The 268,982-nt window shown below is 29.3% G+C and overlaps 7 protein-coding genes and 3 long non-coding RNA genes across 25 annotated transcripts in view; 3 read left to right on the top strand and 7 right to left on the bottom strand.

Moving 5' to 3' along the window:
- Window positions 1-12,838, bottom strand: part of LOC122849681 — a 96,107-nt gene extending 83,269 nt beyond the window's left edge. For 3 of the 6 annotated variants that reach the window (XM_044148455.1, XM_044148480.1, XM_044148496.1), the window contains exons 1-3: window positions 12,626-12,833; window positions 11,000-11,025; window positions 10,805-10,899 (exon numbers count right to left, since the gene is read on the bottom strand). In XM_044148455.1, the coding sequence (XP_044004390.1) occupies window positions 10,805-10,899; window positions 11,000-11,025; window positions 12,626-12,648 (144 nt within the window). In that variant the 5' untranslated portion in view covers window positions 12,649-12,833. Of the gene's footprint in view, window positions 1-10,804; window positions 10,900-10,999; window positions 11,026-12,625 lie in introns of all 6 variants that reach the window. The other 3 variants (XM_044148463.1, XM_044148487.1, XM_044148471.1) reach the window with 2 other exon arrangements.
- Window positions 12,839-32,145: 19,307 nt separating this feature from the next.
- On the top strand, window positions 32,146-34,664 carry LOC122849990. Its single transcript, XR_006373617.1, has 3 exons — window positions 32,146-32,522; window positions 32,642-32,833; window positions 33,172-34,664. It is a non-coding gene; the product is annotated as an uncharacterized LOC122849990 (long non-coding RNA).
- Window positions 34,665-35,347: 683 nt separating this feature from the next.
- On the top strand, window positions 35,348-36,378 carry LOC122849996. The gene is made up of 3 exons (XR_006373620.1): window positions 35,348-35,736; window positions 35,841-35,948; window positions 36,033-36,378. It is a non-coding gene; the product is annotated as an uncharacterized LOC122849996 (long non-coding RNA).
- A 9,265-nt stretch (window positions 36,379-45,643) lies between these two features.
- LOC122859461 lies at window positions 45,644-49,813 on the bottom strand. Its single transcript, XM_044163103.1, has 5 exons — window positions 48,229-49,813; window positions 47,803-48,145; window positions 46,565-47,679; window positions 46,249-46,419; window positions 45,644-46,173 (listed from the first exon to the last, which is right to left on the bottom strand). The coding sequence occupies exons 1-5, from the start codon at window positions 49,787-49,789 to the stop codon at window positions 45,644-45,646; spliced, it is 3,720 nt and encodes a 1,239-aa protein (XP_044019038.1). The 5' UTR covers window positions 49,790-49,813.
- A 282-nt stretch (window positions 49,814-50,095) lies between these two features.
- On the top strand, window positions 50,096-51,527 carry LOC122849942. Its single transcript, XM_044148881.1, has 4 exons — window positions 50,096-50,591; window positions 51,014-51,133; window positions 51,251-51,320; window positions 51,421-51,527. The coding sequence occupies exons 1-4, from the start codon at window positions 50,535-50,537 to the stop codon at window positions 51,516-51,518; spliced, it is 345 nt and encodes a 114-aa protein (XP_044004816.1). The 5' UTR covers window positions 50,096-50,534; the 3' UTR covers window positions 51,519-51,527.
- A 444-nt stretch (window positions 51,528-51,971) lies between these two features.
- LOC122859386 lies at window positions 51,972-53,163 on the bottom strand. Its single transcript, XM_044162983.1, has 4 exons — window positions 52,563-53,163; window positions 52,377-52,484; window positions 52,233-52,302; window positions 51,972-52,147 (listed from the first exon to the last, which is right to left on the bottom strand). The coding sequence occupies exons 1-4, from the start codon at window positions 52,668-52,670 to the stop codon at window positions 51,972-51,974; spliced, it is 462 nt and encodes a 153-aa protein (XP_044018918.1). The 5' UTR covers window positions 52,671-53,163.
- Window positions 53,164-54,579: 1,416 nt separating this feature from the next.
- Window positions 54,580-101,439, bottom strand: LOC122849647 (heparan-alpha-glucosaminide N-acetyltransferase-like). 3 transcript variants are annotated; one of them, XM_044148422.1, is made up of 11 exons: window positions 100,702-101,439; window positions 100,496-100,626; window positions 95,130-95,260; window positions 94,867-95,041; window positions 80,653-81,022; window positions 80,444-80,565; window positions 59,376-59,440; window positions 59,185-59,293; window positions 56,390-56,563; window positions 56,221-56,333; window positions 54,585-56,124 (listed from the first exon to the last, which is right to left on the bottom strand). In XM_044148422.1, exons 1-11 carry the CDS (start codon window positions 100,843-100,845, stop codon window positions 55,937-55,939), a joined length of 1,722 nt encoding a protein of 573 aa, XP_044004357.1. In that variant the 5' UTR covers window positions 100,846-101,439; the 3' UTR covers window positions 54,585-55,936. The 3 variants fall into 3 exon arrangements, with proteins under 3 accessions (XP_044004372.1, XP_044004365.1, XP_044004357.1); XM_044148437.1 differs by lacking the exons at window positions 80,444-80,565; window positions 80,653-81,022 and having other exon boundaries at window positions 54,580-56,124; XM_044148430.1 differs by lacking the exons at window positions 94,867-95,041; window positions 95,130-95,260 and having other exon boundaries at window positions 54,584-56,124.
- A 670-nt stretch (window positions 101,440-102,109) lies between these two features.
- LOC122849413 (echinoderm microtubule-associated protein-like 2) lies at window positions 102,110-162,696 on the bottom strand. 6 transcript variants are annotated; one of them, XM_044148121.1, is made up of 17 exons: window positions 162,152-162,696; window positions 143,442-143,656; window positions 132,805-133,038; window positions 116,902-117,055; window positions 116,446-116,559; window positions 115,908-116,036; window positions 106,699-106,767; window positions 105,391-105,696; window positions 105,191-105,263; window positions 104,903-105,109; window positions 104,581-104,818; window positions 104,086-104,501; window positions 103,885-104,022; window positions 103,709-103,825; window positions 103,484-103,571; window positions 103,188-103,414; window positions 102,110-102,665 (listed from the first exon to the last, which is right to left on the bottom strand). In XM_044148121.1, exons 2-17 carry the CDS (start codon window positions 143,473-143,475, stop codon window positions 102,540-102,542), a joined length of 2,670 nt encoding a protein of 889 aa, XP_044004056.1. In that variant the 5' UTR covers window positions 143,476-143,656; window positions 162,152-162,696; the 3' UTR covers window positions 102,110-102,539. The 6 variants fall into 6 exon arrangements, with proteins under 6 accessions (XP_044004056.1, XP_044004063.1, XP_044004078.1 ...); XM_044148128.1 differs by lacking the exon at window positions 162,152-162,696 and adding an exon at window positions 144,346-144,768 and having other exon boundaries at window positions 143,442-144,087; XM_044148143.1 differs by lacking the exon at window positions 143,442-143,656 and having other exon boundaries at window positions 162,148-162,696.
- A 34,071-nt stretch (window positions 162,697-196,767) lies between these two features.
- Window positions 196,768-202,342, bottom strand: LOC122849976. Its single transcript, XR_006373615.1, has 4 exons — window positions 201,908-202,342; window positions 200,674-200,876; window positions 199,094-199,296; window positions 196,768-198,253 (listed from the first exon to the last, which is right to left on the bottom strand). It is a non-coding gene; the product is annotated as an uncharacterized LOC122849976 (long non-coding RNA).
- Window positions 202,343-208,893: 6,551 nt separating this feature from the next.
- Window positions 208,894-261,081, bottom strand: LOC122849371 (putative mediator of RNA polymerase II transcription subunit 26). Of its 4 annotated transcripts, none has more exons than XM_044148068.1 (11): window positions 260,614-261,081; window positions 232,399-232,623; window positions 231,203-231,340; window positions 231,023-231,090; window positions 229,145-230,934; window positions 224,357-224,534; window positions 221,663-221,793; window positions 221,346-221,494; window positions 209,811-209,990; window positions 209,399-209,704; window positions 208,894-209,303 (listed from the first exon to the last, which is right to left on the bottom strand). In XM_044148068.1, exons 2-11 carry the CDS (start codon window positions 232,465-232,467, stop codon window positions 209,142-209,144), a joined length of 3,171 nt encoding a protein of 1,056 aa, XP_044004003.1. In that variant the 5' UTR covers window positions 232,468-232,623; window positions 260,614-261,081; the 3' UTR covers window positions 208,894-209,141. The 4 variants fall into 4 exon arrangements, with proteins under 4 accessions (XP_044004003.1, XP_044004011.1, XP_044004018.1 ...); XM_044148076.1 differs by having other exon boundaries at window positions 260,681-261,081; XM_044148083.1 differs by having other exon boundaries at window positions 260,923-261,081.
- Between the last annotated feature and the right edge of the window lie 7,901 nt (window positions 261,082-268,982).

Below are 268,982 nucleotides of genomic sequence, written 5' to 3'. Positions count from 1 at the left end.
AGCTTTACACAAGGTTAAAAATTCCAAGCTCGTATCAAGCCTGTATTTACAGTCATTGCACAAGACTTGCTAGTCCAGGCTTGTACTAAGCCTGTGTCAATCGGTAATTCCAAGCCTTAAACAAGGTTGAAATTTTCAAGATTGTGTCTAGCCTGTTTTTCCAGTCACTAGACAAGCCTTGTTAATCCAGGCTCGACACAAGACTGTCCCCTTGATTTTTCCCGCCCTCACACGAGCCTCGTAATACAGCCTTGTTTCAAGTTGGTGCCCATTGTTTCACCAAGCCCGACACGAGACTTGACTTATGCATATATTTAACCCAAAAAAAAAAAATTATAATAATTAGATATATAAATTTAATATCAATTTCAAATAAAAATTATCAGGCTTTGACTATTGTGTGAGGCATTCGCGAGGACTGTGTGTTTAGTCTCAATAGAATTTATTTATATAAAAAATTTTGACGACCACTTTTATCAATACCCCGATGGTCGACATGATAGTGCATTGGACTTCCACGTGAGAGGCCCCGGATCGATCCCGCGTCGCGTCCCTAGTTTTTCGTTTAATTATTATCGTTTAATAGAATTGACTGAATTAAAAAATAACAATGTTGAAATTATTAAATTAACAATAATAATAGATTAACCATAATAATTTATTTATATTTTTTTTTAAATTGTTTTTGGAAGCTTGAGTCAAGCCCGAGGCACAAGCCTTGGCACAAGGCTGGAATACGAGTCTTGTCACAAGGTTTGTCATCAAGCTTGTAACATAGGCACATTTCCAATCACTTAACAACCTTGGCACAAGCTTGTAGCACAAGCTAGGCACAAGCATGTGAGCCTTGTGCACAAGCTTGTGCCAGGCCTGGCACAATCGTTTACTCCTACCTGGGAATTATAGCAATATAATATTAATGATAATATTCATAACATAATATAAATATTAATAATATTAATAATAATATTAATGATAATATCAATAATATTAATAATAATAATTTTTAATTGAGTATACTCATTTATTATTTTTTATTCATTATTTTCATGAATGCCGCAAACCCATTAGCTGGACTAGTTTATATTAAAATACGTTGGTAAACGTATACACACACACACACACATTTATTTCAAACATATCACCTCCATGGTAGAAACATACAGGTAGGTCCATGCGCATACGTTTTTTTAAGCCAATAAAAAGTGCGGCCCCTACGTCGCCATATTGGCTAAATTGGCGCGATTTTATTTGAATCATAATTTGAAGTACATCTCAAAGATGGTCTCAATAAAAAATTGAAATAATAAAGACACATAAACAAATGATTAATTCTATTAAAAAAAAAAAAAAATAAAATTCATATTTAACTTTGTTACATATTTTTTTTAACTTTTTTTTCTTATTTCTTTTTTTTTTTATCTTCTATAATTTTCTCATTTAAAACTCTAAGTCAAATGTACGTACAAGTATGTACCAAACATTGTATTGCATTCAGTGCAATATTTATATTGTTTTTTTCATCCATACTTCTAGTTTGTTAACTAAATATGTAAAAATTCCTTTTATTTTTCCTATTTGTTTTTTGTGAAAAAGTAAAAATTTAACTTCTAATTGTTTTGACACATTTATAAATATGTATAATTATTAAACAATATTTTTTAAGTTTTTAATTATGGTTAATGTAAATTTTAAACATGTTCTGCATTAATTAATAACAGTATAATAATAATAGTATGACGGGCACACAAATTTACACACATACAAACAAGATGGCTAATAATAATAATATGACGGGCACACAGATTTCCACACATGTAGACAAGATGGCTACTTAGAGTTTTGCGCAGTAGAATTTATTTTCGTCCGAGGAATGGACATACCTGTATATTTCTACCATGATCACCTTTTCTCTCATTCATTCGTATTCACCCCTCACTCCCATAAACTATATGGGCAAATGCTTGGTTGTACGCTCGAGCAGGCGTGCAGCCCGAGCGTTCGTACATCACAAGCGTCACTCGGCCAACACACTTTTTTTTTCTACCTGGATAGCTATTCTCGACATAATTATCCCCTCAGTTATCCCCGGCGACAGGGATAACTATTTTGTGGAAATCCACCTTAATTTATGGCTTTATCTGTATCTTTTTCAATTGTTTCCATCAAACGACTATATCGCTATCAAGCGTTTCCATGTTATCCCATGTAGGTGGGATAATTATGTCGAGAATAGCTATCCTGAGGTTATTATTTTTTTGAATTAAAACTTGCAGTATTTTTGTCGGCCATTGAAATAGTTCCATCTAAATGGTCGGCCATTGTTTTTACTTTTTTTCGTATTCAGGACATCATGACCAATCGATTGGGGCTATTTCAAATCGTTATGGAATGAGGTAAGTTCACTTTCCTCATCCACCCACTTTGACTGTAGGCCACCCTCTGTCGTTCCGTCAAAACGGTTGGCCACTGAATCTGCTTATTGAACTCGTCAAAGCACGTCGAATAAACGTATTTCAAATCGGTATGGAATGAGGTAAGGAAAAGCACGATGGGCTTCCTAACTACAGTACACTCTTTTTATAAGATAGTCAATGGGTAAGAGGAGAGGAAATTTTTCGGTAAACCTATACTCCCACTCTCCGGCTTATTTCTCCTTCGTTCGTATAACGTCAAATTAATTCTCTCCTCTATTTATAAGCCACTGTGATTTATTAAAATTTGTGACTGATTGAAACTCTAAAAATTTATTAATATATAATAAATGAATAAAAACAAAACAAAATTATTAATAATTATAATAATAATAATATTTATAAAAAAATTTTTAGTAAAATGTTCATTTAAGTACATAATTTCTGATTTTTTAGGTTCAAAAAAGTCTTTGCTAAGACTGGCTTTTAAATGGAGAACGAAACTAAATTTTTACTCTCGGAAGTGAGTAGCATGGTGGGGGTGCGAGTTTTATGAATTTCGCCGAGACTGGCTTATAAAAAATTTCTTTCGAGAGAGCGTACTGTACTAATATTGAGCTGATGTAACTGGAATATTATTGACAATTAATTTTTTTCAATGTGATAAAAAACGAGTTTTTAAGTTATTAAAATTTAAAATTGTATTGAATGTAAGTAGTATTATCAATTATGATCTGTCAGTTTTTTTTACTACGTAAATTGACTCATTTTCAATTATTTCTTGAATTTATAATACATTTATTTTTTGATCCAGGAAATTAGGTATCAAAATAAGCCAGCACATAAGGATTAAAAACAACGTGTCAATTTGTTTTCAAAAAATGAATTGACGCATAGAAGGACGTCGGAGTTAACTTGATGAAACTTAGAAAAGATAAGAAGCCCTGTGGTCTAGTGGTCAAGGCGTTTGCCCGGAAAGCAAAAGACCCGGGTTCGATTCCCGGCGGGGGAACTTCGTTGTTTTTTCTAAGTTTCTGGTTTTTTTCATGACGCTTCGCGTCACCTACGTATTGGATTTGTCTACCGAAAATTAAAAAACGCTCTCATTTCTTAAGTAATTGTCAGAGACACTTTGTTTTAGAACCAAAAGAAGCGTATTTTCAATCTCTTTAATTTGTATATTTTCGATTTTTTCTCAAATAATTATTAAAGTTGCCAGAGCCAAAAATGTTAAAAACCTTTTTTTCTTTTTTTTTTAAAATACTAGCGCCTCTCGCCGGCCGCAAGCGGCCGCCTCAGTTGTTTCTATGCTATATGCTAAATTCTAATGACACGTCATCATGTGGTGTTATTAACAAAAAAAAAACAATGAAATTTTTAATTGGAGAAAAAATTAATTTATAAATAATATTTGACGATGCCTAATAGAATGCTTGAGCCCAGCCCGTGGATACGAAATCCATTAAGAGCCTTAAGGCTATCAAATAATTATTTGATTTGTACTAATTTTTAATAATGCCAATAATTATTTTATTTACACGTTATTGAAAGGTGGAGGACAGGTTAATTTTTTTTCAAATTGACTCGGAATCATAAAAAAGTTGCTAAATGATCAAAATTATTCTGTATTAATTTGTGCTATTAACATCGGAATTATTCGTTTGAAGAATAACGACAAAATGAAAAAAAAAAAAAGTTACTCCAAAAAATGTTTACACAATATACAGAGGCATGGTGCTTTAAATGATGAATCCTTTTTCTATTTATTTCCTATCTATTTCAAAAAAAAGAGCAATTCTGGTGGAAATATTTCTCTAGCATTACTCCGTTTTTGGTCCATTTTTTGAGAAATTACTCTGGCATGGGATCAATGCTAGATTTTTATCTCCTTCATTGATCTCATGCCGAAATAATTTTGCCGGTACTAATTTCATGCCGACGAAATTACTCCGGCATCAATCTCATGTCGAAGTAATGCAGGAGTAATATTTTCCACCAGGGAAAAGCTACAACTTGTATCAATAAAATAAAAAGTTACACCTCAATAACAATGACATAGATTGTAAATTAAAATTTTTTAGCTCACGTCTTTCTCATCAAAAATAATAAAAAATTATTTAAAATTTTAAAAATATTTTTTACTGACGGCACTATGCAACTGTTAATAAATAATTGTCGTTCAACAATTTTTTTTTCATCTATCGTCGAGTAAACTTTTTTTTTTTTAATATTATTAAAGTACGAATCCTGCTTTCATTGATTTAAATAAGCTCATGACTTTTTTTTCGAGAATAAAGAAAAAAATTATCTATCATTATTTATTATCCGAGGAACAATTTTTTTCTATTCTTTTCCATTGAAGGACAAATTCTGTTATTATTAATACAAATTAACCCATGACTTTTCCTTTAAGCGTAAAACAAATTATTTAATAACATTTACTTTTTGAGGCGCCATAGAATTGTTAATAAAAAATTACATGACACTCAAAATAATAGAATAATCCTTTTAAATAATTCCTTTTTTATCTTTGGAGAAAAAAACGTTGGCTGATAATAGCAGAAATCGTACTTCAGTGGAAAATGATATGAAAAATTGTTAATTAACGATTTCATGTCACCTCGAACAATATTGTTAACATTTATTTACAAATATTGTTGAATAATTTTTTTTTTTCTTCGTGAACAGAATATCGTGAGTTTATTCAAATCAATGAATGTAGGTTTCGTACTTCAATAATGATTGAATAAAAAAATCTGATTACTCCAAAATTTTAATTAACAATACTTTGTTATTGTTAATTATGTACAAATCTTGATTTCATTCTTACAGGTTCGCGTGCCCTATTTAAAAATGAATCTATCTTTTTTTTTTGTGTTTGGATGCAGTTTTTTCGTTATTTTTTTATTTATAACACATTAACTACTCTTCTATTTATAACAATTCAATTAAATATTGCTAAATCATTTGAAGGTTATCTGCATTAATATTCTTTGACAGATATAAAATGTTGTTATAATCACATATGTCAACACACACATACATATGTATATGCAATTAGCGCCACCTATATCAATTTATACGACATGCACGTGACCTTCTGATACCCCAATCAGATTCCAGTAAATTCAAAAATGAGGCGCTAAGTTTGAAAAATGAAGCGCCAAGTTCAAATTTGGATGCGCACGCAGAATGCGACGTCATGACATGACTGCTTTTTTTTCTTAAGGATTAAATAACTTTTTATCTGTAAGCGTGATCGATTTGCACCGACTAATTAAAAGTTTCCTTTTATTTTGATCTTTGAATCACCGCTATTTTAAAAACGATATCTTTAAAACTCACGGAGTTATTAGAATTCTAATAGAAAAATTTGATGTGGCTGTTTTTTTCCCGATTTACATTGGAACCCAACAAAATCATGTTTTGTGGAGATTCGACGCGCAGTGTTGGCAGCCCTGCTCACTCACACAGATGAACATATGTTTATGATAAAATTTCGTAGTGTTGTGACTAAACAATATGACATTTTATTTGAAAAAAAAAAAATTACACTAACTAATAATTGCACATAATCCGCTGGAGTATTGAAAATTTTAATTTTCGTTGTATATGATTATTTAACTTGAATTTTACAAAAATCGTTTCTGTTTTTTTTCGAAAAATGGCATGTACTTAAGTAATTTGCTTTTTTTGCCAAAAGTATTTTAAAAATAATGAAAAACTTTTGAAACATATAAATATTATATATGACATTGAAGCAATTTTCCAATGCCTGGAAAAAAGAAACCTGTCACCGAGTTTATACACAATTTAAGACGTTTAAAAAACATCGTATTAATTTTCATTGTGAGAAAAAGACCAGCTCAAGTGTTTTAGAAGAGACTGAAAATTTTAATATTGAAGATACGAATGATTTCTGTATGGAAATTGAATTATAGACAACAGAGAAAAAAATTTGTGAGCCATCTAGACTCGCGGGTTTATTATGTGTAAACATCTTCGGCATGATGCTGTAATTTAACAACATAATAATAAGTACACATTTAAACAAACTTCTTTCAATCATTTATAAAAAACTGTTTTTTATTTATTTTTTTTTATTTTTTTACAATTATTGATGTTCAGTAATTTTCAATAATCAATATTTTTAAAATTTCAATATATCGATTTTTTCTTTTTTTAATTTAATGACGACAATTGTTAAGACTCATCCAGTAAAAAAAAAAGTTTAAATAAAATTCTTTGATATATCGAATTGTTTCCGAGTGATCAATACTTTTCTGGTGATAAAAAATTTGGCTAGTAAAAATGTGTATGTAGGTATTCTGTTTTTAGCTATAATTAAAACTAAGTAAAAAATCTAGCTGAGTAAAAAATCTAGCTAAAGAAAAGATGTAGCTAAGGAAAAGATGTAGCTGAGGGAAAAATTGAGCTGGTAAAAACATATTTGGCTATAATTGAGACTAAGTATAAAATTCAATACATCGAAATTTATTAATCATTATTTGTTTTATTTATTTTTTATTTATTTTTATTTTATTTAATATCCCAGGGCTGGAGGCCATTATTGGGACCAGGGTAAAATTGCAGTAAGCAATTTAAATACAAAATACATAATATATTACAATTTCTCAAATTAAATCCTTAAATATTAGATATAAGTGTTACTCACAATAATCAATAATCATATTATAGTATATATTTCTGTTGATAATTCCTAAATGATGATGGCTTAAAAAGTTAAGAATAAATAACAATATAAGGAAACTACCCAAATCAAAGTCAAATCAAAATACCATATTTAAGACTGTCTAGACAATTTGACACAGTCTAGTATAAACCCAGGTGTAATGTGCTCACAAGACATAACTCTACTAAACAGTGACGTGTTACGACACGCCTTATTTGTAAGTTCGATCATATTTTGTAAGGGAGGAATAGTTGATGACACACATTGTCCAGTTGTAGAGTAGAATGGTGATACATTTCTTAGTTTAGTTGCCGATATTCGTAACCTAACATCAGAGAGTAGACCTGGACAATCAACAGCTCCGGTTAGCAATTTAATAAAAAAGATTATTGTTAATGTATCACGATGTACCGAGATGTTTGTCATATCAGCCAGCTGGATTAGTGTGTCATCATCACATCCTCTATCTAGAACCAATGCCTGTGTGCGATATAGCAAGTACTTTATGAATCTACGCTGAACTTTGTTCATTAACTGAAGTTGTTTTTTAGTTCTTAATGCATATGCCGCTGTAGAATAATCCAGCTTAGACTTTACGAATGCATTGTACAGTGCTTTTATTGTAGAGGGACTCTTGAATGATCTAGACAAACGAAAAACCAGGCCCAGAGAGGACATTGCCGATTTAACCACCTGCTCAACTTGTGAGTTAAACAAGAACTTATCATCAAACACAACACCAATCATTAATTATAAATCAAAAACTATTCAAGATACCGAAATTTTTATTTTGACTTTTTTTTTTACTCGACGAGTTTTTTATTATATTAGCCATTATTATATTTACAAAAAAATTAATAGCGAAATTCATGAATTATTATAAATCGAAAACTATTTAAGATATCGACATTTTTTTTTGCTTCACGATCTTTATTTATTGCCATTATCAAATTTTAGAATTAATCGTTACTTTAATAACTATTCGATATAAAACTCTATTTTTAACCACTTTGCGCATGAGTAGGAATTTTTTCTTCTTTTTTTCCGTAATCGTGAGACAATATCTAATCCGAAACTGATAAAGATGCCTGATCAGAAATGGATCAGAATTGGTGAGATTGTAAGATTAGAGCCAGGACATCTGATCGGAATGGGTCAAGATGCCCGATAAAAATATGACCAGGCGTCCTAATAAGGAACAGAACAGGATGCCTGATGACAATATGAGCGGTTATCATGAATCGGTTAATTAATTTATTATAACATTGATAACGATGAAACAGATTGAACGAAGAGATTCTATATACCTCACATAACTTAAGGAGGTTATAAAGCTAAAACTCTTTTCTTTTTAAATATAATAAGAATGTTCTGAAATTTTGTGCACAGTTAGATCTTTTTATTTTGAATACGACAGTATAATTATTATCTCATGTTGATCGGATGAATTTTTTGTAATTAATTATTGAAAACATTATTTAATATTGGCTCTTATGGAGATTTCAACCATTTTTTTCGGATAGAAAAAATGATGAAAAAGTCTTGAAAAAAATCACACATACACTGGAAACCAAGTTTTATTAATTGCGCGAAAAATTTTCATATGTTGATCGGTCAATTAATGAGTAATTAATTATTAACTTTACAAAAATTAGATGTGGCAACATATGGAAAGTTCAAACACACACACACACACATACGCAGTCCCATATATTGTAAACGGGGCGCAGGCGCTTTACACTTTATTTTTATACAGTATAGCCCGATCTCAGTTTTGTTTGTGATGTCAGAAGCGCCTCACAACACTCGCAATGAATTTGTGCATAACTTCCTTAAGGCAGTATGTCAAAATATTGAAAAAAAATTGCCTCTCACAGATTTTGATCGAAGAAGGCTTATTTTTTAAGTGAAATAAAGATTTATTTTATCAAATTTTTTTTGTAATTTTCTACCACGATTTGACCGACATTTATTCAATAGTTAAAAAAAATGTGTAAATCGTGATACACCGCAAAAAAAAAAAAAAACAGTTGGATGTACTGAGAGTGCGGTTGTGTGAGTGTATGATATAGCTGCTGCGGCAGTATATGTGTGTATCAATGTGGGATTTATTACTGGCGTTTTTAAACCTACGTGCCACAACATGGCAGATCAGGAGATCACTATTCGGTGTTGCCAAGCATACAGTAGAATATAGTAGAAGTAATATATACTGCTCGATTAGATGATTTTTTCATACTTTACGCAATTATTAATTATAAAAAAACTAAGCTCCAAACCTCTTTAATTTTCTTTCCATACGTTTGGTTTTGTCTCATTTTATAACCCAATAGTTTTTTTTTTCACGATGTCATTTTGTCGATTAAAGATATCGGTATTTTAATGGACTTTTTTTTAACAAAAACCGTATTCTCCATAAGAGCCCATGTTAAAAGTTGTCAACTTTGAAAATTAATAAAAAAAAAAACGAGCTTCCAAACAATTACCAAAAAATTACATAAAATGTATCAGTATTTCAAGAATCTACTGTAAAAATTTCAAAGCATTCTCATTTTTAGTGACTGGCCGAGGTAATCCCTTAAATACTCTACCAAGGCGGGATGCGATCTCGGTATATTAGATTACAACTGCAGGCTTTAACACGCTCGGCCACACGGTCTATCGATGATGGGTCGTGATTTTTCGCTTTCATAAATTACATCAGCTAAAAAAAAACTCAAATTAGAATTTGGGACGTGAATTTAAAAAAAAATAAAATATAACAATTTGTTAAATTGTCAGTTGTGATTTTTCTTTTAAACTATCGGGAGACCCTATTTTTGCGACTAATTTTGAAAATTTATTTTTCTTGATAATATTCTGGTCAGGATCGAATCAGGAATCTCTATTCAGGATATGGAAAGGTTTCCTGCTCTTATCCTGAATACAGAAAACTTATTTAAAGTTAATTATCTCGAGTTATTTATCTCGATAGTATTCTGGTCAAATCCAGATCAAGCTTCACTATTCAGATTGCGTTAAGGTTTCCTGTTTCTTTTCTGAACAGAAAAACTAAATAAAGAAAGTTAATTTATTTGATAAATTCATCCTGATTGTATTCTGGTCAGAATCTAATCAGGGAACCTTATTTAAAATATATTAAGGTTTCCTATTTCTTATCTGAACGATATTGAACAAGTTTATTTGACTTAAGAAAATCTCCAGGTATCCTGACCAGGCTCAGCCCAGGAATGAGTCAGGTTTCCAGAACAAGGAGTCCTGTTCCGTTTCTGATCAGGTTCAGAGGTCAAATAGGGCATCCTGAATATTTTTTTATTCAGGTAAGGTTTGACTATCTCTAAAGTGACGAGCTTGCAGAGAGTCTTTATATCTGTACTCTTGCAGATATGATAGAGATGAATGAAAGGTTTTCCGAAATCTATCACTGGTGGCACTCACAGGGATGATGTTCAAAAAATCTCTCATTTAAAAATAAAAGAATGTTTCATTCAGCGATTTCCACATATTGCCATGCGTGATTAGTTCTACCTACTAAAACATTCTGGCTGATCATTTCGATCAACAAGGTAATCGAAAATTATTTATTGTGAAGAATAACCTGCGAATAAATTATTTTATTGTCTCGAAAATGGATTTAATTTTAATTTTACTGACATTTTTAGATATTAGTTTCTTATTTTTCCAAATTCAAACTTACATCGACGCTTTCGATCTTCATTGTTGGCACTTGGCCTGATACAGGTGGTGGGGGTGGTGGTGGCGGTGGTACTGGACCTGAAGCAAAACAAAAATCTGTAAGAAACGAGTGAATTACATATATTTCGTAAGTAAATCGTACGATTCTTAATAAATAATGATAACCCAATCATAATGAGAAGAAAAAATTTCATACCTGAAGCAACAGAACTGTCTAGAATCCTGAAAAAAAAAATTGAAGAAATTAAAAATTAGCTTCTTTATAAAAATAAAATTGCTAGAATTTTTTCTGTCTCCGTGAGAAATTTCATATTGTTATTTTAAAATTACCTTATAATAAAAATATCAGTCAACTTTTTTAAATAATCGCAAATTTCCGATTTTAATCGATAGCATAGATAAAAAATTATAAATTATCAATCTAATATCATGAAATGTATTTCGACAAACATGCAAGCTTATCATTTTCCCGATGAATAATCATCAAGTATCAGAAATTTTTGAATTATTCAGTTCAATTTAATTTTTGAAGTATTTAAATAACACTGAAATATTAAAATTCCTAAACCACATTCAATACAAGGCCGTCCAGTCATAATGATACTTATTAATCATATGATCATGAGAAATAAAACCCAAGACTGTCACCTTGAATCATCAACAAGTGTAAAAAATATTCTATAGAATATTATTTAAAAACACGATTATTATTCGCAACGAGTTGGTCTCATTTTCTTAGCTGGAAATCTTTCATACACCATTTAAGGTAACCACCTAACCATTAAGATCATCAACAAGGTCAACATATACGTTTACGATAATTTTGGTATGTCACCACGGTGTAAAGATGAAAAAAAAACTTGTGTTTGTTTTATTTTTACATTTTTGTCATCATTTTTTTTTTTTTAACTTTCATAATTTTTATTTTTAAATAAAATAATTATACGAAAATAAAAAGAAAAGTTGTTATTATTCTCATGGAGTTGTCTTTGAAATAACACCAGACAGCATTGCTAACTAAATATTTTCAACAGCATCAAAAAATTCATTTAGGGAGATACGCGAAGCAAAACTAATTTTAGCAACTGCTGACCCGCACCTCGTAGCACAACTGTATGCTTCTGATTATTTTATTTTTAGATATTGAGTCGTCTCAAATCCATTGCCAGTATTCCTTGACTCTGAACAATCTAAAAAACTAAGTTAATATCTATCATTAACTTAATCTAGGAGTGGAATTTTTTGTTGTATAGTATTCTAGTTGAAGTTGATATTTCGAGCTGATCGATAACTGATAGATTTCATATTCACGACGATGGAAAATAAAAATTCGTACAAAATTTTATATTTTAAAAGTATAAAAATAAAAAAAAAAGGTTTGTTTTTTTAATCTGTATTTTACTTGGATAGGTAACCGTTCAAAAATAGATATGTGAATTCTTCACAGTCTAATGAAGTACAATACGACACGTGGCACTGAATATATTTTGATGAAGATAAAATACCTCAAATATAACATAAGAGGTAAATTCAAAGGTCAGTGACATTCACTGCTTATTCGAAATCTGAGAAAAAATTGTCTTTTTGCGTTGAACAAATTTTCAAATATGTATTATGGTTATGCTTTCATTTTTTTCATCAAGCTAAAAGTACTTGAACCCTGAGTAAATAATTTCACTATTACACCACTCATTGTTTTTTTTAAAAATAGTTATTTATGAAAAATAAAAAAATTGAAAACGGTCTTTTGTATGTCGAAGAAAATAATGTGATTTAAAGATTAAATACAAAAGGTTTGTTAAGTTAATTAATTTAAACTTACCCGGCAAATGTTGCAGAGCTCATGATGGTATTCTACACAGTATGATTATCATTAACTTGAACAAGTGTTCTAAAAATGTTTGAATCAACTATTTTATTTTATGTTTGTGTTTAGTCTTGATGAAATGTTAGATGAACGGAATGACAACACCACTTGAGCGTGTCCGTCGCAACTGCGGACGACTTGCCGGCAACTCAATAAAACCACGATGAACACAAGCTAAATGAAATTAGGTAGGCATAGGTAGAATGTGTGGATGAAATGCGCACATTTCATTTTCTTTAGACCTTCCTATATCTATTGTACAATTGTTGCCGATTTAAAAAAAATTTACTCCATCATGAATTCATGATGGATTTGATCCTGAATTAAGAGAACAAATCTGACTTGATGAATTATCGATTTATTTATTTAAAATACTAGAAAACGAATATTTTAAAATTATTTAAAATAAAATATCCAGTTAAAGTGGAATTATGTAAATAAAGAAAATAAAATAAAAAATAAAATCTATTATAACTTCATACTATTAATATTTTATTCATAGGGAGAAAAACGGTTATACTGATTGTAGAATCGTCATCTATTTATTTTAGGAGTACACAGGATTTTATCAAGAGCAAATTATTATTTTCTCACAGACAGTAGCGAATAGTACAAAATTTTGTTGACAGCTTATTAATTAAACATCGAAAACTTAATTTGTTTTCTGGATAAAGACTACCCTGATGGACCTATACGTGTGGATGAATTTTGGATGACATTTTTGGATAAGTGTGGATATTCACCTGATATCCAGATAATATCCAGATTTGATCAAATAATTTTTTTCTTATCCAGGATATATCCAGGTTCTATCTTAAAGATATACAGAAGATCTCCACCAGATATCCAGGTTCTATCCTAAAGATATCCAGAAGATCTTCACCCGATATCTCGGGGATATCTTATGGATATATCTGTATCGAAGATGTATCCATTGGGTATCCAGGTTATATGTACACTCAAAAAAATTTCTGGCGAATGCCACTGTAAAAAGTTTAATCACAGGAGTATGGCTGCAGTCACTATACGTATTGGGAAACGCACTGTGGGCGTGGCCAATCGCTGTAAGCAGTTGGCAAAAAAAGAAACTAATGACATTCAGTCAAGTATATCCCATTAGCATAGAATTTTATTGTTTATTAAAAAAATGTTATTAACTATTGAATATATACTGTCATGGGCACGAAAAACGAATTCCTCACGAAATTTCCTTAAAGAAAATTACTTATAATTAAGAAAAAAAATGTTTCAACAAAATCAAACGAAATGAATATCATCGGAACTCAAATCAAGAATCACGGATATTACTTTGATAAAAAAATTCATCGGTTGTAATCAAATTGTGATGCAGGTGTAATAGCCTTTCATTGAAAATTCCATTACTTTAAAGGAGAATTTATTTGAAACATTTCAATGAAATTGATATATAATGAAAAACCATTTAGTTTATACTGAAGGTGTCCAAAAAATTAATCATAATTCGTCAAACTTTCGATAATGAAAAAAAGGTTTGAAATAAGCTACACAATGTAGTACACAATGTAGTACACATATTCTTGAATGGAGATAATTTCTTAAACAACGAAAAATAATCTTACAAAAACACGCAGAATCTTTTCCATTCTGTGTCATGCGTAAAAAACTAAGGAGAGATAACTTGCTTCAAATGCCAAAATATAAATTGAACACAATATATCTTGGATTAAATTAAACATGATTATATTCATATTTAATGATAAAAGTTTTGAAATGCAAGATGTAGACTGTAGAGTTTTAAGTTTCAGAAAAAAACACATTAAATAAAATTTTCAAACGACTGTTAAATATCAACATGTTTTAATAATCTACAGTGGTATCTCAAATCAAGAAATTATTTGTTCCGAAACTTCTTATTATTATTATTTATTTTACCGATCGATAAAAAACGGATCTTTTACGGGAACAAAACAAAGTCTCTGCGAATAAAATTAACTCTTTAATCAAGTCAAGCCTGTAAATATTCAAATCTTTATGTTTTTAAATTAAAGGTCAACTATTCTATTTTAGAAATGGCAGTAATATTCTTGTGAAAAAAAAAATATTTCCTTTAACTCATAATTTTGTTCAGACAGAGAAATTTGATATCGTTTTGGTCACAAAATTTCTTCATTTGAGATTTTTTTCTTAAATTAAACGTTTTCAAAAATGCTTGTTAAAAGTTAATTGTCGTAATTTAAAGAACTTTTATTATAACAAATAAAAATTTCTTGAATTGAGAAAAAAATGGATACAATTCAAACAAAACTCTATCTTGGTAATTTATTATAGTTTCCTTTTGATCTAAAGATGTTGTTTTTCAAGAATAAAATCAGAATGTAAAGGAACCAAAGATATTTTTATTAAACTGATTTACTTGTAAGGGATAGCTAATTACATCCAAAGCCGAGAACAAAATTTCTCGATAGGACAAGCTTTTTGGTACATGTTTTTGTATTGCATTTTGGAATACACACTCAACCTTTCTATCAAAACACTTTTGTTTAAGTTCAGTAAGTTTTCTCCAATCAACAAAATACAGTCTCAACATAAACTGGGAATGTAAATTCCGGACTGTCACTTTTCACTTTTTTAGTGAATTTAAACTATTCATATTTTTAAGGACGGAAATCTTTCTTCAAAAATACACATCTTTCTTTCACAGATGTTTTTTTTCAGAATAGTATACTGAATGTTGTTTCGGTCGACAAGTTTCTTCATTTGAGATTTTTTTCTTTAATTGAACGTTACCAAAAATTTTAGTTAAAAGTAAATTGACGTGATTTAAATCACTTTCGTTATAAGAAATAAAAAGTTCTTGAATTAAGAAAAAAATAGATACACTTGAGAAATAACTGCATATTAAGAATCTAGTATTGTTTCCTTTTGATATGAAAATTTTATCTTTCAAATATAAAATTAAAATGTAAAGGGACCAAGATTGACGAATTGTTTGTTTAGAATAAAATACTGAATGTTGTTTTGGTTAAAAAATTTCTTCATTTGAGATTTTTTTATTAAACAAAACTAATTCCATGCAAACCTGAGCTCGGAATTTGTCGATTGAGGAAGCTTTCTAATATATGTTTTTGTATGAAATTTCAAAATAAACACGTCATCGTTCGACAGGAGCACTCTTGTTTGATTATATAAAATTTTCTTCATTGAAGAAAATTTAGTTTCAACATGAAACATATAAGTAAATTTTAGACTGTCGAATTTTTTAATTGCAATTAGGATATTCTAATTTAAATCGTGGAAATCTCGCTAAAAAAGGATAGACTAATCTTTTACGCAACTTTATCTTACGATAAAAAAATAAATGTTGTTGTAAAGGAAAAGATGTAGCTAAGAAAAAGATGTAGCTAAGGAAAAGATGTAACTAAGGAAAAGATGTAGCTAAAGAATTAAGGTTGCCAAAAAATTATGTTTTAAGGAGATAATGTTGCTGGAAATATAATTTTTTGGCAACCTTAATTCCTTAGCTACTGCTTTTCCTTGGACATTTTTATTTATTTTATAAATAAAATACATGTAAATTCATTTTTTAAAAATACAAATGTCCAGGGAAAAGCAGTAGCTAAGGAAAAGATGTAGCTAAGGAAGTAAGGTTGCCAAAGAATTATATTTTAAGCAATATTATTTTCTTGAAACATAATTCTTTGGCAACCTTAATTCCTTAGCTACATCTTTTCCTTAGCTACTGCTTTTTCTTGGACATTTTTGTTTATTTTATAAATAAAATACATGTAAATTTATTTTTTAAAAATACATGTAAATTTATTTTTTAAAAATACAAATGTCCAAGGAAAACCAGTAGCTAAGGAATTAAGGTTGCCAAAGAATTATGTTTCAAGGAAATAGTATTGCTTAAAAAATAGTTGTTTGGCAACCTCAATTCCTTAGCTACATTTTTTCCTTAGCTACTTTTCTTTCTTTGACATTTCCATTCATTAAATAAATAATATCCATATAATTTTATTTTTAAATAATAAAATGTCCAAGGAAAAGCAGTTGCTAAGGAATTGAGGTTGCCAAAGAATTATGTTTTAAGGAGATAATGTTGCTGAAAATATAATTTTCTGGCAACCTCAATTCCTTAGCAACATTCTTTCCTTAGCTACTGCTTTTCCTTGGACATTTCTATTATTCAAAAAAAAAATTACATGTATATTATTTTCCGTTATACTAATTTTTTCTTCATTTGAGATTTTAATATTTTCCACAAAATTTCATTGCTATCGTTGGAATATCTATCATTTATTAGTAAACATTTAAGTCAGACAACATAATATTTTTAAATTATTACTTATTAGGTTCCAGTAAAATATATTTTTTCTTAAATTGAGAAAATTTCGATCTTAATCAAATGACATGAATTTCAAATAAATTAAAATTTATATCACCTACACACAGCATTCTCTTCGATTATATCGACATTTCCTTGAAACAAGTAGTTTTATGGTTTACTTTAATTTTCTTGAATCAAGATTTTTTTGTTTTTGGTACAATCTTGGAAAATATTCTATCAGTTTCTTGCTTCTGAAGAGAACTCATTTTCTTTAATTGAGATAATGACGACTTTCCTCAAGTTATTTTCTATGTAATATATATATGAAATTATAAAATTTTACAATGGCCCATAGCTGAGCTGCGCCATCTATCGGTTTCATGATATTTTCATATGGGCCATAGCAAAATATCGTGTGGGCGTGGCTATTTTTTTTTTTGTGTACCATAGTAATTTTTGTTATGGTCAAACGCAAAATTTATTCCATTTATTGAAAATATTATAAAAAATTTTTTTTTTATTGTCAATATCTATAATTTATTTATTTGTTTTTTTTTTATTTCTTTTTATTTTATTTTATTTTATTTCGTTTATTAACCTAAACCAGGGTTTGAACCCCAAACCTTCCGAACAGGGAGGCTATTCTCGAATTCATACGAGTCGACTCGTTCACACGGATCGAGGTCCGTGGACGGATCTTGCCTTGAGTAGAGATGTGAGATCCGTTCACGGACTTCGGTCCGTGTGAACGAGTCGACTCGTATGAATTCGAGAATAGCCCCCCAGAATTCCTACGCGTTATCCGCTGCGCCACAACAACATTTACAAAAGCTAACATTTGTTTGTTTTTCATTAACAACTTGAACATAAGCAAAGACACGCCTGCGCAGTCGGCTAAAAAGTGGGGGTGGTTGACATTTCTGAGTCTGTCATTGCTTTTGCTATGGCCCATTGTAATTTTAACCATGTTGCTTTGTATATATCAGTGACACCTATAGGATTTCTGAGAGAATTAAATTTTTACTATGGCACATTGTAAATTTTCAGAGGATCATTTTAATTTTGTCCACAGCAACAACGTAAAATTTTATGAATAACAAAGCAAAAAAAAAAATAAATATATTTTGCTATGGTACAATGTAATTTTTAGGCTAGATTATTTTAACTTATAAATTTGGCCTCGGTAAAAATTTCTTAATGCGTTGTAATTTTTTTTCTGAACATAGCAAAAAAAAAAACATTATATAAATTGCTATGGTACATTTCAATTTTTCAAAGCAAAAATTGTTTTCTTTTGTTAACATGATAGTAAATATTTTAATAGTCAGAAGATAGACCCTCAATGATATGGCGCCATAGCAAAATTTGCTGAAAATTTTTCTCCGTAAAATTTTTCTTACATACTATTCATCTACTTTTTGATTCATTATCAATCAAAAAGATTTCATTTCCGTTTTTTGGATTTATAAATCCAAATTTAAAAATTCATAATCATCATAAATAATAATAATAGTCTTAATTTAAAAAAATTGATTCGAATTCAATTAAAATGATAATTTTTCGAATAAATATTTTTCTCCATTTGAGAAAGCAATTTTTTCTACGGTCCTTTTGAGAAAATTAAATTTATTCTAATCGACCAATTTTTTCTCCATTTGAGATTATAATTCTTTTCGTGGACCTTTTATAGGTATTTTTAAGAAAATTTTTTTTTCCATGGATTTTCAAAATATTTTGGTTCAACGCCGAACTTTTTCAAGTAATTCGTTGCTTGATTCTTTTGACTTTTATTCCTTCAATTTCCAAATTGAGTTCATTTTAATCAAGTGATTTTGTTATTCTTAAAAAAAAAAATTGAATACTATTTACACAATGTTTCTTCGTTCTGATTTGAAATCGTTTAATTGTGGCTTCTTCGCAATTCATTCGAAATAAATTGATCTGTTTTAACGATCGATAATTTCTATCATAAAATCTATTGTATCAAGTATTGCATGGAATATACATATTAAAATCTCAATTGAAGAAATTTTTTTTTGTACTTGAGAATTTCCAAATGAATGGACAGTTTATTATTGAAAAATATGAAATATAAAAGTTTTAAATCTAAATGCATTTATTTACAAATGAAGTAGAAATGAGATGGCTCCATATTCATTTTTCTAAAAACTCTCTACATTCCAATTGATTGGAACTTTTTACGTCAAGATGGAATTTTTTTTTTTTCTTAATTCAAGGAAATCATGATTTCATCCATACTTATATTCACATCTTTGAATTTTCCAATAAATGATGACAAAGATTATTTTCTTAGAATAAAATTCTCTCTTTTCTTAATATACTAATTTTTTCTTCATTCGAGATTATAATTATTTCTGCAGAACTTTCATGAGTTGTTTTAAAACCTTTATTTTTGCTATTGAGCATTATTCTCATTACACGACATAATTTTTCAAAGTTATTTATCCCTGGCTCCATTGAATTCATTATTTATTTTTTTGATCATTGTATTATATGATTGAGAGATTAATTCTTTATTTAAAAATAAATTGAATCGTATGTCAACAATAATTTTTGTGACCGAAGTGAATTTTTATTATTTGAGCTTTTTAGTAGTCTTTCCGAAACAAACTCAACAGTTTTAACCGATAATAATTTCCGGACGAAAAAGAAAAAATTGCTTCTGTAAAAGAATGTTTTTTCGTTAATCGACATTTTGACAGCACTAGTAAAACTTATTATTTACAGAACTGAAATTTTAATAATTAAAATTAAAACTCACTTATTTATATGAAAATATTAATCTTCTAAATTTCATATAAATTGTTCTTGAAATCCTTAATTTTTCGATATTTTAAAAACTTTTGTAGAATCGTTCAATACATATTTTTCTCAAATTGAAAAAAACTGATGCGAATTGAAGAACAATAAGATTCCATTGTTTATTTCTTTTCTCTATTCCACATAAATTTTTTTATCACAAATGAAAATTTCTTCATACTAAATAATTTTAGTTTGTCGAAATTGGAAATAGCGTTGATATATTCAAAAATATAATTTAATGAATTTTTTTTTTTTTCAATTACCTAAAGCTTCTTATGACTCACACACGGCATTCTTTTTGATCAAATCGACATTTTCTTGAATGAAGTGGTTCACGGTTAATTTCATATTTCTTCATCTAAGAAAATTTTTTACCGGCGAAATCTAAAAATTTTCTCAGATATTGGTGTAAAAATTGATTCAAGTGATGAGTATCATGTGTTTGCCACTATTGTATACAAACATCTCATCCAAAAGAACCATGTCATGATATTGAAGGTCGATTTAAAAAAATTAATGGTGAAATATTATCAGTAAAATGTTCATGCAAAGCTGGTCTAGGAGAAAAATGCAAACATATCCTTGCTTTTCTTATTTACTGTTCTTTGTAAGTTTTATTTTTATAAGTATTTATTTTGTTTACACGAATGACAGGTTAAAGTGACAGGTTAAGGTTCACAACAACAATTTCTGTTCTCCTCATAAGCGGTTGGTGAATTACATGATAGGACAGCATTTTTTAAAAAAATGTGCATTGGTTCTGATGCACCGAGAGCTAATTATTTAAAACAAACAAAAACTTGTTACTTGTGATGTTGAAGTATTTAGAGTTTTGTTCACATATAGATAGGTATACTTACTCTTCGTATAATCCTAATAATTAAAATGAAGAGAGCATACCATTGGTTTTTTATTTACTGTTTTGATTTTTAATACACGTTTCCAAGCAATACACGATTTATTTTATTAAAATCACCGAAATAATTTTTTACTTTGACAGGTTGTTGTTTGTCTAACCTCGGAAATGCATAGAAACTCAGATCTTTATTTCTCCTGGAATTACTGTTGCACCCAGAAACGTAAAATCTTATTTTTTTTTTTTTTTTAATCAATTTTGGGGAAAATTTTGTACCAGACATTTTAAACTATTTGTAAAAATATTATTTGTTTATTAATTTAGCATATATACTGTGTATACCACATACGAATGACTGGATGAAATAGTTTCTCGAAATTTACCACCAGACATCGTGGTGAATTGTGCGTTTCCCAATAGTGACTGCAGCCATTTGTTCAGCTGTGAGAGCTGAACTCAATTCAAGTAATCGAGTTCAGCTACCACAACCAGACTTATAGTGCTCTCAACTGAAGTAACACGCATGCGCATATAACTAATTAATTATAAATAATAATTGTTCATAAATAATTTTGAAAAAAATGTTTTAGTAAAATAGGAAGTGGAAATATAAGAAGATGACCCGAGTGAAAATTGAAATCAAGTCTTGATCAAATCTTAATCAGGCAACATTGATTTAAAATCCTTTCTTGATCAAGATGCTTGATCAAAACTGGATCATGTTTACTTGATTAATATTTGATCACGTTTGGCGTTACGTTTTTGATCAAGTTTTGATCAGGCTTGCCTTAATAAGGATGAGTTAAGGTTTCCTTGATCCAATCTCGATCGAGAGGATCTTGAAAAAAATACAAGTGCTGAAATGTATAATGATTGATCATTTCTTGATCAGGCTGACCTTAATAAGGATGAGTTAAGGTTACCTTGATCCAATCTTGATCAAGATGATCTTGAAAAAATACAAGTACCGAAATATATATTAAATGATCAAGTTTGGATCAGGCTGGCCTTATTAAGGACAAGTTGAGGTTTGCTTGATCAATTCTTGATCAGGCTGGCCTTAATAAGAATGAGTTAAGGTTTGCTTGATCAATTCTTGATCAGGCTGGCCTTATTAAGGATGAGTTAAGGTTTGCTTGATCCAATCTTGATCAAGTTATCCTTAATCGAGCATCTTGATCGAATCTTGATCAAATTTTGATCAGGCTTCTCGTGTTAAGGGAACATTGATCAAGTCTTGATCAAGACTTGAAGTCAAATCAGGCTAGCCTGACCAGATTTCCACTCAGGCGATTTTATCGAAAAGGAGAAATTAATATATTTTCGATCGATTCTAGATATCGGCTGGACGAATTTCGGATACTTAGCCTTTCTTTTGGGTATCCTGCAGATGAGTTTTTGATGAAATTCCATCCACAGGATAACTTCTAGGTGATATATCGTATCCAGAAGGTCTATCAGGGTTCGACGTTTTTTTAACATACATTCCTTCATTACAAGAATTTGAATACCAAAAACCTACGACAAAAAAACAAATGAAAATTTTGTTACAATAAAAAAAAAAAACATATGGTGGCAAGTTAATTCTTCATATTTTGATAATCTATCATTATATATGAATTGATATATGAAATATACAAATACTAACATCAAATATTTGGTAACTGCGATAACATCATCCATATTCATCGGATTTGTCGGTCCATATCTCCATACACTTAAAAAAAATTCGAGGTTACCGAGGTTAGGTGAATACGTTGGTTTCGTTATTTATCGTTATCCATTCACGTAGCAAACAGTTTTATAAACATTTCTATAAAACATTTTTATACGAATTCTTATATAAATTTGGCGCTTTTTTTATAGAATAAAATCTATAAAGTTTGTGGTTGATTTTTATAGAATGTATTTATTCATTTTTTATAAGGTTTGGTTTATAGGATTATTTTTATAAAAAAAATGATTTATATAAATCATAATCATAATAATACGCTCTTCTATAGAAATATTTTTCTATAGAATTTTCAATGATTTTCATAAAATATTCGAAACGGAAGGTTTTATGAAATTTTTCCTATAGAATAGTTTTTATAGAAATATTATATGAACTCTATAGAATAGTCCTGTATAGATTTTATTATATTATTGTATATATTATTTTATTATATTATTGTATACAGGATGAAGCGTAAGTTGCGAACAGTAGGTATACTACAAGATTGTACGTAAAATTTTAAATAGTAAATGTTTTTAAATTTTAGGTCTACGACGCTTTGTGCCTGAGTTATTACCGTTTTAAGTTGACCAATCAGAATCGAGGGCCGAAAATTATTATCATTATGGCGTCTGAATCCACCTGTGTGTTTACGCGCCATGGATTAAATTGTTTTTGTTTTTTTAATTAATTCATAACTCGAACGCAAGATGTAGCTAAATCATAAATTCGCTGGATGAATGCGCAGCTGCAAACTCACACACACAGCACTCATACTAATCATAACAAAATAATCATTTTTAATTTGAAATCACATTTATATTTTTGATCACATTATGTGATTTATTTATTGATCATATTTTAATTTCAAAACACTTTTATATTTTTTTGATCACATTATGTGATTATTCTATCAATGTGATCAATAAATCAATCAGACAATGTTATCAAAAAATACAATCATTCCCTGGTAGAAATACTCCGTCGGGTCGACATATGGTTCGACTTATTAAGTCGGCGGTAAAGTCGACCCAATGTCGGCCGTATGTCGGTACAATGTCGAACTTGCCCGTTTGTCGTCGTTAAATCGAGGTTATAATATTTGAAAAAAAAAAAATTCCTAGCATGGTTTTTCTTAAAATGACATTATCGGCAGCGGTATTTTATTTATTATTGGATAAATGAACTACATGTACTTTATTTATTGAATAAATAAGTTGTATGTATTTTATTTATTTAAAAAATGAGATACATCAAAATTATTCTTTGAAAATGAAAATTTCCAATAAAGGTTCAGCTAAGGAAAAGATGTGGCTGAGGGAATACATTTGCCAAAAATATATTTTCGTTACATTCATTCCTTAGCCACATCTTTCTCTTAGCTGCTGCTTTCCTCTTGACATTTTTATTTTTCAAAATGAAAATTACATGTATTTTATTTATTTAATATAAATAAAAATCTCAAGGACAAGCAGTAGTAGGAAAAAGATGTAGCTAGGAATTACAGTTGCCAAAAAATTTATGTTTAAAGTTACATTATTTCTTAGTTATTATTATTTCTTAGCTACTGCTTTTCCTTGGACATTTGTATTTTTAAAAAATAAATTCACATGTATTTTATTTATAAAATAAATAAAAAATGTCCAAGGAAAAGCAGTAGCTAAGGAAAAGATGTAGCTAAGGAATTGAGGTTGCCAAAGAATTATGTTTTAAGGAAATAATTCCTTAGTCACATTAATTTTTAGTTTCATAGTTTTTCTTTAGCTATTAAAGCTTTTACTTGGACATTTTATTTATTTTATAAATAAAATACATGTAAATTTATTCTTTTCAAAATACAAATGTCCAAGAAAAGTTATAAAGCGTATAAGATGCTATGAAGATACAAGGAATTAATGTGACTAAGGAATTCTTTCCTTGAAACATAATTTTTTGGCAACATTAATCCCTGAGCCACATTAATTCCTTAGCTACTGCTTTTCCTTGGACATATGTATTTTTAAAAAATAAATTCACATGTTTTTTTATATATAAAATAAAAAAAAAATGTCCAAGGAAAAGCAGTAGCTAAGGAAAAGATGTAGCTAAGGAATTAATGTGACTAAGAAATTATTACCTTGAAACATAATTTTTTGGCAACATTAATTCCTTAGCCACATTAATTCCTTAGCTACTGCTTTTCCTTGGACATTTGTATTTTTAAAAAATAAATTCACATGTATTTTATTTATAAAATAAATAAAAAATGTCCAAGTAAAAGCAGTAGCTAAGGAAAAGATGAAGCTAAGGAATTAATGTGACTAAGGAATTATTTCCTTAAAACATAATTCTTTGGCAACCTCAATTCCTTAGCTACATCTTTTCCTTAGCTACTGCTTTTCCTTGGACATTTTTTATTTATTTTATAAATAAAATACATGTGAATTTATTTTTTAAAAATACAATGTTCAGAAAAGTAGTAGCTATGAATTAATGTGGTTAAGAAATTTAAATGCCAAAAAATTATGTTTCAAGGTAATAATTTCTTAGTCACATTAATTCCTTAGCTACATCTTTTCCTTAGCTACTGCTTTCCTTGGACATTTTTATTTTATATATGTACTATGAATCTTTTATTTTTGAATCATATGTCCGGAATGCAGCAGCTAGAATTAATGGCTCAGGGATTAATGTTCCTTAAAAAATTATGTTTCATGAAAGAATTCCTTAGTCACACATTCCCAGCTACATCTTTCCCTTAGCTACTGCTTTTCTTGGACATTTGTATTTTGAAAAATAAATTTTCATGTATTTTATTTTATAAAAATAAAAAATGTCCAAGTAAAAGCAGTAGCTAAGGAAAAGATGAAGCTGGGAATTAATGTGACTAAGGAATTATTTCCTTAAAAACATAATTCTGTCAACCTCAATTCCTTAGTTGTTATCTTTCTTAGTACTCGCTTTCCTGATTATTTGTATATTTTCGAAAAATAAATTTCATATGTATTTTATTTTATAAAATGTCCAAGTAGCTATGAAAGATGAAGCAAGACTGATGTGATCTGCTGAAATTATTACCTGAAACATAATTTTTTGGCAAATATTAATTTTAAATACACTAATTCCTTAGCTACTGCTTTTCCTGATATTTGTAGTTTTTTGTATAAATTACATGTATTTTATTTATAAAATGTATGTCTGGGGAAAGCAGTAGCTATACGAAAGATGTTGGCTGGGTTGCCAAATAATTATGTTTTATGAAATACTTTAGTCACATAATTTCAGCTTCATCTTTTCAGCTACTGCTTTTCCTTGGACATTTTTTTATTTTTATATATATAAAACATGTGAATTTATTTTCAAAATACACATGTGTCCAGTGAAAAGCAGTAGCTAGGAATCAATGTGGCCTCAGGATTAAGTTGCCAAAAAATTATGTTTCAAGGAAATAATTCCTTAGTCACATTAATTCCTTAGCTACATCTTTTCCTTAGCTACATCTTTTCCTTAGCTACTGCTTTTTCTTGGACATTTGTATTTTTAAAAAATAAATTTACATGTATTTTATTTATAAAATAAATAAAAAATGTCCAAGTAAAAGCAGTAGCTAAGGAAAAGATGAAGCTAAGGAATTAATGTGACTAAGGAATTATTTCCTTAAAACATAATTCTTTGGCAACCTCAATTCCTTAGCTACATCTTTTCCTTAGCTACTGCTTTTCCTTGGACATTTTTTATTTATTTTATAAATAAAATACATGTGAATTTATTTTTTCAATATGAATAAAACAAGAAAAGTGTAGCTAAGGGAATGAATGTTATGGAATTAATGTTGCCAAAAAATTATGTTTCAAGGTAATAATTTCTTAGTCACATTAATTCCTTAGCTACATCTTTTCCTTAGCTACTGCTTTTCCTTGGACATTTTTTATTTATTTTATAAATAAAATACATGTGAATTTATTTTTTAAAAATACAAATGTCCAAGGAAAAGCAGTAGCTAAGGAATTAATGTGGCTCAGGGATTAATGTTGCCAAAAAATTATGTTTCAAGGAAAGAATTCCTTAGTCACATTAATTCCTTAGCTACATCTTTTCCTTAGCTACATCTTTTCCTTAGCTACTGCTTTTTCTTGGACATTTGTATTTTTGAAAAATACTTATTATTTATAGCATTTATAAATAAAAAATGTTCAAGTAAAGAGTAGCTGGGCGAAAAGATGAAGCCAAGGAATTGACGTGACTAAGGAATTACTTTAAAACATAATTCTTTTGGCAACCTCAATTCCTTAGCTACATCTTTCTTAGCTACTGCTTTTCCTTGACATTTTTATTTATTTTATAAATAAAATACATGTGAATTTATTTTTTAAAAATACAAATGTCCAAGGAAAAGCAGTAGCTAAGGAATTAATGTGGCTAAGGAAATAATGTAGCTTTAAACATAATTTTTTTGGCAACTGTAATTCCTTAGCTACATCTTTTCCTACTACTGCTTGTCCTTGAGATTTTTATTTATATCAAATAAATAAAATACATGTAATTTTCATTTTTGAAAAATAAAAATGTCCAAGGAAAAGCAGCAGCTAAGGAAAAGATGTGGCTAAGGAATGAATGTAGCTTGAAAATATATTTTTTTTGGCAAATGTATTCCCTCAGCCAGATCTTTTCCTTAGCTGCAGCTTTTCTTGGAAATTTTCATTTTCAAAGAATAATTTTGATGTATCTCATTTTTTAAATAAATAAAATACATACATCTTATTTATTCAATAAATAAAGTACATGTAGTTCATTTATCCAATAATAAATAAAATACCGCTGCCGATAATGTCATTTTAATAAAAACCATGCTAGGAATTTTTTTTTTTTCAAATACCATAACCTCGATTTAACGACGACAAACGGGCAAGTTCGACATTGTACCGACATACGGCCGACATTGGGTCGACTTTGAATTCGACTTAACTATGTCGAACGCTAAAAAATATTTCTACCAGGGTTTCTAATTTAAAATCACATTTATATTCTTGATCACATTAATTAAAAAAACAAAAACAATCTAATCCATGGCGCGTAAACACACACGTGGATTCAGACGCCACAATGATAATAATTTTCGACGCTCGATTCTGATTGGTCAACTTAAAACGTTAATAACTTAGACACAAAGCGTCGTATACCAAAAATTTAATAACATTCACTATTTAAAATTTCACATACAATCTCGTAGAATACCTTCTGTTCGCGACTTACGCTTCATCCTGTATAATTGATTTATTTCATTTATTTATTGCTGTAACGAGTCTTTTTATTTACCGTACAATAATATTCATTTTTTAAACAAAGATGTAAACCAAGACAATGAAACATAATTACACTTAATCCATTGACGAACAGTTACAGTCACTTCTGAATCATCAGGGTCTATCTCATTATTAAACTCGACTAAAACACTTTTTTTTTTTTTAAATAATATATTATCTTATAATCTTATTAGAATATCTAGACATGGATCTTATTATTTAATATATTATAATCTATGACAACTAATCAATTATTATTATTAATATAAATTTGTTTTTTCTTTCAAATTTTTTTATGTACTAGAATTTACTTATGATTACGTCTTGAACCAAGACCTATTTAGTTTTGAACTAAGACGTTTACTCCTGAAAATTAGAACATTTTGTTATGAATCAAGATAGTTTTGTTATTATTTGGGAAATTTTATTTTTAATTCAAGACGTAATTGTTATAATCCAAGTATTTTTATCATTCTCTGAATGCTTAAAAACTTTCACGAAGTCGACTATGCGTAAAAATAGTTCCGAAATTGACAGTCGTTTTCTCTGATTTTCAAGTAGAATTTCTTGGAATGACTGAAGATGTTTTCTATGATTGTTGGAAGGTTTAGTATAGTTATTTCGAGGAATTTAGGGAAACTTAGAATAATTAATTTACATTGTTATTGTTTTTATTGTATTCCTTGATATTTTTTTAATGTTCGATACACAGTGTCGTGTAGACTATTTAATCATCATAGCAACCATATGGTATCAGAGTAATAAATTCTGATTGATTTAGCTTTACATACAAGCACGGTCGAGCTAAATCTGTTGTTGTAAATAACTGAATATTATCGACGTCACGACATTTTTTTATGTGATTGATATTCACGTTTTGATTAGATAAGAATCTATCCGAGCTAACTTGATATACGTTTATAATCAAAATTATTATTTCTTGGGATCTGTGTGAAATCTTATAAATATTTATAATTTTACCAAAATTTCTGGTCTTAAGTAATACGACAGAATCATTTGACTTTCTACATCGCTGTTTATGATACGAATTCGTAACGTATCTCACACCATTACAAACTAATTTGTCGAATGCACAACAAGCATCTACATCATATTGCAAAAGAGACAACTCCCTCCTAGACAGTACATGATTTTTTCCTTTGCCTAGTAAAACACAATCGTCTATTTTTGAAAAAAATTTGAGGTTTTTATCAAAAAGTAAACTACAGAACTTTTCAACTTTCGAACTAATTCTTGTTTTCTCTGGAAATGATTGAATTTGCTGAAAAGATAAAAACCTCCTACTCATTTGAGGAATGAGACGAGTTGGACTATGCTTGAGATTCAGTAAAAATCGGTTTCGGCTTTCGAATAAAAATGTACTATGTACCCACATAGGATCCCAATTACGTACACTTCGACAAATATGTAGAAAAAGATGAATGTTGTAATTCATTGCATCCTTACCAAAGATTATTTGATACATAGTCACGAACTTGATCATAAGTATTTCTGCTTCGTTCAATGATTCTTGTGTAATACTGTCTCGAAGTAAAATATTCATCGCTGCGACAAACAATGCCCAATGCTCTAAGTATTTCTTTTTCAATATTCCATTTAAACAAATAAGTGAATACATAATCAACCAATCTTGCCATTCAGATCCCTTCCAAAGTTTCCTTTCGTTCGGACTTCTGGGTGTACGTGTTATTACAGTTGGTGGTGAAATAGACAACAAACGTTTATTAAGAATATATAATAAATAAGGTGACCCTATATAATAATCTTCATTGGTTGACGACAAAACAGTATTAGTCCATTGACGAACTACCCCTAGAAGAGCAGCGTGCAAATGATCAACGTTCATTCCCTCTACAAGATCAAAATGATTGAGATTCATTAAACTACTCGTTCCACATACACCGAAATTATCAGTCCGCAGTCTTCTGAGATCAGAAGCTTCTAGCATTAACGATTTAATAGATGCGTCAGTGCGAAGTGGTGGGACTGTCGTAGATATCGTATATACTTTCTTTGACCGTCAACTGATTCAACTGGATGCATGCAGAATGTGCATCCAAAATAACCATTATATTGTTTCATATTCAACATTTTGCATCTAGCAGGAGTATCTACTGAACATACTAGAGGAATCATTTTACTTGTTATTTCTTTATTGCCTAGCTTCCACGTGACCCCTGTCGAAGAAAGATGGTTTGCCTGCCTAACGAAAGATTCTAAAAAAATATTCATTTTTGGTTCTACTTTGTCTATCCAAAGTCCAGCAAGTATATCATATATTTTTTACGTTCTCTAGAACGCATATCATGTAACATCATAAAAATTGGCCAAACAGTAACTTGAGAGGAATCCGCAGCCTTACATCCATCAATGTTGAACGTATACGACAAATTTGGGTTATTACCAAAGAAATGTCCTTTTTTTTGGTACATACGGCCATCAAATACATCTTCCAGTGCAGTTTCATTTTTCTTTATTCGTGTGTATATCGGTAATTCAAATTTTCTACGAACTTTTGGTTCTTAAAAAAATGTTGTAATTGATTTTCAACATCGAATTGTAAAAAATAGGAATTCGTATTAGACATATCCAGTCTATGTCCACATGAACAATCAATATTGCTTTCTTGATCGTTACGTTTGCCCAAGTATCTATAGCATTCAGGTGATAGAAATATCATTTCCAATATTAGATGGAAAAAATTTATTCAAAAAATATTTCGTAACATGAACAACCTGTTTATCAAAAATAGTATTTAGCATTTTAAGGATCGAAAGGATAGTTTCCCATGTTAGTAAATCGCGTAATCCTATGCTCATTACCATTAAAAACACTTCACCACGAGTACATTTCAAAAAATCACACAGTGGTTCAGATAGATAACTACTGTTACTGTTACTTTCATCCGTACTATCGTCTACCTGAAATTAAATTTTACAGAAAAGTAATAAATTGTATATGTTGACGAGCTATAGTTTGTATATGATTGTATTTTCACTTAAAATTTGACTTTTTCTTATAATAAGGTAAGCGTAGAAAAACCATAGCTGAGAGCGACGGAATAATTCTTACCAAGGAAACTTTAATTTTGTTCTTGGTAGTTGACAGACCAAAAAAAAATGAAGCGGGGAAATTAAAAAACCCGCAGTAAAAATATGAACAGAAAAAGGTATATTTTTGCTAGTGCACAAATAATACATACACTTGAGTCATTGGCCTCGAATTCTTCATTTTCATCGTCGTCGGAACCACTTATATCAATGTTGCAACTTGATATTCACTCACACATTTATAATCGAACGCATTTTTGATCACCGCTTGTTATGGACATTAGGTGCTTTCTTTTGTGTATTTATTTTTTTTCACTTTAATGCGCATGATCATGCACATGCGCATATTATGCAAACATGAGAAGAGAACAGTGGCGTCGAAACAAATAATTCTTAAAAAATAAGAATTAAAACATGGCTGATCCAGCTCCTACGCTGTTGCAATCTGACTTTTTGCTGACTGCGCATTCAACTGCGCCTGCGCGAAAATAAATAAGAAAAAAAATAAATAAACAAAAGAAAGCACCGATAGTTGTTCAAGGTTTCCTTCCGTGGCGGACGGCTGCCGAGAAATACCACCTCCACTGCTCACCGTCACTACTCTCATATATGTGTGAGTGTACTATAGGAGTAGTAAGTAGTGACTATATAGGGATCTGACCTATGGGCGGGGTTTAGTAGCACCTACACACACTCACCGTGTCCGTGTGCCAATATGGTGCATTCCAAATGGTTTTTGGCGCTCTATTTGAATGATAAATACAGTGTTATTTGAGTCTTATATTTTTATCATATTATTATGGATCATTTTTAATCAATTTTTTCTACAATAACAGACGTTTTACTGTTTCCAAGTTTTTGTTTTTGATTAGGCATTTATTGGGCTTTAAAAATATATGAAATATTCAATTAAAATTTTTTTCCAGTAAGATTGATAGAATTCTCTACTAAACATATATATTTAGTTTTTTTTATACGCTCTGAAAAAATACCAGCCCCGACATTCATTTTTTAATTATCAATTTATTTATTGTTATCTATAATCATTATTATAATATTAAATCTGTATACGTATTTTGACACTTGACTACGACTCACACCACTCCACTATTTGTATGTGTTGGTATGCCCTGTATGTGTTATATTATTGTTATGATTCCGACCATTCGGAAATAGTTTACGATTCGGCCACCAGATGCCATGGTGAATAGGTCAGAACCCTATAGTGACGGTTGGTGACAATGAGCAGTAATAGAGTGGGTATAAGCAGAGTGAGGTCCCATTAGTCCGACAGTTTGTGCTCGCCGTATGGAGCGGGTAGAAGAGGTTTTCGTCATTTCCGAGCTCACTGTATGGAGTGGGTATAAGAGGGTTCCGTCACTCCCGACTCCCGAGGTAAAAATCACCTATGGCTTCACTCTGCTTATACCCACTCTTAGCAGTATTGAGCAGTAGAGGTGGTATTTCGCTGGCGGTCGTCCGCCGTGAAAAAAAGCTCCTAATAATCCGTAGTAGCAACGTAGAATTTTTTTATACATTTACATTATCTTGTTAAAAGAAAAAAGTTGTAGGGTTGTGCCCTAGAGTATAAGGCAGTAAATAATCGTATAAATAAACAAATGAAATAATAAAAAAAGCAATATTGTGCTCAGGACTTATATACTAAAACAATAAGAATAAATAAATTCCGCTTGGATAAATTTGTAGTTGAGCAAAATGGCAGCAGTCGACTCATCAACGGACGACAGTCTTTATCCCATTGCAGTTTTGATAGATGAATTATAGAATAAAAATTTACTAGTAAGTACAATAATTATTATTTTTCAAATATTACCAAAGTTTTTTATATTTGAAAAAAACAAAAACAACTCGATCTTAGTCAGCAAGTATTTGTAACAGTGAGGTTTTTTATTTTATAGCTGCGATTGAATTCAATCAAAAAACTTTTAACGATTACCTTGGCACTTGGTGCTGAACGTACTTGTAGTGAGTTGATGCCTTTTTTGACAGAGACAATTTATAATGGAGATGAAGTTTAATTGGCACTCGCTGAACAACTTGATACATTCACACCACTAGTAGGTCGACTTGATCATGTTTATTGTTTATTGGTAAGTATTTGAAAAAAAAAGATAATTATTTAAATTGATATTCAACAATTTAACATTATTGATTAGACTATAGCTTGATTAATTAATTAAAAATGAATACAAGCATACTTTAGCTTTGTTTTTCACATGTTTAAATGTAAAAACTAACATACTCACTTTACCATTTATTTGATTTTTTTTTTTTTTTTATAAAATCAATACATCTACTTGAAAGAATATTATTTAAACGTCAAAAAAAAAGAGCAAAAAAAATATTACATTCAAGTGAACGAGACAATAATAAAATTTTCGTTTTATTTATTTACATTACAATTGTAATTGAAAATAATAAATTTTAGCCACCACTTGAAGCATTGGCACCTGTTGAAAAAACAGTCGTACGTGACAAAGCAGTTGAATCGTTGCGTAATCTTGCAAGTCAACACAGTCCAGCATATCGTGAAGATCATTTTGTTCCATTGGTACAACGTTTGACATCTGGTGATTAGCTTACGTCAAGAACATCAGCATGTGGTTTAATAAGTTTATGTTATCCACCTGTAAGTGGTTCTAGTGAGTGAATCACCATTAAGAAGCGGACGGGAAGAAGAAGAACCTTTGAGAAATCAATGTATGGAAGATTCTGAAATAGATTCTGGAGATTCTGAATAAATCCATAATAATGAATTTTTCTATTGCATAATTTTTTTCTGTTCTTTTTATGTATTTTTTATTTGTATCGTCTCTATACAATATTGTATGTTGTAACCATATTCATATAACTAAAACAATAAATTATCATTGAAACCTTGTTATTTATGCATAGTTCCAGATTATTTTCAATGTGAACGACTTTATACAGTCATTTATTTACTGTAATATATAATTAGATAATTACTGTTAACGAAGCGCTAACCAACTACAAATAAACTAAGTCTAATTAACCGCGAACGAACCACCAACAAACTCTAAATAAACTATGAGTAGACCATAAATGGTGACCCAAAAGAGTTAGTTTCTGGTTAGTTTTCGGTTAGTTATTTGAATTCAAAATATTCGGGTTTGAACAAGGTTTATCAACAGTTAACTAACAGTTCGTTTTCATTTGGTTATTTTTAGGTTTAAGAAGGGTTTGTTTTCGGTTTTTTTTGCGCACATTCCAACCTCGAGACAACCGTTTGATAACGGTTCATAAGGGGTTGGACCGTACCGTTAGGGGAGGTAATCTTAGCACTATTCTGACAATTCTAATTAAGTTTGCATACTGACCGACGTTATCGACTGATTATGGCTTGGAGAAGAATAGTTGCTGATGCTTTCATCCCTTGAATTATCAGAATTATTATCCTATAAAAAAAGGCTAGTTATTAGATCATTTCGGATATACTATTAATCTCAGGAGAATCTAAAACTATCTGACTGATTCACCAAACCATTGTCAATAATTTAATCAGGTTTATTAGTTGATTTGGACTTATTGAATTACAATTCATGGCGTATTTTATTTTACAAAACATCAAATAATAAAAATTAATTTTTTTTTAGAATTACTTGATCCGTTTCAGATCAGGAATCCTGTTCCATTCCTGATCAGCTATCCTGCTCAGGTTTCCTGATCCGATTCTGATCAGAATCCTAAAAAAGAGCGTTACATTCTGATCCGTTCCTGAACAGGATTCCTGGTTATGTTCTAGTCAGGAATCCTGATCCATTCCTGTTCAGGTATCCTGGCTCTAACCCTACAATCTGGCCAGGTTTCCTGATCCGGTTCTGATTAGAATCCTAAAAAAAAGCGTTACATTCTGATCCGTTCCTGAACAGGATTCCTGATCCGTTTCTGATTTGAAATCAGGTTCCCTGATCCGCTTCTGATCAGAACCTTAACTAAATTTCCACTCGAGACAGTCTTGTGTCAAGCCTGTGTTAACAAGGCTCGCGTGAGGCCCAGGAAAACAATGGGCAGGAGCTTGTGTCAAACCTGTGCTCCCAAGGCTTGATACACGACCCTCGCACAAGCCTGGCACAGTTGCTCAAGCCCGAGAACTCCTACCTGGGAACTTAAGGTATTTTAATCGTAATTACGTACTTGAAAATACTTTGATTAAAGGTAGATAATGGTTATTCAATTTATTCTTAATTTGTATTGCAGAGAAAAAGAAAAAACCAATCAGCATCAATTGTCCCTTGTCATTTTGTTTTAGAATTGAAATTAAAATTAAAATTAAATCCAAAAAATATTTATCCTGATAGTATTCTGACCAGAATCTGTTCAGGAAACCTTATTCAGGATACGTTCAGGTTTCCTGTTCCTTTCCTGAACAGGAAAACTGAATAAAAAAAATTAATTTATTTGATAAATTTTTCCTGATAATATCCTGGTCAGAATCTGTTCAGGAAACCTTATTCAGGTTTCCTGTTCCTTTCCTGAACAGGAAAACTGAATAAAAAAAATTAATTTATTTGATAAATTTTTCCTGATAATATCCTGGTCAGAATCTGTTCAGGAAACCTTATTTAAGTCAAGGTTTCCTGTTCCTTTCCTGAACAGGATTGGATAAGGTTACCTGACTTAAGGATATCGTAAGGTGTCCTGACCAGGTTCAGGTCAGGAATGAGTCAGGTTCCCTAAATAAGGAATCCTGATCCGCTTCTGATCAGGGTTTGAGATCAAATAGGGCATCCTGAAAATTTTTCCACTCAGGTTTTTTCTTTAAATCACTTTTTTGCCACTTATTTATTTTATTATTTTTAATTTCATTAGTTTGGGAGAACTCAAGCATTAAAAAACAACGCAAGAACACCTTTGGATAGAAACACTGAAGCTGGAGTATGGAAACAAAAGTACTTAAGTCTTCTGCATTCTAAGGCATATCCATTGACTGAGGCCACTGGTCTAAAAATCATTAAGCTGTTTAATAAATTAGGTAATAAGAACTCTTTTTTATGATATTAAGTAATGTAAAGAATAGTTCGTCTCAGATAAGTGATATTGCCGACAACTATACTTTCTTTGAATTTTTATCTTTAGATGGAGGAAGATCTGAACAAGAAAGTTACTTCAATATATCAGATGGAACAAAGTCGTCTAATGTACCTACTAAAATCTTGACTAAGGAAAATATCAATGACATATCAGGTATTTGAAAAAAAAAAAAAACTTCACAACTTTAATCATCCTTTTATTATGTCATAGTTTTAACAGAAACTATTTTTGCTTTAGAAAAAAATCGTACCTTAAGTCAAAACACAGAGGACCTAAAAAATTTGTATGCTACTGAAGTAAAATCATGATGCTAAAAAACATAAAAAAAACCAGGTGATTGTGCGAAAGCGATAACTAAATCATTATGGACAAATGAAGAATTGCAGCACAGAATTATCCGACCAACTAGAGGTGTCTACAAAAAAGTTTTGACACCAGAAAAACTGGACAAGGCCAACGGCATTTTTTCAAAGTGGCTTAGAGCTAAAACATACGGGAGAGAAGCAAGAAAAATAGAACTCCAAGATTTTAATACACATGCTAGTCAGTAGGGGGGTTATAAGAGTTTTGGACCACGGAAAACCGCGAGATTGTGGGTGGGATGGGTGGGTGGTATTTAAATAAATTTGGGGTAGAAAGTAAGAGAAGAGAATGAGAGAGGGGAATAAGAGAGGGGAATAAGAGAGGGGAATATGAGTGGGGAATATGAGTGGGGAGTCTTTTCGAATTTCGGCCATTTTTATTTTTATTTTTTTTTTAAATTTGTGAGAAAAAAAACAAGTGTTTCGAAGGAGATTTGAACTCACGGACTTCGGATTTAAAATCGAGCGCGCTATCCCCAAGACCACGGCTCAATCTTATTGGATGTTGGAAGTAGAAGGTGAGTGATACTGGAAAATTCGAAAATTTGTTGTAAATGGAAAAATTTATTTATAATTATTGTTTTTTTATTTATTTATCAATTTTTTTTCTTTTTTTTATTATATAACTAACTGATTTTTAAGTTCTAAGCCAGTTATAAAATGAGCGTTGATTTGTTTGGTCGTTATTTGGTTGGGGCTGCTGATAGATCTAGATCAGGCCCTCCTGGAATTGGCTTTAATTTAGATGAATATAATAATTTCGATATTGGCAACCGGCGAATATGCAATGTTGCAACACCTCAAGATGAGAAGGATGTTGTAACTTTAAAATTATTTAATGAAATGAAAAAAAGTGTTGAATTGAATTATGAAAAATTGGGTGATATAATTGGAATTTTAATGGCTGAAAATGTTAAAATAAAAGAGCAATTGGATGTTTTACAATCTGCCATTAAGACTGCTAAAAAAAATATATAATTTTTTTTCTACTTTTGGTGTAAAATAGAAATAATATTAGAAAAAAAAGTGGGAGTAGTGAGTTAAAGAGGGGAAGAAATTTGTTGAAAATCAAGCCTTGAAAAATATCTTTAGTTAGCTCCAAAGCCTTCAGTGAAAAAGGTATACAATAAATTTGAGTTGAAAAATAAAATAAAATAAAATGTCTGCATTCATCGACTTCCAAGGATTTCAAGAAGAGCAAGGGTTATTTGTGTTGAAAGAACTAGCTATTCAACCATTAAGTTCAAGATTGACTCCAATATCTAAAATATTTAAACCACCTTGTGATAGATCACATTTGAGTGAAACTTATCAGGAAACGGTATCAAAATGTGAAATGAATCATCATGGTATGTCGTGGGAACAAGGTTGTGAAGAATATAACGACATTTCACCAATTTTAAATCAATCAATAAATGGAAAATTTGAATATTTATTTGTAAAAGGAGAAGAGAAAAAGAAATGGTTAAAATTTGTTTTACGTGAAATTCAAACAACAATTTTTAATTTGGATGATTTAAATTGTCCAGACATAAAAACTCTGGAAGAACAACATTCAGCTATAAGACACTCAAGGATTCACATTAATTGTTCAACTTACAAATGTTCAGTTGAAAATGTTCAACGTTTTCGATCATGGTATATTAAAACCTTTTCAACCAGACCAAGTTTAAATAAATCGATTATCCATTATTGTGCTGTTGAAAATATAAATGATTTGGCTAAGACAGAAATTAGTTCACTTCCAATCATGGCAATAATAAAATTTGCGCCAAATCAAATAGATCAAATCTGGGATAAATTATCAGAGAAACAACAAATGAATAAAACAATTTTAGGGCTAAGAAAATGTAAGCAGCATCCTTTACAAAATGATTATGAAGATGAAATTGGTCTTTTTTTACAAGTACCAGTAAAAGATTGTGTAAAATGTAAAGAATCAAGTTCGAATGAAAATTGTAATATGTAAAATAAAATATAAATATGAAATAAATTACATAAATAAATAAATTGATAAATAAATAATTTTTTCTTGTTTTTTTTTTTCAAACCCAAAAAAAAAAAAAAAATTTCCTGTAAAAATAATTAAATAAAATTTTTTTTTTTTTTGTTATAATTTTCTCGGAAAAAATATAAAGCATTTTCACCGTCAAAGAAATTTAATCTATTTTTCCCAAAATTTGTAATGTTCCAAAAACATGCTGTGAGTTACATACTGCGAATTCACAGTTTGCAAACATTGGGGTTAAATAGAGCATTCAGTCGACAAAGAAAATTTTTCTTTTTCCCAATTTTTAATCTTATTTCCCTGAAAAAATTTATTTCTTCTTTTTGTTACATATTTTTCTTTATTTTACAATGTGGGAAATATTTAACCGAGCAACATCTGGAGCAAAAGCCATGATTTAAACTATAACACAAGTCACATTTCTCATAATATTTTTCACCAACAAATGATCCATTTCTCAGATATTTTTTTCTATAGAAATTCCTACTCTTTTTAAAATTTAAACAATAAGCAAAATGAAAATTATCATATTTTTTCTGGGGGGAGAAGATCTTTGTGTTCCTATAAATGTCCATGTTTTTCTCAAAATTATCATCAGTTCCTCAGAGCAGCACCAAGTAACAACTAACTCACCAACAAGAAAAATTAAGCTTGTATATTTATTATTATTAATAAAAATATTAAACAATTAATATATAAACAATTATTTAATTACATATACAACTTAACACACACACATACTAATTTATTTTAATAAAATTTTTTTGTTTAGAAATTTTTAAAATGGGCAAAACTAAACAACTTCAAAAGCAAGGAACGAAGCAAGTTTTCTGCTGGAGCAGCAACTACGGTTGAAATTGATAATTCATGTTATCTATATCTACCAAAAAGATTCGCTGACCTTTTCGACAAGGATGAGCAAGAATATTCCGAGCTGCAAAACGCTATAAAAGAGGGAAATTTAATCATGACTCTTGATGGTGAAAATAATAGAAATATTAAATTCGACAATTGTATAATAAAAGATAATGATTTTGTTGATGAAATGATGATTGGGGAAATAAATATATAAAACAAAAAATAAACCTTTTTTCTATTTATTTATTACATTAATTTTTTTGTTTACATTATTTATTTTATATTTTATTATTTTTCATTCTAAACTTAATTTTTATTATTTTAACTTAATTTATGTACAATGCCACTGATTGGTTTATATTCAATTATATTATCATGTAAAATTAAACAATAAGCTGCAGTTCCTTGTGGAAAATTGTTTTTAGATTCAAATTCTAAACGTACATCTACAGCACCAGCTTTTAAAAGTTCATTTTGTTTACTACAATCAATTACAATTAATGGTGATTGATGGATGAAAGAATTTTTTGATATCAAATCTGTTTTAGCTCCATAATAAGACTCAGAAAAATTAGCATACATATCATACAATAATGAAAATTGATTTTTCGAAATGTCAAGATTTAAATTCCCATATGAAAAAATTTGTGAGTTAAGATATAATTTAACATTTGTTATATTACAATGATCAAATCTTGCTGCATCTGCATGCCATACATTTTTTCTATTTGTTTGAAAAGCAAGAATAACATAGCGAGGTTTTTCCAGTCGAGTTGATGTCTTCACCGTCCAAATATGATGATTTGTTGTTGGTAGCAGTAGATACTCATAGAGTTCCCAGGTCCTGAACCCAATAGAAATGACTGGATCTTTTTGTATATATTTCATCATTTCCATTTTATTTCTATTCGATAGTGTTACATATGGCACTAACCATTCAACTTTTGTAATTTTTAAATCAAATTTAACTTCTTCTTGAAAAGTTGCAACATCTCTCACGATTGAATTTAAATCAGAGCGGGATCGTACCAGAATAATTTCATGCTTGGCGTTAACAATGATTTTTTGATAGTCTTCAGCAAAGCCAAAAAACATTTTCAATGGTATACATAAATCAAAATATCCATTTTCATCTGTTAACATCATCTGCTCAAGTCCATTTAACCATCCAGCATTTTCATTATTCTCTCTCGAATTAATTGATAAATAATTTTTTATTGTTGTTGTAATCCCAACATTTTTGGATTTATCAACTAAAACCCCATTTAACTCATAACGCATTTCTTCAAATAAAAAACCCATTGCATTATTAACTAGTGAAATACCAATTGGTACATCATTATTTTCTTTTTTACATAATTTTCCACTTATATGAATATAGCTTTTACATGGCAAAATGAATAAATCTTGGTTTTGTATTGATATTCTAATTTCATCACTATTCTCAAAGCTTGATGATCCAAATGTTTGATGTGCATGCAGCTCATAACTGGATATATCATTGTTGAAATGAACTGGTGCGTTGATATCAAGTATATCACCCATTTTGACGTGCAAAACAATTGAGGCAAGTTATATTTACCCAATTGAAGTTCCAAGTCCATAATTTTATACTTTTAACCCTAGACTTTTTAGGTATGTTATATTCTGAGTTGTTAATCTCTTCACTGCTCGATTGAGACGGGTTGGTGATGTCCATGATTTGCTGTTTTTATATGAAAATCCTCTCTTTATTGTGCGAGAATTAAACTCAATCCCCATCACTATGATTTAACATGTAGAGTGATTGTAATTGTTTCACCACGAAAATTAACAGCTCGACCTGCTTGATCAACAATTTTCAGTTGTATGTAATCTATTGACTTCACAGTAACTGGTAAATAAATAGGAGAAGTTGGTACTTCTATTATTTTATAACCAGGTGGTACAGCAGGAAAAAAACTGTGTATTGTATGTACTTTTTGGTTGTTGCAATAAGCCCCAGTTGTTATATTACACTCTATACGCAAACTATTAACTTGAATTATATTTACTGGTAGATCTGACTCATGTGTTTTACCAGCTTCCAATAATTTTGATGTAAATCCAAGTAAAGGTCCTAGTGATCTTGGTCCAGTGAAATCAATTATTTTATCGCTTTGGATATATGTATGCAGAGTATTATTGTTGCAGCTTAACTTGATAGAATGTATTTTCAAGCTTTGAATAAGATCATCTATTTCGTAGCTGCCAGTTGGTATTGTAATTGATTTAGAATGAGCATTAGCCTCAATAAATTTAATTTGATTATTATGGTTATCAATATTTGGTATTGAATTAAATGTTAAAAAAGAAATAAGTGCTACTGAATAATGTTTTCCTCTTGTTAATTGAATTGGAGGAAAATATTGAGTTTCAAGCACTGATGATGTACCACTTAATGTTAAAGTAAATGTATCGTGCATGTTAAAAGTTCATTAAAGACTGATGTTAAATTATTATATTCAAGTCTTTTATAGTTTTTCAGCAAGGAATGCAAGACATAAATGGCCACAATTAAATGCATTCCAATCTTGATATCGTTTATGATTGAAATTGATGCTACCAACATCAAGGTAACTGACAAGATCTTTTGGTGGTTGCAAATTACCAAAACTATCAAAATATATTGCTAAATTGTTGTTGAGTTTTTTATATGCAACCCAATGTGTTCCAGGATTTTGTTTATCATCTAAATTAACAACTCCTGATTCTCGTGTCCAAGAACCATCTCGAGGCATATCATTTCGCATGAAAACACCACGAAATTTTTTTATTTTTAATTGATTAGCAAATTTGATAATATCACCGTCAGTCAAGGCTCTCTGTGGTAGCATCACATCTAGTTTTTTGGAGTTAAATAGAATCCCATTCCGCTTTTAAATGGTGCTAAATGAAGTCCTTTTCCAATAGCAATTGATTCCATTTGTTTATTATGTCTTACAGTTTCTTGTAATTGATTTTTACTTGATTTTACTGCATTAATTGCCTTAACAACACCTGATGCTCCACCAACTAATCCACCTAATGCTGTTATGGCTGAAAGAATTGGAATTAATAGTGGTAATGCACCACCACTTATACTTTTAGCAACTGGTACCACTCTTGGCATCAAGATAGCAGATTTACCACCAACATTTTTAATAGCTCCTCTTGCTCCTTTTAATGCTGCTTTAATTGCTATTGATGGAACATTGGATCCCTTACTTGCTTCTTTAGCAGCTTGTACAATTTTCATAAATGATACTTTTTTCTTGAGGTTTTTTCTTTTATTTTTCTTGCTCTTCTTGCTTTTTTTCTTTTCACCAGAATTCTTTCTATTTTTTACCAGTTTTTTAATTTTTTTTAATTTTCCACCAGTTGTTTTTCGTTTTTTAACACAATTTTTTTTATTTACACAACCCATACCGAATCTTGATTTGATTTTCGTTGTTCCAGTTACAAGTGCAGCTGCAGCTCTTTCACCTAGACTTGAATCCTTAGCAAAAATTCGTTTTGAAGCTTCACGCGCTAAAATATCGTCAGCTAGGTTCCTGGCTTTAATATCTTTCTGATTTTTCGAATATGCGATATCGTGATTTTTACAAGCTTCGTCTAGAGGATTTATTCCTCGATCTCCTCTTGCCAAACGTTTCTCTAGCTTAGTTCCAGGTCCACAAAAAGAATATCCAGGTAGATGTAACTCGATAGGTAGTTTATTAATAATTTTATTTAATATTCCTTTTCCAAAACGTTTTTTATTTTTCTTATTATTTTTATTATTTGTATGCTCTATCATGGTTGATGATTGACTGATTTTTTCTATATAAAACAGTTGACTTTATACTTTTTTAATTAGTGTTGATCAAGATGGAGTACAAGAAGCAAGCTCTCAAATTACCAGTGATAAACTTTGATATAATTACAGCAAAAAGTGGTGAGGGTTTAATTCAGAAAAGGCATGGAGACTTATTGCCAAATACGATACGTTGTGCTATAATTGGTGGAAGTAATTGTGGTAAAACCAACGCACTTATGAGTTTAATTGTTAATCCAAATGGTTTACGTTTTGCTAATATTTATATTTATAGTAAATCATTATACCAACCAAAATATCGATATTTAGAAAAACTATTGGAACCACTTGAAAATATAAATTATCATAAATTTTCAAGCAATGATCAAGTAATTCCTGTTGAAGAAGCAAAACCAAACTCATTGTTTATATTTGATGATGTTGCAACTGAAAATCAACAGCCAATAAGGGATTATTTTTCAATGGGACGTCATTGTAATGTTGATTCGTTTTATTTGTGTCAATCGTATGCTCGAATTCCAAAGCATTTGATTCGCGATAATATTAATTTCTTAGTTGTGTTCCCTTGTGATCAGCTAAATCTCAAACATATTTGGCAGGATCATGCAAATATTGATATGGAGTATAATAAATTTCTTCGGATATGTATCAAGTGTTGGGAAGAGAAATATTGTTTCCTATGTATTGACAAAGATCGCAATATAAATGATGGAAGATATAGAAAAATTTTGATTGTTTTATAAATATAAATAACGATACAATTTGTTAAAAAAATATTAGTTCATGTTTAAATCCTGTCGAATCAACATGCCTCTCAAGAAGGAAGCATTGTCAAAAGAAGCGAAATTTCTTGAAGAAATAGAAAAAGTTAGAGATGTAATAAAGAAGAAGCATCAATTATTAAAATTAGGGAAAGAAAGCATATCTGAAACTGCTAACGAGTACTTAAAACCAGTCATCGGACCACTTGAGAATATAGCTGCTAAAATAACACCGAGAATAATCCATAAAAAAAGCAAAATTAGTAAAGACAACACATATGATTCTGAGAGAGAAGAAGACAGTATCATTTCTGATAGAACGCATTCAAGTAATTCTGGAAATATAAGCACAGAACAAAATCTCAGTTCTGATGAGGAAACAGAGGCTTTCCATGATACTATTGAAGATCTGCAACTGATAGAGCAAGAGGCTGATGAAACAGGTCTTAAAAATGATTTAACAACTCAATATTTAAATAAAATAGATACTTTACAATGGGATAAAGATTATGGGGTTAAAAGAAAAAACAGTGGAGAATATAAAATTGGAAATGCTGAATTACTATTCGAAAATAATAATATGATTGTTGCTGATGAAACGTATGAAATAACCCAAGGACTACTGGAATTATTATTTATGAAATCCCCAGAAAAAACCAAAGTCACTCAAATTGATGAAAAAAATTATGCTCAGATTCTTCTCAACACAAATGCACATTTAAGATATCATAATTCTAAAAATACAGTGAAAAATTCAGCATCACAAAAGTATATTACATTCATATTGCCTCACATGAAGAGTACACAACATCATGGTTCTGGTTTACTACCAACAAATATGATAATTCAAAGCAAAAATCAATCTAAAGTTAATTATGTTTATTGGGATAATCCGAATGAGCTTGTTGATCGTTTAAGATTGCTAGTTGCTTCACGAACAGCTGGCAATCCAAGTCACGATAATGAAATCATGTCAATCATTGAAGAACTAAGAGAGGCCAACATTATACATTAACATTAGTTAAAATTCAGTCATCATACTACTCTCAATGAAACATGACTGAATTTAAAAGAGACATAGTGCGAGAGCTTCATGCACCAGCTCGCCGAAATTTTCTAAGACGTAAAGTTGATATTCGAGATAAGGATGAAACTTGGCAAGCTGATCTTGTTGACATGATTGAACACTCATCTGTAAATTCTGGATATAAATATATTTTGACTATTATTGATATTTTTTCAAAGTTCAGTTGGGCTGTTGAACTCAAAAGCAAGACCGGAAAAGAAGTATCAGCTGCAATGGAATCAATATTTAAAAAAGGACGAGTTTGTAAAAATCTACATGTGGATCAAGGAACAGAATTTTATAATTCCATTTTTCAAGCGATGCTAAAAAAATACAATGTTCATATGTATTCAACTTTCACCCATATGAAAGCATCAATAGTTGAAAGATTTAATAGAACAATTAAAAGTAAATTGTACTTTGAATTCAGTTTACAAGGTACTTATAAATGGGTTAAAATATTACCAAAATTAATTGAACAATATAATAATACAAAACATCGCACAATCAAAATGGCACCAGCAAAAGTTGTTGGTGACAATATAAAAATTTTAAAGCATACTGTATTTAAAAATTTAAATCAATATTATCAGAAAAATAAATTTAAATTAAATGATCATGTTAGAATAAGTAAATATAAACATGTCTTTGAGAAAAATTATAAACCCAATTGGACAACTGAAATATTTAAAATTATAAAAATAAATAACACATCTCCAGTAACATATAAACTTGAAGACTATCAACAGAACCCAATTGAAGGGTGTTTTTATCAACCTGAATTACAAAAAGTAAAACATCCTGACGTCTATTTAATTGAAAAAATTATTAAAAAGAAAGGAAATAAAATATATGTAAAATATCTGGGATTTGATAATTCACACAACCAGTGGGTGGATAAGAGAGCTTTGTAGTAAATAAATAAAAACTCAATTCAATAAATAAATTTTTTTATTTCAATCATATTACATTGTTTTATTTATTTAATTTTATTTCTAAGTTCTTTTGCATAACCCCAAGGCAGAGTATAATTTTTACCATCAATAAGTTCTCTCTTATCATCATTCCAACTTAAAGCTATTTTTTCTGTGGTAATTGTATAAACTTGATGTCTTTCAGAGCGAATTAAATTTTGTTTTCTAGATATTTGAACATGATTTTCAACACAATTTTTATAGTCTTCAAAAGTAATCGTTTTCATTGATGATTTTTTTACTCCTTTAGCTTTTTTATGAAGTTTTACATTATTGATACAAGTCTCATCTTCAACTAGAAATGAATATGCTTTCGAACGTAAGCCAACAAATTCCTTCATAATTTTCCCATTGCATTCATCCTTCATAATACCTGGTACTTTTTTATTTTTTTGAGGAATGTTATATCGATTATTTAGAGGGTAATCAGATGTATCAAAATTATTACATTCTCTACGAATAAACTCATAGATATCTGGTGTAAAAATTTCTAAAATTGCACTATCAGTATCCATATATACAAAATTAACATTATCTTTAAATTCCTTTTTTATATAATTATAATAAAAATCATAAATGACTGTTTTTGAAATATCTAAAATAGTAAAACCACCATATATTGGTTTATCAAAAAGGATGCTCAATCGTTTCATTTCAACAATAACTAAATCATCAATAATTAAAGAGCTGTGAAAATTAGGTTTTGATATTAAAGCTCTTGCTCCACCTCGACCGCCATATCTTGATACTAATTTAATTATTCTCTGTGAACGTGTTGACTCTAACATTTTACCGAAACAAATATTAATTAATGATTTAAATAGATTTTTAGCAAAGAGTGATGTTGCCTTGGTACGTAATTCAGTATTTAAGTCAATATATGGTTTCAACCAAGCTCGTTGTTTGAATTTTAAAACTCTATATACTTTTTAACCCCAGAGATACGTATTGTTTTAAATTCCTATAATGAATTACATACTTTTCTTTAGGATAAAGAGTTGCTAATAATTTTGGACATTTACTTGTAGATAAAGGAGGTATTTGTCTTTCTGGTGCCAAAGGTAAATCCCTATGTTCATCATGAAGCTCTACTGGATAGTCTAGATCTATTTCCAAAATATAACCCCACTCAGCATCATCCCCAATAGATTGTAATGAATTTATATCAAAGTTCTCAACCCACTGAAAATTACCTACTGGTAGTGTAGAAGCCATTGCATAACCATATAAATTGTTAACATCAAAGTACATTAAATATGAATCTCTAATATTTGGATTGTATTCTTTCATATACTTATTATTTGCAATGACATGACGATGTGAGCATTGTGATAAGCCACCTCTAATACCTCCCTCAATAAACAATAATTTATCAGCATCTAATAATAATTCCAACTCAATCTCTGTATATTTTAGCATCGCGTTAAAACTCAACCCTGGGAGTGTGTAATAATGAGCTGGATCTAAATCATAGGTTTTCAAACAAAAATATCTAAAATTTTCAAATATATCAGCTAAAAGAAGAACATCTGTACGGAGATATAAATCTGAGTATTCTCCCAGATTTTTTAATTTAAATACTCTCCATACATTGCAAGCATGAGCATAATCATCATCACTCACATGCTCTTCATTAAGTTGAGAATAAAAATCAAGTTTTGAGGGCAATTGTTCTTCATCAAATTTTTCCCAACAATCAATATAATCATATGGAAATATACCTTTTTTTGTTATTAATTTGAATTCTTCTAAATTGTCGCAATAACTACGACTTATACTTTTATCATTATCATCTAATTCATTAGCGAGTGTACTTATTGAGCTAGCCATGAATTTATAAGAGTCTATAAAACGTAATTTAATTCTAGTACCTTTAACACGTTTAGTGAAGCTTATGTAACTTTCCTTATTTAAAGCCAAAAGATCAATATCACCTGGAAATTGTTTTTTTAATGCTTTAATTAGAAAATGGCTATCATAATTACTGAGACCATGAAATACCACAGCTATTATGCAAGATGTCTGATAATTTAGGTTGCATCTGAAATAATAAATTTTTATTTCAGAATAAATAATTTAAAAAATAAAAAAAAAACGGAAAAAATCGGAGAAAAATTAAAAAATTTAAAAAAGTTAAAAAATTAATTAGAGTAATTATACATACGCAACATGAGCCGGCCCCCTATACACCCCGCTGAGATGACAGTGATCACGTGCCTTAATGTTTTCTGCTGTGAACAATTTTTTACATATATGGCACTTTGTTGCATTAAAAAATTGCAATTCTTCATCAAAAGTAAGATTCATCGGTTTGATATTTTCAAGTATATTATCAACATTGTGTGACAGCTCTTCAAGTTCCTTAATAAACCATTCAATGCAATTTTTGTCTCTTTTTAATTTAAATTTAGAGAGCGTATTATCATAAGAACATTTAACATAATATGCTACACTGCTTGGAATATGTTTTTGTTTAATTGTTTTTTTCAATGAATTATTAGAATTATATAAGAACATTTAACATAATATGCTACACTGCTTGGAATATGTTTTTGTTTAATTGTTTTTTTCAATGAATTATTAGAATTATCTGTTACTTTTTCTAATATACTTTCCAGGTCAGCATATACTACATAAGGCACTCGAAGCTGGTATTTGTAATTTGTAAACTTTAAAATATTGTTTTTTTCTGTTGGCATCACCATTGCATATTGGTTTTTTTCTCTACATGCAGGATTGTGAGAATCAATTGATTTTTGAGAATGAAAATATGATAAACAACGATCACATATAAATTTTTTACCATTATATGCTGAAACTTGTGCACTAATTAACCTAGATAAATTTTTAACGTAGGCAAAGTGATGGTTTGAGAATTCACCAAGTTTTCTTTTATTTGTAATATTATTAAAATCATACTCATCATAATCTTCATCATCTTCATCTTCTTCTTCTTCTTCATCATCTTCATCTGCTGATTCATCTTGGAATCCATCAACTTTTTTCTCAGGCTTTTCAATAATTAAAAGATGAATTGTTGGATGATTTGATGCATCATTATTACTCAAATAATATGGAACAATCCTTTCTAGACGTCTCTTTTTTTTTTTCTTATTTGTACCATTTGAATCATCAACGCTATCACCTTCTTCATCATTGGATTCATCATCTAAATCATCAGTGTTATCAATGCCATATACATTTATTCTCAAATTGTTATTTTTTTCAAATTGTTTGATTTTACACCAACTCATTGGAAAAGTTATTCCAGCTAGATTTAAATCATTCTTGTATCTTTCATATGAGCTGACTCTGTTTGGATGTGGAACCTTGTGCATGGCAGCTAACACACTCCAAATAAAGCAATTATTATCTTTATAGTTTATAACGTTTACAACTGATTTTGTTTTTATAATCCAATCAGGCATTTCAATAAAAGTTGATGAACCACCACGTAAAGGTACATAGTCGTTTATATTTATTTCCAAATGTAGAATTTCATGCAAGGTCCAACCTGAACCACGCATTTCTTTCTCTTCCAAATCAGCTTTAAGTATCTCAAAGTTATTTGATAAAATATCATCAAGATTTGATGATTGCAATATTTCCATACATCCATCACTAAAATATTTTGTCTCAATTTCTATTTCTTCTTGTTTAACAATTTGAAAATTACAAGCCAAAATTGTATTAAGTTTAATAGCGCTTTTTTTGCTTAATTCATTCTCTAAACGATCAATTAACATCACTTTTGCATCTTCAAGAAATAAATCTAAATTTTTATGTAATATATTAATAATCATTCCAGTTCGCATTCGGTTTTTAAAAGCACTTTCTAAGTCACTCCATTGAATTCTTGCATCAATAGCATCAGCATGGTTTTGGTGCATTGTAGGCTCATCAACCATACCGCCTTTTTTCTGCAAATGCTCTAATTTACATTTCCAAGTAGTCAACAATGCAACTGTTGCACCAGTCATTTTCTTTCTAGGTCCTGTGAGACCACCTAATGATCTATTGTAACGTTTTATGTAATCTTGAATTTCACGAATGTTCTTTACAATTCCCAAAGCATTTGGGTTTTCTTTAAGCTGAGCATATGCCTGAGAGAATTTATTTTTAAGGTGAATGTGGTCTGCGAGTTGATCCATATTAAATATTATTTAACAAAAAATTTATCTGTAAAATAAAAAAACAAAAAAGATAAAAATATAATAAAATAATTTCTTAAAAATGTAAACAAGCTTTTCTATAAAATAATAGTTAAACTTAAATTATGAAAATTATTATTAATATTATTATAAAAACTTTAAATTCAAACTTACCTTTATATATAATAAAAAAATACAATTAACACTCTTGAAAATAATTGAGGAAAAAAAAGCAAACTTAAATTTTTTTTTTTTTGTTTTTTATGTTTAAAATAATAAAAGAAAAAAATAGTTTGTATGCTAAAGGAAAAAAAAAAAGATCCTAGCTGTAGAATGAACCAATTTCAACTGAAAGTTTTCCTTTTTTTTCCATCTAAAATAATGAAAAAAATGAATAATAATAATGATTTAAAAATATCCGCGCCTAATATTTCATCCATTTTTTTTTTTCTTTTAATGCAAACATTTTCCACTAGATAACACCTCAAGCAACATCATTGAATTTTCTCATTGGTTAAAACGAAAAAAAAAAAAAAATGGTGCTATATTCCAATGGTAAAGGAATTTTTCTATTGGTTGAAATCTTTTTAAATTTTTTTATTGGTCAAAAGTTCTCTCTAGCGGAAAAATTCTCAATCCACCTGTTTTCCAATCCTTTTCAAGGTTACAAGTTCTTTTCGTTACAACCAGCATCCTTGCCTGAAACCTTATCCTTAAATTCAATCCTTTCGTTTAACCTCTAATCATGGTTCCACGTCCAAGTATCATCATGCATGAATATCGCAACATTTTAGTAAATGAAGTAAGTACATTTAATATATATTTTTTTTTTTTTTAATTTTCTATTCAATTTTCTTTTTGTAATTTATAATTCATTTATTTTATTTTTTTTTTTTATCGTTTTTCAATTATTTCATCAGTGCACGTGCTTATCCTTATCTTTTCTTTTCAGTTTTCTATTAACTTTACTTATATTTATTTTACCCATTCATTTTTTTATTAATTCATTAATTCGTTATCCTATTAGTCTATTCTGCAATAATTTTTCTTTTCATTCTTCATATTATAAAATAGTAGCATCTCCTTACTCTTCTTATTCTTTAATTCATGCACGTGTTTATTCTTATTATCTAATTTCATCTATTTACCCATAATTTCTTCATTCATTATTCTATATAAAATTTTTAAAATTAATTTTTGTTTTGTTTTTTTTCTATTTTTCAGAGAAATTCGGTAGAGAGAAAAATTACAAGGAGAAGGAATAAGAAGACCGAGCTGCTGAAGAGGAATCTTGATACGGGGCTGGACAGATCGCTTGGGAGGAGACTGGAGATCACTGCTGCAGTAAGTTGCATTTTTTATTTGTTTATTTATTTTTTTTTATTTTCCAATACTTTTCCCATAATATCCAATTGTTTATACTTATTCTAATTTTTTTGTTTTGTTTTTTCTTGTTTACAGCTTATAGAGCTCCAAATAATCAGCGATCAGTTGGACATGGATATCAGGGATACCACTAGAGTGATTGAAAGTAAGTAATTTTTTTTCCTTCTTTTTTTTTTCCCATATAACATTTTTTTAATTATTACATTTTTTAATCTTGTTTTTTTCTTTGATTTATTCTGTTTCAGGGATGTTGGAAAGAGAGACTGGTGTTGCCCGGGTCCTGCCAGATATTCCATGCCCTCTGGATGACCCCATCCATGATTCCGATGGTGAGGGACCATAGGATGGAGCAGGGGGACAAATTCATTTAATTTCATTTTTTTTTTTATTGTAATAATAATAATAATAATAATAATAAGATTTTTTAAATAAAAAAAAATAATCATAAAAATATATATATGTAATTGTGTTTTTTTTCTTTTTTACCATTTTTTTTTTTTTAGAATTTAATTTATTTTGCCATTTTTTTTTTTTTTTTTTTTCAATTATGTTACACGATCTTTGTATATTTTTTTTTTGTTTTTCATTTTTTTATTGTTCAAGTCATTGGTTTCGTAGTTGTTGGCTCATTGATTTAGATTTTTTTTTTTTTATTTATGTTTTTATTTTTTGATTTATTTATAGTTTCTGGAGGTTAGAATTAAGGATAGATAGAAATGAGATTTTTTTTTTTTTTTTATTTTTTTTTTTTTTTTTTATTTATTTAAACCATGTACATTTATATATATATATACATTTATTTATGATTATCGAGAAATCTTTCAAACTGATTAAGGGTTGTGTTGGCATTACACATAGTTGGACCCCATTCATATTCTTCAACTTCTTCTGGGTAGAGAGCTTGCAGGTCCCTGAAAGTTCCATCCCGAGTGATTGGTGTTAATTTTGCCTCATATTGACACCAAGCAATTTCTATAACAAAAAAAGAAAAAAAAAATCTTTTATTTATGAATAAAAAAATTTTAAAAAAATGTAAAAAACACAAAAAAATTTTTACTTCTCTCAGTTTCTTCCAATATTCCTAACAACTTTATATCTTCACGTATCGAAGAATTTTTTGTGTTATACTAGAAATAAATAAATAATTAAATATTTACACAAAACACTTCATTATTATTAATTATTAAAATTTTTTAATTACAAAATGCATGTAGTATTCTCGTTGGTGTTTCCAAGTCCAATCATGCACTCGGTTGTCCTTTTCACATTTAAGAAACTCAGCATAAACTTTTCTTGTCTCTAAATGAATCTGGGAACAATTTTTATCATTATTTAAATATATCATTTTTTTAAACAATAATCACTTAGTTAAAATTGAAAAGCAAACCTTTCTCAACAATAATTGTTTCGTCAAATATAATGGTTGAGCGTACAACCATTCTCGCTCTCTTTCCCTTTCGTAGGCACTCATTTCTTTTCTAAAATTTAACTCCATTATTAATATTCTTTTCAATTTGCAACTTCACTCACGAAACGATAAAAACGAAAAGAAAAAATAAAAATGAAAATGAAAATGAAAATGAAAATGAAAAAACTATTTCACAAATCAGCAAACCTTGCGGTGGGAATTGATATTAATTTTTGCATGAAAGCAATAGGCATGAGAAAAAATAAAAATAATATAAACATTTTTCATAATTAAACAATTTGCATTGAAACCATCTGTTTAAAAGTTTATGAAAAATTACATTATATATTTTTAAAAAAATTTTATCAACTATTTAATTGTTAAATAAATAAATAAACAATTCTTCTTTTCACCAAATTTTCGAATTTTCCAGTATCACTCACCTTCTACTTCCAACATCCAATAACATCGAGCCGTGGTCTTGGGGATAGCGCGCTCGATTTTAAATCCGAAGTCCGTGAGTTCAAATCTCCTTCGAAACACTTTTTTTTTTTCTCACAAATTTAAAAAAAAAAAAATAATAAAAATGGCCGAAATTCGAAAAGACTCCCCACTCATATTCCCCACTCATATTCCCCTCTCTTATTCCCCTCTCTTATTCCCCTCTCTCATTCTCTTCTCTTACTTTCTACCCCAAATTTATTTAAATACCACCCACCCATCCCACCCACAATCTCGCGGTTTTCCGTGGTCCAGAACTCTTATAACCCCCCTACTTTAGTCGCTGTATCGATTGTGCTAATAAAGTAGGGAAAAATAAATCAAAGAGTAAAGAAAAAAAATCTGAAAAAGTCACGGAAAATACATCCAAGAATTCAGATGACTAAGAAAAACAAATACATGATGGTGAAAACATACGGGAAAAAGAAGGAGATTTAAACCGTGATTGAGAAAGATATCATAATAGAAAATAAGGCTTAAAACATGACTTTTATGTAGAAGAAAAAAAATATGTTCTACAGTCATCCTTGGATTGCTTCTTAATAAAATTAATGTTATACATTCTAAGAAAATTCCTACAACAATCACAAGTATTTGCCTGGTTGAGTCATCAGTTTTTCCGAATTACCAAACAACATTCGCGATTGGATGTCTGATTCAGTAAAATTTCTTAAGTACCGTAAAATTCGAAGAAATTTTGTTTCGAATCAGTCGAGAGTTTCGAAATAATTTCTCTGAATTATTACAACCAAATGAAGAATATGTTGTTTGGTTAAGTAATCGAAAGAATATTCTTCAAACCTCTCGTCTGATTCGAAACAAAATTTATTCGAAATATATGATCCGATAACAAATATTTAATAGATCGATCTCTTTATATATTCCGAGTATATCTTAATATTTTTTTTCAACATGAGACGATTTCGTAGAAATTCGTTAAAGTCGGTAAAAAAATTCGTTAAAGTTCGTTGAAAATTCGTTGAAGTTCGTCGAAAGTTCTTTGAGAGTTCGTAGAAATTCGAAGAAATATTTCCACCAGGGGAGTGGTAAAGATTACGCAGAATTCTTTCGAAGATGTTTCAGAATTTTTTCTCCGCATGGGTCAATTTCGTAGAAATTCTTAATAATTCGTTAAAGTTCGTAGAAAAATCGCAATAATTCGTAGAAAATTCGTTAAAGTTCGAAGAAAATTCGTAGAAAATTCGGAGAAATATTTCCACCAGGGCTGGCTTTAACAATTATTATGAACAATATCTCAAAAGATGTTTCTACCTAATATCATCCCTACTTTCTAATCTAATTTTTATGGAAATTAATATTTATAATTTTAAGGAACTTCACTGTTGCGACATCTTTTGTTTGGACAATATTTAAATTAAATTTAAATCAATTTTATAAAATCAAAGTTAATTAAATGAAGAATAAATTCAGTTGAACTTTTACATTTTAAATAAAGAAAATTTTAAAAGTGAATTTAAATTAAATAATCATTGTGATAAAATTATTATTTTTTCCTTTACAAATTGACTGTTCCTAATACTATAAAAAAATTGACTGTGACATTTCTCCGGGGTATGGTTTTCTGTGCTTTGAGTTTATTTTACCGTTTGAATTATTCGAGACTATCAACATCAAAAGGCGACCATCTAGATTGACACGCTCTCAACAACAATTGTTTCGGATTATTCTAATAACCAGGTACATCTACAATAATACACATTCCCTCCTAACCCGTTACCCTGTAGGGAATAACAAAATAAGAGGATTTTTAATATTAACGTGAAATACCGAGTTGATTTATTATAAATATTCTATGATTAGAATTCCTTTTCCTCTTCCTTTTTAAATTTTGGATTTACATATTCTTTTTTTTTTTTGTTATTTCATAGTTAATTTTAATTTATCAACTTGGTACGTAACACTTATTTTTTCCTTTTATCAAAACTTTTTAAAATTTTGTCATTTTTCAATTAAAAAAAAAAAAACAAAAACCAAAAAAAAGTATAAATTGAACGTTCTTACATAAATGAATTTTTATCAATAAATAAAAAAATAAATAATTTACCAAATAAATCAACGTTGAGACTGAAAATTAACAAATAAAAAAAAAAAAATAAGGAATACGCGCAAGATAAGGTATTTTATATACATAAAAAAAAAAGAATCAAGAAAAGACTAATTTACTACTAAGTTGATATTTTTTTTTCTAAATGTAATTTGAGCTTCAGTCACTTCGTAAAGCAGGCATGATGACTAAAGTCAATGTCACACGAATCGATCACTGAAAAAACTTTATGAGACACGTAACATCACGTTTGTTAAACGAGATGCTAGTCTGTGGGGCGAGGGCAAAAAAACTAGACAGAACCTAATTGGCCAAATATTTGATCAATGGTAGTCCTGAGACCCAGAACACGTTGCACCTACTCCCTATGGTTTTGATTGGTAACCGTCCACAGGTAAGCCAGGTGAAAAATCGATAATTTAGACAGCTCATAATTACTTAATTTTTTGTTCAATACTTTTAATTTTATTATATTAATTTAATTTTGGAATCTTTACTAAATTAATTGGTATCCGACGGAGATATTAATTTTTGAAAATTGAAAAAAACATAAATTATAAAATACGTTAAAAATAGTAGGCAGGCTAGGTTATTTTTCTTAAAATGTATTTTAAATATAAAAAAATTGGGTTAAAAAAAAATGATTCTTCTTCTGTTTTTTGTTCCAATATTTATCGTATTGCTGTCACCGTATTCGTGATATTTATTATTGATATTTTTATTACATTGTCGATTAGAAATTTATCTATTGGTTCTCTTGGATCACTTATTTATTATATTATAGTATTTACAAATTAACATATAGTTTGTTGTGATGCATGATGTAAGCAATAACACTCCACAACCCAGTATCCCAAACAGCCACAGATAGTGATAAGAAACGATTGTTATCCATGTTTTCTCCATATTTCCAATGAAATGGAAAAGTTTGATAGAAAACTTGACTCCCTATGTATAAAATTAATGCGTTCATACCTAAAAATGAGAATTGAAGAAAAAATAATTAAACAACTTCAAAAAGTTCCCTGTTTTGAATTTTAAATAAAGATTTTGCAGCAAAGATTAACGTACCTGGAATTCGAAATGGTCCACCTTCCCACCACTTCAAAACATCAACAAGTATCAAAATCATTAACATGGCAACGAAAGCAATACTCGTCGTTACTAACACGAAAGATAATGACCTAAAAATTGAAATAACGTTGTATTTATTTATATGAATTTTCAAATGTGTACATACCATAAATTTTTGTTTATTGGAACATTCAAATAACAGTGTAAATACAGTCCAGATAATCCGAACAGTAGAGACCATACGATAAATTTGAAAATGATATATTTCCATTTTCCTTTGTGGGACATTAAAGTTATTCCAGCTTGAAGACCGAGAAAAGTATGGAAAATTGTAGTAAGACTGGAAACGAAAAAATGAATGAATTAAGAAAGTCTATCTATATAATAAAAAAAAGTGTCCATTTTCTTACCAACTGTGTTCTTATTATTAAATAATTGTTAAATATTACATATAATTTAATTTTAGTTTTGAGTTGAAAAAAAAACGTTGATATAAAAAAAAATAAATAATTAAAACACTTTAATTAATTTAAATACAACCCTGGTGAAAATAATTTTGACAAATTATTTGTTAAATTTTGTCAAATAATTATGAGAAATTTTGTCAAATTTTGTCAAATTTAGTCAAAATTTTCGTGAATTTCGAGAGGAAATTGGGACTCCTCAATTTACAACAATTACGGACAAACTAATTTTTGTCAAAATTTGCCAAATTTTGCTAAAATTATTTGAATTGAAAAAAAAAACCTAGTTGTGTTGTCTACATAATTATATTATGCACCCAATTTTCGACAGTTATATATCATTTTCATAAGTTTAACACATCATCTATAGAAATCTGTAGTTCTTTATGTATCAGAATTAAATTTGGGTTTCTACATTCGGTCTCGTGGCTAATCAGATAAAGTGCTCTTAAGGTCCTCAGTTCAACCTCCGTCTAAGTCATTTAGTTTAGGAAAAAAAAAAAAGTTCGGTCTTGTAGTTTGATTGAGTTTAAAACATAATAATTAATAACTACTTAAAAAAAATAATGTTTTAATTTTTTTTTCTTTCACATTTCCAACATATCATCAGTTTGATTAGAAAAAAAACTCGTTTCTTTCAAACAAAAAATTAATTCCTTCGAAATCCTTTTTGTTCATCACAAAATCCAATTTTTTTATTTATTACTTTTAATGTTTTTATTGAGTCATTTGTCATTTGAAACAAAAATATTGTTTGAAATAAATGACAATGTTCTTTTTATAAACAGCCCCTGTTTAAATCTAACACAGTGTGGCATATTTAATAATCATAATAGTTCTTGTGTCAAGGAGTAATGGGGTTTACGTTTAGAAGTTTTCTTCTTAACGCAAACAATCTATCGTTTTTAACAAGACTCTATCTGAATATTATAAACAAGTGCTTTTTCTTTGAACATACCATTTTTATTTGAAATAAATAATTTTTTTTTATCATAAACCACTTTTTGCCAAGAAGTTTTCTTCTATAATTAATAACAATTCCACATGAAAGCATTTTATAAAATTTTTATAAAAATTGAGAAAACTTATTAAGAAATTTTTAAAAAATTTAGGAAATTTATATGAAAATTTTGAATTTTTTATCACATTATCTCCTCCCCACTGCCCGTAAATTGATTCTATTGAAAAATTTACTCAAATTGTAATAAAAGAAAAAAATTTTAAAATTTATTTTAGAATATAATTATTCTAAATCCTTTTTACTTTGCTGTTTTAATCCCGATTTCATCTTTCATTCTCATACAAATATAAACAAAGAGTTTTTAAAATTAAAATTTTATATATTTTGTTGAAAATATGATTTTATTTCTGTAGAATAAACAAGAAGTAATAATGAAACAAAATAGTGATTAAATATATTTTGTTTTTGAGAATGAGATTGTGTGAATGTTGATGCATGGTGTAACCGAAATATTTTTCTGAGAATAAATGACGAATGCTGAAAGTGTAATTAGGACAAAGGAATAAAGAATTAATATTACGTCGATATATAATTTTGTTACTCAGTCTAATTGAGACTCTTGTTTGGTACATATTAGCATTGACACGGTCTTCCTATACGTAGCTTTTGATTAAAGAAAATAATTAATAATTTAAAGTCTACCTCATTTTGTATACCTTAAACAGTTCCTTCCATATTGTTCCTAATTTAATAAATAAATATTCAAATAAATATTAAGAATATAATCTATAAATTCTAACATATTTGAATAAAAGTCAATAATAAGAATTGTGATAATAATAATAGAATTGTGATTAAACAGCAAAGTAAAAGAATGTAGAATAGTCATATTCCGATTTATATTTTCATATGCATCGGTCATTAGATTTCTAGCTTCGAGGTAAAGTACTTGCCTCACAATCAGAAAGTCCTGGGTTCAAATCCCGATGAAAGATTGATTTTTGATTTTTTTATAATTACAATTTGAGTGAATTTTTCAATAGAATCAATTCATGGGAAAGGAAGGGGGGGGGGGGATTTTGATAAAAAGTTTTTTATAATTTTCGTTAATTTTTTATCAACACTTTTTAACAAATTTGCCCAATTTTTATAAAAATTTGATGATTTTATAAATATTTCCGTGGGGGTTAAAATTGACAGAGCTAACAAAAATTATCCTGGAGACTTTTCACGATCACCAAGAAGTGAAAAGTGGTATTTTTCACCATCTTCGGTTTTTTAAAATTAGAATCTATTATTTATTGAAAATAAAAGATTGAAAGAATCCTTACTCTACCCAAGTTACTTTCTGGTTCCCCAGGAAGTCAAAAGTAATTTTCTTCATTATCTTCGAGATTTTGTTATAAGAAGCTAGCTATGATTTATTGAAACCAAAAGATAAAAATTATTCCTTAACGTACATAGATTATTCATTCGAATTAAATAACCGGGTTGAAACGGTTAGTATTAAATAAAATAATAAAATGCTTAATTTACCATCCAAGAATCCCTTCTGGTTCAAAAGGACCAGAACCGAACGCCATATTGACGATTGAATTTTTCAACAAGTGATTAGCACCGAGTATTTTTCTATCCATGTAACCAGCTGTAACAACCACATAAATTATTCATTTTAAAAAAAAAAACTGAAATTTTTTACTTAAAATTATTTTAAAAACTTCAAATACCAGCTCCACCCGGACATCCAGCATTTGATCCTCTATTACTATTTCCACCTGGTCCTACATAGCCTCTGTAACAATATAATTTACATTATCAAACTTTCAGCTATTCTCTTTCGCTTCATAAAAAAGGACAAAAAACTGTCAGATAACTTTACGTGGTAACGTTTATTCGACATTCTATTGGTTGACGCTGTTGACACATTCACTGTCGTTCGCTCACGCACACATACACGTCATTCGTTCGATACATTCGATCATCGATATATTGATAATAGTGGCTAGGTTAATTCAATACTATTGAATGGTTGAACACTATTGAGTAAACAAAATAGTATAAAATACCTTGCCTCATCGTGAATATTCACATGTGCAATAATGTCAAATATAGTTTATTTATTTATGAAATATTATCAATAATATACTTATATATATAGAACAGTTTATTATTCAGAGTTTACATTATTGTCAAGTAATAAAATACTTCATATATACTGAAACCTTCGGTTTTTATTTTATTTATTTAAATTATATTTTATATATTTATTAATGATTTAAATTTAGTTTTGATACAAAATATGCGAAATTATTAGTGGACACGTGATTATTGAATTACGTGTGATTATTATATCTATTACTATTATTTATTTCAAATATTAAACAAATTTAATTGATAGACAATTTGATATTTCATGTTTTATTCTTATTATTTATTAAATTTTGAATGGTTAATTTGATAATCTAACCTAACTTTTGTACGTACAAAATTATTATCTAATGATGACCTAGTGGTCGTCAAATTTTTAATATGATCAAGAATTTTATTCTTGATTTAATTTATTAATAAACTCAATCGATAATTATATTATTTAACTTAAAAAAAAAATATTGAATATTAAACGTAAATAATTATTATTATAACTCCTCGTGTTGAACCGGTGTAGACTGAATAATCAGTTGTTGAAGAGATATTTTGATGTACACTCAGAGAAGGATATGTTAACAGTTAACATATCCCGTTTAATGTTAACATATGCCATGTTAAAATGGGTGGTGGCTGATAAGTTTACATCAAAGATATATATATTAACATTAAACATACGTATCTTAATAGTTAATGAGCGTATGTTAACTATTAAGATATCTGTAATTAAGGGTCCGTATGCAATAACCGGCCGCACGCTCGAAGCCCAAGAAAACACGACGTTGCTCTGGGTGAAAAATAACACATGAAAAATTGAAAAAAAAAAATACCATCATTTGTAGAATTGAAAAATACATATTTTCCTTTAAATAAATTTTTTGTTATGATTATTAGTTAAAGAGTTAAAAATTAAAAACAAAATTATTTTTTTTGAAAAAAATACTTTTTTTTCAATATATAACTTGTGATAACTTTCTTAAAAATAAATAAATCAACTTGAAAATTTGACAGTAGCTTTATAATAATCTAGCGATGCCAACAGCATTATTAAAAAAATTATTTATTCATATTGTTTATTTTTTTTTATTTATTGATTCATGTCCACGGAAAAATTCAATTTGCCTAACTTCAAACGATAAAAGAGTCGAAGAAATTTCAAAATTGAGTAACTTGTCAGCGACAATATTGTGTAGCAGTATATCAAGACGTTTTATCCAAATTTTCACGTATTTTTATTAATTATTTACTGAGTTATTAATTTAACAACAAATTGCAAGTCGCCGTTAAAGCTATATATGCTTGATCGTTACCCCCTCTCTCGTAAACGTGTATGCTCGCGCGTTTGTATATTCATAAAAATACAAACGATAGACGCGCATTTTTTTTTTCAATTTTTCATGTTTGATTTTTCACCCAGAGCAACGTCGTGTTTTCGTGGGCTTCGAGCGTGCGGCCGGTTATTGCATCCAGACCCTCAATTGACACAATTTGAAGGTTAGGCTGATAGTTGAAGACATTTACGTATGTAAATATGAAAATTGAATGTAAAATTAAGAATGAATTTACAAAGAAACTAAATTTAAATAAATTTATGACAACACGAGTACATATTATATTATATTACAATTAGAATAGTACCACAATATAATGTCAAGAAAAAAAAGATTACAAGAAGTAGACTGGCGCATCAAAATATTTGGCCGCGTGAAGATACGTATGTTAACTATAAACATACGTATGTTAACAGTTAAGATATCTATGTTTATTGTTAATATATACGTATATGTATATCTTAACATTAAACTTTTGTATGTTTAATGTAAACATATTGGTATGTTAACTGTTAACTTATCCTTCTCTGAGTGTATGTTGTATATGTTTATTTGATTTTATTGAATTTATTGAGCACAATATGTTGATAATATTTATGATTATATAGAACGTTCTTTTATTTTTTATTAAATCGATGATTTGATTTAATAAAAATCCAAGTGAAAATATTGAGGTGTGTGTGTATCAATATATATTGTGATCACACACGTGCACATGAGGCGGTGGCCAGAAAGCCTCTTCTACTTTTTTCTTTTTCATTTCCTCTTTTTAAACAGGAAATGATATTCTTGACTTATTCAGTTAATTATTTCTTTGACTTTGGTGGTACAACTCAATGCGCAACATGCGCAGCACATAATATATCATGTCAAATTTACATTATATTAAATTTGACAAGATTTTAATTTTAACTCGTTACAATACATATCAAATAACGACTGACAATACTCATTTAATATTCATATATTTTTCCAATACTCTGTAATACTCAAACTTTTGTCCTGGGCTTCTATAATCTCCCTGACATAAACTAGAGGCACGTTCCGAAATCTCTAAGATAGACCTGTGAAGGAGAATACAACTTGGCCAAGCAATGGCCCAAGCCTGGCAGAATACTTCCGAGTCTCGGCTGCCAGTCTTGCTCGAGGCTTGACCGAGACTTGGGGATTGACACCAATTGAAGCTTGGCTACCAATACTGGGTCAAGACTTCCAAAAATTGATTGATTTAATAAAAAAATATATTTTACAATTGTTTAAACAATTTAATTTTTTTTATCTATATACATAATGATTTATTAGACTGAAATAATTACACGACAAATACTTGTCATAACTAGAACTTGAACACAGTAGGTCTCTCCTAGTTGACACTTCAGAGCCTTACAATGCGAGGCATTTTGACTAAAAAATACTATCATGTTTGAGTGAAAATTACTATAGTAATTTGTAAAATTAATTTTATTTTTGTGACTGGCCTCAAAAGATGATAGTTTCCTAAAAAATTAAGTAAAAAATTGGTATTCTATAAAACACGTCGATTAGTACAGTGAATTTTCGTTGTGAGTGTATTTTGTATTGTGAGTGTTTACTGTATTTTCAAGTAAATTTTACTATGAAATTTAGTGAAATAATACACAATATGCCAGCTCAAAGGGAACGTTGTTATGAAATTTCAAGTCTCTTTACATCGTTCTTTTCCAGGTAGGAGTAAACGATTGTGCCAGGTCTGGCACAAGCTTGTGCACAATGCTTGTGTCTAGCTTGTGCTAAGGTTGTTAAGTGATTGAAAATGTGCCTATGTTACAAGCTTGATGACAAGCCTTGTGCCAAGGCTTGTGCCTCGGGCTCGACACAAGCTTCCAAAAACAATTTAAAAAAAATATAAATAAATTATTATGGTTAATCTATTATTATTGTTAATTTATTAATTCCAACATTATTATTTTTTAATTCAGACAATTCTATTGAACGATAATAATTAAACGAAAAACTAGGGACGCGACGCGGGTACGATCTGGGGCCTCTCACGTGGAAGTCCAATGCACTATCATGTCGACCATCGGGCTATTGATGAAAGTGGTCGTCAAAATTTTTTATATAAATAAATTCTGTTGAGACTGAACACATAGTCCTTGCGAATGCTTCACACAATAGTCAAAGCCTGATAATTTTTATTTGAAATTTATATAGAAAATATATATCTAATTACTATAATTTTTTTTTTTCGAGTTAAATATATGCATAAGTCAAGTCTCGTGTCGGGCTTGGTGAAACAATGGTCACCAGCTTGACACAAGGCTGTGTTACGAGGCTCGTGTGAGGGCGGGAAAAATCAAGGGGACAGTCTTGTGTCGAGCCTGGATTAACAAGGCTTGTCTAGTGACTGGAAAAACAGGCTTGACACCACCTTGAAATTTTTATTCTTGGAATTAAGGCTTGGAATTAACGATTGACACAGGCTTGGTACAAGCCTGGACTAACAAGTCTTGTGCAATGACTGTAAATACAGGCTTGACACGCACTTGGAATTTTTAACCTTGTGTGAGGCTTAGAATTAACGATTGACACATGCTTGTTACAAGCCTGAACTAACGAGTTTTGTGCAATGACTGTAAATACAGGCTCGACACAATCTTGGAAATTTCAACCTTGTTTAAGGCTTGGAATTACCGATTGACACAGGCTTGGTAGAAGCCTGGACTATCAAGTCTTGTGCAATGACTGTAAATACAGGCTTGATACGAGCTTGGAATTTTAAACCCTGTGTAAAGGTTGGAATTAACGATTGTCACAGGCTTGGTACACAAGCATGGAATAACAAGTCTTGTGCTATGACTGTAAATACAAGCTTGACACGAGCTTGGAATTTTTAACCTTCTGTGAGGCTTGGAAATAACAATCGACACAGGCTTGGTACAAGCCTAAATTAACAAGTCTTGTGCAATGACTGGAAAAATTTTCTATGCCAAGCTAGGCACACTCTAGTCGACTAAGGCTAGGAAATACAAGCTTGTAACAAGCCTGGCACGGCCGTTCACCCTTGTGGGATCATACCTGGGTTATTGAAAATAGACAGAAGGTCAAGCAAGGTTTATTATTACTATTCTTATTATTATTATTGTGAATTTAATTCTAAACAATTCAGGAAAAATAATTTTTTTTTAACAATCTCTTAGATAACGAGCTATGAGTTAATTAAAATGAAGAACATGTTTTGTGAAAAAAATAAAAAATACTAATATTCTACTGAAAAAAAATCCTGCACAATTAAATTCCAACATATGTAATAAGAATTAATATATATTTGAAAGTTACTACCAACTTCAGTAAATTTTACTATTTACTTTAGTAAAAATTTCGGTTGTGGGACGAAATGACAAAAAGAAGGCCGACTGATTGAACGAATGATTGAATTGTCATGTAATTTCAAACTTTTCTACAGCCTTATCTGTTGACGCTAGATATGAGGCTAAGTTTATATTGGTAATTTATTTCTAAACAACTTATCGAGAATGAATTTTTTTTGATTCGTTGATTAGTTTTCCAGTTTTAAGCATGTAAACGGAAAAAAAAAAAATGTTGCCGGGTATTAATTGCTATTCTCCGTGAATCTACCACAAACTACTGAACTGAGCAGTAAAAATTTTAAAGTTTTAAATAAAATTTAGTAAATTTAAGTACCAGTAGTTGGTATATTCTCAATCTACTCAATTTTACTAAAAAATATATTAAAATTTAGTCATTATTATTAAGAAAATTTACAATAAAACTAAGTAAATTTTATGGCTTCGTATAGTATATAGTGGCCGAATTTTCACTAAACTTTATCGTAAAAGTTACCTATCAAAATACGAGTAGGTCCTACAAATGACGTCAAAAACTGTTAGCGACGCAGTTTTTACTATTTGTTTTGTGATTTTTTCCTCTAGGTCTGTAATTTTTAGTTAAAATTTCTCTCAGTGTACTTACTTAACCACAGCAGCAATATTTGCGGCTATACTATAGCAAAATACTGACGTCACAAGTATCATAAGTGTAGGAGCAAATATTCTACATATGAAATGAGTATTTCGTATAGGGAACCATACAGCGATCCGTCCGTGACCAGGTCTTAAACATACGTTGCCATTGCAATAATAATATATGTCAATATTATTATTATTGTTATTATTTACAGCGATCCATTCGTGAACTTACACATACACATTTATGTGTGATGATGGTCTGACCATCACATACACATTATGTAGCGAGAATATAATAATAGTTATTATTATAATGAGAGAACCATATAGCGTGATTATTAGTATTAGTCTGCCATTGGAAATTCGGACAGAGTTTCACCAGGACTTAACGTCTGATACCTAGAGAACCTTTACGAGAGATCCAAACGATGTCGAGAGAACCAGTAGTGAACCAAGAGAGCCAGTCAAGAGAAAGTAGTGATCAGTTCGAGAGCCAGACAAGTTGTGTCGTCTAACGACGACGTTCCGCGCTAAGCTACTGTGAGTCCTCTGAATCCCTACTCGCGCGCTCTCCCACCTATCGCCCCGGACATGCGCAGCACGCTTTCCTAGCCCGCAACACGAATAGGTATCCGATCCAGCCCGTAGCCTTCGGAGAGTTCGTCTTTTCGACGGATGGAGGGGAAAACTAGCACAGGTCGAGGTTTAACGTATCAAGTCTACTACGGGACCTCGAATATATACGAAACATGTGCCACACTGACACCACTCGTTAGTAGACTTGACCCTCCACAGTCCTTATCCAGTGACCCTTAGAATTATTAACAATCAACTCCTATTAATTATTAACAATTCAGTCGACAGCAAATAAATAATTAGAGCATACGAGCTCTTTCTATTAATTATTTATTTCGAGAACCAGCAAAATAATAAATTTCGTTACAATACATATCAGCAGCTCTTTATATATCTACATATGTCGAAAGAACAAAAAAGAATCAGTCTTGGTGACTCAAAGAACAATCGACACTCAGCCGAAGAATGGCAAGTCATAGGTTGGCCAGCCTTTAATGTGAGAGCTAGCTTAATTGTATATTCTGAGTCTTAGCCACCTAATAATTTATAAAGACTTGGCCGATAAACAGTTGATCAATGGCTGGCTAGCCCTTACTGATCTAAGCCGTGGCTTAATTATTTGTTTCTAGTCTTGGCCACTCAATAATTTCCTAGTCTTGGCCGATAAATGGCTTGATAATAGCTGGCGGTCTCTTCTTCAACCAATGGTCGGCCGAGCATTGACAAACGAGATTCGATAAGCGGATAACCAGCCAAGAGTCAGTTAAGCCTTGGCCCATAGATGGCGCATGATCGGCTGCCAAGCATTCGATGCCATTACTGGGACAAGACTTGGCCCCGTTGTCAAATCAGATCAAAGTTGATCTGGATCCAGATAGAACTATATCTAACCAGATCAAACTTGATGTTTCTTGAATGTTTATGAAGATGGTGACTTGTTGTAAACCATACATGGTTTGCTTCAAGAAACATACTTTGAAACGTAAACCATATTTCTTCTTGACACAAACCAAATTCTGTTTTTTATATGCAGATGGCGTCTTGTTTCAAACCATAGAATGGTTTAGTTCAAGAAGAATACTTTTAAAAAAATTTATACCGCAAGGTAGTGATCGTTCGAGAGCCAGACAAGTTGTGTCGTCTCACGAGTCACGACACGGGAAAATGCTAAGCTACCGAGGGCTCTCGACTCCCACTCGCGCGCTTTCCTACCTGTCGCTCCGGACGTGCGCAGCACGCTCTTATGGCCCGCAACACAAATAGGTTTACGATCCGGCCCGGAGCCTTCGGAGAATTTGTGTTGTACGACGGATGGAGAGGAGCCTTTTACTATGATGAGGTTTAAAGTATCCAAAACCGCCGCTGAACATCGAATATGTACGCATTATTTTTCACCACTGACACAACAGATGGAGGATCTTGACCCTCCACAGTAGCGTTAGCCGAGACCCTTTTGAATTACTAACAACAAACTACCATTAGTTATTAACAATTCAAGCGACAACAAATAAATAATCAGAGCTATTGACTTATTTATTTCAAAAACTAACGAAATAATAAATTTCGTAACGAGAGGTTAGGTTGCCATTTTCGACAAACTGTCAAGCCTCCGAAAATTTATTGTTATTTTCAAATGAAAAAATGAATAAAAAAAAAATTGTGTGTGTTAGTAGTAGGCCCGAGGGAAGTGAAACTTCTTCCGCAGGCCGTCAAGTTATTTGTAAAAATTCCAATAACATAAACAATCAATTATTTAATGATGATAAGAATATTATTATTGATGATATTAATTATATTAATATTGTTAATAATATAAATGATAATATCGTATAATATAATAATAAAATCGTTATTAAAATTATTATTATTACACTGAGAGAAATTTTAACTAAAAATTACAAACGTATAAGAAAAAATTACAAAGCGAATAGTAAAAACTGCGTTCCTCCGATTATTTGTAAGAATTATTCGTATATTGATAAATAATTTTTACAATAAAGTTATGTAAAAAATTTGGCCATTGACTATATACAACACTAAGCCATAAAAATTACATAATTTTATTGTAATTTCTCTTTAAAAAAAATGACTAAATTCACGATACTCACAAGTAAATTCTAGCAGACTGAGAATTTACCCACTACCGGTTTTAGAATTTACTATATTTTATTATAAATTTTATTTAAAAGTTGGACATTTTTTGTGCTAAGTTCGGCAGTTTGTGCTAGATTCACGGAGAACGGCAATCAATTCCCGGCAACATTTTTTCTTTTCTGTTTACACGCTCAAAACTCGAAAACTAATTGATAAATAGAAAAAATTCATTCTTGATAAATTGTTCAGAAATAAATTACCAACAATAAACCTCGCTTAACCCCATACCTAGCTTCAACAGATAAGGCTGTAGAAATGCTTGAAATTACATGACAATTCAATCATTTGTTCAATCAGTCGGCCATCTTTGTATTATTTCTCCCCACAACCAGAATTTTTACAAAGCGATATAGTAAAAAATATTTAAGTCTATGCTAACTTTTATATGTGTACATGATAAATTTTATTATATGTATTAGAATATTTATTAAATTGTTCAGTATTTTTTATTTGAACTTATAATATTTTTTATCGTTTCCTCAAAACATGTATGTGCTTTATTTTAATTAACTCATAACTCATTATCTAAGACATTAATCAAAAAAAGTAATTCTTTATAAATTGTTTAGAATTAAATTCTCAATAATTAACTCCACTCAACCCCATGTCTATCTGCAATAGATAACGATGTACAGAGACTTGAAGTAACATAACAATTTTTTGACATTGTGTGACATTTTACATAATTTTATTGTAGAATATCATCTCTCGCGGCCAATCCCAGAAATAAAACAAAAATTACAAAGCAGTATAGTAATTTCTATTCAACATGGGTTTTAATTTTTAGTTAAAATTTCTCTCAGTGTATTATTATTAGTACCATTGATATTATAAATCTTTAATATTATTAAAACTATTATTAATGTTATATCGATATTGATAATATTAATATCACTGATATTATTATTAATTACTTAATCTATATAATAAAAAGACGTGGCCGGATCCTTGAAAACGTAGTTTTACGCAAACTTTTAGTCCGATTTACATGAAATTTAACATAGATATTTAGTTTGAGCTCAGGAGGGTTTAAGTCCACGAAAAAATCACCCAGGTTACTCTTTACGACCACCAGGAAGTCAAAATGATTTTTCCAATTATCTTCGAGATTTTTCTTATTATTCTTATTCTTATTAAATATATTTTTTCAAAAAGAGAAGATTAAAAATATTACTTTAGTTTGTAATGTTGGTTTCCGGTTCACCAGGATGTAAAAATTGAATTTTTCATCATCTCCTGGGTTTTTTTTTGATCAAACAATATATTTTATTGAGAAGAAAAGAATAAAAATGATGCATTAGTTCCTAATGTTGTTTTCCGGTTTATCAGGATGTAGAAATTGAATTTTTTCTACATATTTCATTTGTTTTTAATTTTTTGAAGAATTAAAAATAGATAAACAACCAAGTTCGGCGTAGCCAAACACGGCTGACTCGTTGATAATATTTTTTTCATTATATAATTAGTCACATTGGTATTATTAAAATTATTATTGATATTATTATTATCGATAATATTATTGGAATTATTGTCATTTTTATTTATACTATAATAGTTATATATTAATAATATTAATATTAATAACATATATAATAAGAATATTCAAAATATAAATATTAATCATTATTAATTATTAATATTATTATTCTTATTATTATTATTGATTATACTATGGTTATTTATATTAATAATGTTATCATAAATAACAATAATGCCAGTAATATTAAGAAGAAGATATTCTATTAATTTTTTTATTAAAAAAATGCAAATTTATTATTAATAAAGTCCTTCATGATGTTTAAACAATTTAAAACAATGAAAAATGAATAAATTAGACACCTATCAATTCGGTGTCGAAAGCCTGTCGATTTAGTGACAAAATATCTCAGTAATAATGACCGAGTCAATTACCGATGAATGGTCTGAGGCTCGACAGCTTTCCGACTCCAGTGGATATGCGAATCATGTCAATCTAACCTCTCTGCAACAGCATAATTCAAACTCTTATTTAATATCAATATCGCTGGTGTTATTAATGTATATTTGGGTGTCAAGATATGTAAAAATAATATTTGTTGATAATAATATTCAATATTACAATATCTTTTGAAGTGAATTTCTTTACGGAGGGTAGCGAGAAAATTTGAGGCCCCGCTAGCGTTACGCTGAGTGTCACACGCTCTGTCACACACTCAGTCACAATTCTGCGTTACGCTAAAAGAGGGGAGAATTACATAGAGAGAAGGGAACCGGCAAGCATACAACATGTACTACATAGAGCGTACAAACTCGGAGCGTCAGCTGGTTTGTGTGTATGCTTATGCGACTTGAAACTTTTTTTTTTTATTTAAATATTATCAATAGTCCGTAAGACAGAGGCAAAAACAGCGTGTGAAACTGAATTGAACAAAATACCTGTTAAATGGTAGTCCTTGAGACCCAGAACACGTTGCACCTATTTCCAATCATTTTTATTGTCTGCCGTCCACAGGTAAGCCAGGTAAAAAATCGATAATTTATACGACTCTAAATTGATTGGAATTTGTTTAATACTTTTAATTTTATTATATTGAGTTAATTTTAAAATTCCAATCAAATGAGTTATCATCCGGCCGAGATATTAATTTTTAAAAATTGAAAAAAACATGAATTATAGCGTACGTCTAAACTGATTGGTGAGCTAGGTTATTTTTCTTTAATGTATTTTAAATATTAAAAAAAAAAAATTCCAATCAAAAAAAAAATCAATAAAAAGGTTAAAAAAATTATTAAAAATTGACCTGAATTGTAGAGTAATGCGGGGGCTGAGCGTGAAAATAATAGAGTGGTGGGGAGTTTGGCAGTCAGCTTGGAGTTTATATTAGAAGAGGAAGACTATAGAGAAAAAAAAGATAAAAAACTCCCACCACTCTATTATTTTCACGCCCCTGTGTATTCCCCCGCATTACTCTACAATTCAATTTAATTTTTAATAATTTTTTTAAACCTTTTAATGATTTTTTTTTTGATTGGAATTTTTTTTTTTATATTTAAAATACATTAAAGAAAAATAACCTAGCTCACCAATCAGTTTAGACGTACGCTATAATTCATGTTTTTTTCAATTTTTAAAAATTAATATCTCGGCCGGATGATAACTCATTTGATTGAAATTTTAAAATTAACTTAATATAATAAAATTAAAAGTATTAAACAAAATCCAATCAATTTAGAGTCGTATAAATTATCGATTTTTTACCTGGCTTACCTGTGGACGGCAGACAATAAAAATGATTGGAAATAGGTGCAACGTGTTCTGGGTCTTAAGGACTACCATTTAACAGGTATTTTGTTCAATTCAGTTTCACACGCTGTTTTTGCCTCTGTATTACCGTCTACAAACACTATAACTGAGTATTGACCATATTTAAATTATTAATATTGATAATATTATCAATATTATATCGTAATTGATATTAATTATAAAATTATTGTTATTATTATTATTCATACTATAAATATATATAAATGATGATAATTATAACAACAATAATTTCGATAATATTATCAATTATTCACAATAGTATAGATATTAATAATAATATCTATAATCATAATATTTTAGATATAAATACTGATAATTATCAATATTTATTAGGCTGATTTAATTTTTTTTTTTTTTATTTCAAAGACATACTCGGAATATCTTCGGTATCCCAAAAAAATGACCCAGTCAAAATTCGAGCCTAAAAAAAAATTTTGTAGAGGGTGCTGTCCTCAAATTTAGTTTTTCCATTTAAATAACATAAGAAAGTAACGACAATTCCAAGTAATCTAACTTACTGCTTTGATTTCAAAACTAACGATATTGAGACTGATGTTTTTTCTGTGAGAACACAAAAAAAAAAAAATGATCATACAGTTGCTGAAGCAACTGTGCCTTCCCTGCGGAGGGAATTTTAATTTGTTCTTTAATATATATCGAAATTCGTGACTACAAATTTATTTCATTCTCTATCGTTACAATGATTATTGTTACAACTAAAATTTATTTAATTTTCATTCATTTTGCTTGTTCCTTCTAATGGGTCATCTCCATGTCCAGAATCGCTTTCTTCTAACCTTTTAAACTCTCCGTTTTTATTCATTTTGTTGTACTATGATTTTAGCCTGTCAATGTTAAATATTTATTACAAAATTGTCGAGTTCGATTGTATTTATTTTATTTTCTTTTTTCTCTCGGTTGAATCAGGATTTGACGTTTTAGTTGTTGCTGAAGTCGTCATTATATTTTTAATTTTTTTATATTCATTTATTTTCAATTCCTTTAATGCTATCACATCACCCTTTTTTCCCTAGAAATTTTCTGCCTCTTCATTCCATAGAGTTAGTTCAATCTAAAATATATTTCCTTTGGTAAATTTATTATCTTTGTTTAGTTTCATCAAACTTTTTTTCAATTAAATTTTATTTTACTTCATAATCACTGTCGTCTTCTAATGTTATTGTTCTTTATTTTAATAACCGTCCTGACATTGCATATATAAATTCCACTTTATTTATTGCTATTATGATTGCGATGATATCTAAATAATGTCATTATTATTATTGAATAGTTTTCTTTTTTTTTTTTCGCTGAAATTATTTTGCCTGCAAATGAATTAATTCGTAGATGTACAATTTCTTGTATTTTTTTAATCTCGAAATTAATTTTTGGTATATTTTCATTTTCCTCATCGTCATCGAATTTTATATTAGCTTCTACTGGTATCATTATTTCTTTATTATTTATTAATGGGTATTGTTCATTAATTTTTCTCACTAATCCTCCAGTGATCGTATATATTTTGTTCAACTGGAATATTTAATAATTTATCATGTTAATAATTTTTTTTAAAATCTTTTTGTTGAAAAATCTTGTTGTTAAATATGATTTCCCATGATATTTTGCTATACTTTTCTTTTTTGTTTACTCATATTTTCCTAATATTTTCTTATAATTATTGTATTTTTCTTTATATTCAGTGATTTTTCTATATTTTCGTTTATTCGTTTATATATTCTTTATTTTTCTATATTTTTCTTCATTTTCCATATTCATCTTGTTTAGATTAATTAAGGGACTTAGAAAATTTTCGGGGGGGGGGGGGCATAATTGATATGTTCCCTTATTTATCTTTTTTTTCTTTATATTCAGTCACTCTTCTATATTTTCCTTTATGTTTACCGATTTTTCTTTGATATTTTCCTATATTCTCCTTTATATTTACTGATATTTTCCCATATTTATCGTTTTTTTCTTTATATTCAGTCACTTTCTTATATTCTCCTTTATATTTACTGATATTTTTTCATATTTATCGTTTTTTTCTTTATATTCAGTCACTTTTCTATATTTTTCTTTATATTTACTGATATGAGCTATTCCATAGTATGTAAAAAAAAAAAATTAAAAAAAACTTCAATTTCAATTTTTTTCAATTTCGATACTTAGTACCACCTTATTCATAGTAAATTTCAGTTTTTTGTAACTGAAATATATATATTTTTTGTGTTCTTACAGAAAAAACATTAGTCTCAATATCGTTAGTTTGGAATTCAAAGCAGTAAGTTAGATTACTTGGAATTGTCGTTACTTTCCTATCCCGAGTGGAAATTGAGATCAAGTCTTGATCAAGACTTGATCAGGCAACATTGATTCCAAATCCATTCTTGATCAAGAACGTATCGCTAAACGTAATCAATATTTGATCAAGTATTTTGATCAAAACTTGATCAAGTATCTTGATCAAATCTTGATCAAATCTTGATCACGTTTGGCGTTACGTTCTTGATCAAGATTTGATCGAGAGGCTTGATCAAGACTTGATCAAGATACTTGATCAAGCCTTGACCAAGATATTTCATCAAAACTTGATCGAAAAAATGAAAAAAAAAAATTATTTACAAATTATTAATTTTTTTATTATTGTATTATGAAGTGTGATGTCATAGAGAAGAATTAGATATTTATCGGGCGTGGAAGTTTTTTTTTTTTTTCTAATACATTGTAACCGGGAATCGAACCGACGAAGTATAGATTGACGTAGTAACGGGTACGCTTCAGACCGCTCGACCACAGAGGGAAACGATGTACCGTGTGATTTTTTGAAGCTTATATATTTAGACCAGTCTTGAGACATTATTAGGCCACGTTTGGCGTTTTTTTTCTCAGTAAAAAAACTTTTATCAATATTTAAAAAAAAAATCGTAATAATGAACATAATATATAATAAATTAAAAAGTTAATGTTTTCTGGATCCTATCTTGATCAAGATATATTTAACAAAAGAATAAGTAACAAGATAAATATTTATTGATCAATTCGTGATCAAATTTGGATCAAGACGGCCTTATTACAGACAAGTTAAAGTTTTTTTGATCCTATCTTGATCAAGACGGCCTTAGTCAAGAAGAGTTAAAGTTTTCTTGATCAAGTTTGGATCAAGATGGCCTTATCACGGACGTGTTAAAGTTTTCTTGATCCTATCTTGATCAAGACGGCCTTAGTCAAGAAGAGTTAAAGTTTTCTTGATCAAGTTTGGATCAAGATAACCTTATCACGGACGTGTTAAAGTTTTCTTGATCCTATCTTGATCAAGACGGCCTTAGTCAAGAAGAGTTAAAGTTTTCTTGATCAAGTTTGGATCAAGACGGCCGTATCACGGACAAGTTAAAGTTTTCTTGATCCTATCTTGATCAAGACGGCCTTAGTCACGAAGAGTTAAAGTTTTCTTGATCAAGTTTGGATCAAGACGGCCGTATCACGGACGTGTTAAAGTTTTCTTGATCCTATCTTGATCAAGACGGCCTTAGTCAAGAAGAGTTAAAGTTTTCTTGATCAAGTTTGGATCAAGACGGCTTTATCACAGACGAGTTAAAGTTTTCTTGATCCTATCTTGAGCAGGTTATCCTTAATCAAGCATCTTGATCAAATCTTGATCAAAACTTGATCAGGTTTCCTGAGTTAAGGCAACATTGATCAAGTATTGATCAAGATTGGGAGCAAATCAAGTTAGCCTGAACAGATTTCCACTCGGGATGTTATTTAAATGGAAAAACTAAATTTGAGGACAGCACCCTCTACAAAGTTTTTAGGCTCGAATTTTGACTGGGTCATTTTTTTGGGATACCAAAGGTATTCCGAGAGATTGGAAAAAAAAAAAAATTCAATCAGCCTAATACTTATATATGAATGTTATTGTCAAAATTATTATTAAGATTATTAATATCACTGATATTATTATAAATCGATAATATTATTGTTATTATTATTAATATAGTTGATACCATTGTTATTATTACTAATATTATATTGATATTATTATTATCGATGATATTTTTGAAATTATTGTTATTTTATTCATACTATGGTTATATATTAATAATATTATTATAGATAACAAAAAGACCTGGTAACGTTTGTTAGGGGTGGTTGCCCGCGTTATTGAAAATTTTCAATACTACGGCTAGGGCCATTGTGGCCGTGTTACGCGATTTTGTAGATAAAATTATGTTTATAAGTTTTTTTTTTTTTCTTCCAATAACTTCTGATAAAATGCTCGTAGAGACTTTATATTGGGCTCAAATTTCGCGTCATTAAAAACTCTGTCGCGCTCCATCAGATCCAGCTCGTAATAAATTTTTTTTTTTTCAGTAAAATACATCGAAATTGAAAAATGAAATAAAATAAAGTTTTTATTTATTTTTTCCTCAAAAACTATAAACTATAGAAAAATAATTTTATATGCAGGCGATGAGTATTTAAAAGACGTATCTTTCAAGCCCTACATGAAATTGCTGCGATATTTTTATAGAGAGTTATCGATTGAGTAACCATATATCCGAATACCATATATTTGTCTATAAAATTATTTTTCTTAGGATCATAGTTTTCGAGAAAAAAAAAAGATCTGGTAACGTTTGTTGGGGCGTGTGGCCCGCGTTACCGTTAAAAATTAAAAATTTTCAATACTCCGGCTAGGGCCGTGTTAAATTTTATCTGTTAAATGATTTTTGAAAGTAACAATACAATAATAATATACATTTTTTTTTAATTTTCTCAAAATCAATTTTTTATTTTTTTTTTTCGCTCAAATTACGTAGAGTTAAGGCAAGCTATAACTTTCGTTAGAATCAACGGAATGACTTTAAATTAGGCTCAAAAAACGCAAATCAAGCTAGCCTGAACAGATTTCCACTCGGGTGGTTTTCAAAACTCTATCGCCCCTCAAGAGGTTTTTCACTGATTCTAATGGTCAATTTTTTTCTATTTTTGAAAAAAAAATTACGAAAATATTTCAAAAATTCTAATTTTTACAATTTTATAAAAACTATAATTTTTTTTGAAAAAAGTTTCGAGTAAAAGTCGTAGGATTTTACCACACATGCTTTTTAAATCTTATACGAAGTATTTAGGACGATTTTGTCGAAAGTTAGAGCGTTTTTCAGAAATTACTCGAAAACTAGGAAAGCAATAACTTTTGATAAAATTGTAGTAGAGTTTTCGTATTAGGCTCAAACGACGCGTCTTCTGAAACTCTATCGCTCTCCATGAGAAAGAGCATTATTTGTTCAGTCACTTTTTTTTTTTTTTAAAAAAACTAAATTAAAAGAAAAAAAAATCGATTTTTTAAAATTTTTTATGAAAAATGTGATTCACAGATCAAAATTTTCTCGGAGAGGCGATAGATTTTTCGAGTACGCATGTTTTAAGCCTAATATGAAGTGTCTAACACCATTTCATCACGAGTTATTGTTTGCCTAAAAAATGAAAACGGCACAAGCTATAACTCAAAATAGAGTAGTCGCAGATTTTATATTAGGCTTAAAATAATCGTTTTTCAAAATTCTATAACTTTTTCAAATAAATTTTTCCCGTACAAATAGTATTTTTCGTGAAAAAAAAAAAAAATGGCCGAATAGATAATGTTTTTTTCTAGGGGCGATAGAATTTCCAAAGCCGCGTCTTTTAAGCCAAATCCGAAGTCTTTACGACAATTAGTTTAAAAGTTAAAAAAGTTTTTTTTTTTTTGGGGATAAATCCAATACTGCGGCTGAGCCTTTCGGCTCCGAGCCTCCGTAATTTCTCAATTTTCAGTTTTTCTTTTTTTTTAAAAAAAAAGTATAACTTATTAAAAAGAAATTTTGCAAGTGGGTGTGAGGTATTGGAAAGATGCTTTCTGGAAGCCTAACATAACCTCGCTACGATGATGCTATCAAGAGATATCGTGTAATATCGTGTGAAAATCGTATGGTGAAAAAGCTATAAATTCGATAACTCTCGATAGGATTAACGGAGAGACTTCATTCTAGGAAGGAATATTTTCCAACGCAGCTCTAGAGTTTTTTAAAACGCTTTTTTTGAGTCTAAGATAGAATCTCTACAATGATCCTGTCAAGAGTTATCGAATTTATAATTTTTGCAATATGTGGTTTTTACACTTTATCGTCTAATAACATAATCCTAGGGATCTTATGTTAGACTTATAAGAAGCGTTTTTCCAATACCTTTCACCCATTTACGAAATTACTTTTTAATTAGTTACACTTTTTAGCGAAAAAAAAAAAAAAACTAAAAATCGAAAAAAATGGTTTTTTTTTTTCCTCAAAAACTATGATTCCTAGAAAAATAATTTTCTAGAAAAATATATGGTATTCAAGAGACGCATTTTTCAAGCTATATACGAAAAATCTACGACAATTTTATCAAGAGTTACCGAGGTGGTCATTTTTGAGAATCTCTTAGAATTCCCTTAAAACCGTCATTATTGCATCCATTCTTGCCTAAAATTATTTTTTATGACCCTATTCTTATACAGCTAAATCTCTGAAAAAAATACATTCTACGATTAATACTCTAACTTCAATAGTTTTCACTCTATAATTTTTCGAATGATGAAAAAAATCATCTTATTATACGTTTTCTTAAGTTTTCTAAAAAAAAAAAAAATGATAGAGAAGAATATTTATTCTTTATGACGTGCGATAGTGTTCTCAGAGACGCATCTTTTAAGCCCTTAACGAACTCTCTAGGACAATTATTTTATAAGTTCTAACATTTCTGAGTCTTATGGCTCCTAGCCTCCGTAATAATTTCAATAATATTATAATTAAAAATAATATCAATATAATATTAGTAATAATATCACCAACGATATGGCACTGCGGTAACGGTTCGGGCTTTGAGACAGGAGGTCTCGAGTTCGATCCCGACCACCGACGCCATGTATCGAGTGGTAGGCGCAAGCCGGCTGTACTGCCCAGGTTTTTCATGGTTTCCTGGACTATAAATAGGAATCGGGTACAGTTTGAACGCATTAAACATCCATGTCTGTCGCAAAAATGAGTTGTAGGAATTGACGGTTGGAAAATGTTTAAAGGAGGAGAGGCACCGTGCAAGAAACTTCTTAATAAGAAGTATAGCACGTTAAACAATTCATTTTTTTTTTATTAGTAATAATATCAATAGTATCAATTATACCGTCGCATTAAAGGATGAAAGGAGTAAGTGCCAAAAACGTCAATTTTAAAGCTTTCATAAATAGATAAGTGCCCTCTATGCCCGAAGTCTGTGCCCGTTACTTTCGCATCTGTAGTAGTATGCACCCGGCCTATACCTACACGCACACACACAAATAGTACTTCAACAGTAAAAACTCATATCGTGAAGCAAATTTTGAAGTTAATTAATCATTTGCGATTGAATATCTTTTAAAAAAAACCATCGAAATTGATGATTTTTTTTTTTAATTTTCGCAATTAAAGAAAGTACAAATCTTAACCCAATTTAGTAATTTAGAGTAAAGGGTTTAGTAGATACAATCAAAACGTGGGTTTTTCAGTTTACGGTTGTGTTACATTGGTCAACTTCATTTAACTACCGAAAAATCTGAAAAAATTCTACCAAATATAAAATCATAACAAAAAAAAAAACCTAGTTTTTTTTACAAAAAGAAGCGTCAAGTATTCGAAATCGTTTAGTATTTTATTTTTTTGATACAAAAAGATGTGGTACCAAAAAAGAGTCAAGAATTAAATATATTTTTAATGCATATAATTAAGTCTTAACTGTTGACAAAATTTTAAACTTGACTCCACCTGGTTCAATGTACATAATTTATAAATATGATATTAGTATTGGAAAAAAAAGGTGGGGTCAATAGTTTAAAATTTTGTCAACAGTTAAGACCTAATTTATTACATGCATTAACAATATATTTAATTCTCGACTTTTTTTTGGTACCACATCTTTTTGTATTAAAAAAATAAAATACTAAACGATTTTGAATACTGGAGGCTTTTTTTTGTGAAAAAAACTAGGTTTTTTTTTTTGTTATGATATCACATTTTTTTGTAAAGTTTTAATAATAATATATTTTTTGGCCTAGCGGTTGGGAATTGCCCGTTTGTCGCCCTAAATTTGTGGCGCAAAGTATGTCTTTGTCACCCGACAAATTGCAGGCGACAAACGGGAGTTTCCCGCCCGCTTGGCCAAAAAATAGTATGTGTCACGCGGACGCCATGTGAGTGATCCTCTCTCGCACTCAGCACACACACAGATGATGCCTCGTCTACGTGTGTGTGCTTCGTGCGGGGGAGAATCACTTACATTGCGTCCTTGTTGCACAATATACTATTTAATTCTTTTGATGTAAATGTTCCATTTTTTTTTATTTCACAAATTATTTAATGATTCCGTAGATGTCTCATTACTTTCTACTGACATATTATTTGATAAACATGTATCAACATTTTGTTATATTTTGTTGATAAAACATCAACTGGTTCAGAAAATGTGACATTATTTTTTTTTGAAAATGAAGTCGAGGTCTCAAATTTCTACCATTCAAAACAGTTTTTTTGCCCTCGCCCCACATACTATGACCGTCAGAAAATTTTTCGTCATAATTTTGGTCATTTTCGAAAAAAAAAAAAAAAAAAAATCCGTTATAAATCAAGTCAAAGAAAATCAAAAAAAATGACACTCAGTCTGTCAGTCAGTCAGTCACGTCAGTCATGTCGTCGTAAATAATGTCATTAGTTTTTCGGTCATTGTCGAGTCACCTACATAGTCGTAAAATTTACCGTCGGAAAATAAACTGTCATAATCTCGTCCAAAATCTCACGGTCACAATCGGTCACAAATTTTCAGCCAGTCGTTTTTTCTGATGGACCAAGTTATATATACGTGAACGTCCAACGACGGTCACAGATTTTTTTTTACATTTTTAATCTTTAACGCAATAAGTCTCAACTGTTAACAAAATTTTATATTTGACCCCGCCTGGTACATACTAAAAAAAATTTCAAGCCTACACATGTATCGATGATTTACATAAGTCAGGGTCAAGTATCGAAAATTTTGTCAACAGTTCAGACTTGATGCGTCAAAGATAGATTCCCTCCTTGACTTTTTAGTATCATATCGTTTTGTATTTGGAAAATAAATTAACTGCAAAATTAATATAATGATAATTGGTGACAATTTTAAATACTTGACTCTTCTTTTAGTGAAAAAAACCGTGGTTTTTTTATGTCGTGATAGCAAGGATCTAGTTGAAAAAAATTCAGAAAATATTTTTGGTGATAAATGGCACTTACATTTTACAACCTGTAAACTCGTGATAAAAGGTGAAATACCAATGGGAAGATAGAATGATTACCATAATGATCCACTGTGGCATTAAGACAATGATATCATACGTCATCCGGAATAATAGTCTCTAAAATTAAAAACAGAAACGAATGTTTAGTTATTAACAGACAGTTATTTTGAATAAACGTAAATTTATTTTTTCTAAATAACTCACTTTATGATGTCGATCTTTGAATGACATCAATGAATATGTGATACTGACAACAAAATAACCAACAGCACATCTTTGTAATACACCGAATATTCTAATATTCTCCAACTGAATGTTACCTCCAAGTGAATTTAGACTGATACCAATGCAAAATAATAATACGCTGCGTATTACAATTTTTTTATATATCATTTTTGATGTGAATGCTTTTTGTCTTAGTGATTTTATTGACATAGGAATACAAAAACCCATTATCCAGATAAAACATGGAAAAACAAGATCAGCAAGATAAATGCCATTCCAAGGGCTATGGTTTAGATAAGTATATCCTCCAGCACCATCATTTACAAAAATCATCATTAAGATGCACAGTCTAACAAAAAAAAAAAAAAACATTCACATAAATAAAAATATTGTAGTAACTCTCAATTATGTTCAATGAATCGTATTCATTTATCGTAGGAAATTTACTGAGAGAATTTTTTCGTTATTTCGAAGTAAAAATTTTTTTATAATTACGGGGTAGCCACTACAAACTGTGCCAAGACGACAACAACGTAATTTGTATGGGAAAGTTTTTTTTTTTTTCGTGCGTTAGAAAAGAAATTTTACTCACGAATATTGGAATTCGAATTTCATAAATACGTAAAAAACATAATAATTTTTACGGAGTACACTGTTTAAGGCGGTATGTCAAAATATTGAAAAAAAAATCCTTTTCATAGATTTTGATAAAAATAGGCTCATTTTTTAAGTGAAATAAAATCTATTTTATCAAATTTTTTTTTGTAATTTTCTACTACGATTAGTGATGCCGCGATACGATACGATACGATATGAGGCCTCATATCGTATCGTATCGTAATTTTCAAGGGCCATATCGTCTCGTATCGTATCGTCAAGTGGTCATATCGCCTCCATATCGTATCGAAAATTCGTCATATCGTATCGTATCGTATTGTCTCCATATCGTATCGTATCGTCATATCGACGATATTGTAAAAAAAAAATTCAGTTTCTGGGGTATTTTTTCGAAATTTTCTATATTTTTTTTCTTAGTACAGAAATTCATGTATATGTATTTTATTTTTATTGATTCTACCATGTGTACTTCAGCATCTGGATTTTTTAAAATGTTTTCAATGATGACCAATATATTTTCGAGCAAATACAAAGTTCTCAAAGGGATAGAATTGAGAAACTTTATTGGAATCTCAGGGTCAAGCGTAGCAAATAGGTTTTCCGACAAGAAGGCCCATTAAAATATTTCCAAACAATGCTGTCTTATCTTTTTTCATATATTTTTGTATAGTGTGGTTGTGAATATCCTGCTGTTTAAACACGGTTCCTGTTTTTTTTTTTTTCCTTGAAAAATTATTTTGTCAACAAATAAACTCTGAAATGTTGCAGATGATTTTTTTTTTTTTTCTAACGGTTTTTTGGAGGTCCTTTTCTTGAATAAACTCTTCTGTCAATGTCTCATTTTTTTTTTCTTTAACTTTTCGACAGTTATTGGGTTGTTTTACATTTAAGACCTCTTGGTATTAATTTTTAAAACATTCTAGATTCATAAATTTTTTTAAATAGGCGAAGTGTTGTTTTTTTTTAATGAAATGGTTTTTTTTTTTCTTCAAATAAAGTAAAAAAAGAACCCTCCTCTTAGTTCTTTAAATTTATTTTACTTTATAATTCAAATTTATAATTTTTAATAAAATTTGTTAAATATTATGGAAAAATTAATGTCATATCGTCGATATGGACGATATATCGGATATATCGTCTTGACCATATCGTATCGTATCGAGTTTGACGATACGATATGAACGCCCATATCGTATCGGATATCGTCACCTCCATATCGTATCGTATCGTCATATCGTCATATCGCGGCATCACTAACTACGATTTAACCGAGATAATTAGGGTCAAAGTTGGCAACAATTTAACACTTTAACACACAAGCATATCGGTACGTTTTCACTTCTATTGAAAAAACGCTCTTACAGAAAACCTTCATGTTACTACAGATTAATCTGTAACAAGTATAATATTATTATATTAAACTTTCTTTAAATTACGAAAATAATAAAAATAAAAATCATCGATTTCTGCCACGGATTTCAAAAGTTATTAATTATTTAAGAAGAAAATTTAGGGTTAAATTTAAAACAGTCCAAAAATACCGGGCGAAGTCCAGTGCCGTAACAAGGGGTGGGCAAGAGGGGCAACTGCCCAGGGCGCAGTGTAAAGGGGGGCGCACTTAGAAGCGCGTCACAAGAAAAAAAAATATTCTTTTTTAAACAATTAAAAAAAAAATTATATTTTCAGGAAAGAAATTGACTACTGTCATTTATGATCATTCAGATATTACATAAACATGATTGTCTTTCTGAATTTTGAAGTTAATTGTCCTCATTATTGTCATTTGTCGTTTAGAGACAATCGTCCTAGAACAATATTAAAAATGCAAAATAAGACGTAAAATAAAAAATATACCTACTTAAGGTTGTTTGTAAATATTTGAGTTTCTACTCGATTTTTTTTTAATTAGGCTTATTTTTTAAATGAAATAATTATCTATCTTGACAATTTATTTCAATTTTTTTTGCCTCGGCTTTTTATAGATAATGAATGTCAAAGTTGACAACTTTATACACGAGAATAGTGCGAAACAATTTTTTTTTTCTTAAACAGCATATAGTAGATTCGTTGTCTACTCGAAAACTTTTTTTTTTTCTATCAAGTTGTAGATAAGAAAAAAACGAATATAATTTGAAAAAATAAGTTATGTTTGCCACGGATTTTAAAAGTTATTCAAGTTTTAAAAAAAAAAATATTTGCTTTCTCGCAGCAAGTGATGCGCACAGACGTGACACACACAAGCATATAATGTAGCTGTGTACTGTACTTGCTTGCTAGCAGTTGTGTTAGTGTCTGTCTGTATATGCACGGACACACTTAAAAGCCGGTTTTTGAGACAGAAGCGCAACAAAATTTTGGGTACCCGGGCATGAAATATAGCGTTACGATATACGGGCCCCTCAAACTACAAATATTGGTTCGACGATGTCTTTTACAAACAACCTTGATAATTTGAATTGAAAATTTTTTGTTTCTTCTGACAACGAAGACACGATCCTCTATACTCTAAATTCTACCTAATTCTACCTATCACTAACATCGTACTATAACCGACTTAACCACTAACGCAGGTTAACATGGACCGATTTTTATTCTGCTTGTATTGACTATATGCCAAAGGTTTGCCTATCCTTTTTTTAATTGACGAAAATTGAGATGATTATGGCAAATGGCTGAGAAATTAATTCAGATTACGAATTTATTTATTTGGTCACATCCTTTTCTTAGCAACATTTGCCATAATTAATTAATAAAAAGCTATTGTCAAATATTGCTGAGGAAAGAATGTATAACCAAATATATTATTTCCTAGTCTATAAATGAATTCTTTAGCTATTTTAGACAATAATTTCAATTTATGATAGGAGATATTGCTAAGAAATTGATTTAGACTAGGAATTAATATACCGAGTGTCCCATTTTAATTTATCAATGGATTTTTTTCGAAAAATATAGCTCAAATTGTAAAATGTTTCAAGTAAAAGTTGTAGGGTTTGGGGGACGAAGAAAAAATCGAAAAATCCAAAATGGCGGAGTTTTCGGTATAAACATAGTTTTTTAAAATGGATACTGCATTTTTTTTTTGAACCAAAACATTTTTTACATCAAAACTAACACTTTTTATTTGAAAAATTTTTCGATAAAATCACTTTTTTTTCGGGCCGATTTTATCTGTTTATGGATTTTCCTGAAAAAATATGGCTTTAATTAAAAAATGATATTAAGAAAAGTTGTAGCGCCCAGAAAGACGAAAACGAAAAAAAAAAAAACTTCCGAAAAAAAATCAAAATGGCGGAGTTAGAAGCATAAACAAAGTTTTAAAAAAAAATCGATTTTTCCGGAAAATTTTATTTAGAAAAAGTGTTAGCCTTGATGTGAACAATTTTTTAATAAAAAAAAATTACACCTAACCTCGAAAAAAAATGTTCATACCGGAAACTCTACCATTTTTAAATTAATTTTTAATAAATTTTTTTTTTTTTTTTTTTTGTTTTTGTCTTTTTTAGCGCTACAACTTTTTTAGATAACATTTTTTAATTAAGGTTGAATGTAAATCGCATCGGTGAACAAAGTTTGGGCCCAAGAGGGTGCGCATCTACACACGGTTATCAAAAATATTTTCAGTGCCCCTCTGTCCAAAATATATTCACTATACTGACAGGTTCTTGGTAGTATGTGTGTATGCAGTCTATCTGGATAGACACACACATACTACCATAGCCAAGAAACATGAGACAGAACGACGAATAAAAGAAAGAGAATGACCGCTATTGATAGAAAATTTTGACTCTAATAATTGAATATCTTCTAAAATCCGTTGTAGAAAATGATCATTGAGGGCTTTAAAAATCCGTATTGTAAAGAAGTACAAACTGATAGTAAATTGAGTAAAATCGTATAGAAACTTTTTGAGCTAGAGAAGAAAATGTGTGTTTAGTCCCTATACCTACGTGTTAAAGTTGTCAACTTTGACATTAATTATCTAAAAAAAACCGTTGTGTAAAATTCTGAAAAAAATCAACAAAATAGATAATTATTCTGGCTTTTATATGAGACCAAAAATTCGAAAATCGTATAGTTAGAAATTCTATTTACATTCAACCTTAAAGCCATATTTTTTCAGAAAAATCCATAAACAGAAAATCGGGCCGAAAAAAGTAATTTTATCGAAAAATTTTTCAAATAAAAAGTGTTAGTTTTGATGGAGAAAACGTTTTGGTGCAAAAAAAAAATGCAGTATCCATTTAAAAAAACTATGTTTATACCGGAAACTCCGCCATTTTGGATTTTTCGAATTTTTTTTTTTTTTTTTCTCCGTCCCCCTCCAAACCCTACAACTTTTACTTGAAACATTTTACAATTTAAGCTTTATTTTTCGAAAAAAATCCATTGATAAATTAAAATGGGACACTCTGTATTTGTTACATTCTTTCCCTAGATACATCCCTAGATAATTAATTAATCAAAAAGCTATTGGTGACTGTTGCTAAAGATTGGATGTAACCCAATAAATTATTTCATTATCTAGATCAATTTCTCTGCAATATTTTCTATAATACAATAGAATCATTGTGCCAAATTGATTGTATCTTCAATAGACTTCGATGACATCATAGATGAATTTTCCAGCGACAACGCCAGAAGACAGAAACTGTTTTGATTTTGTAATGATTCATTCTTCATCTATATCACTTTTAAAATATTTTGTCTTTTATATTATTATCCACAACAATTTTTATTTAAAAAAAAAAATAATTTCAATATATTCTGGCGGTTTTGCTTGTTATATATATTATTGTTAAATACACCTAACAAATGATTTTTTTTAAATATATTATATCGATAAAGATAGGGCGCAAAATATAATTTTGCCCAGGGCGCAAAAATTCCTTGTTACGGCACTGGGTAAACTAACCAACAAATAAGTATCGTTAATTAATATATTGAAATTTTTAACTAATTGACAAGAGATATATTAAACTTATATAATTCACATTAGTAAAACATTATAAATAACTAATCTATGCAATCTTTAATTATTAAAAACACTAACTAACAATTGTTACACAATTATTCAATTGACCGATCAAAGAGACGTCATGCTCAGTCGGCCATCTTGCCTTCTATGATTCATAATATTATTAAAATTATTGTTATTATTATAATATCTATTTATTTATAGCATGGATGATAACAGTAATTATTTCGATAACATTTTCAATCATACCAATAATATCATGAATTAATAATAATATTAATAGCATTATATCATATATCATTATTATTATTAATATCAATATTAATATTATAAATATTATTATTAATATCGATATTATTATTATCCTATTATAAAAACGAAAAATGAAGCCTTTATTCGATCCATTTAATTGGTTCTTGAAAAAATATTTCATTTGTTTTTATTTAATTTATTAAATTCCTTATATGTTGTTCACCCGTTGCTAAGTCAATAAAAATATAAAATTGTACATTATTAAATAACTATTGTTCAAAATATTTATTAATATTCAATATTCAGTAAAAATGTCGTATATGCTCACCTCTAATAACAAATTTAAATATTGTTTAGTACCAGATTTGATTCTTTCGATAATTGTTTGTTTATAGATACTATTCAAATGATATTGATGAATATAAATTAAAAATGAAATTTATAAGATGAAGAAATTATAAGAAATTTTTTTTCTTTAATTTATAATTGCATAAATCTATAAATAAACATTATTCATAATAAACATAAAACAAAATACAGCAAAATCGGCCCCCATTGATCTCGTTATTACTAATCGATAATGTTATTGGAATTTCTATTATTAATATCATATTGATTTTATTCTTTATATTAGTAACATTATTATGAACATTATCAATATTATTGTTTTCATTATTAATTAGATAAATATTAATATTATTGGAATTATTACAAATTTGAAGATGAATAGATCCAAGAGAAAAAAAATGGCAGAATCAATAAAGAAGATGGAGGTTCCCAGGTAGGAGTTCTCGGGCTTGAACAACTGTGCCAGGCTTGTGCGAGGGTCGTGTATCAAGCCTTGGGAGCACAGGCTTGACACAAGACTGTTCCCGTTGTTTTCAACCGGCCTCACACAGGCCTCAATAGTCCAAGCCGGTGTCGAGCCTGTTTTTTTTGTTTTTCCCGGCCTCACACAAGCCTTGTGTCAAACCCGTTTTACCAAGCCTGACACGGAACTTGACTTGTGCATATATTCAATAAAAAAAAAAATTATATTATTTAGATCTATAAATTGTAAATAGAAACTTTAAATAACAATTATTAGGTTTTGACTATCGTGCCAGGCTTTTACAAGGACTGTGAATTGACTCTCGAATGAATTCATTCATATAAAAAATTTTGACTGAGCCTTTTATTAATACCCCGGTGGTTAACTTGATAGAGCATTGGAGTTCCACGTGAGAGACTTAGGATCGATCCCTCGTTACGCCGTTTATTTTCGTTCATATAATTATCGTTAATTCAAATTGTATCGCGTAAAAAACAATAATGTCAACTTAATAAATTAATAATAATTGTTTATTTATATTTTTTTATAATTTTTTTTGCAAGTCGGTGTCGAGCCTGGGAACACAAGCCTGTGTCAAGCCCAATACACAAGTCCGACACCAGCAAATACATCGTGAACATTCCAGACTTGACACAGGCCCGAGAGCCGGGTAATCAGGCTTGTCCCAGGCTTGTGCCCGTCGTCACTTCCTGCCTAGGTTCTAAAAGACTCCGATTCTTTATATAAAAAAAAATTAACTTAAAAAAACCAAATGAAATGACTTGGTTTTCGTTTTTTTTTTTTTACTAGACCATGGGAAAAATCTCTGTGTTTATAGTTTTTTGTGTCTTACTTATACACTTGTGAGACCATCTACATGATAAAATAACTCAACAGACTGCGAAAAAAGTTTCACTTCCCTCGCGCGTACTGGTAACACACACAATTTTTTTTATATTTAAAATACATTAAAAAAAAAAATACCCTAGCTCGCCAATCAATTTTAACGTCTCTTATATATCGTGTTTTTTTCAATTTTCAAAAATTAATATCTCGACAGGGCTACAATTACTTTGCTTGAGAGTTTAAAATTAAGTTAATAAAATAAAATTAAAAGTATTTAAACAAAAAATTATGTAATTATGAGGAGTCTGAATATTCGATTTTTTACCTGACTTACCTGTGGACGGGCGACCAAAAAACTGCTTGAGGGTATATGCAACGTGTTCTAGGTCCCAAGGACTACCATTTGACTAGTTTTTTTCGTATACGGTTGAGTTTAGTTTTTTTGCCATCACCTTACGGACTATAAGCAGAGTGAAGCCACAGAGGTTTTATTAGTCCGACATTTTGTGCTCGCCGTATGGGGTATAAGAGATTTTCGTCACTTCCGAGGTAAAAATCATCTATGGCTTCACTCTGCTTATACCCACTCCACTATAAACTATGGTAGGGCCTCTTTGAACCCAAAGAATTATCCTACTTTGGGACTTACATACCACCCTAAATATAGGTGTGCTCACTTTTCTTTTTTTTTAATTTTCTACTTTTTACAGAGTGGTTTGTAAAAATAAAATGATGTCACGTATTTTTTTTTTACATTTTACGGGATGATTCGTTTCAGAGAAACATATATTTTCGTTTTTGGGTTTTTTTGTTTCTCACTGTTCCGACCGGTCCCCTAAGCCATCTTGCGTAATACAAGGAAATAGATTTGTTAATTATTTATGTAAATGAATAAAGACGAGAATGTATTTCAAAAAAATTAAAAGATTAGAAATGTTGAAAAATTAAAATCTATAACCCATTATTCAAGATAATTTAATTTATTTTAGCTAATGTAGCTAAAGGAAAAGATAAAATGAAATAGAATAATTTGTAATCTTCATATTAATTCCCAAGCCATCTAATACAATTATTTTAATTTACTTGGACGATTATAGCTGAGGAATTCATGAAGATTTCAACTTTTCCTTGGTATTTTAATTTATTGAAATGAATTTAATTAATTTCATTTGGATTCTTTCTTCTAAGTTTACTATACGTAATAAATTTATATTGAATCTCTGATAGAAATAAATAAATTGATTTCGAGTTTTAGAATAGAGCATGACATATAATGATCCGTTTCTAACCAGGTTTTCTGATTGCACTGAGAAAAAAAACTTCTAAAAAATAGAACTTTTGTTTTTGCAAAAAAAGTTCTCGGATTATGGAAAAATTTTCTTTCATTAAGAGGAATGACAACCTTTCATTTTGACCTAACTGTTCCCTTATTTTTACCAACAGAACCACATTCGCTCCATCTGTGAGTCCCAATTGTATTCAATATTGGGACATACTTTAGACGATCTGGTGGTAAAATCACTTATATTTATTCAGTATACCAATTTGTCCGTACATGTATTATAAACAATTATAAAAGATTAATATTTATTTTAGACCTCGTTTTTTTTAATTTTTATACAAATTTCATGCGTATCAACTATCTATATATATCCCACCATTGCATACTCAAATGTAATACTTTTATTATTACATATGTCCACCAAATAAATTCGGTAAGAGAAATAATATTTTTAATCAGTCAGAATTTATTAATTCATGATAAACATCAGGTATTCAGGTATTCTTCAAATCGAAAATGAGAATTTTTCGACGAAGGTCCACCTAATTCCTTTATATATATAAAGGAGCAAATTTATATAAAAACTAGCGCATGCATTTTTTATATATGCTTTTCTTATCTGTGTTTATCGTTCCGATTTTGAATTTTTAAGTAGTTGAAAGTTAAATATTATCTCCAAATAATTAGAACCCATGCAAAATTTTACAAAATTTAAGATGTTAGAATAAAAAAAGAAGTTTAAATTTTGAGGATCAGTTTTCATGCATTTGATGCAATCGTTTCCCAAAAATAACATGCTGCCAATAAAATGATAACCAATAGAGAAGAGATTAATTCTAGAGCTTTGTCTTACTATTTTTCCAGTCATATATTTAGATTATCCACGAGCATATACTGATTTATATACTGATTCTTTTTGATTGTTTTTATTTTATCGATCAAGTTATTCATAACCACAAAAAATTACAATGCTTACACTTGCAGTTTTATACTAAACACTAATCCGATAATTAACCATATGTTTTGCGTTTCAAATTTACCTAACTTACATTTGATTAAGTGTAAATTACTTAATTTTATAACCATTAATTAACTTTTTATGGAATTATTTTTGACACAACAATAAAATGCCAATTGTTAAATAAGTCCCAAAACATAACAAAAATAGCATACCCAGCGCCACCAATTTAATTTCGAGTTCCCCCGGATAAATTATCATTGCTGGTAAAAAAAATTTTTTTTTTGTAAAAATATAAAAAAATTTTTTTAGTATTTTGCAAATAAAATAGTGTCATGCACTAGAGAATAATTTTTTAATCAACCTCGTAAAATTTCATAAAATTTAATTAAGTTTTAGAATAAAAAAAGTTGTTTGGAAATTTATTTATTGTAAACTCCGTCGATAAACGAATCTTTAATTTTTTTTGTTAAATAAACAAATTCTGATACTGTCATGCAGTGCATTATAATATTATAAGTGACTTTACCAAATTTTAGGTCTTTATATTGTTTTTTACTAATTAAAAAGTTGTTTGGAAAAAATGACAGATAAGGTTAGATCTTCAAAGGTTGTCATTCCTCTTAAATAAAAAACTTCGTAATTCAAGAACGAAAAATTTCTTGAATTATGGAAATATTGTCTTGAATTATAACAAATACGTCTTGAATTATAAAAAAAAATTCTTAAATAATAACAAAAATTTCTTGAATCATGGCAAAATGTTCTAATTTTCAGAAGTAAGGTTCTTGGTTTATGGCCAAATAGGTCTTGAATTATAACAAATACTTCTTGAATTATAAAAAAAATTCTCAAATAATAACAAAAATTTCTTGAATCATGGCAAAATGTTCTAATTTTTAGAAGTAAGGTTCTTGGATTGTAACAAAATGTACGCGATTTTAGAAGTAAGCTTCTTGGTTTATGAAGTATTTGTTATAATCCAAGAAAAATATTGAACAAATCAAGAAAAAAAATTCTTTTACATAAATAAATATAAGAGAAAAAAAAATTATGTTAACAAACATTTTTTTAATTGTTTTTTATTACTATTCGAACTTGGTTGAATTTTTTGGTTGGTTGGTTGAATTTTTTTTTTTTTTTTTTGTATCAGAAAATTTTGGCCTGAGAAGTGACTTGAACTCCTGACACTATCAACGCTACCTAAATCTACCTATTCTAATTCCGACGCTTTACCGACTTAACCACGACGCGATTATATGTACGACTACGATTTTATTCTCCTTATGATACCAAATTTTTTTATTTAAAAATTAATGACTTGATCTAATAAAATTTATGTACTGAAATATTAATAAACACGAATGTGTTTAAATTATTACGAATAAATATAATGAAAATAAAAAAATTAGTTTATTCATTAATTAAAATACTTATATTAAAGAAAATTTAGGAGACATTTATTTTAATCTTTTATTGTATGAATAATATTAATGCATATGATACACAATTTTTTTTTTTTTCAAATTTTATATACTCTTGTTTCAAATACGAATTGCGCGTATACTGTTTGTATTTATATAGATATATACAAACGCGCGAACATAGGCGTTTGCAAGAGAGGAAGCTGTCGATCACGCATATATAGCCTTAATGGCAGCTCACAATTTGTTGCTAAATTAATAACTCAGTAAGTACTTAATAAAAATATCTAAAAATTTGTACAAAACTTCTTGATATACTGCTCAACAATATTGCCACTAAAAAGTTACTTTATTTTTAAATTTCTCCGACTCTTTTTTCATTCAAAGTTAGACAAATTAAATTTTTTCTCGACATTAAACAATCATATAACTAAAATTAAACTATATAAATAAATGAGTTTTTGATCAAACTGTTGCAATCGGTAGCTTATAATGAAGCTGTAGTCAAAATTTCAAGTCGATTTGTTGTCAACTCAAGTTGTCTCGAGTTATATGATTAAAAAGAAGTATCTTTTATCAAAAAAAAAAAAAAAAATTCGTTTTTATTTTTTATCGCGGAAACTGATTATCATAAAAAAAAATTTATTTAGAAAAAAATATGTATTTTTTAATTTTATTAATGACTGTATTTATTTATTTTTTTTATTTTTTATTTTCAATTTTTCTTATTTTCCACCCGCAGCAACATAGCATTTTCTTGTCTTCAAGCGCTCGACCTGTTATTGCATCCGGACCCTCAATTGACAATTTATTCGTAATTCAGTATTTAAAACAAGAGTATATAAAATTTGAAAAAAAAAAAAATATTGTGTATCATATGCATTAATATAATTCATACAATAAAAGATTAAAATAAATGTCTCCTAAATTTTCTTTGATATAAATATTTCAATAAATGAATAAACTAATTTTTCTTTTCATTATATTTATTTGTAACAATTTAAACACATTCGTGTTTATTAATATTTCAGTACATAAATTTTATTAGATCAAGTCATTAATTTCTAAATAAAAAAAATTTGTGAGCCATCTAGACTCGCGGAAAATGTGTAAACATCTTCGGCGTGTTGTTGTATTGTCATTTAAAATAATAATAATGATTGGAATTGATAACGCTTGTCATTTAATTTCTTTGGCGACTTGGTATTTTAAATTATTCAAATAAATTGCATCAATTTCATTTGTTAAAATACCAAAGAAAAGCAGTAGCTAAGAAAAAGATGAAGCTAAGGGATTAATGCAGGCAAAGAAAATAAATAGTAAGAAACATCAATTTTTTAGCTTCGTCTTTTCTTTAGCTGCTGCTTTTCCTTGGTATTTTAATTAATTTATTTGGCTAATAATATTAATATGATTTATTTTGATAAATTAAAATACCAGAAAAAAGGAGTATGAATAAATGCAGTGTTAAATTGTATTAAATTTTTTTTTTTATATATGTATATAAAGTAAATATAATTTATATTTGAATTATATTTTTCAGAAATATAAAGTAAATTTTATTTATATCGGATTAATTTTAAAAAATATAAAGTAAATTATAAATTTGACTGAAAAGATATAAATTAAATTTATTTTGTATTTAAATACATTTTTCCAAATTTTATAGTTAAAATTGCAAAAAATAAATATATATCATTTTTTATCTGAAATATAATGGCAAATATTTAGTTATGTGTGATAAATTATTTACTAATGATTATAATTACTAATAATAAAAATTATTTGCTATATATGTGCAGCTGAAACGTTTAACTGACTAATGTTTTGTTAAAAAAAAATTTTTTTATTGGCTATGCTTATACTACTTACAAAAATTCACAAAAAAAAAAGTAAAACGAAAATAAATTTTAGTTATATCTTTTTACGAATTCAAATGATGTAAATTTTCAATTTACTTTATTATTTTGAAAAATATAATCCAATAATAAATTATATTTACTTTTTATTTAGAAAAAATATAAATTAAACATAAATTAAATTTATTTTGTATCTTGATTATATCTATATCTCTAATTTTTGAACTTCATAGTTGGAATTCCAAAAATAAAATATATAATATTCAGTTGAAATATATTAATTGTCAATTGACAAATACTTAGTTATATATGTGCAGCTAAAAAGATATATTTTTAGATGAATTATAAAAATAAATGTCAAAATCCGTGTCTCATAAAAAAAATCTCACGACTTCATATGATTAGGATAACTACAAATAATTTTAATAAATTTTAAATAATTTTAATAAATTATTATTCAGAAAAGATAAATATTATTAAAACATAATATAATTAAAAAGTAATATATAGGGAACTGAAACGTTTAACTAACTAATGTTCATGAAAAAAATTTTGTTATTATTTAAGATTTTTTTTTTATAATTCAAGACGTATTTGTTATAATTCAAGACAATATTTCCATAATTCAAGAAATTTTTCGTTCTTGAATTACGAAGTTTTTTATTTAATATAAGAAAATTTTTCCATAATCTAAGAACTTTTTTTGCAAGAACTTTTGTTCTATTATTGTTCTATTATTAAGAAGTTTTTGTATTAGTTTTAGAATTTTCTTTTCTCAGTGTGGGATCGAATTTCAATCAAGTTTTCGATCAGAATCTGAAGTAAATTTCTACTCTGGTAGTTCAGCATTGAACTGAGATTAACGACAAACAAATTTATTTCGTGTTAATAAATTGTTTATTATTATGAATTTTTCTCGTTATATATTCGTAATTTTAAAATGAGAAACAGTCCGTGAAATCGATAAAATGATAAGTTAACTAGATTCAACTTCATGGCGTTAACAATAGTTATTGAAAGCACTCTTGACTTTATCATATTTTGATTGAATAAAGCACAATTCCAAAAAACGATAAAGAATTTTTTTTTTTTAATGAAATCTAAAAAAAATTGTTGTCTCTTCAAGACTTCTTTTTTATTGTTATAAATTTAAAATCATAATTACCCTCGGAACGTATCAATCGACTGAATACGTGTTTTTCTTTTTTGAGCAGATACAACAACTGAATTATTTCCAGAATTACTAAAATTTTTCCTAGTGAAATAAGTTTTCACGATCATTTTGGAAATTGCTATGAGCGCTAATGCACAACAGATAATGCTAAAAATATAAAAAAGCGCTAGAGAAAAAAAAAAAACAAAAATATTTTATAATTAGTTTTAATGAAATTCAACTTACTTAAAATTATTTTTTTTTTCTTTTCTTACGTTTGTATAAGTTGATAAATCCAGTGGTATCATGAAATTTACAGCTATCATCATTATTAACCAGTATTGTGTAAATACCACCGTAATCCAATTTTTTATCCTTTATTCGGCAAATGATACTTCCAGCAGTCCTTTATGTTGAAAAAACAATTTATTATAAATATAAAAAAATCATAATTTTTAAATTTAAATTTTGAAAATATTATGATATAATAATATGTTATTTGACTTTCTATATTGATCGGAAAATCTGATTGAATCGTGATCAGGATTTAACCTTTTTGGATCCGTATTCCTAGCAGCCTGCACAGGATGAATTTTTCAATCAATTTATAGGTATATATTAAACGGTGAGCTGCCTAAATCAGCTGTGCTCTTTAACAAGAATAGAAAAAAGTCTAATCCCACACTCAATTGGTTTTGCAGATGATCTTATCATATATATAAACTAGACCAATCACCAGCAATAATTCAAGAAACATTAAACAATCTAATAAATAAAATTAACACCTTTTATACCACATGGAGGTTGAAACTAAATCCAGAAAAACGAAACTCAATTCTATTTAATGGATCACACAGACCTCTAAATAAAATTAACAACAAAAAAAACTGCACAATATAGATTGTAATATGACATTTTGGTATCAGATATACCTTCTCGGACTGTTGCTACCCGTGTAGGAGACTACAACACGGCCATGCAACGGCCGATGCATGGCGAAATTTTGCCATTAATGGGCCACTCATACGCCGGGCCTGGCGCGTTACACCATTCTAATATTGGCTGCCAAGATTGGCCCATTAACATTTGCCAAGATTGGCCCATTAAAATTTGCCAAGATTCGCCCATCAACATTTGCCAAGATTGGCCCATTACTTGCGAAATCAATTTTTTTATAAATAAAAATAAAAAAAATATTTTTTTTTTCAATTGCATATATAGATTATCAAGTCCAACTCTGTTTTTTTTTATAATAAATGTTTTTTTTTTTCTGCCTCTCGCCAGGCGCGAACTCTCGACCGAAAACCTAAACCTACACTAAACCTATGCTTTAACTAACTGAGCCACGAGCGCGATATAGATATTTCGGAAGTTTTTTGTTCTCTTGTAGTAATTAAGTTCACTCGTAGACTTGGTAGACTTTTCTGAAGATGATCATTCAAATACAAATATATTTATTTATTCATTTAATTTTAATGCTCCATTGTTGATTTTTTTTTTTCTATTGTCTTGTTTTTTTTTTTGTCAAAAATTGAACGGTAGCCATTAATGGCCAGTCATGATTTTGCCATGAATTGGCCGATGAACGGCAGCCATTAAATGGCCAGCCATGAATTTGCCATGAATTGGCCGATGAACGGTAGCCATTAAATGGCCAGCCATGAATTTGCCATGAATTGGCCGATGAACGGTAGCCATTAATGGCCAGCCATGATTTAGCCATGAATTGGCCGATGAACAGTAGCCATTAAATGGCCAGCCATGAATTTGCCATGAATTGGCCGATGAACGGCAGCCATTAAATGGCCAGCCATGAATTTGCTATGAATTGGCCGATGAACGGCAGCCATTAATGGCCAGTCATGAATTTGCCAAGGATCGGCCAATGAACGGCAGCCATTAAATGGCCAGCAATGCGTTTACCATGAATTGGCCGATGAATGGCAGCCATTGAATGGCCAGCCAATTAATGGCCAGACGTTGGCCAAGACAAGACTGCCAATCTTGGCAACACAATAATGGACCGATCGTTTGCCAAGTATATCCCATTAATGGCCCTTGCTTGGCTACCAATCATGGGCTGCCGTTTATCGGCCAGTGTATGGCCATGTTTCCATGCTTGGCGATTCCTACACGGGTATGGGAATTAGTATTTTTAAAACATTATTTATAAATTAATATAAATAAATATTAAATATACAATTGGTTTGTCTGATTTTTAGGCCAAACATTAATACCAAAAATTAATAAATGAGAAACCAAAAACGTAAAAATTAATAATAACCAAAAACGTAGTCTCAAAGCTTAAAATCCATGGAATAATTTCTCAAACAAAATAATAATAATATTAACCAAGAAAATGAAACGAAACAAAGTAAAACAATAAAATCTGCAAAAATTAATAATTTCAAATTTATTTTTTTTTTTAATTTGAAATCTAACGCTTAACAGAATACAGATAAACTTTATTATTACAAACTGACCTAATTGATAATTTACCTAACTAATTATTGCTACGACCGGGGTTCGAACCCTTCGACACGGGATTACAACGCTAGTACTTGACACGCTCGGCCATTGAGCCATTCGATAATTCGTACTAACTTTTTGTCCTCATAGGTTCTACAAATTGCCTGGTCAGGATAGCATCAGGCCATCTCTATTTTATCCTTAATAGGGATAGCCTGATCCATTCTGGAACAAGACTGGATCAAGAAAAAATTATTTGAAAAAAAAATAAATTCAATAATTTTTTCTTGATCAAGATTTGATCAGGCTACTCTATTAAGGATAAAATACAGATAGCCTGATGCTATCCTGATCAGGCAATTTGTAAAATTCAAAGACGCAAATTTGATACTTGTTTCTTCATCCATTTTGGATCCAGCTAGCCTTACTCTATCCTTAACAGAGTAGCCTGATTAATTCTGGATCAAGACTGGATCAAGAAAAAATTATTTGAAAAAAAAATAAATTCAATAATTTTTTCTTGATCAAGATTTGATCCAGAATGGATCAGGCTACTCTATTAAGGATAAAATACAGATAGCCTGATGCTATCTTGATCAGGCCATTCCTACTCTATCTTTAATAGGGATAGTTTGAGTCGGATCAGGACTTGATCAAGATGAAATTATTTAAAAATTAAATAAATTTAATACTTTTATCTTGATCAAGTCCTGATCCGGACTGGATCAGGCTATCCCTATTAAGGAAAAGATGTAGGTGCCTGATCCAGGCTTGATCAGGATGTGATAGAGTTACTTGAATAGGGATAGCCTTACGATATCCTGATCAGGCCTGGATCAGTGTTCAGGCTATCCTGAACAAGTTTCTACTCGGGAGAATTAATCAAATAATAAATTTAATAAACAAAATTTAAGAAAAGCAGTAAATCAACATTTATATTCAAAATCTCAATAATTAAAATACAAAACATAATTAAAAACGTACACTGTGAAAAAAAATTTCTGTTAAATAGAAATTTTTGTCTAAGAAAAAAAAAAATTTTTAAAAAGTAAAAAAGAGTTTGGTAGGAAACAAGAATATGTCGCATTGGAAAAAAATGAAATTCTCGATTACGTATTATTCAAGTTCAATTCGACTATTAGAAACATCAAATATAGTGAAAAAAGATTTATTTTAAACCACTTATATCCTTCCTTTAAAACAATTGGAGAAATTAAATTGATATTTTTTTTTCTTATTAATAAATATAATCGTCTTGAAAAAAATCAAAAGTATCTAAATTTTAGACACTTTCGTCTTGCTTTGTAACAAATTTGGTTTTATGAATTACAAAAATGTCTAAATTCTAGACACTGTCGTCTTGCTTTGTAACAAGTTTGGTTTTATGAATTACAAAAATGTCTAAATTCTAGACATTGTCGTCTTGCTTTGTAACAGATTTTGTTTTTCAAAAAACAAAAGTGTCTAAATTCTAGACACTGCCGTCTTGCTTTGTAACAAGTTTGGTTCTATGAATTACAAAAATGTCTAAATTTTAGACAATATTATGTCTTGCCTTATAACAGATTTGGTTTAATTTAAAACAAAATTGCCTAAATTTTAGACACTTTTTGTTTTGCTGTAAATACTTGTACGCCTTGGTTTATGGATAAAGTCCCTCAATTTTATATACAATTTGTCTTATATGCAATAATATTCTTGAGTGAAAATAATAGCATTCTTTTTTCATGGATACACTGAGAGAAAAAGTTGCTAAATTATAGCAAAATTTTGCTTGAAAGTTTTAGGCTTTGATTTAAAAAAAAAATGTAGTTTTTGTGATTATATTGTATTGTCATACATTTATTTATTTAGTAATTTATTAATCATATAATGTTTTTTTTCACTACAAAAAAGTGTCAAGATGTCATGGAGGTTATGTTAGTTACACAGATAATTAGATTTAATAACTACATGACAATATTATTTTTTTTCCGTGATTCTTTTTTTGAACATTATTCTAGTTTTTTTTTAATTAAATTATTAACTTTTTTTATAATTAGTTATTATTGAAATAATTGGATTTTATTATAAACTTCTCACGGCTAAAATGCGACTTAGTTATTAACGTTATTAACATTTAACCGGACAGCTGTTGGCAATTCGGCACTTATATACCGAAAGATCCCGAATCTTCCGGATTACGTTCGGTTTTGTATAAAAGAAAGGGAACTTTTATTGTGCTGGCACAACAAAATTTATTCTACTGCGCTACAATAATTTTTAGAAGATCAACAAATATTGTTGGACAGTAAAAATTGTTGTGCTGTTTAATAAAAATTATTCAACTATACTAATAAAATTTGTTTTACGACTAAAAAAAATTATTTTTCTTAAAACAAAAATTATAATACATATAATAAAAATTGTCGGTTTATTAAAAATTGTTGTGCTGTTTAACAATTTTTGTAGAACACATAATAAAATATGTTAAAAAGAAAACAAATATTATTATAAACTTAACAATTTCTAAGAGAATTCAGTTTGGCCACTTTTTTACTGTGCCAGCACAATAATTTTTATTGGAAACTTCTCTCCGTGTATCAAGTTGTATTCCTGTTGGCCGAGGCCCAGGCCCTCGGCTAGTAATCGAACGCTCTTCTGATGACCCTATCAGAATTAAGTAAATTCGAAGATGAGGCACTAAGCTCAAAGATTAAGCGACAAATTTAAATTGTGATGCGCTCGCATATTATACCGCCATGACACCAATACTTTTTTTCTTTGAGGATGTATTATAGTCAGTCGGAATATAAATTGAAAAACCTAAGAGATATGCATTAAACGTCATTTTGCTGTGAGAAGAAGTAGATTTATCATTTCTAGTCACGCTCTCTTTTCTTTAATAAAAACTTCAAGTAAATTCGACTGTAACGTTACCTTTATTTTACATCGTGAGTTAATAGTATACTTAATTGAAATAATGATGACATTTCTTAATGATACATTTATTCATCAAAAATAAAATACACTTCATAACAATCATCATAACGTCAATGACAATACTAACGATATTCATACTGTATTATTGTTAACATTTTAAACAGAAAAAAAAAAAATTTCGTGATAAACAGTTGTTGATTATGATGTTTTCAGTCAGATCCCTATATAAGTTAAACAAAAATTTTATTACCGTTCTGAGTACGATGAGTCCAAATTTTCTATAGTATTATTAGCAATTATCCATTTGTAATAGTAATCTGCATTGACTTTTATTGTTCGTAGTGAGTGTTGAGGAATTTTCAAATGATTTTCAAAGTCATTCTAGAATAATTTGAAAGAATTAGGTTTATTCATAAAAAAATATAATACATTACTTATTTTTAGAATACAACTTACACCTGAAAGATGTGCCCTTGATATGAATTTCCAATCACAATTCGATTTTTGATTATCAATTATAATACAAGCATGGTTTAATGAACTGTTTACAGCCTCCTCACAACTAGGCACTTCTAGGTGTATACCACTAAACTGTTCCATTGTTTCATTGAATAGTATGATTCGTGAAATTATTACAAAACTTAATTCTAAAATTTTTTTATAGTTTTTTAACCTTTAAAATTTAACGTACGTTACGTCAAGTGACCAGTCTTCGACTGAATAGAAAGTTAAAATGCATTTACACGCGCCCTCACTTTCAGCCATATTTTATCAAGTTGTTGGTTTTTTTATTTTTATTTATCTTTATTTTGTTGACGTCAGAGAAAGAGAGGACAGTGAAAAGTAAACCAAGGTAGTTTATTTATTTATCTATACACACATACATTGATAAAACTTTTAAAACTGATAAAGAAAGTTTCATCAATTATCTACTAAAATACAATAATGTAACATAAAAAAAAAAAACATTTTTAAATAAAAATAATTAGTAAATTTTTGTTTTCATTTTCATCGGTTTCAAAATAAATGAGGCAGGCTTTGATGATTAATATATTTCTATAATTTTTGCATTATATAATAAATCGACATCATTGTATATCATATATGTAATATCTTCTCATTTTTATTTACTTTATGATTCATAATATAAATCAATCCAAAAAAAAACAAATCAAGCCAAAAAAAAAAAATAAGGCCATTTTTAAGAGGCCAAAAATATAAGGCCATTTTAAAGGGCCATTTTTAAGAGGCCAAAAAAATAAGGCCATTTTTTTAGGCCATTTTTTCCATGTACGAGGTTCAGATCGTCTTTTTTTTTTAACTATATTTCACCATGTTGCCATGGTATTTACGGCAAACTGAAATAACAGACGAACTTTCCGGCTCTGTTCATAATATATTAACAACAAATACCAAATAATTTTAATAATTTCATATGATTTTGATCAATGATTTATTTAACATCTAAAGGATGTCATATTGACATCGAAAACGTGAGTATTCACTCATTAAAAAATGTAAAAAATTTTAAAATGCTTCAATCATCAAAGCCTAACTTATTGAATAATTGATTAATTATTACTACTTATTACTCTGGTCGGATATTAAAAAATTTATTATTTATCTCATTTTGTAGAAAAAAAATTCAGTCTTTATTTTTTGTAAATCTAAATATTTATTTTTATAAAATTATACATTTTTTTTTTTTTTGTATTTGATAAGTATGACAATCCATTGTCTTTACGGTATCATTGCGAATATCTTTTGGTTTTTGTATCTGTACTGTATTGCTCGAGCTGATAAATAAGTTAAACGTGAAATCCTCTCAAAAAATCATCTTTTTATGTTTTTTATGTTTTAGTGAACTATTAAAATCAAGCGTCAGGTGATTAACATACTGCAAAACCATGATAAAGAAGAATACTAATATAAAAACTTCTGTAATACATGGGTTCAAATAGACGATTATTAACAGCTTTTGTAATTTATTTATTAATTTATGCATATTTCTAAAAAAATATCGTTTTTAATTTTTGAAAAAGTAAAAAATAGCTCTTTTTATATCAATTATATGCACTTCAATCGCATCTGCAAACCTATGAATGCAGCATAATCAGTGAATGATTTATCAAGATTTAGAAAAAAAAAATTTTAAGAATTGACATATATATTGTGGAACATTTGCCCGGACGGTATCGTAGTTAAATTTGCTTTACTGTTTTTTTTTTTTTATTTTCGATCTACTGTGACTGACATCCAGGTCTTTATGATCAATTATTTAATACATTTGGATTTTAGTTTATGATCCATTGTAAAACACTTGTATCAGCTCCTCCTGTTGTAATTAAGCGCGCATCATCTTGGAGAAAAGTTACATTTGTTACATGGCTCGAATGGCCACCATAAACATGTGCGAGAGTCTGAAAATATAGTTAAAATTTTGACCATTCTATTAAAATTTACCTGGCAAAACTAATTCATTGCTTGTTAATAAGTGTTTGAAAAAATCAAGTGGACTCATTTCGTAATGTATGTAAATTTAGATTAAAAAAAACTAGAAAAAATCCAACAGTCCATAACTTACACAGCTGAAAACTTAGTTTAAAAAACGAAGAAGTGGGAGTGTAAAAATTTGTTTGTTAAAGTTGCTACAGTCTGATATGTTAGTTTAACACTGTCGGGTTGTGTTGAATGGAAAACTTAACACAAAACTACATTTTATACAATTTCAATGTTGAAATACATTGTTGACTATATCAAAAATCTTAAATTGGAATGAATTTTTTTTTAATTTTCTTTGTGTTAATTTGATACCTAAACCAAGTGTTAAATTAAAATAAAAATTAAGTATAGAGCGTTATTATTATCGCGTTCATATTAAATTGTGAGGATCAATAAATATACATTAAGTTGAAAAAAATTAAGTAAATGATTTTGCATACCTTTGGTTGACATGCTGGGTATGAAAAAAGTTTGACTTTACCAAAGTCATCACCTGTTGCCAGAAGTTTTCCATCACCACTGCGAGCACAGATATTCACATCAGTACCATCAGCTCCTTCTGGCCATATGCCGATTGTTTCGAATGATATACTACAAGTATGTGTTGCCCAATCCACATCTCGTAAACTCGAAGATTGTGGAATTTGTCTACAAACACCAGGATTCCCTAAAAAAGATTTGTTTTTTTTCTGACTAGTAGTTAAAATAAGAAAAAATGATTGATTACGCAACTTACAATAAAGTAGCTCATAGTCCCCACTGTTAGTTCGCAGATATTGTCCATCAGAAGACCAATCAAGGTGTGTAATAAAACTTGAATGCCCCTACAGAGTGAATAAATCAATATTGACATAAATGTTAACACCATTAAGAAATTAAATTAAATTTTTAATTTATAAATATATAAAAAAAACTTCTAGACTAAACGCATGGTATCTTACTGTCTCAAATCATGACTTACCATGCATCTGCCAACACGGCTATATTTTTTAGCATCTTCACTAACTTGATAAATGTAAATATGATTATCCCTCGATCCAATTGCAAGAAGAGTACCATCCGGAGAAAATCGACAAGTCTAAAAATTGCGTATTTCATTAGTCAATGAGTTTGGGGTAAGCTTTGGAGATAAATTACCTGAATAGGCTCTGCACCATCAGCATGATGTGCATAAATTTCTCGTGATTCACTGTCAATAACCAACCACTTTCCAGAAACACAGCCAACAACAATAACTTCTCCATCAGGTGAAAAACAAATACTTTGAGCTTGTTCCTTAAGGAATAATAATAATAATAATAATAATAATAATAATAATAATAATAATAACAATAATACCCCAATGTCTTTGCTCCACACAACAGAATGACTAGGGCTGTCCCACATTTGAAGGAGTCGGTCATGTCCAGCAGTCGCAAATTGTAACAAAATCGGATGCTCAGCAAGTCCCCATACTTCTTCTATATGACCCAGCATTGCTGGAGAAAATCCAATTTCAAAATCACCAACAAGAATGCAATTTCTCGTTGTTCCAATTAACAATTGTGATCCTCGACTTTCTGATACCGTTCGTATACCCCCAAAATGATCTTCTATTTGAACCCCTTCGCCAGCTAAATTGAGTGACTCATCAAAATACAAAATTTTTCCATCTTTTCCACCACCAGTAATGATGTTTCCATTCTTCAACACACATATTGAAAAAATTGATCCTTCATGAATATTTCTAACAAGTCTAGCAACTGTATTTGTACCTAATAGTTCCAGAATTTGTAAATAGAGGTAAGTAATGGACTTGAGAATTCTTAACATTTTTTAAAATATAAATAGTACCTCGAGCCCATACGATGATATTTCCGTTACTGTCACCAGTAAGTATATCACCGTTTTGATTAAATGCAACACATGTAACGTATCTTGGTTTTTCTCTACTTTCGAAAACTCCCATTCGCTTATAAAGCATATTACCACCATCGAGTGACCAAAATGAAACATGTCCTTTACCGCAAGAAACGATTTGGTTGCGTTCTAGTGGATGCCATTCAGCACAAACTACTGTGTCGACAGAGCACTTTAATTGGAGTCATATGAAAAAATATAACTTATACCAAGAGAAAAAAAATGTAAATCAATATAATTTTGTAAGTATTCATACCTTTGTCTCAGTTACTTTTACTCCGCGTTCTCCTTTTTGCCAGTCCCAAATTGATATGTTATGATCAGATGTTTCATCGATTGCACAAAGAAAATTACCATTATCTGCTTTGGAAAATGACAGACAACAAATTGATCCATCGAATTCACCACTTCCAATAACACTCAAAGTTGCAAGACTTACTGCATTCCATATACGGATATGTGGCTGTTTTTTAAATGTGAATTACTAATTTTAATTTTATTTGGTTTATGTGAATTTTTCAAAATATCAATCTTTTAAACTTACCAAGGCATCTTTTTTGTTTGTTCCAGCTACTTGACCAGTTGCTACGATCATTTTGTTTGGGTGAATAGCTATGCTATAAAGAATGATAATGTTGATAATTTTATCCAAGTTAAAATTGTTGAAATAAATAAACAAATAAAATTTAATAATAATTGAAAAACTTGACATTGTTTATGTTATCTTAGTAAATAAAGATTTACCATTTGATGTCATCAGTGTGTCCTAAATAGTGCCTCTGACTGTGTTCTTCCATGTTATAGAGAACTACAACAGCAGCAACAAAATAAACAATTTCGCCAGTAGGCAAAAAATGGAGATTACTCCTGCAATCTCGTCCTCTGTAGCCATATACCCAATCAAGCTTTAGTTTACTTTGCGGCGGTATAATAACTTTGTGCAGATCGTAAGACTCAATAAGAGGTGTTGGTGCATAAAAAACGATGGGACGACCTCGTAAATACATCCTCGCAGTCCCTTCAATCTCATTGAACTGCATGTCCCTTGTGCTATGCATAATACACAAAAAAAAAAAAAAAAAAATGATATCAATTAGTATAAAAAGTACTCGTGAACATTATATTATACAAATGATACAAATAAGAAATACAAAATTCTGGTTTTATTGATACAGATCACAGTTATAGAGACCGTTTAAATGAAATATCGTTAATGTGGCTGAGGTTTCTTACATTTATTAAAACTTTATCAGAGTATTTAAAAAAAAAAAAACAATATCAATAAATAATTACAGTGACATTAATTAAATATCATGTAGTTAAAGTATTTACAATGTTTTTATAAAGTACTAATAAATTGAACACAATATAGCTGAATTTACAATGCACAATATTTAATTTCAAATATTCTATTACCTGTGGTATGTATTGTTGAATACTCTATATGAGTTATTACTTCAGACAGACTTTTACAATTTTTCTATTATTCAAAAAACTTTCATGCAGTCGAACAATAAAACGAAATGAACGATATAAACTTTAATTGACCCTCTTAAAGCTAAAACTAGACTGTCCAAAGATACTCGAGACAAGCTTCTCCTTCTGTAACTTCTATCATAGAGCAGTTATGGAAGAAAAAGTTTCCCTACGTCCATCAATCGTTAATTAACTCGACGGTTGATAGTTTTGCTTTGCCTTGAATCCCCATTATATTTAATAAAATAATTTTTTTTTTTTGCGTTAATCAGATTGTTACGTAAGTGAATAAAGCATTACGATTTATCGATCACCGACTGAATCGGTAATTTTTGAGTATTCCAAGGTTCTTTTTTCATTTTTAAATCATTACTAAATGACTTTGTACCCAATTTTTTAAGATTTAAATCGATGATCCAAGAGCCAGTTATTATAATATATCCAAGAATAAAAAACTGCTTCATTAGCATCGTAGTACATAATCGTTTATTATCGAACATATGAACAATAATTATTGATATTCATATAAACAATATAATAAGTACATAAGTGAAAGCCATTAATTAAATTAATTACCCATGCTTGACGTTGCTTGTAGCTGATGGCTTGAATAGGTTGAACAGTGATTTGGTTGATGCTGACAATCTACAATCAATGGTAATATAGACAAAATAATCACATGCAGGTTGAAGATCTCAACATGATCTCAAAATCATTGATAAAAAACTATTCCATAACATATACTGTAAAAAATTTTTAGCTACATGAACGAGGTACTGGATAGCTTAAGAGATAAGACAATCAGTTTGTGATTTCAGCCAGCTGGATAGTCAGGATAGCTATCCAGGCTCGTGAGATGCATATGATCTATTTGCCCATATAGTGGGCTGATGGCAAAAAAACTAGACAGAAGCGTATACAACAAAAACCTGTCAAATGGTAGTCCTTGAGACCTAAAACACGTTGCACATACCTTCAAGCAGTTTTTTGGTCGCCCGTCCACAGGTAAGCCAGGTAAAAAACCGATAATTCAGACAACTATACCCAGGTAGAAAACTTCCGTCGGCCCGACTGTCGGCCGACTGAGTGTCCCGACTTATTAAGTCGGAGGAAAGTCGGGATTTCAGTCGGGCCGACGTCGGATATTCTGTAAGATTCCCTTAAAGTAAAAAATTTAGAATATCAATTGCATTTTACAAAAGAAACTAAATTATTGATAGATAGACTATTTATGTTTGTAATTTGTTTCTAATCATTCTAATCATGAATATTTTTCAATAAATTAAGCATAATTTTTTGTTTTACTCGAATTAACATTAAAATGACAGCTTGAGGTTATAGTCGAGATTTTAGACGACATTTATGAGAAAACGGTTCTCATCTAATTACTGTATATTAATACTAAGCCAGCTGTTTTACCGGCAGGCTAGCGACGAGTAATTTTGAATATGCAACTTTATCATGTTCATGTTTGGATCGGTTTGGATTAAAAACAACAAGTTTAATAAATAAAACAATCGTCTTGAATATTGTATTAGAATATAATTACCGATTGTTTTAACATCTGTATATTGTATTGTTGACTCAGGTATATTACTATTATGATAATTATCATTATCATGTAGAAATAAGGTAATTAACCATACTGCTTTTCCTTGGACATTTTTATTTATTTTATAAATAAAATACATGTAAATTTATTTAACAAAAATAGAAAATCAAAGAAGGAAAAAGCAGTAGCTAAGAAAAAAGATATGTAGCTAAGGAATTAATGTGACTAAGGAATTGAGGTTGCCAAAGAATTATGTTTTGAGGAAATAATTCCTTAGTCACATTAATGCCTCAGCTACATCTTCTCCTTAGCTACTGCTTTTCCTTGGACATTTGTATTTTAAAAAAATAAATTTACATGTATTTTATTTATAAAATAAATAAAAAATGTCCAAGGAAAAGCAGTAGCTAAGGAAAAGATGAAACTAGGAGTAATATTACCAAGTATGTCCTCAAGGAAATAATTCCTTAGTCACATTAATTCCTTAGCTACATCTTTTCCTTAGCTACTGCTTTTCAGCAGACATTTTATGTATTTTATAAATAAAATACATGTAAGAAATTTATTTTTAAAATAAAAATGTCCAAGGAAAGAAGCAGTGAAAAAAGATACATAGCTAAGGAATTAATGTGACTAAGGAATTATTTCCTTGAGACATAATTTTTTAGCAACATTAATTCCTTAGCTTAACATACTTTTCCTTAGCCACTGCTTTTCATGGACATTTTATTTTTAAAAAATAAATTTACATGTATTTTATTTGTAAAATAAATAAAAATGTCCAAGGAAAAGCAAAGTATAGAAAAGATGTAGCTAAGGAATTAATGTGACTAAGGAATTATTTCCTTGAGACATAATTTTTTGGCAACATTAATTCCTTAGCTTCATCTTTTCCTTAGCTACTGCTTTTCCTTGGACATTTTTATTTTTAAAAAATAAATTTACATGTATTTTATTTATAAAATAAATAAAAATGTCCAAGGAAAAGCAGTGGCTAAGAAAAAGATAACAAATTGATGTTGCCAAAAATATATGTCTCAAGAAATAATTCACTTAGTCTTACTACATCTTTCATAGCTACTGCTTTTCCTTGGACATTGTTATTTTAAAAATAAATTTACATGTATTTTATTTATAAAATAAATAAAAATGTCCAGGAAGCAGTAGCTAAGAAAAGATGAAGCTAAAATTAATGTTGCCAAAAATTATGTCTCAGGAATAATTCCACATATTAATTCCTTAACATCTTTTCTAACTACTGCTTTTCCTTGGACATTTTTATTTATTTTATAAATAAAATACATGTAAATTTATTTCTTAAAAATAAAAATGTCCAAGGAAAAGCAGTGGCTAAGGAAAAGATGAAGCTAAGGAATTAATGTTGCCAAAAAATTATGTCTCAAGGAAATAATTCCTTAGTCACATTAATTCCTTAGCTACATCTTTTCCTTAGCTACTGCTTTTCCTTGGACATTTTTATTTTTAAAAAATAAATTTACATGTATTTTATTTATAAAATAAATAAAAATGTCCAAGGAAAGCACAGTAATGAAAAAGATGAGAAAACTAAGAAATTGATGTTGCTTAAGAAGGAAATTATGTCTCAGGAAATAATTCCTTAGTCACATTAATTCATAGCTACATAACCTTAGCTACTACTTTTCCTGGACATTTTATTTTTAAAAATAAATTTACATGTATTTTATTTATAAAATAAATAAAAATGTCCAAGGAAGCAATAACTAGAAAAGATGAAGCTAAGGAATTAATGTTGCCAAAAAATTATGTCTCAAGGAAATAATTCCTTAGTCACATTAATTCCTTAGCTACATCTTTTCCTTAGCTACGCTTTTCCTTGGACATTTTTATTTTTAAAAAATAAATTTACATGTATTTTATTTATAAAATAAATAAAAATGTCCAAGGAAAAGCAGTGGCTAAGGAAAAGATGAAGCTAAGGAATTAATGTTGCCAAAAAATTATGTCTCAAGGAAATAATTCCTTAGTCACATTAATTCCTTAGCTACATCTTTTCCTTAGCTACTGCTTTTCCTTGGACATTTTTATGTATTTTATAAATAAAATACATGTAAATTTATTTTTTAAAAATAAAAATGTCCAAGGAAAAGCAGTGGCTAAGAAAAAGATGTAGCTAAGGAATTAATGACAAAATTTCCTTGGGCTGCATACAACAGCTAATAACTATCTTTCCTTAATACTTTTCCTGGACATTTTATTTTTAAAAATAAATTTACATGTATTTTATTTATAAAATAAATAAAAATGTCAAGGAAAAGCAGTAGCTAAGGAAAAGATAGTAGGAATTAATGTTGCCAAAAAATTATGTTTCAAGAACATAATTCCTTAGTCACATTAATTCCTTAGCTACATGTTTTCATAGCTACGCTTTTATGGACATTTTTATTTTAAAAATAAATTTACATGTATTTTATTTATAAAATAAATAAAAATGTCCAGGAAAAGTTTAGTAACTAGAAAAAGATGAAGCTAAGGAATTAATGTTGCCAAAAATTATTTCTCAAGGACATAATTCCTTAGTCACATTAATTCCTTAGCTACCTCATTTCTCTAGCTACTGCTTTTCCTTGGACATTTTATGTATTTTATAAATAAAATACATGTAAATTTATTTTAAAAATAAAATGTCAGGAAAAGCAGTGGCTAAGAAAAGATGTAGCTAAGGAATTAATGTGACTAGGAATTATTTCCTTGAGACATAATTTTCAACATTAATTCCAGCTATCTTTTCATTAACCTGCTTTTCCTTGGACATTTTTATTTTTGAAAAATAAATTTACATGTATTTTATTTATAAAATAAATAAAAAATGTCCAAGGAAAAGCAGTATGGTTAGCTACCTTATTTCCTACATGATAATGATAATTATCATAATAGTAATATACCTGAGTCAACAATATACAGATAAACAATCGGTAATTATATTTAATACAATATTCAAGACGATTGTTTTATTTATTAAACTTGTTGTTTTAATCCGTTCCATGATTTATTGTGAAAAGTATTCAAAGTAACGCCGATAAAACTGGCTGACAATATTTCAGTAATACAGTATGAGAACCGCCTATAGTCTCGACTTTATATTTCAAGCTGTCATTTAATGTTAATTCGTAATAAAAATTATGCAATTTATTGAAAAATTATTCAATGATGATGATTGAAACAATTATATCTATCATCAACAATTTAGTTTTTTTGTAAATGCAATTGATCTATTCAAACTTTAAAAAGAATCTTGAGAATATCCGACGTCGGCCCGACTGAAATCCCGACTTTCCTCCGACTTTATTAAGTCGGACGCGACACATATTTTTCTACCTGGGTAATTACATAATTTTTTGTTGAAATATACTTTTAATTTTATTATATTAACTTAATTTTAAACTCTTAAGCAAATTAATTGTAACCCTGCCGAGATATTAATTTTTGAATATTGAAAAAAAACACGAATTATTATTATTATTTTTAACGTGCCTCATAATTCGTGTTTTTTTTCAATATTCAAAAATTGTAAAAAACTGTAAAAAAAAAAAAATTTTAGTAACGGATTCGTTCTATTGAAAATTGAAAATTTTCAAAACTCCGGCGAAAGCCCGTGTGGTTCCTCTTGATTATTCCAAATTCATTTTAGTTTTTTTTTTTTATTAATAATTTTAAATTATATGATTAAATATTTTTTGTTTTTTTCGCGCTGTTTTTCACCTGTCAAATTATGTACATAAATCAAAATACAGATGAAAAAAATTTGAGGTTATACCACTTGTAATTAATAATTTTATTAGATTCGTTCAAAAAAGAAATCAATACAAATATAAAAAAAATAAATCGTTCAATTTACTTTTTTTTTAACTAAACAAATCTTTTTTAGAACCATTTTGTTTATTACTTTTATTTATAAAAATTTGTCCATGGTAGTTTTTTTTTTTCTTTTTAATAACATGGTAATATAAATAACTATTTTATCGATCAAGCAAATTGTAACCACAGCAAAGAAAGTTTTACGCATGCGCTTTAAACTCTTTTTTGAAGAAAAAATGTTCAAAATAAAAATCGGTAATTGTTTATATTTCGGATAACTTTTGAACAAATTAACATAAAAAAGTTTTATTAAGCTCAAAAAATTTGATATTAAATTCCTGAGAGCCACCCCGTCTTGATAAAAATCGCTAAAATCACTCCTTCGTTACTATTTTTCGACTGTAACATGAAGGCTGATAGTGATTGTTATAAACAATTGCTGATATCTAATTAACGAATGATCAGAGCAAATTTTATCAAGAGAGGCTGGCTCTCGGTATCGAAAAGACAATTAATTTGAGCTATAAACAAAGCTTGTAAGTTAAAATTTTAAAGAGTTATGCAAAACATAAAAAAACAGCAATTTTGTTTTTTTGTTTATTAACAATCTTCCAACGACATTAAAAACAATTTTAAACTCGATTATTATAAATTCCGTCATTCTTAATATCCTGGCAAAAAATCGCATCCATGATTTGTTCTTAGTTTTCTTATTATTTGACTTTGAAAATTACACGGTGATCGTTTTTTGTTAATAATAAATTAACTAACAATTAAAATTACTTTTAGTAAGTCCCTGGTTTTAGTATTTTCATAGATGAATAATTTGGTCCTAATACGATCCTTCTACCTTTATTACTTTACAAGATATGATCATTTTAAAAAAAACGTGTATGAATTTAATACTATAGGCTTCGCCTACGTAATAATTAGTTTCACTAAGTTACTATAGTACTGAGGGACGTTTTCGGAAATATGGTTTAACATATTATTTTTTATAATTTTTTTTACTATGTGAGCTTTAAATTTAACTACAGTAAAATAGTAAAAACTACTCTGCTGAGGTAAAACCGGTTTTTATTATGGTTTTAGTAGACTTTACTTGTTCAATAGATAGTTTTCACTATACCACTGATACGAACAACCATAGACTTGTTACTTTTTACTATGTTGTGTGTTTAAATTAACCATGACCGTGAGGGTACATTTGGAAAAATAAACCGTACTATGGAAACCTTTAAAATGTGCTATGCAATTCGTAGTTGTTACTATATACAAAATGGTAAAAGTTATTAGGTCTGTAGTTAGTTTCACTTTGTTAGCATGAAAGAAGAAGGGAATAAAAGTGAATAAATATATATAGACATTTTCGATTCTTCTACTGTTTTATACCTGAATGGCTATTTCGGTAAACCATCGGAGTGCAAATCCAGAAACCCGGGTTCGAATCCCAACTTAGGTCAAGAAATAGCCAAGTCGAGAAACATGTATAAACATAATAATAATTATTATAAATAATTTAAAGTTGATTCTGAACAAATGATTCTGTTTTTTTTATCGACAATACAAATAGAATATAATGAAATCTACTATTGAACATCGTAAATCTCACCATGCAACATAGTAGATTTGACGAACGCTAGACTTGACTATGCAACATAGTACTTCTTAACAAAATACATCGTATCTTTTCCAATTGAAGCATTGTAAACTACACTGAGAAAATTTTTTGATGAAAAAAAGAAGAATATTTCTCGATAATAGAAATCTCAACAAAAAAAAAAAACAAGTTTTTTTAACAAAAAAAGTGTCAAGTATTCAAACTTGTTTAATTAATGCTAAAAAAATTTGAAAATTTGAGAAAAACTTCTTGATGTATAGATAAACAATGTTGCCACAGACAAGTTTTTTAAATCTAACATTTTCTCGACACTTTTTTATCTTAAATTTCGAAAAACGTATTTTCCGACCGGCATTACTCAATAAATTAATAAAAAAAAATTATACAAGTAAATAATATTGTTAATGTCATTTTTATTATCGCTAAACTATAACAAAACTATATGCCATGTTTCAAATCGATTCATTAATTATTAACAAAGTTATGATGACTTAGACCTGGAAAAATAATGTTTTTTTTTTTTTAAAAAATATTATACTTTATTTTTTAATTCATTAAATAATTGTTATTGAATATCATTTATTTGAAAGAAAATATGTTAATAAATTAATTAATTAAATAGTAACAAGTTATTATTCGAAGAAAAAATTAATATTTCTGTCAGTTCCAAAGTTCGTTATGTATCATTAGTTTGATTAGAAAAATAAATCGTTTGTATCAAACAAAAAAATTAATTCTTTGAAAACACTTTGTTGTTTGTAACAAATTATAATTTATTTAATTCATTACTTTTATTGTTTATATTGAGTCATCTGTCATTTGAAACAATCATTACATCGTTTTAAATAAATGACGATTGTTTTTTTACAAACAGCCACCGTTTGAATGAAAACACCACGTGGCATAACTTTAGAAGTTTATTTCTTAAAAAATACCCCTGCCGTTCGAAACAAGAATGTAGTCCGTTGTAAGGAACGTAGTAGTGTTAGTGTCAAGACGTGGTGGGGATACTTTTTAGTAAGTTTTTTTCTTGATGAAAACGATCTATCGTTCGACACAAAACGCCATCTGTATGAAATAAACAAACTTCGATTATTTCAAGACTTTTTTCTTTCTCCTTACAAAACAATTATAATTTATAAAAAAAAAATTATTTCTTCCTTTAAAAATTTTCTTGCCAATAAGTTTATTTTTAAATGTCAGAAGTTTTTTTTCTCAGTGTATACTAGGATAAAAAAATTTTACTATGTGCATAGTACATGTTATTATTTTTTCGAAAACGTCCCCGAGTACCAGAAAAAATAGTAAAAATAATTCTTTTTTTATAGTGAAACTAATTATTTTTTTTTTACAGTGTGTTCGAGATCTCAAGGACTACTATTTGACAGGTTTTTGTGAAATTTACCAAAATTAGTTTGGGAGTAGGGGACACGACATCAAATGTTTGTAAGGAAGAGTAGGGGAACTCTTATTTCCTTGGCGAAAAACTAAATTCGGTAAATTTCACTTTAACACGAGTTTAGCTATCTAAAGTATAGCTAACGTATCTAACGTAGCTTAGTTTGCGTGGACCGTTGTCACAGCTATCTATCTTGTTGCTGCAGCTAGAAATTTTTTACAGTGTAACAAAGAATAAAATTAAATATTGTGAAAAAAGAAAAAAATAAATAAAGATAATTAAAATAAATGAATATAATTCTTTTAAGCAATAGGAAACAGTCGCTTTCGTTAGGCTCTTTTTTTATTTTGCAGATTGCGCAGATTTACTTTTGGGCATGCGCAAACTTGATTTTTATATAAGTCAGACAGCGAAAGCTGTCATCTGCGCAGCCAGAGAAAAGTCAGTAGATCTGGCCAGATTAAATCAGATCTGTACCTCTGGCGAGATGTTGTTTCATCTGGGCGCTGATCAAGTTTGATCAGTAAGCCGATCTACTTAAACTATAGATCTAATTTGATCTGAACAGATAAGAATTATTGGAGTCCGTTCAGAAATTATTGTTTTTTCGGATCTTCAATATGGCGACGAAACACTTGTACATAATTGCATATATATATGCGCCTGACCAGATTTCCACTCTGGGAGGCTATTATGGAATGAATGTGAGTCGACTCACTCACACGGATCGAGGTCCGTCAACGGATCTACTTGAGCGACGAACTGAGATCCGTTCACGGTATGAGAGTAGCCAGTCCGTCCACGAATATAAATATATCCGTCTCTCATACAATTTGAGTTGAGCGAGAGACAATTGCTTTTGTTTTTTATTTTGGTTTATTGTTGCTTATTTATTTCAATTGTTGTATTTTTATTTATTTTATTTTATCATCATTTCAAAAAAAATTCAATAAACAATAAACCAACATAGAAAATACAAGCAATTGTTTCGCGCTCAATTCAAATTGTATGAGAGACGGATATTTATATTCGTGGAGGGACTGGCTACTCGCATACAACTGTCCTCCGTGAACGGATCTCAGTTCGTCGCTCAAGTAGATCCGTTGACGGACCTCGATCCGTGTGAGTGAGTCGACTCACATTCATTCAAGAATAGCCTCTCAGGTACGATCTCATTTTTTTTTTTTGGTGCATATGCGCAGAAGCTGAAGAAGCAAGTGGGTCTGAGGCACGTTCGAAAAGTCACTCGATCGCCCCGAACTTCAAGATGGAAGCCAAAAAATATAGGAATAAAATAACGTTCACACACTAAGTTCGTGAAAGAAAGCAGGCATGACGTAATTTTACTGTTTTATTTTCATTATTGTTGATTATACCTTGATGCACCTGATAGGGAAGCATTGCTTGGAGATTGAGGTGAGTGGATAAAGTCACCAGTTGATGACCATCTTTTGGCTCGTTTCAAGCTACTTGGAGGAGGTCCATTTGGCCGTACTGCTGGAGATCTATTATAAAGAATGGAAAAAAACAATCACAAAAACTTAATAATAATTGGTTCATTCGCAAGAATATATACATATATGAGGCAAATCATCATAAATCATTGAAATTCTTCTCTTCACGGATTAGATCAGCCATTTTTCATCTATTTTTGAAATGATCTTAAAAACTTTTGAATATATTTCAGATGTTTTTGATTCATCTACCTCTTTTTTGATTAGCGATTTTTAAAGAGTCAATAAGTTTATTCAAAAGCAGAGAAAATCGGCGATCTATATCAAAAAAAGATATAAGAGCGTCATTCAAAAATTTGGGATGCTCTGCCAAGTATGTAAATTTCATTTATTTTTTTCAATCCTTCAGAGAAATTATAAGTATGAATAATATAAAATAGCAAAAAGTAGTAAAATTTACTTTGTTACTGGAAGTGGAGTCACTCTGGGGCTTGGTGATGAGACTGGTGATACACTGCTGCTACTTGGACTTTCTGAATGCAATGATCCAGTTGACTGATAGTGAACAGATCGTCTACGTTTATACAATTAACTAATTAAATAATTATCATCATTTACGGATAACTGATAAATAAATTCCATAATAGTATATTGTGTATCAAGGGCGCAATGTGAGTGATTGTCGCCCACACGAAGCACACACACAGATGATGCAGAGTCGACGGGGCACGTAGACGAGGGCGGCCGAAGGAGACGAGGCATTATCTGTGTGTGTGCTGAGTGCAAGAGACGATCATTCACATTGCGCCCGCGTAACTCATACTATTTTTTGGCCGAGCGGTAAACATCACAGCGTACAGGGCGACAAACGGGCACTTCCCGCCCGCTAGGCCAAAAAAATAATAAGACAACTAACCTCTGGGGCAATTGAGATGGAGCACCAGAACTAACTGGTCTTCTAGGACTTGGTGTAGCATCACGGACATCTGATCCAGATTTAAGTGAATTTCTCAAGCATAAAGCATCTGTTTGTCTTAATCGTACATCACTTTTTTTTGGGTTTTGCACATCTGAAAAGTTTTTTGAAAATTAAATTTTAAAACTATTAGTAAAAAAATCGTATTGATAAAAAATGGATTTTTCATTTCACCAATACTCGATAAGTATTGTTAGGATACACAACCATTACAGCAAATAAGACCGAGTTCACAGATATTAAAAAGTGGTGATATCCACACGGAAAAAAAATTTCCTGCGATTTTTTATAAGAAATAATGTACAATTTGGGACCGTATTGAAATATTGTGAGAATCCATTTTTTTCTGTGTAATCGAGTGTTTCACCTATTTTTGTGTATACTTTACTAGCTCATCGTGTAAAGGCTGCATTTAATTCGTATAAATAGTGTTTTACAAACTTAGACTAAAAATTATATTTTTCTCATAGAAATTAGTATCCAGGCATTACCGTATTGTATCGTCAATTTCGTGACTATCGTCAAAATTATCGGCGATATTCTTGTAAATAATTTAATATGATATTTTATAAAATTGATTAATTATAATATTTTATTTTCATTTAATATTATAATTTTTATTTTGTCGTCATATTACTGGGATTTATTTTGCTGGACATAACTAAATAAATTTTTACAAAATAAACGAATATAAATATTATAGTCAAAATTTTTCGTTTGATTTAATCTGTTTGAATTGAGTCGAGTACAAAACAGTGTTTTTTGTTTACTTTTAAATAAAAAGGAATATAAACATGATTTGATATAACTCAAGTTAATGTAAACTAGTAGATAGCACACGCTCTTGAGAAAAAAATGAAATCACTGACATACATATAATAACTCAAATTATTATCTTTAAGATTAAATACTTAATTTTTGATATATAACTGGATATAAACACTATAAAAAATTATTATATACTCATTTATAGTATGGGTCTAATAATATTTATCAAAACTTTAGTCACTATTGTTTTATAGCATAAATATAAACAAAAAATCCTCTCAAATTATATTTTTTTATTGAAATTTCTTAAATATTAAGAAAAAAATTTTTTTTTTGACGATCCCGAGACGAAATTTTAGTTCTCAATTTGGCCTTAGAAAACTAAATTTAGTTCTAAGAGGACTTAAATGAGTACTTATTTAAAAAAAAAAAAAAAAGTTTTCTATTCAACTTTAGACCTCAAATAGGCCTGGAAGAGCCGAATAGTGTCGTTTTAGGCGTTGCAGGACTAAATGAGGATTAACTATAATTCAAAATAGCCTGTGAGTTTACAGGAAAATTAAAAAAAAAAAAACCTACACTGTGGAAGCAGTTGTGCAAGCATATGTACTTGAATTTCTTTGAATGTATGGAAAACATTTCAACTACTGCACTTTAAATTTAAGGTAAAATGCTATGATTTTAATGTACAGTACTTGAAAATCTTTTCCAGTCAAAATTTGATGCACGGGACTGCACTGTAAAAAAAGATTTTATATTTACGGATTTCGGAATTATCCAAAAAAATTTGTAGAAATTCGAATATTGATTGATCAAATTATCTTCAGATTTTACGTAACCATTTTTGAGATTTTCTAATCTTATCGAAATGACTCTAAGGGGACTCGAACCTACGTACTGAACTACCTAACCGATTGTTAAACCGAACGCTCTACCGCTGCGCCATCGGGGTGACATGTGAATTGGTTTCTCTTAAAATGTTTGTCATGCTTTTTTTTTTTTTTTTGTTAAAAGATTAAAGAAACTTAACAAACAAAATTTCTACTACTGAAAGTAATTTTAAAGTAAGATGCTAGGATTTTAATGAAATGATTTTTAGTACAGTGCATTAAATTTCTATAGCATCTTACCTTAAAATTACAGTACATAGTTGAAATTATATAATATATTTATTTCTCGTCAATGTTATATTCATTTGTCCTGAATAAAACGGATAGTAATATTAAAAATAAATTAATAACTTTTATTTGCAAAATCATATACATATATTTATTATTATATATTTATTTTTAAATTAAATTTTTCTAAGAACATATTTTTTTCCAATACTTAAAAAATTTCCAGTATGAGGCTTTTCAGGCCAAAATAAGGTTTCTTTTTTTTTTTTTATTTCAGAAAAATTTTAAAAATAAAAAAGAAACACAAAACAACTCACATTTTGTCCTCTTCGTCCTAACATAAGGTGAAGAAGGCCAAATTGAGGACTATTATTTAAAATTTTAACTTGAGAACAATAGAAGCAGTCCTATAAGGTCAAATTGAGAACTTAAATTTCGTCTCGGGATATTATCGCACTATCGTAATTATCGTGGAGGAATTTTCGTATCGTCTCACCATATCGTCACGAATAAAAATTTGTATCATCGTATCATCTACCGTGATTATCTTCTAATAGAAATGTTGAAAAATCAAAAGTTAAAAAAAAAACCAATCATTATTTTTTTTTTTTTTATTTGGAGATAGTGATGCCGCGAGACGAGACGAGACGAGAGATCTCGACTTTAAAAGATCGTCTCTCGTCTCGTCTCGTCTCTCGTGACGAGAAAAAATTTGTCCCTCGTCTCGAATATTCTCGTCTCTCACCAGCTATCTCTCGTCTCGTCTCTAATTTTCTCGGTCAATAATTTATTTTTAGTAGTTTTATTTACAATATAAATAATAGTTTCATTACTTTGATTTTATTATAATTTTTTTTTAAATTTTTTGATACGAATTATTTATGCTTAGATATTATTTGGTTATTCCGGTAATTTTTCTGCGAAAAACAAATATAATATGGAGAATAGATATATGTTATCTATTGTACTATACAAAAAACGAGAAGCAATATAAATAATATAATCAATATTGATGAAAAAAAATCGAAAATTTATTATAATAGATTAAAAAAAATTATGAAAGCGTCTAAAGTATAATTACTGAACCAAAAAAAAATTTATTGAAAACAAGTAATATAAAAAGATCAGGTAACGTTTGTTGGGGCGTGTGGCCCGCGTTACCCGTTGAAAATTAAAAATTTTCAATACTCCGGCTAGGGCCATTGTTGTTTTTATTGCTTAGATATAATTTAATTGTTAAGTAACGATAACATTAAGTATATTTAAAAGAAAGATACCCAAGTGGAAAAAATATATCTATTGGAAATGTGAAATATATTTATTTTATATTTAGAAAAAATTTAGAAAAAATATGAATTAAATTTAAAATATATACAGTTTTGGACATACTAAAATTAAATTTAGAAAAAATTTAGAAAAGATTTAGAAAAAATATAAACTAAATTTAAAATATATACAGTTTTGAACATACGAAAATTAAATTTAAAAAAAATTTACAAAAAATAAAAAAAAATCAAGAAAAAATTTAGAAAAAGCTTAATTTTAGTATGTCCAAACTTGAACATTTTCTGAATTTAATTTATATTTGTTCTAAATCTTTTCTAAATTTTTTCTAAATTTACTTTTGGTATGTCCAAAACTGTATATCCATTAAATTCAATTTATATTTCCATTAAATATAAATTAAATATATTTTTTCCACTTGGGTATTTTAATTTTAGTTAAATATTTAGATGATCATTAAAACGAAATTTACCGTAAGATAGATCATATACTAAAATAAAAAAGGGATTTCATTTTTCATGGTTCCAGATATGTTCAATTAATTGATCAATAAAAATTATAAACATTTAATTATATTTAGAGATGCCGCGATAATCGATAATATCGCGACAAGGCGATACGATAATGACGACAACGATACGATAATGCCATTTTTTATCGTATCGTCGTCACGACACGATACGATATTTGACTGATGATAACCGATAAAATTATCGTGTCATCGCGATAATGTCGGAAAAAATATACATTTAAATCAAAACAATATATTCATATTGTTAAACTCCAGAAAATATTAAATTGAAGAAAAAATAGATTACTGCAACATATAATATTAGATACATATTAATCTAACAATATGAAAGTAATATAAATTATAATAATATGATAACTAATAATAATTTTATATAAATTACATAAACCGTTGTTGCATGTGTTATAATATTTTTTTTTTAATTTGGTTTTCAAGTTTTTTTTCAATATTATTTGCCAATGAACTTTTAAACCATGAATTTAAACATAATAAATTTTGACTATAATAATTTTTACTTAGATAATTCATGTAATTTACTTATTGTCCTTAAGATAATTCTTCCTGCTTTTATAATGTTTTTGTATGCAAAAAATATTTTAAAATTTCCCTGTAAATTATACTCAAACAAAAAAATTATCGTCGATCATGTCGATAATACCCGATACGATACGACAACACCTATGACGATACGATAATAAGACGACACGATAATCCGATTTTTGTCGAATTTTTAGACGACACGATACGATAACGACAATCATCTTTCGCGACACGATACGATAATCAGCCAATTATCGTATCGTATCGTATCGCGGCATCTCTCATTTATATTTTCTTTTATTTTTACAAATATTTCAATCGTTTTTTTATAATTTTACAATTAATTTCGGATTTATAATAAAAAATACAACTCTTTAATAATATTAGGATACAAAGATTTTTAATAACAATTATTTGAATTTCTTATAAAATATCTTACAATAAGTAGTAATAAAATATCTTCGTTTCTTAAGGTGACTGTATTTTTTATTTTAATTTTTAGATTCAAAAAAAGGTTAAATAATTTATTCCAAACTTTTGCATTTAAAAATTTATTCTGATTATAGAAAAGAAACAAAGAAGGTGTAACTAATCGTTTCGATATTATAAGTACACATTGGTAAGAATCAGCTTACATATTACATAATTCAATGTATCTGAATATTACTGAATATAATCGATGCATATTTTCTGAGTATTGCTTTCAGAGTGGATTTTATTCTGCCCAAGTGAAAAAAATATGTTTATTTTATATTTAGAAAAAATTTAGAAAAAATATGAATTAAATTTAAAATATATACAGTTTTGGACATACTAAAATTAAATTTAGAAAAAATTCAGAAAAAATTTAGAAAAGATTTAGAAAAAATATAAACTAAATTTAAAATATATACAGTTTTGAACACACGAAAATTAAATTTAAAAAAAATTTACAAAAAATAAATTAAAAAGAAAAAATTTAGATGCCAATTACTTAAATATTTCTAAATTTAATTTATATTTGTTCTAAATTTTTTCTATATTTTAATTTAATAAATTTTCTAAATTTTCAAAAATATATTTTAATAAAATTTAACTTTGGTTAATTTTTGATAAAATATCACGATTAGTATTTCCATAAATAATTTTTAGCTAGCTGTTGACTGAACAATATTTTTTTGCATAATATGTTTGTCTGTGTTATAATTTTTTTCACATTCCTGTTTTGTTCAGAGATTCCATAGAAAATTTTGTGAATGTTTGTTGACCGAAAAGCTTTTTGTATTTATGTTTTTATATCATAATTTTCATGGAAATTTTTTATTTTATTAAAAGACTTGTCATGAATAACTTCTCAATGCCTTTGATCCCAATCGATAATTTCTTTAAAATCTACCTTCAATTTTTTAAAATCTACCTTCGATTAGTAATTTTATAAATAATTTTCTCGATGCTCGTTGACTGAATACTATTTTTCTGTATAATATGTTTGTCTGTGTTATAATTTTTTTCACATTCCTGTTTTGTTCAGAGATTCTATAGATAACTTTGTGAATGTTTGTTGACCGAAAAGCTTTTTGTATTTATGTTTTTATATCATAATTTTTATGGAAATTTTTTATTTTATTAAAAGACTTGTCATTAATAACTTCTTCAATGCTTGTTGATTCCAATCGATAATTTTTTTAATTCAGTTTTACATTTCATAAATTTAACTGTGATATATTCTCAACTTTCTCCTGAAAAAACTTGGTGATGGATAAAAACATTTTAAAAACTGAGTGTTATTCGAATTACTCCATCTTTCAAGTATTATGTAAAGACCATATTGCTGATATCGTGATCAATAGTATTTTACAAATATTCTAATTTCTTGGTAGTTATTGTCTTGTGGCATGATGTAAATTTTCGTAGTGTTGATATATGTAAGACAGATTACCATGTTATGAACTTAAAAATAAAAAAACAATTAATTACCTTAATGATTTCAAAAATTGCATAATTAATATTATTTTTTAGAGTCTTTTTACGAATCAATAAATTTTAAAAAATACAGTCACCTAATCTTTTATTCTAGGTCAATATTGCAATTTTTTTTTTACTAACTCAATAAAATTTCTAAAATAAAACAAAAAAAAATATGGTTATTTTGGAATTATTCTATAATTAATAAAACAAATAAAGAGTTCTGAATATAATTTAAATAATTGAATCTAAAAAAAAAAAATACATAGTTATACGAGTTACAATTAATAAAAAACTAAACATTTGTAGATATTTTTAAACTATAAACCAAAAATACATGTTCGATTTAGAAAAAAATAATAATAAAAATTCATCAAAGAATATTAAAGAAAAAAAAAAAATTGACCGTGAAACGACGAACAAGCAGTACTACCAATGGTAAAAAAAATGAAAAGAAAAATATGGATGAAGCCTGCAGTCCAATTCACAGGGCATTACAATTTGGGGCTTTTTTCCTCCACTGGCGGCGCTTGTGAAGCTTTTGTATGTAAAATCTATATAAAAAAAATTTTACAAGCGCCATCAGCGGTAAAAAATAGCCCTAAATTGTAAAAAATTTGCCCTGTGAATTGGACTGCTGATATACACTGTCAGTTTGTACGATTTAATGTAAGACCAATTATTACTAGATTTAAATTATAACTAGCTATACACAGTCGATAAAGAAGATTTCTTTTTCAAGGTTTTTCTTTTTTCCTCGATATTTTTTACAACCGAAAAAGAATAAAAAAAAACGGGCAATAGAGTTTTTCAAAACTTTTTTTGGAGCCTTATAAACATTTTATTTCAACTCGATGATGACATTTTTTGGTCCGTTTTTTCGATTTTTTTTTCGGCGAGCCATAACTTTTGTTATAATCAAGATAGGGAGTTCGTATTAGGCTCAAATTATGCGCCTTAAAAAAATCTAGTGACGGCATTATGGGTTTTTTTTTCTCTCGATAACGGTTTTCGAGCAAAAAAATTAAATATCCGAATTTTTTGTCAAATTTTGAAGTTTTTTTTTTTTTTCTCAAAAACTATTATAGATAGAGGAAAAAACCCATTATGCGGGCGATAGAGTTTTTTCAGACGCATAAAATAAGCCTTATACGAAGTCTCTCTTTTGATTTTGCGTTGAGTTATTCATTGCGCCGTTTTTCAGTTTTTTTTCGGCGAGCCATAACTTTTGTTATAATTAAGATAGGGAGTTCGTATTAGGCTCAAATTATGCGCCTCGAAAAAATCTAGTGACGGCATGAAAGGTTTTTTTCTCTCTTAATAACGGCTTTCGAGAAAAAAAATTAAATATCAGAATTTTTTTTTTCAATTTTATAGTTTTTTTTTTTTTTCTCAAAAACTATTTCAAATGGAAAAGAATTTCGCAAAGCGGGCGATAGAGTTTTCTGAGACACATAAATTGAGCCTAATACGAAGTCTCTACTATGATTTTGCGTCGAGTTATTTATTGCGCAATTTTTATAACTAGTAAAATTTTCACATAAAAACGTATGTACTATTTTAAGTTACGTAATTAATAATTTAAAAATAATGAAATATAAAACAGAAAAGATTTACGAACAAAAAACCTCTGGTGATGAATACTCTCCGATGGATAGTTTAGACACCACAAATTTTTAAGTAAGAAAAAAAATTTTTTCAAAATTTACATTTTAATTTTTTGACTAAAAACTATCATCAATAGAGCAAAAAACCTATTACGCGGGCGATAGAGTTTTTTAATGCGCTTCTTTTGAGCCTAGTACGAAGTCTCTCGGTTACTTAGTTCGTAAGTTATGAGCTTTTTTTTTTTTTCGCCGATGAATTCAAGACTGCGGCTGAGCCTATGGCTCCTAGCCTCCGTAAAACGGGTCAAAAATGTAATGAATGAGTCGTATTTAACGTGCTACACTTCTTTTTTCATGAAGAAGTTTTTAACACGGTGTGCCTCACGTCTTGCTTTCTGTATTTCCAACCATCAACTCCTTACAACTCATTTGCGACAGTCATGGATGTCGACTTTTGTAATGCGTTCAAACTGTACCCGATTTCTATTATAGCCCAGGGAAACCATGGAAAACCTGGGCAGTACAGCCGGCTTGCGCCTACCACTCGATACATGGCGTCGGTGGTCGGGTTCTAACCCGTGACCTCTCTGTCACAAAGCTCGAACCTTAACCGCAGTGCCATATCGTTGGCGGGTCAAAAATGTATTATAAGTAGATTGAAAATATATAAAATATAAAAAAGATAAAAACATGAACTTAAATATTTATTTCTCGACGTTTCTCTCGCATATCGACATGAGTGTCTCGTCTCGTCTCTCGCGACAAGAGAAAATTCGTCTCTCGTCTCGAATTTTATCGTCTCTCGTGACCTCTCTCTCGTCTCGTCTCGAGTTCTCTCGTCTATCGCGGCATCACTATTTGGAGAAACATATATACATATATTTGGCAACCATGGGTCACCTTATGTAAAAAAGATACTGGACCTTCCATTTACTCTCCAAAATTAGTGCCGTAACGCCTTAAGATTGAAAGTAAATCTCATCGTCGAACAAATTTTGGGCCTGAGAAGGTGCGCATCTACACACACAGTAAAAAATAGTTGGTAAAATTAACAAATTCAGTTTGTTAATTTAGGTCCACCAACAAAACGTTTGTTAATTTAACAAACATTTTATTTGTTAAATTAGGTCTACAAATAACTGTTTGTTAATTTTACAAATTTTTGTTTGTAAAATGAAATTTACAAACAGCTGTTTGTTAATTTTACAAATACTTTTTGTTAAATTTTTTTTTTTTGTGCAAGCAAAAAAATAAATGTCTATTCATTTATATAATATTTTTTGATACGTAAATTTTATTATTTTTTCAAATATTCTACTTATTTTTACATTAAATCTTCATTTATATATGCTTCGAGCCAATTTAACACAAAAAAATTTGTAAAATTAACAACCGGAGTTTGTAAAAACATTTTACAAATTTTTTGTTGGTAAAATTAACAAACAGAGTTTGTAAAATTAACAACCAGAGTTTGTCAAATTAACAAACGGAGTTTGCAATAATATTTTACAAATTTTTTGTTTGTAAAATTAACAAATAAAATTTGTCAAAAGATTTTACAAATTCTTTTTTGTTAAATTAACAAACAGAAATTTGACAAACGACTAAAGTCTACAAATTACAAACGAATTACCAACTTTTTTTTACTGTGCATGGTTATAAAAAATATTTTCAGTGCCCCCCTATCCAAAATATATCTACTATACTGGCAGGTCCTTGGTATGTGTGTATAAAATAAAGTTGGTGGACCCCTTTTTGTATTTTTTCATTTAATTATACTCGTATGGATCACCTCGTAGCTTATGTGAACGAAATTTTTAAATTATGCAGCTTGTAAGAATAGTCTTGCGCGTTAAGGCATAAGTTCAGTAATTAAGAAGTCGTGAGATCAAATCCGGGTAGAAAATTAATTTATGTAAAATCATAGGGCATTTACGAATATATAAGATCACTAGCTGACCCGGCAAACGTTGTTTTGCCATGTACATATTGTATTCAAAATATATATACTTTACATTCAATCAAGTAAAAAACTAAATTAATGATCGATACCGTTGTAAACGAAACTTATTATAAAGAATTCTAATCTCGATAGCATGCTGTATAAAAATTTATTTTTCAAATATTTTATTATAGTGGTGAGAAAAAGTGGCTCTAATTGAAAAACTGCTTTCTTTTGATTTTTTGTTTAATAATTTCCTTCGTTTCATCTAAAATAGAATATTTTCATATTGTAAGACTTAAAACTGCTATCGAGATTTAAATTGATTATAATAAATTTTGGTTATAACAATATCGATCATTCAAACAATTTTAATAAAAAATTCAGAAAAAGAATAAAAGTTCAATAAAAGAATAAAATGTGTTTTTCGGTTCAATTATTTATCAAAAAATTTCAATTGTTTATTGAATAATTTATTTAGAAAAAAAAATTTTGGTTATTTTTTACGTGAAACATTTTTAATTTCTCTGAATATTCTAGAAAAATATTTCAAATTAACGATATAGTTATAAACGAAATTTTTCCTAAAATAATTAAAGCCCAATCGCAATATTTACTTTTATTTTATAATAATATTCTATGTAAATTTCTCAAAATTTCGGCCGTGGATGCGCTACAAATGAGAGGAAAAGAATACTCGTCCCCTTCTCCAATCGACCGGAGATAATTTTATCGATATTTTCAATCGCGATTTCGCCTTTGACATACGCAAAAAACCCCTGACAACTCAATTAAAGCCCATTTTTTGGCCTATAACTATTATGAGAACTATTCTCTCCTAAACTCTTTAGTTTTCGCGACATTCTCAAAAAAACACCCATTGTTAACCCTTTTTGATTTTTTTTCAACCTTCTAAAAATTTTCTCATCTTTACAAAAAGATGTGGTACCAAAAAAGTCAAGAATTAAATATATTTTAAATGCATATAATTCAGTCTTGACTATCAACAAAATTTATACTTGACCCCTGCGCTTGGTTCAACATATACCTATATAAATATGATATTTAAATTGTGAATAAAATCTTTTTGTACAAAAAAAAATAAACAGCTAAAAGAATTCGAATATTTGACGCTTCTTTTTGTAGAAAAAACTCGGGCTTTTTTTTTTGTTATAATATCACGTCTTTTTGTAAAGTTTTAATTATGATAATTTTTTTTATACGTTGAAGAATTAATTTATTATTCATTCTATAATAATAAAACATCGATTGAATTTTTCTTTTTGGTTATCTCAGATTTTTCCTTTGTAACAATATGAAAATACTTGCAAGTGGAAACATAGCTTAAAGCATCATTATTAAATATTAACCTAACAATATATGGCGCGTGCACCATCAATGCGATATGAAATACTAATGTAAATAAAGGTTTTTTCACACCATCTACTATTACCTTGCTGAATTTTATTTTGTGCTTGTTGTTGCTTTCATGTAAATTGTACCTTATTTTTGCATTTACATACGACTATGACAGCTCCACATGAAAGCAACAACAAGCGCCTTCATGTTTTTCTATCGCGACAAACATTTCTCGTTGGGGTGGACACGACACCGGAACCAATTCGGTATCGGTTTCGTTTCGTTTCGGTTTTTTGGAACGGAACCGGTACGACACTGGCTTTTGAGTCGACAAAACGGAACCGATACAAAACTCGACTTTTCTGCCCGAAACTTGCCGGAAGTTTCGGCGATTTCGGCTTCGGATAGATAGTTTTCATTTTTTTTTTTAAATTTTACGGGTCATAAAAATATTTATGTTTCTATTGGTCTTAATGTTTTTGAAATTCAATATTCGTACGATAAAAAGGGATTAAAAAAATATATTTTATTTTATATAAACATTTTCAAGATTATTTCGAAATATGAAGCCATTGCTCTCGACAGAAATAGTTTATCATGCTATGGTTCCTCAAATTTTAAAACACAACAAAAAACGATATTTTTTTTCAATTATTTATTACTTTTTTAAGCGTAGAAAAGTGCGGCAAGTCGGCAACGTTGTAAGTGTTATATCATATATGCCCACACAACTCGTTACGATTTTTTTTTATAATGACATATATCTACAAGTTCAAACCAATTTTTTTCTTCTTGATAAATCCCAAGTGGAAAAAATAAAAATATAATTAAATTAAATTTACATGTAATTTATATGAAATCTATATCTATACAAAAAATAAATTTATTTGAAATTTTGAAAAAATAAAAACTAAATTTAAAATATATCCGATTTTTTTTTTTTCCATCACCAATAAAAAAAAACTTTATTTGCGGATATGTTTTAAATTTAATTTATATTTTTTCTTAATATAAAAAATAAAATAAATTTACTTAAATTTTTTTTATTGACATTGCAAAAAGAAAATTTGGATATATATTTCAATATATATTTTCAAAATATAAAATAAATTTACTTTTTGTATTTGTTTTAAAACATTAATCAAATTTAATTTACATGTAAAATTTTGAATTTGAAATAATATTATATTAACTTTTAATGTACAGTAAATATCAATTATATTTTTTCAAAATCGAAATCATATATATTTTATATTTATATTAAATATATTTTGAATATAAATTAAATTCATTTTATTTTTTCAATAAATATATTATTTCCACTTGGGATTGCTTTGTGTTTTAAATTGTAAATTTCAGTTTTACAATAATGTCTGATAAGGGCAAACTAACAAAAAAAAAAGACGTTTGGACGAAAGTAATACAACTGAGAGTGAGACACTGAATTAATAAATAAAATAAATAAATAAAATAATTAAGAAAATAAATAATGATAAAATATTTGTGTCTTTTGGCTTTTTGATAATTTTTTTTGATAATTCAAATATTTATAATTTTTTTACAGTGATTTGAAAAAATAAAATACGGAAAAAAATAGTCACCTGTAGTAGTTGTTTATATGTTACGTATTTTATTTATAGAGTTGGAATTTGGTAATAAAAAATTTTTTCTAGTGAAAATAAAAAAAAATAAAAATACGAAACTGACGAAACCGAAACGGAACGACACTGGCAATTTTCAATTTTACTGAAGCTTACCCAAAACCGGAACCGAAACGAAACAAGGCCTGACGGAACCGGAGCCGAACCGGGACGGAACCAGCAATTTTTGAATTTAGACGAAACCGGTACGGAACTTGTCTGAATTCGGTATCGTTTTGGTTCGTGTCCAGCCCTAATTTCTCGTCGGCGAATCGTTATTGCGGGACCGCAATACGGGACCAAGAATAGCACCCCTGAAATATTTCCTCATGCCATTTATCAGTGTTGGGTAGGTAAGATACCATGTAAGATACTGTATCTTACATCATTGGTTTTATACATTAAGGTATTTTACACTGCGTTCCAAGCGACTCCTATGATTTTTTAGTGAAACTTTCATGCCACAATTTTTTTTTTATTCGATAAATACATGTAATTTATTTATTAAATAAATAAAAATCCTAAGAACAAGCAGTAGCTAAGGAAAAAATGGAGCTAAGGAATGACAGTTGCTAGAGTGGGTATAAAAAATTATTTTTTAAGCAACATTAATTCCTTAGCTACATCTTTTCCTTAACTACTGCTTTTCTTTGGACCTTTTTATTTTTTTTAAATAAAATTAAATGTATATTATTTATTTAATAAATAAAAATGTCCAAGGAAAAGCAGTAGCTAAGGAAAAGATGTAGCTAAGGAATTACAGTTGCCAAAAAAATTATATTTCAAGCAACATTATTTCTTTAAAACATAATTCTTTGGCAACATTAATTTCTTAGCTACATGTTTTTCTTAGCTACTGCTTTTCCTTGGACATTTTTATTCTATAAAATTAAAATTATATGTATATTCTTTATTTAATAAATAAAAATGTCCAAGGGAAAGCAGTAGCAGAGGAAACGATGGAGCTAAGGAATTAATGTTGCCAAAAAATCCTGTTTCAAGCAACATTAATTCCTTAAAACATAATTGTTTAGCAACATTTATTTCTGAGCTATATCTTTTCTTAGCCACTGCTTCTCCTTGATATCTTATATATTTATTTAACAAATAAAATACATGTACCAACATATAGCGACCAATGACAGCTAATTGTCGAGTTGACTGTCGGTAAGAATGTTTAAAAATGGCGTCTCAGGTATCATACAGTTTCTTACAGTTTCTTACAGTATCTTACTGTAAGTGTAGGAAACCTGAAAAGTTGACCACTTACCCATCACTGGCATTTATTTATGTTTAGACATAAAGGCTAAACTGTTATGGCGTCTTAAGCCTCAAGGTTTAGTTATTCTATCACCCACGAGATAGCACTCTAGTGACTGAAGTCAGCCATATTGACAATCGATATTAAGATCGATTGTTGTTGTTACTAGGTGCTTCTACTACTGCCGTGGTAGAAAGATTTCTGCGACTTTTCTCCAACTTTTTTCCAACTTTTTTACGCCATTTCTCCACCTTTTTACGAAAATGACCCATGGTTGGAGAAATGCCAAAAATTTACTCCAACTATTTTCCAACCTCTCTCCAACCAAAAATTTACTTCAACTTTTTTCCAACTTTTCTCCAACCATGGGTCATTTTCGTAAAAAGGTGGAGGAAGTTGGAAAAAAGGCGGAGAAAGTTAGAAAAAGTTGGAGAAATATTTCTACCAGGGTATCTTCATGTCAGACTCGACTATATTTTTCTCATGTCTAGACTTAACGTCTAATATTTGTCAATTGTCATAAACTGATTATAAAGTCAATCATAATTACTATCAGATCATTTAAAGTTAGATTAATTACTAAATATTGTAGTAATACAATCATTCATTCATTTTATTATTATTAAACTCAATACTGTTTTTGTTGGAAAAAGTTAATTTCTGCATTACCCACATTGCACATGTATAGATACTTCTATACCTACTAAATAAATCTAACCTTATCCTAAATGTATCCTTAACATAACCTTCACTTATTTAAGGTCTACCACATTTTGTTCCTCAATATAAAATACTTCTTCTTGTAACAACCTCTGAACCATATACATATATAGTTGCTAAATAAACGTTTTACTAAATAATTAATCCACTGCGTGTTTAATAATCATTTACTCTATAATACCAAAACTCAACAGTTTTGTTTAAAAAGTGTCTACTTTATTCCAACTTCAACCCTGTCACATGCACATGTACATTCAAGTCAACTCTCCAGCAACTAGTCAGGGTGCAATCTCTACAATTTATATTGCGTTCACAAAGTGTACAGAATCAAAAAACAAAAAGTATTAATTTCTTCTATAAAATCAAGAGGCACGGTAGTGCCTCGTGTCAAGTGTGAGGAAAAAAAATAATATACCGGAAAAAAAAAGAAAAAAAAAACCGAAAATTCTACCGAGCCTCACGATAGACCGAATACAGGTAACCTCATCCCTCGCTAATTTTTAAAATTCAATGAAAAATAGATTATGTAGATGAAAATAAATGATTTTTAAATTCAAATTTCAATATATCAAGCTTTAGCTTGAAAAAATAACCAAACTATTCGGAATTATATTTAATTTTTAATAACTAAATAAATTTTAAATTATTTAACAAAAAATAAATTGCATGTAGTTATTTGTTGAATAAATAGATAACTAAGGACAAGCACTAGCTGAGTAAAAGATGGAGCTAAGAAATTGATGTAGCCGAAGAAATTATGTTGTAAGCTACGTCATTTTCTTAGCCATATCTTTTCCTCAGCTACTGCTTGTCTTAGTGATTTTATTTATAGATATAAATTGCATGTATTTTATTTGTTAAATAAAGGAATGACTAAAGACAATCAGTAGCTGAGAAAAAGATGGAGCTAAAAAATTGGTGTAGAAAGAGAAAGAATGTAGTTAGTTCCTTAGTCACTTCTTTTCCTCAGCTACTGTTTTTTCTTTGGTTAAGTTAATTGTCGTGTCATTTTATCGCGTAGAAGAATTGAGTTAAATTATGTAATTTGTACATGTTCATACTTTTACTCCGTAGTCGTTTTTTGTTGAAAATTTGATTAAACGTGGTAATTATAAAACTCTTACTTACTTTTATTAGAAACATGGCCATTGATCATTGAGGATGCATTGTTGAGCTGGTCATTTTTTCTTTCATTTTTATCGTGGTCTCTTTTATCTTTGCCTTCTAACTGTGAAATTCGTCGTAACGCATTAGCTAAAGTTGTACGAAGACATACAATTTCATCCTTTTGTGCCAAAGATTGTCTTTCAAGACTCACAACTCTGCCAAGAAGTGATTCAGTCTCGCGACCCAGCATTTCATCTAAAATGTAATATTAAATAATGTTGAAAATGTCACTCTACTGTAAAAATATTTTAAAACAAATCGATATTCAAAAACGAAAATCTCCTGCCCTTCTTTACAAATTTTTACTATCTTTTTGATTATAGAACTAGAATAAAGAATTCTTAGCCATTTTTTTATTCACATTGAGGGTCTGGATGCAATAACACGTTGAGCGCTCGAGGACAAGAAAACGCGACGTTGTTTGGGTGAAAAATTAAGGCTGATACCGAACTCAGGCCCAAGCACCCCATGGTGCCCCCCGTGGTGGCTTATTGCGGATTATGGCCATTATGACCATCCGTATTTTTTTTTTGACTCGTTTCGTCTAGTTTTGCCAAGTTTGAAATAAGGGACTTAGTTTTTTTTCGTAAAATTTTTTTTTCCCAAGTTTTTTGAAGTAAAAAATCTAGCTACGGAAAATAATGTAGATATTGATTGTTTGGCTATAACTAAAGCTAAGTAAAAAATCTAGCTAAGTAAAAAATCTAGTTAAGTAAAATAATGTAGATATTGATTGTGTGGCTACAATTACAGCTAAGTGAAAAATCTAGCTAAGTAAAATAAAGTAGATAGTGATTGTTCGACTATAATGAGAGAGAGATAAGATTAAAAAAAAAAAAATACAGTCATATATAAAATTAAAAAATATACATTTTCATTCAAATAAATTTTTTTTTATAATAATTAGTTTTTATAATTAAAAATAGAAACAAATTTTTTTTTTTTTGAAAAAAATACTTTTTTTTTAATCATATAACTTGTGACAACGTCTTTAAAAATTAATAAATTGACTTAAAAATTTAACTGTAGCTTTATTATAGGCTAGTGATAGCAACAGTGATATCAAAAAACTTATTCATTCATATTGTTTAAGTTTTTTTTATTATTTTTCGAAAATAACTTGCCATTCTTTTAAATCAAATTTTCGTAATATTTCTAAACACATCGATTACTTTAAGGAATCTATATTTAAAGATTTTAACCTTTTATTAAAGTCAAATTCGATAACTGTCAATAACAACAAGCATCATACATTTACCCACACAAGTATATATTTAACCGATCTTGGCCGTGATTGGCTGGGATTCGTACAGTATCAGGCTAAAACTTCAAACTACAATACCCTGGCGGGAATGACAAGAGTTGATTTTGGTGCTTTTACAAGAACGAATCAATAGCTATTACAGAGCAAATTGAAATTAATATTACAGGACCCCTAATTATAATATGAACCATCGAGTACGATAATAAAATATTAAAATATTTTATTGACAGTTTAGACACATTACTTTTACGTAAATTATCTTTTATTATTGATAATTTATATGATTTAAAAACATAAGGTTAAGAGGTTAGGGAGCGAGCTGTCGAACGGATTACAGACACAAAACATAAGACCACCAATACCGATAATTTATGAAAACTTACCACTAAAATCAAAAGCAAATTAATAGCAAACCAAGAGCAAATCAAGAACAAAAAAAAAAAAAAAAACATGAACATTAATAAATGAACCTATTGTTGATTAGTTTATGTCATTTAATCATATTTATTATTATTTTTTAGTCATTTTAACCAAAGAAAAAATATATATAGAAAAAAAAAAAGAAAAAAGGACACCAAGTCTGCGCAGTAACCAATCCATAGCAAATCAAGAGCAAATCAAGAACAAATCGAAAACGTTTCAATAGCAAACCAAGAGCGAATCCATAACGAAAGAAAAACATGAAAAACATTTTTATTCTTTTCCAACGATAAATACTTTAAAATAAAAAACCAGAACAGAACTTGGAACTTATATCTTTTGGATGAAAACCTTACGCGTTATTCAGTGCGTCACAACAGCGTATGCTAAAATAGAATTGTTTATTTTACATCAACAATTTGAAAATGAGTAATACATTTTCATTTCAATAAACTTTTTGTTCTAATAATTAGTTAATGCAATGAACCATAAAAACGAAATTTTATTTTTTTTTCAAAAAAATACTTTTTTTTTAAACATGTAACTTGTGACACTTCTTTAAAAGTTAATAAATTGACTTGGAAACGTTACTGTAGCTTTATTATAAGCGAGCGATGACAACAGTAACATTACAAAAACCTATTTATTCATACTGTTTATTTTTTTAAATTTATTTTGTTTTGCTGATGAAAAATTCCATTTGTTCAACTTTGAATAAAAAAGAGTAGGAGAAATTTGAAAATTCAGTAACTTGTCAGTTGCAACATTGTTGAGAACTATATCAAGAAGTTTTATACAAATTTTCAGATATTTTTATTGATTATTTACTGAGTTAATATTTTAACAACAAATAGCGCGTATACAATTTTTATTTATGTGGATACACTGAAAAAAAAAATTCCTCCGGAGAAAAAATTTGGTTCTTGAAAAAAAAAGCATTTGAAGTATGAAAGAAAAGTTTTGGTTTTAACTAAAAAGTTCTATTCACTCAAAAAAAAAAAATTTCTTAAATTGTATAAACATTATCTTGGATCATGACCGAACGTTCATAATTTAAAAATTAAATTTCTTGGGTTATGGAAAAGTGAAAACTATATCTTGGTTCATGAACAAATGTTCCTCTTTCTAGAAGCGTACTTCTTGGATTATGACAAATATGTTATGGTTCAAGACCACGCGTTCCCTCTTCTAGAACTTCGCATCTTGGATTATGAAAGAAATTTCATAGTCCAAGACTACGTGTTCCCTTTTCTAGAACTACGCTTCTTGAATTATGAAAAAAATGTTATCATTCAAGACTAAAGTGTTTTAGTTTAAATCAATTTTTTTTCAATTCAATATTTATTTTTTCATGAATCAAATCTATATACGGCTTGATTCAAGAAAAATTTGTTATTGGTCGAGAAAATTTTTTTTTCATTGATGAATTATTTTTTTTGAATAATTAAAAAATTAAAACAAACAAAAATATTAATAAAAAGAACTCTTTCAAAGTAATTAAATTAATGTGTTTATTATGTTCGACATTTTTTTTTTTTTTTTTTTTGCCTGCTTGCCTAACCAAGTATTCGAACTCATGCCCCTAAACCCTATCCAATTCTAAACCTATGCCTTAACCCACGTAGCCACGAGCGCGATATGAATGAGAGAAGTTTTTTAATCTACTTGAAGAAACGAGGTTTTTTATTCTAGAAAAATATTTGTAATTTTTTGAGTGTATAATTAACAAAACTAGAGTTAAAATAGTATATTTCGTTACAAGTGCCCAGGCAGAGAGTGTGCTCTCAACGAATTTGGAGGGGCAAGCACGAGGCTTGGCGAGTTTCCCCTCAACTTTTACATAGACTTCAGATTTCTCCCTGCTTCAGATGAGCATCACTATTATGTTGGCACTTTTGAGAAGCTGGATAAATATTCTCATTTTAATTTTCAGTCAGTTGATATAAAGTCATTTTCAAAATTACTTCATAAAATCGTGAAGAATTAATGTAAAAGTAATTTATAGTATCATATATGCTAACTCTATTATTCATATACATGAAAATTTTGATTACAGTTTGTGATTTTATTATTTACAAGCATATTGTGTATCAAAGGTTAGTTGATATTATTTATATCAGATATGGTATTTCTTCTACTGACACTTTCGAGCCAACAAAAGAAATGTTAAAAAAATTTTCTTCTGAAAATATATATTCTTCGAGCTTAAACAAAAAGTATTAAATTATTTTTGTGATACTGAGAGTAAATAAGAAAATAAAAAACAAAGTCATTTGTGCCAATATATGTATAAATCAAAAATTATAATAATGAAAAATATAAAATAAATAATATTATTAGATAAATATATATAAGTACTGCAGGTATATCGGTATTTAATTTATAAAGTAAATACATTTCATACATAATTAATAATAAAAATTAAAAAAATAAAGTTAAAATTGTTTAAAATATCACCAATAAACTCTACTAATTAGAGTATATAAATTTATTCTATTTACGTAACACAAACAGTATATGTTAACATATATGTTGTTAAAATGGGTGGTGGCTGATAAGTTTACATCAAAGATATATATATTAACATTAAACATACGTATCTTAATAGTTAATATGCGTATGTTAACTATTAAGATATCTGTAATTGACACAATTTGAAGGTTAGGCTGATAGTTGAAGACATTTACGTATGTAAATATGAAAATTGAATGTAAAATTAAGAATGAATTTACAAAAAAACTAAATTTAAATAAATTTATGACAACACGAGTACATATTATATTATATTACGATTAGAATAGTATCACAATATAATGTTAAAAAAAAAAGATGACAAGAAGTAGACTGGCGCATCAAAATATTTGGCCGCGTAAAGATACGTATGTTAACTATAAACATACGTATGTTAACAGTTAAGATATCTATGGTTATTGTTAATATATATATCTTAACATTAAACTTTTGTATATTTAATGTAAACATATTGGTATGTTAACTGTTAACTTATCCTTCTCTGAGTGTACTTGTTCTTTCAGTTTAAAGAAAAAAAAAAAAAAAAAATTACTATATATTTTATCAATATTAAATTTTAGCGCTTTGAGCTCTAATATGGCGCTTTTTGATGGTGAGTCCAGCGCTATCGTGTTAGTCAAGTCTGGCAATACTGGTCTTGAATCAAGCCGGATATAGATTTGGTTCATGAAAAAATAAATATTAAATCTAAAAAAAATTGATTTAGACTGTAACATTTTTTTCATAATCCAAAAAGTGAAGTTCTAGAAAGGGGAACGCGTGGTCTTGAACCATAACATTTTTGTCATAATCCAAAAAGTGTACTTCTAGAAACAGGAACATTTGTCCATGAACCAAGATATAGTTTTTCATAACCGAAGAAATTTATTTTTTAAGTTATAAACATTCGGTCATGATCCAAGATAACGTTTATACAATTTAAGAAATTTTTTTTTTTTGAGCGAACAACATTTTAGTTTCAGCCAAAACTTTTCTCGCATACTTCAAATGCTTTTTTTTTCTAGAACAAAATTCCTATTTTCAAGAAGCTTTTTTTTTGGCAATAGGAATTTTTTTTTTTCAGTGTATACAAACGCGCGAACATAAGCGTTCACAAGAGAGGGGGCTGACAATCACGCATATGTAGCTTCAACGGCGGCTCTCAATTTGATCAAACAATAGCATAACTTTTAAAATATTTGATCAAAAAAAAAAATTATCATGAAATGCAGATGCAAGCAGGCCTCTAGCAATGCGTAGTAAAAAAAATTACAATGTGTAGTTTAATAGTTCTCAATGACGCTGAAGCTCGCGGCCAAGTCAGGATCCATAGGGTATATTAAGGGCCCCGTCCATGATGTTTTGTAATTTTATTTGAAAAAGGAGAACTAAACAAACATGCGTTGTTATGCTGGAAGAAGAGCCAAAGTGAAAATTTCAGACCCCTACGCGGCGTAGAAAGACCACCCACCACCCCTTTTCCGCGATTTTTCTTGTTTTTTGTTTTAATAATTTTTTGTAGTCAACTTAAATCATTCATTACCGAGGTTTTTCAATTTTATTTACCTTATAACTAATAAGATGAGCTACAGTTAAAATTTCAGACCCCAACGCGACGTACATAGACCACCAACCACCCCTTTTTTGCGATTTTTCTCGTTTTGATTTTTTTGTTTTTTGGTCGACTTAAAATATTAATCAGTGCCGTAACAAGGAATTTTTGCGCCCTGGGCAAAATTATATTTTGCGCCCTATTTTTATCGATATAATATATAAAAAAGAATTCATTTGTTAGGTGTATTTAACAATAATATATATAACAAGCAAAACCGCCAGAATATACTGAAATTATTTTATTTTTTAAATAAAAATTGTTGTGGATATTAATATAGAAGACAAAATATTTTAAAAGTGATACCTATAGATGAAGAATAGATCATTAGAAAATCAAAACAGTTTTTGTCTTCTGGCGTTGTCGCTGGAAAATTCATCTATGATGTCATCGAAGTCTATTGAAGATACAATCAATTTGGCACAATGATTCTATTGTATTATAGAAACCATTGCAGAGAAATTGATCTAGATAATGAAATAATTTATTTGGTTACATCCAATCTTTAGCAACAGTCACCAATAGCTTTTTGATTAATTAATTATGGCAAATGTATCTAGGGAAAGTATGTAACCAAATATATTAATTCCTAGTCTAAATTAATTCCTTAGCAATATCCATGGTAGAAGTACTACAGGTATGGCAGTAGTCCATGCTTTTTTCGTCGCGTTCTGCGCAGCCTTATTTTTTCAACCAATCAAGAACGCGCCATCGAGCTGTTTTGCTTTTCTTTCTAACACGCAATCTCTATTATAAGATCCTCTCTCTCTAACATACTGTTTTGACAACTATTTTTTATATTGTTGTAAATACTAATAAATATATGTGGAGCATGTTTATAAAAAATAAAAAAAATAAAAAAACCAAGACAGTTTAACAAATAAATTATAATATTTTCATTGTTGTTGTTTTTTTTGATGCCACAAACAATAGAGGTTGTGTTGTATTTATTATACTTGGATTCATTTATTTAATATAAATAATTAATTTTTATCATTGATGTATGTGAATCATTATAAAATATACCAAATCTAGTTGAATAAATATGATAACTTTTGAAAAATTTAAAAAAAACTTGAAAATTTTCTTAACAAATTTGTATCGCGCGCGCATAAAGTCTTCCATTTTTGTGGCGAGAAGGCGACCTTTTGATTGGTCGATTCACAGCGGCCAAACCAGGCTGCGCACTGCCATACCTGTAGTATTTCTACCATGGCAATATCTCCTATCATAAATTGAAATTAATGTCTAAAATAGCTAAAGAATTCATTTAGACTGGGAAATAATATATTTGGTGATACATTCTTTCCTCAGCAATATTTGGCAATAGCTTTTTTATTAATTAATTATGGCAAATGTTGCTAAGAAAAGGATGTGACCAGATAAATAAATTCGTAATCTGAATTAATTTCTCAGCCATTTGCCATAATCATCTCAATTTATGTCAATTAAAAAAAGAATAACCTTTGGCATATATAGTCAATACAAGCAGAATAAAAATCGGTCCATGTTAACCTGCGTTAGTGGTTAAGGTGTTACCCGCGCATATCTAGAGACCTCTTGCGGATGGCATTTAGAAACATAATATTTCTATGAGTGCGAACGAGATAAAAAAAAGGAGAAAATCTCGTTTCTCACTTCCACTTAAGTATTTAGACGAAGACAAAAATTTATTTTTATTTGTTGTAAAATAAAAAGGTCTCAAAGCCCTAATAATTTTTATATCAAAAGTTTCCTTATTGTTTCTTCTATCTATACTTAGTTTTTGACAAAGCTAGCCGTATTTTTCATGAAATGGCTAACCAGGTTTCTAAAAACTCAACCGGACTCTCCATAAGAACCTATGTATAACCTCCAAAAAAGTAGCCTACTTAATTAATTAATTACTAAGTAATTAGCTACAAGAAAATTATCATAAAATTTGAGCGTGTGTATTACTATTTCATTAAGCTACTTAAAAAATTCCAAGGCTCTAGCCGTATTTTTGATTTGTGCTGGATATTCCTTAAGTCGGTTATAGTACCATGTTAGTGATAGGTAGAATTAGGTAGAATTTTAGAGTATAGAGGATCGTGTCTTGGCCGTTGTCAGAAGAAACAAAAAAAAATTTCAATTCAAATTATTAAGTATATTTTTTATTTTACGTCTTATTTTGCATTTTTAATATTGTTTTAGCACGATTGTCTCTAAACGACAAATGACAATAATGAGGACAATTAACTTCAAAATTTAGAAAGACAATCATGTTTATGTAATATCTGAATGATCATAAATGACAGTAGTCAATTTCTTTCCTGAAAATATAATTTTTTTTAAAATTGTTTAAAAAAGAATATTTTTTTTCTTGTGACGCGCTTCTAAGTGCGCCCCCCTTTACACTGCGCCCTGGGCAGTTGCCCCTCTTGCCCACCCCTTGTTACGGCACTGATATTAATTACCGGGTTTTTCCATTTTATTCACTTTATACTCAATTAGAGAAGCTACAGTTAAAATATCAGACCCCTACACGACGTATAAAAACCACCCACCACCCCTTTTCCGCGAATTTTCATGTTTTTAAAAAAAAAAAATTTTTTTTGTTAACTTAAAGTTGATTCCCAGTCGCATCACCAAACCAATATTTATGCCACGAAGGGCCCGTATATCAATAACGCTATTTTTTATTCCCGTGTCCTAAAATTTTTTGTGGCGCCACTGATGGATTTTTGTGTTCATGTCTGTGTGCTGCGCTTCTCGCTAAATTTTTGAATTTTAAAGTTATTTATTTTTTCAATGCAATAGACGAAATACTAAAAATTTATATCAAAAAAATTGTCTTTTCTAGCACTACAAATTGATAGAAATTTAACGTTTTCTGTTGCGTTTTGAAAAAGTTATTAATAAAAATATGAGGTATACCTTGCGTGTTGTCAACGCAAGTTGTCAACTTTAACAGTAAATATCACAAAAAAACCACACAAAGAAAAATTGATAAAAATTGACAACTATTTCATTTAAACATGAGATAAAAAAAAAAAAATCTGTTGCGGTTTCAGATTTCCAGAATCAACCTTAAAATATTAATCACCGTATTTATTAGATATAAAAATATTAATTGAAAAAACTGTATTAAAAAAAAAATGTCTAAATATTTGATTTTAGAAACCAGTCTCATATCAATTCCAAACTATCAATAAAATTATGCCAAACGACCGGAAAAATGACGAAGCGATTCATTGAAACGTAATACAGAAAAAAAAAAACTTAAAAAACGGTGAACAAAAGTAGTGGGTGGTCTACCTAGGTCACGTAGGGGTTCAAAATTTTGGCTGTGTTTTCTTTTATGGTTTCTTTAGTAAATAAATTCAATCGAATCCAGTAATTATTAATTTAAGTTCAAAAAAAAAAAATATAAAAAAAAAAAACAAAAAATCACGAAAAAGGGGTGCTGGGTGGTCTTTCTACGTCGCGTAGAGGTTTGAAATTTTGGCTGTGTTTTCTCTTATCATTTATATAGTCAAGGAAGTTCATAGAATCCAGTAATCAATATTTCAAGTTGACTAAAAAAATTATTGAAAAAAAAAAAACAAGAAAATTTGCGGAAAAGGGGTGGTGGGTGGTTTTTGCACGTCGCGTAGGGGTCTGAAATTTCAGCTGTAGCTTCTCTTGTTAGTTAGTTATAAGGTAATTAAAGTTGGAAAACTCCGATAATTAATAATTAAAGTTGACTAAAAAAATTATTCAAAAAAAGAAAAACAAAAATTCGCGGAAAAGGGGTAATGGGTGGTCTTTGTACGTCGAGTAGGGGTCTGATATTTTAACTGTAGCTTCTATTATTAGATATGAGGTAAATAAAATTGAAAAACCCGGGTAATTAATATTTTAAGATGACTAAAAAAATTTTTTTTTTAAAAAAAACAAGAAAATTCGCGGAAAAGGGGTTATGGGTGGTCTTTCTACGTCGCGTAGAGGTCTGAAATTTCAACTGTAGTTTTGTCTAATACTTATCTGATTATTTCAATGATTTTTATAACTTTTCTACTAATTCATTACCGAAGGGCCCTGGAACCCCAAACGCCCCTGACCCGGCTGCTAGCTTGGCCGCCAGCTTCAGCCCATTAGTTCTCACGAGAAATTAATTTGTTTATAAATATCTTAATAAACAAATCAATTTTCCTTGAAAACTATTGAACTACAAATTCCAATTACTTCATTACAAATTGCAAGAGGCATCCCTGCATTAAATAGATAGTTTAATTTAATTTTTGGACTATAATCAAAAAAGTTATGTAATTGTTTAATGAGGTATTATATATTAAAAATTAATTGACTTCCTTATTTCTTCACTATAAATTGCAACAGGTCTCCCTGCATTAAAAAAATATTTCAATTTTTTATTTTGAACAATAAATAAAAAAGTTAATTAATTCTTAATATAAAATACTTGAATAAACAATTGCATACTTTTTTTGTTTATTGTCTGAAATTAAAATTGAAATATTCATTTATTGCAGGGGGACTCAATGCAATTCGGTCCAGAAATTAAAATTTGTAGTTCCATAATTTTCTCAAAAAAAAAAAAATTACTCCAAAATATTAAAAATTTAAAAATCAATTAACTTTTATATTTATTGTCCAAATTAAAAATTAAAATATTTTTTTAATGCAGGGAAACAAATCGACGTAATAGTAAACAGGCGATATGTTAGCTAACGTATCTTTCTTTTAAGTGTAATTTAAAAAATTAAGTAAAGTAGTGAAGTGAACTAATATTATAAATTACTGAAATGTTCTAAAATATGCAATACTCACTCCATGCTTGATCAACTTCTTCAATTTTGTCCATTACATCTGTTGCAGGAATTATGAGTATCCTAATAACGAACGACTCTTTTTTTTTCCAAATTTTTTTATTTAATTTTGTTTTCGATTATTTAATTCACTCTGTTCACTTCTTATTCGGTTGTGTCACAATTGTTGTTCCTTTATGATGTAAATATTTTGTTTCACTTGGTTCAGACTTTTTTCTACCATTCAACAAAAATTGATAAAGAAAAGTTTTTTTATATTATTCCAGATTTTTTGTGTTCAAAACGTGGACAAAATTAGCCGGTTTTTTTAATTTTTAATAAAAATCAAAAAATTAATGTCAATGAATTTTTTAAGAGTATTTATTGAATTGAGATTTGAGAGTTCAGAAACTTATCTGTATAATCTTGTTCTTATAAAGAAATGTGGTAAAAATATAAAAATTTTGAGATTGTTGAGTTTAAATAGATGAAAAAAGAAGCAAGCGACTAGTAGAGTGATTTGCAGTGAATTAATAAAGTTCAGAGTGTGCAATGAGTTAAAGATGTTACGAAACGCATGTTTGTATTCACTTAGTTAATTGAAATCCTTCTTCTATTAAAAAGTACACATCACATTCACAAACGAATCAACTATCAAGGGATGAAATCTGTTATAAAATGAGAAATAAAATAAAATTGTAAATAGATTTTTTTTAATGAACGTCAAAAATATAATTATTACAATAACAATATATTTGAGTCAAATGTATTCGTAGCTTCTAATTGATATAGATCGCCAAAAACAATATCAAAAGTAACGATACGGCGTTTTCGATCGAATATTTTTTTTTTTTTCTTAATCAACTTGTTTGTTATATAAATATTCATTTATTTAATGATTTTTAAATAGAGACAGAAGTTTTTACGTTGTCAAGATATGAATTGCGCTTTCGTATATTTCATTTCAGATGGTAAGTATAATTAATGTAAAGTAAATATAAAGTGCAAATACACAATCGAATATTGTTAGTGAGACGCAATAGCGATAGCTCACTACATTGCACATAACTTATTAACGAATCGTAAGAGTGCGTCACCATAATTTGATGGACGCGTTCTTATCGTATTTGCGTGTTTTTCCTGGGAGAATTTTAGTCTCACTGTCAGTTGTAGAATTGGTGTTTAGTGTTTACAGCTGCTTAGGATGCGATCAATAAAGCTGCGCAATAGATTTATGAACGTTTCCATATGATATGTATGAATCTGTACAGATAATTTAGATAAGTACAACTCAGATAACCACAAATTTCCGATTTGCATTTCTGGTAAATAATGTTTTCTAGAAAATGTGTCACACGTGTTAATTAATGTTTTGTGCAAACGTTTGTATGTTTATACACTGAAAAAAAAAGTTCTATCAGATAGAAGTTTTCTTCTTGCAAAAAAATGTATTTGGATTGAAAAAAAATTGATTTGGATTGAGACAAAGACTTCTTAATCCAAATCAAAGCAACATTAATCCCGTAGCCACATTCTTTACTTAGCGACCACTTTTCCTGAGACATTTTTATTTTTTAAAAATTTTATTTCATTTATTTCATTTATTAAATCAATAAATATATATGTAAAACAAGCAGTAGCTAAGGAAATAATGTAGCTTAAGTATCAAAGTGGCTAAAAAAATTGTATTTTAAGCAACATACTTTAGCTATTTTTTAAAATTCTGATTTTTTTACTGTGAATAGTAAAGGGCAAAATTAGTTCAATTTCCAAGTTTCATTATGGGATAACAATGGGTTTAGTTTTCGAATTATCGATATTTTTTCAAAACAATAGGGGTGAAGCTAGCGAACGAAGCTAGCACACACAGGACAGTTGTGAACGGCAGTGACTGTACTTCCCTTTCCACTAACGCCGGGAGTGGGAATAACAAAAGATCCGTTGTGTATGCGAGCGAGGACAGAGGAAGAAAAAATATTTTTTTTTTCAAGTTTTTAATTGTTAATAAAATAATCAATGCACCACAACCAAATACTTTTTTTTATGATCTTTATATTGTTAATTAACAATCCTATAATTTTCAACGATTTCTACTGACAAATATTTCAGTTATTAATTGTTGAAATAAATTTTTTTTCGAGTCTATGCTTAATTTTTAAAAATATTCATATTGTCATTTATTTATTGTCTTAAAAACTTGTCAATAGAAATTGTTAAAAATTATACAATTGTTAGTTAACAATATAAAGAGAATAAAAAAAAATACTTGGTAGTGGTGCATTAATTATTTTATTGCTAAATAAACATTTAAAAAACATAAAAAATATCCCTGTCAATCTATACGTTGTATATTTGATTGTTTAATTGTTTATTTGTTAATAAAATAATAAATGCACCACTACCAAATATTTTTTTTTATTATCTTTATATTGTTAACTGACAATTGTTTAATTTTTAACAATTTCTATTTACAAGTTTTTAAGATAATAAATAAATGACAATATGAATGTTTTTAAAAATTAAACATAGACTCGAAAAAAAATTTATTTCAACAATTAATAACTGAAATAATTGTCAGTAAAAATTGTTGAAAATTAAAGGATTGTTCATTAACAATATAAAGATAATAAAAAAAAGTATTTGGTTGTGGTGCATTGATTATTTTATTAACAATTAAACACTTGAAAAAAAAAAATATTTTTTCTTCCTCTGTCCTCGCTCGCCTACACAACGGATCTTTTGTTATTCCCACTCCCAGCGCTAGTGGAAAGGGAAGTACAGTCACTGCCGTTTACGACTGTCCTGTGTGTGCTAGCTTTGTTCGCTAGCTTCACCCCTATACTGAATTTCTACTCGGGGTAGTTTACTCTTTTGATAGAGGTGCTTTTTGGGTCGTTGATGATAAAAATAAGAAAAAAAATCAGGGTTACATCTATTACATACATCATATTAGCTAATGAAAGGATGTCGCCTGCATGTTTATTTCTTTGGCAAAATTAATTTCGTATAAATTAACATGTGGCAACTTCCTTTCCTTACCTACCATTTTTCCTATGACCATTTATTTATTTAAATTAATAAAAAGCTGTGGGAAAAATATTAGCTAACGAAAGGATGTTGCCTGCATGTTTATTCCTTTGGCAAAATTAATTCCGTATAAATTAACATGTGGCAACTTCCTTTCCTTAGCTAATATTTTTTCCATAGCTTTTTGTCTATTAAAATTATTAAAAAGCTATGGGAAAAATATTAGCTAAGGAAAAATGTTGCCTCCGTGTTAATTTATTTAGCTAAATTAATTTTCTATTAATTAACATGTGGCAACATTCTTTCCTTAGCTACTATTTTTCCCATAGCTTTATGTCTATTAAAATAATAAAAAAGCTGTGGAAAAAATAGCTATATGGATGATGTTGCTTATGTGTTAATTAATTTTTTTATAGATTAACATGTGGCAACATCCTTTTCTTAGCTTCTATTCTTCCTATAGCTCTTTGTCTTCTAAAATAATTCAATAGCTTTGGAAAAAATGTTGGCTACGTGTTAATTATTTGGCTAAATTAATTATCCAGATTCAACAGTCATTATGAATTTATACCAACAATAATCTATTTTAATTTTGTCTAGATGCTGTGGAAAATTCTATGGAATTATTAATGAAGCTGAACAATATTCAAGTGAAAGAATCAACAATAATAATTTAAATTATAAGCTTGGAATAAAAAAATTAAGATAAGTGCATTATCTATTTATTTAATAATCAAATTTAAAAAAAAAACAGTTATCATGAATATATACTAACAACAATATATTTTACTTTTGTCTAGAATCTAGATGCTGTGGAAAATTTTATGGATTAATTAATGAAGCTAAACAATACTCATGCGAAGAAGTCAGCAATAATAATTGAACTTATAGGCTCGGATTCAAAAAATTAAGATGAGTACATTATCGTTTTATTAAATATTAAAAAAAAAGAGTCATTATGAATTTATACTAACAATAATATATTTTACTTTTATCTAGATGCTGTGGAAAATTTTATGGATTAATTTATGAAGGTAAACAATATTCAAGTGAAAGAAAATCCAAGTCAATTTGTAAAATAACATTTAAAAAAAATATTGTCATCACCGCAATGTTTTTATTACTTCAGTTAAAAATTTTTTTTTGTTAATATTATTATTCCATTACCATTATGAATACTAATATCAATTGCATGTTATCAATTCGTTGAATAAATCAATTTTAAATATGGAAAGAAAGACTTATTTTCTCTGTGCACATTAATTCCTCGGCTACCTTAGCATAATTTTGCAACAGTATTTTAATTTATTAAACAAATTAATTGTATGGTTTTATTATATTTAAATTTACCATTCATTTGAGGAAAACTGCAATTTAACAGGTAAGGAAGAAACGAGACAGATAACGTAGGAATTAAAGAGGTTTTTATTGTGTGAGTACAAAATGGCGTTCCGGTAATAGACTTTTTCTGGGGAATCAACTCATCTAGGGTGACAAACTACAGCCCATAAAAATACATGTAGTGCTATGAAGCACTGAAGAACGCAAAAAAAATATTTGTTTATAAATCTGAGAGGGTGAGGGAAAGAACCCTGTGAGCATGGTACAGTAACGACAGGTATCGCAGTAGTAGTCTATCAATTTTTCGTCACGGTTTGCGCAGCCTTTTGAGCCAATAAAAAAGATGCCTTTTCTGAATCAAACCAATCAAAAGCTTGCCTTTCACAGTAGCCCTCACAGTAGCCAAGCCAGACTGCGCACTGCTGCATATAGCAATACCTGTAGTTCTTGTACCATGCCTGTGAGTGGACATGGAATGCCCTATATATATAAATGTGAAAATAAAAGCTTTGACTGCTATGTTTTCAGAAAGTACTCAACTGATCATAATGATTTATTAGTGTTCGGTAGGACACTTATGTTTTCGTTTTTCATGTGACTTCTTGTTATTTCGCGATGAAAATTAAAGTTCTGGATCGAATTGGCTTTTGAGATGCTCATTATGTTCCACTTTTTTTCCCAAAAGCAATGAACATATTTTTTTGAAGTGAAACTTCTTTTTGAAGTGTAGCTAAAAAAAAAATTTGTCACGAAAATCGGGGACGGAAGTAGCATAGGCAACGGAACACGAAACATTGCATGAAACACAGTATACATATAGAATAGGCAACGCAACATGAAACGTTGCAAGAAACTCAGTATACATATAGAATGGGCAACGATACATTTTCTCACAGGGCCCAAATTTAAATATCGACCGACCGATTCCGGCAATGTTTGAATCGACGACGCTTAATTAGTAGATTTCACGATATTTTTTTCAAATTTTTCGGTCCTTAATTTTTTTCTTTTTATTCAACGATATGTAGTCTCACGTCTTCTTATTTTGAGATATTTTTTAAACTGACGAACAGAATTAGTTGATGTTGAATGAAATTAACTTTTTTTTTTTTTCTAAATCAATCATTATAATTATTTTTCATTTGTGGGCCTTACTAGATTAAATATTCCCATTTTCTCGAAATAAAAATGAAAAAAAAATTCAATTGAACAAAACTTAAAAAAAAAGAAGAAAAAACCCTACGGAACACTTACCGTGCAAAGAGCACTTGACTATTTGTTTTTTGACCTAAACATCCCTGACTTGCTGCTAGCTTCAGCGTCATTACGATAATTGTTAAGGCATGTAGCCACTAGCATAGTTTTTCGAGTATGCCATAGTACTTGTGTCACTATATCTCATAAAAATTTACTAGAAAATGGCCGCTGAGGACTATGTTGAAAAAATGCTGCACGCAGCATTTTCAGCATAGAACCGCTAACTTCACACTAGTTTTTTTGGATACAGCCAACATTAAAAAAAAAATTTTAGTAACGGATTCGTTCTATTGAAAATTGAAAATTTTCAAAACTCCGGCGAAAGCCCGTGTGGTTCCTCTTGATTATTCCAAATTCATTTTAGTTTTTTTTTTTTTATTAATAATTTTAAATTATATGATTAAATATTTTTTGTTTTTTTCGCGCTGTTTTTCACCTGTCAAATTATGTACATAAATCAAAATACAGATGAAAAAAATTTGAGGTTATACCACTTGTAATTAATAATTTTATTAGATTCGTTCAAAAAAGAAATCAATATAAATATAAAAAAAATAAATCGTTCAATTTACTTTTTTTTAAACTGAACAAATCTTTTTTAGAACCATTTTGTTTATTACTTTTATTTATGAAAATTTGTCCATGCATGGTAGTTTTTTTTTTTCTTTTTAATAACATGGTAATATAAATAACTATTTTATCGATCAAGCAAATTGTAACCACAGCAAAGAAATTTTTACGCATGCGCTTTAAACTCTTTTTTGAAGAAAAAATGTTCAAAATAAAAAATCGGTAATTGTTTATATTTCGGATAACTTTTGAACAAATTAACATAAAAAAGTTTTATTAAGCTCAAAAAATTTGATATTAAATTCCTGAGAGCCACCCTGTCTTGATAAAAATCGCTAAAATCACTCCTTCGTTACTATTTTTCGACTGTAACATAAAGGCTGATAGTGATTGTTATAAACAATTGCTGATATCTAATTAACGAATGATCAGAGCAAATTTTATCAAGAGAGGCTGGCTCTCGGTATCGAAAAGACAATTAATTTGAGCTATAAACAAAGCTTGTAAGTTAAAATTTTAAAGAGTTATGCAAAACATAAAAAAACAGCAATTTTGTTTTTTTGTTTATTAACAATCTTCCAACGACATTAAAAACAATTTTAAACTCGATTATTATAAATTCCGTCATTCTTAATATCCTGGCAAAAAATCGCATCCATGATTTGTTCTTAGTTTTCTTATTATTTGACTTTGAAAATTACACGGTGATCGTTTTTTGTTAATAATAAATTAACTAACGATTAAAATTACTTTTAGTAAGTCCCTGGTTTTAGTATTTTCATAGACAAATAATTTGGTCCTAATACGATCCTTCTACCTTTATTACTTTACAAGATATGATCATTTTAAAAAAAACGTGTATGAATTTAATACTATATAGGCTTCGCCTACGTAATACAACAACAATGGTTAGCGTTATTAATAAATTTGTTTGTTTATATTTATACATGTATAGTACATATGTATAATGATTGACTGTCAAAATATCAAATTGTCAACAAATAGAAAGGTTATATTTTTATTTATTTTTTATGTGTTTCTAAACAAGTTGGTACAGCCCGGGAAAAAATGAAAAGATCTTTTTAGATATAATAATATATCAAGAGATCTCAGGATATCTTGATATCAAAACATATCGAGCGAAAATTATTATTTTAAACCTAATATAAAACCTCTGTGACTACTCTATCTTGAGTTATAGCTTGTGCCCTTTTCATTTTTTAGGCAAGGTATAACTCGTGATAAAATGGTGTTATAGACTTCGTATTAGGCGTCAAACATGCGTACTCCAAAAATCTATCGCCTCTCCGAAACAATTTTGATCTATGAAATACATTTTTTATAAAAAATGAAAAAAACCGATTTTTTTTTCTTTTAATTTAGTTTTTTTTAACAGACAATGCCCTTTCCTATGATGGGCGATGGAGTTTTAAAAAATGGGTTGTTTATGCTTAATACAAAGTCTCTCTATTACAAAGTTAATGCTTGCCTAGTTTTTTAGTAATTTTTAAAAAACGCCCTAACTTTTTTGAAAATCGTCATAGATACTTTGTACAAGATTTAAAAAAAGTGCGTGGTAAAATTCTTCTATTTTATTTAAAACTTTTTTCAAAATAAATTATCGTTTTTATGAAATAATAAAAAATAAAATTTTTGTCATTTTTATTTCAAAGATCAAAAAAAATTGACTAATATTATATTGTTACTGTTCGAAATCATTAAAATGAATAAAATTTAACACGGCCTTAGCCGGTGTATTAAAAATTTTTTATTTTCAACGGTAACGCGAGCCACATGTAGTGATGCCTCGAGACGAGACGAGACGAAAGACAGCTCTCTCTCGCAGTGCCGTAACAAAGAATTTTTGCGCCCTGGGCAAAATTATATTTTGCGCCCTATTTTTATCGATATAATATATGAAAAAAAAATCATTTGTTAGGTGTACCCTGGTAGAAATAATCTCTCCTGATTTTCTCCGGATCTCTCCGGATTTCTCCGGATTTTCTTCGTAATTGAGACTTCCGGAGATATTTACGGATATCAAGAACTTCATCGTGAATCCACCATCATTCGCGATTTGAGTGAACGATCCCGGTTTCATGATAAATCCAGGAAGAATTTAATAAAAATAATAAAAATTTTTAAACACCATCGAAAATAACATTTTATTTACGGAGTAATCTCCAGACTATTTCTATAATATCTCCGGATTTTTTCCGGAATTTTGACTTAAAAAAACAAACACAAAAAAATGGAAAAATTAATAAGAAAAAGTAGAATTAAGAGTTTGCATACGAAAAATAAAAAAGAAATTTTTTCTGAAAAAATCCGGAGAAAACCCGAAAAAACTCCGGAATAATACCGGAAGTCTCAATTGCGTAGAAAATCCGGAGAAATCCGGAGATAATCTGGAGAAAATCCGGAGAGATTATTTCTACCAGGGGTGATATAGATGAAGAATGAATCATTACGAAATCAAAACAATTTTTGTCTTCTAGCATTGTCACTGGAAAATTTATCTATGGTGCCTCCTGTGAGGTGTTTCAATTGTTTTGTGTTTCATTTGTATTCATCTATCATGATGTCATCGAAGTCTATTGAAGATACAATCAATTTGGCACAATGATTCTATTTTATTATAGAAAAAATTGCAGAGAAATTAATCTAGATTATGAAATAATTTATTTGGTTACATCTAATCCTTAGCAAAAGTTGCCAATAGCTCTTTTTGATTAATTAATTATGGCAAATGTATCTAGGGAAAGAATGTAACCAAATATATTAATTCCTAGTCTAAATTGATTTTTAAGCAATATCTCCTATCATAAATTGAAATTATTGTCTAAAATAGCTAAAGAATTTATTTAGACTAGGAAATAATATATTTGGTTATACATTCTTTCCTCAGCAATATTTGGCAATAGCTTTTTTATTAATTAATTATGGCAAATGTTGCTAAGAAAAGGATGTGACCAAATAAAAAAATTCCTTTGGCCTATAGTCAATACAAGTAGAATAAAAATCGGTCCATTATTTAACCTGCGTTCGTGGTTAAGTCTGTTAAGGGATTTGGACGATTTTTTTCGGAATATGAGAAAGAAATGAAATTTATACAGTAGATTTTTGAAATACTAATACATTTTATGTGATTTTTTGGTAATTGTTTGGAAGCTCGTTTTTTTTTATTAATTTTTAAAGTTGACAACTTTCAACATTGGCTCTTGCCTCTTATGGAGAATGCGATTTTTGTCAAAAAAAAATCCATAAAAAATACCAATATCTCCAATCGACAATATGACATCATGAAAAAAAATAAAAGAGGTTTGGAGCTTAGTTTTTTTACAATTAATAATTGAAGTATAAAAAAATTTATTTTTATGAGGAATTATTGAAAAATTACTAGAGACCTCTTGCGGATGACTTCTAGAAACACAATATTTCTATGAGTGCGAAAAAGACAAAAAACAGAGAAAAAATGTTGTCTCACTCTTCGTTTTAAAAAAATCGTCCAAATCCCTTAAAATACGATGTTAGTGATAGGTAGAATTAGGTAGAATTTTAAAGTATAGAGGATCGTGTCTTGGCCGTTGTCAGAAGAATTAAAAAAAAAATTTCAATCGAAATTATTAAGTATTTTTTGTTTTACGTCGTATTTTGCATTTTTAATATTGTTTTTGGACGATTGTCTCTAAACGAACAATGGCAATAATAAGGACGATTACCTTCAAATTTAGAAAGACAATCATGTTTATGTAATACCCGAATGATCATAAATGACAGTAGTCAATTTATTTCCTGAAAATAAATTTTTTTTTTCAATTGTTTTAAAAAGAATATTTTTTTTCTTGTCACGCGCTTCTAAGTGCGCCCCTCTTTACACTGCGCCCTGGGCAGTTGCCCCTCTTGCCCACCCCTTGTTACGGCACTGCTCTCTCGTCTCGTCTCTCGTGACGAGAAAAAATTTGTCTCTCGTCTCGAATATTCTCGTCTCTCGTCAGCTATCTCTGGTCTCGTCTCGACTTTTCTTGGTCAATAATTTATTTTTAGTAGTTTTATTTACAATATAAATAATAGATTCATTACTTTGATTTTATTATAATTTTTTTTTAATTTTTTGATACGAATTATTTATGCTTAGATATTATTTGGTTATTCCGGTAATTTTTCTGCGAAAAACAAATATAATATGAAGAAAAGATATATGTTATCTATTGTACTATACATAAAACGAGAAGCAATATAAATAATATAATCAACATTGATGAAAAAAAATTGAAAATTTATTATAATAGATTAAAAAAAATTATGAAAGCGTCTAAAGTATAATTACTGAACCAAAAAAAAATTTATTGAAAACAAGTAATATAAAACGGGTCAAAAATGTATTATAAGTAGATTGAAAATATATAAAATATAAAAAAGATAAAAACATGAACTTAAATATTTATTTCTCGACTTTTCTCTTGCATATCGACATCGGTGTCTCGTCTCGTCTCGAGTTCTCTCGTCTGTCGCGGCATCACTATAAAATTTTAATTAAGTTGAGATCTAAAGATATATTTTCATATATGAGGAGATCTTTTTATATTATTCCAGATATTTGTAAATATATCAGAAGATATTCGGACATTACATCATGTATCAAGATATATATATATACATCTGTAAAGATATCCTGACATAAAACTTCTAGAAAATTTTAATTTAAATGAGATGTAAAGATATAAAACGATATATAATTATATCTAAAGATATATTCTTATATATAAGAAGATCTTTTTATTTTTTGCCGAAAATTAACAGCATGAACATTCTTATGTCTTCAAATCTCTAGATATATACTCATATTTGTGTATATCTCGAGAGATATTCGTATATATGGAATAATATGTTTGAATATATCTTTTACAATTTAGAGGAAGAACATTCATATGTCTTTATATCTTTAGGTATATACTTATATTTCTGTATAAATCGAGAGATACTTGGACATAACATCATATATCAAGATATATACAGACATCTATGAAGATATCCCGACATAAAACTGCTAGAAAATTTTATATAAGTTGAGATCTAAAGATATATTTTCGTATTCGAAAATTTTTATCAAATTTTCATATAATTTCTTTAATTTCTATAATTTTATAAAAACTTCTTAACAAGTTTGCCCAAATTTTATAAAAATTTTATAAAATATTTCCGTGGGGGTTCATTGCCATTGAACAAAAATTGTACCTCAAAACGAAATTTTAAATACTGTAACCGATTTTCTGACCTGCGCGGCGAGAACTATCGGCCAAGGTTAACAACGAGGATTTCTCACCATTCTCCTCAAAATCACCGGGGGGAGCCATGTTGGTTATCTCGGAAGCCAACAGCCGTAGGAGTAACGAGAAGAAAATACGAGAACCTAACTCAGTCTTAGAAATGGTAGAGGGGCGCGGTCCACCTGATCGGACTATGAAATACGTAACCAAACCTGAGGGAACTATCGTGAACCAAGTATAGTGTATTACATACGCCTATATTACATTGCGACTATACTATAGCAAAATACTGACGTCACAAGTATCATAAGTGTAGGAGCAAATATTCTACATGTGAGATATGTATTTTGTATAGGGAACCATACAGCGATCCATCCGTGATCAGGTCTTACACATACGTTGCCATTGCAATAATAATATATGTCAATATTATTATTATTATTATTATTTACAGCGATCCATTCGTGAACTCACACATACACATTTATGTGTAATGATGGTCTAACCATCACATACATATTATGTAGCGAGAATATAATAATTATTATTATTATAATGAGAGAACCATATAGCGTGATCATTAGTATTAGTCCATCATTGGAAATTCAGACAGAGTTTCACCAGGACTTAACGTCTGATACCTAGGGAGCCTTTACGAGAGATCCAAACGATGTCGAGAGAACCAGTAGTGAACCAAGAGAGCCAGTCAAGAGAAGAGAAGTGATCAGTTCGAGAGCCAGACAAGTTGTGTCGTCTAACGATAGCGTTCTGTGCTAAGCTACTGTGAGTCCTCTGAATCCCCACCTATCGTCCCGGACATGCGCAACACGCTTTCCTAGCCCGCAACACGAATAGGTATCCGATCCAGCCCGTAGCCTTCGGAGAGTTCGTCTTTTCGACGGATGGAGGGGAAAACTAGCACCGGTCGAGGTTCAACGTATCAAGTCTACTACGGGACCTCGAATATATACGAAACATGTGCCACACTGACACCACTCGTAGTAGACGGTAAGATAATGTCAAAAAACGTAAACAGAACCGAATTGAACAAATACCTGTTAAATGGTAGTTCTTGAGACCCAGAACACGGTTCACTTGATGCCAAGCAATTTTTTTTTGCCCCTGTCCACAGGTAAGCCAGGTAAAAATTGATAATTTAAACAATTCAAAATTGATTGGTGTTTGTTCAATACTTTTAATTTTATTATATTAAGTTAATTTTAAAATCTCAATCAAATTAATTCTATCCCGGCCAAGATATTAATTTTTGAAAATGAAAAAAAATGCCAATTATAAAGTACGTGAAAACTGATTGGCGAGCTATTGTATTTTTTTTTAATGTATTTTAAATACAAAAAAAAAATCTCAATCAAAAAAAAAATGGCTAAAGGGGTTAAAAAAATTATTAAAAATTAAATTATAAAAGGAAGTATCGGAATTCAGGCCCGTGGCACCCCGAAGTGCCCCCATGGCGGCTTATTATAACTATAAAGTTATGTAAAAAATTTGGCCATTGACTATATACAATACTAAGCTATAAATTTTACATAATTTTATTGTAATTTTTCTTTTAAAAAAATGACTAAATTCACGATACTCACAAGTAAATTCTAGCAGATTGAGAATTTACGCACTACCGGTTTTAGAATTTACTATATTTTATTATAAATTTTATTTAAAAGTTGGACATTTTCTGTGCTAAGTTCGGCAGTTTGTGCTAGATTCACGGAGAACGGTAATCAATTCCCGGCAACATTTTTTCTTTTCTGTTTACACGCTCCAAACTCGAAAACTAATTGATAAATAGAAAAAATTCATTCTTGATAAATTGTTTAGAAATTAATTTTTTATTTTATTCGAATTATCTTTGAGATGACAGCTTGAGGTTAAAGTCAAGATTTTAGGCCACATTTATAAGAAAACGGTTCTCATCCAATTACTGTATATCGAAAACACTAGGCCTGCTGCTTTACCGACAAGCTAGTGACAAGTGGTTTTAAATATACAACTTTAACAATTATGTTCATGTTTGGATTCAAAAACAACAAGTTTGATGAATCAAAAGGTTCTTGATCGTATTGAATATTGTGTTAGATAATTATTACCATTTTTAATATTTGTATATTGTTTTGTTGACTCAGGTATATGACTATTATTATTATTATCATGTAGGAAATAATGTAGCTAACCATTTGATTTTTTTGGCTACATTGATTTTTTGACTTTATCTTAGCTACTGCTTTTTTTTGGTAATTTTATTGATTTATTTGACGAATGAAATAAATACAATAACTCTTAATAAATGGAGAAAACCAAGGAAAAACAGTAGATAAGGGAAAGATGAAGCAAGGGAATTAATCTAGCTTACTTTTTAATTTTTTTAGCTACATTAATTCTTTACATCTTTTCTTTAGCTACGGTTTTTTCTTGGTATTTTTATTTCTGAACATGAATTGTACTAATTTTATTTGTCAAATAAATTAATAAAAAACCATGGAAAGGCAGGAGCTAAGAAAAGATGAAGGTAGGGAATTATTGTAGTTCACCATTTAATTTTTTCGGCTACATTAATTCCTTAGCTACACCTTCTCTCAGATAATGTTTTTCCTTGGTCTTTTATTTCTTTGTTTGACGAATGAAATGAATACATCTTATTGTAACAAATAAAATTATCGAGAAAAAACAGTAGCTAAGAGAAAGATGGAGCTAAGGAATTAATGTAGCCAAAAAAATTAAATAGTAAGCTACATCAATCCCTCGGCTCCATCTTTCCCTTAGCTACTGCTTTTTCTTGAACATTTTTATTTTTTAAAAATAAAATAACATGTATTTTATTCATTAAATGAATAAAATACCCAAAGAAAAATAGTAGCTCAGGAAAATATGTGGCTAAGGAATTAATGTTGCCAAAGAAATTATGTTTTAAGCAACATCAATTCCTTTGTCACATCCTTTTCTTAGCTACTGCTTTTCTTAGGACATTTTCATTTTTTAAAAATAAAATAACATGTATTGGTGCTGATGGTGTTGTTCAATGATTATCAAATTAATCAATAAAATTTGACCATTATTTTTGCTCCATTTTACTCAATGTATGTGTGTAAATATTTATTACTTTCTCATTCATGTTTTTCGACGAATTATAACCTATCTTAATTTTTTATCAACTGATGGCAATACTTGACATTGATTCAATTGTTGCATCTGATTAATGTTTTAATAAACATCAATGACACTTTTATTGAAAATATTTCATAAATAAATAAAATATATTTGACATTATTGCATCTGTTCATGACTATTAAATTGCATATTAAATTAACTTAGCCACTATCTTGAATATATCGATTTATTGAATGTATCGAACGTGTATGCGTGTGTGAGCTAATAAATATGAATGTGTCGACAGCGTCAGCCAATAGAATCACGAATAAAGCGAAGACACATGAAGTTAGCTATTAGTACCTTGTTCTTTTTTATATAGGATTCTTACCAAAAAAATTATATCATAAAAAAATGTAAAATTTAATTTTTTTTTGTGTAAATTTTCAAAAAAAAAAAAAAATCTAAACCTTACTTATTTTTTTAAAAATTTATTAATTTAAATACATCTGTTCTTTAGCTACTGCTTTTCCTTGGACAATATTTTTTTTTAGCTACATTTTTTCTTAGTTACTGCTTTTCCTTGGACATTATTTTTTCTTACATAAATATATTACATGTAATTTACTTTAAAAAATGAAGTTGTCCAAAAAAAATGCAGCAGCCGGAAAAAAGATGTAGCTAAAAAATAAATGTTGCTTACCGCATAATTTTTCTGGCTACATCTTTTCTTTAGCTTCATCTTTTCCTTAGTTACTGCTTTTCCTTGGGCATCATTTTTTCTTACATAAATATATTACATGTAATTTACTTTGAAAAAAAAGTTTGTCCAAAAAAATCAGTAGCTTGAGAAAAGATGTAGCTAAGAAATTCATGTAGCCAATTGAATTATAGGACAAGCAACTCTGTTCTTTTAAGTACTCCTTTTCCTTGTCATTTCAATTCATTACCAAATGAAATCGATGTTATAAATAAGTTAAAAAATTAACGAACATAAGATGCGCAGTATGAATTGGCGCATGTTTGTGGCTACATCTTTAGCCTTGTTTTAGTCTCGTCACAACGTCGAATCGAGGCTAAAAACCGGTTACGCCGAGACTGAATAGAAAATACCTTAAAATTCATTTATTATGTTGTTTTATAAATAATAATTATTCATTTTTCTATAATTTATAATAAAACTTTATAAAACATCCAAATAATAACATTTTTAAGTATTTTTTCAACTTTTTTTTTTTAGCCTCGTTTTAGTCTTGTTTCGATGTCGAATCGAGGCTAAAAACCGGTTACGCCGAGACTGAATAGAAAATGCCTTAAAATTCATTAATTATGTTATTTTATAAATAATAATTATTCATTTTTCTATAATTTACAATAAAACTCTATAAAACAATTAAATAATAACATTTTTGAGTTTTTTTTCAACTTTTTTTTTTTCAGCCTTGTTTTAGTCTCGAATTTTGACGTCGAATAGCGTAAAATTCCGACATCGAATAGAGCTCGCTTTCGGCGTCGATCCGAGCGTAAAGCCTCGATCCCCGAGTCTAATTTTGTACCTGGGATGTAATTGTATTTATGAAATAAATAAAAATATCCAAGGGAAAGCAGTAGCAAAAGAAAAGATGGAGCTAAAGAATTACTGTTGCCAAAAAAATTCTGTTTCAAGCGACATTAGTTCCTTAAAACATAATTGTTTGGCAACATTAATTTCGGAGCTACATCTTTTCCTTGGGCATTTTTATTTATTAAATAAATAATATACATGTAATTTTACTTTTAAAAGATGAAAATGTCCAAGGAAAAGCAGTAGCTAAGGAAAAAATGTAGCTAAGAAATTAATGTTGCCAAAGAATTATGTTTCAAGGAAATAATGTTGCTTAAAAATTAAATTTTTTTGCAACATTAATTCCTTAGCTACATCTTGTTCTTGGCTACTGTTTTTCCTCAGACATTTTCATTTCCTAAAAATAAAATTACATGTACTTTATTTATCAAATAAATAAAAATGTCTAAGGAAAAGATGTAGCTAAAGAATTAATGTTGCTTGAAGAATGATTGCTTTGGCAACTGTAATTCCTTAGCTCATTCTTTTCCTTAGCTACTGCTTGTTTTTGGGATTTTTATTTATTTAATAAATAAATTACATGTATTTATCGAATAAAAAAAAAATTGTGGCATGAAGATTCCACTAAAAAATCATAGGAGGCGCTGGGAACGCAGTGTAAGATACCTTAATGTATAAAACCACTGATGTAAGATACAGTATCTTACATGGTATCTTACACATACCAACACTTCTTGAGACTAAGTTAAAAAAACTAACTAAGGAAAAGATTTAGCTGACTAAAGAATTTAGCTAAGAAAAAATCTAGCTAAGGAAAAAATGTAGCTAAGTAAAAAAACTATCGGCTAAGTAAAAATACATATTTTTGCTTAACAATCAATAATTAGCAGTTTTTTGAAAAAACAAATAAAAATTTAGACTTTTTTTTCAAAAAAAAGAAAAATCGTATACATTTTTAGAAAAATATCGATAATTCCCAAACTATTCGAGATATCGAAATTTTTATTTGGCCTTTTTTTTTTTGCTCGACGAGTCTTATTGATTGTCACTATTATATTTGAAAAAAAAAAATCAAAACATCGAAATTTATTAATTATTATAACTCGAAAAATATTCGAAATATCTAAATTAAGTTGAAGCAATTTTTTTCTCCTCGACGACCTTTTTCGATTGCTATTATTCAGTTTTAGAATCAATCGTTATTATAATAACTTAACGATACATTATTCATAAACAGCCGTTTCTTCGATATTTAACTCTATTTTTAACCACTTTGCGCACTCGTAAGAATTTTTCCGTATTTTTCCCTTAATCCTGAGAAAATTTCCTATGAGAAACCGACAAAAAAACATGTTGGATATCGGAACACCCCCTCAGAAATAAAAACAAAAAAAAAAAACCAAATTTCAGCGTAACTTGTACGTTAACGCTTAACTAATTAATGATAATAGTGAGAAAAAAAAAAAACTTGTACAAATGACATCGGCATATACCGTATATGGTAAAATATACCTCATGAGCACTCATTTCTACCGTTCTGGTAACCTGTCGACAGTGAGCCAGGTAAAGACGGACAAGTAGAGCTAGATTATTTTTTTTTAAATGTATTAGGAATATAAGAAAAAAATCCCTACCGTTTTAGAAATTGTTAAAGGGGTTAAAAAAATTATTAAAAATTAAATTGAAACGTAGAGTAATGCGGTATTTGTGAGGATAACAGAGTGGTGCTTTACTCTACAATTCATCTCAATTTTTAATAATTTTTTTAACCCCTTCAACAATTATTAAAATGGTAGGGATTTTTTTCTTAGATTTAAAATACACTCAAAAAAAATAATCTAGCTCGCCTACTATTTTTTGCGTTGTTCATAATTCGTCTTTTTTACCTGGCTCACCTGTCGACAGGTGACCATTAGAACGGTAGGGAGTAGGTGCAACGTGTTATGGGTGTATAGGACTACCATATAACAGGTATTAAGCCGATGCGGTTCTGTGCAAGTTTTTTGGCCTCAGCCCACGGACTATAAATAATTTATAAACTAAAAACTGTCTCAATTAACTACGAGATGAGTACAAACAATTTAGTATGATAATAATATTAAAACATATTCATGCGTTCAATTTCATTACAGTAAATTTTTTGAAATTTTCATTGTAGTTTACACTTCGTATATATTTTTTCAAACTGTCAAATAACCTGTAAACAAAATTATAGTACTGTAATAATTATTAAAAAAATAAATAAGAACTCTTATTTAATTTTTTAGTATTATTTGTCTCATTGATTTTAACAGCAATAAAAAACTCTACCATTATCGGTAGACAATTATACGAGGTGATTATGATATAGTTTCGTAAGCTTCGATACGATAAACGTTATACCGAAATAGATAATGAGATAATGTCTACTACTAGGCATTTAAAAAGGATGTAACAAATGTAACAAGGAAAACAATTTATATAATACCTATGATATTATGATTATTATTATTATTATTATTGTGTTGAAAGATGGAAACAGTGGTGGAGAACACCAGTACATGCTGCTTCCGCTACAATGAAGACTATATAGGTAAATAACAAATAACAAGTCTAACCTACCTCCTTTTTAAACGTCACTACGAAATCAAAAGAAATTTACAGCACGGTTGTTATACTTATTTTCTATTAAGGTGATTTTATTGTTAAATACACTTTATTATTAAAGATTCATTTTACAAATATCTGCAAGAATTTTTCTACGATAAAATTTGTTGGCTTTTCTGAAAAACACAAATTGTTTATTTATTGTTTTCACGGTAATGATGGAACGACTAAAAGCAAATGTGAACCAACACGACTGAAACCACGGCCAGGTATATACACTGTCATCGAGGCCAACAGGTATAGTTTTTGTGCCAACAGTTGGACTTCAGCGACGTCTTTCAGAGTTTACGCTGGTTTATACTTTACCCAAAATATATCAGTTATCTACGAACAATAAATATACACACAAAAAGTGCATTTTAATTTTGTTTTAAAAACGTATTGTTATATATAATTCCGATAAAAGAAAGTCGAAAAAAAAAAATTCCTGTCAAAAACGTAAGCCCCAATTTTATGTATCGTCTTCTTTGAGCGTGAAAACGGCACTGAAATTTTACCGTAGCTATCACAACCTAGCCACTAAACTGAATTTAACCAAATTATACGGGTAGTCTGAACCAATCACAATACTCAGAAATAAAATGTGAAGAATCTATTTGATTGTTCTAGATTTCAGAATTTATTTAGATTCTTCAAAAAAAAAAAAAACTTATTAAAAGTTCAGTTTAATAATTTTCTAGAATAGATAATCAATTTTATATCTTATTAGATATTATTATATAAGACTATTTTTACAAAAGATTCTAATTTACTGGAAGCACTCTTTGATGGAGTTCAAACACAATTTAGTGGTACAATTTTTTCCCAATTCAAGAGTTGGTTTAAGGGATAATTAGTAATAGTTCTCGGGTGCATTCGTTTATTCACGAATTCTGTTCCGCTCTGCAATACCTACAAAAAAGTCTCAGTAATAATTAAGCTGCTTCTTGAGTGTCAACACTGGCTATCATTTTATTTTTTTCTATACAAAGTATATATTAATATAGCCAACCTTTGCGTATATTTTTTGACATAAACGAACAATTGTTTATTTTAGAGCTTCTAGAGCAAAACACTTGGCGAAAAACCGACTGACAAAAAAGATAAAGACATAAAGTCTTGTAAATTGTATGGAGAATTCCGTCATATTTGTTCTACCCAGCATTTTTAGTGAATTGCCGGTATTGTAGAGCGAAAAAGAATCCGCGAATGAACGAATCCACCCCATAATGTTGAAACTCGAAAAATATACACCGGAAAAAAAAAAAAAAATTATTGATATATAACGTACAACGCTAGCAAAATTTTTGGGGCGTGGCCTAAATCCAGCTCCTATCTTTTAACACAGAAAATATTCATGCTTGACAACCGCAAAAAAGTAAAATAAATTTTTTCGATTAGTTTTTTTTGTATGAAATCAATTATCTGTATATTCATGTATATTTTGATCAGTATAATTATTTTATACCATAAACAATCATTTTTCCATAATAAAAAATTTTATAATCGTATTTATAGTCTGCTCAAAATCTTTTCAACCTCGGGAATTTTTAAGTTTTTTAAAACAAAAAATATAGGGGTATGTAATCGGGGCTCGCGAATCGAATGGTTGGGTTTATAATTTGATAGAGCTAAGGGAAAGGGTTAAAAAAAATAATTAAACATAAAATAATCAATTACGCGTTTTCCGTTAGACTTAGAGTAAAATGTTTCAAGTAGAAGTTGTAGATAATAAGATTTTAGGGGGGGTAGTTCCTATAAGTTTTTTTGTTTTAACCGACCGTTTACGCGTAATTAATTTTTGAAGTTTGTGATTTTCTATTAAATCGTTACCCCTCACGTGTCCCCACTCAAAACTCCCATGCGCGAGCGCGATAGATATATGAATAAGAGAGATAGTATTATTTTGAGCCGACGCTACCCGACTGTACCCGACTCGACGCACGTACACACACACAGCTATTGTATTTACGCGCACTGTGATAGTATTAGTGATATACACTTTTAAATTCGATTTCAGGCAATTTTCTTATTTCTCGCGTTGTCGGCCCGGATTAACAACAAACAGGAATTGTTAATAAAAAAAAAATCTTAACAAATGGCCCCAATATTCAAAAATGCATCGATTTAAAAAATTTTTTTCTTCATCGTGTTAATGATTACATGCACTATCGTATGCTAATAAAAATACTCTCATTTCTATTTTCTCATGACACGTAAATATTTTTGATATAAAAGGGGTGGTTTTTTCGAGAAAATGCCCCAAAACGAAATTAATCTACTACAATCAAAGAAAATTTTCCCGTTCTTATTTTATTTTTCCGTCGATGATTTAACAAATTATTCACGATTTCTCCAGCAAAAAGAATTTTTTTTTAATTGCGAAAGTGACTTAAGACGAAATTAATCTACTCTAATCAAAGAAAATTTTCCCGTTGTTATTTTATTTTTTCGTTGATTATTTAAAAAGTTATTCTTTTTTTTTCCGGCACAAATATTTTTTTTTCTATTCTTTTCGCGACGCGTAATTATTTTTGAGATAAAAGGGGTGGTTTTTTCGCGCGAGAAAAAAACTCGTTCATTTAAAGAATTTTATTTGTTTATGCAAATATTAATTATTGATTAGGCAATACACAAAAATTTATGGATTTCATAATAATCTACATATTGTCTACTATATATTACAAATTTTTTTAATATTACAAACCACCCCTTTTATCTCAAAAATGATTACGCGTCGCGAAAAGAATTAAAAAAAAATTATTTTTGTCGAAGAAATATCAAATAACTCTTTAAATAATTGACCAAAAAATAAAATAAAAACGGGAAAATTTTCTTCAATTGTATTACATTAATGTCGTTGTCGGGCACTTTTACGAAAAAACCACCCCTTTCATCTCAAAAATAGTTACGCGTCGCGAAAAGAATTAAAAAAAATTCTTTTTGCCGGAGAAATCGTGAATAATTTGTTAAATCATCGACGGAAAAATAAAATAAGAACGGGAAAATTTTCTTTGATTGTAGTAGATTAATTTCGTTTTGGGGCATTTTCTCGAAATAACCACCCCTTTTATATCAAAAATATTTACGTGTCATGAGAAAATAGAAATGAGAGTATTTTTATTAGCATACGATAGTGCATGTAATCATTAACACGATGAAAAAAAAATTTTTTAAATCGATGCATTTTTGAATATTGGGGCCATTTGTTAAGATTTTTTTTTTATTAACAATTCCTGTTTGTTGTTATTCCGGGCCGCCAACGCGAGAAATAAGAAAATTGTCTGAAATCGAATTTAAAAGTGTATATCACTAATTCTATCACAGTGCGCGTAAATACAATAGCTGTGTGTGTGTACGTGCGTCGAGTCGGGTACAGTCGGGTAGCGTCGGCTCAAAATAACACTATCTCTCTTTTTCTTATATCTATCGTGCTCGCGCATGGGAGTTTTGAGTGGGGACACGTGAGGGGTAACGATTTAATAGAAAATCACAAACTTTAAAAATTAATTACGCGTAAACGGTCGGTTAAAACAAAAAAACTTATAGGAACTAGTCATACCCGCAATCCCATATATTGTATACGGAGCGCAGGCGCTTTACACTTTATTATTTTACAGTGCAGCCAAGTTTCACTTGAGACTGTGACGTCAGAAGCTCCCCGCAACACCCGCAATGAATTTGTGTATAACCTCCTTAACTCACGACAAGCTAACGTTTGCTTGTAAAGCGCACTGAGCACGCGCAACGAGTTGGGTTGTGTCGAACTTGTAAACATGGCCGTCCTAATTCCCAAAAAACTAGTAATATGTCCCCAGCCATCGTGGTTTTTCTAGTAATTTTACGTGTTGCGCATGCTTAGATCACTCAGAATTACGTCAGCCATGTTTACAAGCAAAAGTTAGCTTGTCGTGCGTTTGAGCTCTAAGACATTAATTTAATATAATTCAAATACTTTTCATAGATTTTCAAAAAAATCACACTTGTCACGCTCTATTCTTGTCTCTTGTATATGAAACTATTATAATAAAGTCGCGAGGTTGTGACTGCGCATACATTTATGTAGAACGACTACTAAATTTCAGTAGATCTGCATTGGTATGAAAGTCTTTAAATTTTATTTGGGAAGAACCGGGCGGGGTCAAGTATAAAATTTTGTCAAAGATTAAGACTTAATTATATGCGTTTAATATTTCCTTCTTGACTTATTTTGGTATTATATCTTTTTGTATCTTAAAAATTAATAAATATCAATATAAAATAAAATTACTATAATCACATAATTAGTGGGGATTTCGAATACTTGACGCTCCTTTTTGTAAAAAAAACTGTGTTTCTTTTTTTGTTTAGATATCACATCTTTTTGTAAAGTCCTTTAATCATTCGATAGAAAAAACGATAATATTAAAAAGTATATGTTTTTGATAGCAACGAACAAATTATCAATTTTTATCCAGCTAGTATTCTTGCGGAAATAACTGACGAAATAACTAACTTTATACGTAGAACCCAATCAGCGCCAAATTGGCAAATTTGAGAAGCTCGAGGTACAGGACATATTTTGTCCCATTTCCAATGTACGGAGTTGACTCTCCTTCTTTCTAGCCGTCTTGGTAGAACCACAAATGTGAATTTTAGAAGTGGGTATTCCTTTGATTAAGCAATTATTATTTTTACTTGACCATTTAAATTTATTGGTCTAAAACAATGATATCATTAATTTTGAGGACTTCAATCTTTTTTAGAATTTTCGTTGATCTAAAACAATCGACACATGTATTAAACTCCTTTGTGCCACAATGATAGTGATTGATCAATAAGTTCTTGTAAAATGAATGTGTTATTTTTATTTGGTATTAAAAGATTTAAATTTTTTTTTGGAAAATTTAAGGTTTTCTACAATCAAATAACCAATACTTGACATCAATTTTAGGGTGCGAACTCACGACAAGCTAAAATTTCCGCTTGCAAAAATGGCAGTTATAAAAATCACCAAAAAAGATAAATTTTACTTTTCATTTTTGTCGGTGCAGTACTTCTATCCTAAAAAATTTTAAAATCAATTTTGACTCTTTTTTATATTTGCTATAACTTGTACACGAAATACGACGTTTCCTGCTTCAAGTCATGTACATAAAACATATATTTCTAAATAGAATTTTTGTGAAACTATGAATCTGAGACTTCAAACTCACCCTCAATAAAAATCTCCAAACAATTTCATGAAATGATTATAACTCTTTATTTTATGCAGTTTTATATTTACCACGACTTGTAGATAAAATAAATTCAAAAAGTGGCTAATATTTCGTTTTTCTTGAGCCATTTGTCAAATCATAAACTAAAGATCTGAAAAATCATGCGCCTATTCTAAAATCTTCTTTTTCAATTATTTTTCATTTATGTTGATTATTAATTTTCAAAAAAATTTCGACATTATATTTTCACGAATAACATATAATTTATAAAACAATGAAATTTCCGGCAACCTTTGTCGAAAAAAAATCCATTTCGTTATAACATTTTTGTGCTTACTTCAAACATTTTCCATTTTACTATTCCGTTTTCAGCGGTATGTATATTTTTGATTAATTAATCATTCATTCACACAAAGCGAATTATTATGTTCTTAAGTATTTTAAAAAAAAAAATTCTTCTCTATAAATATGATCCCGAGTGGAAATCTGGTCAGGCTTGATTGAGACTTGATCAATGTTCCCTTAACACTGGAAGCCTGATCGAAATTTGATCAATATTTGATCAAGATACTTGATTAAGGATAACTCGATCAAGATTGGATCAAGGAACCCTTAACTCATCCTTAATAAGGCCAGCCTGATCAAGAATTGATCGAGAAAACCTTAACTTATCCTTAATAAGGCCAGCCTGATCAAGAATTGATGAAGAAAACCTTAACTTCTCTTTATTAAGGCCAGCCTGATCAAAGAACTTCTTCAAAAAAATTGCCTAGCTTAGATACATGTAAGACTAATAAATATTTTCCAATGAAATTTTAGTGAGATCATGACTAATATCAAGACAACACCAACATATTATTACCTTTAAAGTTTCGAATCCTCATTTTATTTGTTTCAATTTCTTTTCATTACATAATTCACCACAACTTCTAAACAAAGTGTGACATTACTCATTTTCGTGAATTATTTATAAGATGTGAAAGAAGAAATTATAAAAATAAACACCTATGCCATTAATCATATCAACATGACCAGTTCCATCAATAAATTATAACAGTCATATATTTATCAATAGTTATACTGAAATAATCAGTTTTTTTACTTAAAGAGACATGTATATATGTATATATATTCTACTTTTTTGTCAAAATAGAATGATTACATTCTCAATTGTCAATAAAATTGTGAATAAAATGATTCCCTTTTTTTTTTTTTTTGTTTCTAAATAGAATGTATGTGGATATTATATAGATACATACTTTTATTTTCTTGTACATAAGCCTATTGATTTTTCCATCATCATATTAATAAAGTTATATATAAATCAGTTCATTTATTATCAATAAGAACAGTTATTATAATTTAGAGACTATTTTTTGTTCAAGCGATCTGTCAAATCTTGATTTTAAAATATATAAACAAATAAATTTATTGATTACCTTAACGACAGGAAAAAAAAAAAAATGTGAGTGACTGAGAAAGAAAATTTGTTTATTTATTTCATTAACAACCGACAAAGACAGAATGACAAATGACATGAGAATGACAAAAAGAACCAAATAACCAATCAAATCTTAGGAAGATCGATGACAACTGTCCTTTTTATATAAGGAAACATAATAATATATATATATATATATATTACCAAAAGCACAATAAAAACGGAAAGCTATATAAACAACAGGTTACGTTCAACAGCAAACATGTGTATGTTGTATATATTACCATAATTAGCATGACTGGCATGTGCTATAATGTATGTGCTAACTTTACAGACCTGAGATTCGCGCCTATATCCCAACAACATATGGCGCGCGCACCATCGATACGATATTGAATACTATACTGACATATACAAAGGTTTTTTCACACCATCTAAATATGTTTCTTTCTTGCTCTATAGACCGATGCTTCTGGCAGCTGATTCAGAAATTCGAAAATGAATCCTTTCGTAAATAAAAATATTTTATATTTTTGTTTCAGTGCCGTAACAAGGGGTGGGCAAGAGGGGCAACTGCCCAGGGCGCAGTGTAAAGGGGGGCGCACTTAGAAGCGCGTCACAAGAAAAAAAAATATTCTTTTTTAAACAATTAAAAAAAAAATTATATTTTCAGGAAAGAAATTGACTACTGTCATTTATGATCATTCAGATATTACATAAACATGATTGTCTTTCTGAATTTTGAAGTTAATTGTCCTCATTATTGTCATTTGTCGTTTAGAGACAATCGTCCTAGAACAATATTAAAAATGCAAAATAAGACGTAAAATAAAAAATATACCTACTTAAGGTTGTTTGTAAATATTTGAGTTTCTACTCGATTTTTTTTTAATTAGGCTTATTTTTTAAATGAAATAATTATCTATCTTGACAATTTATTTCAATTTTTTTTGCCTCGGCTTTTTATAGATAATGAATGTCAAAGTTGACAACTTTTATACACGAGAATAGTGCGAAACAATTTTTTTTTTCTTAAACAGCATATAGTAGATTCGTTGTCTACTCGAAAACTTTTTTTTTTCTATCAAATTGTAGATAAGAAAAAAACGAATATAATTTGAAAAAATAAGTTATGTTTGCCACGGATTTTAAAAGTTATTCAAGTTTTAAAAAAAAAAATATTTGCTTTCTCGCAGCAAGTGATGCGCACAGACGTGACACACACAAGCATATAATGTAGCTGTGTACTGTACTTGCTTGCTAGCAGTTGTGTTAGTGTCTGTCTGTATATGCACGGACACACTTAAAAGCCGGTTTTTGAGACAGAAGCGCAACAAAATTTTGGGTACCCGGGCATGAAATATAGCGTTACGATATACGGGCCCCTCAAACTACAAATATTGGTTCGACGATGTCTTTTACAAACAACCTTGATAATTTGAATTGAAAATTTTTTTTGTTTCTTCTGACAACGGCCAAGACACGATCCTCTATACTCTAAAATTCTACCTAATTCTACCTATCACTAACATCGTACTATAACCGACTTAACCACTAACGCAGGTTAACATGGACCGATTTTTATTCTGCTTGTATTGACTATATGCCAAAGGTTTGCCTATCCTTTTTTTAATTGACGAAAATTGAGATGATTATGGCAAATGGCTGAGAAATTAATTCAGATTACGAATTTATTTATTTGGTCACATCCTTTTCTTAGCAACATTTGCCATAATTAATTAATAAAAAAGCTATTGCCAAATATTGCTGAGGAAAGAATGTATAACCAAATATATTATTTCCTAGTCTATAAATGAATTCTTTAGCTATTTTAGACAATAATTTCAATTTATGATAGGAGATATTGCTAAGAAATTGATTTAGACTAGGAATTAATATACCGAGTGTCCCATTTTAATTTATCAATGGATTTTTTTCGAAAAATATAGCTCAAATTGTAAAATGTTTCAAGTAAAAGTTGTAGGGTTTGGGGGGGGGGGACGAAGAAAAAAAAAAAAAAAAAATCGAAAAATCCAAAATGGCGGAGTTTTCGGTATAAACATAGTTTTTTAAAATGGATACTGCATTTTTTTTTTGAACCAAAACATTTTTTACATCAAAACTAACACTTTTTATTTGAAAAATTTTTCGATAAAATCACTTTTTTTTCGGGCCGATTTTATCTGTTTATGGATTTTCCTGAAAAAATATGGCTTTAATTAAAAAATGATATTAAGAAAAGTTGTAGCGCCCAGAAAGACGAAAACGAAAAAAAAAAAAACTTCCGAAAAAAAATCAAAATGGCGGAGTTAGAAGCATAAACAAAGTTTTAAAAAAAAATCGATTTTTCCGGAAAATTTTATTTAGAAAAAGTGTTAGCCTTGATGTGAACAATTTTTTAATAAAAAAAAATTACACCTAACCTCGAAAAAAAATGTTCATACCGGAAACTCTACCATTTTTAAATTAATTTTTAATAAATTTTTTTTTTTTTTTTTTTTTTTTTTTTTTTTTTTTGCGCTACAACTTTTTTAGATAACATTTTTTAATTAAGGTTGAATGTAAATCGCATCGGTGAACAAAGTTTGGGCCCAAGAGGGTGCGCATCTACACACGGTTATCAAAAATATTTTCAGTGCCCCTCTGTCCAAAATATATTCACTATACTGACAGGTTCTTGGTAGTATGTGTGTATGCAGTCTATCTGGATAGACACACACATACTACCATAGCCAAGAAACATGAGACAGAACGACGAATAAAAGAAAGAGAATGACCGCTATTGATAGAAAATTTTGACTCTAATAATTGAATATCTTCTAAAATCCGTTGTAGAAAATGATCATTGAGGGCTTTAAAAATCCGTATTGTAAAGAAGTACAAACTGATAGTAAATTGAGTAAAATCGTATAGAAACTTTTTGAGCTAGAGAAGAAAATGTGTGTTTAGTCCCTATACCTACGTGTTAAAGTTGTCAACTTTGACATTAATTATCTAAAAAAAACCGTTGTGTAAAATTCTGAAAAAAATCAACAAAATAGATAATTATTCTGGCTTTTATATGAGACCAAAAATTCGAAAATCGTATAGTTGGAAATTCTATTTACATTCAACCTTAAAGCCATATTTTTTCAGAAAAATCCATAAACAGAGAAAATCGGGCCGAAAAAAAAAGTCATTTTATCTAAAAATTTTTCGAATAAAAAGTGTTAGTTTTGATGTAGAAAACGTTTTGGTGAAAAAAAAAAATGCAGTATCCATTTAAAAAAACTATGTTTATACCGGAAACTCCGCCATTTTGGATTTTTCGAATTTTTTTTTTTTTTTTTTCTCCGTCCCCCTCCAAACTCTACAACTTTTACTTGAAACATTTTACAATTTGAGCTATATTTTTTGAAGAAAATTCATTGATAAATTAAAATGGGACACTCGGTATTTGGTTACATTCTTTCCCTAGATACATCCCTAGATAATTAATTAATCAAAAAGCTATTGGTGACTGTTGCTAAAGATTGGATGTAACCCAATAAATTATTTCATTATCTAGATCAATTTCTCTGCAATATTTTCTATAATACAATAGAATCATTGTGCCAAATTGATTGTATCTTCAATAGACTTCGATGACATCATAGATGAATTTTCCAGCGACAACGCCAGAAGACAGAAACTGTTTTGATTTTGTAATGATTCATTCTTCATCTATATCACTTTTAAAATATTTTGTCTTTTATATTATTATCCACAACAATTTTTATTTAAAAAAAAAAATAATTTCAATATATTCTGGCGGTTTTGCTTGTTATATATATTATTGTTAAATACACCTAACAAATGATTTTTTTTAAATATATTATATCGATAAAGATAGGGCGCAAAATATAATTTTGCCCAGGGCGCAAAAATTCCTTGTTACGGCACTGTTTTGTTTACATATGATGTAAAAAAAAAAACTCATTAAACTTGATGGAAAGAAAAATAAACAATAACATGTGACTTGGGAACATAGCTTAAAGTATGATTATTTAATTTGCGCCATCGATGCGATATTGGATACTGAAGTAAATATAAAGGTTTCCCACACCATGTACTATTACCTTGCACAATTTTATTTTTATAATGTTGTTAAATTGCTCTGGACTTGGAAACCATATTGCTTTGATCTGATTTGGTTTTATAATATTTGTCAGAGTGCAGTAAGGTTTTAAATAATCTTCAAGAAAAACGCAATTTCTGAAAATGATTTTAAAGTTTTAAAAAAAAGTATACATCTTAAAAATCTGTTTTTATTTTTATTAAAAAGTTTCAATTAATTTATAAGATGATCAGAAGACAGAATATTTTTCACATCAATCAAATAATATATTCCAAAAGGCACAAGAAACAAAGGCACGATAAAGACAAAAGAATGTATAAACAAAAGGTTACGTGTATCAGCAAGCATGTGTATGTTGTATATTACTACATTAGCACACCTGATGAGCAGGATTCGCGCCCATATCCCAACGGCATATGGCGCGCGCACCATCGCTGCGATATTGAATACTGTAGCACTATCGATGCGATATTGAATACTGTACTGATATAAATAAAGGTTCTTTCACACCATTCTACTATTATTGCTCAATTTTTATTTTATAAGGTTGTCGAATTGCTTTGGACTTGGCAGCCATAATGCTTCGATCTGATTTTGGTTTTATAATGTTTGTCAAAGTGCGGTAAGGTTTTATAAGAATTTCAAGAAAAGCGCAATTTCTGAAAATGATTTTGAAGTTTAAAAGAAAAGTATACATCTAAAAAATCTGTTTTTTTTTTATAAAAAAGTGTGATATTGATTTAATAAAATGATCAGAAGACATAATATATTTATCTGATCAATCATATTTTAAAATAATTTCCCGAGAAATTGGAGGGTTAGGGTTAGCTTTGTGTCGATAATATATAGGCACGGTAGTTAAATCTCGTTTCTCCCACTTTTTTTTTTTTCTCATACTTGACGCGAGGCACTACCGTGCCTCTTGATTTAATTTATATATATGCGCCGTTGTATATATAAATATACAAGTATTTTATTTGTATTATTAGTTATACTTGCATTTGTTAGGCGAAGTAAAGTTCATATTGTACATATATATAGATGCATATGCAAGTATTTTTCATTTACTAGATTAATATACCTATTATTATTGTTTATATAAAATAATATTTCCTATATTCAAAACATAATATTGAATTATTATACAATAATTTATTCAAAATATTGACTAATTTTATGTTTTAAAAAAAGAGAAATAGACATTAATGTGTTTGGAAGAGAAAAATATTATTGTAATTGTACAATAATTTCACAATATAATTTATTTATACTTTTTTATTCAAAGTAAAAGAAAAATGGTATACTTGATAAATATTCATATTCATAATTATTATGTTTATTATAGTGTATTAAAAAAGGTATTTTTTAGTTTAAATAATAATTTTTGATTTAAACTAAAAAGTGCCTTTTTTAATAAGTACCCGAGTGGAAATTTAGTTAAGGTTCTGATCAGAACCGGATCAGGGAACCTGATTTCAAATCAGAACCGGATCAGGAAACCTGGCCAGATTGTAGGGTTAGAGCCAGGATACCTAAACAGGAATGGATCTGGATTCCTGACTAGAATATAACCAGGAATCCTGTTCAGGAACGGATCAGAATTTAACGCTTTTTTTTAGGATTCTGATCAGAATCGGATCAGGAAACCTGACCAGGATACCTGATCAGGAATGGAACAGGATTCCTGATCTGAAACGGATCAAGTAATTCTAAAAAAAAATTAATTTTTATTATTTGATGTTTTGTAAATCGGCTAACTAATTTACTATAGCAATGTTAATGATGAAACAGGTTGAATGATAAGATTTTATATCCAAGGTAGGAGTAAACGTGCACAAGGCTCACATGCTTGTGCTACAAGCTTGTGCTACAAGCTTGTGCCAAGGTCGTTAAGTGATTGGAAATATGCCTATGTTACAAGCTTGATGACAAGCCTTGTGCCAAGGCTCGTGTCTCAGCCTCGTGTCAAGATTCGTATTCCAGCCTTGTCCCGAGGCTTGTGCCTCGGGCTTGACTCAAGCTTCCAAAAACAATTTAAAAAAAAATATACATAAATTATTATGGTTAATCTATTATTATTGTTAATTTAATAATTCCGACATTGTTATTTTTTAATTCAGACAATTCTATTAAACGATAATAATTAAACGAAAAACTAAGGACGCAACGCGGGATCGATCCGGGGCCTCTCACGTGGAAGTCTAATGCACTATCATGTCGACCATCGGGGTATTGATGAAAGTGGTCGTCAAAATTTTTTATATAAATATCACACTAACCGTGTGTGTGAGCCAATATGGCGCATTCCGGATCCTTTTTGGCGCGTCATTTGAATAACAAATACAGTATTATTTGAGTGTTATATTTTTATCATGTTACTAGCACCTCTCGCCGGCCGCAAGCGGCCGCCTCAGTTGTTTCTATGCTATATGCTAAATTCTAATGACACGTCATCATGTGGTGTTATTAACAAAAAAAAACAATGAAATTTTTAATTGGAGAAAAAATTAATTTATAAATAATATTTGACGATGCCTAATAGAATGCTTGAGCCCAGTCCGCGGATACGAAATCCATTAAGAGCCTTATTTGATTTGTACTAATTTTTAATAATGTCAACAATTATTTTATTTACACGTTATTGAAAGGTGGAGGACAGGTTAATTTTTTTTCAAATTGACTCGGAATCATAAAAAAGTTGCAAAATGATCAGAATTATTTTGTATTAATTTGTGCTATTAACATCGGAATTATTCATCTGAAGGATAACGACAAAAAAAAAAAAAAAAAGTTACTCCAAAAAATGTTTACACAATAAACAGAGGCATGGTGCTTTAAATGATGAATCCTTTTTTTATTTATTTCCTATCTATTTCAAAGAAAAGAGCAATTCTGGTGGAAATATTTTTCCGGCATTAGTCCGTTTTTTGTCCATTTTTTGAAAAATTACTCTGGCATGCGATCAATGCTGGATTTCTATCTTCTTCATTGATCTCATGCCGAAATAATTTTGCCGGTACTAATTTCATGCCGACGAAATTACTCCGGCTTCAATCTCATGTCGGTGTAATGCAGGAGTAATATTTCCACCAGGGAAAAGCTACAACTTGTATCAATAAAATACAAAGTTACACCACAATAACATAGATTGTAAATTAAAATTTTTTAGCTCACGTCTTTCTCATCAAAAATAATAAAAAATTATTTAAAATTAAAAAAAAATTTTTTATTGACGGCACTATGCAACTGTTAATAAATAATTGTCGTTCAACAATTTTTTTTTCATCTATCGTCGAGTAAACTATTTTTTTTTTAATATTATTAAAGTACGAATCCTGCTTTCATTGATTCAAATAAGCTCATGACTTTTTTTTCGAGAATAAAGAAAAAAATTATCTATCATCATTTATTATCCGAGGTGCCATGCAATTGTTATAATAATCAATTTTCGTCAAACAATTTTTTTCTATTCTTTTCCACACACAGAGAAGGATATGTTGACAGTTAACATATCCTGTTTAATGTTAACATATGCCATGTTAAAATGGGTGGTGGCTGATAAGTTTACATAAAAGATATATATATTAACATTAAACATACGTATCTTAACCCTAGCCAAAATGGCGACACCGATCCGACACCAATCCGACAGTCGGTTTGTTCACTGATCTCATACAAAAACGACACAAAACCGACACATGACTATAAGAATTTCTAAGTCACAAAAATAAATAGTAAAAAGCATTTAAAAAAAAAAATATTATGTCTGAAAATTTCTAAATAATATTCTTATAATTAAGACACATTAGAATTTTATTAAAATAATTTTTTTATTAAAAAAACTCAATTCTGTTTATGTATTAAAAGTGAGGTTAGCTGTCAGAATCATCTGTACACGACTGTGGAATTTTACAATTCTCACACAATTCCGACACAATTCCGACACACGACTGTGAGAATTGTAAATCCGACACAAATCCGACAGACGTACGGCAGTATATTTTTATTTTGTATTTAATAAAAAAAAGAGCATTTTATTAATAAAATTTTTTGTTCAATATTAAAGTTATAATATTTTAATAATTTTAGGCATATTAGATTTTTTTTTTTTTTGAATAAATTTTGACAAAAAAAAAAATTGGAAACATGGGAAACCAAATACATGGTTTCATTACAAGTTATATTCGAGTTACAAAAATACCAAATACATGGGAAACTGATTAAATGTATTAGTTTTGAAAAAAAAGTATTTAAAAAAAAACCGTTTTTAACCTCATAAAAACAACAAAAAATGATAATTTTCTAATAAAATAATTTAAAAAAAATCTAATATGCCAATACTTATTAAAAGATTATAATTTTATTATTAAACAAAAATTTTTGCAAATCAAAAATTCTCACAGACGATTCCAATTATTTTTTTTGTCAAAATTTATCTAAAAAAAAAAAATCTAATATACCTAAAATCATTACAATATTATAACTTTAATATTGAACAAAAATTTTTATTAATAAAATGCTTTTTTTTATATTAAATACAAAATGGAAATATACTGTCATACGTCTGTCGGATTTGTGTCGGAATTGTGTCGGATTTACAATTCTCACAGTCGTGTGTCGGAATTGTGTGAGAATTGTAAAATCTCACAGCCGTGTACTGATGATTTTGATAGCTAACCTCACTTTTAATACATAAACAGAATTGAGTTTTTTCAATAAAAAAATTATTTAAAAAAAATTCTAATGTGCCTTAAATTATAAGAATATTATTTAGAAATTTTTAGACATAATGATTTATTTTTTAAATCCTTCTTACTATTTATTTTTGTGACTTAGAAATTCTCATAGTCGTGTGTCGGTTTTGTGTCGTTTTTGTATGGGATCAGTGCACAAACCGACTATCGGCGTTTTTGAAGACATTTACGTATGTAAATATGAAAATTGAATGTAAAATTAAGAATGAATTTACAAAAAAACTAAATTTAAATAAATTTATGACAACACGAGTACATATTATATTATATTACAATTAAAATAGTATCACAATATAATGTCAAAAAAAAAAGATTACAAGAAGTAGACTGGCGCATCAAAATATTTGGCCGCGTAAAGATACGTTTGTTAACTATACCTATGTTAACAGTTAAGATATCTATGTTTATTGTTAATATATATATCTTAACATTAATCTTTTGTATGTTTAATGTAAACATATTGGTATGTTAACTGTTAACTTATCCTTCTCTGAGTGCATTGAAGGACAAATTCTGTTATTATTAATACAAATTAACCCATGATTTTTCCTTTAAGCGTAAAACAAATCATTTAATAACATTTATTTTTTGAGGCACCATAGAATTATTAATAAAAAATTACATGACACCTCAAAATAATAGAATAATCTTTTAAAATAATTCTTTTTTTATCTTTAGAGAAAAAAACGTTGGCTGATAATAGCAGAAATCGTACTACTATTGTTAATTTTTCATATCATTTTCCACTGAAGTACGATTTATTTATATTAAATTAGAATAATCTTGATTTCATTCTTACAGGTTCGCATGCCTTATTTAAGAATGAATCAATCTTTTATTTTTTTGTGTTTGAATGTAGTTTTTTTTTTCAATTTTTCGTTATTTTTTTATTTATACCACATTAACTATTCTTTCATTTATAACAATTCAATTAAATATTGGTAAATCGTGTGAAGGTTATGGGCATTAATATTTTTTGACAGATATAAAATGTTGTTATAATCACATATGTCAACACACACATACATATGTATATGCAACTAGCGCCATCTATATCAATTTATACGACATGCACGTGACCTTCTAATAATCCCAATCAGATTCCAGTAAATTTAAAAATGAGGCGCTAAGTTTAAAAAGTGAAGCGCCAAGTTCAAATTTGAATGCGCACGCAGAATGCACGCCATGACATGACTGCTTTTTTTTCTTGAGGGATTATTGATCATTCTTGATAAATTTTTCCACACTAAAAGACGATCTACTGTTTTCAAGTTTTGTTTTTGATTAGGCACTTATTGGGCTCCCAAAAAATATAAAATTCTAAATTAAAATTATTTTTAGCACGACTGATAAAATTCTCTACTGAACATATATATATTAGACCTGTCCAAAAAAAAAGAATTTTTTTTTTTTTGTACCCTCCTGAGGTCTAAATTTGTTCTTTATGATGACACAAAAAAAAAAATAAAAAAAATTTTTTTTTAGGATTTTTTTTTGAGCCTGCTCATCGGGTTTTTGTATTTCCCATTTGATTAACACGCGCGCGTATAGCTGTATATCTTTGACTTTGCATGACTCAGTCAGTTTTGATCCTAGAGAGTTGACATTAGTCTCATTTTTTAGCTCATGAAAATAACTTTAAAATGGCACTGTACATTTTTTTTGTACTGTCAATAGTTTTGTTTCAAGAAAACCTCAAAAACCATGACTTTATAGGTATATGCAATTTAACTTGTAAACGTATTTTATTAATATTATTAGTAGGATAAGTATTATTATTCGAAAGTATAAAATTGTTGAGCTTGATAAAGAAAAAAATTTTTATGTTAAATAAAATATGTTTAGCAGTTAAATTTCAAATCATGATTTTCAAGCTTTTTTTGAGACGAAAAAAAAAAACAGTACAAAAAAAATGTACAGTGACAATTTGAAGATATTCTCGTAAGCTACAAAATAAGACTAATATCAACTTTCTAGGATTAAAACTGACTGAGTTATACAAAGTCAAAGATATACAGCCATACGCGCGCGTGTTAATCAAACGGGAAATACAAAAACCCGATGAGCAAAAAATTTTTGACATCATAAATGTGTAAATTTGAACATCAGAAGAGGGTACAAAAAAAAAAATTTTTTTTTTTGGACAGGTCTAATATATATATACCTATGTTTTCATTTTTTTTTTTATACGCTCTAGAAATATACTAGCCTCGACAATCATTTTTAGTGTTCCGTAGGACATATATGTTTTCGCTTTTCTGTGACTTTTTGTTATTTTGAGATAAAACGAGAAGTTCTGAATCGAATTGGCTTGTGAGATGCTCATTTTCTTTATTTTTTTTGGCCAAAAGCAATGGTCATATATATTTCCAATTTTGGGGCCTTATTGGATTTAGTATGCCCATTTTTGGACATGACCCAATTCCAAATATTGACGGATCAATTCCGGTAATGTTTTAATCGACGACGCTTCATCTGTAGACTCTACGATGATTTTTTTAAATTTTTCGGTCGTTTATTTTTTTTTTTATTCGACGATATGTAGTGTCACAAATTGTTTTTTCGCGATATTTTTTGAACCGCTGAACCGAATTAGTCGATGTTAAAACAAATTTAGGTTTTTTTTTTTTCCAAAAACAGACATGATATTTTTTTTTACTTTTTGGGCATTATTAGATTTAATATGCCCATTTTTGGACATGGCCCAATTCCAAATATTGACCGATCAATTCCGGCAATGTTTTAATCGACGACGCTTCATCTGTAGAGTCTACAATATTTTTTTCAAATTTTTCGGTCGTTTATTTTTTTTTTTATTCAACGATATGTAGTGTCACAAACTGTTTTTTTACAATATTTTTTGAACCGCTGAACCGAATTACTCAATGTTAAAACAAATTTAGGTTTTTTTTTTTTTTTCCAAAAACTGATATGATATTTTTTTTTACTTTTTGGGCCTTATTGGATTTAATATGCCCATTTTTGGACATGGCGCAATTCCAAATATTGACCGATCAATTCCGGCAATGTTTTAATCGACGACGCTTTGTCTGTAGACTCTACGATATTTTTTTCAAATTTTTCGATCGTTTATTTTTTTTTTATTTAACGATATGTAGTGTCTCAAACTGTTTTTTTACAATATTTTTGTAAACAGCAAGAAAAAAAAATAAAAATCCTACGCAACACTTATGGTGCACCTTGGGGAACTTGACTATCTTTTTTTATAATCAATTTATTTATTAATATTTATAATATTAAATCTGTATACACGTATTTTGACACTTGGCTACGACTTACTACCACCTCACTATTTGTGTGTGTTGGTATGTCCTGTACGTATTATATTATTATCATGATTCCCAAATCCAGAAATAGTTTACTAATCGGCCACCAGATGCCATGGTGAATAGGTCAGAACCCTATACATTTGGATGTGGGTCTGATCACATCTGGTAGATCTGAATTTACCGTTTCCCAAAAAAAATTTACTAAGTCCAATATAATCAAAAATATTATAAGTTTTACAACTCAGACACCGAGTTGAAAGATGAAATACTCGAGTATCGAAAAAAAAAACTGTAAAATACTCTGAAATACTCTACAATACTCTAAACGGGCAAAAATGACCAATAAATACTCAAAAAAACTCAAAAATTTTATCCCGAGGTATCACATTTATTAGATTGCAAATTAAATAATGGTCTTGAAATGTTATTTGTTACGTGCGTTTCAACTGATGGAGATGGAATTTTTTTTGTTAGTGTAGGTGATTTGATAATTGATAATTCACTTTGTTTTTTTTCGCATAAACTATTCATTTGAGCCATTGTTTGGTGTGCTTTAATAAGATCAGATTTTTCAGCTCGTAAACCACCCATTAATAAATTTGTTTCAATTTTTTGAATCCAAGATGATAGTGTATTATCAAGTCCAAGTCGTTGTAAATTAACTTTAAAATCCGGTCCTTGCCATTTATCTGTACTTTTTTTAGGATACATTCTTCTTTATTAATAGGTTTTTCCAAATCATCATCTGATGAATCTGACAGAAATTTTGTTGGCTTTTTTATTGGTATTTTATGTTCTTGTGAATGAACAATTCTTTTTTGGTGGTATTTTCATTCTTTGAGCTTGTCAATTTCTCGATAATTATGTTGGACTAGAACTGTCATCATTATCACATTTTTTTTTGTTTCTAAATTGTCTGTTTTTAATTTTTGTGATGATTCTGTTTTATATGTAGTTAATAAGTCGTCACTGTCAGATGATGAATCAATAATATGTCTTCTTCTATGATACACTCGTTTGTCCATTGGTGGTATTAAATTTTCTTTTTAACTGTCAACTTTTAATTCTCTACCAAATACAGCTGACTGATCCATTGGGTCATCAATCAAGAGGCACGGTAGTGCCTCGCGTCAAGTATGAGAAAAAAAAAAAGTGGGAGAAACGAGATTAACTACCGTGCCTACATATTATCGACACAAAGCTAACCCTAACCCTCCAATTCCTTGGGAAATTATTTTAAAATATGATTGATCAGATAAATATATTATGTCTTCTGATCATTTTATTAAATCAATATCACACTTTTTTATAAAAAAAAAAACAGGTTTTTTAGATGTAAACTTTTTTTTTAAACTTCAAAATCATTTTCAGAAATTGCGCTTTTCTTGAAATTCTTTTAAAACCTTACCGCACTCTGACAAACATTATAAAACCAAAATCAGATCAAAGCATTATGGCTGCCAAGTCCAAAGCAATTCGACAACCTTATAAAATAAAAATTGAGCAATAATAGTAGAATGGTGTGAAAGAACCTTTTTTTATATCAGTACAGTATTCAATATCGCATCGATAGTGCTACAGTATTCAATATCGCAGCGATGGTGCGCGCACCATATGCCGTTGGGATATGGGCGCGAATCCTGCTCATCAGGTGTGCTAATGTAGTAATATACAACATACACATGCTTGCTGATACACGTAACCTTTTGTTTATACATCCTTTTGTCTTTATCGTGCCTTTGTTTCTTGTGCCTTTTGGAATATATTATTTGATTGATGTGAAAAATATTCTGTCTTCTGATCATCTTATAAATTAATTGAAACTTTTTAATAAAAATAAAAACAGATTTTTAAGATGTATACTTTTTTTTAAAACTTTAAAATCATTTTCAGAAATTGCGTTTTTCTTGAAGATTATTTAAAACCTTACTGCACTCTGACAAATATTATAAAACCAAATCAGATCAAAGCAATATGGTTTCCAAGTCCAGAGCAATTTAACAACATTATAAAAATAAAATTGTGCAAGGTAATAGTACATGGTGTGGGAAACCTTTATATTTACTTCAGTATCCAATATCGCATCGATGGCGCAAATTAAATAATCATACTTTAAGCTATGTTCCCAAGTCACATGTTATTGTTTATTTTTCTTTCCATCAAGTTTAATGAGTTTTTTTTTTTACATCATATGTAAACAAAAATATAAAATATTTTTATTTACGAAAGGATTCATTTTCGAATTTCTCAATCAGCTGCCAGAAGCATCGGTCTATAGAGCAAGAACGCTAACATATTTAGATGGTGTGAAAAAACCTTTATATATGTCAGTATAGTATTCAATATCGCATCGATGGCGCGAATCAAATAATGATACTTTAAGCTATGTTCCCAAGTCTCATGTTATTGTTTATTTTTCTTTCCGTCAAGTTTAATGAGTTTTTTTTTTACAGGATATGTAAATAGAAATATGAAATATGAAATATTTCTATTTACGAAAGGATTTATTTTTGAATATCAAAATCAGCTGCCAAAAGCATTTGTCTATAGAGCAAAAAAGCTAACATATTTAGATGGTGTAAAAAAACCTTTATATATGTCAGTATAGTATTCAATATCGCATCGATGGTGCGCGCACCATATGTTGTTGGGATATAGGCGCGAATCTCAGGTCTGTAAAGTTAGCACATACATTACAGCACAATCAAACCAGACTATGAAAAACAAAAAAAGTGCACAAAAATTGCGGATTCCGCACAAAAAACGCATATAATTCGCACGTACTCTTTTGTTTATATAGCTTTTCGTTTTTATTGTGCTTTTGGGAATATATATATATATTATTATGGTATTATATAAAAAATATTCATAATTATATATCTATTTGGTTTTAATTTGGATATTAATTGTGAAGGTAATTACCATTATAATAATACAATAAATAAATAATATCAATATAGATTGATGCATATAGTAATTAAGTAAATTTTATAAATTTGTATTGTGTGCAATTGTGTGATATTTTGGTGACAATTCATTTATAAATTTGTATACAAATGAAAAACAATAGAAGAAAAGAATGAAATTGAATGTAACCAGTGCAATAAAATTTTTAGTGGAAAAAGAAGTCTTTATGCTTATACAAGTTGAATTCATAAAATTGAGCTGGTTAAGACAATAACTGAAAACGAAACTTGTGTATACTGTGATGAAAAATATGCAAATAAAACAAACTTGTTTTATTACTATTCACATTTTCATCAAGTCTCAGATTATCAAACTATAAATTGTCCATTCGTAGGTTGTGATAAATCTGTGAATATAGAAGTATACTTATTTAAAACTGAGAAAACACATTTGAAACAAGCATCATTATCCAGTGAAGATGGAAGATTTTCTCGCGTACTGACGAATCGAGTCTCCGCTCGGTCTCTACGACTTCACAGCTCTATGGTGTTATTTATTTTTCATTAGCAATGTACAATTGTAGCAACGAACAAAAGTATTTAGAAAAATGTGAATCGTGTTCATATATAAATGTTTCCTTGTCAAACGAATTTATGATAAATCTTTTAATACCAAATAAAAATAACACATTCACTTTACAAGAACTTATTGATCAATCACTATTATTGTGGCACAAAGGGGTTCGTACATGTGTCGATTGTTTTAGATCAACGAAAATTCTAAAAAAGATTGAAGTCCTCAAAATTAATGATATCATTGTTTTAAGTTTACTCTACATCAATAAATTCAAATGGTCAAGTAAAAATGATAATTGCTTAATCAAAGGAATACCCACTTCTAAAATTCACATTTGTGGTTCTACCAAGAAGACTAGAAAGAAGGAGAGTCAACTCCGTACATTGGAAATGGGACAAAATATGTCCTGTACCTCGAGCTTCTCAAATTTGCCAATTTGGCGCTGATTGGGTTCTACGTATAAAGTTAGTTATTTTGTCAGTTGATACCGCAAGAATACTAGCTGGATAAAAATTGGTAATTTGTTCGTTGCTAGCAAAAACTGGCGAAGTAATGCAAAAAATGCTTACATATTTTTTTTTAGAACGAACAAAAATTAATACGGATGGTACCAAGTAATTTTATATCCCGAGTAGAAATTCAGGTCAGGTTCGGATCAAGCCCTGATCAGGCTTGCCTGATTTCAAATCCAATCTGGATCCAGATACTGGATCCGAACCTGATCAGGATGCGACGCTTTTTCGTAAGGTTTGGATCCAGAATGGATCAGGATACCTGATCAGGCTGTAGTAAAGATACATGATCCATAATGGAGGATCCTGGATACCTGATCAGGATGTAACGTTGGTTCGGATCCAGAATGGATCAGGATACCTGATCAGGCTGTGGTAAAGATACATGATCCATAATGGATCCAGATTCCGGATCAAAACTGGATCAGGATACATGATTTATTCAAAAAAAAAAAAAAAATTAATAATTTCGAATTTATTTTTTTTTTCATTTGAAATCTAACGCTTAACAGAATACAGATAAACTTTATTATTACAAACTGACCTAATTGATAATTTACCTAACTAATTATTGCTACGACCGGGGTTCGAACCCTTCGACACGGAATTACAACGCTAGTACTTGACACGCTCGGCCATTGAGGCATTCGATAATTCGTACTAACTTTTTGTCCTCATATTCCTATTGAATAGCATCAGGCCTTCTATTTTATCCCATTACAGCCTGATCCATTCTGGAACAAGACTGGATCAAGAAAAAATCATTTGAAAAAAAAATAAATTCAATAATTTTTTCTTGATCAAGATTTGATCCAGAATGGATCAGGCTACTCTATTAAGGATAAAATACAGATAGCCTGATGCTATCCTGATCAGGCAATTTGTAAAATTCAAAGACGCAAATTTGATACTTTTTTTTTTTTTCCATTTTGGATCCAGCCAGTTTACTTTATCCTAATAGAGTAGCTTTCCATTCTGGATCAAATCTTGATCAAGAAAAAATTATTTGAAAAAAAAATAAATTCAATAATTTTTTCTTGATCAAGATTTAATCCAGAATGGATCAGGCTACTCTATTAAGGATAAAATACAGATAGCCTGATGCTATCTCGATCAGGCCATTCCTACTCTATCTTTAATTTAGTTGATCCAGTCCGGATCAGGACTTGATCAAGATGAAATTATTTAAAAATTAAATAAATTTAATACTTTTATCTTGATCAAGTCCTGATCCGGACTGGATCAGGCTATCCCTATTAAGGAAACGATGTAGGTGCCTGATCCAGGCTTGATCAGGATGTGATAGAGTTACTTGAATAGGGATAGCCTTACGATATCCTGATCAGGCCTGGATCAGTGTTCAGGCTATCCTGAACAAGTTTCTACTCGGGATACTTTTTAATATTATCGTTTTTTCTATCGAATGATTGAAGGACTTTACAAAAAGATGTGATATCTAAACAAAAAAAAAAACACAGTTTTTTTTACAAAAAGGAGCGTCAAGTATTCGAAATCCCCACTAATTATGTGATTATAGTAATTTTATTTTATATTGAAATTTATTAATTTTTAAGATACAAAAAGATATAATACCAAAATAAGTCAAGAAGGAAATATTTAACGCATATAATTAAGTCTTAATCTTTGACAAAATTTTATACTTGACCCCGCCGGGTTCTTTCCAAATAAAATTTAAAGACTTTCACACCAATGCAGATCTACTGAAATTTAGTAGTCGTTCTACATAAATGTATGCGCAGTCACAACCTCGCGACTTTATTATAGTAGTTTCATATACAAGAGACAAGAATAGAGCGTGACAAGTGTGATTTTTTTAAAAATCTATGAAAAGTATTTGAATTATATTAAATTAATGTCTTAGAGCTCAAACGCACGACAAGCTAACTTTTGCTTGTAAACATGGCTGACGTAATTCTGAGTGATCTAAACATGCGCAACACGTAAAATTACTAGAAAAACCACGATGGCTGGGGACATAATACTAGTTTTATGGGAATTAGGACGGCCATGTTTACAAGTTCGACACAACCCAACTTGTTGCGCGTGCTCAGTGCGCTTTACAAGCAAACGTTAGCTTGTCGTGAGTTTAAGCCCTAACTTGTTACACATGCTAATGCGCTTTACAAGCGAAACTAGGCTTATCGTGAGTTTAAACCCTTAGCTTATTAGCATTGTAACTGAATTCAACTATATTTTTTGGTGATATCTTGGAAAATTGCATAGTGGACACCACTTTTTACACTGTAAAATATATATTCGGCGCTCGTGTCATAATGTGTCATACGCATTCATTATTGAATTGTTGATTGACGAAAAAAGTATATATATGTATAATGTATATATGTTTGTGCTGGCATGCTTTTGAGGACATTTTTCAAAAGATAGGGCGGGGGTATATATAAGTCTATAAAACTCGGACAAATCATGTATGATAGTTTTTATACAGATAATTCTTGTTTAAATTGCATTTATTAACAATGAAGTATAAACAAATGATTTTGAGGACATTCACTTATATAAACTAAATTTCGAGGATGTCTCTAAATATATATATATATATATATAAAAAAAAGGGTATATGAACAAATAATTTAGGCATATGTAGATAATATATTATTAAAGAAAATATATATTACAGCTTTTATAAATATATTTTTTTTTTACGCCCACATACAGACGAAAAACTATAGAGAAAATATTTTGGGGACGTTTCGATATATATAAATTGAAGTTTTAGTGTACTCGATCTTTCAGCAATAGTAAATGTTCACTTAACAATTACATGATACCTCTAAAGAAAAATTTGTTCAAAAAATTATTTTCTATTTAAATGAGATAGACGTGGTCTTATTTGTGCAGATAGAAACAAAATTTGTAGAAATAGAAATGACGTAGAAATGGCATGGATTCTGGAAGAATGTCTTCAAACAATGTTTGAGTGGAGGTCCACTAAAAAATTAAGTCTTGATGATTAAGTACAAAATAATAAATTAACAATGATTTTTCATGTAAATAAAACGCATGACGTTTTCACGTCGTTTGTCATTAACACTGACTGATTGTTAGTTGTCTCAATACTTGTTTATTATATACATCTATACACTTTGCTTTTTTTCATTGTAAAAATAATTTCACTATATTGAATTAATTAAATTGGAAATCAGCACTAAGTGTATATCTAAATATATACAAAATCAGTAGTTTGAGAACAGTCGTCGAATTCATTGCTATATCAGTGAACTTGTCCTTAAACTACTATATGCACAAATTTATATCTTATACGTATAAGTATATAAATTGGTGCATATCTTAGTTTGAGGACTAGTCCATTGATATAACAGTGGATTCAGGGACTGTCCTCAAAATACTGATCTCGTAAATGTTCAATATATGCACTTAGTACGAATTCACAATTTAATTGATTTAATATAATAAAATTATTTTTACAATGAAAATCCAAGCAGCAGGTTATTATAGATTGTATTGTATACCATAAACAAGTTGAACATTGAGTTTTTTGTTGTGAACAATATGCATCCAACATCAATTTAGTCAGTGTGAAAAAATGACAAATCATGACGTGAGAACGTGTTTACATGCATCTCTGAAAAATCTTTATTAATTTTGTTTCTTATGATTTTGTACCTAATCATCAAGGCTTAATTTTTTAGTGGACCTTTATTCAAACATTATTTGAAGACATTGTTTCAGGATCCATGCTATTTCTACATCATGGATTAGTCGCAATTCCAAATTGGCAGGATTATTTATGGATAAGTTCCATCCTGAAAATAATGAATATGACACTAGGAAGAGATGTAAAAAAAAATTATAATAACGTGCTGCTTGGATTTCTATCATATCAAATTAATATTAAATTGCGAATTAGTACTAAGTGTACATCTAAAAATATACCAAATCAGTAGTTCAAGGACAGTCCCTAAATTCGCTGTTATATTGATGGATTAGTCCTTGAACTATGAAATACACAAATTCATATACTCATACGTATAATATGAAACTATGAATTTGTGCAATTCGTAGTTTGAGGACTACCCTGGTGGAAATATTACTCCGGCATTTCTCCGTTTTTGGCTGATTTCCGGAGAAATTACTCCGGCGTGAGGTTGGTGGTGGAGAAATTACTCTGGGATGAGGTTAATGGCGGAGGAATGACTCCAGCATGAAATTAATGGCGGACAAATTATTCCGGCATAAGATCGGTGAAGGAGAAGAAACGTCGGCATAAAAGTGGTGCCGGAGGAATTATTCCGGCATGGGAGTAGTGCCGGAGAAATTATTCCGGCATGGGATCGATTGCGGAGAAATTGTTCCGGCATAGGATTAGTGCCAGAGAAATTATTTTGGCATGAGATCAGTGAAGGAGAAATTATTCTGGCATGGGATTGATGGCCGGGAAATTATTCTTCTTGCAAGGGAGTGCTGGAGAATTTATTCCGGCATGGGATCAGTGGAAGAAGAAACTCCGACATACAACTAGTTGTGGATTAATTTTTCCGACATTAATCCCATGCCGGAGTGATTAGTCAACCATCAATATCATGTTGGAGTAATGACTCCGGCATAAGATTAATATCGGAGAAACTAATCCGCCACTAGTTTGATGCCGGAGTTTTTTCTCCTCCACTGATCCCAAGCCGAAATAATTTCTCCGGCACTAATCCCATGCCGGAATAAAATCTCCGCAATCGATCCCATGCCGGAATGATTTCGTCTTCACTGATCTTATGCCGAAATGATTTCTCCGGCACTAATCCCATGCCAGAATAATTCCTCGGGCACTACTTTCATGCCGGAGTTTTTTCTCCTTCACTGATCTTATGCCGGAGTAATTTTCCTACCATCAATCTCATCCCGGAGTAATTCCTCCACTATCAATTTCATGCCGGAGTAATTTCTCCGGAAATGGGCCAAAAACGGTGTAATGCCGGAGAAATGCCAGAGAAAGCCCGAATAATGGCGGAGAAATATTTCTACCATGGTAGACCATTGATATAACATTGAATTTAGGGACTGTCCTCAAAATACTGACTTTGTATATATATTTAGATATACACTTAGTACTAATTTGCGATTTTAATTATTTTGATGTAATAAAATTATTTTTACAATGAAAATCTAAGCAGCCAGTTATTACAAATTTTATTTTACATCCCTTACTTGTATCATATTCATTATTTTTATGACAGAACTCATCCATCACTAATTCTGCCAGAATGATGTTGAAATAGTATGGATACTGGAAAAATGTCTCCAAACAAAGTTTAAGTGTAAGTCCACTCCCAAGTGAAAAAAATATATTTATTGGAAATATGAAATATATTTATTTTATATTTTGAAAAAATTTAGAAAAAATATGAATTAAATTTAAAATATATACAGTTTTGAACATACTAAAATTAAATTTAGAAAAAGTTTAGAAAAAATTTAGAAAAATTTCAGAAAAAATATAAACTAAATTTAAAATATATACTGTTTTGAACATACGAAAATTAAATTTGAAAAAAATTTACAAAAAATAAAAAAAAAATTAAGAAAAAATTTAGAAAAAGTTTAATTTAAGTATGTCCAAACTTGAACATATTCTAAATTTAATTTATATTTGTTCTAAATCTTTTCTAAATTTTTTCTAAATTTACTTTTAGTATGTCCAAAACTGTATATCCATTAAATTTAATTTATATTTCCATTAAATATAAATTAAATATATTTTTTCCACTTGGGACTAAAAAATTAGGTGTTGATGATCAAGTACGCAATAATAAAAAAAAGTATAAACAATAATTTCTCAGAGATGCATGTTCATACAACACATGACGTTTTCACGTCATGAGTTTGTCATTATTTCAAACTCACTAAATTGATGTTGGATACATATTGTTACAAAAAAACTTATTATGATTATTATTTGACTTTTCTATCCATTCCATTTTTTTGTCCTCAATGTTCAAGACTTAATTTAAAAAAAAAAAAAAATTTAGTTTCTTTTATATCCGTATATGAATATTTAAAATAAAACTGCTAGGAGTATTATTTACTATTCTCATTTATTGACACGGATAATTAATATACTTATACAGGTATTAGTGAGTAACATCTGTACTCAATTCTTCAATATTAAAATAATATTCTTAACTAATACTTCAGAGAAAAATCCAGTATAATTTTAAAACTATTATTTGTATCAAAATTAAAAAGTAATACCGGATTAATCATAATAATAGAACTAGCTTTTGGAAATTTACAAGTTTGAAATCCTGACTGATCAAATAATGTCCCCAAAATCGCTCTTAAACTAAATACGTTTTTTGGGGACTGTCTTCAAAATCTATGCCTTTATCAATAGTTCATTTTAAGGACATTTCTGCATTTTGAGGACCGTCCCTGAAAATTATTGAAAAAAATTGAGGGTCTTGAAATAATTCCAGAATAAAATATTTTTTTTGAAGACGGTCCTTAAACTAACGTCGTCACCTAAAGAATAACGAGGACCGTCCTCAAAATGTAGAAATGTCCTCGAAGTCCTGGATAAATGACTGAAATGGACCTCAAAAGCACGTCTACACATACATATAGAGATATATATATATGGGGCATTCCAAGTCAAATCACCGAGTCATTGGCCTGACCCCCACCGATTCACTTGGAAATTTTTTTCTAGGTGTATTTTGGACCAAAAAACGACCTTATTTTTTCAATTTCCACCATTTAACCATGTGTCAATAATTTGTTTTTCTCATCGAGTATTTCATTAGACCAGGTTTATTCTGAAATTTTTCCTATATCCGAGGTAAAACACCATGTACCAATGGGCCGAGAATTACTAATTTTATAGTGATTAAAAAATTTTTTACGAATTTTAAAATAGAAAAATTTAATAATGGTTTCTTGTAGAGAAATCAAAAATAAAAATAAATGATATCTTGATGAATTTTGTTTTTCCCTATATTTAAGGATGGAAAGATCGAAAAACTGCGATGCTCAAAATTCAATTTTTGAAGCTTTTACCCTCGAAATATGGAAAGAACCAAAATTTGCCCGGATATCATTTATTTTTATTTTCGATTTCTCTACAAGAAACCATTATTAGATTATTCTAAAATTAGATTATTTTAAAATTGGTAAAAAAATTTTTTTTCAATCAGTTATAAAAAAATTAGTAATTATTCTCGGCCCATTCCCAAATTTTTATGGGTGACTTGTTTTTACCTCAAGATGATATAGGAAAAATTTCAGAATTTTAAACCTGGTCTAATTTGAGAAATACTCGATAGTAGGAAAAAAAAAATTATTTTATGGTGTAAAAATGGTGGAAAAAATTTGAAAAAAAATAAGGTCGTTTTTTGGTCCAAAATACACCTAGAAAAAAAATTCCAAGTGAATCGGTAGGGGTCAGGCCGATGACTCGGTGATTTGACTTGTGTAGGCTTTAAATTTTATTTGGGAAGAACCGGGCAGGGTCAAGTATAAAATTTTGTCAAAGATTAAGACTTAATTATTTGCGTTAAATATTTCCTTCTTGACTTATGTTGGTATTATATCTTTTTGTATCTTAAAAATTAATAAATTTCAATATAAAATAAAATTATTATAATCACATAATTAGTAGGGATTTCGAAAACTTGACGCTTCTTTTTGTAAAAAAAACTGTGTTTTTTTTTTTTGTTCAGATAACATAAACTGTACTTGAAAGTAGTTCGAGAACCTAAGAAATTATCTGAGTTTTTCTAAAATATACATAAAATATAAATAACAATTTAAAAATAGTTTTTTTATTATTACTAGAAATTATTGAACTTACTTACAACTGACATAATAATCTATTCAACTCATTAAATTTAGATGATTTAAATTTGTCTTCAAATTTTCTGTAACCAAAACAAATCATTTTTCCTTTAGCATCATAAAAGTTGTTTTTAGGTCTTGACATTACCCAAAGTTTATAAATATTTTTCTAAGCTTTGTGATGAAGGTTTTTACGGAGGCTAGGAGCCATAGGCTCAGCCGCAATATTGAATTTATCAACCAAAAAAAAAAAAAGTCTATAACTTTTGAACCACTGAACTCAGAGAGTTTGTTCATAAGCGCCTCTAAAAACTATTAAAAAAAATTAGCGTGTTGCGAGTACGCGCGGGGAAGTGAAACTTCTTTCAGAGTAGTTTCATGTGACGCTGAATATTAATAATAATAATAATAATAATATTAATACTCACAATAATATTCAAATATAAATATTATTAGTTAATAATAATTATTAGTATTTATATTTCGAATATTATTATTATAAATTTTATTATTTATATCGTCACATTAATGGAAGAAGGGCGTAAGTGCCATTTTTAGGAATTTTTCTTTTTCTAAAAGAAAAAGGGCGTGAGTGCGAATTTATAAATTTTCGGGCTTTGCATCTAATTTTAAGGCTTAGAGAAAATAAAAGTGCGTATGTTCAGGGACTTACGCCTTTTTTCCATTCTCAAAATCATTTTTAATAAAAGATGAAGATTTGTAATTATTTTTATGTTTTTCTTATTGATAATAAATTATGTATAATTATCAGTAAACAATCATAATTTTAAAAATCCTGCCATTAAATAAATTTCAAATAAAATTGAAAATATGCCCTTCATCTTTTACCAAATATTATTTTGATAACGGGAAAAAAGGCGTAAATCCTTGGACATACGCCCTTTATCCTTTATCAAAGGTTGTTACGCCCATTTTCCCTTTTTTTTAAGTATTAAAATTAGATGAAAAACCCGAAAATTTATAAATTTTCACAAGGAAGGTGGAACAGCCACATTTATACATAAAAATATTTGCTACAACACAATAACTCAACCAAGCTCAAAAACAAATGAAATACTAGAATACACAATAATAAAAATGATCACATCAGAACAAAACAACCTGTACAGAGTCAGCATATATGCAACAAATGACAACAGAGATTTATTTATCTCAGAACTCAATCAACTTTTCAATAAACTCAAACTAGATGATCCAAATAATTACTACATCATAGCTGGTGACTTTAATGCCAGACACAAAAATTTTGGTGACAGACAAAATAATTCAAGAGGCAGATACCTAGCATCTTGGATAGAAAACACAGCTCCATTGTAAAAACTTACTGGGATTGTCGAAAATTACGTGGAAAAGAGTGTTCTGCACGAGCTATAACTATTTTTGATCCAGTACAAATGAAAACAAAACAAATGAAAACGAAGCTGAAGACGAGCATGGAGATGATGATAAAAAAAATAGAGTTCTTGTATTTTCAACACGGCGGAATCTAGAGATATTGGCCAAAAGTGATTGTTGGTTTTTAGATGGCACATTCAAAGTAATTATCATATATTATATATTGATTATGCATATAAATATATTATATATTATATATTTACTTATAAGCTGTTGTTTTTTCCACATAGGCCAATCTGTTTATCGCCAAGTCCAGGCTGCAGGACTGCAACAAGTATACAATGATCCAAACGATCGTTCAATAAAAACTCACGTTCATATGATATTGGCATTGGCATATGTACCCACAGAAGATGTGGTGGAAGTTTTTTTGCTTTTAAAGCATAATTCACCGGATGTTCTTGAGCCGATTTTAAAGTATTTTGAGGAGAACTACGTGCTTGGCCGAAAAGGACAAGGAAGGAGAAAAGCTGTAGCCCCTCGTTATTCTCCAGACATTTGGAATCAGCACCAGGCCACTGTAGATGACTCTGATAAAACTAACAATCTAAGTGAAGGCTGGCACAATAGATTCCGTATAGTTATTGGAAAACATCATCCGGATCTCTACTCAGCATTATCCGAGTTCCAAAAAGAGCAAGCTGATACAGAGATTGCTATTGCTGAAGTTGGTCTTGGTAGAAAGATAAAAGCTGAACCAAAAAAAAAATGGATAGACTTTAAGAATCGAATACGATCAGTCACTTTGAATTACGGATCATACAAAGAAGAAAGAAAATTATTAGAATTTTTGCGAACAATTGCATACAATGTTAATCTTTAAATTAATAATAAATAAACATAAAAAATTATATAAAAATCAAGTTTATTTCGGGAAGTATACCCTTCGGGAAAATAGAATTCGGGAAAATGGATTCGGGAATTCGGTATTCGGGAAATTGTCCGCCGGGAAAGTGGTAATTCGGGTAAATGGATTCGGGAAAACGGTCGGCAACCCTCCATTGTATAGAGCCAAGATCTACACAGCATCTGAACCTACATTCACAGCAGCACTAACATACCTCGACTTATGCACAGCTGACTCAAGACTAAACATATACACAGATCCAGCTAATCCTGGCAAATTAAAAACCATACCTTATGATAGCGATCATAATGCACTATCATTCACAATAAATTTAACAGCCGAGGAAACCATAAATTTCCAACAACCACAAACAGCTAAATATAAATATAAATCAACAAAATGGGGTAAATTCACAAAACAACTAGAAAAAAATTATAACATCAATCTACCTAGTGACAGAAATCTCGCAATAAAAGAGATTGATGAACACCTGGTAAAAATAGAAACAGCAATCATCAACACTATCGAAACCACAGTACCAAAAATAAAATCAAAAGCTGACATACACAAATATCTCAATTCAAAAATAAAAAAATTACAAAAAGAAAAAACCAAATTAATAACAAAATACAATAAACTACTGAAAACAGATCCAACAAAAAAAAAACTAGAAACAAAACAAGTCAAAAAACAAATAACACAAACTAGAGAAGCAATAAGAGTGGAACTAGAAAAAACAAACCTAGCCTACTGGAATGCACAAGTTACACAAATTGATCATAGAAATCACAATAAATTTTTCCCAATAATCAACAGATTATTCAGGAAAAAACAATCAATAGAACTTCAAGACCAACACATTGATACAAACAACAACAATGTATTAGACAGATGCAACTGTGATTTACCAAACACACCAATAGAAAATGACAAATACATATTCACAGACCCAATTGACAAACTAAATGTCATAGGGGCATTCTATGAAACAATAAATTCACCAAGAAGACTAAATGCAACAGCAATGAACACAAACATAATCAACAACACAGCAGAAAATTTAATAAAAAAATTAAATGATGACAGAAAAAACAACATCACAATAACCACATTTGACAGAAAAAATCTAGCACACAATCCAACACAATACCTCACAAAAAACAACAATGAATTGAGAATGTGTTCAACTAACGATGTCATTAACATCCTTAAAAGACTACCAAATAAAACATCTAGTGGACTAGACAACATCCCACCTATAATCCTAAAACATTTACCATACCCAATAATTAAAAATTTTACAATACTACCCGGGAAAAAATAAGGTAGATCTAAATAGATGTGTTGCCGTAGATCTGCTGATTGAGCGCATCTATGTAGATCTACTCAACTGACTAAACTATAGTAAAATATGTTTGGACGATGTAGATCAACGCAGATCTACATAGATTGATTCGGGTCTACGGTATAGCATTCATAGGCAGCTTCCACATCTAAATAGATCTATTCACATCTATATAAAAAACTTGATAACAATTTATTTACAACTTATTATTAAACATAAAAATATTAATTTTTTTTATTAAAAAGGACAAAAGGTAAGTTGTATATATTTTTATTTTTTTATATTTTCAAGTATAATAGAAATTATTTGCTATAAATACCAATGGTTTACACTTACAATGATTTAAAAAAACAGAGTTACAATAGTTTTACATATTTGCAGCAACGAGCACATTGGCGCGCTACGCGCGCCTGTATCTATACCTTCTAAAAGGTTCATTGTTCATTGATTTTATTAACACAAGTATTATCATAAAAAAATAAAAGAATAAATAAATTGACGAAAAATTTTTTAAATTTATTTATTTACACATAAATCACACATAATTCACACGTAATTTTTAGTCTAATAACATCAAGATTAAATGTTTACTGAAAAAGTTGTGCTACCTTAATATGTCAATATTAAAAAAAAATATAAAAAATATTTGAAAAAATTTTGTTTTTGAATTATTTCTTCACACATAAAAAACACATAATTCGCAGAAAATTTTAAGCCCAATTGCATCGAGATCCGATGATTATTGAGAAAGTTGTGCTAGCTTAATATTTGAATTTTTTTAAAAAATATAAAAAATATTTAAAAAAATTTTCTTTCAAATTTATTTCTTCACACATAAAAAACACATAATTCGCACAAAATTTTAAGCCCGATTGCATCGAGATCCGATGATTATTGAGAAAGTTGTGCTAGCTTAATATTTGAATTTTTTAAAAAAATGTAAAAAATAAAAAAAAAATTTTCTTTCAAATTTATTTCTTCACACATGAAAAACACATAATTCGCACAAAATTTTAAGCCCAATTGCATCGAGATCCGATGATTATTAAAAAAGTTGTGCTAGCTTAATATGTCAATTTTTTAAAAAAATATAAAAAATATTTAAAAAAATTTTCTTTCAAATTTATTTCTTCACACATAAAAAACACATAATTCGCACAAAATTTCAAGCCCAATTGCATCAAGATCTAATAATTAATAAAAAAGTTGTGCTATCTTAATATGTCAATTTTAAAAAAAAATATATAAAAAGTATCAAAACAAATTTTGTTTACTCGCTTTTTTTTGTTGTTTTTTCGTTGCTAACGAAATAAATAAAAAAATAATAGAAAAAAGCAAACAGAAAGAAATTTGTATGAGAGTAAGTGAGAAAAAAACAATGACCAATCAAATGTCCGGAAGACCGATGATGTTTGTCCTTTTTATATTAGGAATAATTCCAAAATTATATATTTCAATTCTAAACTGTTTTTTTATTTTTAATTAATTAAATTTTTAATTCTCTTTATTATCGAAAAAATTATATTCTTATACTTTATTAAAATTAAACTTTTTGTTTTTTGTTTGAACGCATCCTCCAATTTAGTATGACCGCTTTAGAGGACACCTTGCGGTGGGTTCTTGAATCTGCCGGTAGATTTCTGTTGGTAACAACAACTTGTACTTTTTTTAATACTTTTAATATTTCTTCAAAAAATATTTAATAATGTGTAAAATAAAAAAAAAGAAAGTTTTAACATTTATCTTAATTACGTTGTTCGTTCCAGAAGATACGTTTTATCGCACCAATTTTTTCAGTCATCGATTTCATGTACATTCGTCTTGGTTGTTGTTGCAAACCTGCACGACGAGCAACGGTCATGGCCCATTCTAAAAAAAAAGTACATAAATGAAATTAAATTATGTAAAAATACTATACTTTATAAGTATTCATAAAGCAAATTTATCTATTAACTCATAAACTTGTACTATAAAAATTTGGCATTGTCTTCATGGAACAAATATGTATACACATATCTTTAAACATTTATTTTTATAGAAATGAGATAAGACTGAATTTATTTTCAAGTGCTTCATAAATATACAAAAATAACAAATTCCTATATTCTTTCCAATGATTACACAAAATTACTTTTTTTGTAATCACAAAGAATCCCAGTAATTTTTTATGATTACACCTAAAATTCAAAGATTTCAAAAAAATTACACGAGATTATTGACGATTATTAACGATTACACCAGATTACAGATTACCTGTAATCATGCAATATTCCTAATGATTGCACGAAATTACTTTTTTTTGGTAATCACAAAGATTCCCTGTAATCTTTCATTCAAAAAAGAAAAAAAAGAATAATGAAAAACGAATAAAAAAAAAAAAATTAGTATACTGTACATGTGCATATATACACACGCATGCGCGATCTGAAAACAGAGAAAAGAGGATTACAAGAAATTTTCGCAGATTACATATATACGACGTAAGATTACTGGTGATTACATAAAACTTTTAAAGATTATTGATGATTATAAAAGATTACAAGAGTACTTTAGATTACATTGATTACACGATTTTTCCGTAATCATTTCTGTAAGATTACAAGAGATTATTAAAGATTCTTCTCTTGATGTACGCCAGATTACACAAGTGACTTCCCCCTCGATTGAAATAGACTTTAAAGTTAATAAAATTTTTTTTTTAAATTATACCTATGATCGTATCTCAAGCCCGTACATGAAGATTCTCGGCAGGCGGTCCTGGGTGTTAGTGTCCTCCAATTCTAGACGGTTGTCCAGTTAATGTACAACTCACGTGAAAAAGTATGATATAGTTTATACATAAAATTTGTATACAATATGTATAGATTTTATATAGATCATACATAGTTTTGGGCCGATCTGGTATGTATAATCTATAAATAATTGATAAATAATCTAAATAAAATTTATATACAGAAAAAATTTATAAAATTTTTATGATGATGTGAATTTTTAAGATCATGTAAATTAGCAAATTTGTTCATTTTTAATAATAAAAGTATGGATGTAGTTCAATCAAAAAAAATATTTATTAAATATAGGAATATAGAAAACATAGTTTTTCTTAGATAGAAAATACAAATTTATTTAAAAGAGGAGATTAAGTTAAAAGAGGATTACAAGAAATTTTCGCAGATTACATATATACGACGTAAGATTACTGGTGATTACATAAAATTTTTAAAGATTATTGATGATTATAAAAGATTACAAGAGTACTTTAGATTACATTGTTTACACGATTTTTCCGTAATCATTTCTGTAAGATTACAAGAGATTATTAAAGATTCTTCTCTTGATGTACGCCAGATTACACAAGTGACTTCCCCCTCGATTGAAATAGACTTTAAAGTTAATAAAATTTTTTTTTTAAATTATACGGCAATATCCAAATTTAGTCCCGTGTGGCACTCCCACGGTGAGGGACGTGACTTATCGTTCATTCTGGTTTCCATGGCCGTCCGTAGTCATTTTTATTTTTTGAATAGTTTCGTCTAGTTTTGCCAAGTTCAAAATAATGGACTCAGAAAAAAAAATTAAATTTTACAAAAAAACTTAAGTCCCTTAAAAACAAAAAAACTTAGATATCTACATTATTTTACTCAGCTGTAATTGGAGCCACACAATCAATATCTACATTATTTTACCAGCAAAATTTTTTACTTAGCTATAGATTTTCTACTTAGCTGTAACTGTAGCCAAACGATTAATATCTACATTATTTTACTCAGCTAGATTTTGTACTTAGCTGTAATTGTAGCCACACACCAATATTTGCATTATTTTACTTAGTTAAATTTTCTACTTAGCTTTAATTATAGCCAAACAATCAATATCTACATAATTTTACCAGCTTAATTTTTCCCTTAGCGACATTTTTTACTTAACTAGATTTTTTACTTAGCTTTAGTTACAACCAAACAAACAATATCTACATAATTTTACCAGCTTAATTTTTCCCTTAGCTGGATTTTTTACTGAGCTTCAATTATAGCCAAACACACAATATCTTTATAATTTTACCAGTGAAATTTTTGACTTTGCTCGATTTTATTATGTTACGTCACAATTATATAATTAAATTTTACAAAAAAAAAATAAGTCTCTTATTTTGAACTTGGCAAAAATAGACGAAACGAGTCAAAAAAAAAAAACTACGGATGGTCATGATGGCCATAATCCGCAATGAGCCGCCACGGGGTGCACTATGGGACTGCCACGGGACTGAATTTGGGTACAGCCAATTATACCTATGATCGTATCTCAAGCCCGTACATGAAGATTCTCGGCAGGCGGTCCTGGGTGTTAGTGTCCTCCAATTCTAGACGGTTGTCCAGTTAATGTACAACTCACGTGAAAAAGTATGATATAGTTTATACATAAAATTTGTATACAATATGTATAGATTTTATATAGATCATACATAGTTTTGGGCCGATCTGGTATGTATAATCTATAAATAATTGATAAATAATCTAAATAAAATTTATATACAGAAAAAATTTATAAAATTTTTATGATGATGTGAATTTTTAAGATCATGTAAATTAGCAAATTTGTTCATTTATAATAATAAAAGTATGGATGTAGTTCAATCAAAAAAAATATTTATTAAATATAGGAATTTAGAAAACATAGTTTTTCTTAGATAGAAAATACAAATTTATTTTTCAAAATTACTTTGAGGAAAATATAGGTTTTTGAGACAAAAAAAAAAAAAAAAACATTAAAAATTAAAAACATATTTTTTAAATAATATTTAATGTATGTTGATTGACTATCAATTTTTTTCCAACTTGTTGTTGATCACTCTATAGCAACGTCGCAATATGAATAACTGAGAAAAAAAAAGCTAGCCAAAATAAAAAGACAAACAATTATGCGTTGAAAACTTTACGCGTATAATATATATGAAACACCTAAATAGTATGTTATCTATGTTCATATTTTTTTTAAACCGTGTCTATATATAATTTATACATAATTTGTATATGATATTTTGGAAAGAAAATTTATATAAATACTCATAATAAATTGCATAATATAAATATAAATAAATAAATATGAAAAATTAAAAATATCAAAGATTATTATCCAGCTGTCTCTTTCATTTATTTTTTTTTTCTTCAAAAGATATATTTTCCTAAAAATAATTTTAAATATGAATTTTTATTTTCTATTTAAAAAAAAATATATTTTTTATATTTCTATATATACCAAATGTAGACTTTTTATCGGACTGTACTTTTTGTTGATAAAAAATTTTTTAAAAAAGCATTAAATAATTCTGCTTGTATTCAAATACACTTATGTTATATACCCTTATTTTTTTCTAAAATTTTTGTATATATTTTATATAGATTATAGATGGGTATTATTTTTAGTTTGAATATTTTGTCGTGAGCTTTTAATTTTTGCATGTGTGTTCAATATAAAACATCAATAAAAAGAAAAAAGAAATTTCAATTTTCGTATTTTACTTACTTGTTGACATATTTATAGTAGACAGAAATGTATTATTATCACAATATAACACTTAAATTCAATTTTGAAAAAATCACTAACACCATAAAATTTGCTTGTACACGAAAAATATTTAAGTGGTGACTTATTTTTAAATCAGAAACTGCAGAAAAAAAAGTGGTTGAAAAAATTTCTTGTACGATGACTGGGTATGGCTGTTGACCACGGTCAACAACAGTCGACTGTAATCTGCCCAAGGGTATGGAGCTTGAGCCTGTATTGAGTATTCTGTTGGATTTCGAAGCTAGGTTTCTTTGGTGGGGAGTTCAGTGACGTCGTTTAGTTTACAGTGTAGGGGTTGGCCTTAGAAAACTAAAGAAATAGAAAGAGACATGAATATAACCCTGCCAAATTTTGAATGTCAACAGAATATGTTTTTATGATTGCATATGTGCACGTGCATATAAATATCTCTTATTTTTGAGTTTTTTAATTTTTTTTTTTTTTTTTCATTATTTTCCGTATTATTGTACGTTTGTCTTTAGAAAAAATTTATTTTATTTCAAACTTTATCATGACTTTTTTTATGGAAATACATTTTCGAGCTTAATTGAGATTTGGTACAAGTATTTGCACATCTATATATCTCAAGACGAGCATACGAAATATAGTTTTTTCACATTATCATTTAACAAAAGATAAAATAAAATTATAAATAGTTGATGCAATGAGATATACATTCATTTATTGCCATATTTACATTTTGTTTATAATATTTTTCTGTTTTCTGTTAAATATACGAGAACAAAAAACTTAATTGTTAAAAAATTACATAAAAAATTGTATGAAAAAAAAATCTTTGTCGTTCTTTTTTTTATAATTTTTCATTTCTGTTTCTGTTTTCCTCTGATTTGGTATTTGAAACAAAATATCTGTAGTCTTTGAAATTTTCTTTCTCTTTTTTTTCAAGATTTCTATTCAGAGAATTTACAGTATTTTTTTCAATATATAGAAAACAAAAAACCCTGGCCATCAGGAAATAGTTAAATTTTATGAGGGTCTTCTTTCTTAGTGACCTTAGAAGACCACAGTTCGTATCGCGGTATCCAAAGAGGTTACAAAGACAAACATAAAATTTTTTGTAATACGTATTTTGCACAATTATTATACATTTTATTATAACTTACGAGTAAATGTAAAGTTAATCAAAATATATTGACTATATTATCTTTAGTAAAAAATTAATTAATAAAAAAACACAATATGTCAGAACCTGGAAATCAACCAATAAAAAAAAGATACAAATTATGGAGGTATTACAACGAACGGGTAAGATTTTTTTTGGGTAGATCTACATAGATGCGCTCAATCAGCAGATCTACGGCAACAAATCTATTTAGATCTACCTTATTTTACCGGGTGAATAAAAAAACATGTTGTCTAGGATATAATAATATCCTCTGAAAGTGTCGATGTAATAGATTTGTATTTGTTTTATTAATTTTTTTTTATTTTTATTTGGATTAATACGTCTTTACTTTTATACGCCGTGTAACATACATTACAGCACCTCGATAGTTCAGTTCCCAAACTATATTTTACAAACACTATTTCGCATTTAGTATGTTAAACAAACTTGAATAATTTGAAATCAATAAATATCGACAGATGAAATATAATATATAGTTGAATCCTAATAATATCGATATTGAAACTTTGAATATCACTGTGTTTTTTCATACGTAATACATTATACTTATTAAAAAAGGCACTTTTTAGTTTAAATCAAAAATTATTTTTTAAACTAAAAAGTACCTTTTTTAATATACTATAATAAACATAATAATTATGAATATGAACATTTATCAAGTATACCATTTTTCTTTTACTTTGATTAAAAAAGTATAAATAAATTATATTGTAAAATTATCGTACAATTACAATAATATTTTTTTCTTCCAAGCTAACACATCAATGTCTATTTCTCTTTTTTTAAAACATAAAATTAGTCAATATTATAAATAAATTATTATTGTATAATAATCCAATATTATGTTTTGAATATAGGAAATATTATTTTATATAAACAATAATAATAGGTATATTAATCTTGTAAATGAAAAATACTTGCATATATGCATATATATATATGTACAATATGAACTTTACTTCGCCTAACAAATGCAAGTATAACTAATAATACAAATAAAATACTTGTATATTAATATATACAACGGCGCATATATATATTATATATATAATAATAAATAAATTAAATATATAAATACTCGCATTTAAATTCATCTATACTACAGAACTGTTCATGTATAGACTGTCAGAAAATGGATTCCTGCCCAGGTCCGTTACCGGATCTGACGTCTAAATTCTATGTTTTTTCCTTTTACTCCATACCCAACCCGTGCCTAAAGATGTTTACACATCAAAAAAAAGACATTTTTTTTTTTTTCAAAAAGTATGCATCATAGAACAGAAATTTTCTGAAAAGCACTAGACCTTTCGAAGGAGCTACTTTTGAGCCTAATACAAAATCTCTATTTTGATAATAACTCCAAATATGGCTAGGGCTGGACACGAACCAAAACGATACCGAATTCAGACAAGTTCCGTACCGGTTTCGTCTAAATTCAAAAATTGCTGGTTCCGTCCCGGTTCGGCTCCGGTTCCGTCAGGCCTTGTTTCGTTTCGGTTCCGGTTTTGGGTAAGCTTCAGTAAAATTGAAAATTGCCAGTGTCGTTCCGTTTCGGTTTCGTCAGTTTCGTATTTTTATTTTTTTTTATTTTCACTAGAAAAAATTTTTTATTACCAAATTCCAACTCTATAAATAAAATACGTAACATATAAACAACTACTACAGGTGACTATTTTTTTCCGTATTTTATTTTTTCAAATCACTGTAAAAAAATTATAAATATTTGAATTATCAAAAAAAATTATCAAAAAGCCAAAAGACACAAATATTTTATCATTATTTATTTTCTTAATTATTTTATTTATTTATTTTATTTATTAATTCAGTGTCTCACTCTCAGTTGTATTACTTTCGTCCAAACGTCTTTTTTTTTTGTTAGTTTGCCCTTATCAGACATTATTGTAAAACTGAAATTTACAATTTAAAACACAAAGCAATCCCAAGTGGAAATAATATATTTATTGAAAAAATAAAATGAATTTAATTTATATTCAAAATATATTTAATATAAATATAAAATATATATGATTTCGATTTTGAAAAAATATAATTGATATTTACTGTACATTAAAAGTTAATATAATATTATTTCAAATTCAAAATTTTACATGTAAATTAAATTTAATTAATGTTTTAAAACAAATACAAAAAGTAAATTTATTTTATATTTTGAAAATATATATTGAAATATATATCCAAATTTTCTTTTTGCAATGTCAATAAAAAAAATTTAAGTAAATTTATTTTATTTTTTATATTAAGAAAAAATATAAATTAAATTTAAAACATATCCGCAAATAAAGTTTTTTTTTATTGGTGATGGAAAAAAAAAAAATCGGATATATTTTAAATTTAGTTTTTATTTTTTCAAAATTTCAAATAAATTTATTTTTTGTATAGATATAGATTTCATATAAATTACATGTAAATTTAATTTAATTATATTTTTATTTTTTCCACTTGGGATTTATCAAGAAGAAAAAAATTGGTTTGAACTTGTAGATATATGTCATTATAAAAAAAAATCGTAACGAGTTGTGTGGGCATATATGATATAACACTTACAACGTTGCCGACTTGCCGCACTTTTCTACGCTTAAAAAAGTAATAAATAATTGAAAAAAAATATCGTTTTTTGTTGTGTTTTAAAATTTGAGGAACCATAGCATGATAAACTATTTCTGTCGAGAGCAATGGCTTCATATTTCGAAATAATCTTGAAAATGTTTATATAAAATAAAATATATTTTTTTAATCCCTTTTTATCGTACGAATATTGAATTTCAAAAACATTAAGACCAATAGAAACATAAATATTTTTATGACCCGTAAAATTTAAAAAAAAAAATGAAAACTATCTATCCGAAGCCGAAATCGCCGAAACTTCCGGCAAGTTTCGGGCAGAAAAGTCGAGTTTTGTATCGGTTCCGTTTTGTCGACTCAAAAGCCAGTGTTGTACCGGTTCCGTTCCAAAAAACCGAAAGGAAACGAAACCGATACCGAATTGGTTCCGGTGTCGTGTCCACCCCAAATATGGCGGTCCGAAAAAACAAAAAAAAATAGAAAAAACAAAAAAAAAAGGCGTCAGCAATAACTCGTAAAAAAAATCAATATTGAGACTTCGTTTTAGGCTCAAAGAATGCGTCTTCCAAAACTCAATCGCCCGCAACATGGACTTTTTCTGCTCTAAGCAATAGCGTCTGAAACAAAACAAAAAAACCTTGAAATTTGGAAAAAAAAAAAAAAAATCACAGAAAAAATTTTTTCCAGGAAGCACTAGACTTCTTAAAAAAGCTTTTTCGATGCCTAATACAAAGTCTCTATGTTGATAATAACTCCAAATATAGCCTAGGACAAGCCTGATTACCCGGTTCTCGGGCCTGTGTCAGGCCTGAGACACGAGCCTGTGTCAAGTGTGGAATGTTCACGATGTATTTGCTGGTGTCGGACTAGTGTATCGGACTTGACACAGGCTTGTGTTCCCAGGCTCGATACAGTCTTGTGTTACCAAGCTTGACACAGTCTTGTGTTACCAAGCTTGACACAGTCTTGTGTTTCCAGGCTTGACACCGGCTTGCAAAAAAAATTATAAAAAAATATAAATTAACAATTATTATTAATTTATTAAGTTGACATTATTATTTTTTACACTATACAATTTGAATTAACGATGATTATATGAACGAAAATGAACGGCGTAACGGGGGATCGATCCGAGGTCTCTTACGTGGAACTCCAATGCTCTATGATGTCAACTACCGGGGTATTCATGAAAGAGTCAGTCAAAATTTTTTATATGAATGAATTTATTCGAGAGGGAAACAAAAGCACAAGCTTGACACAGGCTTGGATTATTGAGGCCTGTGTGAGGCTGGTTAAAAACAACGGGGACAGTCTTGTGTCAAGCCTGTGCTCCCAAGGCTTGATACACGACCCTCGCACAAGCCTGGCACAGTTGTTCAAGCCTGGGCTTTATTATCCCGAAAGTTATAACGGTTATAAACAAATCTAAAAAAATTAGATATTGAATAACTCAAAATAGAAACTCATGTCAAATAGAAATTAATATTTTCTTGATTGAAGAAAACAAATTTGAGGGTAGGAACTTTGGTTTATCTTATTGCAATTAAATAAAAAAATTTAAAGCTATGGGGAAAATGGCTAAAAAATGAATGTTGCTTACCTCTTAATTTTTAAAGAATTAGTTGAGCCAAACAAATTAAAAGGTAAGCAACATCCATTCTTTAGCCATTTTTCCCATAGCTTTCAATTTATTTAAACAATATAAAAGGTATGGGAAAAATGGCTAAGGAATGGATGTTGCTTACCGCTTAATTTTCAAAGAACTAATTTAGCCATAGAAATTAAGGGGTAAGCAACATCCATTCCTGAGCCATTTGTCATAATAGCACTGAATTTATTTTTCGACTTATAAGTAATTTCATGATTTAAAATCACGATATGTTACGTGCGCCCAAACTTTATGGAAACTTTCAGTTGTATATAAAATTTCTCAAATCAAGAAATTTTCTGACCAGAACAAAATTTGTGTTTTCATTTGAAATAAAATATGAATAAAAAAAAAACATATATTTTAAAGCAGGATTCTTTTTTTTAAAAAAGTATGCGTCTATATATACAAGACCATTTTGGATTTTTTTCAGAAAACCTTGTTTTAAAATTTAGAACTATGGTTCTTAAAGTGAGAACGAAAAAATTTTTTTAAAGAGTATACATGGAGAGAAATCCGCAGCAAATATTACTGTAGTGGTATCGTAAAAATCATAGCTGACGTCATTAAAGCGACTAATTCCCACTTATTATAATGATTATTATTATATTTCATCTAAATTTTTTACTGTAGTCTACCGGAATTTTTGGAAGTCTCGAGTTAATTGTATACTTTATGCCAGAAATTACTGTAGTGTACAGCAGGTTTTCCCGCCAGATGACACGAATATTTATTAGAAATCAAGTGTGTTCCTAACCTCTTCTAAAAAAGTTTATTGTTTTTATTTTATTCATGAATTTAAATTAAAATACGGTAAAACACATGAAAATTATAAAATGGTTTATTTTTTTAAAATTAATAAACACATTACATTTTTATTCTGATGTTTAAATAATAAGGTTTTATTTAATTTTTTGTGACGTTTTTTTGTTTTGTTTTGATTAAAATTACTGTAGTGTAGTAGAAAATTCTAGTCGATCCTGGTGGCCTCCCCACGCAACTTCTCAATTTCCAGTAGACTACAGTAAAATTTGTTTGATACTCTACAGCATTATTTGCTGCGGATTTCTTTCCGTGTATGCGTCTAAATTCACGATCTTTTAAGCGTTCATTTGAAGAAGTTTTTTTGTCATTACAAGAATAATTTTTCTTTTTTGAAAACCAATTTAGTTTCATTTCAAATCTAAATCTGTCATTTTTTAAGAATTTTTTTGTCTTTTAACAAGAAATTTTCCATTTTTCCATCTTTTTTCAAATCTAAAAATTTCCTAGAACAAAAGTTCTATCTGATAGAACTTTTTTTTTTTATGTGTGCACTTTAGTGTTTTGACACTAATATACGTTTTTATTTATTAATAACAATTTGAGCGTTGAAGAGTTTTTTTTTGCGACATTTCTTGAATTTCAATATCCAAAACAGTTTGTACCTTCTGGTTAAAAACCTTCAATTTCGGTATCTACTTAAACTTCGATAACAAAATAAAATGGATTATTATAAAGTAAGAACTTTATGTAAAAAATAATATTTCGGAAGAATTTTCTTCACGATAAATATAGATATTCAAATTAGCGAACCTGAAACATTTATTTGAAGGTAAAATTTACAAAGAAAAAAATGTAGTTTACTATTATGAAATGTTGAAATAACGTATAGAAGTAATTATTTTATTCAAGTTAATTTAGCATAAAATAAATGATAGTAACAATATTTTTAAAAATGTAATTTGATCATCATATTATAAAAATTAAAAATATAACTTAAACAGTTAAGAAATAAAAATTATTAAAAACTTTGAGAGTTCTCTTTCTTTGATTCAAATAACATATACAGGATCTTTGCAAACTGATATCCTTGCTTCTTGAAGAATCCTTAATCTTGGTCCCAAAGGAACACCTATTTTTTGGAGTCTTTCCTCACTTAGATAAGGCAATTCAACCATGCCGACTTTTTCATTTTCAAAGGCTGTTGCATATTTCTAAATAAATGTTAATAATTAAAATGAAAAACAATACAGGAAATAACTAAATCATAAAAAAAAAAGCATAAACGAATATTTTTGTTTTAAATAACCTCATAGCCAAGTTCTCGAAGAAATAGCCTGATGAGTGGAGGTTCTGTGCCAAAAAATTTGGTGAGTTTCTTCACACGAGAAGGATTTGATAACGCTGGAAGATCCGAATCTTTGAGTATTGGTTGTGATTGAGATCTCACCATTGCCATATTTGTTTGTGTTCGCAGAGCTGTCATTTCGCTTCTAATATTTTCCATCTCTTGGATCATCAAATGTTGAGTACGCATTTCTGAAGATAAATGTGCAACTGATCTTGCCAAGGTTACAACATGAGATTCAAGCCGTTGGAAACGTTTATTGATGCTCTAAAATGTTATTTACGATCTGGTAATTAGTGTGAACAAAATATAGATGTAAAACTATATATATATGTGCTTAGTAGATATTGTAAACTGTGATGTAATTTTTTACTTTTAAGTCCTTAGCTTTTTTCGTTCGGTCATCGACAGCGTGGTATCGTTTTTTGTCATTGTGGCGTGGAACTGGTCTTGAAGAAACTGATGATGTTGGCAGGGATGAAACAGAACCATAACTTGCAAGTCCTCTGGCTTTTCTTCGTTTTTTAACACTTCCACTAAGAAGCTTTAATACCTATTCAATAAAAAGTGTAAATATGAGTCATCAAGTGTGGAGAAAACAATTCGATATTATAATAATATACTCTTTTTACCTCACCCACGAAAATATCTTATGAAAACTTTATAAAAATGGGCCAAATATTGACGAAATTTAGATAAAAATTATATAAAAAATTGAGAAGGTTTTTTACTTATTTCAAAATATGAGCAGTTATAAATAAAACGAAAGACAGGATGCGACGATCCTAACACTACGAATGAAGCAAATTTTAAATATTAATTTCTTTTTTCGATTTTCTTTTTTGAGATTTTCGTTTTATTATTTATTAATTGATTCCCTTGACGAAGTTGATAATTTATTTAGTTGTGACATATAATATACGAATACATATATAGAAATGACCAACACTTATATATATATATATATACACTGTAAAAAAAAAATAATTAGTTTTACTATAAAAAAAGAATTATTTTTACTATTTTTTCTGGTACTCGGGGACGTTTTCGAAAAAATAATAACATGTACTATGCACATAATAAAATTTTTTATCCTAGTATAGTTTACAATGTTCCAATTGGAGAAGATACGATGTATCTTGTTAAGAAGTACTATGTTGCATAGTCAAGTCTAGCGTTCGTTGAATCTACTATGTTGCATGGTGAGACTTACGATGTTCAATAGTACATTTCATTATATTCTATTTGTATTTTCGATAAAAAAAAACAGAATTATTTGTTTATTTAAAAAATAACTTTAAATTATTTATAATAATTATTATTATGCTTATACATGTTTCTCAACTTGGCTATTTCTTGACCTAACTCGGGATTCGAACCCGGGTTTCTGGATTTGAACTCCGATCGTTTACCCAAATTGCCATTCAGGTATAAAACAGTAGAAGAATCGAAAATGTCTATATATATTTATTCTCTTTTATTCCCTTCTTCTTTCATGCTAGCATAGTGAAACTAACTACAGACCTAATAACTTTTACCATTTTGTATATAGTAACAACTACGAGTTGCATAGCACATTTTAAAGGTTTCCATAGTACGGTTCATTTTCCAAATGTACCCTCACGGTCATGGTGAATTTAAACACACAACATAGTAAAAAGTAACAAGTTTATGGTTGTTCGTATCATTGGTATAGTGAAGACTATCTATTGAACAAGTAAAGTCTACTAAAACCATAATAAAAACCGGTTTTACCTCAGCAGAGTAGTTTTTACTATGTTACTATCGTAAAATTTAAAATGCACATCGTAAAAAAAATTATAAAAAATAATATGTTGAACCATATTTCCGAAAACGTCCCTCAGTACTATAGTAACATAGTAAAACTAATTATTTTTTTTTTACAGTGTATATATCTACAAGAGTGACCCCGCGCCTCTGGCGCGTGGTTGTATATATCAAGAGACTCGGTAGAGTCTCGCCTCAATTTTTAAAAAGCGAGACTCTTTACCGGGTATAAGTATTTTAAGTCAGTGGTCCGTGACGTCGTCGTTTTTAATTTATCAAATGGCGTTCTAATTATTTGTTAAAAAAAAAAAAATAAAAATAGTTTCATTATGTATATCGATGCCTCTCTTTCCAATAAGCCTACTCTCGATTTTTTCCAACAAATAATAAAAAAGATATAAGAGTCGGTAAAAGCCAGGTATTAAATCTTACTAAAAAATAAATTTTCAAGCTGAAATGTCTAATTTCTTCGGATACGTTGCGCATACCCCGCGCCTATCCCTACTCCTGAATTTTTTTTATATATGTGTGTATGCAGCCGTATGTGTTAGTTATTTATCATTGATGGTATAGCAGAATTTGTTTCTTTTTCCTTTTATTCAAAGCGTACATATATAGTATATATACACGTTATTAAATTTTTATATTCCAGAAAATTAGTATTCGATTATTATTTATTATTTATTATTTATTATTTATTATGGTATTCACGGTCAATTTGAAGTAGACGAATTACAAATATAATTTATTTTTAATTTAAACAAAATAAGTGAAATAAAAACAAAACATAAATTTACAATTCATGTCGCCAAAAAGCCTCAATTTTTGAATACCTGTCTATTCATCATACCTTTAATAATCAAAAGACGTAAAATATCCAAAAGAATGTCAAAATTTTGAAGTATAAAGTTGAATAATTTGCTGGATAAAAAAAATTGAAAAAAAAATTAGGCGCTATTTCGATACATGATATAATAATAATATAATAATAAAAACTGCGCCCTGGGCAAAATTATATTTTGCGCCCTATTTTAATCGATATAATATATGAAAAAAAAATCATTTGTTAGGTGTACCCTGGTAGAAATAATCTCTCAGGATTTTCTCCGGATTTTCTCCGGATCTCTCCGGATTTTCTACGTAATTGAGACTTTCGGAGATATTTACGGAGTAATCTCCAGACTATTTCTATAATATTTCCGGATTTTTTCCGGAATTTTGACTTAAAAAACCAAACACAAAAAAATGGAAAAATTAATAAGAAAAAGTAGAAATAAGAGTTTACATACGAAAAATAAAAAAGAAATTTTTTCTGAAAAAATCCGGAGAAAACCCGAAAAAACTCCGGAATAATATCCCCGGAAGTCTCAATTGCGTAGAAAATCCGGAGAAATCCAGACAAAATCCAGACAAAATCCAGAGAGATCCGGAGAAATCCGGAGATAATCTGGAGAAAATCCAGAGAGATTATTTCTACCAGGGGTGATATAGATGAAGAATGAATCATTACGAAATCAAAACAGTTTTTGTCTTCTGGCATTGTGGCTGGAAAATTCATCAATGGTGCCTTCTGTGAGGTGTTTCAATTGTTTTGTGTTTCATTTGTATTCATCTATCATGATGTCATCGAAGTCTATTGAAGATACAATCAATTTGGCACAATGATTCTATTTTATTATAGAAAAAATTGCAGAGAAATTAATCTAGATTATGAAATAATTTATTTGGTTACATCCAATCCTTAGCAAAAGTTGCCAATAGCTCTTTTTGATTAATTAATTATGGCAACTGTATCTAGGGAAAGAATGTAACCAAATATATTAATTCATAGTCTAAATTGATTTTTTAGCAATATCTCCTATCATAAATTGAAATTATTGTCTAAAATAGTTAAAAAATTTATTTAGACTAGGAAATAATATATTTGGTTATACATTCTTTCCTCAGCAATATTTGGCAATAGCTTTTTTATTAATTAATTATGGCAAATGTTGCTAAGAAAAGGATGTGACCAAATAAAAAAATTCTTAATCTGAATTAATTTCTCAGCCATTTGCCATAATCATCTCAATTGCTGTCAATAAAAAAATGATAAGCAAACTTTTGGCCTATAGTCAATACAAGTAGAATAAAAATCGGTCCATTATTTAACCTGCGTTCGTGGTTAAGTCTGTTAAGGGATTTGGACGATTTTTTCCGGTATATGAGAAAGAAATGAAATTTATACAGTAGATTTTTGAAATACTAATACATTTTATGTGATTTTTTGGTAATTGTTTAGAAGCTCGTTTTTTTTTTAATTAATTTTTAAAGTTGACAACTTTTAACATTGGCTCTTATGGAGAATGCGATTTTTGTCAAAAAAAAATCCATTAAAATACCAATATCTCCAATCGACAATATGACATCATGAAAAAAAAACTATCGGGTTATAAAATGAGACAAAACAAAACGTATAGAAAAAAAATAAAAGAGGTTTGGAGCTTAGTTTTTTTACAATTAATAATTGAAGTATGAAAAAATTGATTTTTATGAGGAATTATTGAAAAATTACTAGAGACCTCTTGCGGATGACTTTTAGAAACACAATAATTCTATGAGTGCGAAAAAGACATAAAACAAAGGAAAAACGTTGTCTCATTCTTCGTTTTAAAAAAATCGTCCAAATCCCTTAAAGTACGATGTTAGTGATAGGTAGAATTGGGTAGAATTTTAAAGTATAGAGGATCGTGTCTTGGCCGTTGTCAGAAGAAACAAAAAAAAATTTCAATCGAAATTATTAAGTATTTTTTATTTTACGTCGTATTTTGCATTTTTAATATTGTTTTTGGACGATTGTCTCCAAACGAACAATGGCAATAATAAGGACGATTACTTCAAATTTAGAAAGACAATCATGTTTATGTAATACCCGAATGATCATAAATGACAGTAGTCAATTTATTTCCTGAAAATAAAATTTTTTTTTCAATTGTTTTAAAAAGAATATTTTTATTCCTGTCACGCGCTTCGAAGTGCGCCCCTCTTTACACTGCGCCCTGGGCAGTTGCCCCTCTTGCCCACCCCTTGTTACGGCACTGTCCGAGACGATAGGTGGAACTACAATCACATACATTATTATGTAGTGATAGTATAATAATTATTATTATTATAAGAGAGTCATCTAGCGTGATCATAAGTATTAGTCGGTCATTGAAAATTCAGACGGAGTTCCACCAGGACTTAAGGAATATCCAGCACAAATCAAAAATACGGATAGAGCCTTGGAATTTTTTAAGTAGCTTAATGAAATAGTAATACACACGCTCAAATTTTATGATAATTTTCTTGTAGCTAATTACTTAGTAATTAATTAATAAAGTAGGCTACTTTTTTGGAGGTTATACATAGGTTCTTATGGAGAGTCCGGTTGAGTTTTTAGAAACCTGGTTAGCCATTTCATGAAAAATACGGCTAGCTTTATCAAAAACTAAGTATAGATAGAAGAAACAATAAGGAAACTTTTGATATAAAAATTAATAGGGCTTTGAGACCTTTTTATTTTACAACAAATAAAGATAAATTTTTGTCTTCGTCTAAATACTTAAGTGGAAGTGAGAAACGAGATTTTCTCCTTTTTTTTTTTATCTCGTTCGCACTCATAGAAATATTATGTTTCCAAACGCCATCCGAAAGAGGTCTCTCGATATGCGCGGGTAACACCTTAAGGTTCTCTTTTGGATGGCGTTTAGAAACATAATATTTCTATGAGTGCGAAAGAAATAAAAAAGAAGGAGAAAATCTTGTTTCTCACTTCCACTCAAGTATTTAGACAAAGACAAAAATTTATTTTTATTTATTGTAAAATAAAAAGGTCTCAAAGCCTTATTGATTTTTATATCAAAAATTTCCTTTTTTTTTCTTTTATAAATCTCTAGTTTTTGGTAAATCTGTAATTGTTTTTCTCAAAATGGCTAACCAGGTAATGGAAAACTAAACTTGGCTCTCCGTAAGACCCTATGTTTAACCTCTAAAAAAGTAGTCGACTTTAACAATTAATTAAAAAATAAGTAGTTACAACAAAATTAACAAAAAATTCAAGATTGCGTATTGTTATTTCAAGAATTTACTACAAAAATTTCAGCAATAGTTCATTGTTTTCTACCAGCACTGGTAATGCCTTAACTTCTGATACCTCGAGAACCTTCACAAAAGATTCAAATGATGTAGAGAGTCTTCCACGGTGGAAGAACGCCCGAGTGGGAGAAGAGAACCCTCAGTAACTTAGTACTTAACGATAGGTGTATTCTTTCATGGCGGATTTTCTGGCGGGTTTCCACCTCTACTGTCCTTTCTTTTTTTACCCCTTCTTTGAGCGTTTAAGCGTAACTAGTTAAGAAGGGGAGCTCAAACGCTAGGAGAAGTGGAAATCCGCCAGAAAATCCGCCATGAAAGAATACACCTATTTTTGTGAAACGACACAACTTGTCTGGCTTTCGAAGTTCGAACGATCACTACCTTCTCTTGACTGGCTCTCTATGGTTCACTACTGGTTCTCTCTACATCGTTTGGATCTTTTGTGAAGGTTCTCGAGGTATAAGAAGTTAAGTCCTGGTGGAACTCCGTCTGAATTTTCAATGGCCGACTAATACTTATGATCACGCTAGATGGCTCTCTTATAATAATAATAATTATTATACTACTACTACATAATGATGTATGTGATTGTAGTTCACGATTATAGAGGTGAATAAGAAGTGTAAGCTTTGCTTTTTTACTGAAGCCAATATTTCGGAGTAAATGAGGGTGCTGGGATTGTACTCGAACGACAGTATCACGTGTAATTATTTATTTACTGCTTGCTTACTTTTTTTGTGATGTTTGTAATGCCAATAATACTGTCGATGTCAGTTTTGGTTTATTTTAATTGCAAATATTATTCATTAAATGAATTAAATGTTATTAGTTGATAAATTAATTGATTTTATAGAACTTGTGTGTGAAGTCTATTATTTTTGTGTCTAATCTGTTTGTCTAAAGTTAATTTTTGAAAGGTAAACACAAAGTTAGAACTGTCCATTTGTTTTTGATTATAAAATTATTGATTAATAAATAACAAATAAATCATATTTTCAAAATTTGTGTACAAGAGTGATGTTATTTGTTATGCTATATTGGTAAGGTTTAATAATAGGTATAATATAGGTATTTGGTGAGGCTTTAATTAACATTATGAATAGTAGTTACAGTATGTCTTAGCATCATTTGACAATAGTTTTTTAATTAATTAATTATGGAAAATGTATCTTAAGGAAGGATGTAACCAAATAAATTAATTTCTAGTCTCAATTAATTCCTCAGCAATATTTTCTATAATAAATTGAAACAATTATGGCAAAATGGCTGAGAAATTTATTTAGACTACGGATTTATTTATTCTGTTACATCCTTTCCTTGGCAACATTTGCCAATAGCTTTTTTATTAATTGATTGATTACCCGGGAAAAAATCTTGAAGATACCCAGAGATACGCGGAAAAGATACACGCAGATACCCCATTGAACTTTTTTAAACAATTTTTAAAAAGACAAAAAGCTATGGAAAAAATAGTCAATGGAATGGAAGTTGCCAAATGTTAATTTTTTAAAAATTAATCTCTCAAAGGAAATTACTATTTGGCAACTTCCATTCCTTAGAACATTTTTTCCATAGCTTTCCAATTTTTAAAAAGACAAAAAGCTATGGGAAAAATGTTCTAAAGAATGGAAGTTGCCAAATGTTATTTTTTAATAAATAAATGTATCTAAAGAAATTAACATTAGTCAAAATAAATAAATAAAAATAAAAATATTAAAATAAATCACGTGAAAATCATGAAAGAAAGCGCATCATTTCACAGGATTATTCACGTGAAAAAGCCAGGGTCAAGAATCCAATTGTAAACCTGAGAAAATCACGTGGTTATACCTAATATTTCGTTGTATGTTCCTGTGAAAACAACGTTGTAGGTCAACGGATCCGCCACTTCGGTATTCCCACGTGATATTCCGGTGAAAATTTTCTTCGTGTATTGACACAATAATGACATTTCTCATTTTCTAAGTGACTTCATTTTATGAATCCCCCTCGAATTAAATAGTTGTGTAAGTGGATTTTTAACAATTAAAAGTACGATTTGCCTCACGAATGTACATAAATATATATATATATATTGTAACGAGATTTGGCAGATCTCGCGCTCCCGAAAATAATTAGAGGTCTGGTCTGAGGGGTTTTATCGACTAAGACGCTAATTAATACCACCGGTTTGTGAGTGGCCTCGGTAGTGACATCCATTTTCGCCTGAATGTCAGTGTTGACTTGGTAGACATCCACCACGAGTGGATAATCCGGATTCCTACCCTGGCTACGACAGATTCATATCCCCTACTTCGACACTCCCACCGGAGAGTCGCATCGAGGTGTGCGCCGTGTGCGCACAGATGGTCGTATGGAGTGGGTCAAACGGGAGTGGGGATAGAGAGTCCATAAAACTGGTGACCGCTGGCATCTCACCAGGGGGATAGCACTACATGTATTTTTATGGGCTGTAGTTTGTCACCCTAGATGAGTCGATTCCCCAGAAAAAGTCTAGTAACGGAACGCCATTTTGTAGTCACATGATAAAAACCTTTTTAATTCCTACGTTATCTATCTCGTTTCTTCCTTACCAGTTAAATTGCAGTTTTCCTCGAATGGATAATAAATTTAAATATATAATGAAACCATACAATTAATTTGATTAACATTTGTATTTTTAAAAAATAAATTTACATGTATTTTATTTATAATATAAATAAAAAATGTCCAAGAAAATGCAGTAGCTATAAGGAATTAATGTGACTAAGGAATTAATGTTGCCAAAAAATTATGTTTCAAGGAAATAATTCCTTAGTCACATTAATTCCTTAGCTACATCTTTTCTTTAGCTACTGCTTTTCCTTGGACATTTTTTATTTATTTTATAAATGAAATACATGTAAATTTATTTTTTAGAAATACAAAAGTCCAAGGAAAAGCAGTAGCTAAGGAAAAGATGTAGCTAAGGAATTAATGTGACTAAGGAATTAATGTTGCCAAAGAATTATATTTCAAGGAAATAATTCATTAGTCACATTAATTCCTTAGCTACATCTTTTCCTTAGCTACTGCTTTTCCTTGGACATTTTTTATTTATTTTATAAATAAAATACATGTAAATTTTTTTTTTAAAAATACAAATGTCCAAGGAAAAGCAGTAGCTAAGGAAAAGATGTAGCTAAGGAATTAATGTGACTAAGGAATTAATGTTGCCAAAGAATTATATTTCAAGGAAATAATTCATTAGTCACATTAATTCCTTAGCTACTGCTTTTCCTTGGACATTTTTTATTTATTTTATAAATGAAATACATGTAAATTTTTTTTTTAAAAATACAAATGTCCAAGGAAAAGCAGTAGCTAAGGAAAAGATGTAGCTAAGGAAAAGATGTAGCTAAGGAATTAATGTTGCCAAAGAATTATATTTCAAGGAAATAATTCATTAGTCACATTAATTTCTTAGCTACATCTTTTCCTTAGCTACTGCTTTTCCTTGGACATTTTTCATTTATTTTATAAATAAAATACATATAAATTTATTTTTCTAACATACAAATGTCCAAGAAAAAGCAGTAGCTAAGGAAAAGAGGTTGCCCTACATGTTAATTTCTTTGGCAAAATATATTTCGTATAAATTAACATGTGACAACATCCTTTCCTTAGCTACCATTTTTCCTATGACCATTTATTTTTTTAAATTAATAAAACGCTATGGGAAAAGTATTAGCTAAGGAAAAGAGGATGCCTACATGTTAATTCCTTTGGCAAAATTAATTTTATATTAATTAACATGTGGCTACATCTTTTCCATAGACATTTTTCCAATAGCTATTTCTATTTATCATACGATATTAAATAAATAAATAAAAATAAAAAATATTAATCACATTTCAAATTATAATATAAATCAGTCGGTAGCATAGTTCGGGCCGATATTAAAGATATTATTGTCATATTATCCACATTCTCCCCTCCTTCCACCTAAACGCAAAAATCGGTCTCTGCGCATGGGAAAAATCTTCAGTTAGGGAAAAAAATAAGCCCAGAAAAAAATACACGTAGTGCTACCCCCCTGCATCTCACTGCCAGTCGTCGGCCGGCTCTCGGAGCTGGCTAATGGCACCGGGACTGGTGACAGTCCGTGGTTGGCTTCCGATGAAGCTAGCCGACTCCTTGGTGGAGTTGGCTGGTGACTTGGTGATGTCATCCTATGGAGGAGCTAGTTAATATCATTGGTGAAGCTGGCATGACTCCTTGGTGGGGTTAGCCGACTTAGACGATGACGTCGACTGGGTCCTAGGCTGGAACTAGTTGGTGTCACTGATGAGTCCAACCAAGCTCCCGATGCGTGGTGCATGCTCTCGGGGGTGATTTACGATGTCGCTACGCTGTATAGGTAGGGCGTTGTATATCACTCGCTCTCTTGCTCTAGTGTGGTTACTTACTATCAGGGTAACCTATAATCGAGTAGTCAGATGCATAGAGTGGTCCAGCGTAAGACCAGGGGGGCTGCGGATGGACTTTATGTTCGACTACTTGATGCACTAGAGTGAGTAGGCAATAGGAGGATATTTGGTAAAACCGGTGAGGTGCGAATATCCTCGTTCTCGTATTGACTTAGGTTGTGCGAGTGAGTTAAACCAAGGTTAATGTTCACGGTAATAACCGCCGCCGCGGGGTGAGGTTATTACGCTCCCGGCCAATACTAAAAACAATATACATTTTAGTAATGGTGCCAGAGTGACGTTTTGGAACTAATATGGTAAACCGCGCCCCTCTACCATTTTCTTACTGAACTAGTCGCTACCGAAATGGCCGTCGGCGGCCATTGCTCCCGAAACTACCCCACGGTCCGTTGGTTGCCGTTATACACCAGCTGGCTCCCTCCTGGCGGTAAGAGAGGAGGATGGTGAGAAATCCTCGTTGACCCCATAGTAACTGAGGCTTCTACTTTATCGGTGGAAAAATCAGTTACAATATATATCGTCGCGTTAATGGAAGAAAGGCGTAAGTGCCATTTTTGGGAATTTTTTTTTTAATAACGGAAAAAAGGCGTAAGTGCAAATTTATTAATTTTTGGGTTTTTCATCTAATTTTGTTAAAAAGGGCGTAACAACCTTTGATAAAGGATAAAAGGCGTATGTCCAAGGATTTACGCCTTTTTTCCGTTATCAAAATAATTTTTGATAAAAGATGAAGGGCGTATTTCCAATTTTATTTTCAATTTATTTAAGGGCAGTGTTCTTAAACTGATCAATTATTTATTGATAATTATGAATAAATAATCAATAATTTAAAAACACTATACCTTTGAATAAATTGAAAATAAAATTGGAAATACGCCCTTCATCTTTTATCAAAAATTATTTTGAATACGGAAAAAAGGCGTAAATCCTTGGACATACGCTCTTCATCTTCTATCAAAAAAGATTTTGATAATGGAAAAAAGGCGTAAGTCCCTGGACATACGCCTTCCATCCTTTATAAAAAGTTGTTACGCCCTTTTTCCTTTTTTTTTTTTAAAGCCTTAAAATTAGATAAAAAACCCAAAAATTAATAAATTTGCACTTCCGCCCTTCTTCCTTTAAAATTGACGTTTTTGGCACTTACGCCCTTTACCCTTTAATGCGACGATATATGTGTGTGTGCGTGTCAAAAATGACAGACAAGCTCCTAAAATGGTTAACCAGGTTTCGGAAAATTAAACTTGAGCCTAAGAGAATAACGGGTTATTAGAAAATTGACAAAAAAATCACGACTTTGTATTGTTATTTCGAGGACCTACTACATCAATTTTAGCAATAGTTGTTCATTTTCTATCAGCGCTCGTAACGCCTTGAATGGCTGAATATTAATAAAAATAAGTACCAGAAAATCATGTCAGATGAAATTTCGAACGTTCGGTCGATGTCTAATCATACTTTTGATTAACTTTCGATTTATGAGTACTTTCGACATTTTATGAGAAGAATGATAACAAACGATTTGAGTGATCTATTTAACTAAATCAACATATATTTACCTCACCGTACATATTCTCTAGTCCTTCTAGTTGTTTTCTTATCGTTCTTGTATCATTTGTACTTAAATCAGAATCACTGCGATCAAGCACTGAATCCAGATCCAGTCCAGTTGTCGTTGATGTTAGATCAGCAACTTCGAATCCGAAAACTTAATAAGATTTTAAATTAAATAACAGCCGTTGTTATCGATTTATTGTGTTTATGATAATCAGTTTTTTCGTTGTTTCCGTGTAAAAGTAAAGACAGAAAAGTTTTCGTTATTATGACAAGAAAAAAGTATCCAAACATATATGAAAAAGATGGTTTAAGAACTCACGATGAGAAAATTTTTTCGAAGAATCCTTTTTCAAAGTTGATGTTGCGCGTTGCTTAGTACTTCCTTCGAAATTTTGCTTCTCAATATGTTTGCTGTAGTCAGCATAATTAGGTTTAACTCCATAAGGTGAACTGAAAAACAAGAAAATGAATATATATATCAAAGAACCCGGTAGGGTCTAATTCAATACTCCCTCTGGGTTTATTTTAATACTCCCATATACGCTTACATGCATATGGGGCATTCCAGATCAAATCATGTGGTCATCGGCCTGATCCACATTTTACATCATAAAATGACTTTTTTTTCCTACTGTCAAGTATATATTAATTTGGACCAGGTTTAAAATTCTGAAGTTTTTCCAATACCATCTCGAAGTAAGGACAAGTTATTGAGAAATGTTGGGAGTGGGCCGAGAACAATCAATATTTTTTTCATAACTGATAAAAAAAAATTTTTTTTCGAATTTCGAAAATCATATATTATTTTGTAATTTAATAATGTTTTCTTGTAAAAACATGAAAGATAAAAATATTTTCTGGGTAAATTTTTTTTTCTCTATCTTGGAGGATGAAAAGATAAAAAAACTGCAATATTTGAAATTCAATTTTTTATGCTTTGACCCTTAAAATATGAGAAGAAACAAAATTCGCCAAGACATTATTTATTTTTCATTTTTCTACAAAAAACTATTTTTAAAATATTCTATTTTCGAATTTCGAAAAAAATTTTTTTTGATCAATTATAAAAAAAGTATTAATTATTCTTGGCCCATCCCAAAATTTTTTAAATGACATGTTTTCACTTCGAGATTATATGGGAAAAATTTCAAAATTTTAAACCTGGTCCAATTGTTCCAAAATACTCGGTAGTAGGAAAAAAAATAAACTCGTTTTTTGTGCCAAATACGCCCAAAAAAAAATTATCAACTGATTCGGTAGGAGTAAGGCCAATGACCACGTGATTTGACCTGGAATGCCTCATATGCAAATATGTATAAACGTATTGAGCGATTACCTTGACCACTAGACCACAGGGCTTCTTATTTTATCTAAGTTTCATCAAGTTAACTCCGACGTCCTTCTATGCGTCAATTCATTTTTTGAAAAAAAAAAAAAAAAAAATTTCATCAAATTAGGCGGTTTTTTTTTTTAAATTACAAAATTGAGTTTGCAAACCATTATAAGAAAACTGCCTAATTTTTTTTCTTCTCATTTTCAATTTCTCATTTTTTGTTTATTCAAAAAGAAAACAAATAAGGTAATTTTGTACAGAAAAATTTAGGATTTTTCTTTAGATCTTATATATGGCTCTTCGAAATCGAAAATAAATCGAACCAAAATATTTTTTCTACTGATCTTTAGCGAAAAAAGTTACGGAGCTTATGAAAGAAAAATTATTAATTTAAAAGAAATTGTCTAGATTTGATACCAATTTTTTCGTTGAGTTGAGACAAATGCATTTTTTTACAAAAGAAAAAACACTTGAGTTGAGAAAAAATCATATAAACTTGAAACTATTCCATTTTCAACTTGAGAAAAATCTCAATTTAAAACAATATTGATATATTTTCAGTAAAACATATGTAAATTTAAATAACTTGAGATTTAAATAAAAACTATAAGCAATCAATTTGAGCAAAAATTTTCAAATAAAATGACATGTTGTCTTATTTCTGATAAGGGAAAATTTGTCTGTAATGAAATGAAATTTGACTCAAATCAAAACAGTATTGATTTTATTGAATAAAATATTTGTAAATAATAATAACTTTAGTATTAAGTCAAAGCAACAAGAAAGCAATTTAATTTGAATTTAAATTTCAATTGATTGCTCATTGTTTTATTTATTTCCTAAGTTATTTGAATTTACAAATTTTTTACTTAAAATATATCAATATTGTTTTAAATAGAAACAAACATTATTTTATTTGGACAAAATTTTTTTTAAATTGAAAATAAAATAGCCTCAGGTTTATATGATTTTTTCTCAAGATAATTATCTAATCTTTTTAAAAAAATGTAATTTGTCTCAACTAAAAAAAAAAATGTTCTCAAATCAAGTCAAATTTTTTTAAATTGATAATTTTTTTTTTTAAGTTAAAACATATAATTTCCGAGAAAAAATTCGTTAATTTAAATAAAATATTTTGTGAGAAACTGCAATTTCTTTTCTCCGTGTATATACACAGATATGAGGGACAGCACGCGAAACCGTGTTTTTCGGTTTTTATTTTTTTATATCTCAAAAAGTTATGAAAATACTGAAATATTAATGAGCTTAAAAATTTATAATATTCTAAGGATTTAAGATAAAAAAAAAATGGGGCCAAGTTTCAGAAAAACTGATTTTGATTGGTTATCTGACAAATTATAGTAGGAAATTGTTTAAACAATTTTTCAAAGTTTTTTTCTGTGAACTATAAATAAAAGTAGAACTTTTTATCTATAATTTTTCCGATTAAGTCAACGGTTTTTTAGTAAAACGCATGCAAAAACTAGTATATTTTTAGAAAATTCTCAAGAATCAAAACTAAAAAAATCATAAGTACAATCTTGAAAAAAAACGGTATTGCCATATATATGAAAAAAATCTTCTCAATGTCGTTTTTATGACGGTGTTCCGTTTGTCTGCTTGAGCTTGGAAAAATAGGAAGATAAAAATAACATTTTTTGAAACATCAATATGCATTACCTGATGGAGTATCGATTTCTTTGTGTTAATGGACTATCAGATGAAAGTGGCGGTAGAGGAGGTGTCACAGAAGAAACACTTTCTGATAATGTCGAGTGCGCCATTGCTAGAACATCTCTGGGTTCAAGAATACTACGCAGTTCAGATTCTACGATGTCAACCCACTCTGAATCATGACCTGTCAGGTTAAAAAGACAAGTAAATTTCAAAGATATTTAAAAAATCCTGTTTCAGAAAGTCATTGTGAGGGTTTAGGGGAGCTGCTGACTTTTATTGAAGTGAAACTTCTTTACGGAGGGTAGCAACAAAGTTCGAGGCCCAACTAGCGTCACACTCGGTCACTCTCTCGTTCACACTCTCGGTCACACGCTCGGTCACAAGCAGATAAAGGGGGTTACATGCAACTACTCCGACAGAAGTTTCACTTCCCCCGCGCGTACTCGCAACCCGCTAATTTTTTTTTAATATTATTAAGGTTGCTTATAAATAATTAAATCGTCACTCAATTTTTTTTTGGCTCATTTTTCAAATGAAATAAATATCTATACTCTCAATTTTTTTCAATTTTTTCTGACGTCGTTTTTTTGAGATAATTAATGTTAAAGTTGACAACTTTTATACGCAAGGATAGGACTATAAGTTGATATACCGTACATTTTTATTTTTAACGAGTTCATTTTTCACTAAAAAATTTTCAAATTACTATCAAATTTTAGTGCTCGGCAAGACGAATACGATAAAAAAATTTGAATTTTTTCTGACGTTGATTTTTAAGGGATTTGGACGATTTTTTTCGGAATATGAGAAAGAAATGAAATTCATACAGTAGATTTTTGAAATACTAATACATTTTATGTGATTTTTTGGTAATTGTTTGGAAGCTCGTTTTTTTTTTATTAATTTTTAATGTTGACAACTTTTAACATTGGCTCTTATGGAGAATGCAATTTTTGTCAAAAAAAAATCCATTATAATACCAATATCTCCAATCGACAATATGACATCATGAAAAAAAAACTATCGGGTCATAAAATGAGACAAAAGAAAACGTCTAGAAAAAAAATAAAAGAGGTTTGGAGCATAGTTTTTTTACAATTAATAATTAAAGTATGAAAAAATGGATTTTTATGAGGAATTATTGAAAAATCACTAGAGACCTCTTGCGGATGACTTCTAGAAACACAATATTTCTATGAGTGCGAAAAAGACAAAAAACAGAGAAAAAATGTTGTCTCTCTCTTCGTTTTAAAAAATCGTCCAAATCCCTCAAAGATATTTAATGTTAAATTTTGAAATTTTCGTCAAAGCCCCATGGCGGCTCATTGCAGATTATGACCATCATTTTTTTTTTGATTCATTTCGTCTATTTTTGCCAAGTTCAAAATAAGGGACTTAGTTTTTTTTTTATAAAATTTAATTATATAATAAAATCGAGCTAAGTCAAAAATTTCACTGGTGAAACAATGTAAATATTGATTGTTTGACTACAATTACAGCTAAGTAAAAAATATAGCTAAGGGAAAAATTATGTTGGTAAAATTAAGTAGATATTGTTTTTGGCTATAATTGAAGCTAAGTAGAATATCTAGCTAAGTCCAAAATCTAGCTAAAGAAAAGATGTAGCTAATGAAAAAATTAAGCTGGTAAAATTATGCAGATATTGAGTATTTGGCTATAATTGAAACTAAGTAAAAAATCCAGCTAAGGGAAAAATTAAGCTAGTAAAATTATGTAGATATTGATTGTTTGGCTATAATTAAAGCTAAGTAGAAAATTTAGCTAAGTAAAATAATGCAGATATTGGTGTGTGGCTACAATTACAGCTAAGTACAAAATCTAGCTGAGTAAAATAATGTAGATATTAATCGTTTGGCTACAGTTACAGCTAAGTAGAAAATCTATAGCTAAGTAAAAAATTTTGCTGGTAAAATAATGTAGATATTGATTGTGTGGCTCCAATTACAGCTGAGTAAAATAATGTAGATATCTAAGTTTTTTTGTTTTTAAGGGACTTTTTTTGTAAAATTTAATTTTTTTTTCTGAGTCCATTATTTTGAACTTGGCAAAACTAGACGAATCTAGTCAAAAAATAAAAATGACTACGGATGGTTATGGAAACCAGAATGGATGATAAGTCACGTCCCTCACCGTGGGAGTGCCACGGGACTGAATTTGGATATTGCCCTTTTTCTTTTAGAAAAAAAAAAGAATTTTCAAAAATGGCACTTACGTCCTTCTTCCATTAGTGTGACGATATTAATAATAAAATTTATAATAATAATATTCGAAATATAAATACTAATAATTATTATTAACTAATAATATTTACACTTGAATATTATTGTCAGTATTAATATTATTATTATTCAGCGAGATATTTGTAAACATTATTATGCTTCTTTTCTAATAATACAATGTACCATAGTAATTTTTATAGGTTTTTCATTTTTGCTTGAGCACAGCATCAAACTTGCTGTGCATATTGTAGATTTTACAATAGTTATGTTGAAAAAATTGGAATTTCTTCATCTAAAAATTATAATGCACCATAGCAATTTTATCTACAACTTGCCGCGATGCTCGTTGTCACCGACTGCAGTATTCAAAAGTCTATGTTCATATGTGTTCAATGAAAAATCGAATGGGCCATATAGTAAAAAAAAATCAAATGACTGCGCGTCAGTTTTCTGCGCATTGGAAAATCCAGATGATTTTTATTTTTTTCTGCCTTTGTCGATAATCGACTCTTCGTGGTGATAAATTGTAACAGCGCAATGTGTAATGTGTTTTATTCAAAATCAGTAATGTTATACTTTCATTAAAGATTTTATGGGTTTTTAAAAGTAAATTTATTTTAATTTACAAGTGAAATTTTGTTAAAAAAAAAAAAGTTAATGATATACATGTATGTAACGCATTGAACTTACAATTTATTTTTTATTTTAACTATTCTTTGAAAGTTTTTAGGTCAAGTTTCGTCAAAATAAATTTATGTAAAATTATTATTATTATTGTCAATAAATTTTTGCCTCTATATCTGTGCATTTTTTTGATTTTTATTCTATTATAATTGCTATCTATTTACCCTGCACCGTGCCTTCGCACCTCTTATGGGAGGGGAGGGGGCACGGTGTAGGGTAAAAAAATTTATAACCGTTGTGAAATTTACTTTTGCTTATTTTAAATTTTGCTGTTTGTCTTATCAAATATTAATATTCACTCCTTTAAAATTTGCATCGTCAATTTTCAATACTTAGTATTGGCTTTGTAAATTTTTCATATAGCTATTTTAAAAATTACTACGGTACAAAGCTAAAAGTTCAAATTACCGTCAGGTGGCGCTTATCGAGGAAAATTGCTATGGCCCATATCAAATTCTAATACATTTCCCCCACGTTTCCGGATTGCTGTGGGCCATAGTAAGAATCACGGTGTTTTTTCATTAAAAGATAAAATCTATCCGTGTGAGTGCAACTGACTGAACAACAACGGCCATTTTCTTAATGGTGGAGCTAGGTAACGATCTCGTCTCTTTAAGACAATATTAATTATGTGGGTGTTAAAAATCACTATAAAATTATCTTAATTCTAATTACATAATAAGTTTTATTAAAAAAATTTTAAAATAGTATATTCCGTTACAAGTGCCCACTCAGAGAGTGTGCTCTCAACGAATTTGGAGGGGCAAGCACGAGCCTTGGCGAGTGTTTCCCCTCCAAATGAGTTGTGAGCGGGCTCTCTGATTGGGCACATGTAACGAACCATATTTTATGTTACTAGGGACAGTGGTAATAATGTGTGAATTTCTAAAAAGCGCACTACCCCTCTTACGCTTTGGAAATTCACACATTATTCCCACTGCCCTTGTAACATAAAATCTTTTTATTCAATGTGTAAAATGGGTAGGTTATGAAACTCTTACACGTTATTTTGCTCATGTTACACTTTATGACCTATTTTTTTCTGATAGTTAACCTCACTTTTTATCTCTTGTTGACTTGATTTGTGTTTATAAATATTTGATTATAATTATTTTTTTCAGTTAATTCATACCCAGTATATTTACTTTTTTATATTTTATATTATTTTGTTAGATTTTAGATTTTTTATATTTTAATTTTAATCAATTTTTGTCATATAAGAGTTCTAAACAACAGAAAGTAAGAAGTGAATATATATTAAAATGTTTAATTTTTGATATTTTGTTTAAAAAAAATTTTCACTTCAATTTATGTTTAACGACTTGCGTACATAATTAATTAATAAATATCTAATGTAATTTTAAAATGACACCTTTGTGTTCTTTCCTATACATTGATACTCGAACATTCGGAAACACCCATGTGTACTCGAACATTCGGTCAAAAACTACATCACGAACGGTCAATAACTCTAACACTCAATTTTCTGACGGTCCGTAACATAAACGATCCGTCATAAAACATCAGTTCAACACTGCAAACGTACAACGAATTGATTTTACAAATAAGTTAATATAAGGCTGTTACATCAAGTTTATATTCAAGTTGTCTGCTTCCACCAGGCCATGTCTTCAACAAATAGCCCCTCCCCCTTTATATATATTGTATGGACCTTTTTTTAAGTTTTTTCAAAGTCTTATATTAACTTTTACATGAAAAAAAAATTCGACTGTTGTATTTAAAATAAAAAGAGCTAACTGTGTGCAAATTTTTGACTATTTTCATCATTTTCGGAAATAACATGGGGCTTTTAGATAACCTCCTTAATACTACTATAAAAACACGAATTGTATAAAAACATCCTAACCTTGGTTATTCAGACCATCAAGGAGAGGTTTTCTGCCACTAGAATATATTGCAGAGCCCCTTCCAGAATCAACATTACTGGAACTTTGTCCAGCTTTATCGTAATCAGAGCCTGATCCTTTGTTTTGAAATTTGAGCTTCGATATTCCTTGCTCAATATCATTCTTTGCACTATCTAATCTTTCTTGGTAATTTGTTTCGTTTTTTTTAGTCGTCTCTCCGATTCTATCGGCAGCTTTATTTACTTGTCTTATAGCCTGTCCTAATTTTGTATGGTTCCCCTCAACTATATTTTTTTTTATATCATTTTTCATTGATTCTTCGTTTTTCTTTTGCATACTGAATTTTTCGTCTTGTTTCCCATTCTCAGTATTTAATTGTTGTTGGATATTCAAATTTTTAACATCCTCTTTTTTTCTTTCTGAACTTTTATCTATTTTTTCAGTTACATGTACATCAGAGGCAATCTCTTGTTCCTGATCATCAATGGTATTCTCATGTTTTATAAGTACCGAATTATTTTTAAGGTATTTTTTTGTTTCATTATTATCAATAATTTCATGCTCAGCATTTTGAATACTATTATAGCACAGTTGAAGTTGTGAAGATGCTCTTTCCGTGCGACCGACTGAATTTCTTTTTTGATTCTCAGAATCTTGATTGTTATCTTGTTTAATATAAATCTGAGGTCTACCTGAATACTTTGGTCTGCCCTGATTATAATGATAGTAAATGTCTTCAATTTTATGCTCGGAACTTTGATTCAACGTACTAGGTAAATCCATTTGCGACTTTGAAATTATTTGTCTTGCATGTTGATGAGATAAAGATGCTGAAATAATTGCTTGTCGTTGATGTTGTTGTTGTTGTTGTTGTTGTTGTTGTTGTTGTTGTTGTTGTTGTTGTTGTTGTTGTTGTTGTTGTTGTTGTTGTTGTTGTTGTTGTTGTTGTTGTTGTTGTTGTTGTTGTTGTTGTTGTTGTTGTTGTTGTTGTTGTTGTTGTTGTTGTTGTTGTTGTTGTTGTTGTTGGTGGTGGTGATGGTGGTGGTTCATTTGTTGAAGGATATGTCTTTGATTGATACTTTGGACGTGCTGCTGTGAAAATCTTGAACTTTGGTGTAACTGATTATGATGAATTAACAACTGAGGACTTTGAAGAAGTACATTTGTTCCTGCAATATTCTGCAATGGTACTCCATGTGTACCAACTGGTTGCTGCTGAAGCTGTGATAAATCATGATGTGTAACGTGTGGAATTGAATTTGGTCCTGGTATCCTATAATCATTACGAAGCTGAAGTTTTTGTCGACATGTCGCTATCTGAGTCTGATGTACAGTCTGAACTCCGCCTGGTGGAGAGATGTGACTGACGTGAAGTTGGGCACTTTGACCGGAGAAAGATTGCTGAGTTTGTGGTATTGTTTGAAGTTGACCTGGTAAAAGTAGATTTTGCTGAGGACTTTGATGATATGATTGGTTTTGTTGCCCACCATATTGCTGTTGTGTAAGATACTGTTCCATATTGCAGGATGACGTATCTTGAATAAGACTATGACCGTATCCGGTATTTTTTTGGTTTCCATTTTGCTCTTCACGTTCAATAGTTTGACCTGATTTCCGTCGATCTTCAGGTACATTATTTAATTCTTTGGGATTAAGGTGAATGTCTTTTTTGGATGGACCAAAACGACTGGAAATCATATCTTTAATTGTGTGATAAGTTCGTGAAAGTGATTTTGTACGTTCGTCTTCCGATTTCAGATTTTGAGAGACTGAGTCTGAGACGTGAAAACTAAAAAAATTTTTAAGAAAAAAAATTAATTTTGGACCAGTAATTTAAAACCATAATAACAATTAGTATGATAGATTGGGACACATACGAGTTAACCTCTTGCTTGGTAAAACTTTTTGAATCTTTTTCTGAACTCTGATCTTGTGGCTGTTCTACCTGTAAAAAGTTTAATCTATATACGATATTTTATGTTAAAAACAATAATAATTTCAATATTATATTGTCACTTATTTTCTTATATTGTCAATCTATAGATAGATCAACCTACATTTTGCACCCAAGCCTGCTGCTTTACTGGAGCATCGGGTGCGATCGCAACCTTCGCACTGTTCCGCTGTATGTATTCGTTGAGAATTGGAATTTTCGAGTTTCTGTCAGCTGATGAAACGAGAACTTCTCGTTCAATCTGTGATAAAAAAAAAACAGTTTTTTTTATAATTCACAAAAAAAAGCCTATATGTATTATCTTCAAGGTTAATGGTGCCCTGAGAATATTCCCAAGTATAATTATTGTAGATTTTCTTTTGAGGTCAAGCGTATATTCATATGTATCTCTGCAAGCAAGGTAGCGTACAGGTGGCATGCATTAGTATACTGAGTTTCACAATGATTACTGCAGAAGTTACTGTCTTGAAAAAACCGTTCAAACCATTCTCTTTTATTAGAATACATTTTTGCTTAAATTATTTCCTCATGATATTATTTTATTGACTGAGATCATTTACAGGTGGTTGTTAGGAAAAACGTGTTGTCTGGGATATCAGAATATCCCCTACAGCTCATTTTCAGAATCGTGGTAACTCATATTGACATCTTAAAAATCATAAGATGCTCAACAACTTCATGATCAACATATTATTTTTTAAAACTTTACATACGGTTCAAATTTTTTTTTCCCATCCTTACTCTGAAAAGTTTTTTTATCAAACAGAAATCTTTACAATTCCAACACGGAAAACAATTTCTGAAAAATGCCACTATACTTCCATAACTACATATACAAAGTTGTGCTGCATAAAAGTATGGTTACGACAGCTGAACTCTCGTACTAAAAACGAAGTTAAGCTATATCAACTATACAGTTGTTTCAACTATTCAAATTTATTTTTGTTTTATGAAAAAAATACTTTCTGTCCCCTAATTCTAATTGAACTAATGAATTCTCCATTGTTTGCACTATAAATGCTATTGGTTTTTGGTCATTGTCTCATCTTCACTTCAAAATGAAAATTTAAGTTGAAGTAAAAAAGATATAATACTTCCCATGTTTAACCTCTTAAAAAATCGCAAATTTTACAATTAATTATAGATAATCAACAGTCGGATTGGGAAGTAAGTTGACAATAAGATGTATTTTTTTTCATTGTATCTATTTACATAAATTATATCAATAGTGTATCATTATAATAAGTTTTCTGTAAAAAGGCCTTAAGTTGCATAACGCTATTACTAAATTATATTTACCGGGCATCTATTGCTGTAATTTTGTTGATTCTGATTTAATCCGTGTTCATCGCCATACACTGGTGACATTCTGTCGTGAGATCCGAAATCTCAATTAATTGTATTGAATATTACAATCACGTTGACTTGTTTCGTTTCTAGAAGTATGTGTTGTGTCCAATGAAATTATTCAATAACCCGACATCGACTGCGGTGATGAAACCTTGTTATAGATAATTTCTTCATCTAAAAAAAATTTTTTTGAATCGAACAAACGTTTCTTCATTATTTATTAGACATTACACAATAATTTTATCCTAACTTTAAAAAAAATAATTTTTGGAAATAGCATGTTTTAAAAAAAATAATTATTTTATAATAGACTGGCAATTAATACAGTAATTGCCCGAGTAGAAATTCAGGTCAGGTTCGGATCAAGCCCTGATCAGGCTTGCCTGATTTCAAATCCAATCTGGATCCAGATACTGGATCCGAACCTGATCAGGATGTAACGCTTTTTCGTAAGGTTCGGATCCAGAATGGATCAGGATACCTGATCAGGCTGTGGTAAAGATACATGATCCATAATGGATCCAGATTCCGGATCAAAACTGGATCAGGATACATGATTTATTCAAAAAAAAAAAAAAAAATTAATAATTTCAAATTTATTTTTTTTTTTAATTTGAAATCTAACGCTTAACAGAATACAGATAAACTTTATTATTACAAACTGACCTAATTGATAATTTACCTAACTAATTATTGCTACGACCGGGGTTCGAACCCTTCGACACGGGATTACAACGCTAGTACTTGACACGCTCGGCCATTGAGGCATTCGATAATTCGTACTAACTTTTGTCCTCATAGGTTTACAAATTGCTTGATCAGGATAGCATCAGGTATCTGTATTTTATCCTTATTAGATAGCCTGATCCATTCTGGAACAAGACTGGATCAAGAAAAAATTATTTGAAAAAAAAATAAATGCAATAATTTTTTCTTGATCAAGATTTGATCCAGAATGGATCAGGCTACTCTATTAAGGATAAAATACAGATAGCCTGATGCTATCCTGATCAGGCAATTTGTAAAATTCAAAGACGCAAATTTGATACTTGTTTCTTCATCCATTTTGGATCCAGCTAGTTTACTTATCTTATTATAGTAGCCTGATCCATTCTGGATCAAGACTGGATCAAGAAAAAATTATTTGAAAAAAAAATAAATGCAATAATTTTTTCTTGATCAAGATTTGATCCAGAATGGATCAGGCTACTCTATTAAGGATAAAATACAGATAGCCTGATGCTATCCTGATCAGGCAATTTGTAAAATTCAAAGACGCAAATTTGATAATTTTTTCTTTATTTATTTTGGATCCAGCTAGCTCCTACTCTATTCCATAGAGTAGCCTGATCCATTCTGGATCAAATCTTGATCAAGAAAAAATTATTTGAAAAAAAAATAAATTCAATAATTTTTTCTTGATCAAGATTTGATCCAAAATGGATCAAGCTACTCTATTAAGGATAAAATACAGATAGCCTGATGCTATCCTGATCAGGCAATTTGTAAAATTCAAAGACGCAAATTTGATACTTGCCAGTTTATTTCCTTAATATAGTTTTGATCCATTCTGGATCAAGACTGGATCAAGAAAAAATTATTTGAAAAAAAAATAAATGCAATAATTTTTTCTTGATCAAGATTTGATCCAGAATGGATCAGGCTACTCTATTAAGGATAAAATACAGATAGCCTGATGCTATCCTGATCAGGCAATTTGTAAAATTCAAAGACGCAAATTTGATACTTTTTTCTTTATCCATTTTGGATCCAGCGTTTACTATTCTTAATGAGGCCTGATCTTGATCAAATCTTGATCAAGAAAAAATTATTTGAAAAAAAAATAAATTCAATAATTTTTTCTTGATCAAGATTTGATCCAAAATGGATCAAGCTACTCTATTAAGGATAAAATACAGATAGCCTGATGCTATCCTGATCAGGCCATTCCTATTTTATCTAATTGTTTGATTCAGTCTGATCAGGACTTGATCAAGATGAAATTATTTAAAAATTGAATAAATTTAATACTTTTATCTTGATCAAGTCCTGATCCGGACTGGATCAGGCTATCCCTATTAAGGAAAAGATGTAGTTGCCTGATCCAGGCTTGATCAGGATGTGATAGAGTTACTTGAATAGGGATAGCCTTACGATATCCTGATCAGGCCTGGATCAGTGTTCAGGCTATCCTGAACAAGTTTCTACTCGGGCATGCCTTGTATTAGGAAAAACAAAAAAATTTTCACCCAATATTAACCTTCTTTATATGATTTAAATAGACTCTTGTTTTGAACAAAAACGGAATTGTATCACGAAAAAAACACGTCTAAAATTGGGACACGATAATTTTTTTTACATTATATTAAGCCGACTTCCACTTTTTCATCAATGACTGCCACATAATTTGGCAATCAAGAATATCTTATGAAGCTTATAAAAATGACCCTGACTGCCAAAACTGTTATGACCGCCAGCTATTTGGCAGTTGACTGCCACCCATCGTGACACCACGACTGCAACATAGGGAATAGCCCCTCGGGCTTACCAGAAATAGTATTGTGAAACTGAAAAAAAAATTCTGAAAATACGAAACAATCGTTTTCGAGCATATATAAAAATGTGCGTACAAATAGATACATGATAATCAATTTTAAACGAACATAAATATAATCTTCGATAACATCAAAACAAAAATTGTTAATTTTTATATACAAAAGTAACTCATTTTTTCCCTTTCAAATAAACAAAATATGTGAAATAAAAATATAAATAAAGAAAATTAGGTGCTTATATCTGACGATAGTTTGTAAAATTGATTCTGTGATTTTAAAAGAATATCCTAATTTTTTTTATTTATATATTTATTTCATATATTTTGTTTATTTGAAAGGGAAAAAATGAGTTACTTTTGTATAAAAATTAACAATTTTTGTTTTGATGTTATTTCACTACTTTTGTTTAATTTTTAAAAGAATAAAATTATGAAAAATTATTTAAAAGAAACAAATACGCGCTGAACTATCCCGGCTAATACGCATGCGCGTTTATACATTCATATGTGTGAATATGTATATGCATCTTTATATGTTGTACAATATTAGGCGAGAGTAAATTGACACGGTGAACGCAAGAAAGAGAAAAATGCAGAATGTGACAATTTTGATGAAATATTTATTTTTTAGACAAATCTTGTACCTGGCTTTTACCGGTTATCATATCTATTTAACTATACATCGGAAAAATTCGAGGCTATAGGCTCATTGGATAGGGAAATATTGATATTAATAAGGGAACTAATTTTATTTTTTATTTATATTTAATAATTATATTTAATAATTTTTTATACGTTATTGAGCAATTAAAAATTTGTGACGTCATACCCATGCAACCTATTTATACTATTAGTCTGTGAGTCTCGCGCTGGAAAAAAATGACTTGAGACTCTACCGAGTCTCTTGATAAGATAACATTCCATACTTTGTCTACACTCAGAGAAGGATAAGTTAACAGTTAACATACCAATATGTTTACATTAAACATACAAAAGTTTAATGTTAAGATATATATATTAATAATAAACATAGATATCTTAACTGTTAACATACGCATATTAACTATTAAGATACGTATGTTTAATGTTAATATATATATATCTTTGATGTAAACTTATCAGCCACCACCCATTTTAACATAGCATATGTTAACATTAAACAGGATATGTTAACTGTTAACATATCCTTCTCTGTGTGTAGTTATGTGATATTAATATTTTTGTTAAACTTATAGTACATTGAAAAATAAGAAATTTTATTTATCTTTTATATCAGTTGTATAATGACTCACTTAAATGGATCTCGTATGTGCATAATAGAAAATTTAAACTGTGAAAAAAACAAGAAACTTTTTGTTGAAGAACATAAGCAAATGATATTAGAATCCTGCCATTCTGGCTCTACTTCCGGCATATAATACTATTACTATGTTAATACACTGGCTTCTACCGGTGAAGGCACCTCTTAGAGACTAAAAGACACCATAAAATAATAAATAATTTATTACTGAAACCACAACAAGGCATGATATGCAGTGATACATTAGAATATATATCATATTATAAGCGATGTAAGGGATGTAAGTGCAATTTTATGTCGGACAGTATGATCATCTGTCTATTGAGCATATACAAAAGTTCAATGTTTAACAACAAAGGTGTTATAGAAAATATATGACATTTTTACTATTGTTTTTGTCTTCGTTTGTTGAATTTGATTTGAAGCATATTATGTATTTTTTCAAGCTATAGTTTAAGAATATGTTGCCAGATAAGGAAGTATGCTTGGTTGAGTTCAAGAAAGTTCGAAGTGCGTACCCAAGCATAGCAGTTTGTTCGTTTGCAGTATTTTTTTGAAATTTATTTCCAGAGCCTTTTTTATTTTTTCTGTTATCTCTTTTCTTTTAATTTTTCGTACACATTACATTCTTGTTGATATTTTTCTATTTAAGGGGAAAGGTTTTTTTCCCTAGTAGTAATAAGTATGGAATAAATTACAAACAATTCCAGGTGAAAATGTAAATTTCATTTGATGTCAATTATTGACTACAGTGCTATATGTACTATACATATAGCTAATGTCAAACTTGACATCAATTTCTATCTGCTGCTTAACAACTAAAATGCATGTTTTTCCAAAATTCCTACTATTTATCATTTTATATAAGCATATTGTTATTAAAACGTTTACTTTTATGTTTTTTCAGACAACAAATAAAAAATATGACAGGTATGAATATAGTACGTAGAAATAGTTAAGAATACAAAGCAATGACAGAAGAAAAAGATGATTATAAATGTTATAATATTATATGTAATTATTATAAAAAATATATATATAGTAATAATAACAATAATAAATCTAATAATACATTGTTAAAAATTTCTTCTAAATTTAAGGAATAAACTTTTATTCCTTAAATACCCGGGAGAAAAAAGCAACCATAGAAATGAGTATACATAGAAACACAAATTTTACCGGTTATACCTATTTTTTCGTATAGAATACCTATTTGAGACGTTATACACCCATTAATTTATATACTCAAGACGTTCACGACCCACGTAGAAAAATTATATCTGAAATATATCTCAATTATATCTCAATTTCGACAGATATGGAAGAGATATAAAAAAGATATCGAATATCTAAATAATATATATTATATATTATTTTTATATTCCTGGTAGAAAAAATTATTCATATATACATGTAAAGTCGGAAAATATAAATAACGGAATTATAAACTATAACTTTCGTTATAACGAAAAAATATGGAAAGTAGAGTATAGGGAGAGATAGCGGGCAGCGTGCTGTTAAATGGTATACGATCCACGAAAAAACCGGTTTTGGGAGTCGTTTTTTTACCTGCCCCCTTTCCCTCTGTGCCGCTTGCTCGCGTTCACCCCTCGAGCACCTACAAACTCCGCGGGGTCCATACGCGACTACCCTGATAAAGTACCCTCAAAAAACTACCCTTAAAAAACTACCCTTATTATTTTATTTATTATTATTATTATTATTATTATTATTTATTTTTATTATTATTATTATTATTTATTATTATTATTATTATTATTTATTATTATTATTATTATAATAATCATTTTTTTATTACATATATATTTTTTTATTATTTATTTATTGTTATTATTATTTATATATGTACGTATGTATATATATGAATAATAATATTATTTTTTTTTTTAAATATTATTTTGTGATGTGTGCGCGCGCATAGGTGCAAGCAGACTACAAGCAAAAGTGTCAGCAGAAGTGTGAATGGAAAATGTGTGTGAGCCAAACAAGTGTTAGTGTAGGGCGGGTCTTGTTTTGGTAGTGTAAAATGTTTATAGCGCTGCAGCGGCAGCAAAAGTGTCAGCAGAAGTGTGAATGGAAAATGTGTGTGAGCCAAACAAGTGTTAGTGTAGGGCGGGTCTTGTTTTGGTAGTGTAAAATGTTTATAGCGCTGCAGCGGCAGCAAAAGTCCCAGCAAAAGTTTGAATGGAAAATGTGTGTGAGCCAAATAAGTGTTAGTGTAGGGCGGCCATGTTTGTAGTGCTAGTGTTCAAGTCAGGATTCGTGTTTTTTTTTTTTTACAGGAACGTAGCAACTTGTTCAATGCTCAATATTGTCATGAATAAAAATGTTAAAAATTTTTTTTTACTTTTATATTATTCTTTGATGTTTAAACTAACAATCGGAATTGACGCAGATAATTTTAAATTAATTTATAACGAGCATTTAAAGTGTACGAGTCAGACCCGTGTATTATCATACAGGGACATAGCAACTTTTTCAATTGTCAATATTGTCATGAATAAAAATGTTAAAAATTTTTTTTTACTTTTATATTATTCTTTGATGTTTAAACTAACAATCGGAATTGACGCAGATAATTTTTCAAATAAATAAAAAGTTATATTAATATTTCAAGCGTAGGGTCTAGCGTTCGAGTCAGCCCAGGTGTAATTTTTTTTTTTATTTTATTTTTAATTTTTTTTTTATATTATTAAATTTATTATTTTATTATTCAATTTTTAACCAAAATTTCAATTATGACTCATTTGTATGCAGCTGGTAAATTTAGGAAAATAATTAAGTCATAGGTTATTGACATGTGTTTTTATTTGAATATGTGTTTTCTTTTAATATTCATTTCCGTTCGACATACTTTTCTTACAATATTTAACCAGTTTCTGTCAACACTACAATTTTTATTTGAAGACATTTTATTTAAAAATATTTTTTATTCGTCTAGCATGTACAAGTGCACACTCATGATATGGTAAATTATTATGAATTATACATTTAGATTTAGATGTTTCTGTTGCTACAAATATAGTCCATTCATTCATATTTTCAGCGTTTATAATATCTCGACCAAGAAGATTCTGTAAATACATTACAGACTCGTCTCCACATGTAATAATTAATTTACTTTGTTTTGCAATTGAACGTAAAATATCAAGTACTCTTCCTATGTCGCTCTCTCCATCAAACCAATGTAGTCCATGTATTTCTTTTAGTCGTCGTTGATTTTCAACTTTGACAGTCATAGGTAGTTCTGAATATTCACAGGGCGGAGTGAGAATCCAATGATTTACAACGTTGCCAATTACACTAGCAACAGCAATTTCTTTTGGTATATAAGTATAGTCTTTATTAATGTATCCATTCGTCGTAATAATCCAATCGTACATGATGTAGTATTACTAATTACCAACGGTTTGTAAAAGCTCATTCGATGTCAATGTATAAACGATCAAAATTATATAATATTACTTCAAATAAAAATAATTTATATGACAAAAGTTTACTTGTTTTTAATGTACTTTCAATATCGTCAGAAATTTTGTAGAAATTTTTTAATAACATTTGTTTTAAAAAATCAGATGTTGGAAAATCAAGATTATCTTTTCCTATAGTCTTATGCATATACAATATTGTTGCATGATTGTAAATGTCGACAGGAATATTTTCCAGACTCTCTATGCAGCAATCAACCCACGGTAATTTATTCACAATTTCATTCATCGACACTTCATGTAGTGCTATTTTTCCAGAGCCCTGATCAAATACAACAGACCTCGTTTTGTATGAATAACTAAAAATATTTTAATGTCTTCACACTCAATTGGAGAATATTTTTTTCAAGTCGTCTGTTTTTCACTAGCTGAGTACCAAGATAATATAAATTCTAGTTTATCCAAAAATTTTTCCACTTATATACTGCAAACGAAATTCCTTTCTTGAAGTATTGTCACAGATTTGAATATTAATTCGATAATCTTCTCCAAATCCAACACGTAGGTTTTTCGTTTTAGACTTATTAAGCGCAACTGAATGTGACAGAAGAAGATTACTAGTTGACTCCATGGTTAACTTTTAATTTTAGCTATCATTACATCGACTTTTATACAATTAGATATTGAATAGTGGGGAAATTAATAAGTAGAGGGATAAGATATTGAGGTGGGGACGGGCTTCACATCTATATGACACTTTTCTTTTTTAAAGAAAGATAAAATTTTTTTTATAATAATTACAATTGGTGGAAATGAAATTATGGAGGTTAATATTGTAGCCATAATAATTTCACCAAGAATAATTTTAAATATAATATTTTTTGAAAGATTTTTTTCATTTATTTTTTCTTTTTGATCTAATATCTCTTTTCTTATTTCTTTAAGAGATATATCATAAATCAATACGGCTGGGTTTGCTGATGAATAGTTTGTTTCTCCTATAGTAAAATCAACAATTTCAGGCAATAGTTTTGTAACATTTAATGTCGCTGTAGTTTTAAATTCATATATGGTATCAATATTTACTACCTGTTGACCGAAAATTGTTCCGTAATTTATGCGTGCGTGGCAACCTGCTTGGATCCGTAGTATACCAACACCACGAATAACAATAGTTTTTTTTTTCTTGTCTCCGCACAGTATATGTATTTCTTGTTCTCCTGGTAAACTATATAACCATCCTCTTTCATTACTTAATTTTTTCCAGTACGGCGTAAAATGACGAGAAATTTTAATGTCACAATTAAGTAAAGGCGATTCATTAATTTTTGTAATTAGAGAAATTTCACAACCAGCTTGATGTGAGCTCTCATACATCGGATATGATAATGATTCACATATATGTATATTTACACTTGCTTGACAAAAAGGTAAATCAATTTTATTTTTTACAAGTGTATATTGCGATTGATCTGATGACAAAATCAAATAATTAGCTCTTGGTTTTATCCACGCTGATCCTATTGTATTATTCCCTAATTGCTGAGCAATAGGATACGATCTTAATTTATGTATATGATAAATTTTTTCTTCAGTCAATGGAATTCTCATTAAAACAAATAATCTACCATTGTCATAACCTATATCGATTTGTGATATTTTACTCAGATGACCAGCTATGGCATCTCTTATATTCATAGGCAAATTAAATTCACCGCTATGTTTTGCAAAAAACTCAAGTGAGCCTTCTAATTTTTCTGCTGATAATATTTCAGGATGAAGTATATTTAGCTTTGATAAATTAATGGAATCAATTACAATTTTTAAAAAATGATTATATCCATCTACTACAGTAGCAAAGTCATCTAAATAGATAATTGTTTGATGATATAGCTCCCAATATACTTGTATTTCTTTTTCCTCATGATGACCAAACCATTTATTAAAATTTTCTAATCTTATGTAAAACCACCCAAGTGTTGAATTACCTATAGTTGAATATTCTATTAAAATTTTTTTAAATCGTTCTACTTCAGCTGGTAATATATGCGTAAGATTCTCAAGATCTGATACAAAATTTTTTTTTTCTCTCAACATGTTATCAATTTTATTATTGTATAATGCAGATTCCTCATCACTCAAAGATGTGAAAAAAGACTTGCCTATAAAAGTATTTCTATCATTAAATACGTCACGCTTTTGTTTTATATCTTTCTCTATTTCAGGTTGCGTGGAAATTGCTTTTAATTGACGTACATATTCTTCTGTAAAATTTAATTTTAATTGCACTGATCTTTGTCTTTGGATCACTACGTCACACAGGGAGTGCGTATAATGCATCACATGTGTACATTTGTCTTTTAATGTTTTTACAGCGAGAAATACATCATTATTTAAATATGGTTGTTGTTTTATATACCAATCTAATTCAATGAATGTAATTAGCTTCCAGTTATTTATTGAAAATTTAAAATCGTATAAATAATCGTAAAATAATCCTGCACCTGTTTGTATTTGTTTGACTGTATAGTCATTTTTACTTGCAGCCGAAACACTTAACACAGAAAAAATTATAAATAGATACATTGTACCCTTTTAATAAACTAACATGAAATATGATTTATCAGCTCTATTTATACTATTTTTATCGTAATTACCGCCACCTGTACTTGAAATATTTATTACAATTATTATTTGAGTGACATACTTGCATGAAATAGCGCATATTTACATAATACAATGACACACCTGAGCGTCACAGCTGGATAGAAAGAGAGCAACCAAAAAAAGCAGGTATAGGAAAAAATGCAAATGAAAATAGAAACTTCTCTATTCTTTATACAAAAATATATTTTTTCTTTTGACTACAATATTTTTTGTTCGAAAAATAATTATTTACTGTCTTGGTATTTTTCAACTATATTTATTTTTAATGGAACTGTTTACTGCTGGCGCCGTATTTTTTTTTTAAATTCAGGGTGAATACAGGGGTCTAAAGATCTATTATGCGAGAAAAAAATGTCCTTTTGATTATTTAAAATGTATAAATTAAAATGCTAGAATATAAAATTAGTTTGAGTTTATTTTTTCCAAAGAAAATTTTTTTTTTAAATAGAAAACTTTTTTGTTTATTGTCTGGCAGCACTATTATTCAATTTAAAATTGTACCCCGAGTGTTTAGAAAGAATATAGATCTATTAAATATTTAACAACGATCTTTATTAGCTTTTTTGGAAGATATCAAAAATTTAAATTTCAAGTTACAATAGATTATGCAAAATAGCAACTGGTAAATTATTTAAAAAAAAAAAAGAGAAAAAATTATTTAAAAAAGATAAAAAATTATTTAAAAAAAGAAAAAACTAAAACGTAAGTGGGGAGTGCTTTTCCGACATCTTTAATCCTAATTTTCGAGTCAGTTGCACATCGTCTTCAACACTTTCAACATGAACAACTTATGTGAAAAATTTTTAACCAAATCTTTTAAAATCGTATCACCGGGAGTCGTACAAGTTACGCGCAACTATACATTTAAACGTCCAAAGATAATTCAAAAAATACGTGGTCACTTAAAATTAAAAAGTAGTATGAAGGAAATATATTATATCATGAAATATATAACTTCAATTGATAATTTAGCAGAATCAGTTGAAAATTTTGAGGGTGATTTAAAAATATTCAAAGACGATCTCGATGAAGATCGCATAAATGAAATACTTTCAAAAGATAATGCAGTAAAAAAAATTTTATATGGTTTTTTAAAAAGATGTACCAATGCTATCAATAATCGGAGCTTTATTAAAAAAATGTTACGTAAGTATTTAAATAATATATTAATACAGTGAAATAAAAAAGTAAAAATAATACAGTGAAAATAAATACAGTGGAATAAAATAATAGAGTGGATTTAAAAAAGTGAAAATAGAATAAAACAGTGAATTTGCATATTTTACAGGTGAGCGACAATTACGTATTCAGCAAAAAAAAGCAAAGATTATAAGAAGAAAAATGATTAGAAGGATGGTTGTTCAGGAGCGTTGGCGTATCCATCGTCTCAAAAACCTTGAGGAATGGAAAAAAGAAAAAGAACGTGAACGATCAGATTCTACGTCATCGAGTGATAATTGGATATGTAAGTGTTTTAGGAAATTATTATTTTTTAATTTTGCTTTTTGTTCTTAAAATGATTTCTATTTTAATTTTACTTTTTGTTTTTCAAATTTTTTTTTGTTTTAGAAAATTATTATTTTTTAATTTTGCTTTTTGTTTTTCAAATTTTTTTTTTTTGTTTTAGAAAATTATTATTTTTTAATTTTGCTTTTTGTTTTTAAAATGATTTCTTTTTTAATTTTACTTTTTGTTTTTTAAATTATTTTTTTTTTTTTAATTTTACTTTTTGTTTTAAAATTTTTGTCAACTTTTTTTTTTCTGAAAAAAAAATTTTTTTTTTTTTTTTAATTTTACTTTTTTTCTTTAAAAATTTTTTCTTTTTTTGTTTTTAAAAGTTATTTACATTTTTGTTTTTTAATTTTTATCTAAATTTTTTTTCTTTAAATCAATAATTTTGCATTTTATTTTTTACCGTTTTTCTGATGACCTATTTCTCAAACATTCATTCATTCATTCATTCATTGTTAAAGCGAACCCGAAGAAATGTCATTCATCCGAGGGAACGGGAGTTTCTTCACGGGAGGGATTCATCGGTGTAGCAGAAAGCAGTGACTCTGACGTCACGGATTTTGAGGAACCCCAATGCATCGAGGTTGGACAGTGTTACGTTTGTGGGAAAGACATAAACGTAAACAAACAAGGCTGTGACGCTTGCCGGAACGAAAAAATATGGTATGTTATTTTTTTTTTATTCGATTAAATTTTTTTTTGTCAGTTCAATAGATTTTTAATATCACAAGTGCATGCAATGTAAATATAAGCTAGGTGGGAGTACATATATATTCGGGAAATTTATCATTTTTATTTAGTAAATTTTTAATATTAATCATGGATAGTTCAAGTGAAGACGAATGTCAAGACGGTGGAAGTGAAGATTGTATAGAATTACTCGATGAAACGCGTGAAGAAATACCTAAATTTTCACTCACAAGTACGACGTATACATTCAAAATAAAAGATGTTCCTCATAATCGCGGGCTTGTTGAGTTTATTGAGAGTGCTTTTCGACAAGTATATGAACGTGTTATGTCTTTGTCTAGCAATAACACTGACCGAATTATTTTTAATTTCCGATCAGAAAATATGACTAGTGATTCATTTACAAATTTAACACCAATTAATGAGTTTACTTTTGATCGTTTATGGACAATAATAAGTAGTATATGTCAAAGTGCTGGCGGTATAGATGCGACGGCTGCATTTAATATAAAAGTTATAATTTTAAAACGAATTGTTGGTGGATGTGGAATGCCTAAAAGTGAAAGATCGAGACGTGGTACACTAATAATTAATAATAAAGATAATTTATGTTTACCAAGATCAATCGTAGTAAAATTATCTGAATTAGAGACAAATAAACTTGACGTGGCTAGATTAAAAGCAGTTCGTGACGCTCGATATGAATTACAAAAAACATTGACTCTTGAATTTATAAATAAATCTGGTGTTGTTATTCCACCTGAGGGATGTGGGTTAGAGGAAGTGAGACAATTTCAGATGTATTTAGCAACATGTCCGATTAAACGCGTTTTAAAAATATATAAATATGTTTCTAATAATATGAATGGACATGAATTAATATTTGATGGTACAGATTTAGTTGAGGGTTTTATTCGTGAAGAACAAAATTATATACCAATTGCATATTATGAAAATAGTCATCATTATGAACCAATAAATAATATAATAACTTTTATGCATGGTACAAAAAAATATTGTTTAATTTGTGATAAAAGATATTCATCACCTGAAACGCATTTGTCATGTCCTGGTCGTTGTGACCGATGTTTAAATAATTTGTGTGAGATAAATGTAGATTTAGCCGAGTGTCGTGATTGTGATCGGGCTTTTTATGGACAACAGTGTTTAGACAAACATAGGACAGCTCAATCTTATAATTCAAAGCATTCAGTGTGTGAGGCAATAAAAAAGTGTAAAAAATGTTTTAGAAAAGTTCACTTAAATACGCGTCATTTATGTGGATATTATTATTGTTCTGCATGTGAAGAGCTTCAACCGCCATCACATTTATGTTATTTTAAAAGTAAAATGAATTATAAAAAAAAAGAAGATCTTTGTGCTTATGTTTTTTATGATTTTGAGACAATGCAATCTAAAACAGTTAATAATGATAATAAAATTTATAAAATTCATGAGGTTAATTATGTAGTAGTTCACCTTGTGTGCGATAAATGTATGAATGATACGAGTGATTTGGATGAGCCTAGTATACCGATCGAGAATAAATGTGATTCATGTACTACTCGCGAATTTATTGCTGAAGGGAAAGACACTGTAAAAAAATTTGTTGATTTTTTATTTGGAATAAAAATAAATATAGTGAAATTATTGTATTAGCTCATAATCAAAAATTATGATGGTCAGTGGCTTTTTAAAAGAATTAATTAATCGTAAATTAGAGGAAAAATTAGTACTATAATTACTGGTACAAGTATTAATGTTTTGTCGTTTGAAAATATTAAATGTATAGATTCACTCAATTTTTTTCAAGCACCTTTGAGTGCTTTACCTCGTATGTTTGGTCTTGATGAAAAAATTTCAAAAGGTTATTTTCCACATTTTTTTAATAATGAAATAAATCAAAATTATATCGGTGAGGTACCACCACCAGAAATGTATGGTGTGCGTGCGAAAAATAAAAAAGAAGCTGACAAATTTGATAAGTGGTATAAAGAAAGAGTAGACTCTGGAGAATTATTTGATTTTAGAAAGGAACTGAAACTTTATTGTACTCTAGATGTAATTGTTTTACGTATGGCATGTTTAAAATTTATAAATTTAACTTTAAAAATTACTAATGTTAATCCATTCCGTGAAGCTTTGACTTGTGCTTCATTATGTATGCGCCTTATTCAACGTAATTATCTTACTAAAGAAAAAATCGGAATCGTTCCCAGGTCTGGTTATAGATTAAGCGACAATCAGTCAAAAGAAGCTCTTCAGTGGCTGGAATGGTTAGCATATTCAACAGCAAGTAATATTCAACATGCTGGTAACTCTCATGAAGTCAAAATAGGTCCAAAAAAAATTAGAGTTGATGGTATAAATGAAAGACGAAAAAACATTTTTCAGTATCATGGTTGTTGGTGGCATGGATGTATTGAGTGTTTTATGTTTAATCGTGATCATGTACAAAAAGATGGTACAACTTTGAATGAACGTTATGAACGCACGCAAAATATTACAAAGTATTTAGAAGATCAAGGTTATGATGTTATTGAAAAATGGGGATGTGAATTTAAAAAATTGTTAAAAGATGTACCTCAAGTAAAAAAATTTGTTGATTCTATTGATGCAAATTATTACACAGCATTGAACCCACGTGATGCTTATTTTGGTGGTAGGACGGAGAATTTCGTCGAGTCATATACAGTACAACCCGGGGAAACTATACAGTATGTAGATTTCACAAGCCTGTATCCGAGTGTCCTTAAGCAATCTGCATTTCCATTAGCTCATCCTAAAGTATATGCTGGTCGCGATATCGAGAAAAAATTTCCAAATAATGATATATCAAAATTGATGGATTAATAAAATGTCGTGTACTTGCACCGTCTGATTTACACATGCCTGTTTTGCCTGTACGTTCAAAAATAAAAAACTTTATTTTCCACTCTGTCGTACATGTGTTGATACAATGGAGCCAGGTTTTTGTAATCATAATAATGATGAGAGAAGTTTAATCGGTACTTGGGTGTCGTCAGAACTAAAACTTGCTTTAACAAAAGGATATGTCATAGAAAAAATATATGAAGTTTGGCATTACGATAAAATGTCGATGAATAATAAAGAAACTAATGAAGTCGGTTTATTTACAGGATATATAAATACTTTTCTTAAAATAAAACAAGAAGCCAGTGGGTACCCATCTTGGGTCAAAACTGAATCTGATAAAGATCAATATATCGAGGAATATTTTCAAGCTGAAAATATTAAACTTGATAAAGAAAAAATAGATTTTAATCCAGGTCTCCGTACATTGAGTAAAAATATGCTCAATTCGTTATATGGTAAATTAGGACAAAGAAGTTCTTTATGGCGTAAAACAATTTGCAGTGATTTACAAGAATTTTATGAGATAGTAGATAACGAAAAAAATTTAATTCAATTTATTGAACCAATAAATCAAGAAACTGTCTTAATTTCGTGGAAATTAATTAATGAAGAAGAACCTTTAACAAAAACAACTAACGTTGTATTGGCGGCTTTTACGACAGCGTACGCTCGGGAAAAATTATATTCTTGTATTCATGAAAATAGTAAACAAATTTTATATGTAGATACTGACTCTATTATAAGAATATGTAAAAATGAAAATGATAAATTAATTACAGGGAGTAAATTGGGAGATTTAACTGATGAGCTAGAAGAGTATGGAGAAGGTTCATATATAAAATCTTTTATATCGGGTGGGCCAAAATTTTATTCTTTTATTGTACAAAAACCTGATGGTGGTCAAGTAGAAGTCTGTAAATTGAAAGGTGTACGGCTTGACTTGGAAGCACAAAAATTTATAAATTTTAATACTGTTAAATCATTAATTAAGCGTGAAATAGATCCTTTTAAAATTGAATATAATTCTATCCGTAGAACAAGAGATCTACAAGTGTACTCTACTATTGATAAAAAAATGATTTCTGTTACAGGACCTAAGCGTAATCACTACGAGAATATTACATATCCTCTGGGGTATAAAAGACAACGTGTGTAATAAAAAAAATAAAAAAATGTAATTAAAAATTTATTGTCAAAAAATATTTGTATTGTCAAAAATAAAAATTTTGTTTCATAAATAAAAAAATTTTTTAATAAAGATAAATAAAAATAAAAATTTAAAAAAAAAAAAAATTTGTCCTATGAATAAAAAAAATATTTGTTTTGTCGAAAATAAAAAAATTGTTTTGTAATAAAAAATTATTTTACCAACCATTTTATTTTTCAGATTTCTATATAACTCGATTATTTATTTATTTTTTCTCAGTTGTTAAAATGTCTCTAGTGTGTCAATTCCCGTTTACTATGCTTCTTGCTGGAGCATCAGGGTGTGGTAAGACTACTTGGTTAAAAAAATTTTTAAATGAAAATATCACCGATGTAAAATTTGATAAAGTTTATTTTTTTTATGGGCAATGGCAAGACAGTTTTAAAGAATTTTCTTCAGTTGAATTTGTTGAAGGTCTACCAAAATTAAAAGAGTTTAATGATAAAAAAAAAAAATTAGTTATTATCGATGATCTCATGAGAGAGTCCGGCTCTTCCAGTGTTATTATGGATCTTTTTACAAAGGGAAGTCATCATCTTGGATTATCAGTTATATTATTATCGCAAAATCTTTTCCATCGTGGCTTTCGTGATATAAGTTTAAATACACATTATATTGTTTTATTTAAAAATCCTCGAGATCGTTCACAAGTATTTTTTTTAGCACGACAAATATACCCAAAGAATCCGCGTTTTCTTCAAGAGGCTTATTTTGAAGCGACCTCTGTACCTCATGGATATATTTTACTTGATTTGAAACAAAGTACCCCAGAAAATCTCCGTGTACGTACATGTGTTTTCCAAGTGATACACATAATTTTGTTTACATTCCACGAAAAGATATAAATACAATAACGTCATCTAATAACATACCAGTTGTACGAATATAATGGCAGTCGGTACGTGTAATCCGTTTAATAAAAAACATAGTGTTCTACTACAAGCATTAGTATATGCTAATCCAAAACAACGTCAAGCAATTTTAAAGCATAGTGACAAAAATCTTATTCGCTGTATTGGTGAATGTTCATTAAATATTTTGAAAGGTACAATAAATATTAAAAAAACGGAAAAAAAAAAATTAAAAAAACATAAATCAATACTACGTTCTCTGGCCTCTCCAGGAAATATAAAAACGAAAAAAAAAATTTTAATTAATCAATCAGGTGGTGGCTCCTTGTTACCTTTATTACTTACTCCAATAATTACAGCTGTAATTACAAAATATTTTAAATAATGGAACATGTAAGAAAAATGGTTTTAATTCCTGAAGACTCGGTTAATAAATTAAATACAAATAATGACGTAGGTACTGTTCAAACACCCGGAGATGTGACGTCACGCTTTGATAATCAACTCCATAATATTTTAAATTCAAATAAAAATGACGGAGAAAAGTGGAATGAATATAAAGAAGTTTTGAGACGATTTTTATTTTTCAATAATAATAATAACAATAATATTGACTACAGAAATTTAAGTAATGATAATGATACAAAATATCCGGAAGACTTGATTATAAAAGCAGTTCCTAAAATTTTTCAAAAAAAAGCACAAGGTTTAATAAATCATATAACCAGAGCAGATAACGGAAATCGATTAAAATGGAATGATAAAGGCTTGGTTAGTATAGACGGAAAAACTATTCATGGTTCTAGTATTATTGATTTAATTAATGATGCGTTACGTCATCGTAAAAATATTAAAGCAATCGGCCATGATCAGTTTGCACGATTTTTAAAAGATATTCATGCGCCTAGAGATTTTGTTAGTAATATTAGTTTCTGGGAACAAAGCGACAACGATGATGCTGAAGAAGAAGTAATTACACCAAATTTAAGACCACCACCAATTAATAAAAGAAGATTGAGCAGAAGAGAATTGTCTTTTTCTGATGAAGAAATATCTACTGTACGTAAAGTTAAAAAACCTCCACAAAAAACTGTAAAATCAGCTACATCAATTTTGCGACCATCAACAAGGTCATCACAATGGTTAAGCATAAAAAAATAAATTTACCAAACATTTATTACAACCCCAAAAATCCCCTATCATTCTCGGGTGCACAAAATATATTTAAAAAATACCCAAAGTCAAAAAAAGAAATTAAAGATTGGTTAGATTCGCAAAATACTTATACACTTCATAAACCAGTCCGGAGAAAATTTTCTCGTTTACATTACACTACAAAAAATGTAGATGATTTATGGGAAATGGATTTAGCTGACTTGACCTCATTACAAAGTTATAATGATGGTAATAAATTTTTATTAGTTGTCATAGATGTACTTAGTAAATATCTTGGGTTGAACTTTATTAATAAATCAGGAAATACTGTATGTCAAGCACTTGAAAAATTTTTAACTAGTGGACGTCGACCAGTAGTTTTACAATCAGACAAAGGTAAAGAATTTTAAATAAAAATGTACAAAAATTATTGGACCAAGTCAAAATTCATTTTCGTAGCACGTAATCCGATATCAAAGCAGCTATAGTTGAACGAGTAAATCGCACACTTAAAGAAAGAATTTATCGTTATTTCACGTATAAAAAAACTCATCGTTATATTGAAGTCTTACCTAAAATTGTACATGCGTATAATAATGCAATACATTCATCACCAAAATGACCCCAGCCGCTGTTACTATATACAATGCTCAAAAGGCACGTGAAAATATAGAAAACAATATACAAATGCGACAAAAAAATAATAAATATTCATGTTGGTGACTATGTTAGAATCAGTAATGAAAAGCAATCTTTCAGTAAAGGTTATGCTGGATCTTGGTCAAAAAGAATTATTTATAATATCAAAGTTTATATTCGACAATCTTACCTATTTATGAAATTAAAGATTTAAAAAGGTGAAGATATTTCAGGTTATTTTATGAACAAGAAATAAGTAAAGTAAATCAAAATATAAAATGAAGAATATTTTGATGTTGAAAAAATTTTGACACACGGGGAAAAGGACAGAAAAAGAATATCTTGTTAGATGGAAAAATTATTCTAGTGATTTTGATGAATGGGTACCAGCAAGTAATTTAAAAGATCATGTTCAATAAAGATTTTTATATTACACTTGTTAGTAAAAAATAATCAATATTATCCGAATAATACAACAGCTGCATTTACAACACAATTACATCGTGCATTTAATCTTGAAGGAAGCTGGTCAGTTGGATTGAGTGAAATAGCGTTTCCAAATGCTTTTTTACATATAAATAAAAGTAAAGGAATAATTAATATTGATCTTGGTAATAATAATTTTAACGTAAATATCGAAAGTGGTGTATATCCAAATACAGATAGTGTCATATGGTCATTTAATAAAGATAAAAATTTTATACAACATTTTGAATTAGTATATAATACCGGACACGTTTTGTTACTATAATAAAATGTAGTGGAAAAGATTGCAAAAACATAAAATAAAATTAACCAGAAAATTGCAAATATTCTTGGATTTATATACCGCTGAGGGTCTTGTTTTACTGAAATTCAACACATTTTAAAAGCAAATGCACCAGCAAGCATATTACGTGGGCTTCCGTCAGCTTTATATGTACATTGTGATATTGTTTCTCCTCATATTATTGGTGAATCTAATAAGCAAGTACTTCGAGTTGTGCCTTTTGACTCTAGTAATTATCAATACGGCTCGTCGTTAATTGAAAAAATTTCAACCATATTATTTTTCCTTATTACGTCACCATTTGACACTATTACAATAGATATAAAAGATAGTTTTGTGGCCCTATCTCATTTGCATACGATCCATTATTCGTGAACTTCATTTTAAAAAATAATTAAAATGTATATTCAATATTATGAAAATCAAGTTGGTGGTGGGCACTGATCCATCAAGTACATTTAAATCAACGTGGTCATGGGATAGGAGGGTTTCTTGGTGGTCTCTGTAGAGGAATATTACCACTAATTGAAGTGCATTGAAACCAGTTGGGAAAAGAATTATTATCAGTTGGTTGAATGTTTGGGTGATGTCACTCGTCAGAGCAAATTTAAGAGATTCTCTTGATAATCATTTGACACAATCTGGTAATAAATTAAAAAAGAAAAGCTATGGATAAACTAGATACATTTTTAAGTGGAGGTGGAGTTGGCTATAAAAGTAAAACGACAAAAGACAATAACCAGTCAGAAACGTATAACTCTCGAAGACAACGTTCCAAGAGAAAAAATCAAAAAAAGGTCGGCATTGTCAAAAGAAAAAAAAAAAGAGTTGTAAAAAAAAAGAAAAAAATTCAAAAAGGTGGTGGAAAAAAAAAAAAAAAGTTGTAAGAAAAAAAAAAAGAAAAAAGTCAATTGATATTTTCTCGTCATAATGTCATTTCTTCATAGCCATTCTTGTGAGTGTAGTAAATCTGAATTGGATTTATTTTTACAATACCACCTACTCAGACTACTGTTGAAGAGTCTCATTGGGTTTATTACAATCCAGTCACAACGCTCACAGAGGATTCACCAATTGAATTTCATATTCCAGCTAATGGAGAGAAGAATATATTGACCTGGCACATACGATGTTAAAATAAGATGTAAAATTACAAAAGAAGATGGAACTGCTGTTGCTGCTGATGCTGTGGGTGTAACAAATAATTTTTACATACAAATGATTAGTCAATGTGATGTTTTTTATTTAATCAAAAGTCAGTCTCTGATCTAATTCTTCATATCCATACCGTGCATATATTGAAACATTATTAAACTATGGATCAGATGCATCAAACAGCCATTTACAATTGGGACTATGGTTTCTAGATACTCCAGGGTTTTATGGAAGCACCAGTAGGAGCTGCTGCTAGAGCACAAAATAAAGGATTGCAAGATCGATCACTTTTATGACTAATGGCAATCAATTTGAGATGTTTGGGCATTTACATGTTGATGTTTTTTCAAAATAAATTTTTATTGAATGGTGTTGAGATGAAAATAACTTTAACACGATCAAAGAATGAATTTTGTTTAATGGACAACACAGAGGATGGAAATTATAAAGTAAATATTTTAGAAGCAACACTCATCATACGTCGTGCTAAGCTCAATCCAAGTGTACTTGTAGCACATTCAAAAGCATTGGCGAAACGACTGCAAAATATCCTTTGACTAGAGTAGAAGTAAAGAGTTTTAGCTCAGGGTATATTATCAAATACACTCGACAATATTATACTAGGAAGTTTACCAAAGAATTGTTGTTGGTTTAGTTGATAATAGAGCATTTAATGGTCATAGAAAATTTAATCCATTTAATTTTCAACATTTTAATTTAAATTTTTGGCCTTATATGTCGATGGAAACCAAGTTGGTGGTAAAGCATTATCTCCAGTTTTAGTAATAATATTCATGATGCTGAAGCCTATCAGACATTATTTTCTGGAACTGGAATACATTTTGCTGATCATGGAATGAAAATTTCGTTCTAGTTTTACGAAGGGCTATACTTTATTTGCATTTGACTTAACACCTGACCTCTCTGCTAATGATAGCATGTACTGGAATTTAATAAAAAATGGAAGTCTCAGAATTGAGATAAGATTCGGTGTTGCACTTGCTCAAACAATAAATTGTATAGTATATGCCGAGTTTGATAATATTATAGAAATTGATAGTACACGTCAGGTACTATTAGATTATAGTAATTAAGAAGGGGTATACGTATATATAGAGCTACTTTAGTTTATGTTATTCAGTCATAAATATGTCGGAAGTTTTAATCATTGATATTCAGTGTCTAGTTGGATCTCGCAATGAATACTACCCGAAAGAAATTTCTGTCTTGACATTACACGATAAATTTATTAGTCATTGGATAATTGGACCACCTTTTAAGTACTCGAAACTTGAAAAGGAGCTCGTCGACAAAACAATTGGTTAACAAAAAATTATCATAAAATTGATTGGGACGCCTCTGAAGTACCTTACAAAAATCTACAATCATTAATTGAAAAATTGGAGAACTTGGTAAAAATATTTATGTGAGAGGTGAAGAGAAACGTATGTTTTTACAACAATATTTGCGAGAACATTGTATTATTAATTTAGAAAATATATCACCACGATTTGGTTTATTACCAGCAGACGAACATTATTGTTTATTTCACGGAGTAAATTATCCTAATTATACTTGTACTCAACAAAACGTTTATAAATTAAAAAATTGGTTAATTGGAAAAATTAATTATACGAAGAGGAAAAAGTGAAGACGACATTGAAGTAGATGTTGTCTTTAATTCGTTTTTCAATACAGTCAAAGAAACATTGGTATGAATACTATCCAATTGGTTGACGCATTACCACTTACGGATTTGACACGTGCAGGAGTATACGCTAGTGACCGATTACCTCATATATGGCCGAAACCTTGTGGAATTATTGTTAATCTTGATAATCATAATCAACCAGGATCTCATTGGGTGTGTTTTTACGTCAATAATTTGGGCCATGGACTCTTCTTCGACAGCTTCGGACGACCTCCGAGAGATCCCCGTTTCCTTTACGCTCTCAAAAGAAATTGTGTCATCCACGAGTACAACAATATACAGCTGCAAAGTGTTACGAGTAATTGTTGCGGTCATTGGTGCATTGTTGCTCTTCATTATTTCGCGAATGGTGGGAGGCTCGACGGATTTCTCCGATTATTTACGAATGATGTTGAACGGAACGACCGATATATTTTAAGAATGTTTAAAAAAATTGTTAGTAGACGTAAGAATTATAAACATAAGAAAAAATTTCATTTCCTTACTGGTAGTGGATCTAAAATACAATCATCTATTTGTAATCGAAATTAAATAAATTAATTAATAAAAAAACATGTGTGGAATTTTTATTGAAAAATAAGTAGTTTATAAATTGGGAATTGCATCCATTGGTTCAGGTGAAAACTCCCCTCCCATATTATCAAAAAATGTACCCACGTCGTCTCTTACGACAACTAGTTTTAAAAATGACGTCTTCAGTAGAGGATAGAAAACGTAGATATAATAAATATATTTATCGAGTAGAAGAAACTAGACAAAAAAGTATAGAGCTATCACCGATAGCAGATATTTGTGATCCTGTAAGATTTTCTGCTGCTGGATTTTATTATACTGGTTATGGATCTAAGTTGAAATGTTTTGAGTGTTGTGTTGAAATTGACGAATGGAGTCGAGGTGACAATCCATGGCTAGATCATCAACGTGCTAAGGCAAGCTGTCGTTTTATTAGAAATATAGCTTGTGGTAATGTTCCTAGAGGAGTAAGCCCACAACTTATACCTATGGAAGGTGATCCACATTGTATACCTACAGATTTTCGTGCTTCGTATCGTGTTCCATCTACTTCAAGAGAAGAAGACCGTACATTTTATGCTGAATTTTATATTGATCTTGAAATGGAAGAATATTCTAATCCTCCAATTGAAGAACATTGTGTTGGAATATCTACTACACCTCCAGCGGAAAAAGATCTGGTCTCATATGAATCACGATTAAATACATTTTATTATTGGCCGAAATATATTTCTCAGACAAAAGAATCCATGGCTGAGGCTGGATTTTTTTATTCGTCTATAGGAGATTATGTAATATGTCATCATTGTGGAAATGGAATTAAAGATTGGAAAAATAATGAAGATCCATGGGAAGAACATGCTAGATATTTTCCGGAATGTTATTTTCTCCGACTAATAAAAGGAAATGATTTTGTCGAACGATATTCATTGCAATACAATTTTGAAAAAAGTGAAGAAAGTACAGAAGAAAAAAAAATTAAGAAAAAGAAAGACAAAATAAAAAAAGATAAAAAAAGTAAAAAAGAAGATGATACATTTGTTTGTAAAATTTGTTATAATGAACCATTGTCTGTTATTTTTCTTCCTTGTTTACATATGGTTACATGTGTCAAATGTGCTCCAGCAATTGATAAATGTATTATATGTCGAGTTCATATACCTGGTGTCATTCAACCAATAATATCATAATTAAACATGTGTCAAAAGTAGATCAAATAAATTTTAAAAATAAATAAAATGTCTTAATTATTTAACCTATATTTCCCAGCTGCATACAAATGAGTCATACTTGAAATTTTGGTTAAAAATTGAATAATAAAATAATAAATTTAATAATATAAAAAAAAAAATTAAAAATAAAATAAAAAAAAAATTACACCTGGGCTGACTCGAACGCTAGACCCTACGCTCTAAATATTAATATAACTTTTTATTTATTTGAAAAAAAGTATCAGCCGTCCAGTAAACGGGCAAGAGAATATTATTATCTATTATAAAAACACTTGAAATAATTTTTTTTTTAATTATAACAATTGTTATTGTTAAATAACCGAGTACATATTTCAGATTCGAGAGCGCTACGTTAAAAATATCATTATAACTATTTAATTATTTGAAAAAAAGTATCAGCCGTCCAGTAAACGGGCAAGAGAATATTATTATCTATTATAAAAACACTTGAAATAATTTTTTTTTTAATTATAACAATTGTTATTGTTAAATAACCAAGTACGCATTTTTAATTCAAGAGAGTGAGCGCTATAGACATAAGTGTAGTGCTAAGGCAGTACAAAACATGGCCGCCCTACACTAACACTTATTTGACTCACACGCATTCTCCATTCAAACTTTTGCTGGGACTTTTGCTGCCGCTGCAGCGCTATAAACATTTTACACTACCAAAACAAGACCCGCCCTACACTAACACTTGTTTGGCTCACACACATTTTCCATTCACACTTCTGCTGACACTTTTGCTTGTAGTCTGCTTGCACCTATGCGCGCGCACACATCACAAAATAATATTTAAAATAATATTATTATTCATATATATACATACGTACATATATAAATAATAATAACAATAAATAAATAATAAAAAAATATATATGTAATAAAAAAATAATTATAATAATAATAATAATAAATAATAATAATAATAATAAATAATAATAATAAATAATAATAATAATAATAAATAAAATAATAGGGGTAGTTTTTTAAGGGTAGTTTTTTGAGGGTACTTTATCAGGGTAGTCGCGTATGGGCCCCGCGGAGTTTGTAGGTGCTCGAGGGGGGAACGCGAGCAAGCGGCACAGAGGGAAAGGGGGCAGGTAAAAAAACGACTCCCAAAACCGGTTTTTTCGTGGATCGTATACCATTTAACAGCACGCTGCCCGCTATCTCTCCCTATACTCTACTATGGAATATATATATATTTTATGGATTTTTTTTTAGATTTTATAATAACCGATTTTACATATTTTTCTATTTGGATATATATATCATAATCTATAGAAAAAAGATATGCAATATATATAGCATAGATCTGCAAATTATAAAAAAGAGATATAAAATATATATACTATAAATATATTTAAATTCAATATTTTTTTAAACAATAAATTTAACATTTTTTTAAACAATAAATTCAACATTTATTTTAACAAAAATTTAAACATTTGTTTGAACATTAAATTCAACATTTTTTTAATGTTTAAATAAATGTTGAATTTATTATTTAAAAAAATGTTAAATTTATTGTTTAAAAAAATGTTTAATTGAATAATTGAATAATTTTTTCTACCAGGAATATAAAAATAGTATATAATATATATAATTTAGATATATTCGATATCTTTTTTATATCTCCTTTATATCTGTCGAAATTGAGATATAATTGAGATATAATTGAGATATATTTCAGATATAATTTTTCTACGTTAATTCGAATTAAAAAAAAAATAATATAAACTTGGAGCGATTTTATTTTCAATTTTAGAATTTCTTTGATACAAGTGGATTGTTGTTTGAAAGAAAAAACAATTTTTCGATGAAATTAAACAAACTTGTATTTAAGGTTGAATGTAAACACGAGTTCCCTCTACTCGATTTTGCTAATTTTTTTTTTAATCGCTAGCTAAAATAATTCTCTATTCGCTAGAATTTTTTCAGATTTTTCAACCGTGAAATAAAATTGATCGATTTAACACGGCCATAAACGGAAAAACCCACGTTTTGATCTGTATCGACTAAACCTTCTACTCGAAAATACTAAATTTGATTTAGATTTGTACTTTTTTCAATTGCGAAATTTTTTTTTTTTAAATTATCAATTTCGATGGTTTTTTTAGAAGATATTCAATCGCAAATGATTAATTAACTCCGAAATTTACTTCTTTTTATTGCTGTAGTCGTATTTGTGTGTGTTCGTATAGGCCGGGTACACACATACTACTACAGATGTTATAGTAAAGGACATAGATTTTGAGCATAAAGGGACTTATTTATTTTATGAAAGCATGGGTCGGAGCGTGCCCTTTTAGCTCAAAAAAGTCGTCCGACTATGGGACTTACATTCAACCTTAAATCAATTTTTTTTTTTGTTTTGTATGACAAAACATTTTTTGTTTATAAGAAACAAATTTTTTCTTATATAAAAGCTTCTTTCAGCGAAAGCACATTCTTCTAAGAATAGAATTTTCCTTCAGAATATTTAGAATAATATGTTCTGAGTGGCACTAATGTTATTATCGTATCGTTTTGTTGCTATACTATCGATAATCCCATATACACTATCGATTATGCGTATTCTTATTCCTTCATCATGTTAGTCATTGAAAAAAAATTTTAAATATGTAACAATTACAATCGTCCAGAAAAGTACTGATTCTCAGTAGCGAATAAATTGATGGAAATGGTCTAAAATCGAGATACTAATCATTTCAAAAGAAGACGAAAATGCATTTAGTTATCTACCAAGTATCCCGAGTGAAAATTCAGGTCAGGTCCTGACCCACAATAGGTTAGGGTGACTGATTTGAAATCGGATTCAAATTAGGATGCCGGACAAGGAACGGATCAGTATGTATGGACGCGTTATCTATAGGGTTCAGATCCGAATCTGATCAGGTATTAAGAAAATTGTATTAACGAACACGCCCTAAATTAATTATACTCAATCTCGTGACCTTTAATTGCAACGATGGGCCTTGGTGGGCTTGGCCATTCCGACTATCGATAATGAATATGATTGTTTTGCATTCATGAATTACGGTAGTTAAGATGTCAATTTAGTTCTTATAGCACTTCCATGTGACGGCACGAATATATAAAAAACTTAAAATTTTGTCACACAAATTGAAATAAAAAAAATAAACAAAATTATTGAATAATAATAATAATAATAATAATAATAATAATAATAATAATAATAATAATAATAAATATAAGTTGACCAGATTGCCTATATGTTGAATATATCTTAAGTTATACGTAATGACATCCCGGTTATGGGCAGGTGAATTTGTGAAAAAACAAATATTTTGACCTATATATACCTAATCCTATTCTAAACACAACAACTTAGTGAAAAATATAGAATTTTTTAATAATTTATCGTGATAATCTTCTGTTTTGATAAACCCTTCAGTTATTTGTGAAAGTATATCTAATGTTGTCCTGTTCAGGATTGAATGAAGTTACCCTATTCAGGTTTAGTTAAGGGTATCATGATCCACTCCAGATCAGGTCTCAAGTAGGTTTCCTGAAATAGGGTCTCGGCAATCATATTTTAGAAAGATCCAAAAAAATTTATGAAATTTCAATTTTACGGAACTTTATTATTCTATTATTAGAAGTAGTAACATTCACTGTAATATTCTATGGAATAACTGGAATAAAAAGTTCATTTATGATACAATCTATTTTTATAAAATTGTTCCGATCAAGAATTATTATAAACTCATTAGAAATCAGACGTTGGGAAAATCAAAATCTCACCGATGGAAAATAAACATGGATAAGAAAGATTTTTTTATGCGCTCTGTGCATTCAAATAACTTATTTAAATCATATAATGTGATTTCGTCATGATGAGTTATGGTTAAAATACCTGCCCAGATATCTTCAAATTATTAAAAATTTAGTCTTTCTTGAATCAGTTATAAACAAAAACACACCATCCATTTTAGAATATCCAACATTTGATTGTTCGCTCACGTAACGTAAAGGAATAAAACTTTTATTTTATATACACTGCTCAGATTGAATGTGATGATATGTTAGATAACGGAAATTAATGCCAACTTAGAAACAAATCAGTCCAAATAAACTTATTTGTTAATTAAAACTTTTTTATTGTCTTTTCACCCATTTTTAGATCACTGATATTAAGAAGAACTAATAAATAACTAAAAATTACAATTCACAGTAATAGATGACATCCACTGATGATGATATTGGTCGAGTGGCTGAAGTGACTGACGCCAATAGTCGAGCCGGTTTTTCTCAGTAGAGAAAGACTCTGCACCTGGTGGGAGTCAGGCACGCTAGAAAGTGTACTGCTTTTATATGCTCACCGAACGGAACAACTCGAAGAAAAAAAAAAACAACAGGTAAGAAGCTCGTCGACGCCCTACGAGCCAAGTATATCGAGAATGAAGAGACAAGTGTAGTGAATTCATGTACGTGTTAAACATGTTTATGTGTGCCGTTTATATACCATATGCATATGTATTTGTACTACACCATATGACGGGAAAAGAATTCAACTGTTAGTATATTAAAATACAGTCTACATAAAAATTTCTGAGAAGATCAAAAAATAAAAGAAGTGTATCAAATTTGCTGTACAGTTTTGATTTTAATTGCAGTCCCACTATCGATTTGTTTCATAAAAATTCATAAAAATACTTTTTGATAGTAATTACACGGGTAGGAATTGCCAAGACTTACAACACGGCCATGTCTTGTCCCAATAATGGCATCCAATGCTTGGCAGCCAATCGTGCGCCATCCATGGGCCAAGGCTTGGCTGACTCATGGCTGGTTATTTGCTTACCAAGGCTTGTATTCCAATGCTTGGCCGACCAATGGTTGAAGAAGAGGTGGTCAGCTCTTATCAAGCCATTTATCGGCCGAGTCTTGGTAAATTATTGGGTGGCCAAGACTCGAAACAGATGATTAAGCCAAGGCTTGGCTCGTTAAGGGCTGGCCAGCCATTGATCAACCATTCATCGGCCAAGTCTTGGTAAATTATTGGGTGGCCAAGACTCGAAACAGACGATTAAGCCAAGGCTTGGCTCATTAAGGGCTGGCCAGCCATTAATCAACCATTTATCGGCCAAGTCTTGGTTAATTATTGGGCGGCCAAGACTGGGAATATACATTAAGCCAAGAGTTGGCACATTAAAAATTGGTGAATTTGACTTGCCATTTGTCGGCCGAGTGTCGATTGTTCTTTGGGTCACCAAAATTGATTATTTTTTATTCTTTCGACATATGTGAATATATATTGAGAGTCGCTGTTATGTATTTAATATTGAAAATTTTTTATTCAATTATATAGGGGAAAGCGGGGCAAAATGGAACACTTAAGGAAAAAAAATAAATCGATGTATGACAATAGTATTTTCCGATTAGTTTTTCTCCCTTATTAATAAAAAAAACATAAATAATTTTTAAAAATTAAAAAAAAAAATTATATTAAAAATTTATTTATTGTTGTTTAATAAAATGTGATATTAATCACAAAAATTAATTTTTTTTTATTTCTCTTCATGGATAATTACGAACAATTGCTTTTAAATTAATTTATCACTATTTTTCTCGACGAACAAAAAAAAACATATAAAAAATAATTTTCTTTGTTCTTAAAAAAAATGTTCAAAAATTTTTCAAAAAAATTTTTTTTTATTGCATCTATTTTCTTCCGGCTTTTTTAATCGAAGAGTGACGAAAAAATGAAAAAAAATATGAGTCAAAATATTTTTTTGGGTGTTCCATTTTGCCCCGCCGTTCCATTTTGCCCCACTTTCCCCTATATATGTGTATATCAGCTACATACTCATTTTTTTCTTACATATCCCAGGTAGGAGTTCTCGGGCTTGAACAACTGTGTCAGGCTTGTGCGAGGGTCGTGTATCGAGCCTGGGGAGCACAGGCTTGACACAAGCTTGTGCCCATTGTTTTCTCCGGCCTTACACGAGCCTCGTTAACACAGGCTTGACACAAGACTGTCCCCGTTGTCTTTAACCGGCCTCACACAGGCCTCAATAATTCAAGCCGGTGTCAAGCCTGTGTTTTTTGTTTTCCCCGGCCTCACACGAGCCTCGTTAACACAGGCTTGACACAAGGCTGTCCCCGTTGTCTTTAACCGGCCTCACACAGGCCTTAATAATTCAAGCCGGTGTCAAGCCTGTTTTTTTTGTTTTCCCCGGCCTCACACGAGCCTCGTTAACACAGGCTTGACACAAGACTGTCCCCGTTGTCTTTAACCGGCCTCACACAAGCCTCAATAATTCAAGCCGGTGTCAAGCCTGTGTTTTTTGTTTTCCGGCCTCACACGAGCCTCGTTAACACAGGCTTGACACGACTGTCCCTGTTGTCTTTAACCGGCCTCACACAGGCCTCAATAATTCAAGCAGTGTCAAGCCTGTGTTTTTGTTTTCCCCACTCACACGAGCCTTGTTAACACAGGCTTGACACAAGACTGTCCCTGTTGTTTTCAACCGGCCTCACACAGGCCTAATAGTCCAAGCTGGTGTCAAGCCTGTTTTTGTTTTCCCCGGCCTCACACGAGCCTTGTGTCAAGCCCGTTTTACCAAGCCTCACACGCGACTTGACTTGTGCATATATTCAATTAAAAAATTAATTAATTAGATCTATAAATTGTAAATAGACATTTTAAATAAAAATTATTAGGTTTTGACTATCGTGCCAGGCTTTACAAGGACTGTGTATTGACTCTCGAAAAATTCATTCATATAAATTTTGACTGACTCTTTCATGAATGCCCGTGGTCGACTTGATAGAGCATTGAGTTTCGTGAGAGACCTGGATCGATCCCCGTTACGCCGTTTATTTTCGTTCATATAATTATCGATAATTCAAATTGTCGCCGTAAAAATAATAATGTCAAATTAATAAATTAATAATAATTGTTTATTTATTTTATAATTTTTTGCAAGCCTGTCAAGCTGGGAACACAAGACTGTGTCAAGCCTGGGAACACATGACTGTGTCAAGCCTGGGAACACAAGCCCGTTTCCATACACTAGTCCGACACCAGTAAATACATCGTGAACATTCCAGACTTGACACAGGCTTGTGTCACAGGCCTGACACAGGCCCGAGAGCCGGGTAATCAGGCTTGTCCCAGGCTTGTGCCCGTCGTCACTTCCTACCTGGGTAACGAAAATTTCAAAAAAAAAAAATTTTTTTTTATAAATTATTAAAATATATTCCGGGGTTAATGAAACAAATAAAATTTATATATCGGCCCAGTGTCGGTTGATTCTTGGATTGCCATGATTATAATGTAAATTTAAGTAGAACAAATTTTCCTCATCTCTAATTATTGCTGCTATGGTTAAGTGAGTAAGGCTCTGGAGTTTCAACTAGAAGGTACCGTGTTCAAGTCCTGGTGAACGAATACGATAAAAAAATTTGAATTTTTTCTGACGTTGATTTTTAAAGATATTTAATGTTAAATTTTGAAATTTTCGTCTTTCTCGCAACGAGAGGACATGAGAGAATTGCCATCCGGCAACACTGCTCTCTTCTTCTTGTTTACTTTTCACTTGCCGAGCGGGGTGTTATACACCAACGTGACATACACAATGATGTGCTGTAGTAGTGGTAGTATATAAAAAAATACAGTGTCTCACGATTTCCATATTGCTTGCTGGAATAGTGTTGGTGCCTATCTGTTTACACACACACTACGATTTTTAAGACAAAAGCGTAACAAAATTTTTAAAGAGGGGCCACAAAATAAACGTAGTGGTATACGAGTCCTCCAAGCCTAAATAATAGTACGACTATGTCCCTTGTAAGCAACCTTAATTATATGAATAAAAAAATTAAATTGTTTAAACAATATATTAATTAGTCTATATAATTAATAGAATACGAAATAGTTTCGTTGTATTTATTCATTAAAGTTAAAGTAATAACAGACTGGATACATTTTTAAATAAAAGAAATATAGTTATGGACATTGGAAGTTTTATGAGACTTTGAAAATTTTGGTCGAGGTTTGACCAGGTTGTCCTATTATTATTCGAAATGTGGTAAAGATACTTGATTCTATCCTAAATATGGAAAATTAAACAAAAAAAAAATTACGTATTTAAATAATAAATTTATTTATTAACTTCCGTAGTAATTAATTGGTTTATCAATTAGCTAGAAAACATCTAAGTTTGCAGACAAATTGGAAATTATTTTAAGTGTTGAAACTAAAAGTGAGTCCCAAAAAAAAAGACTCTGAAATACTCGCGTCCACGATTCAATATATGACGAGTATTTAAAAAAAAGACTCATAAAGGCTCTGAAAGACTCTGAAAGGCTGTGAAATACTCTAAATCGATAAATAAAGACTCATAAAGGGTCAAAAACGCTCAAAAATTTTATCCCGGGTTAAATCCGTTAAAAACTAAAGTGTCTAAATTTTTGACATTTGCGAGTATAGATAAATAAAAGTTTTCTTTTTTCAATAACAATGCGTCTTGAATATAATCACGTGAAACTTTAAAATACTACATAAATATCTTGTCTCATATAATAGTATATTTCGTTACAAGTGCCCACTCAGAGAGTGTGCTCTCAACGAATTTGGAGGAGCAAGCACGAGCCTTGGCGAGAATAATGTGTGAATTTCCAAAAAACGCACTACCCCTCCGACGCTTTGGAAATTCACACATTATTCCCACTGCCCTTGTGACGTAAAAGTTTTTTTTACCTATCATAAAAGTGTCCAAATTTTAGATACTTTTTATCTTAAGGTTGATTCCGAATATCTGAATTTCTGATAGACTTTCGATTTTTTCGGCTTATTTTCTAAATGAAATAATTATCTATATTGTGAATTTTTTTGAATTTTTTCTTGTTTGCTTTTTTCGAGATATTTACTGTCAAAGTTGACAACTTTAACACACAAGGTATACGCGTTACCTCATGTTTTTACGAATAACTTTTTTTTGTGTTGATTCAAAACTGTACATTTACCATCAGATTGTAGCCCTGGACAAGACGAAATTTTGATAATTATTTCAATTTTTTCTTCTTTTTCTTTTAATAAATACTCAACTTTTAAACTTCGAAATTTTGCTAGATGCGCGGCACACAGACATGAACACAAGCATGGTTTTGGCGTACGACGTAAACTTTGTTTGCTAGTGTGTTGCCGCGCACACACATACTACTAAAGAACTTGGTTTTTTCATCAGTGGCGCCACAAAAATTTCAGGATACGGGGAATAAAAAATAGCGTTATTAATATACGGGCCCTTTGTGGCATAAATATTAGTACGGCGATGGGACTTGGAATCAACCTTAAATCAAATGTGTCTAAATCTTGGTTCATGGTCAAAATCCTCGAGTTTTAGAAAAAAGCCTCTTGAATACAAAATACAAAATTCACTGCGTAAGCAATAATTTTACTTTTTTCAATAAAAACGTATTTTTTGACACTCTGTTTGGAAAAGACGCCATTGCGCACTATATTGGCGCAAAATGGCGTCCATATTACAAACCTCGTGTCAAAAGTATTTTATGTTACAAGGGCAGTGGGAATAATGTGTGAATTTCCAAAGCGTAAGAGGGGTAGTGCGCTTTTTAGAAATTCACACATTATTACCACTGTCCCTAGTAACATAAAATATGGTTCGTTACATGTGCCCAATCAGAGAGCCCGCTCACAACTCATTTGGAGGGGAAACACTCGCCAAGGCTCGTGCTTGCCCCTCCAAAGTCGTTGAGAGCACACTCCCTGAGTGGGCACTTGTAACGAACTATACTAGTATATAACTCGTACGTGAAGTAGGTGATTCTTGCACGATTTTAAAAGTGTCGATACGAGTCACCAGGAGTTTAGAACGAGCCGAAGGCGAGTCAAAAACGACTTGGTGACGAGTATATAATATACTATTATCATAAACATGTGAAACTCTGAAACAATACACAAATATCTTGTCTTATATAAAAATTATCTTTACCTATGAAATAACTAAAGTGTCTAAATTCTAGCCTCTTTTGTCTTAAAGTAAATGTGTATCTCCCACAAAAAAATATATATCCGGGACATACGCCAATCGGATATATCCTGGAATTTCTTTAGAATAACACCAGTAGTGCACTCTCGGATATATATTTTTTCATGGGAGATGAGCCTTGGTTCATGAATAAAGTCTTTTGACATTCGAAAACAGTCTCTTCAATCAAAATATAAAGCTTCATATGTTAAGACTATATAATTTTTTATTATGTACAAATTGTCTTCGTACATTAAATAATGATCTTGAATGAAAATAATATTTTTTTCTTATGCAAAATATTGTTTTGAAATGAGACTTAATTTTATTGAATACAACTAAGGTTTTTTTTTAATTAAGGACATGTTGATTTTCGTAAAATGACGATTTTTCTACATTATGAACAAATAAAGTTGAATGGAATAAGTTATTTTTGGTTTTGTGAATAAAGTGATTTTTTTTTTAAGAATTTATTTTTCAAAATAAATCTAACTTTAGTTTGATTCAAGACGTAACAACATATTGTGAAGTTTTTTTATTGCACTGTTAAAATTTTTTGTTGAAATTAAGACAAAAAATTCTGTTAAATAGAAATAAAAACATTTAAAGAAAGTAAAAAACAGTTTGGTTGGAAGAAAAAATATATCTCGATTCGAGTATTAGAAACATCAAATAAAGTGAAAAAAGATTTATTTTATACCTATCCTCCATTTAAAACAATTGGAGGAATAGTGATGCCGCGATATGATACCATACGATATGAGGCCTCATATCGTATCGTATCGTAATTTTTAAGGGCCATACCGTCTCGTATCGTATCGTCATGTGGTCATATCCCCTCCATATCGTATCGAAAATTCATCATATCGTATCGTATCGTATCGTATTGTCTCCATATCGTATAGTATCGTCATATCGACGATATTGTAATAAAAAAATTCAGTTTTTGGGGTATTTTTTGGAAATTATATATATTTCTTTTCTTAGTACAGAAATTCATGTATATGTATTTTTTATCACTGATGCATGTAAAACCGCGTTTTACATGCCTGTGCCCAGTGGATAAACTGCGTCATTTTCCTACTGAGAAGGTAAACAAGCCTAAAGTGTTTTACGTAAAACGCTTTAGGCTTGGACGCAGGCACAAGTGGTTTTACACAGAGGCATAAGTTGTTTTACTGTGTTTTACAATCACAACGCACTGCAACGCACGCATAAAGTGTTTTGCTGAGATCAGAATTAACGTCACGCCCTTAGGGTAACTTATAGTGATTAGTCAAGTCACTAGATGTCGACACTAATTTTGGGGTTAATATTTTTTTTCATGTCTCAGTTTTTTTTTTTTTAATTTTTTTTTTTCATGTCACACAACCAAACTTGTACAAACTTGTCTGTGCTTGACAGTTATTGCCTGCGTCGTTTATTAGTAGATTAATAATCAAATCTTCATAATAAAGTTGTTTGTCATGCAAAATAATTTGAATAAATCCAAAATATAAAGACATTATACATATATTTATAATAATTATCAACAAATAAAGTGACAAAAAAAATAAATTAAAATATTATTCATGAAAAATTATTAATGGGTTACATAACCTAAAATATATATATATATATTGAAGAGTTAAACAATATGAAAATTATTTAAATAATGTTAAAAACATTTTTTTTGTTTGTTTTTTTTTTTTTATCCTTTTTTTTACATAAAAAAAAAAAAAAAGTTGATTAAAATTTAATTTAGAAATGTTAAAAAAAACTTGTTTTGTTTGTTTTTTTTTATTCTGTTTTTTTACATTAAAAAAAAAAAAAAAAGAATTATTTGATTACGTTTGTTTTTATTATTCTTTTTAAATTTTGATATACAAAATACAGAAATGCACTGTTTATATTTAAGCTCTAGTTAATATTGTGTGTGTGATCAATAAAAAACTAATAAAAAATGTAATCAACAGTTTGTTGTAAATGAAATTTTTTTAATTTATATTTATCATTTATTATACGTTAGATTTTTTTTTTTTTTAGATCCTGAACCATGTTCATGCCACAACATGCTCGATTTGACAATCAGCTATTTTACGCCCTCGTATCACAAATATCTATTATTTTTCTCATTTCTACCATGTGTACTTCAGCATCTGGATTTTTTAAAATATTTTCAATGATCACCAATATATTTTCGGGCAAATACAAAGTTCTCAAAAAGATAGAATGGAGAATGGAGTTG

This window comes from Aphidius gifuensis, linkage group LG1, assembly GCF_014905175.1.
Source record: "Aphidius gifuensis isolate YNYX2018 linkage group LG1, ASM1490517v1, whole genome shotgun sequence".
NCBI lineage: Eukaryota > Metazoa > Arthropoda > Insecta > Hymenoptera > Braconidae > Aphidius > Aphidius gifuensis.
This window is presented reverse-complemented; position numbering and strand designations above follow the sequence as displayed.

Coding starts and splice junctions, on each gene's coding strand:
- LOC122859461 (XM_044163103.1), bottom strand. CDS start 49,789: ATGGATCAACTCGCAGACCACATTCACCTTAAAAATAAATTCTCTCAG. Junction 48,146..48,228: donor TATATTAGAAAAAGTAACAG/ATAATTCTAATA, acceptor AAATGTTCTTAT/ATAATTCTAATAATTCATTG. Junction 46,174..46,248: donor TGATAAACCAATATATGGTG/GTTTTACTATTT, acceptor AGGAATTTAAAG/ATAATGTTAATTTTGTATAT.
- LOC122849942 (XM_044148881.1), top strand. CDS start 50,535: ATGGTTCCACGTCCAAGTATCATCATGCATGAATATCGCAACATTTTA. Junction 50,592..51,013: donor GCAACATTTTAGTAAATGAA/GTAAGTACATTT, acceptor TCTATTTTTCAG/AGAAATTCGGTAGAGAGAAA. Junction 51,321..51,420: donor TACCACTAGAGTGATTGAAA/GTAAGTAATTTT, acceptor ATTCTGTTTCAG/GGATGTTGGAAAGAGAGACT.
- LOC122859386 (XM_044162983.1), bottom strand. CDS start 52,670: ATGGAGTTAAATTTTAGAAAAGAAATGAGTGCCTACGAAAGGGAAAGA. Junction 52,485..52,562: donor AACAATTATTGTTGAGAAAG/GTTTGCTTTTCA, acceptor AATTGTTCCCAG/ATTCATTTAGAGACAAGAAA. Junction 52,303..52,376: donor GAGAATACTACATGCATTTT/GTAATTAAAAAA, acceptor ATTTATTTCTAG/TATAACACAAAAAATTCTTC.
- LOC122849647 (XM_044148422.1), bottom strand. CDS start 100,845: ATGGAACAGTTTAGTGGTATACACCTAGAAGTGCCTAGTTGTGAGGAG. Junction 95,261..100,495: donor GACTCATCGTACTCAGAACG/GTAATAAAATTT, acceptor TTCAACATAAAG/GACTGCTGGAAGTATCATTT. Junction 95,042..95,129: donor ATTTATCAACTTATACAAAC/GTAAGAAAAGAA, acceptor TTTTTTCTCTAG/CGCTTTTTTATATTTTTAGC.
- LOC122849413 (XM_044148121.1), bottom strand. CDS start 143,475: ATGGACAAAATTGAAGAAGTTGATCAAGCATGGA. Junction 117,056..132,804: donor TGGCCATGTTTCTAATAAAA/GTAAGTAAGAGT, acceptor AAAACTTTTCAG/ATGTGCAAAACCCAAAAAAA. Junction 106,768..115,907: donor TCCCTATCAGGTGCATCAAG/GTATAATCAACA, acceptor CATTGATTGTAG/ATTGTCAGCATCAACCAAAT.
- LOC122849371 (XM_044148068.1), bottom strand. CDS start 232,467: ATGTCACCAGTGTATGGCGATGAACACGGATTAAATCAGAATCAACAA. Junction 231,091..231,202: donor AGCAGGCTTGGGTGCAAAAT/GTAGGTTGATCT, acceptor AACTTTTTACAG/GTAGAACAGCCACAAGATCA. Junction 209,991..221,345: donor TAGAGAATATGTACGGTGAG/GTAAATATATGT, acceptor TTTATTGAATAG/GTATTAAAGCTTCTTAGTGG.